The sequence below is a fragment of the Ochotona princeps genome, chromosome 3 (assembly GCF_030435755.1).
Source record: "Ochotona princeps isolate mOchPri1 chromosome 3, mOchPri1.hap1, whole genome shotgun sequence".
NCBI classification, from domain to species: domain Eukaryota; kingdom Metazoa; phylum Chordata; class Mammalia; order Lagomorpha; family Ochotonidae; genus Ochotona; species Ochotona princeps.
Window position 1 is genome coordinate 21200753 of NC_080834.1, and position 288358 is coordinate 21489110.

Consider the following 288358-nt stretch of genomic DNA (forward strand, 5'->3'; position numbering starts at 1 on the left):
GTATGAATGATCTCATCTATGCAACTCCTTCTCACAAAGATGGGTTCCCTGAATGCATAGCTTCCTTTGCTTTACTGTACATATAAATGATAGTAGTTGATGTTCCAGCTGTAAGTCATGTAACATCTGGCCTGAAGCCCTTCTTCCTCCTCATGGTGTCCTGATGGTTTGGTGGAGATCAAACTAAAAGGCTTCACACCTGGATCACTTAGTTTCAGTCTCCAAATCCAAACAGTACAGTTAAAATAAGAACCATCTGAAGTAGGGGAGATCTGTTTCACCTTTTTCATTTTTTATGTGCTGTTGGTCTCCAAATGAAATTTCTTTTGTGTTCTCATAACCTTGGTACATATGCCAGCCAATAATATCTCAGAAATACACACTTATTGTTAGGTGAAATCACAGGTTGGGGTAGGGGGAAATGAGAATTTACACAAAGGATCAGAAAATACAGAGAGATGTTTTTGAAAATTTCTGAGGCTGTTTTTTGAAAACCTCTCACTCGGGTTTCCAATAGCTTGCAGGTGGTTCTCAATGGAGAAGGATTCGTGACCCCACCTTTTTTCCTTTGTGAAATTGCAGACACTTTTTGGCTCCACATCCAATATACACTTTTTTTAAAAAAAACTTGAAACATGAAATGGATATTTACACATTGTTCTTTATTCTCAATGATGGAGCGTGAGATAAGTAGAAGATACCAGCGGATAGAAGGAAATTGTCATTATCAAAATGAATACCCTAAATTTCATAAGCGTTTTAATAACAAAGCTTAGAAAAGCTGAAGGAATAGAAGCTTCAATGTTGGTCTTTCCTATTTCCCTGCATGTAGAGGACAACTGGCTTCAGAAACAGGATAAAAGATGTTTATTTGTCAAGACTTGGCAAAACTAGTGAGTGTCCACTCGTAGTCATGCAAGCTCAGAAATATGAAACTTTGAAACAAAGGAAACATCCTGACCACATACAATATCAAACAATCACATAGCATTTTCAGCATAAAAGGCTCACAAGACAGAGTAAGTCATTTAATGTTCTTTTAGTAGAAAGTAAAATTATGATGAGAATGTGAATTTCAAAACACGAAGACAAGTGTTTGTTCACTGAAAAGTTTAGGAGTTTGTTGAAAGTGTTTTATTGGCTTTCAAGTAAATTGTATAATCACAGAAAAAGATTTTAATTTTTTTTGTAGGAAAAGAATCAGGAAATAGAAGGATTAAAATGGAATTCCTTTTTCTGTCCCCAGTGTGATCATTTAAATTACTTTCAACAACCAAAGAAATTGTTAACATTTAGCTAAGACATCATCTATTTTAGTAAGAGCTCAAAGTTATACCAACATTGACCTCAGAAAAATATATTTTTTTAAAACTCTTTCATGGGTGAACAACCGTTCTTTTATCTTCATGTAACTCCATTGGTGGATTTAAATTATTCTTGTACTGAGAAACAATCTGTGTCTTTGGAGACGGCTTTTGCTTTGCTCCAATTCACATGTTAGTTTTCCTGTTACACAGTGAGGACAATATTTATTAACAAAGAATTTTCCCAGGTTTTCACCTCCTATTACCCAGGGAGCATTATAGAGAAACACAAATATTTCACCTTAGTTTGAATTTGGAATGAACATAAATTCTACTCTTTTTTCATTTTTATACATCAATAAAAACCACTGATCCACACAGTAGCCCAGGTTTCACCTGTCCGATCCCTTTGAAAATACACCCAGGCTTTTTAGAACACAGGAGTCAGAAAACGTTCCTGACAACACTGGGCGCTTCCACACTACATTGTCTAACCAACACTTGTATGCCAGCCCTGATAGTAAACAATCACATTATCATCCAAAAATTAAGGGACTTAACGGGGAAAATGGAGAAGGAAGGAAGGGATAAAAGAAGGAGAGGAAGAAAGTTGGATCTGCATTTACGATCACATTATAATTCAAAAAAAAATTTTTTTTTAAAGATTTATTCATTTTTATTACAGCCAGATATACACAGAGGAGGAGAGACAGAGAGGAAGATCTTCCCTCCGATGATTCACTCCCCAAGTGAGCCGCAACGGGCCGATGCGCGCCAATCCGAAGCCGGGAACCTGGAACTTCTTCCGGGTCTCCCACGCGGGTGGAGGGTCCTAAAGCTTTGGGCCGTCCTCGACTGCCTTCCCAGGCCACAAGCAGGGAGCTGGATGGGAAGTGGAGCTGCCGGGATTAGAACCGGCGCCCATATGGGATCCCGGGGCTTTCAAGGCGAGGACTTTAGCCGCTAAGCCACGCCGCCGGGCCCAATTCAAAAATTTTTTAAAAAGTGAAAAATAGGAAAGAAAGGATGGAGAGAGGGAAGCAAGGGCCAAGCTTCATGATGACATTGTGGAACGGTGCTCATGTTGCATTACTATTTGAAAATATCTCTTCAGTCTTTCTCATTATTTTGTGTGTGCAGTGCATTTTCAGTAAAACGAAGCACGCTCCTCGTTTGGTTTTTCGAGAGAGGTAATGTGCATTAGAATACACTGCTACTCCCCATAGCCCTTGCCCCTTCCCTGATCCCGAAACCCCAACGTTGCTTCTCTTCTCTAGAAATTCCTTTCTTTTTAAAGCAATCTGCTGATGCATCTCTTCCATGATTTCCAATTGTAAAACATCAATGGATATGCAGTTACTATTGAAGGTAAGAATTCAATTCTTTTATATCGCATCCAGTTATTCTGAAATTCACATACAAACAAAGCTCATCAGTTTTATCCCGCCTTCCCACTCTATTCGTGCGTTTTCCCTGACATTGACATTTATATATTTTTAATCTTATCAATATATAGTCAACTATATTAGTAACACACAGCATTTTTTTATGCTATAAAATTCTAGTTACCCTAAACCGAAATTATTAACATTGCATTTCATTATAAGACTTTAATTTTATTTAGGATTTTTAGAAGATTTATTCATTTATGTTGAGAAGGCAGATCTACAGAGAGAAGGAGAGACAGAAAGATCTTCCATCTGCAGGTCCACTTCCTAAGTGGCCGCAGTGACCAGAGCAAAGCCAATCCAAAGCCAAGAGCTTTTTCTTGGTATTCCACATGGTTGCAGGGTCCCAAGGCTTCGGGCCATCCTAAATGGCTTTCTCAGGCCACAAGCAGGGAGCTGGATGGGAAATGGTGCAGCCAGGACATGATTCAGCACCCATGGTATGCCAATTCATGCAAGATGACGATTCAGCCATTAAACTATTGTGCTTGGTGTTTATTTAGAAAATTTTAACAATACCTTCATTTTCCCACTTCTCAGTTTATCTGAAATACTGATTTGTACAAAACTTCATATATACCAAAAAAGATAAAAATCTTTGGGAAAACTTTTGTTATTATTGTTTTCGTTTTTATAGGTTGAACCCGGCCACTAAGACTGGGGTACGGGGCGACGAGAATCTACACAAAGGATCAGAAAACACAGCCAGATGTTTTTGAAAATCCAGTTTCATCCTCTAAGACTAACTTTTCCTTCTGTCTCATTTTACAGGCTATAAATAAAATTTGCTGTGTCTATATTTTTGTTTTGTTAGCTTTAGATATCTTTGGTTAATTTGGGCGATTTTCATCTTGTGCTTGCCTGCCTGCCTTCCTTCCTTCCTTCCTCTCTACCTCTCTTTTTTTCTTTACTTCCTTCCCTCGTAGGAAAAGGGCAGAGATCGGGGGAAAGACTTGCAAAGGTCTCTAACATTTGCTGGTTCACTCCCAAAATGGTCAAAACAACCAGTACTAGGTCAGGCTCAAACCAGGAACAAGGGACTCTGTCATACTCTCCCACGTGAATGTGAGTACTGCAAGAACCTGAGATGTTTGCTGCTATTTTGCAGGCACATTCATGATAGCCAGATTAGAATCAGAGCAGCAAAGACTCAAATCAACATTCTGAAATGTTAGTGTAATAACTAGAAGTTGATTTTATTTAGTTTGTGTGTTTATTTATTTATTTATTTTTGATTGATTTTTATTGGAAAGACAGATGTAAAAAGACAAGGAGAGACAGAGAGAAAGATCTTCCGTTCATTCCGCAAGTGGCCGCAATGGTGGGAGCTGAGCCAATCCGAGGACAGGAGCCAGGAAACTCTTTCAGGTCTCCCATGCAGGTGCAGATGTCCACACCTTTGTGACATCCTTGATTGCTTTCCCAGGCCACAAGCAGCAGGCTGGATGGGAAGTGGAGCAGCTGGGACCCATGTGAACTCTTAGCGCACGCAAGGTGAGAATTGAGCTACTAGGTCAGCACAGCAGGCCCTAGCAGCACAATGCAGGCCTCATCGCTTCTCTTCCTTGACGTCTCCCCTAAGGATGTTAGGAATATAAGAATTTAGACCTTCTTCTCTTGCTTTCTCCAGGTCACTAGCAGGAAGCTGTATTGGAGGTTTTTTATATGGAACAAAACTTGGTTCTGGTCTAGAGTATGATTCTCAGCTGGTGGCTTTGCCAGATTTTGTCCCAACATGATCATTTTATGGCTTGTACTTAAAATTCACTTAGAATGCAGTACTTCAAAACACATTCACAGTATAATTGCACGTAATTGGCAACTGGCCTTTCTACCACCTTTACTGGTGTTTAAAATCCACCAACACCTGGCTCCTGCCTGGCATTTGGAGAGTTAATCGGCAGATTCTCTAGAAATGTGCCTCTCAAAGAAATAAATATTTTTAAAAATAATAATTTTACTCTGACATGTGTATTAGTATCATTACATACAATAAATGCCTGGGAATTAGGTGGACTCTTAGAGGAGTTACGTAACAACGACGTTAATATATCCATGGAAGTGAATAGCTGAAGAATTTGGTATTAAACTTGCTATAGATATCTGTAACATGATTTTGGAATAGAGAAAAATTACAAAGAAAATCTGTATATGTAATAGGCATTAAGGCAAGTGTAATAATTTTGATGCTTTTAATAATTTAATGAGCTCATGAAAGAGGAAATGACCATTCAGGTACTGATTAAAACCAAGATGAAGGATGAAAGATTTTAAAGTTCATAAATGGACAACAGTCAGAATTTACAGATGATCACATGACATTTTTATAATAGATGAGCTAGGCATCCTATACAAAAATTCTATAAAATTTGATAAACGAAACTAAATATAAAGGTACCTCTATGTGCATCACCATCGTATTTCTATCCTGTAGAATTTTTCCCTGAGGATAACAATTCAATTAATATTTCCTCATACAATAAAAAGTGAGGGAATTTGTAACTTGAAGCAGCGAGCAGCACGGCTCAGTTTCAGCTCCTTGAGCAGTGGAGTGGCAGAATGAAATGTGTTTCCGAAGCTTCTTTTGGCAGTGAATATGTGAGATGACACCAGAGAAAAATGACAAGGCGCTGTTGACGGAACTATTTCTGCTGAAGATTGTCTCTTGACTCAGCCATGGTTTGAAAATCTCATCATCCATGCTTTCAGATGCAAAAACTCCAACCTTACAAATACTATCAAGTGAATCAACCTGACATTTATGGTTTATGAAATCTTGCTGAGCTATCATGGCTTTTGCATTCTACACAAGCAGTAAGCCAAGTAGGAGAGGCTTTTTAGCCACTACATTTGCCAGCAAAGTTATATAAAATAATCTTGTTCTACATTTATATTAAACTTAACATCATTGTTTCTGCGAGTGCAGAAAATGGAAGCCCACAGACAAAATAAAAATAAATCTTTAAAAAAAATTAGAAATAAAGCTGTGACATACCAGGAGAAAAAAAATTTAAAAATTATAAATAACCTGACTTGTAATTATAGATATGCTTGGCAATACAGAGTCTAATTATGAAATTAAAAAAGCTTACCATTTTTTTTTTGGTCTGTTTTGTTAATGATTAGGAAATGTAAGCTACTGAATAGCTTCTTCATTTGTGTGTCATCTTGGCACTAAACATGATCAGAGTTGTTATAATCTGCACATCCTGGTTTTACTATCATTAGTATTAGCTAATACCATAAACACTAGAAATACTTGTAGTTAACAGACCTGTGTTAACATGCCTTATTTCGATTTGATTTAATATGATATTGTTACACTAGAGCTTGTGTTATGAACTTTGCTTTCTAGATGGGGCACCAGCTAATCAGAGATGCTGGACCAGTTCCTCCCAGACTATCACTGCAACCTGGGCTTTTAACTCTGGTTTGTTTTTATTCACTACCTGTTATTGCTCCCATTACTTTGATTTTCCTAGGAACTTGATTCACCCTCTATGAACACAATTCTGTACTCGTCCAAATTCATTACTTTTATGGGAATGTAAACTTTGTCAAAGTGCCGATGACACATTTTCACTGGGTGTGTAACTCTGGAGTAGAGGAACTTTGTTAGATACCTTAATTGTTATCTTTCAAAGACCGTAAACATCATTCCTTCTGCTACTAGTCCTCACTGTCGTTATGGAAGGGAATTCAGAAGTATGGAAGATGTATCAGAAAAATTTTGAAGCTTCACTGGGAGCCATATTTTGATGTACATTTATTTCTAAAGTCCAGTGTAGACAGTTCTACAGTAATTTAATCAGAAAAAATGATAAAATTGTATATATTGATGATTTTGCTTGCTCCCTCTGAGTACCTAAACTTGTAATCCTCTCAAGCAATACCTAAGTGCAAGCTAAGCTGTGTTCTACCATGGATTACATTATATATAACATATCGGTTTTTTGAGTATATCAATCGCTACTTGGCGACAAATATGTCAGTTATTTCCTAATCCCCTAGAAAATCTCCCTTTTGTTATTCCAGAAAAATAAAATAAATCTTGAGCTACACTTTTTGTCATATTTTAAATCATGTTGGAAGTAGGAAAAAACATGTTACACGTAATTGTTCTAGCAACGCATTACCAGAATATCATGAAATCAATTAGCATAATTAAAGGAAAAAGTATTATTTAAAGATGGTTTCACTATTATCAAAACCACATTTTTCCCATTTTTCATAAGCAGTCCAGGATATTTGTCTACTCTGCTTTAGTGGTAGATTCTGTTTCTTAGAGACGCATCGCTCTGGTCTCTTGATTGAATGATGCCACCACACATTCAAATCACACAGCACATTCTGCTTCGGGATTCTATGCTCACCAAGCGTATTTCTAATTATAATTTGACTTTGAATCTAGTTTATGCACAGATATCATCTTAGTCATATTTGAAGCTTTTGTGTAGCTTGCCGAAGAAGAGAAAATGTGCTGATCTACCTTTGAGTTCGGGCATGAAACATCTGCTCTCTGGGGATTGGTTAAAGTGAACCTGTTCCAATGCTGCAAATATATTCTTAGGATGTTGATACAGCCAATCTTGTGCTGGCCGAGGCTAAAGAGCTGACTGCAGACAGCTGTACCGAGCAGTCAAAAATAATGAGGATGGATGAAGCATCCTAGAGAAAGCCAATATCTTTCTTGCAATTCATGCATCCAAACAATAATTTCAAATCCAGTATTGAATATTTACTATGCAATCAGAGCCACACTCTTCATTCCTATGAATTCAAAGTTATAGTTGGGGGAAATGAGGTGTCTTCTTTCCCTTCTATTCTCATCTCCTCCCTCCCCTTTCCTTTCATTTTGTTTCTTGTTCTTTTTCTTTTCTTCTTTTTACCTTTTCATACTGTCTAGCAGATACCAAGCTCTTCAAAGATAGAACGTTTTTAAAAATGTTGTATATCAGGCCTGGTGCAATAGCCAAGTGGCTCAAGTTGTGGGATAGCATGTGCCAGGATCCCATATGAGCACCAGTTCATATCCTGTGTACTCCACTTCCCTTCCAGCTTCCTGCTTGTGGCCTGGAACAGTGGTAGAGGACAGCCCAAGGCTTTGGGACCCTGCATCAGTGTGAGAGACTCAGAAGAAGCTCCTAGCTTTGAATCAGCTCAGCTTAGGCTGTTGCAACCACTTGGGGAGTAAATCAACAGATAGAAGAAATTTCCCTGAGTCTCTCCTTGTCTCTGTAAATCTGACTTTCCAATAAAAATATGTAAGTCTTAAAAAAAATTTGTGTATCAGCAATGCTTCATGTGGGCTGGCAAAAACAAAATAGGTTTGTATAAATGTTAGCTAAATTTTAAATAAGCTCCAAAAATGCAATATATACACAATATTTTTCTGCTAAATAGCACTTAATTGGGAATTAATCAGCCACTGACCTTTTTCATTATTTAGTAAAAATGGATAGGTCTAATTGCAAACTTAGTAAGAACTGTCACTCAATGAGTCACATGTTAAGTCGATCTTAATCATCCTCATGATATGTAACAATGGTTTTGCCAAGATACAAATTTTTTTGAAAGAGCCCAAAATCAAAACTATTACCCTTATCAATTCTAGAACATCAGGCTTAGAAAATAGGTTATTGGCATTTGACTATACGCTGCATTACATTCTGGAAGAATCTTTCTTGACAAATTTTAAAATAAGTTTTAGAAAGAATATAGGTAGGGGGTGGGTTTGGGAGGCAAGGGAAAAATGAATGTAGGTCTAGACACAGTCTCTTCCATTTTTCTCAATATATAGAGAAAATGTAAACTATTTTTCATCAACAATTATGAAATGTGCTTTTAAATCATTATTCATTTATGCAATTAGATTAATTTGCCAGCCATGTGGCATCATAATAGATTATTCCAACTCCTACAGCATCTCCTGGATTCATTTAGCTGTTCATTAAATAAATACATCATTCCCTGGTTCCACCCACTAGTATTAGTCAAGCTGAAGTTTGTGTCAAGGCACTAGGCAAGACTTAAAAAACAACATCATATTTTTGTTTTAATAGTTATTTTCCAGGAGGCCAAAAGCTTTAACATTATTCCCTGAACATGGATCTTCGGGAAAAACATTTTCTTTCCTAGAAGAAATTTCTTCAATGAGAAATTAGATTTGCAAAGCATAACTGTAACGTGTATTTAGAGACAATACAAGAACCAAATTTACACTCATCATCTCTAATAAAAATGAATTTACTAATTGTAGCTAAGCATATCTGTCATTTGATCATATATACTCTTAAATGTTCTCACAACTTAAAAAAGAAAAGAGATTTATTGATTTTTATTAGAAAGGCAGAATTACAGAAAGAGAAGAAGAAATAAACATGGAGATCTTACATACGCTGTTTTACTCCTCAATGGAAACAATGGAGAGGATGGGGCTGATCAGAAACCATAAGCCAGGAATCTCCCGCAGGCCTGCTAGTGAGTGCAGGGGCCCCAGAACTTCCCATGTCATAAGCATGGGACTGGATCAGAACTGGCTGGGACACAAACTGGTGTGAGAAATCACCCCTGGATCTCCACCTGCCTAGCCCATAGTGGAGGGCCAAGGACATGGCACACTGCGCTCTTGGCTAACAGACCCTGGCATGGACTGTTCACTGGGCAACAGGAGCAATGGGCTGCACTGGTCTCTCCTCCCTACTCTGCTAGGACTTCTGTAAACATCCCTTCATCCTGCTTTAACTAGTCTGCCCTGAGAAAGCATTTCCTGTGCTTCTTGACCTTTAACTTCGTCGGAGGGTCCTGGGGATAGAAATGTCTGTTAGCCAGTGTTGTTTTACTGTCAGGACTGCCTTCTGCCTACGCTTTTCTCCCATGTAAGCTTGTGATTTCTGTCAACTAAGCAGACATTCTTCACCACCAGTTCCTCTCCAGTATTTCTGTTGCAGAAGGGCACTGTCCCCTCACCCTTTGCTTGGCTCAGGGTCTGCTGGACAGAAGACCCCAGAGAAACTGGCACCTGTGTAGGATGCTGGCACTGAAGGTAGAGGCTGTGCCAGCCTGCATGTTTTTCATAGAGTTAATGTTATATCATAGATGAAAATTGCAATTTTCTTTTAATGTGGGCAGAGTATTTTCATGAAGGTCAAAGGCAATGTGTGCAATAAAACAGCAGCATCACACATTTAAAATACAGTATCTCCACATTTTTAATAACAGACAAAATTAATATGTTGCTTATTTAAAAAATATTGAAGCAACTTAGCAGAAAGAACAATATTTTACAAAGTATAATTACTATATCACTTAAAATTTGGAGTTATTAGTGCAATACTATATTTGGACCATTTTTTAAATATTGATTACTCATAGGGATTAAATATAAGTCTCTTTTACCCACAGTTATCCATGAACAACATTTTAATTTTATTTAACAGGTGACAGACACATGCATGCAGAGATTGAGAACAAGAGAGAAAGAAATGCTGTATCAAATAGTTAATTTCTCAACTGTACACAGAGTTAGGGCCAAACGGAAGCCAGGGAGCCACAATTCAACTTGAGTCTTCTTTGAAACTAATTATTTGGATCAGTATCTGCCACCTCCTGGAATACATATTACAGGAAACAGCATTAGAAGTAGAGGCGGTTATAGGGTACTGTTCAGCTGTCTCATGTCATTTTAAGGTTTATAGCAGCCTATTGTGTATATACTAAAATTGAGATGCCAATGAAATAGTTACAGGATGTGGTTAAGAACTTGCATTTTCTAACATATTGGTCACTCAATACCATGTTAATTAACTTCACGATGTTGTAAATTACCATGCTTCTTCCTGTTGTTGAAGCTGTGTTGTGGCTTTTCACTGGAGGGGATGATATTCTGCCAGTTCTACTTTCAGACCAAGGATGGTCTCCCAATGAAACTGTTGAATTTATCTGGACAATAAGATGCTGGACTCTCTGCATAGTCCATGCCCACAATGCAGGAATAAGGACTAGATATGAACTGTACTACTGTGACAACATGGAGGAATTCAATATGGGGGGACGGCTTGGGGAGGGGTTGGGGGAATCCCAGAGCCTATGAAACTGTGTCATAAAATGAAATATTAAATTTTTTTTTTAAAGTAGAGGTGAAACTTGAGACCTCGTACTCTGATATGGGACATAGGCTTCCTGACCAGCCACTTAACTGTTGAACCAAACATTTTCCACAGGAGATGTTTTGTAGACTAAATAACAATAATCGTATTTAACTGTGCATAAATACAAAGCCTGCGAGTGAGCTCAGACGACCATCATTTGAAGCATTTCTCTCTGATTCTATTATCTTTACTCTTTTGAATACCAAACAGGAAACATTCTGCCTCGAAATAGCAGCTTTAAATTTAATTTGTTCCCATTTTCTATTGCCAGATGAAAAGCAAACAAATGAAAGCACTCCGGAGTGCAATGGCTTAGAACTGCGGACATACGTATTGCGCTCAAATACCTATAATCGGCCGGGCCTTCCTGCGGACAGCTCCTTTTTGGTCCATTTGATATTGATGCCGAGCGCGACAAGGCTCGCAGACACACGCACTCGCTGTGCTGCTGCTTGTTTCTCAGCTGAAGCTGCCACCGGAAAATCTACACGTGTCCTTTCAAAAGGGCACTGTGACGCTCCCAGTGCAGTGGATGATATTCAAAAGGTAACACAAGCCTGGATGAGATAACCACGTGCATGATGCGACATCCGCTCATACGTCATATAGTGTCTCTGCGCTGCATTTTATTTTTGAAGTCCGTTGGGAAGATTGACCCCGATTCAGAACGTTAGAATTCACACCATAAAAGCAGAAGAGAGTACGGTGGTCTTTGGAGAATATCACCCAGTGACAATCAGCAACTTATCCTACTGCGCTTCTTCTCCCATTTTTAACATTATAATTTAGCGAGTAGAAGGAAAATATATCATATCAATGACGGAGTGATTGAAGGGGTTTCCTGGGAAAATGTCAATAGATTTCTGTGTTGTTCAACACATACTAAATCTCTGTGTTATATTGCTGTTGCTAGCATTGAGAAAAATTATAACACTTTAGAAACTGCAATATTTTTTCACCATCTCTAGTATCTGTACTATATATTTATTACAAAAGAAAATTGTGACCGTTGCAAGAAAATGAACATTCCAAGAATTAAATGACATAATAATGAACTGTTTTCCAGGATTACGGATAAATTCAGTATTATTCTATGTAAATTAATCTTTAGATTGCATTTCTACAAATGGCTTACATAAAGAACATTTGGGAGTGATAATGAACTTACTTGTTTCCGAAAGTTATTCTTCCAGGAATATTTCAGACTTGTAATGTCTGTTGTTTCCCTTTTTTTTTTTTTTTTTTTTTAAGATTTATTTATTTGATTACAAAGTCAGATATACAGAGAGGAGAGACAGAGAGGAAGATCCTCTGTCCAATGTTTCACTCCCCAAGAGCCACAATGGGCCGGTGCTGCGCCGATCCAAAGCCTGGAACCAGGAACCTCCTCCGGGTCTCCCATGCGGGTGCAGTGTCCCAATGCATTGGGCCATCCTCAACTACTTTCCCAGGCCACAAGCAGGGAGCTGGATGGGAAGTGGAGCTGCCGGGACCAGAACCGGCGCCCATATGGGACCCCAGGGCATTCAAGGCGAGGACTCCAGCCACTAGGCCACACCGCCGGGCCCTGTTGTTTCCTTTTGCCTGTAGCTTCAATATAAATGAATGAGAGAAAGCATCATTAAAAAATTATTTCTGCTGTCTCGTTTTTCTTCTTTATTTCTAACACTCTGTCCATTTACCACAGGCTTCCTCACACTTCAAAAACAGCTAGTCGTCTCTTGGAAACAAATTGTGTCTTTTGTTTCTGTCCTCGGGGAAAAGGAGTGCTTTAGTGGGCGAGGAGTCCAGAGCGATGAGAGAAGGATATACAGTATATTCCCAACAGAACAGATGGATCTTCCCCAAGTAGCTCCCAGCACAGTCATGGCAGGTCTCAGAACCACAGGCTTACAGATAGTTTTGCTTTATATAATTCCAAAGCTATTCCAAAGAAAAGATCGTATTACGCTGCAGACAGACTCACCACAAAGTCATGCAATATAATGGCCAATGTGGTTTAGTCATATTTCTAAATACGTCAGTACACATGCACACAAAAACGCAGATTTTCAATCTCAAGGAGAGGAAATATTATAATTTAATGAATACAAACAAGTAGTAGCAGAAGAAATTTTCCTGAGCCAAGTAGTCAGTCAGTTAAGACATTAATCCACACATTTACAGTCAATGGATTTTTGATGAAGTTGGTAAAAATACTTATCTGGACAAAGCAACTTATTCCATAGATGCTGCAGCAAGACCAGACAGCCAAACAGAAAAGGTGAATATATGATACGTATATCGCAGCATAAATAAAAATCAACCCAAAGTGGGTTAGATTTATATGGAAGACACGAAGCTATGACACTATTGAAAGAACACTGGATGAGCTCTTTATTCCACTAGAATGGGAAAAGACTTTTGAATAAAGATCTGTATAGAAAACAAAGTGAAAATAGATTGGATTGCAAAAGCCAGAAAACAAGCAAAGAACAAACAAACAAAACATTGGCACAGAGAGTTAAACAAGGAACAAAGTGCTGAATAGCTGTGGAATGGGAGGAAAATATTTACAGGCTACATAGCTGGTAAGGCGTTAATATGCACACTATGTAAAGACACTCAAAGAGCTCACTTGGATTTTAAAATGGACTACAGCCCAGGCTTTTGCAGGAGTGGTTAGCATGCTCCCTGGGATGCACGTAGCATCTCCCAGATACTCTGCTTTCAGCGAAACTCCCCAATAGTATGTGCCCAGGAAGAGAAGAATGATGGTTAAGAGGCGGGACTTATGAATGAAGTTCTTAGCTGTTGGCTTCAGGCTGGCCCTCCCTTGGCTGTTGGAAGCATTTAGGGGAAGGAAGCACTGTTCCTATCTAACAGACTTTATCTCTCCTTGCATCTCCGCATTTTAAAGAAAATGAAAATAAGCACATAAAGATAAGAAGTTATAGAAAAATAACAACAGATTAAAATAGATATTTTTCAAGAGAAAATATACAAATTACCGATAAGTGTCCTGAATAGTATTCAACATCACTGATGTTCAAGGAAACAGAAATGACAATGAGATATTGCTTCACTGCGGCCAGAACTATTATTATCAAAAAGCAAAACATAAGAACTGCTAGCAAGGCAGAACTCTACTGTTGGTGAGAATACAAATTGATAGTCATTTTAAAAACTCATTACTATAATTCTAGAGAATTAAAATTTAACCACCACATGATGTAGCAATCTCACTATTGTGTGTACAAACATCGCTAAAGATGCTGAAATCTGCCTGTCAATAGTCAAAACCTGGATCAACCTAAGTATGAGTAACTAATTAAGGAGCTAAAAACATCTGTATACATACTGAGTGTATGTGTGAGTGTGCGTGTGAGCAAAGTCATCCCATCTCTGACAGGTACTGGAACAGGAGACAGCATAGCCACTTCCATAGCTGCTGCACACATGGAGTCCTGCTGGGAGAACAGAGCAGGATTTACCGAGTAACAGAGGACAGGAAGAACAGAGTAAAGGGCAATAGAGAGAAGAGAAGTTCTGAACTTGTTACAGATGTTGCTGATGACACAGAGAGCCAAGAGCATCCTGTGGAGGGGGTTACCGTCAGGAGTGTTCTCACAGGCAACTGCAGCTCCGAATTCCAGCCCACACACATCGCACATGGAAAGGCTGTGTTGTCCAGGCCCTAGATGGTGTCCACCGTGTCCGTGCATCGAGCAAGAGGCCCTTGCTGACTTCGTGCGGCCTTCGAGGTGGTGAAGCTGTTCATCAGAAACCCGCCCTTGCAGGCTACGGAGCTGGGGGTCTGCTGCCTGGTCAAGCAGTATCATAACGTGACATCATCAAGAACTACTCGCACATCTAGGATGCCATCCGCAGCCTGCACCGTTGCAAGCTGCTCGCTGTGCCGTTAACGTGGAAGCCAACAAGAACAAGAGCAAAACGTCTACCGAGTTGCACGTGGGCAATATCTACAGTGGAGTTTTAATAGGAGGGAATGACTGACAACCCAACGGGCTTCAGACATGAAGTTTCACATAACGAATTCTACCTTTAAAGACCATTCAGTGCAAAATAGCATTAAATTGTGTTATGTATTGTCTTTTATAAGCTGATATCTCCTTTTATAAAATCATTTTTAAATTATTTCAAGGAAATATTAAATACGATTGTAAACATGATGACTTCTGTTCCTCAGGTTTCGATTTCTGAAGGAAGGTTTTTTGTTGTTTGTTTATTTGAAGGTGCATCCAATAGTTTTAAAAACCAAGATAAATGTATTTCATGCTTATCTCCTTTCTGATTATTTAGTAACAGAAGGTGTTGTATTTATTTTTATTGGAATTATGAAGAGAACAGTTATTTGGGGCATGGAAGAGCCAGGGATATTTCTGTGCTGAATGAAGATAAAATTGCTGTTACAAATGTCAGATTTCATCAAGTTACTTGGCATCGTAGAGTTTAAAGGAATAATGGATCTTGATTTATTTTGACATGCATGTCTGCCTTGAATATAATCTACAGTGTGTGTCACGCTGCTGAGAGGAATATAACGGAACACCTTGCGTCCTTGGGCATGGTGTAATATGATTCCTATACTTCCCCAGAAATATTATGCTTGTTCCTATTGAAATAATCAACATTAAACTTACCATCATAGGTGATACTTTCACATGACAGACTTTTTGCAATTTCACTGAAAAATAGAAGATGTGTTAGACTCAATCATAAACTTTTTAGCATTTACAGTAATTGTAGCATTTAAGTCCTAATATTCTGAAGAAATCACATTTTAATATTCTGAAAATAAAGTCATCCAACTGGGATTAAAGAAGATTATAGATCAATAAACAAAGAGTGTTGTATGTAAGGAAAAAACAATAAGAACTTGTTTGATTTCAAAGCTGTGCAGTCTAAATCTATTTGCCTAACAGTGAGGTGAAGAACTTCTGTGTGACATAGAACACTTTCCCTAGAGAAACAGGTAAGAAGAACACTGTACGTCTGACCCACCTTTAAATTATGTTCTTATTAGATCAGCCAGAATGGCTGTCACTCAGCTGTGCTTGGCTTCTCATCTAGATAATTTCAAATTGTATAAATGCATCAAACTATATCAAGAATATGCATATTCCCTGCAGGAAGATTTAACAGTTTTTCATTAGTTTGTTTTATATGCTGTGGATATTTTCACTTTCTGTATACACATATTTTTTATTCCAGTGCACTGAAGGGTTAGTTACATTTATCATTCTGATTTATTACTTAACACTATCACATATTTTCTAACAATAAGGATGTTTTGATTCTAATCAGGTCATTCAGGTCTATGTACAATCAGGTTCATGAAATTTAACATTGATGATTTTTTGTCTCTATTTTTCATTACAATTTAACTTTGATGTTCACGATTTGAGTTAAGGCATTTTGAGCTCAAGCACTGCCTAAGGGAACTCTTGTGCTGCTCAGAGTCACGCATCTGGAACCACAGCTCGTGCCGATGCACCGTCTTCAAGACAGTCACGTTGATGATCTTTCTGAAACGTCTGATTTCTCCATGCATGGTTACTAGCTTTCACTTTATAAATACGACTTTTTGAGATGACATTGATTGCTATTGACTTACAAAATTATGTAGCGCCACACAACAATGCCACAGCCAGATTCATTTATGCAATTATCTTTTTAGAAAGTCCATCAATACAAAGCTTTATCCAATTTGATCATCAAGTATTTTGTGATGCAGTCATTAAAATGTGTAGAGCATTCTTGCCTGATGTTAGACAATATTTAAAATAACATTTGGTCTTTCTTATCAGTCATTAGACAATGATAAAAATATGTCTGGGAAAATATTGATTTAATGCAAAACTGTCTTGAATAGCACCCACATTTTGTTCTGTATCAGTTTTCTAAGCATCAGGATACCACTGACATAAAGCATGACATTATGACTCCCATCGATTTCAATAATCCACACATTGCATTAAACATGCAACCTTTCCACTAGTATTTGAAAATAAAATATGCCGGTAATAAACAAGTGAAAGTAATAAAAGAATGCAATAATTGTTTTAAAAATATTACCATTAGGGCCCAGTGCGGTGGCTTAGCGACTGGAGTCCTCATCTTGGACCCCATATGAGTGACGGTCCTAATCCCGGTGGCCCTGCTTCCCGTCTAGCTCCCTGCTTGTGGCCTGGGAAAGTAGTGGAGGATAGCCCAACGCCTTGGGCCCCTGCACGCATGTGGAGGACCTGGAGGAGGTTCCTGGCTCCTGGCTTCAGATCAGCACTGGTCAGTTGTTGTGGTTGCTTGGGGAGTGAATCATAAAATGGAAGATATTCCTCTCTGTCTCTCTTCCTCTCTGTGTATCTGACTTTGCAATAAAAATAAAATAATCTTTAAAAATAATTACTGTTAGCTTGTTATTATCTCCAAACAGTGATATAGACGTATACATATGAGGAGTCATCAAAAATGTGTAGGAGGGACACATCACCTTTATTTCCAGAATGTCCAAAAAATCTACCTCATATATTTATAAGTAAATAATTGTCAAAACATTTTTTGAATGTCAATTTTAAATTATAATATTATCAAATGTATGTGGAATAATTTAATTGCATCTCTATTTCTACATTCATTTACATAAAAACGGTGTAAGTGTGGTAAGAAAATATTCCTGTTGTCATACTGATCAGTCTTACTCTCACGGCTCTACCAGAGTTTGTACCAACAGGGCCCCGTGCAGGAAGGCCAATGCTGTCGCATCACTCCACCCAACCTTGTGTGTTTGATGCCTTTACCAAAGCTGCTGTGACGCCATAGCTTACATTATGGAAGTTTGAAAAACCAGCATCATGTGGATAATGCCAATGTCTGGTGCCAGCGTAAGCCATAACTCAGCCTTTCTTGATGCTGGCAGTAGCAATGTCAGAGTACGTCAGTGGCAGGCTAATCTGGCCCTGGTCATGTCATGTAAATGACTTGGGATTCTTTCTTGAACCAATGTTGCCTTGGGAGGTCTTTTAAACAGATATATGCATCTAGGCTTCTTATAGGCCTATGAAAATGGCACAATTTCTGGAAATTTCTGAGATGACATCGCAGTATCTTTCCTCTTGTCCTGGCAATTAGTATACTTGTACATATTTCTGTTTCTAAATTGTTAATTTAATTGTTTGCTTACATTTCATTTGAAAAGCAAAGACAAAAATACCTATGCAGACAGATCCTCCAGCAGTTGGTTTACTTCCCTGTATGTCAGCAATAGCCAGATCTGGTCATATCAAATCAAGCATTCGAATGCCAATATGGGTCCCCTACATCATACGCGACTCCCAGACATCAGTTGAAACTGGATTAGAAGCAAAGGAAGCAGGACTCAAACCAGGACAACAGCAGACAATGCTGGTATCCCAGGTGGAACTGTAACTGCACCAGATGCCTCTCTCCCTTGCTGGTATCTTTACCCTGGCTTTCTCTGACCTGCTCCTGCAAATCCGTCCAACCTGCAGCCACTAGCAAGCAGAAAAGAGATTTCAGCTGCACTGTGGTTGTCTATAATAACAACCCTGATTCCTCAGTGTCAACTTCCAATATTTGTTGGATTTTCACATTACAATAACATAATTGAAGTAGCTAAATTACGAGATAAGATTTTTTAACTTGCTGTTTTGGTAATTCAAAATTCAAGATGAAGTAGGTCCAGCTGTTCTGACCTCTTAGGAAGGTGACAGACAGCAGGTTACCAAGAAATTAGCATGAGTTGATAAAAGAAATTACATCACTAAACCATAAGGCAAAAAGAGATTGTGGTCAGACAATCCTCTCTAGGGCATTGGCCTGAAAACCTCTCTTCATGATCTAATTGCCAATGTTTCAACAGCCTGAGGACCAAGTCCTTAATCAGGGAACAGTAGGGGATACCCAAACCAATAACCTAACCACAACACAGGAAATTGAACTTGCATCTTGGAGCTTCCCATTTATGTTTGAAAAATCTCAGGAGATAGAACTGGCCAACAATCAACTGTAACCCAGAGTTAACAAGGCTGGGGGAGAAAAGAACTTGTGAGAAAAAGAGAGATGTTAAATCTACCCACTGGTTCACACTGCAAGTGGCTGTGGCTGCAGTAGCAGTCTGGTTAATTGCAACTTTAGTACCCAGAACTCAACTGATAGCTACCTGGGTTTCTGCTACTGGAGATGCTGTCTCAATCCATCAAGCCACAATGTTGCCACGCTAACCTTCCCAAGTATTGTTAAATGCTTTGGATACAGAAGTAATATAGCTAACTCTGAAACTGGTGAAGGAAATCACCTCTTCAGAGACAGCTGTCTTCTAGGACTGCAGGCTTTGAGGTTGTGTGCACTGATGAATCTATTTTACAGGATGTTAGTTTTTTGCTTTTGGATTATTACAAGTATCACTAGCCTGGCCGGTTTTCTGGTTAGGGAACACTCCCATTGAGGAATACTTTCAAATGTCACCCTGGTCCACTAATGCTGCTGTGGCCGAGTGCCTCATTACAGGATCATTTTGCCTTAGAGAAGCAGGCTTCTTGACATTTTCACCTGTCTCTTAACATTACATTAATACAGCACTGACCAAAAGAGAAGTGTTCTTTTCATTAGAAGAGCTGTATGTCTTCCACATGTTTCTTCAAAGGTTGACTTGAATGATGTCTGACTTATTTTATCAATTTGCTGAATCAAACTGTCACTGGTATTCCTCAAATCACAAGACTTCAAGTGCTGTTCTGTTGAATACAATTGATAGACTAAAGGTTGAACAGAAATATGATATCATGTTTCTAACCTGATGTTCGGTATTCAGGACTACAAACTTCAAGCACAGTATGTGTCACTGGAGAGAACCCAGTGTACCATATTGATATTAAGATTGATTATGATCAAACTTCATCTTATGTAGCTGAATAAATAGTTTGCAAATGGGAGTGAAAAACACCAACACTTGAATGTGTTGAAGAAAATTAATCTGCAAATTCATAATGCACATTGAAATATGCATTGATTTCTAATGAGTTACTCATTTTATTTTCCATGGCTTATTTAATTGATCTTCCGGTTTCAAAAACCTCGCCATCTGATTTATACATATGGCAGTCCCCTATTATGCTGAGGTGGGCAGAGAGTTCCTGTGACATCTGTCTGAATTTTTCCTATCCATTTCAAGATTTCATTTTTTTCTTCTAATAATAGGGATTTACCCTAACCTTTTCCAAAACCTAACCCTAACTCTGATTCTAGCCCTAATTGATTTAAAATTCATTTTGCATCTTTCAATGTTCAGCAATCACTATTAATGTATACGTGTTTCAAAAGTTTGAAAGTAGAGATGCATACTGCAATGCACCTTCACATCAAAATAGTTCCGGATTGTCTTGACACCTAACGGCCCAACTGCCAGCGCCACATTGAATGCACATTGTATACTGAGGGAAAGGCTGTGAGCTAAAGGAGTAACAGTGACCTGCACAGGTGATGGGTCAGGAGAGAATTCACTTCCAGCTCACACATCACTGCTCTCATAGGGAATACAATGTCCAATTGGCATCCTATGGGCTACACCAAAATAGGTCTGGGTGGCCTTCAGACCTAAAAGCCAGCAGGTTCTGGAAAGACCAGCACTGCTGACAACTCAGCGATTTAGGACCACTGGCATTTCCCTGATCTTGCGCCCTGTTGGACAGGGAGTGAGTAACCAGGCAGTGGTGTAACCAGAGCACAGGATCGTAGGGCGTGGAGAGTGGTGAGCCAGGAGCTGGGGATACAGAGTGCGGTGGATGCTTAGCACGAAAACCTGGTAGTGAAACTCGTGGGAGGGAGTGGCAGAAATGACTGCAAACAAAGACCTGTGCCAAATTCAATCAGTAACATTGACCTGTAAACCTGTGGTAGCACAGCTTAGAAATCATCCCCAAGGAGAAGAATCTGTTAACCAGAATAGCAAAGCCTGAGAGCAAGAGACAGAAGTGCAGTGAATAGTACCGATGATCCTCCCTCAAAATTTGTCAACCTCAGAGTCAACTGAGGAAAACATCAAGGGAATGGGGATAAACAACAAAAATAATAATAATAACAACCACAAAAATCTGCACGAAGCCTCTTAATAACAATGAGAAGCACACAAGGCGTTCAAGGATTTGAGGTAATGTACATATATATGAGTATGTGTGTGTGTGTGTGCATGCACTATCGAGCTACTAGGCTGTAAAGATGCTGGCAAAACTAGGTGCATCTATGTAGAAGACTGAAATGAGATCTCCCTATCTCGCACAATATACAAAAATGTTTTATTGATACTCACATAATTTTCGTATACATTTGTATACATTTTGTACATATTTAGTATATTTATCTAGTACACTGATCCAAACATCATGATTCATGTGTAGGATAGGCATATAGAAAGATGAGAAGATATGAAGAAGATTTCATGCCGTTCAGTGCTTGAATTTGCTAAGTGATACCAAGGAAATTCAACTTAGAAATAAATAGATTTTGAGAAATAATTCTGGGCAAATGAGAATACATAGTATAAAACTCTCTATAATTTCTTTTCAAATAAATACATCCTTGTAAAAGATATACGATTATTTGTTATCACACAACGTTTAAATATATCCGTGGTAACTGATTGTGTATTCTTTATTTTTTTTTGTTTGCTGTTGTTTTCACAAAAGCACAAGCACCATGAAACTACCCCCTTTTCAGGCATTTTATTCTATCTTAATCATAGCGTTACGTTCAATAACATTCAATCACAGTGTTACACTCAATAACATACTCAGTGATTGAAGAAAAAATTGGTAGACTGGTTTGACATTCTTTTATACACTGTTCAATAAGTATTTGGCAAATAATAGATTTTTAAATACTGGTTTAGAGTTATTACAATAAACATGTCTTTTTCGCTTTGGTAATCCCTGCAGTGCTGAGCAGAGCGCTTTGCATGTAGCATGTGCTTGGGATAATTTTTTTTAAATGCACTTAAATTGATATTTACCATCAGCTGGTGTCAGAGGATAAGAGATTTCAAACATATTTTTGAATTACTAATGGATTTTCAAAGAAGTGTGTTTTAATCTCTTACCGATTGTGAAAGGTATAACTAACTGAAGCTTTCTGGTGATAATTTGAATACTAATAAGTTCCCTGTAGACTCATTTTGGAAAGATCATGAACTCTCATTCTTATTAAATATTTAAAATTAAGATCAGATTGGATTCAATATGTCAGCAAAGATATGCTGAGCATTTTTTATATCCCGGCCACACAAAATGAGCTGTGAGAGTAATTTAGAAGTTGATTACAGATGCATGCATATCCTTATCATATCATTTATGAAAAGCCTGAGTAAGTTTGTTTTCACGCGATTCCGACAGCGTTGGCAGCATTGATTCATTCGCTCCAGAAGCACGTATTTAGTTCAAGGCCATGCGCCAGCCAGGACGGGTGTATCAAGGTGTTGTAGAGACAGCTCCTGGCTGCCAAGAACTTCAGAACTGCAACATCCTGTACAATAATTATGTGAGTAAAGAAAGATGTAAAACTCTAAGACAGCTAATTTCAGAGCACGGAAAGTAGATATTACGGTTTTCTAATGACAGGAAGGGATGGTTTGTGAGAGGATAAGTCTGGGAGATGCCTTCTGTCATGCAAGCCAGGACAATCTGGAGACCGGAAAATAGGTCATCCACTCACTGTGGCCAAATTAACCTTGCAAGCTGTCATGAGTGGACAACACAGTATCACCATTCTCTACAAAGAGAGTGACGCGGTATATTGGATGAACGCTACTTGTGTGAGATTACTATGCTGTAAGAAGTACAATAGCTAGGCTACAATAGTAGCCTAGCAGCTAAAAGTTAACTCGCCTCGCAGGTGCCGGGATCCCATATGGGCCTCAGTTCCAATCCCAGTGACCCCCCTTCCCATCCTGCTCCCAGCTTGTGGCCTGAGAAGGCAGTCAAGAAACACTCCAAAGCCTTGGGACCCTGCAACCCCTAGGGAGACCTGGAAGTGACTCCAGGCTCCTGGCTTCGGATCAACTGAGCTCCCGCCGTTTCAGCCACTTAGGGAGTAAAATATTGGACGGAAGATCTTCCTCTCTATCTCTCCTCCTTTCTATATATCTGACTTTGTAATTTAAAAAATAAATAAAATAAAATAAAATAAAATAAACATTTCTAAAGAAGACTTTTGCTATCTCAAGCCAAACCAAATTAGCTTTGTTTATTTAGTGGAAATTGAGAAGAAAAATCTAAAATGTCTGTAGCAATACAAATGATCTCCGTCCCCTGTGAGGTGTCAGGTATCAATTCTGTGAATTTTAGAAGTTCCAAAACATAAAAAATTAACAAAACATTCAGTTTTTACAACATTCGGAATTCGGACAAGCAGTTCTGCAGTGCCGTTCACCTCTGCACGGGTGAGGCTGGAGAAGCAGCTGGTGGTTTGCTGGAGTTTGCTGGTGGTTTGTTGAGTCTCTGCTCCAGTGTGCCATCTTCTGGGACATTCCACAAACTCTCTTCCTTGCGGTAGGGAGGGGGCAGGAGCACAGGAATGAAATCTTGAGGCTCACAAGAGACCAAGGTGCAGATGGCGCGTAGTCTTTGTTGTACACCGTCTTTGCCAATGCAGCCTAGCATGTCAGCTAAAGTCCTAACAGAATGTCTGACAACTTATAATCTGCTGCAGAAAGACTTGAAGATAAAACACTGGAGGAACAGATTACTGGACATAAAATTGATTACAAAATTTAAATAAACTGTGTGTTTGTGCAGAATAGAGAAGTTGAATACTGGGACGGAGCAAAAGTTACAAAATAAATGTATCTTTGCTCTATCACAAATAAGAGACTGGAGCAAAGGAAATAAGCGGGAAGCAGTCTTTGGAGTGCCTTTTATAGCTGATCTTTTGCAGAACAATTTTATTGGGTACAGCAAAGTATTCAGCTATTTATTTTTAGGTGCTTCAAATATATTCTATTTGTCCTTAATATTCAGTGTAAGTTTCTATGGGTGATTTGTTTTTCTTTTTATGGCTCAGAGCATATCTTTAATCCAGCACAGCCACAGTTTCAAACTAAAAAGGGACAGTAGTAAAACATAACCCTTGGATAAAATAAAAATTCACAAGCCACAGGGATATTGTATAGAGAGGGCTATACAAACACACAGGTGCATAAAGGAAGTAGTTGACAGCTCTCATTGGGAATTTCAGCAAAAAAAAAAAAAAAAAAAGGTCACAAACCTATAAGTGTTGAAATTTTTATGAGTGGCAGAGTGTTTGTGCAGCCTAAGATGCACAAATGGTTGATTGGTTCCTCAAGGAAGAAATCATTGCTTGTTCTGAGAAGAGGGTGGACAGCAACAGGCAGAGTGATAAAAGTTCATCAGACAGAGCGGGGGCACATGTACAACCGGATCTGTAACGGAAGAAAGGCACAGTATCACTTCTACATTAGTCTAGCTGTGGATGCTTACTGAATATAACCCAGACAATAGCCCAGCGATTCCAGTTTGAAGCATCTTATTAGATGTGACAGGTACACAGCTCCTTACCTGTGCTGGCCCTAAGTAATGCTAACACCTTATTGTCAGTCAAGAGACCCCTTCCTAGAAGTGCTTGTTCCCACTTGGGCCCTGCCGTTGTGCCTTTTAACTACACCCCCTATGGGCCTCCTAAGAGCCTGTGGAGAGGGTTTCTCTCTCTCTACCTGCAGATGCGGCAGTTTTGTCTTTCTGGCCCATTTAATTCCTGAACATAGCCAATATGTGTCTGTGAAGTCCTCAACTTTTAAGTAAACTTCATCACTTTATAAACAGCATTGGTACCCATGCTGGAAAAATTTAAGAGACAAGAGTCCAGGCAAAGTATTAGAACAAATGTAGCCCACAACACTGTTACGTAGTTTATGAATGTTTTTCAGAATATCAATGTCTTGAAAGAAAAAGGATAGCAGGATTATTCATCAAAATAAGAGGGGAAAGACATAAAGCAATTAAATGTATGTGAAAGCATTATACAAAGAATATTAGTGGGCAAAGAGAAAAAAGAAATATTGATTATTGAGTACATAAAACCTATACATCAATTTTAAAGTTGAATTTCAGTATGTTAGAGCTGGATAAAATAATGCTCTCAGATTTGAAGAATTCACACTAAAAATGTTAATCAAGTAATTGATATGCTCAACTACAATTTTAACTGAGATTTTTCATAAGACCAAGTGGAAATTCTACAGAAAGCTGCACTTCACTTCCCTCTCATACGAAGCGGCAGGCCAGAGTCTCAGACTGCAGGAGGGGCTGTGCCAGCCAGTGCTCTTTTCAAGAAGTTCTTACTCCAGTCCCTTAAAGTGATGATCAAAATTAGAATGCTTCGGCAGCTAACATGGTCTAAAAATATCTGATACCAAAGACTTAAGGACTCTTGCAGTAACTGCCAATTGAGTGGTTTCAGAGTCCCCAAAGAATAGACACCAACTGCAGGACCCAACACATACCTGCCAGGGAGCCCCTACCATGTGTTCGCATTACGTGATCACCCAGCAGGCGCCAACTAGCTCCATGTGGGGTCCCGGCACACGCGGGTGAGGGTTTAGCCAGTGAACTGTTGCACCCAGCTCTGCTTTTCTTCTTGCCCTCGTGTCTTCCTTCCATCTTCTATTCCTTCCCTCCTTTTTTCTTTTCCAGTTTCTGAGATAACATTTTTAATTATCATCACAATCAAACGGTTCACTAAATTAAAATATCAACAGGTAAAAAACAAAATGCTTTAGTAAGTGTAATTGGGGCAACATATTAACTTCAATATTAACGGACTGAGAGAATTATCTGTAATATGTTATTATAACTTTTTAAAAAGACCAATTTGTTGAAAGATAGCATTACAGGGAGAAGAAGAGACAGAGAGAGAGAATCTATCTGGGGGTTTCTCTACTCACATGGCCTCAAAGGCCAGACGTGAGCTCAAAGAACCAAGGAAACACATTTGTGGTCATTTTAAACCAGCGGGAGATAGACTCAAACTAATTTTCTTATAGCCAAGTGCATTTGTATGTTGGAAATAACACCAATTAACTAAAAGTTCAGTGTGGATATATCAAGCACTATGACAGCATGGGTAATCACAACCATGAAGCATCTCACTTTCTAAAAATAATCAATAATTATTGTCACAAATAGAATCCCTTATCATCATCTCACCAGTCTTGCATAGTCAATATTATTTTCATGTATGAAATAAAGAATTTAATAATTCTACCTACTAAATGAATATGATTTCAATATATTGATAGTTTCCAAGCCAGTATTATTTTGACCTCATCAAAAGTAAACAAAATTTTCCTCAAAAATATTGAAACACGAAGATGGTAAATACTCTCTCAGGTTGAGTCTTTAAGAATAAATATTGTTGCTGAATGCAGGTTGTCAATATTGCTCATTTTATCAGCTAAGCATATGAGGAAATATTTGTTTTACCCTTACCAAACTTTGGATAATGCATTGACAATTAATGCTCCAAATGTGGACATAAGTTTTGCATGGTCCTGTTGTCGATCAGCAATTCTGGTTACTGATTGAAACCAGTGCTCAATATTCTTGTAGGTAATGTATCATTTTTCAGTGCCTAATGGATTATCTGTAATAAGAGCATCCATTTGATCAAGTGGCCACCATAGCTTTGCTTCAATGTAACTTATCTACATTCCCTGAAGCCGGAGCCTTGATGCTGAAAATGTCCTGTGCTTAAAACCGTGTCCCTGCGAACACACTGAAGTAGAACAGCAAGAGTGATGGTAAAAATGACCAGAATCGTCTTTTGGTTATACAACCTACCCATTCTAGACAACTACAAGGAATGTGATTGTGCAACTAACATTTCATCACAAACTCAAGATTCTGCACTGCAGTATCACTACCTTCAGGGATTGCGCTTAAATTAAAGCTTCAGAAGACCTTCCATGGTACACGACATCCACTGTGTCTAGGAAGGACCAGCAGAACCTAGGACTGTGCATTCATTGTAGCAGTGCACACTCTGTGCGTTACACTGGTGTGGCCCCAAGATGGCACACAGCACTCTGGTGCCCACACAAGCAGTCCATAGCACAAAGTTATCTTGGAAGTTCAGGGTTGGGAAGCAATGAGTTCAGACTGAGAGTATCACTGGAGAACATGTGGGAAACAGTCAAAGCACACAGTGAAAGGTGGCCGCAGCATGCCTCTTGCATGTGAAATATTCCCAATTATTCCTCTGATGCAGACTTCTGACAGCAAGAGGAGAAGGTGAATCAAAAAATTGCTAAGATTTGATTTTCAGCCATGCTGGAAGAGTTGATACATTTAAATATATGACTATTTTTCTCCAAAGTGTTTGTATATTAAATGAAACATATTCTTTTAAAATATTTATTCATTTATTACAAGGCAGAATGAGAGAGACAGAGAAAGAGAGACTATCTTCCCTCTCTTGGTTTACTCTTCAAAGCTGCAACAGCCAGAGCTGGGCTGGGCTGAAGCCAGGCCAAAGGAGCGTCTTGTGCGTCTCCCACAGCGCTGCAGAAACGGTGACTCCTGGGCCATATCCCACTGCTCTCCCAGGCTCATTTGCAGGGACCTGGTTTTGAAGTGGTGCAGCCACACACAAACTGGCCCCCATATGGAATGTGGGCTCTTCAGGCTTTACCCATTAGAGACCAAAACCAGCCTTGATACTTATCTTTGATAAGTATCAGTTGGCATTGATCAATAAAACTTGTATCAAGGAACATTCAGAAAACTGCCTGACTGTATGTATTACAGGGTTGCTAGAACTATGACTACTGTTCAGGTTTTAGGTCTCTGACCCATTTGGTAATATTTGGGCAAATATTCCAGGCAAATTCATTTAAGGGCTTTCAGTTACAAGTCAACTCAAATAAAGGATTTGCTGCTGTTGCTGTTTGTTTGCTTTGTTTTGCTTTGTTTTTTCAAGTCAAGACAATGTTTCGAAATGTAGCTTTTACTAATTTTCTTTCATGGGAAGTTCCTTTCTCTTATCAGTACATTCCTTCCCACTAGCTAAATAAACTGAATAATGTTAGGTGATCTGCCCTTTCCTTGTTAAACTCCTTGGGTCACTCACAGCTTTAATCACGGATTTATCTCCTTGCTTATTATGAAATGAAAACAGTCTGACATTTCAGATGCTGACATTTGTTTTCCTATTGGGATAATCTGCCCCATGGTAAAAACCAAAGCACAAGTGTTCTTCACACTCCACTCAGATTGCTGGTTACTGAGAGATTACTGTGAAGGAGATTCCTGTCCGTGCTTGACAAGAGGAATTCTCAACTGGAGACAACACACTAAAAGTCAGAGCGTATGCATCTTCACACTCCTGGAATTTTTTTCGGTAGTCATTCAAATTCTGCATAGATTAAAACAAAGATGTTAAAATTGAAACTTTAACCACTGTTTTGGGGGCATGTCAAATTAAACTCTTCATGATTTAAAGGGTGTGGGCAAGAGATCTCTGGAATAACAATTTATATTCTTTAATACAGACACTTTCCCATTAGTACGCAGAAAAAATAAAACTGGGAGCAACCATTTAATCAGCAATTTGGGAAAACTCATGAATCTGAATGGTACATTGATGGCTTGGCTTTGCTTCCAGTTTTACCTTCCCATCAATGAGTACCCTGGGAGAACAAACAAACAACAGAAGCAGAATGACGGTCTACTACTTGGTCATCTACCACTCACCTGAGAGATGCAGCCATTTTCTGAGTTTTGACTTTGATCTGTCATAGCCACAACTTTTGTACCTTAAGAGTGATCTTTCAAAATACATATATTATCATCTGCAACGTATTGCAGTAAAATCCCAAGATGTTGTACCCACTGAGCAACACAACAGTGCATGAAACGCAGCTCTACTTGGGCAATGAAACAACAACTCTTAGGCTTCTTCGCTCTGAGTCAAGCATGACACACTTCTGATCATTTAAATGCATATCTTGATTCGCTCAAGAAGTAAGAACGGTAGAATGGACTGACAAAGGAAGGAAAGAAGGAAAAATGGAGGAGCTTGATGAGGAAAGGAGAGAAGGCGGCTGATGATGGCCAACAAAATGAGAGATTGAGGCGAATTTCCTGGCTCCTGATCTCAGACTGTTGCAGCCCTGGCTCTTGTGCGTTTCCCTGCATTGCAAATAAACCAACTTTTCAAGTCATGTTAAATTTCGTTAGCTAAAACAGTTAAATTGACAAGTTTACAGAAATAACCGATTAAGAGAAAAAAAAAAAAAAGATAAAGCACAAAGAACTGACACTCCAAAAGCATAGTTTTAGGCTGAGGAGCCATTATGAATATATTCTACTGAACACTTAATGTTCGTATTTCATACATCTGAAAACATAACGCCTTGGTGCTGTGGAATGATTTATCAATATCCAAATGATATACATGCTTTTTCATATTTTTAAAGGAAAATTAAAGGGGAAATAACAACATACTGGCAAATTGAAGCCAGTATCTGTTGTAAACATGGAGACTATGAATCAGAAAGGGAAGTCTTTGTTATATAAATGCATTCCACAATAGGCAACATTGAAATTTTTAAAAATAATAGTAATGATGGTGATTTCTGAGTTCTGGTGACCATGGAATAAATAACACACAGAGACTTGTGTAATAAACAGTGTAGTGAAATGTGGAACATCTAACTGCAAGCTGCCTGCCTGTGCCTGAACTAACTTCTGTTTAGTCATTCTTCACATAAAATTATCTAGGCTTTCCCTTTAAAAGTCTTTGCATTTATTTCACATGTTCCTATGTTTCTCTTTGCTTGCTGGTGCTTTGTTTTGATGGAAGGTAACTCTCTGAGTATTACTCCCCACCCCCTACTTCTCTCCCTCTGTTCTGAGCTTGCTTGTCTCTTTTCTGCCTTCTGTCACTCCTATCTGCCTGAATTCATTCCTAATTTGTGGGGTTTAGACAAAAAATAGGTAATTAAACTCAATCTTATAATTAGCAAAATTATTTTATTCAGGTTTTCCTTCATTTATCTTATTTATGAAGATTTTGTCTGTTTGTTTATAAGACTTACAGAAAGAGGAGAGATGCAGAGATGTCTTACATCTGCTGGCTTCTATCCCCACGGTTCAAAATGCCAGATGCCAGGAATGGCACAGGGTCCTTGCGCAGGTGCAGGGGCTGAGCACTGGATCCACCTTTCTCTGCACTGACAGGGAGCTAGACTGGCACACTCAAGAAAGAGACCAGTGCCCATATGGGATTCTTGATCTGCTTATGCCACAACTGGACCCAATGGCAGTATCTTCTTAAAATTCTCCAAAGGTTCAAAAGCTTGCCCATCTATTGCCAGCCTGGGCACTTACTCAGAATGAATTCTGACAGGTCATTTTATGGTCCATACATGAATCCATTTGCTGTCCTTTTTTTTTCATACTTACATCATATATTCATCTCCATCTTCATTCACAAAATATCAAAAATCTCACATTACTCTCTTTTGTAACAATAGGGGTTGATTTGTCATCAGAAAAAAAAAACACAAGGAAGTTACAGGGATGAAAGCTTCTTTGGCTTCTTTCGTTGAACGTGAAAAGGGAACTCTGCAGTTGCAATTAGATATGAACTTAAAAGCAAATTCCTGTCTACTGCTCTCTGAGAAAATGTATCAGGAAGCAGTGAGGTTATGTTTTTGCTTGTTTTTATTATAACAACTAATTTGCCTGTATAGTTGTGATGTTTTTTGTTAAGGCTTTCAAACACATATGTTTGACAGCTGTAATCAAAAAACTGAGAAGTGACCTTCATTAAAATATTAACACAGAAATAATACAGAAATTACAGTGCTTAGCTTCTAGGTAGGGAAATATACTGTATAATTAGGTAAGTACAAACTAGCATTCAAAACTCTGAAAACACACCATGAATATTTAACTATTTGCCACTTGATGAATGTACCAAAAGCAATGACCACAAAAGCAGCTGCATAGCTTTCAGTATATTTTAAAATAAAGTTTATTCCACTAGTATAATGAATAAAAAATGGTTAAGAAGGTACCCCTACAATCAAGTTTCAGTTAGCAAATAAAAGCACTTTTCTCTCAAATGCCTTCCTAAATACCTAGAAATTGCATTGATTTAAATCGGGTGGTTTCAGTGGTCTTGTGCCTCCATTGTAAACTAAGTAGGTGTGGTGTTAAAATTGGGAAAATATTACAGCACAAATTATTCACTCATGAATGCATTCATTAACTATTCATTAAGCACCTGTTCAAATTTGTTAATCAGATGGATATCTGCTTTTGTAGGAGCTTAACTGCCAAAATACAAGGGATTTGATTATTTTAATTATAAATCCTGTATGTATACAAATCTGAATACATTTACATATATACATGCAGATCCACATGTTCATAGGCACAAACACACGCAGCTGTTGCACTGTGAGGCTGCCAAGAAAGTCTAGAATGTGATCACCTATAAAAAGAAAGATGCATTAATTAATACTAACCTGTGAGTTGCTGATTTGTGATTCTTGGTGGCAGCAGGATTCTGTGTACATTGTACGGGAAAGTATTAGGCCATCCTAATCTCCTGGCCAGTGTAACCATGTGGTGTGAAGACCATCCTATCAAAGCCAAAGCAGCAGCTTGCTTGAAATGCCGAGGAGGGAGCACTCATTGACCTGCGCTCACAGGGCCCCGCAGATCACTGCTGGCCAACACCAAATGTCTTTCATGTGTTTTGAATAATTTAATATTTTGATATATTTGCAAAAATAAAAAATAGATTACTTGCTGGTATCACATTCACTAAGCAAAGAGGAACGCTGGTGTACAATTTTAGTATTACCTACAATCTTGTCAAATTTCTAGTAGCTCCTTTTGTAAGTCAGTTCTTTCTTCTTTCATAAAGCATATATCTGGAAGTGGAAATAATTTCTTAGAGTATTCAAAATGGGCCTTCTTCATTTGAAATCTTTGGCAGCTCTGTTAACCAAACCATTCCATGTAGATGCTGTGTCCCTCTCTCTGTGTGGGTTCTGTAATGAATTCCTTGTATTTGAGCAGGCAATGTAAAGGGCTGGCAAAGAAATATGATTTTCCTAAAGATATTTTCACTATTATTTTAAATATAAAATCCTTTGTCTTCATTTTTTTTTTCACCAGGACCAATGTCGTAGTGTAATTGGTGAACCTGTAGCATTCAGCACTCTTATATTGGCAGTAGTGGTCTGTCCACCCCTTTTCTGATCTGGCCCTTTATTGATACGCGGGAAACAGAAATAGATAATGCTCACTCTGTCGCTTAAGTAGGAGACCCAAAAGAAGCTCCTGGCTGCTGCTTTTGGACAGACAGAACCCTTGATATTGCAGCCATGAGGAGAGTGAGCCAGTGAGTTAGTGAGTTAAGATCTCCAATTTTTTTTTTCTCTCCTTCACTTTGACTTTCAAAGGAATTCATAAAACTTTTTTAAAAATTTAAGAAGTACTTTACAACTACTAGTATATAGCCCTGTTTCATTTAGAAATGAGCAATGCTTAAAGAGACTCAATTACAGATAAAACTTGAACTCTCAAGGTTTTGTAAGTTATGATATAAGTAGCCCTAATTGGACCACTTTTATTCCATATATGTAGCCCATCAATAAGCACGATAAAATATGTGATTGAAACAGTAATACCAGATACACAGTATTAGCAAAGCTGGGAAGATGGTATAGGAGGGTTCAGTTTTGTTTTTGTTTTTTGTTTTTTTAAAGCCTTCTCAGCTTCTAGAGATCCAATGAGAAGTATTAGAGAGTAATAATGAAATTGTTACATTAGAGATTGTCTCTATTAATCAAAAGGATATTCAACTACCAAGAACCCCAGGTTAGCATGCTGGCCTGCTGTACTGGTGGACCGAGGATGGGGACTTTGCATGGGGCTTGGATCTTGGGTGCGTAGAAGGGTAAAGTTCCAGGCCAGCATAGGAGCCAGGAACCTCCAGGTCTCCACACAACCCCACTGGGAGACTAGGCTTCGGAAGGCTGGGCTGGGGCATGCATGCACTCCCAGGATTAGGCTTGTAGATTGGTCAGGGAAGGAGGTAAGGGATGCGTGGGAAGGAGGACCACTGAGACAGTATGTTGCAGGGGACAGCACAAATTTCTGAGGAAATTGGAAAAGAAATGGTAATTACCAGAGTAGCTCTCAAGCATTAAATAGCTTTGAAAGAAATTTACTGACTGTCCCATCTCACAGACTCCGTCAGTCTGTTGATTTTGAGTCATTTGCCAATTATTTTTCTAGATGAGAGCTGTATTCTTGTAGATTTAGCTCACTTTCCTGACTTCTCTGTCTCATCCTTGAAACACCCTGTGTCTCCTTCCCTCCACCCTGGCCACCATTGAGTTTCTGTCTGTGATATCTCTTTTGGATTCCAGCTTCCTGTAACAATGGCATACAATCCCATTCTTCCCTGATTCCTTTTTTAGATTGGCCAACCAGGGGAATATTCACTTTAGAAAAAGAAAATATGTATGCACTGTGCAGTCTGTACAGCAGCAGGCGGCCCTGTCTTCTTTTCTTCTTTTGCTTTTGGTTGCTCCCAGACTGATTAGCTGCTGCCAAGATTTGAGTAATAACCTGCTCTTGCCATCCTACCACCATTTCCTAAATTGGATTTGTGCAGTTGGCAAGAAGAAGTAAGACAAAGGTTGTTAAGGATAGAGTGAGATTTTAATGTGCCTGCGCGTCCATGCCGGGAAAATTTGACAGTCTTAGCTAACCTGTGATGGAAATTAGCACAGACCTATACACCCGTCCTCTCAGTCCATTGCTCCCCGCCACTAGAAGTGCTTTAATTACTACCATTGGCAGCCACTGTTGATTGGTACTAAAATTGCTAAGCCCCTCTGTATGTGTGGGAGGTGACAAATAGCACTGTTTGTATCCACTCATGCAGTGAACAACTGGACACCAAGGTGTCATCCAGGAGCAACGTCTGCCAGTTGCAGAATTTCATGCAGTAGCCTGCACACAACATGGACATGGAATAGGAGAGAGATATGCTTTGATTTAATTCTGCAAAGGTTTAGGCACAAGGAAAATGTGACTTTTAAATGAGTAAGGGCAGTTATGCACATTTTGGTTTTCCCCGGCTGGACAGCTTGCTCAGTTAACTTGAGTCAAGTGCATACTGCCATTATTGTCTATTCTGTTTTCTGATTGAGGGTATGTTATCAACAGATGTCTGCTATTGACATTTTTATTTACTCCCTACTCCGGTTTTTCTAATTTTATGTTGTCTGTTAGTTATACAGTATGTGTTAATGAGAAGCTCTTGGAATTGGAATACGGAGTAGTACATCACACACACACTTGTGTTCTCAAATGGAACAGAAAGTGCATGTCACACACACACACAGAAATAATAAATTTTAAAAATCTGTGATATTGCAGCACAGGGAAATTCACTAGTCAATAGGACTAGTTGTGGAAAATATGACATGTTTCTTTCCAGTAATCGAAAGGGTAGATACACAGCAAACAGAGCTGGGGGAGCTGGGAAGGGAAGATAGGTTCTCTATGAAATGGTAAACATTAATTCTCATGTTGCCTGTTCCATTGTTCTCATTTTTTGTTTTTAATTTTTATTATTTTCATAATGTAGTGATTACCCTATAAAGATCAGTAATCCATTTTCCTGGGATGTTTACTAAGGACTTGGCAAATACTCTCAGTTGCATCAGAAGGACTGACCCTCTGATTATTGTAGACTAGAATCCCATTTATCCATTGAAAATGTGATAGAAAGATGCTAACACTTTGACATTAATTATGCATTTAAATCTAAGAGTCATTTGTTTTGCATAAACGGCAGCTGTGTGACCATGTCAGTCAAGTGATAAAACACAAAATTGATAATAGACATTTGTGCTAAAGTGAGGGTTCCTCAACCGGCTAAACAAATCTCTCTCAAGGCACACATTGCATACGTTGACAAATAACTATCCAATGTGGAATAGATTAGGGGCAAATTTCCATCACCTGATCACCATAAGCTATTGTTCCAACCGAAGAATGTAATGAAGGATGTTATTCTCCGATTATAGTGTTAGCCCGGATCTCTTGCCAAACTTTTCTTGAGAGCTCTCAGTATTTCCCCTTCAGGAGCATATATTTAACCTGAAAAGTTACTATGTGCTTTATTTTTTAAATTTGTTTGAGAGACTTAGAGAGTGAAAGAGACAATGGGAGGAAGAAGCTCCCACCTTCCAGCTCGGTCCCCAGATGTCTGTAACTGGAGAGAGGCTGGAGCCAGGGTCTAGGCATGAGGTTCAGGCTTTCAAAAGGAGTGCCTGGACTCAATTATTTGTCTTACCACCAGTCTTCCAGGAACCTGGAAAGAAGGAGCTAAGCTGAGTGTTGAACACAGGCATTCTGATGAAGGATATAAGTGCATTAACAGGCAGCTTAACAGGTGACAAAAAATACACGCCTGACCAAAGGTTTTACAATAGTATTGGAAGAATATTTACTGTGTTACATCGCTGTGCATTGTGTAATGTTACTATTGATAAGAACTCAAACTGTCCGTGATTTTGGATTCAAGGTAGCATCATCCCCAGTGTACTACAGGGTTTGGCTGGCATTTCTCCTGTTCTAGAGAGGATGGGCTTTTGTTTATTTGATATATATGTCTATATGTGTGTGTGTGTGTGTGTGTGTGTGTGTGTGTGTGTGCTTACCAAGCTTTGACGAGTTTTCTAAAGTTCATTTTCCATTTATTATGGTTTTCATTGTCAGTAGCATGCGTTGTACAAGTGGGTCTAGAATCTGCTGCTGTGTCTCTCCAAATCAGCATAGAGTAATATCTCCTCAAGATGCTCATAGCATAGATTTTCTGCATTGTCATGTCTGTTTCATTTTAAGAAAAACTCTGTATGCTTTATTGGATGGTAATCAGTACATCAGTACATAAGCTTCACCCGCAGAAGTGCCCATCAGATCCTGTGGGCATTGGATTTGCTCATAAGGAAACTAAAATTCTGTGGAACCATAATCGCATGTCTGCATCCGAACACTTCTGAAATCAACTCAAGCAGGTCATTCCGTTTTTGTAAGGGCTTCTGCATCCTGGATCATATTTAGAGTCCAGAGGTAAGCCACTGATTGCAGCATCACTGGCATTTGCGTGAACATTTGTAATCTAAGATTTCATTTATTGCCAAAATTTCCACCTTTATTTTAATTAACAGTTTCTTGCTTTCAGTTCTGATTGTAAAATATCTTTTTATATTTTGTCTTCTCGTGAGTTTTCATTAACTACAAGTATCACTTAAACTGCAATTACATTTTATTCATTTTCTTGAGAAACTCAAGTTAAAAAGAATTAAAATTTATAATTACATTTTCTCCTCTACATGATCATTATATACCCTCAGGGCTTGCTGCTTTGTCCTAGCCCACCTGGCCTTATTGGATGCCTGTTATATATTAAGCAATACTAATCAGTTCTACATATATTTCTATGATGTTACAATAGCTGATACTATGAATCAGAAGAAATTACATAGTAGTTATTTTTCACATGAGACATGAATTACATTTGACTTTTAGCAACACAATGTATTACTAAAAATAAGTTTCATGACTACAAAAGTCTAACTTGCTCAAATAGGCTGTGTAAACAATCTTCAAATATTAAACCCTCTTAGACTCATGCCATAATATGATGTGCTTAGTATTTCTGACAACTATAGATTTAAGAGAACTAATTTAAACAAATAAAAGCAATAATTAATATACTACATAAGCTGGAAAGTACTATGTTGTGCCGAAATTTTAAGTTATCTGCAAAAAAAAAAAAAAAAAAAAACACCACTTTTCAATGTTTCTAATTCCTGATCAGTGCATTTATCGGTACAGAGACCAATTCCTTCTATTGTTACTTGATAAGGCTACTTTCTATAGTTTTCTAGAGATACTTGTTCACATAGTTTTAAATCTGATATATGCATATACATATCAAGATGTTAATAAAAAGTCATGAATGCAGACACAAATTAGGAATGAAAGACAGAAATATTTATAAACGCTATTTTAACAACTGCAATAATACTGAATGTTTTTATTCAGTGAGTGTGTTTCGGTTGCCTTTCATGCAAAGCATGCTGTGTTGGAAAGCAGGCATGCAAAAATGCTTGCTATCAGGGTTTATCTTTCCAAGGATCTCAGAACTTAATGGTCTTGTAAATTAATTTTGCCAGGAGGAAACTAATGTGCATCAAATTTGAACTCAGTGAAAGTGTTGCTTTTGCTATAGCTCATATGTTTGTCAGAATTTGGAAGTTGGTATGTATCTCTCCCTTTTGCTAATTGAATTCCAGGAGGAGGTAAACTCGTTTGCTATACATTCGGCATAACAAAATTCAGAGAAGAGAAATGCAAAGTCACCTGAGTGATTGCAAATTCCTCTTAAGGTAACTACCGTGTTATTAATTTTTAATTCATCTTTAAGAAAATGGTATTATGAAAGGAGAGGATGATCTATCATAAAGCCAGAATTGAAAAGTTGGCTTAAATATCAGTTACCTCAGCATTAGAAGGGAAGAATGTATCCTAGCCAAATTGCTAGAAGAATAACAGATCTGCTGAAATGACTGTGGCTATTCCTGATGTGGGATTTGATATCTCAGGCCAATACTGATTAAATCCACAACATACCTAACCTATATACACCACTTTACTAGGATTCTGAGTTTGCTGATTTGAGTTTATTTCCAGTAGAATAAATAGAAATCCGTCAATGAGAGCTCACAAGAATGGGACTTCATCGATAACTGAATGGAGTCTCCACACAGGCTGTCACTTTGCCAAATAATACGGATAAGTCAAAACATCCCAAAACTTGCTATTACCTTCTGAAAAAATTAAAATGAATGGTGATTTCATTTTATTTTACTTATTAGTAAGTTTTGATTTTGAAGTGTTATGTGTGAATTTCAGGCTTACATAGTTGGGGTTGATAAATGAAGACATTAAAAAGACTCATAAGAACATTATAAGAAAATAATAAGGACTGGACTTAAGACAGGTGTCATATCTTTATCACTTCATAAATGTGAAGCTTGTATGTTGTTGCATTAACATACCACGTGGTATTGAAAAATAAATAAATAAATAAAAGAAACAAAGAGACCCTGGCTGGCAACTCTGTCTTTCAAGATTCTCATTCTTGAAATTTTAAATAGTTTCTAGAGTTATCTGTGAATTTGTTTGTATATAGTATCTCACTAAATAATCCTTGAGAATACCACATGTTTGCCTTAATTTAAGATGATATGATGTTATATACAACACGTTATGTTATGTATGTTATGTTATATGTTGTGTATAAACTAAAATTGAAATGTCAATGAGGTGGTCACAGAATGTGGTTAAGAACTTGCATTTATTTTTAACATATTGGTTACTCAATACTATGTCAATTAATTCCATAATGATGTAAATTTTTGCTGATGGTATATTGAAGCTTTAAATTGATTGGGATGATACTCTGCTGGCTCTGCCTTCAAACCAGAGAGGGTATACCTAAGAAGCCATTGACCTTGACTGGACAATAAGATGCTGGACTCTATGTTTGGTATATGCTTGCAATGAGGGTTTATCAACTGAACTTGAACTGTGGTTATGCAACAAGGTGGAGGAATCCACCATGGGGGGAAGGTTTGGGGAGTGGTTGGGAGAATCCCAGTACCTATGGACCTGTGTCACATAATACAATGTAATTAATGAATAAATTAAAAAAAACCAAAAAAGTTCATGATAAATATATATTATCTTATAAATCCCAATTTTCCACAGGAAAAAAAGAGAAATTATCTAAATTCTTAAATACTGATTGTATCTTGAAACAAACTTGCAATATCTGAATGCATTCTCACTGCTGCTTCTGTTTCGTATTGATCTTGTCCTCAGCATAATAACAAGTTCCTTTGTGCTATTCATATTTTGCCTATACTGTCAGTACAATTAGCCACCAGTTTTTAGTTCTGTTATTTTAGTTGTAATGGGTAACATTTGATCTAATACTTAACTCTTGGGTTACATGTGACACCTACTTGGAGTTTTTCCTGTGCTCTAGGAACCTTCCAAAAGTTGATGTCCCAGAGAGAAATAGCTTAGTCACGTTTTCAGCTCCACGGTGAGCACTGGTTACAGAATCAAAATGCCTTGTCCTGCTTCTTTGATCTGGTCAGTTAATTCTACAGACACTGACAGAACCTTAACTGCTGAGCTTTAGTCACTTAAATTTTCTACTATAACTGGATGAATTCCATATTATCCCTAGTGCAACACCCATAAATACAGTCCTGTTATTTTCAAGTATAAACAATCTTCTAAATCCACAGGAGCCAAATGACTAAACTGTAAAGTTATATCAAAACAGTTTAAAAATTTCACCATCAGGAAAATTTCTCTAATTGTTCGCCATAGTTATAAAGTGCTCTCACATAATTGATTTGATTTTAAAATCCACGATGATTTAGAGTCAGGCATTTATTTATTTATAATCCATTTATTTCCATAGAAAATGAGCGGATGCACCATGAAAATGTAATACAATGAGTTAAGATTATATTAATAAAAGATTCAAGATAATTTAACACTGCAGGACAGGAAATTTGTCAGCAAATTTTGATAGCAGAATTATGCAACAGCTTTTTTTGAACAAAATGGAGGAATCAAAGCATTAATCAAAAAAAAATGGAAAATGGAGTAGATGAATCAACCACCTCAGCTTTATGCTTGCAGCGGAAAACTGGACAAGGGGAAACCCTAAGACGGACTATGTCAATCAGTGGACTCTGCACCAGCCTCATCATACCTGGACTGTTGCTGATGATATGTTGGAGCTTCTAATTGATCGGGGTGACGCTCTGCTGGCTCTGCCTACAAACCTGAGAGGGCCTCCCTAAGAGGCGGTTGAACTTGAACTGGACAAGTGGGATGCTGGACTCTGTATGGTGTAAACTTTTAATTAGGGAATCTCAACGGAACTTGAGCTGTGGTTATGCATCAAGGTGAAGGAATTCATGATGGGGGAAGGGTTTGGGGTGAAGGGGGGGGAATCCCAGTACCTATGAAATTGTGTCATGTAATGCAATGTAATTAATGAATAAATGAATATTTAAAAAAAAATAAAAAGGAAAAAAAAAATAAAAAAAAAAAAATAAACTGAAAAAAAAAAAAAAAAAAAAAAAAAAAGAATTATGCAACAGCGTAACATAAATTATCTCTGAGTTGTAAAGACATCGTTACCGTGAAGATGTAAGCTGTTTTTAAATGCATACGAATATTTAACCAAAACAAAATCTCTATCCATTTGGATCCTTTGTATTTAGTTCAGTGGTATTTCAGGTTCACCTAGTAAGGTACTCCTGCCGGGAAGGAGGAATTTGTGATTGCTTTCAGTTTACGTAAGTAAGGCCACAAGTGAGACTAGTCCATAGGTATATAGTTGTTACCTCAACAAAGCAAATGTGTTTACAATGACTGCTCACTATTTTTCTTCTTGATCAGACACTTGATTCTCATATTGCAGCATAGAAGGTTAAGCAGCAGTCTGCAAGCCAGCATCAAACGTGAGAGCACCACTTTGTCAGTCCTGACTGTTCCGATTTTAATCTGGCTTCTTGCAAATATGCCTGGAAAAGCAGCAGGAGTGAGCCAAACCCTCCAGTCCTGTCCACCAAGATGGGGGGCCTGGATCAAGTCCTAGGGTTCTAATTCGGCCTTGGCCAGTGCTATTCATTAATTGCATTCGAAGAAGGATAGATTATTTTCAGTTTCTCCCTCTTTCTGTCAATTCACACTTAAAATAATCAAAATAACCTCAAAAAATAAGATTCTTGACCCATTTCCCAAAATTTGGATTCAATAGGTATAGGGTTTTCTGGGGTATCACATATTCTCAAAGCCAGATTGCAATTTAGTTGAGTGAGCTTCTCTGAGACTGGATAGAGTGATAGAAACAAAACTGGAAAAAAAGGATATTCTTTGTATCTCCAGTTATAGAAACTTAGGAATAAAATTTTGGAGCAAGTAAGCAAAGAAAATGGTATTTCAAATATTTGATAAAATACTACCAAAAGAATATGTCTCAAATGAGTGTCAATAAAATGATATATGACCTTATTCTGCACAGTACCTAGTTGTGCTAGCGGGAAATATCAGAAACATAAGTCTACGTAATTTTATGTGCAAGTCAACCAAGTTAATTTTGAGTTGGACACATTAGTCCCAGGGGCAGGAGGTCCAACAGGGCCCTGGTAGCCTTCCTTGGAACCTTTTGCCAACTTGCATGATGGGAGTCAAATCTGTTAACCCCAGGGTTAGGAGTCCTGCAAGGCACGTGTCACCTGGCCTGGGTCGTTGACCCACCTGCGTGATGTTAGTCAGATCCCTGAGCCTCAGGGGTGGGAAATCTGGCGGGGCCAAGGTCATCTGGACTGGGTCCTTTGACACACCTATGCAGGGTGAGCCTGGCCGTGCAGCCTTGGGTGTCAGTGATGCCAGGTGAAACCCACAGACCACCTGGCTCTGTGCTTGTTGCGGCTTGAGTATGTGGGCTCACAGGTGCCCCGGGGGTGGCACAGTTGGGGGCATGTGGGGACCTTTGGGTCCTGGGGAGGACATCTGATACTATAGCAGGGGAAGGAGGGCAAGTAGCCTGGGACATGGGGTACTGGTGGTCTGAACGCAGAGTGTGTGTGTCAGAGCTGGGCCTCCTAAGCGGAAGAAACAGAGCAGTGGATGGCATGTCCAGATGCACGTGGAGGAAGACAGTCCACAGGGGCCTGCTGAGGACATCTGGTGCCATAGCGAACAAATTGGACAACCAGCTCAGCCAATCAATGACAGAAAGTATCTGTGTGAATGGAGACTCTCAGGTAGATTATGACAGCCAATGGACCTTGGAAGGATGTCCTCATCCTTAGATAGATAAGATTGATGGCATTTTAGAACTATCAAAACCACTCAGGCATGCTCAGAACACGTTCTACATTGAGGATCCTGGGTTCATATCCAGGAGTGGATCCCCATCCCTTGATACTGGGGCAGCTAGGTGCAACTTCTCCAATTGTGGACCAAGGTTCCAAAGCAGCTCGAATGGAATTGCAGTTCTAAGCGAGTTGTAGCCACAGACTCAGGACCTCTGTGGTTTACATTCCTAGTTTTCGCTCTTCCTTTTCTAAATGTCTTCATTTGGAGTCTCAACAGAGCTATTTTCCACGTGTACTAAATTCATAAGAGCTTGTATAAAGGAGTGAGAAACCTTGAAGGCATCCCCCTCCCCGCAGACACCCCCATGGCAGTCCAACTCTGACACTCTACCCAGTACATTTCACTGCCAATTCTTTCCCCGTCACCGTTTAACCCTGTGGTCTATCTAGCCGAAGGGACCTTGAGCTTCGGGACCTCTCGGCAGTGAGGCTGGCTGCACGAGTACGCCCATTCACGATTCCTGCCTTGTAGGCGCTTCCACTAGCAAAGATCAAGCAAGAAATGAGTTGGTGCTTCATCTTGTATTACGCATTTATTTAAGTAAAAGTACTTGACTCATAATTAAAGGTTTAGTACTTTCATTTATTACTTGTAGTCTTTCCAACACTTTATACCTCAGCTCTTTCTTACAAAGGATGAAAGATAAAAACGATACCAACATATGAAACAAACCACACACAGCAGAAGCATAGTTCAGTTTTCACATTCTAAGCTAAAAGCTCTAGAAGTAACTTAAATATATAATATGGTTTATTTATGTGAAGGGCCAGAACCACAGAAAACCTGAAATTCAATCCACGTCTCCTGTGGGTGGACAGCTGCCTGCCAGGGTAGGCAGGAAGCTGGAATCGAGCAGATCTGGGTATAAGGGTGTGCCATTCAGTGTCTTGATACAAGGTAAAATGCAAACTACAAAATATTCTTTTAACAAACTGTTTGCGAAACAATAAAAAAAACCTGTCATTCCATAAGTAATTATTTTTTCTCAAAGACATAGATACCTTAATATTGGAGTCAGAGGAAAAATTTAACTATTATTACATCTTCAGTTCTGTTTGCCGTAGCCCTGTCTTCCAGAGAAAACTATTATTTTACTAACCTAAATAAGAACAACAGAATTAGATAGTATAAAAAGTTATACAATTTTCTAGTAAATCTGAACACTGTTTGAAGCAATTAAACAGACACACGAGCTCTAAAAAAGTCATTTTATTGAATCATCTTACACTTATATGACATAGTGATTAAAAACTAAACAAAAGCAATGTTTGTGACAAATATCCAGTCTGTTGTAAAATTTAGATTGTCTAATTATCTGTGCTGCTATAAAATATCCCAACAGACTGATTTTTTATCTATAAATATATGGAATATTGAAATCATCTAGGCACCTGCTTTGGTTGCAGTAGATGTACCATTGTTTTTCTCAGCAACTTCTTTCTCTTAATATATCATAATGTCGGAAAGTAGGCACTGTTCTCTTGTGCTCGCACTAACCTCTGCTGGCTACACACGTGTATTTCCTTCAGTTCAGTCATTCCTTGGGGGCAGACATTTGGCAAGGTAGTTAAAGCATGGCGTGCGAGACTTCCATCCTATGTCTAGGTCCTAGCATCTGTTCTCCTGAGAAGGCTCTAGAACTCGGATCTTGAGAATCCATGTGGGGGACCAGGCTGAGCTCCTGGCTCCTGGCTGCCTAATAGTTCACTTCCGGTATTTACATACAGTTGAGACATAAATCGGTCAATGTGATATTCTCTCTCTCTCACACACACACCACAGTTATTTCAACTCATTCTAAATAATTTTTTAAAGCTGACTGTTCAGTTAAGCTTCTGTTTGTGACACCTTGAGTACCTGGTTGTATACTTCCAGTCCAGCTTCCTGCTACTTGGCGCTGGGGAGAAATAGAACATGAGTCAGGTGCTGGAACCCATGTGCAAAACCCAGATGAACACCCAGGCTCCTGGAATGGCCTGTCATAAGCCGATCTTGGCAGCCATGTGGGGTTGAACTTGTGAAGGTCAGGCCATTCTCTGTCTCATAAAATTGGAAAAAAAATCCTTAAAGATTTATGTTATTTTTACTGTAAAGTCAGATACACAGAGAGGAGGAGAGACAGCAGGGAAGATCTTCCATCCAATGATTCATTCCCCAAGTGACTGACATGACCGGCACCACGCTGATCCGAAGCCAGGAGCCAGGAGCCAGGAATTTCCTCCAAATCTCCCATGCGGATGCAGGGCCCTAAGGCTTTGAGCTGTCCTGAACTGCTTAACCAGGCCACAAGCAGGGAGCTGCATGGGAACTGGGGCTACCAGGATTAGAACCAGTGCCCAAATGGGATCCTGGCAGGTGCAAAGCAAGCACTTTAGACACTAGACTACTGCACCAGGCCCAATTGAAAAAAACAATTAAAAATCACTCAATTCTAAGCAAATCAGCTTCTAAGAAAACAACAACAAAAACAACATGAAATAAACCCCACATGAATAATGATCTACATGGTCTGGATTTTTGCAGTCTGTCACCCTGCAGATTCTTGAACATTCTGCAATTCCTTCTTCCTTTAGCATTTTTAGCTCTTTATGTGTGTTCTTTAATAGTGAAAATATGGTAAAGCATATGAATATTTATTATTTTTTCCCATTGACCTTTAAACAAATTGTTATCCAAGATTTTAGTGCTATCAGTCTGGAAATATCCAAGTCGGCTACAAAGCACTTCTACTGTTCCCTCAGCGTCTAGGCAGGAAATAGCAGCTGCTTACAATTTCCATGGAAATGTTCTGCCAATCCAGTGGGTTCAGCTCCATTGGTGAGTCTTCTGAGATGCAACTTCAAATTTCACATTTTATTGGTTCTTGTCAGAATCATCAAGTCTCTGGTTTCGCCTGGTAGTGCCGCTGCTAACGGCAGCTAATTGTCCCGACTGCTGTCGTTTGCAGCAAACATGGAGAGGCCCAAGTTTGTGGAATCGTTTTTTTATGGTAGGAGAGTGGACACCTGCAAAGCACTTGAAAGTGTCATGTGATAACAACTATTATCAATTAAAACGTATTTATTTTTTAAAAATGGTATTTATGTATTAGAGAAGCAGGGCTGTAAAGCGCGCACGCACACACACACACGCACACACACACACATGCACACACACAGACACACACACACACGCACACACACGCGCACACACACACGCCTACACACACACGCACATACGCGCACACACACACACGCGCACACACACACACCCCCCACAAAACAGATTGGCAGAAAATGAGAGAGAGAGAAAGATGATCCATTCACTCATCCGCTCCCGAGAGGTTCACGGCAGCTGGTGATGGGACTGCGGTTCAAGTCTCTCATAGTGCGACACACATTTGGAGCCTGAACTGTTACCATGCCATCCCAAGGTGGACATTTGTGGAAAACTGGAATTGGATTTTCAGCTGGGACTTGAACCAGGTATTTTATGTGTGACATAGGAGTCTGAATTACTTACTAATCAAATGCCTACCTCCAAAACTCTGGTTTCAATGACAAAATTAAGTAAAACCACCAACAACAACAAACACCTCCAATCTTTCTTTTAAGGAAGGACAAACCACCACTACTTTCACAACAGCCTCTTCCAGACAGTTTTGATTTTTTTTCACCATTTGATAACCACAAGACAACACAGCTGACAAATTGCAGCTTTAAAAGTAGTCCGAGGGCCCGGTGGCATGGCCTAGAGGCTAAGGTTCTCACCTTGAACGCACCTAGATCCCATATGGGAGCAGGTTCTAATCCTGGTGGCCCCACGTGCCATCCAGCTCCCTGCTTGTGGCCTGGAAAAGCAGTCGAGGATGGGTAAAAGCCTTGGCACCCTGCACCTGTGTGGGAGACCTGGAAGAGGCTCCTGGCTCCTGGCTGAGAATTGGCTCAGCTCCGGCCATTGCGGCCAGTTGGGGAGTGAATCATCGGATGGAAGATCTTTCTCTCTGTCTCTCCTCCTCTCTGTATATCTGACTTTCCAATAAAAATAAAATAAATCTTTAAAAAAAAGTAGTCAGAAGGGTCATTTTGCAGGATACCAGCTGAGGTGTGTAATCTCAAAATGATTAAAAATAACTGTTGTATATCACCTTTAAGGAATATTTTATTTTGTCTAAGTAAGGGAATATAACCACAAATAGTTCAAGTTCAATTGGTGGTTGTGTATACATTAGTTCATCAAAGATTAACTGTTTTAAATAAGTTTTATCTTACAATTTATCATCTATTCAATATTTTATCACTGAATTTGGAAAAATTAACTATTTATTTTACTTTCTGTTTGTCATTTATTTTACTAGAAAACTAGTAAGTGTTCCAAAGTGATTTTATAAAGGATAATCTTGTGTACCCTAAATTTTTATTACATGAAAGTGCCACACTTTTGAAAACAAGCAGGGACTCCTGTAGGATTTTGACATTTTCTCCAGGTTTAACCAAAAAAGAATAAAAAATAATCGTCTATTCTACCAAGAGTCAAACATTTTGACACTAAGACATTCTATAAACTGAAAGTTAAAATGAAAATACATGAATGTGAAATACACTCAACTTTTTAAGAAACGCTAACCTATATACAGGGATTGTTTTTTCTCATTTAATTTTTTAGTATTTTTTTCCTGTACATAGCACAGTGTGCACCAGAGAACAGGGGTCCAATGTTTCAAGGGTATTCCTTGAGCAGTTTTGATAGCTCTGAGATGCTGTTGACTTCGCTGCTCAAAGGTTGGCAAAATCCTTCCAAGTTCCTTGTCTGACAAGAGTTTCCACTAGCTGCTAGCATATTTGATGTTTAGTGTGTGCTCCAAAGAATTATCATAGTCAAATTACTGGGCTTAAAATATTTTAAACTACGCATTAAATCAAGTTCCCCATTGGCGTCAACTCTGCTACATCTTTCACCAAATATTATGGTTTTAAAATACACAAAGTAATCTTTTCTCCACTTTGACTTCCTGCATTTATCCTTTCAGGTGGTTCATCCATACGTTTCCAAAAAATAAAATAACTGTCTTGGTTTTTAAAATGTATGACCCCTGCAAACACTCAAGCCTCAACCTAGAAGTCACTTTTTGCAGTCATATGCCTAACTGCAGACAAAAAAGTATAAGTGGATTATTCTAGCAAGACAAAAAACCAGAAACACCTCTCTCTCATTAACATAAATTTTCTTCATTATAACCTTCTGTCAAATAATTACAGCGATGCATTTATCTCTCTTAGTCCTCTGTGGTGTCTGCAAATCAATCTTTCTCTGAACCCAGCAGTTGACACAATTACACAGCTATGTGAAGATTTGTTACATGAGTGAACAACTCAATTTTTTTCAACATTTGTATTTTCATATTATTCGCTAAATATACTTTTAAAAAGCTCATTATCACAGTGATGTTTTCATTTTCATTGCTTTAGGTGATGAATTTAAGCCTCTCTAATGACATTGTCTCTGTTTAAAGGAATTGAGTTGTATAACGGTACAGTGGGCTAACTCACTGCTGTGCCTCTGACATCTTATAGCAAAGCTTGAATCCCAGTCCGAATTTTCCTGCTTCCAACCCAGCCTCCTTTTAATGCTCCAGGGAAGGGATGGATGAGGGCCAGGTGCTTACACCTGTAGGAGACCAAGATGGGATCTTGGCCTACTGATCAAGGCCTGGGGCAGCCTGGCCATTGAGGCAATTCAGATGGTGAACTTACACAAGATCTCTCTGTCTCTGTCTCTCTCTCTCTCTCTCAATATGGTATTCAAATAAACAAACAAAAAAATAAAGAAGTTAGTTATTTTTTCAGGACAAAGTTCCCAAGAAAAAATGGAAGGACAGAGTAACTTCCCATCTCTTGGTTCATTCCCCAAATGACTATAAATAGCTAGGGTTCAGCCAATCCGGAAGCTTCATCTGGATCCCCCACATACAAGGGCCCAAGCATCGTGCTATTGTCCATGGCTTTCCCAGGCACATTAACACACATCCCAGTTGAAAGTGTGTCAGACCGGACAGGAACCTGCACTCATAAGAAGATGGTGGCTTAATCTCTACAATAATGCTGGCTCCATATTTTAAAAAAGAAAACATGAAAATTTTGTTACATGAGTCTGTTTCTGTGTTAGGTAACACATTGTCTGGAAGAGTTAGTGCACCCTAATTTGTGCTCTGAAAGTTAACAGATGCATCTGTTGTGATCCTTAAGTGAGACAGGCAGTTATAGGTCCTTGATTTCATGTTATCTTACTTTTAGCTGGCTTATTCTTCTAGTAAACCTATTTAGTCAAGTAGCATATGAAATAGAAACTGAGACCATGCACTGAGATATGACAAATGAATCCTACAGTTAGTGTGTGTTTCTGAAACAGAGCATAGAATTTAAGCATATCAGCAATGAACTATGATGATCTGTTTCACTAACTGTCCAGCTTCATAATATTAACTGTAGACTGAGTTTTCCCCTATACTCTTGAGAAGTCTCACCAATCAGCAACCTACAGATATAATAAATTGTTCCCATAAAAAAGGCATGGATTTTAAAAGAGCAGTTATCAAAGAATGAAATCTGGATTTACTTGAATACAAATGCTTTTCAACAATTCGCTGTGCAACTTTGGAAGTGATAAATCATAGTCCCCATGCCCTGATATTCTTACCTGTAGAGTGAAGGCAGTATTTCCAACTGGATCCTGATGTCATTTCCGATGGGATGGGTTACCTAGGAACCTTCAGAGCATCTTGCTTGGTTGTCCATTAAACAACAAACATATTTTATACCACAGATTTCATTCTGTGCTGCGTCTTTCACATTAATTGAGGTTCTATTTCTTCTAACTACCTAGGTTATAGAAATAACGGTGTTCTTCCTTGAATCTTTGCCGTGTCGCGCATATCTGGCATGTGTCTATTAAATCAGTAAGAATGATTAGATGATTCAGTGAAGACTGAATTTTGTCATTTTCTTCTAACTGCATTATCATTTCTATTTTTATTTTTTTCTGTAATTGTAGCAATACAATATGATGGTTGTGTTTATATTCACCATTTATTCATCATTGGTTTTCATTTGAGATTTTTGGGGTAAAGTTTTTATGATTCTTGAAGTACTATTTAATTTTCTTTTCAAATTTTCCTATCTGATTAGTTGCAAAAATACCTAACTTAGTTAGATTTTTTTTTCTTTCCAGATTGAATTCGGAGACGTACCAATATATTCAAGGGGCATGTATGAAAAATCTTACCCCTTCAAGTAGGAGAGTCCTACAATAGTAAACAAAATTTCCCTGTTGAGAAATACCTGCAATTTAGTAAGTTTAATTTAATAGCAATTAATCATTGACTTGAGGAGCAGATTCTGACCTCGTTGTCGCCTGAGTAGCAGTAATTTCTCTGCTGTGAATTCTACATCACACTAATCCTCTAATTCTCTCTGTAAAATGGCAAATCCCTGTATGATCGCTGAAGCTCACCTGTGACCAATCAAGTCATAAATGTTAAAGCTACAAATACCAAAGGTCTCTAGCATCAAAACCTCTTGTACTATCAAATGTCACTTTATATTTGAGTGATTGCTCCTTCCCTCCCATCTCCCTCAGGCAGCACAGTTCAGCTGTAACTCATTTTACAAAAAGCATCTATTTTTAAAAGAATGATACATACTTACATTCCCAAATACATATGTTTATGAAGGCCAATAGTTCAACAATTCATGATTAATGATGAAGGCAATTCAGAGGAATTATAAAAACTGGGACATAAATGAAATCATCCAATAAAAATAACTTTCAAATACATCTTTATCACGTCCTCCTAAAGAACAGATTTTTAAAAATAGGTTTAAAATATGTTTTTGCCATGTGTATAATAGATTGCCATTTGTATTTTACAATATTCATTCTTCTGATAATTCTGACCTTGAAAGAAGCAGTTTTCCTTTGAAGAAAACGAGTGGAATAAATAACCTCATAAGGGATCTATCTCTGACAGTTAAACAATTCATTCTTACTTGATATCAGTGAGACACTTATCACCAAACCCTCACAATTTGTACAAATGTCTACATTTCTAAATATAGCTTCTCTAGGTTCTCTAGCATAATGTGTCAAATAGGGCTTCTGTTAAGATACATATCAAATAAAACTTCACTATCCTATAAGCTACTTTGCATTGAATGTTAATAATACCCTCCATGCATGCGTACCACATAGCAAGTACAACGGGAGCACACCTTGGTTTTGACTTACAGCAAATAGAAACAGGGAAACACAGTGTTCATTTCTGGTTATATTCAAGAAATCATGTCAAATACTCAGGGGAGAAAAAGAAATATGTGGTTTTTAATATTCTCTCTTCTTCTGGTTTTCCCTCTTACAAACACACCCCGAAATCCTGGTTTAAATAGCTCTAAATGATAAGGAAAATTGGCAACAAGCCTATGAAGATTAACTGTTGTTGGATCACTGAATAATGTTGTTGCTGGAGACGAGCAGCAATGGGAGAGATTAAGAGAAACAACACACCAAGCTGGAGGAGGGATTAGAGGTTATTTCATGGAGCTGAAAATAAATGTTAATAAAATAACTTGTGCTTAACAGCAATGACAAGTATAAAATCCAGAAAATTGGCAAAAAAAAAAAAAAATCCCAAAAAACCTTCACTGGTTCTGTGCACGTTTTAACACAGGATCTGCAGTCCATCCGGGAAAAGCAAGGACAGTGCAGAACTCACCACATGTGAGCATTTTACAAGAAAAGGGCCCTGCATTTCATAGAGTTCATCAGATATTTAAAAGTGTAGACTCTCCTAAGGAGATTAAGAACCACCTGCAACCTGCAACCATGAAGGGAAAAGATAATAATTTGAATATGCAAGAAAAGAAGGGACAAAGCTCTAAGGATATAAATAAAAGACAGGAGGATAAGAGATAAAAAAAAAAAACAAAAACAGTCTCTTATACTTAGGTATTAACTGAGTTTACAAAAATACGATATTTAGATAGTGCAGTTCAGCTAGTGGAGCTATGCTACTATTTCAAATATTTTCTTCAATGTAGGTGAATAAATACAGGTAAATTTGCAAAAAATAAGGTGACTGAAATAAATTCCATGAAACTGTTTTATAAGAAATACACATATCTGATTTATAAGAAATATATATATCTTATGCAATATATATTTCAAAAATATATGTAATGTTATATATTATAGATTATATTAATATGTATTGATATATTAAACATATGCATATAAATATATATTTTATATATCAATCATATATAGATAGATAGATGGATATAGATTTGAAAAGCAAAGCAACAGAAGAGAAGGACACACACACACAGGAACAGAAACACATAGCGGTCTTTCCTCCCGTGGCTCACTCATCAAATGGCCTCAACTGGACTTGGATCAGATTTAATCCTGGAGCCACAAATCCTGTCTTAATTGCAAACGTGGGTCCCTGGGGCCCGCATTCTTGGGCAATGTCCCAGTGCCCTGCACAGCGGGTTAGCTGGAAGGTGAATTAAAGACAAGCGGCCAGGGTGAGGCGGTGGTGCATGACTGGTCCTCGGTCCAGCCATATCCCAGCTGCTCCACTTCTCATCCAGCTCCCTGCGGACTGGGCAAGCAGCAGTCTCACCCACGTCCTAGCACTGCTGCACCCATGTGGGAGCGGGGGAAGCTCTGGGACCCCAACGTCATATCAACTCACCGCCGTCTGCAGCCATTCGGGGATTGAACCAGCAGATAGAAAAACCTTCCTCTCTCCCTGATAATCTGTCTTTCAAATAAAAATAGACAGTTTTCAAAAGAGGAGAGCAGCTGGAATTTGAGCATTTGATATGAATAACAAACACGCTACAGTATTTCGGGAGAATATACTACAATGCATAGATAAAAAGGTTGAAGGATATACGAAAGAATATTTAATGAAAACACTATGTGATACCCATTGAAATCGTTCTGCAGACGCTCATTTACACCACAGAATCTCCCTTTGTCATCCCAGGTTATAGCATGTGAGGGTAAAATATCCTTCCTCATAATAATTTCAATATTTTTCTCTGTAGCATTGTGTGTGCCTGTTTCTTTATGTATATTTTGGTGTCCTTGAAGAAGATGCTTAAGTGAATAACTATTAATTTTTACTCTTTCACTTGAGGTACTGTTCTTCACTGTACTTTTTTGCTTGTGATATACACGTTAAAAAAATGAACTTCAAGTAACAGTGACGTTGTGTTGCAATTGTTTATGTCATCCACGTAGCCCTGTGCTACATGCTCTGTAGGGCTGAAAGTGAAAAAGAAGGAAATCTGTACAGAAAGAGCAGGGTTTTTTTGAAAGAAAAGCACAGCGCGTAGACAAACGGCTCTAATAAAAGGAAGAGCAGGGTAAGAGTCAGGGCAGACAAAAATATCCTGAGCTTTCGAGTCAGAGCTTCTCAACTGTGGTTGAGACCTTGCAGAGCCTCATGGAAGATCTGGCCTTTCAAATCGTATTTCAGATGAAACAACGAGCAGGAGGAAGGGAGAAAACCAACTCTGAATACATGGAGTGAAAGAACTCTCTAGATATTACGTTTCTAAAGTAGATTTTGTATGCCAAACGATGATAGCTACTTCAAAAACCTGATACAAGAGATGACCAGTCTACAATATTAACGATGACATATTAAAACTGTCTTGTTTTAATTCTTTAGGTAAGTGAAAATGACCCTCCAGCAGAAAAAAAAATATTGTAGCTTAAAGGTATCCTAACTTCACTTCTTCAAATACTCAACCTTTCACTCCATAGCTTCACGCAATCATTTTGAAAAAAATTAAAATATAGAAGGAATTGCACCTGAGTGAGTATTTAGGAGCTCAGTTTTGCTTGAACAACATGTAACACTAATATTGAAGAGACTAGAGGGCTGAAAGGAACGCTTCCTCCAAACGACAGAGAATGGAGCCTTCCCTCGATGACGCTGGCCACACAGCTGAAGGCAGACGAACTTTCTGAAGGAGAGTAGATGCTTCATATTTCACTTCCTTCCATAAACAAGGGAACGTGAAGCGCTTGTTTACTTTCTTAAAAAAAATAAATCTGTTAAGGATTGATTTCTACTTTATAAAATGCCTACTTTCAGGAAATTCTTGATATGATTTATCCTAAAAAATATAAATGTCTATTAATGCATATGGCTAATTTTAACATGCAAGCATCACCAAGCAGGACAAAACAAGCCAAGAAGAGGAGAATATTTTTATATAATAACTCATTGTCTTTAAAAAAAAAAGATTTATTTACTTTGATTGGAAAGGCAGATTTGTGGAGAGAAGGAGAAATAGAGAGAAAGATGTTCTGTCTGCTGATTCACTTCCCAAGTGACCGCAAAGGCCAAAGCTGAGCCAACCTGCAGTCAGGAGCCAGAGGCTTTTTCTGGGTCTCCCATGTGGGTGCAGAGTTCCAAAGCTTTGGGCCGTCTTCTACTACTTACCCAGGCCAAAAGCAGGGAGCTGGATGGGAAGCGGAGCATCCCGAACATGAAACAGTGCCCATATGGGTTCCCAGAGGACGCAAGGATTTAGCCACTGGGCTATCACACCAGGCCCAACTCATAATCTTTTGTAAAAAGATTTATTATGTTTATGTGAAAGGCAGAGTGGCATAGGGAGAGAAAAGGAGAGAATTAGAGACACACATAGTGGGTGATCTTCCATCTGCTGATTTGGTCTACAAATGGCCATTAGTGTTGGGAGGGGCCAGGATGAAGCCAGAAGCCAGGGAAATGTCTCTGCTTTGAGTGGCAGGGCCCTGATGACTTCCACTGACGTCCCAGGGTCATTATAGGGCCAGACTGGAAGCTGAGCAGCCAGGACTCACTAGCTTACCCTTGCGCAAAGCCAGTGTTGCGGGAGATGGATTAACTCCCTGCACTGCGATTCTGGTCCCTAACTCAGCTTTACAACAAACGAACAAACAAAAGGTCCTTAGAAATCTAATAGCTTGTTGGGATAAAGTAACTTTTTGCTTTTTCAAACTTTGAAAATGATATATCACAGGAGTTTGAAATAAGAGATTTTTAAAAATGAGATAGGTAATTGTTCCTTTTTGATGATCATTTTATAATATTATCTAACTACTATCAGGTATTAAACAAAAATCGAATGTTAACGAGAGTTAGTGTCTTTCTACTCAAATTCACGTTGGTTATTGTTCAATTTTGCGTAAGTTTCATTTTGAATCTAATGTGAGGACATAGTGAACGTAGTTAACTTCGTTCTTGCTTCCTTTAAATAGAACGAGTGAGATCTCTACTCATTACTTTGATACTTCAAAAGCGAGTAAATGTGTTGTGGGAGCACTCTGTTTCTTAACATTTAAACTATATAAGCATCAAATACATAATGAGATGGTCATTTTTATGGAAAGATGACTTTTAATTCAAAATGATGGAAAAAAATAAAAATGTATTTCCTCAAATCCCATTTACACACCAAAGGGAAAGGTGGCCCGATGGAGAAGGTAACATCCTTGCCCTTGAGAACACCCACAGTCAGCACTGAATACAACCTGGGGCCAGGTGGCTGGCACGGTGATTAAGACGGTGCTTTGGATACCTTCAACCCATGTGAGTGCCAGTGGGTTTAAGTCCTGCAAGGCTCTCCATCCCACCTTTCTGCACGTCCCGGTAAATAGCATGTTGACAGTGTAGTAGTCTTATGAGGAAGGTGTGATTTAAAACACACACAAACACTGAAGATGTAAAAATATAACAATAGTGCCTGAATTTCCAATAAATGGAACACAAAAATGGCTGATTCAATGAGCATACATTGGAGGAAGTCATAGAACAGTTTTTGCTCGCGTGGTTGTTCGTAAGAAACCAAATGCAACATTTCTCAGGGAGTTCTCAGCGCCTTGCTTTTGACTGACTTAGTGATGGTAATGCACCCACAGTGTCACAGGGCAAGGAGAAGGTGGTTGGGCTGGAAAAGGCTAAGGCCCGCTAAGTCGTCTCATCTCCGGAGGAAGTTACACGGTCCTTACGTCTCTAGCAGTAGAGTAACACTGAGGACCAGAAAAAGGAAATGGGAAATCCACAGGGCAAACTCATTTTAACTGTATATAGTATACATCTTATTGGAATAATACAGATTTTGCTATTTAAAAACAGATGGGCCTGGTGCAGTGGCCTAGCAGCTAAAGTCCTCACCTTGAACGCGGCGGGATCCCGTATGGGTGCCTTTTCTAAACCCAGCAGCCCCACTTCCCATCCAGCTCCCTGCTTGTGTCCTGGGAAAGCAGTCAAGGATGGCCCAAAGCCTTGGGACCCTGCACCCATGTGGGAGACCCAGAAGAAGTTCCTGGCTTCTGGCTTTGGATCAGCACAACACCTGCCATCGGGGTCACTTTAGGAATGAATCATCGGACGGAAGATCTTTCTGTCTCTCTCTCCTCCTCTCTGTATATCTGGCTTTCCAATAAAAATAGACATTCAATTGATAGATAAATAAATAAATAAATAAATGCAAGCAAGCTGTGGCTAAGAGCTTGAAATAATACTAAATTTGACAATTTGTTAGTATATTTTCTCAGCTTCCTGGGCAAGAATTTCAGATATATTTTGTCTTCTGCCCTCTCCTAGAGATCTTTAACAAACATCTTTGGTGTTGAATTTTTTACTCAAAACAATTAGTTTAGCAATTTCTTCTGCTGCCTGTTTTATATGCTTCTTATCACACTTGCATATCAATCACCTTAGTGAGCAGTTTACTATATACCTTTGTAAAGTGGAGTTTTGTTTTGCTTTGTTTTGGTTTTTATCCTCCCGCCTATTACTATCTTATCTTAAGCATCATAAAGCGCCACTTTCATTTTCATTACTTTAATCTGCTCTACAGAAAACATGTGACTGCAACTTGTAGTCAGTTGAAATCACCCAACTTGTTCTTGCTTTCAGCTAAAATCTGAACTCTCTATTCATATATTTACTCTTCTGCCTTATGAGAACTGTCATACAATCTTTTGAGTTAGTATAATTTTGTAATCATCTGCTTTTAAATTTGATCTGAAAGTTTGGAAGAGTTAAATGCTAGATATGACTTACATGTGAAAATGCTCGCATTCATGTCACTGCTTTCCCCACCCAGCCGCTCTTCTCCATAGCCCGCTCTTCTCCATAGCCCGCTCTTCTCCATAGCCCGCTCTTCTCCATAGCCCGCTCTTCTCCATAGCCCGCTCTTCTCCATAGCCCGCTCATCGATTACAGCATTCTTAGAAGGGAAATTTTTGATCTAGTGGTTTGAGGGCCAATGAAGAGAATTTTAGAGGAAACAGACATTTTTTTCCTATCTTCCCCAAACTTTTGAGAGCACCCTCTCTGTATAAATGTACACATCCTGAACTCATATGAAATGTCTTTTACTTTATCCTTCTGAATGTGTTTATATTCCAGAGAACCCACAGACTGGTCAAGAGTTTAAGAAGTTTGTAAAAATTTAATATATTCCTGCAATCCAAACTATATCTTTGATACTGATATCACGGTTAGTTTTCTTTCTCATTTTTAAATCAAAGAGAAATCTGCATAAAAAATGATGATCTATAATTTGACAGAGATACTATACATAAAATAATTTTTAATCTTAACATTGTATTTAAAATTTACCAATATTTCATAATTCACACAGTTGGTAATAAAATGTGAAATCAAATGTGTAAAAAACATTCAATAAAATAATGTTCTACTCATTTTTGTTGTAAGGGAAAATTTATATTTAAAAAGGATGTTTAGGGCCCGGCGGTGTTGCCTAGCGGCTAAAGTCCTCGCCTTGAACGCCCCGGGATCCCATATGGGCGCCGGTTCTAATCCCAGCAGCTCCACTTCCCATCCAGCTCCCTGCTTGTGGCCTGGGAAAGCAGTCGAGGACAGCCCAATGCATTAGGACCCTGCACCCGCTTGGGAGACCTGGAAGAGGTTCCTGGTTCCTGGCATTGGATCGGCGTGCACCGGCCCGTTGCGGCTCACTTGGGGAGTGAATCATCGGATGGAAGATCTTGCTCTCTGTCTCTCCTCCTCTCTGTATGTCCGGCTTTCCAATAATAATAAAATCTTTAAAAAAAAAAAAAAGGATGTTTAAAAAAGGACCAGACAAAACAACAGCAGAGGGGTACCTTGAGACTGCCAGACACAGGAAAGCCATGGACATAACGGCTCTGTTGCAATGACTAGTAAGTACCCCAGTGGCATTCAGCGGGTGATGATCCCAATTGAACCTGCAGTCAGAACTCCACCAGCAACCAGGTGGGAGGGGACTTTCACCAGTAGCTTACGAAGTGAACCCAGACACAGAATTGCCTGTCCTGCTGGTCTATTTGATTTGACCAGGAGCAGAGACAGAACAGCAGATCCTAGACAGTGTGGGAACAGGGTGGATTTCACAGCCTCGTCTGCCCTCTAGAGCTGTATTGACCCCCATTTTGTTTAAGGAAGCAAGGGTTTAACATGTCCTTAAACATGGACAGTACTGCCCATGCACTTATGCACTTAGCTGTGAGTGAACTCATTTCTGGCTCAGCAAACTGCAACAACGTGGCATCCTACAGGTTCCACCCAACATAGGTTCAGGTAGCCCTCAGACCTGACGGTCAGCAGATGAAGCACTCTAGCAGTAGCATGTCTGGTGCCTTTTTTTATGGCATGGCAAAAAAACTAAGACTGCAGGAACAAGAGTGAGCTGCACATATGCTGAGCTTGGCAAGAACTCACTGAGCACAGTACATTTCACTGGTCCCACAGGAAAATAATATGTACTATTGCATCGCACGAGTCAAAACAGTTCCGTGTGGTCCTCAGATCTAATGGCCAACAAGTTATGGCAAGATCACCACCAACAACAACCTAGCTATGTAGGACACCTGGTGTCTTCCTAATCCTGGGACCTGCTCCAATCGGAAGTGGGAGAAAGGTTGCACAGACAATGGTGCAGCCTCAGCACGATATCACAGGAGTTGGAGAGTGGTGAGCCAAGAGCTGGTGCTACCGAGACCATGGTGGAAATCTAACATAAGAAACCAGACCTGGAACTCACTGGAGGGAGTGACAAAATTGACTGTAAACAAAGAGCCCTGTACCAACCACAATAAGTAAAATTGAACTGTAGACCTGCAGGTGACACAGCTTAGAAACCTACCCCAGCAGAATAATCGGATAAACAGAAGTACAATGACCATGAGCAAAAAAAGAGACAAAGGCACAAGGAATATTACTGAAGACTCCCCTGCACATGAGCAAAACTCTTTGCCAACCTCAGAGTTAACTGAGGAAAACATCGAGAAAATGGGGGATTAAAAAACAAAACCTTTTTCTGATGTTATGTTATGGCTTTTAATTGATCGGGATGATACCCTGCCAGCTCTACCTTCAGACCAGAGATGGTCTCCCGAAGAAACCGTTGAACTTATCTGGACAATAAGATGCTGGACTTTATGCTTGGTAAATGCTTGCAATGAAAGAATCTCAACTGAATTTGAACTGTAGTAATGCAACAAGGTGGAAGAATCCACCATGGGAGGAGGGTTTGGGGAAGGGTTGGGGGAATCCCAGTGCCTATAAAACTGTGTCACATAATGCAATGTAATCAATAAAAAGAAAAAAATAAAAAACAAAACCCATCTATTTGTTGCCTACAGGAGACACATTTCACCAACAAAGATCAACGGAAAATATATTTCATGAATTGTGATTTTTTTGTTAGTTTCATCTCTTCAACACAGTTTCTTTTCATTAAATTCTTCAATGACTCACAGGTTATACAATAGCATTGTTGTCTTCAAGAAGGTTCTTGGTTTTCTTTATTTCTTCAGCGACACATTAGTCATTCAGTAGCATGTTATTTAACTTCATGGCTTTGTTCACTTCTTAGATTTTTTCTTTCCTGATTTTGTTTTGTGGCTTTTCATTTAAGGGGATGTATAGTAGCTGTGTAATGGAGACTTTTATAGCAGCATGTTATTTAACTTTATGACATTATAAATTTTTCTTCCTAATGTTACTTTTGTCTTATGCCTTTTTCATGTAAGGAGATGTATAGTAACTGTGTGATGGAGACTATCGTGTCCAGATGTGAGGATACAATGCAATATGCATCTCTACTTCCACACAAACATGGATTCTCAATTAAACTGTTTAGTCTATCTTGACAATAGGATGTTGGACTCTCTGCCATTCTCCATGGCCACAATGATGGACATATGGCTGCGTATGAAAAACTATACTATAGTAATGATATAGGGAAACTCAGTAAGGGGGTACTGAATTGGGAAGGGAATAAGGGAAATCCCAGGGCTTGTACAACTGTATCATAAAATGATAAAAGGAAGTAGAATTTTAAAAATTTTAAATTATGGATAACATCTAGAAGCTACTAGCATGGAGATAGCTTCAAGAGGCAGAGCTCCTAAGTCAAACTTTAACTCACAGATACGGGAGGCAGACTGTTAGGCCAAACACCCATCCCTAAGACATTGCTTCATTCCAGCTCTGTCCATTTCTCACTTTCAAGGGAATTGATAATTGATCATTATTTTCTGATTAGTCTAGAGTGCATCTTTTTATGATGAATGCTACACCATGTTTCATAGTTTGCTGCTGTATCTTTAGCAACCACTACAATTTCTGGCATATCTTAAATAGTCAAAAATTGTTCTATTAAAACGAATGAATGAGCATAAAATGTTGTGGTCATCACCACAATAACTTCATGGTGGACTCAATCTTTTCAAGTTGCTGAAAAAAATGGTAAACTCAGTGACAAATGAACAGCAAGAATTTATTTCTCATAGTTCTGATTGTTGAAAAGTCCAAGAGAGAGGCGTTAGCTGACTCAGTTTTTCTCAAGTGCCTGTTCCCATATCGGACACTGTCTACACATGTCCTAACTATGTGAGATCCAAACCAGATTCCTTGGCTTCTGTCCTACAACATTAATCACTTTCATGAGAGTTCCACCCTAAAGATTTAGTTCATCAAATCCAGAAGGTCTAAACCTCCTAATGTCATCAGTATGGGGGTTAGAATTTAAAGAAATTAATCTGGATAGACACAAGCATTTAGCTCATAGCAATGGACAAGTGATATATTTGATTCTGCTATTCCCAGTCGTTCTTAAAAATCTTTTCAAGTCTCTTCACAAAAGCTATCTGACTTCATTTCACTTTCTCATGTTGATGTTGCATATGTTCATTAAATTCGGCGTATTTCGCATACTTGAGGTGCCAATATGCCATTGCCCTCATAAAGTTTAGTATGTTGGTGGTGAACGGCAGGACATTATTGTTTAAGTGTACCCAAAGTTGTTTACTTGTCCAGTTCATTGTCTGCCCTGGCATCATTTTCACGTCAGTTAGAGTGTTGATTGTTAGAATGTGCTGGAGAACCCTCAGGTGGTCAGCACAAGGCACCAGCCCTGTTGCTGGTGCTCCGGACGCATTTGCTTCCCTAAACTTCCTGGATTGATTTGATATTTTGTGTTCCTTTTTTAGAAAATTTTATGAAGAGACATGTGGGAGGATATTCAGAGGCCAGGGTTTTAATCCATTCCACATTCCTCTCAGATACTTCCATTATCCCGCTTACCAAATGTCTCTTTATTTGCTTCCAGAAGAAAAATAAGAGAGGACTGAGAGTGAGGGTAATCAGGATTTGTGAGTGACATATATATCAGAATCACTCCCACTGCAATTGCTTATCATGGCTTCTCACGTTGCGCTCAGTTTCATCTGAACCACAGCATCTTTTACTGCACTCCACTGATGACTGATTTGATTTCTAAAGTGAAAATTCCTGAATATTATGTAATTGGAACGCAGCTTTCCTTGAGTAGTCCCTCCATCAACCAATCTAGCAAAAGAAACACCTGCTCACATGAATATGGGAACCACTTCAACATTTTGGATTTTAAAATGAATGATTCCTTCTTCTAAAGTAATATGTTAAAATAATCCTGCAGTTTTGTGCATTTTCCTCATATGCTAGTTCCTTGCATTGTCAAAATATATCGTTTTACCCACTTGTGAGAACAATCCCTTAGATCGTAATGTGAAACGGTTTTGAACTTGATTGCGTTAGGAGAAGGCAAGAGTGAAAGTCCAAGATGTAAGCAGATATTTCTAGTTGATCAACTATGGATCATGACTGGATTTCAAATTATAGAGTAGACCTAATGTATTTAGAAGTTTGCATTACTATTATAACAGAATCTTGAAATATGTTGAAAAGCAGATTCATATTCTGTAATTTTATGTGTACTGCAGCTCAACTGGTAAGCTGGCACACCATCTTAGCAGGGTGGCAATTTTCTGATTAGTCCACTCTGTGTTATTTGCAGATTCATTACAATGGTTTACCATTCTATAATTATATTTTTCATGCCACATTCTCACTACAAATACATCCTCTTCAGCCAGCACTGTTTCATAGTAGATACAACCTGTGCAGGTGACAGCAACATCACCATGGGAAGTAGTTCAAGTCCCAGCAGCTCCGCTTCCAGTTCAGCTCAATGTCAGTCTGCCCAGCAAAGCACTAGGAGATCACTGAACTGCTTGGGCCTCTGCACACACATAGGGAACCATGAAGAAACTTCTAACTCCTGGCCCTGCGCTGGCTACTGTGGCCATAGGGGAGTTAACCAGGACATGGAAGATCTCTCTCTCTTTCTGTAATTTGACCTTTTTAATTAATTAATTAGGTATACTTTTCTCTATAATGAAACCTTACTACTTAATATATGTGCATAATTCTTCAAACCAGCTGTCATGAAAGTTATGCTTTTTGCTCCAGCTTTGGAAGATGTGGCTTGAAAGTTTTCCTTGAATCTGTTGTTTGTTAAATTGAATGAATGTCCATTTTCAATAATATAGATTCTTAACAGCTCTGCTTCTCATATAAATGTCTGGAAATTAAATGATCGCTGCATCTGTTCTCTTATCATTTCTCTTTCAAAAACAATTCATGTCACACATGAGTTGACACACTGTTTATTCAGACTATCAGTGAGGAACTATTCCAGCCATCTGTGCTCTTGCAGAAAGAGATCATCCAAGACGACGATGGTCACTGAGTTGCAATTATGTGATGGCTTGTTCATACCCAGCTACACCTGCACCATATAAAGTACCGCATTTGGGCACTGTGTGATAAAAAGTTTTGAGTATGGGAATTGTCTGTGGACACTGTGTAGCCAATGTGTCTATCTTAGTGTAAAAAGCTGAAAGATTTTTAACAAGGCAACTTCAGATCGCTCTTTTCTAAACTTTTACTTGAGGAAACATTTGGAAATTTTAGTCGAGGGTGCCTTGAAAGAGGAAGGAAAGAGAACCACAGTGAAGGAGGGAGGCTTTGCCAGAACCAGCTCATTATTGTTCTAAGCATCTATATTTAAGTATGTATTTACACTTTCTTACAAATTACTCACTGTATATGTAGAATTGTTAGGATGGTCAAATTTAATTTTCTGTGACAGATATGGGCAGCTGAATTATGAAGATAATAAAGAAAAGTACACTTCCTGATGGGAGCACTAGCTAGATTAATTCCAGGCAATTTCAACTTAGAGTGTTCTGTTAATTAACCAAACTAACAGTGATGGTACTTTCAACCTAATTTTCAGTATCTGAAAGGTGGTAACAGGGGTATCAGTTTAAACTGTTCATGGAAGACAACCAGTTGGACTGCACACAGAAGTCTTTTCTAAGCTATTCAATACATATGATCACATCCAGATTTTTAAGTGAAGCAACACATTTTAAGCAGATAAATTAGCATACTAAGGAATGAATGTACAGACAATTATACCTCAAGGTGGTGATTTTTGCAAAAAGGAAAGCAAAGCGTGGAATGAAATTGGGAAAAATAAAACTGTGAAGCAATTATTTTATCCACTTTACGGAACCAGCATGGCTTATCTCATATCCATCTTCATATTATTTTGCTCATTTCCTCACAAATATCACTCTTATTTCAGTAAAGTAATTATGGTTTGCAATCATATTCCACTTAGTTCCACCTCAGTAAATTTTGACTAGAAAATTAGAAAGGTGTCAAGAATAGGAAAAATGTGGGATGAGGTGTTAGCTTGATCCTGCAAATTAAAGAGAACTCTGTAACTTAGCTTTTTTTGTTTGTTTTCTGCATGACTTTTGAGAGAAATCAGTAGTTATAACTGTGTGATGTTGCCTGGGATATTTCAGGATTACTGTTTAGAAGAGAGAGGTACATAACTTGAAACACAAATGCTTCAAAAGAAGTAAAAATAGATTCAGTTTCTATCAGAATTTGTGCACTTTGCCAATGAGAGAGAAATTTGTTGAGACTATCATTTCTAGTTTTCCAGAAGATTCAATTAGGAAAAATCCCTACTTTATTCCTGGGAAGCTTTACAAAATCCTTCTGTAATTAAGAAAGATAATGATGTTCAATGTTCTCACCTAAGTTAAGCATTTTATTTTTCTGACCATAAACATAGCACATATAAGACTATGGCTGCGTGAATATTAAATATATAATGCCTTGGCTGGTTGTCCTTATTTACAAAATGTCTTCAGTTTTTTTTTCTTCATTTTCTGGACATCACTTTTTTAATTCTTGCCTTTGTGATAATATTTCATTTTATTGGCATGAGACACATCTCATTGTGATTTTGATATGCGTTTGCCTAATGATTGGAAATAAACATTTTCTCAATGTATCTATTGATCATTTGTATGTTTTCCTTTAAAATTTATCATCATATTTTAAGAATTTCTTTGGTTAACAAGTTTCTTGTGTATTTTAATTTTATAATTTTGCTTTTTAATGTTGTTAACATAAATGAGATGGACGTTTATCCATATAGGCCTCTGATTAAGGTAGACAGGCTTAGATAGCGAGGCAGGTGGGTGGGAAAAATGTTTCAGTTGTTTTTTCTCCTGTGTTCACAGGGGAGGGTGCTGTTCCTTGCTGTCAGACTACATCAGCACCAGGAGATGGGGTAATTATTTGATAACACTGTAGACACCGATGGGACGAAGAATATTGTGAGGGTGTTACTTGAGTTGTTTTGATAGTTCGAAGAAGTAGTTGGTTTAATTGCTCCAGAGTTGAGATAATCTTTCCAAGGTCTATTGTTTGACAAAGTCCACCTGAGTGCATCCACTGACCCAGGAAGATGCTACAAAGTTTGACCAGGACAGTGGCCCAACCTGTTCTGCTTTCCATCCTCTGTTGAGACACTCAATGTGCCCTGCTGGCCTAGATGAGTTGGATGTAATGTTCCCTATGTGCATCTGAGCATGTTTTCCAGCAACTGAGGAGGTCCAGTCCCAACATATGTACTGCAAGATCAAATCATGCATCTATCCTATGGTCATTGCCTGTTATGGAGGTCTGATTCCAGTGGTACTACTGAGGAGTTCCCCAGGAACACTCCTGTGTGATGATGTCAGAACGGACTCCTTTGTGCTCCAGCCAATGCACAGACCAATGGATTCAGGTGCTGGTCAGTTGGATAGCAATGCCATACCTCAAGCGAGCTCTGGTTCTCAGGTTCACCGGTGCCTACAGTTCCCCTGCCAGACATGATCCCAGCCCTGGATCTTGTGCATGCCAGAGGGTAATGTGGTTCAACCTGGCATGACTCACACCCAGTATTGGCACTTGTCATCTGGTGTTGTAGCCTAGCCCAGCTGGCCAGTACCCATTCTGGCTTTAGCGTGCACCAGAAAGTACAGTAGTCTAGTCCAGTCTGGCCTGCACCAGTCTTCACCCTCACACTCACCAGTGGAAGTGGAAACTTAGTATGGAATTTCCAGAGGTTGCCCTACTTAGCCTTCTCCCAGCCCTAGGTCTTGTGCATGCCAAAGGAGTTTTGCCCCAGTCTGAGACAGTCCACACCTAATCTAGGCAATCACCAGCAGATACTATAGCCTGGCTTGTCCCAGTCTGTCCCAAGTCCGGATCTAAGCAGTAGATACAGCAGCCTTGCCCATCCCTTCTCACTCCCAGTCCCAGAGCCCCAGCCCTCATGTAAACTGGTGGGTGTTGCAGTCCAATCTGGCCTTGCTCTCATTCACGCTATTGTGCTATTGACTATCCCAGTCCAGCCTGCACCCAGACCATGATCACACATATGCCCCTGGGGGCTGCAACTCAGCATGGCCTGCCCTTCCCTCAGCCCTGGCTGTTGTGCTCATCAGTAAAGCTGTGATTAGCAGGGAGTTGCTCAGGAAGAGAACAAAGGCGTTACAGCAGCTGCCATGCCCTATCTTACATCAGAGTGTCTGCGTTCCACTCCTCACTCTCTGTAATACCATTCCTTACTATCGTGTACCCTGGGAAAAAGCAGATCATGTCTCATGTATTAGAATCCCTTATGAACAAATTGGGGACCTGGAATAAGTAGCATATTCATGGCTCAAATCTGTCCACTGCTGGTTGCTAAGGGCATTTGTGGGGTGAACTAGCAGATGGCGATCTCTCTTTTATCTCTACTTTTCAAATTAAAAGACACTACCATATCCAAACAGGGGATACAATGCAATATGCATCCCTGCTTCCAAATCAAAGAAAAACTCCTGATGAAACTTTTGGAAATATGAACACAATGGGATGCTGGACCGTCTGTCATTGGCTGTACCAGCAATGTTGGGGGACACTTAAATAACAAACTGATAAAATCATGACTCCTTATGAAGGACTATAGTACTATAGCGATGTGGGGAAAATTAATCGAGGGGTGGGATTTTGAGGGGCGGAACCTCAGCCTCCCTGAAATTGTATCATAAAATACAAAAATTCAAAATGAAATTTTAATAAGTCTTATTTGCATTACCTTATCCATTTTACTTAAAATGTCAGTGGACTGACCAGTCTTCTAACACTCCATATACTAAATTTCTTTCTTTATATTTTATTTTTATTTATTTTTTTTTTTTTTAAAGATTTTATTATTACTGAAAAGCCGGATATACAGAGAGGAGGAGAGACAGAGAGGAAGATCTTCCATCCGATGTTTCACTCCCCAAGTGAGCCGCAACGGGCCGGTACGCGCCAAACCGATGCCGGGACCAGGAACCTCTTCCAGGTCTCCCACGCGGGTGCAGGGTCCCAAAGCCTTGGGCCGTCCTCTCCTGCTTTCCCAGGCCACAAGCAGGGAGCTGGATGGTAAGTGGAGCTGCCGGGATTAGAACCGGCGCCCATATGGGATCCCGGGGCTTTCAAGGCGAGGACTTTAGCCGCTAGACCACGCCGCCGGGCCCTATATTTTATTTTTAAATTATCTGTTAAGTATCCCCTTTCCATTAAAATAATCACACAAAAGAAGTAAGATTAATGCATGAAATTCATTAGATACAGATGGGTGCTATAAAATAAGGGAGTTAAGCTACTCCTTGCAGTGCTTGTAATGCTGCTTTATCACATGATAGGGCCAATTCCAGCCCTGGTTGTTCTTATTCAAATCTACCTTGCTGACAATGGGTCTGTGAAAACAGCAGAAAATGGCTCTTTTAATTGGGACCTCAACTGTGTGAGACACCCTCTAAGCTTTTGGGCTTCTGGGATTGGATTGGCCCAAATTTGATGTTGTTGGCATCTGGGAAATGAAGTGGCAGATAGGAGATGAAGCAATCGCTGTCTATGCCTATCTATGTTGTCTCATTATCTAATTTTGGATAACTAATTAAATGAGTAAGTAAATATTTTATAAATCACTAAGTATGTTTTAAAAATCTGTTAACTCCAACATTTTCTTCCAAAAGTTTGAAGGTTTCTGGATGTAGGTTTAGATCTGTTATCCATTTAGATCTGATCTTAGTGTATGGTGAGAGATGTGGATCTATTTTTTTGTTTCTGCAGGCTATCAACCAGTTGTCCCAGCAGCATTTATTGAACAGACCTTCCCATTTGCCTGGGTTGTCGTTTGTCTTTTTGTCAAAGATTATTTGGCTGTATCTGTGTGGGTTTCCTTCTGGCGTTTCTATTCTGCTCCATTGATCTTCCTCTCTATCTTTGTGCCAGTACCACGCTGTTTTGATAACCACTGCCCTATAGTATGTCCAGAGGTCCGGAACTGTGATTCCCCCTGCTAACTTCCTGTTCTTCAGGATGGTTCTAGCTATCCGTGGTTTTTTGTGCTTCCAGATGAACCTTTGGATCATTGTTTCCAGTTCCATGAAGAATATTTTGGGCAATTTGATTGGGATTGCGTTGAATGTATATATTGCTTTTGGCAGTATAGACATTTTAATGATATTGATTTTACCTATCCAGGAGCATGGGATATTACTCCATCTTTTGAGGTCTTGTTCAATTTCTTTTTTAAGCAGATTGTAGTTTTCTTCAAATAAGTCTTCTACATTTTTGGTTAGATTTATTCCCAGATATTTCATACTTTTCTCTGTTATTTTGAATGGTATCTTGCTGGTTAAGTCTTTTTCCATCTTGGGGCTGTTCGCATACACTATGGCTGGTGATTTTTGTTCATTAATTTTGTACCCTGCCACTCTACCAAACTCTCGTACAAGTTCTAGCAGTCTCTAATGGATAACAGATCTAAACCTACATCCAGAAACCTTCAAACTTTTGGAAGAAAATGTTGGAAACACACTGGAACACTTAGGGGTAGGCCCTCACTTCCTAAAAAAGACTCCAGATGCAGTAGAAATCAAGACCAAAATAAACAATTGGGACCTCATCAAACTAAGAAGCTTCTGTACAGCTAGAGAAACAATCAACAAAGTAAAAAGGCAACCCACAGAATGGGAGAAGATCTTCGCACACGACATAGGTGATAGAGGGCTAATATCCAGAATATACAAAGAGCTACAAAACAACCAAAATGTCAAAACAAACAACCCACTCAAGAAATGGGCACGGGAAATGGGCAGACACTTCACAAAGGAACAAACCCAAATGGCAAATAAACATATGAAAAAATGCTCAAGTTCCCTGGCAATAAGGGAAATCCAAATTAAAACATCAATGAGGTACCACCTAACGCCAGTAAGACTGGCCCACATGAATAAAAGCACCAACGACACTTGTTGGCGAGGTTGCGGGGAAAAGGGAACCCTACTCCACTGCTGGTGGGGCTGCAGGCTGGTACAGCCTCTATGGAAATCAGTATGGAGAATATTCAAACAACTCAAATTCAACATACCGTATGATCCAGCAATAGCACTCCTAGGAATATATCCAGAACACTTGTTCTATGAGAAACCAACATGTACTACTATGTTCATAGCAGCACAATCAGTAATTGCAAAAACATGGAAACAACCAAAATGCCCATCAAAAGAGGATTGGATAAGAAAGCTATGGTTCATCTACTCCATGGAATACTACTCAGCTATTAAAAAAAACAAAATGCAGTTCTTTGTGGCCAAATGGGCCAAACTGGAAACCATAATGCTAAGGGAAATGAGCCAATCCCAAAAGGTTAAATACCACATGTTTGCCTTAATTTAAGATGATATGATGTTATGTATAACATGTTATGTTTTGAATGTTATATGTTGTGTATAAACTAAAATTGAAGTATAGGTGAGGTGGTCACAGAAGGTGGCTGGGAACCCGCATTTACTTTTAACATATTGGTTACTCATTACTATGTCAATTAATTCCATAATGATGTAAATTTGTGCTGATGGTATGTTGGAGCTTTCAATTGACTGGGATGATACTCTGCTGGCTCTGTCATCAGACCAGAGAGGGTATACCTAAGAAACCGTTGAACTTGACGGGACAATAAGATGCTGGACTCTATGTTTGGTATACGCTTGCAATGGGGAAATCTCAACTGAACTTGAGCTGTGGTTATGCAATAAGGTGGAGGAATCCACCATGGTGGGAGGGTTTGGGGAGGGGTGGGGAGAACCCAAGTATCTATGTAACTGTGTCACATAATACAATGTAATTACTGAAGTTAAATAATAAATAATTAAAAAAAAAAAATCTGTTAACTCATTTGTGTCTCATCAGGCAACTGGATTGCAATTCTTGCCTAAAAAGTCACATATATTGGTGGACAAACTCAATTTTCCCTTATGTTATTTATTTCCTAGCCAGTTAATGTGGTGCTAAATGCACATTTTCCTTTTTTGGGCAGATTTAATTGAACCCATTTTAGGTCAGATTCTTTCAAATCATCTTAAAGCATTTTGATAAAGAGGTGACTTCTTTGAATATGATTAGTGGTGGGCCACTTGGGTTGATTTCTCTGGTTGATTAAGTAAGGTAAGATGATAATAACGAGTGCTATATATAGGTCATAAGATTTTAATGTTTAAAAATCTGTAAACATGCTTTCATCTTATGTTAGAATTGTGAAATAGAAAGTATTCTTCGCTTTATATTTATAAAAGACTGACGGAATATTCCACATAGAGCTGTGAAGCTGTAAGGAAGTAAAACATTGGCAGGACCCTGACACTGATTAAACTATTCTTCCTATTACAGTGATGAACTTAATATTTATTTATGGCTTAGGCGTAAATGATTAGCAACCTTCCCACATAAAATAACTCAACTTGGCTTGCATTTTTACAGTAAAGTAGAAATATATATTTATTTGGAAACAAAATCATTTCTTTTCAAGCAGTTATCCTAAACCCCCAAAATCCTTAAGTGGAAGCACACAACCAAATATTTGTGATTTTCTTAGTGTTTTATATGGGATTTGTGTAAATCGCTCATGAGGCTATCTAGAATTCCAAAATTCTTTCTAAATCATATCCTTCAACACAGAGTGCCATATCATCACTTTTATTTTCCATGGAGTCTTATGATCAGCTCAAGAACAGTCCATGGTTTAGAAATTAACTTCACACCCACTTTAATTCAGTTTTTATAGTTTTTACTTCTTATCTGCATGCTGTAAATAATTGTATTTTTTTGGTGTAAACTGATTTGAGGTATGACTGAAATTTGAATCTCAATTTGTTCTAAGTTTTGAAAGACCACTGTCAACACTAATCAGTCTTGAAAGCACTAAAGTGACTTCATTGTCTGCATCTATGTAGAACTTGAAAATAATCGGATATATTAAATGACATGTATTTCTTTAATTTTAAGGGCTTTAAGGCTAAGCTATCTAAATTAACATTCATTTTTAGGCTAAAACCCTTACCGTCATGCTTGCCAGTGAACAAAAGTGGTACACTGGCTTTCCTTACCTGTTTAGAGTCTTTCAATAACCACAGCTATTTTAGACAGAGAACACAAAGAGTGGAGAGCTCAACACACTTGTTTCTGCACACATGCCAGCAGATAGTGACAGAACCAATACGTGAGCACAAGCAGTCCACACGCTTGGCTTCTTGAGCTCAACTTCAGTCACTTTCCTGGCTAGCGCCTACAAGAAGCATATTGAATCTCCAGCACTCAGAGGGCGCTTGATTCTCCTGAAAATTTCTCCAACACTCCAACTTTCTTCTCAGGCAGTCTCTGAACACATCCTGTTGCCTGATGGTCAATGAACATAGCTGGTGCACCCTACCCCTCTTCAAACACAAAGCTCTTTCTCAGTTAATACAGTGCGCATTTTCTAAGCAAAAGAAATAATCTCTCACAAGAAGAACATGAAAATTCTCTTTGGTTATTAAACAAAGAGAGGATGATTTAGAAATAGAAGTAGTATCTTCGAGATAAAATACAGAGATTTCCTTTTGTAGCAGACATTTGCTGATACCTGACACTGACATTTCTGATAGAATACTAACTCTTACTGAAAGCTGTTGACATTCAGTATCTAGAGCGCCTTATCCTAGATGGCTGTACAACTGTTCAGCTGAGGTTATTCCAGTTCCCAAGATTCAATCATAATGCACACAAAACTAACTACCTGCCATTATCAATATATGAAATTTAACCAGATGAAAACCTTAAGTCTTGCAATCATATTACATAAACGGATACATCCGATACAACTTTATTATATTGCTCATCAGCTTAGCTCAATAGCGAATCAAGTTGATCAAATTAGTTGACATGTAGCATTTCATATGCAATATAAATGCACATTTTGGCAGACTGTATATGAATGTGCATATTGGCAGAGTGTACATGTCTGTCCATATGTGTGTGTGTGAATAGACAGACATATATGTATGTATATCTGCATGACGGGACTCTTCTACCGTTGATGCTGTGATGCTATTAGGTTACTTTAGAAATTTAAAGTGTCTTCGTTTCTTTGTAGGGAGCTTATGTGGGAAGATCAAAGGAAATTCTTATAAACTCTGAACCACTTGGGATATTTTAATTTGGAGCTTCAAGAGGTACTAACTTTGAGGATACTCCCAGAGTTAAACTTCCTCAAGTGCATGATATGATCTGATACTTGTGCTCTAGAAATCAGAAACTTTTATGTAATAACTTTCTTGAATAGTGCTTTTGGGATAAACTACTATAAAATATAGAGGATAGTGGTATTATTCAAAGGATAACTTTGCATTGCCATGCAATGCTAGCACAAGCCTTCACAATCCAAGGGACAGCTCTGAACCCGGGATGCCCTTAGAGAATTATCCTGTCTTTTAAATAATGAGTTAGTGTTATACAGCCAGGAAGATGAGTTATTAGGTGTAAGTTTAAAGTGGAACATAGATTTGAGCAATGTAGCTCTTTGAACAGTTCCAAGCGAGAGACTCCAGTCGAGAAATATTAGTCTCCATCAGCACTTCCGGAAGCTGTGGACATTGTGAACAATAATCCTCTCTAGGTGTTCATGATAATCCAAATATCAATTCTAATTACTTGAAATTCTACTCCACTATTTCTACAAATTTATGGAGACCCTGAAATGCTTTTCCTAATTAATCCTAGGCTCAATCGCTTGGAAAAAAATACTGGTTTCCAAATACTTGATAGAAAGGATAATTTTCAAATCACTTCTTACTATGTTTCATGCTTTCTAATCTTTTATCAACTCCTGAATTGATTTCATGGAGTTTCCTTTCAATTCAAAGAAAAAGTTATAGTGATCATTTGAAGTATGTAAAAACCATTGTCAAAGAAAAACAACATGATAAGGAAAAATATTTTATTTAAGAAATGATCATTGTGGGGTTGGCATTATGAACCAATGGACTCATTATGGAAACAATTTCAACAATGAGCCAAAAGTCATTTAGAATTAGTCTTCATTTGCTCCAGATGAAGTCAGCTGGTGTCACCCCCAAAATCTGAGACCCAACTTTCCTTGTCAAATTTTTGTAGGACAAAAGCATGGGTTTCTGTGTGTGGAAGAGCCAGTAAGCAGGGAGATACAAAGCAGCTCCTAGCCTCGCACTTTGGAAACACTACACCGCATTTCCAGCACTCTGTGTTCAGTTGACATTTTACCTTGGCGTCAGGCAGTACAGGCCTGTGCCTCTTGATTCAGACCCGGAGCATCTCCGCATGTCCACCGTGTAAGCCATCTCCACATGACCTACAAGTAAGCCTGCTTGTCTGTGAGACCTACATGCAAACCTGCTTTTCCCCTTTTGTGTCAGTTGCCTCCCGCAATGCTGGTAACTCAAATGGGTGTTGATTTAAATCCCAGGTGCTTCACCTCCAATCCAGCTCTCTGCTAGCATTCCAAGGAAACTAGCAGATGGTGGTTCAAGTACTTGGACCCCTATAAGGTCGGGGAGGCTGAAGGAGTTCATTGTTGTCGGTGGCCTGTCCTAGTCCCAACTATTGCAGTCATTGGCAACATGAAGGAGTGTAAAGGCGATCTTTCTCCCTCTGTAACCTTGCTACAGATAAATAAATACTTTGTTAAGGACTGGTATCATAAGCACATATGGGAGATAAACGATGGATAATTCGTAGAAAAATGCAAATTTCTCTAAATAACATTAAAACTATGTAAACATTTTAGTAAAATTAAAATGACTCCAGTATACCAGGAAAACACGTGTCCAAGTGAAAAAAATAATTTCTTAAAGCTGATCAAAGCTAATAGCTATTTCTTATTTTTAATCTCTGCAAAACATCAGAAAAGCTTATGAAATAACAGCAGATGCAACTGAGTGTCATTTTTTGAAAGAGCAAGCAATTCAGAAATTGAGCAGGAAAGTCAAACAAAAATAAATCCTACCTTTAGGAAGTTCTGATCCAAAAAGCAATTTTCATAATCTGATGCGTATCACATTCATTAAAGCAATTTATGTTTATCACCATTTTAAACTGTTTTCACTGACTATATTGTTTCATGTAATAAATTTTCCATTCTAATATACAATCATTCTTTTAAGATGAAGCTTGTCTTTTTTTAATCCTTCCTTTACTGGTAGTGATTTCCAACTGCTATCATGGAAGAAAGCCAATCTCCAGAGATGTAAGAATATGGTTGTTTCCATGTGAGAAAGATGGAATCATTAAGAGATCTTATTGTCTCAATCCTCATATATATTCTATGAAAAGCACATATAAAGTCTTAGCATCTAGGGTTTATTCTCCCTATCACCTATTCATCTACTTTATATCTATCTTTCTATCTATCTATTTTCTATCCATCTATATTTTCTATATCTATCCATCTATCTTACTTTTTAATTTGTCTAGCTAGTTAACTTGGCTATTTAATACTCATCTTTATTTTTTCTATGGTTATACTTAAAGCAATGCAGATAGTTCTAGCATCATTTTTTTTAAAGCAACATTTACTTGCTCTTTCTGGTGAAATTTTCATGGAAATTTAAAAGAATCTCACTCTCAAATCAAATGATAATGATGAAACAACAAATGTTATCTCTGAATCTTCATCTGTAAACGAAACAGCTAAACATAGACTACTCTGATTTCTGGGAGTGATCCTCCTTAGCCAGGTATGAGCAAGTCCAATGCAGGGAACATGAGTTCCAACTGAGTCTCCTAAGAAGGTGGCAAGGCTCACCTTCTTGGCATATTCTACTACCTCGTGTGCATTAGGAATCTGACTGGGAAGCACAACAAGTGGCTCAGAGCATGGGGACTGGATGCTGGTGTTGAGGCAAGAGGTAGCTAGCTGTGTCACAGCACCCCTCAAAGAATATTTTATTTACTTTTAATAGTATTTATCAAGCAATTGATCTAAAATTTGATTTCAATAATTCTACTAGCATCTGCAGTGCTGGTAAAATATTAGCAAACCAAAAATTTTAACTGCTTTCTCTTAATGATGTCAAATATTTTGAAACTGTACATTAGCTCACCTCTTGCAATGTGTACAAGTCTGTGGTTAATCACAGCTTGCTTGCATGAGTGACAGTTTAAGATTTTCCTTTTCCCTTAAAAATCTGCAATTTCAGGAAAATATGTGCAAAAATGATGCATAATTGAGTAATTCTATCTAGTTTTCCTTTCAAATATAAATCACTTTTTATATCAGGGGAATACTGTTTTTCTTATTTATTTCCTCCCTTGTCCTCTGTTTTTTCCTTATTGATTTTTTTCACCACACAGTGTAACTTCTAAATTTATCTTCGAATCGCTTAATGTTTCTGTTTTGTATTTGGAAATGCTCATTTAAACACATTTTAACAAATTTTGATCATGTGTTTTTAACATATCTTATTATCATGTAACTTTTTTTTCCCCAGAAATCCCTCAGTACTTCTGTCAAGAGGAAGTATGTCACTTACTGATTTTTAATTCATGTCAATCCTAGCAAAGAGATTCATCTTTGCAAGTAATAGATCAATGTTTACTGGCTTGATTCTAATTATATATGTAGAAGACATCTCATAGTAATTTTCTACAGATTCAGATAATTTCCATTAGAGCTATAGTGAGTGGAAATTTGCAGTGAGATTGTAGAATTATGAGCTACAATGCTGGGCTTTCACTTGGTTTTGGGTTCTAGGCAGGGCTGATCCATTTCTGACTCACCTCAAAATATAGCTGAAATATTTGGGCCCCTGTACCCATGTTAGAAATCTGAAAGAACTTCCTGACTCCTTTCTTACGCCCCAGATATCGCTTCCATTTGGAAATGAACCAGAGTTTGGAAGAAACTTTTCTCTCCCTCTCTCTACTCCTCTTCCAATCGCCTTCTCTGTAACTCTGATTTATAAATACATACATATACATACATACGTACTTGTTTTTTTTTTAAAGATTTTATTATTATTGGAAAGCCAGATATACAGAGAGGAGGAGAGACAGAGAGGAAGATCTTCCATCCGATGATTCACTCCCCAAGTGAGCCGCAACGGGCCGGTGCACGCCGATCCGATGCCGGGAACCTGGAACCTCTTCCGGGCCTCCCACGCGGGTGAAGGGTCCTAAAGCTTTGGGCCGTCCTCGACTGCTTTCCCAGGCCACAAGCAGGGAGCTGGATGGTAAGTGGAGCTGCCGGGATTAGAACCGGCACCCATATGGAATCCCGGGGCGTTCAAGGCGAGGACGTTAGCCGCTAGGCCACGCCGCCGGGCCCCATACGTACTTGTTTAAAGACATAGTCATAGCAAAATGCCCAGAACAGTTGTTTGAAGCCAAGAGACAAGTACCTCATCTGAGTCTTTCCTGTGGGTGGCCAAGATCCAAGAAGTTGAGCCCTCTTCTAATGCCTCACATGCATATTAGTAGGAAGCTAGATCAGAAGCACAGAATAAATTCTATACATTTTTAAAGATTTGTTAATTTTTATTTGTAAGGCAGAGTTAGAGAGAGACAGATAAATAATGAGAGACAGAGAGAGAATTCTATCCACTGCTGCATCCCCACAAATGGCAATAATGGCCAGAGCTAGGAAAATTCAAAGCCAGGATCCAGGAATCAGAACCGTTTGTCTATGTCTCCCACATGTGTGCAAGTATCTAAAAACATTGACCCTCCTCTGCTGCCTTCCCAGGACATTAGCAAGGAGCTGGTCTGGAAGTGGAGCTGCTGGAAGTTGAATAGGCACCTATGTGTGATTCTGGCATCCAGGTGAATGATGAGCTAGCTACATTGAGGTGCTGGGCTCAGAAGCAGAAAAGCAAAGCTATTCCAGATTCTGTGATGTGGTGTGTAGGTGTCCCAAATGGTGGCTTACTCCAAAACCCCAAATTCTAAGTCCTATTTATATTTTCAAAATAATATGTTTACTCCAGTGCTTCACTGTTTCCTCTTCAAATGTTAGGTGACTGTTGATTCAATACATGTCAACATTTGTCTGGTATTTTGATCGGGTAGTAGGAAATAATGATAGTAGAGGTAGCTGGAATATATCTTTTTATCAAGGTTAAAATCACTACATCTCTAGAGGTGGACAGAATTCCTCATTATAAGGGAGTAGAACTAGCAATCATGTTTGGATGGGGGAAATTGAAAGGGAGGAGGCAAGGTATATGTCAGGTGTATTTTGTGGTTGCTAAGCCTGTAATTATCTAGAATGTGAGCAGTCTTAGATCAACTTCTCCTTCCACATTTTCAATAACCACTTTAGAAATGCCCAGTGCTAAAAAAAATGTGTCAATATCGAGATAGAAATACCAGGTTAACAGTGTGACGGAGAAAAGGGGGGCTGTTCTACAAAAGACGAATTTGCTTTCAAGGTTTTATTCACACTCTTTGGGCAGTAGAGCTAGCACTTTAGTCAAAGAGAAACTACATTTGCTGTGACCTTCTGTTTAGTATAAATACAAGAAAGACAGGAGACCATCACACACAGCAATCCTATACTCAGTTTTCTAGTTACTCACATTCATTGATACCATGGGTCCCCTCTTGTTTTCTGTATTTCTGCGATTTCTCCCAAGACCACATTTTCTATTTTTAATTTTTCTGCCTGAAACAGAGGCAGCAATTTGAGGATTGCATTATCTCGGTCTGAGAAATCACTCCTCCTTGATTCCCAGCCTGTACTATCCATGGCACTCTTGACATTTTAAACTATATAGACTTTCCACTTGAAGCAATAACTCCATGTTTATGATGGCATTGATGAATGTGTTCACCTTTCTACTTTGATCCAATCTCTGTCTTTCAACTGTCAGTTGAATCTTAGCAGCCACGCAGTTTCATTACTTTGAGTTGGAATGGTGCTGTTCATTTCGCTACATAAATACAGGTTTCAGAGCTAAAAATGCTGCATGATTTATTTAAACCTAGTTTAATTGCCCTAACTATTTTAGAAATTGTAGTATTAACAAAAATGAATAATCATATTCCTACAGAAGTCTCAGATTTGGGAAGATTTTAAGAAGTATCAATGGGGAATATTTGCTGAGGAGCAATATTGACACTATTTTGTACCTGTTATTTAAAATTAGACTGAAACTGTATCAACAAGATGTTACTTACCTAATTGTATTCGCCATCCAATTGTTCACAGGCATTTCATTACTTAGTTATTGTTAACAGAAATACAGCAAGACATGTCATGAAAACCATGCCACAGTCTTTTTTTGGTCATTTTAACAAATGACACAAAGCTAACATAAGCTATGTCTACAACTTCTTTAGTTTCCCTTGCGGAATATAATTTACTTTAAAATAAAGATTCAGTCACTTAGATCAAATATCAGTTTTTAATTTTTTTGTTTTTTTGTTGGAAAGTCAGAATAACGGAGAAGAGAAACAGAGAGAAGAATTTTCCGAATGTGGCTTCACTGCCCAAGGGGCCCCAACAACCAGAACTGAGCGAATCAAAAGCCAGGTGCCAGGAGCTTGTTGCGGGTCTCCCACACAAGTGCAAGGTCCTAAGCCTTTGGGCCACGCTCCACTGCTTTTCCAGGCCGTAAGCAGAGAACTGGATGGGAAGTGGGACAGCCAAGACACAAACTGTCGCCCGTATGGAATCCCAACATGTGCAAGGTGAGGATTTAGCCACTAAGCTGTTGTGCTGGGTCCAGATTAAATACCATTGATCTGATGTCATCCTATCTTTGAGAGAAGTAACTCTCTGTTTAATGACCATTTCATTATCACTCAACAGTATCAATAACAAAGGTTTTAAAAACCTCAAATCATTCTCATTTGAGAGCCTTTACAGATAACTCTGCCTGCATAACTTATAATAGCAAATGAATGGAATATTTCTATAGAAATGATCATTGTAACACATGTAAAGCATGGCAGAGTAAGATTACATATCAAAACTCTTCTGATTCACAACAGAAAAATGGCCTCACCTTCAGTGTAGGTTAAACATCAATGGACAAGATTCCTGGCCGAGACCACATTAGGTTTAAAAAGCTGTTAGGAGCCACAAACTTATGGGCCTTAGACTTGGCCTACCTGACAGCCTACTGCATTGCAAAGCCTGCCTTGGGCAAGCAGGATATTATGGCCAGAACATCCTGTGTAGAGCAAGCAGAACAGAACCTTCACCCGTGTTCCTGTTCAAATAATTAGTTCCTCCCCTGTTTCAGTGAAGATAATTAGTTCCAGGAAACCCCTCCCGTTCTCCTCCTCCCCTAGAGAAGAAGGTATATATATGAGGAGTAAGATAGAGGGCGTGGGCACTCTCTCACCAAATACGTGTGTCCGTGTGTTTCTTGGGCTAGCAGCCCGGCATTCCCAGTCCACCCTCAGGGTTTGAGTGTAGTGTCCTGCAGGTCGGGACAAGAAGAGTGTTGCAAAATGCTGTCAAACACAGGCTGTATTATCAAAAAAATCAGAAACAGAAGGACAAGAGAAATGTGGACACTCTAAAGTCATGTATTTGTTATATTCTTAAAGCTGTATGAAAGCAGTGACTGTATGATAAAAACAAGGAACAAGCTTGAGGGTACCGTATGGAGATAAAAAGAATCAAAAAGCTTAAGCCTGTAGCTCTGTTTTTCTGTTGTATTTATATATAGCTTTGGTTTAAGGTGATATTGGCTTCTTAGAAAGGGTTTGGAAGGATTGCCTCCCTTTCTAGTGTTTGGAAAAGCTTTTGGAGAGTTTGAATAATTCTTGAAACATTCGGTAGAATTCTGCATTAATGCTATCGGGTCCAGGGTTTTCCTTGGTTGGGAGGGATTTAAATATTATTTTCATTTCAGTCCTTGTTATAGACCTATTTAAATTATCAATTGCCTCATGATTCAATTTTCATAAATTTTATGTGTCCAAAAATCTATCCATTTCTTCTGGGTCTTATAATTTGTTGACATATAATTGCTTGTAATAGTTCCTAAAAATTTTCTGTGTGTCTAAGGTATCTGTTGCTATATTTCTTTTTTAGTCTTCATTGCTATTGATATGTACCTTTTCCCTCCCCCCCACCACTTTTTTTAGTTGGGTTATGGGGAATCTATTTTGTTGATTTGCTCAAAGAACCAGCTCTTTGATTCATTGATCTTACATATTTTTCTTTTTTTGTCTCTGGTTCATGCCTCCTTTATTTGGGTTATTTCTTTTTTTCTTGCTAATCTTGAGATTGCATTGCTTTTATTTTTCTAGTTCATTCAACCATAAGGTTAGCTTAGGTTAGCTTATTTACTTGGTACTTTTCTAATTTCTTAACAAAGGCATCGACCGAGAAGAAACTTTGTTCTTAACACTTCCCTGATTGTGCCTCATAAATTTCGCCATGTTGTGTTGGTGACTTCATTGGTTTCAATAATTTGACTTCCTCCCTAACTCACTGCTCATTTCATAGCATATTATTCAGTCTCTAGGTGTCCGCATGTCTTCCTGGGTGTTTTGACTTATTGGTCTGCTGTTTTACTCTATGACAGTCTGATAGGATGCACGGTATAATTTCAATTTTTTAAAAATTTCCCGAGGTTTGCTTTGTGGTCTATAACATGTTGAATTCTGGAGAAGCTTCCATGTACAGTTGGAAAAATGTGTATTCTCTGTAGGATGAAATATTCAGTAAATTTCAATTAAGTTCTTTAGCTCTAATATCTGGTGAATTCTGTTGTTTCATTGCTGAGTTTCAGTCCCATCAATCTGTCCATTGATGTTAACAGGGTATTAAGTTTCCAATTATTATTATATTGAAATCTGTTTATCCCTTTAAATACATTAATACCTGTTTAATGTAACTAGGTGTCCTGGCATTTGGAGCTTATACATTTCTTATGGTGATCTCTTCCTGCTGAATATATCCTTTGGTCATTATGTGGTTCAGTTCTTCATGTCTTTCAATGTTTTTTCATGTCAAAGTCTATATAATTTGATATAAGAGGGGCTACCCCCACTCGTTTTTTCCCTTACCATTAGCCCGGAATATCTTTTTTCCATTCGTTCACTTTCAGTGTCTGCCGATCTTTGTTGGTGAGATATGTCTCCTGTAGGCAACAGGTATTGTTTTTTGATCCAGCCCATGAATCCATGATGTTTGATTGATACATATTCATTCAGGGTTAGTTGAGACAAGTGGCAATTCCGTCCTGTCATTTTAGCAATGTTCTTCTTTGAGTCTTTTGTTGTCCATTACTTGGGTGTTCTCCACATCTGCCTTTGGTTTTCGTAGGTGCTATTACTTTCCTCTATGAAGAGAACATATTTAACTATGTTTTGTAGGCTAGTTCTGGAAGAGGCAAATTCTTTGAGGTTTTCTTTGCGGTGGAAAAATTTTATTTTATTTTCAAAGACATGGGAAAGCTTTCCTGGGTACATTATTCTAGGCCGACTTTTTTGTTATCTTTCTTTAAGAGGCTGCACATATGGAAAAAGAGAAAAATCATTGCTAGAAATAAATCAGTGAGAGACCTCCGTAACGAAAAATTATAAAACGCTGATGAAAGGAAGAAATTAAAGAAATTGATCAATTGACCATGTCAATGGGTTAGAAGAAGGTTATCTATATTGCCTAAGGAAATATACAAATTTAATATAATCCTCCTGAAAATGTAAATAGCATTCTTCATGAAACTAAAAAAATCTGACATCACATAGTTGCAAAAACACCAATAAATGTCAAACTTCTACGGTAAAAGAATCATAATCTTAGATTTCAATATATATCAAAGTTTTATGTTAACCTAAACAATGCAATACAGGTGTAGAAATATGTTTATACCAGTGGAACAGATAGGAAACTTCATAGAAAATATGATTTTATAAAGGCATTAAAATGTTCATTTGAAAGTGTGATCTCTAAAACTGATACTGCTGGGAACACCAGATCTTGGTGCACAGATTTAAATCTTACCCTTCGTTCTCACCTGAAAAAAACATTTCAAAATTCACCATAGATACATAAAAGTTATAGCTACTAAAAGAAAATATAAGAAAAATCTGTAGACATTGGGGCAGGAAAACAATTGTTTCAATAAAAATATTAAAGCATATACAACAAATTAAAATTATAACAATTGCAGAGAGCAGTATAGAGGTTCTTTATACACAGAAATACAAAACTATTGTGTGATCCAATTTTCCTATTTCTTTAAAAAGTGAAATAAAGGGAATTAACAGATTAAACGTTTCCACACAAATTGTGGCACTATTGCCAATAAGAAAAAACTGGAATGAACCAAGTTGTCTATGGGTGGATGCATGGATAAAGAAGAATTGTTATCTATAAACAAAACATTATTTAACTATTAAAAATAACTGAATCTTGTTATTCATAGCAAATTAATGAAACTGGAAGATAATATCATAAGTGAAAGAAGAGAAACACAGATATCACATGCTGTCATCCATTTATGGATCCAAAAAACAGTTACTCTGAATGCATAATAGAGGCCATAAGTGTCTGGGACGAGAGAAGAGGAAAAGTTGAATAACTGATATCAAAGGACACTTATGGGGAAAGAATAAATTATCTTGATCCATAGAATAGTGGGGTGACTACTGTTTTAAAATAACATGTTGGATGGACCAGAGGAGAGATGGCACATTTTCCAAATTTAAAGAAATTATTGGAGAGAAAATTCTAATTATACTATGTTGATGACTATGCACTATGTGATAAATGTGCTGCATTCATTAGAATACAATCAAAAATATTAAAAAGGCTTCAGGCTAAGAAGAAACACTAACGAAGATTAAAAAATGGACAATGTCTCGTGTTGTTATAACTTCTCCATTTTTTAAAAAGAAAAAACAGACTCACCTATAGTTCTAGTAGTATAAGATTTATGTTAAATATTAAGAATCAATAAGCCACGAAAGAGTTATGAGGAATGCCACTTAACCTAAGATTCTAACAGACAAAGATGGGAGTGAAAGGCTGCAAAGCAATAAGGGCTGACAGCTTCCGTGTTCAGTGCACAAATTCATTTTAGGGATAGCCTAAAGAACTGATTTGAGTGACAGAAATCAGACAGAGCAAAATCAGCTAGATAGCAATACCCTGACAGGTGATGATAAACTGAATAAAAATGATAGCAGAGGGGAGGATAAAAAAGAAATAACACAGCTTACAAGGACACACTCTAAAAATGCAACTGTTTCCCCTTTGTAGTAAGAACAAACAGCTTGACATTTAAAGTACCACTGGAAGTCCCTTACCCAGAAAGTCAGTTAAGGTGTAAACCACAGTCGTCTTCTTCAAGGCACCTGCTTTGCGGGAAACAGCAATACTTCAGCTGCCATCTATCACATTCTTCGAGGTCTTCCTCCAAGCTAAGAAGTTTTAATCGCTCCTCATTACATTTTTCACAAACAACATTAATAATAAAAAACTCAGCTTTTTGTGCAACACAATGTTCAAAATATTTTAGGATGATCTTTATGTCGTGTCATAATTCCACTCTGGAATAAACTTCACCAATTCCTAATTCCCTTCAATTTCAGATTGACTCTTCCTGATTCAACACAAATCTCCTGTAATTGGGTTTGTAAAATTAGCTCATCATAGCACATTGATTTACAAATACTTTTGCTATTGCTTTTGTAGCATTTAAGGGTAGTTTTTAAAGAGTTCTTTAAAAATTATCTAGAAGAGTTACATAGAGGGAAAGGGTGAAAGAGAGAAAGTCAGTTAAAGCTTCCATCAGCTTCTTTGCCTCTCAGCAGGAATAGAGTTTTAAAAAATGAATGTGGGGCCCAGCCTGATGGCTCAATTGGCTAATTGCCCCTGGATTTGTACTGGCTCAGTCCTGACTATTGAGGCCAGATTTGTTCTGAGAAAACATTTTTCTAGGTTCAATAAAAATACTAAAACTATCCCTTCCAAGACCAACTTATTCAATGCTTATATGATCATGTATGTGGAAACATACGTTGTTCCTTCCAATTTTTATCCAATACTTACGACCTACCAGCCACATGCATATTATTGTATTAATTTAAGCAATTTTATTTTCCTGTTATCTTTACATATTTTAGCAATAGTGCCATGATTCACAAGAGTATGAATATTAAAGGCACTGTATAATAAAAATTAGAAATCAAAGTAAAAATAGAATAAAAAAGAGAGCAAAACAAAAAGCTAAAGGTAACACACACACAAAGTGTGCATGAGAGCCGTTTACCTCAAGGCATCACCCCACCTTGTGGAAGTGGTACTGATCCATCTCTCACAGGAAGGCAGATCATCAGACTCTCTCCTTGCAGATTATTTTCTTGGATTAAAAGCCTCTCTTTCTCAAGCTAGTCTGCGTGTCTTTGAGCTAACATCTGGTGCAAATCCAGGAGCGGGAGAACCAGTCTCTGGAACCTGATGGGGGTACTTGTCAAGCCTGTAGCAGGTGGTGGGGATGCTGACCCTGCCCACCCCAACCCCTCGTGAAAGGCCAGGAGAGCTATAGACAGTACCTCCTTCTCCATCGCATCCCAGAGACTACATGTATCTGCCCACCACAGACTCTGTACCTTCAGGGCTGGCCACCTCATGCCCAACACAGCCACACTAGGCCACCACTTTAGGAGCATCTCAAAACCCCTGTGACCCTGAGACATCTGGTCACACCAAACACAGTTCTTCTTCTACAAGGTGACTTTTCTTCAATACACATTGGACAAAGTCATGATTTGGTCGGAAAATGGAACATTTTGACCTCCAAATTCTCAAGATCTAGATTGCTTCTGTTTCTGCAAGGGCAGAGGTTAGAAGTCTGCTGTGTTCAACGTTATTTCTGCTCTTTCTCACCCTGTGCCAATGCTGCTCCCTGTCTGCATTCGGGCTGGGATGCGCTGAACCCTCGCCCTCCTCACCTCCATCTCTTTCTAAGCACTCTGACTCCCAAACTTGGACCAAGTAAAATCTACCTCTCTGTTCAGCCTCCTCCACTGCTGCACCCCAATTGCTTGTTTCCTATTCCTGCCCGGCCACTTCAGGACAGAACTCTCTCCAGCTCTTTTCCCGTTTCCCCAGAAATAGCCACAACTGCCCCTTGGTCTTCTGCATTACAGAGCTTGCAATGGTTCTTTCTGTGCTTGAAGCAGCTGCTCTCAGCAGCTGCAGTTTCCGGACAGCACAGTTTCAGCATTCTCTCTCTCTCTCTCTCTCTCTCTCTCTCTCTCTCTCTCTCTCTCTCTCTCTGGAGTGTGGCACAAGGACCTAAACCTTTAGCAGGGAGGGGTGGGCCTGTGGGATAAGAATAAATTGCTTTGTTACTAGTCACACGTTTTTGTAAGGATTTAGCAGAGCCCATCAAAAACAACTGATTTTTAGCTCCTGTTATAGACCCCTAGGGTGATTTTTGCAAGGATAAAATTTCAATTTAAAGGAGATGAATGTTTTCTAAATGTAAACTAAAGTACCCTTATCCTTTTATATTCTATAAACAACATTTGTGTGAGATTAAATATAACTCTTAAGGTATTCTTTATAGCCTTCTTTAAAATACAGAATTAACATCAAAGATAAACTGCCATAGAAATGAAATCCAATCCACTGTTAAAACATTCCAAGTTACAAAATTATCCCATTCGAAGGTCTGACATGGGTTCCTTTGCTAACTCGTATCTGTAAGTCGTTCTTTTATATTAAGATAATCTTTGTGTTCTCTGTTTCTCATTAAGTTCTAAATGTTTAAAAGCAGCAAAATGCATATACTTGTTAAATATTTGAGCGATTGCTTTATGTCAGTGGTTAAATCTGATGTATACTGTGTCACGTAACAGGACATGCTGTAGGACACGTGCAGGATATTAAGTGAATGTGTGTGCCATCTTACCATCATTGACAAAAAGTCAAAACTCATAGTTCAAAATTCGTTACTTTTTTTCCAATTAAGCTCCTGGGAATTTCAAAAGATTTGTTTCTTATTTTAAAGATTTATTTATTTTTATAGGAAAGGCGGATACAGAGAGGAGGAGAAACAGAGAGGAAGATCTTCTGTCCAATGATTCACTCCCCAAGTGACCACCGGAGCCAAGCCAATCCAAAATCAGACGCCAGAAGCCTCTTCCTGGTCTCCCAAGGTTTTGGGCCGTCCTGGACTACTTTCCCAGGCCACACGCATGGCATTTGATGGGAAGCAAGGCTGCCAGAATTAGAACTGGATCTATATGGGATTCTGGTAGATTCAAGGCAAGGACTATAGCTACTAGACTACCATTCTGGGTCCTATCATTCTATAGAAATAATCAACGGTTAGGCTATTTGGATTATAGTAAAAGTACTGTCCAGAGGCAAAGTGGTGTTTTTTTCTTTAAATCATATTAAAATGTGGCTTATACAAATGTCCCAAAGGTATACTTTTCCAATGACCTTTTGTGTGTGCTGTTATTGTTATCATAGTTATTATCTTAATTTTAAAAAGTCCAGAGGCTTAAATAACACAAGCATTTATAAAATCCTGTATGTGCTTACTAAAATGCTGTGTGCAGCAGGCAAGTGCCTCCTCTTGTTGGTAATGAATTTATGGTTCCAGACATGATGCCTTGAAATCATAGTTATACCTTTTTTTGAGTCAAAGCATTTTTTCACATGTTACATTTATTATTATTGTTGTTGTTATTATTATCATTTTATGATACAGTTTCATAGACTCTTGGTGTTTCTCTTATCCCAGCCCCAATTTCCAGCCCCCCCCCACCTAGTTCCTCTATATCATTACTAAAGTATAGTTCTTCATACACAGTCGTATGTCCATCATTGCGGACATGGACAATGGCAGAGTCCAGCTTCCTATTGTCAAGATATAGTGAACAGTTTCATTGTAAGCCCATCTTTGTCGGGAAGTAGAAATGCATACTACATTGTATCCTCACATCTGGATGTTAGTCTCCATTACACAGCTAATGTACATCCCCTTAAATGAAAAGTCATGATACAAAATCAACAATAGAAAGAAAAATAGAAATTTACAATGCCATGAAGTTAGATAACACGTTACTAGATATGACAGTCTCCATTACACATCCCCTTAAATGAAAAGCCACAAAACAAAATCAATATCAGGAAGAAAAAAGAAATTAACAACACTATGAAGTTAAATGTCATGCTACTAAATGACTAACATGTAGCTGAAGAAATAAAAATCAAGAACTTTCTTGCAGAAAATGATGCTACTGTATGATCTATGAGTCATTGAAATCATAATCTATAACTTTTTATTCTCTTGTGCTTGTGATTATAAACCATCTGAGAAAAACAAGAGAAACCCATGTTACCAAAATTTAGAAAGAATTCTGATCCATTGATTGCAATTTTAATGCATTTAAGATCTTGAGAAATTGTTGCTGAAATCGGCTTACTGCTGTGACTTGTAATTTCTGTTGCTATTGTGTGCATTCTTTAAGCCTAAATGGTACAATTTATTAAGAGCTCTGTTTTGACTGATCTATAGCTAAGAGTACTCATAAACCAAGACCACTAATTTAACACAATCCTTTTGGCTCTCATGATTAAAATCTCTGATATGATTTTTTATATATTTTTTTTACATCACTGATGCCTTCGTGCTCAGATTTACCAGTCAGACAAGTTATTCATGTTGGATGGCCATCGTTCTTGAAAATGCATACTTATTTTGTATAGTGTTTTAGCAAATGTACTAAGTGATTTGATTTCTGAGGTAATTTAGTATAATATAAGTTGATACCTGTAAACATGTATTCTCTCAAAGTTATGGCCGGCATCAGACTTTTGCGTAAATGTTTTCTGTGGTTTGAGAATTTTCACTTCATATTGCTAGTTAGAGTTATTTGCCAGCACTTTCCAACCCAGATAGGATGCTTGCACTGTGGTTAGAGGTTTAGCTTGCTATACAACAGCACTGACCTTCACACCACAATATAAAAAAAAGCTCTTCACAGTGTAAGTGCTTAATAACCGGCTCCTGCATGTTAGTATTAACAGTACTACATTTACTTTTACATATTCTGTAATATTATCTTTCTATTACATCAGCAATAATTCACATACGCAATAGTAATAAAGCAAGGTTGCATACTTGATTACAACAAACTGTAAGGATCTATAATGCAATGAAGTCAACACTTTCCAGTAAATTGTGGAAATTTTGCAATTTCCGATTGTGCAAGTGGTGCATTGTGACTGGTGAGATGTTCTTAACCACCCACTACGCTGCTCTTAGCATATCAACACTCCAATGCATTCTCACAATTAATAACAATTCCTGTGATTTTGAGAGAGATAAAATTGCAACTATTTTTTTCATCAATGAGGCAATGTCAGGTCAGCTATTTTAATAACATATATGTGATGGTGTGGCAGATTTATAATTCTTTCCCTCAGCTATCTTTATCTGCAGAATCTTATAATAAAGCACATTTTGTGGGAAAAATAGCTATCTTTATTGACATCTGTGAAATGAAACCATAAGTGACAACTTGAGGCTGACCCAGTGGAGGATAAATAATACAGGTGTTGTGGGCACTTGGACAGGCAGCTGTGAGCAGGTTAGCTGCTGTTGCAATCCACTCAAAGTCTTTGCTTCCTTGGTGCTTTTCTGAAGACAAAAAGGGGCATAAAATTGTCGAAAAGATGAGAACAAGGGCTGGTAAGGCTCCTTTTCTCAAGCATTGAAAGCTTGGCATAATACGACTCTTTGGTGCGCTTACAGAGAACCCGTTTCTTTCTCTCTGTATGAAAAGCTTAAGCGCTTACTCTCAAGCAGCAATATTAGGCAAGATAAATTCACTTACTCTATTTGGAGATGACAATGTGTCTCTACAAGTATAAAATCTGACAGTCAACTAGTTCTAGCTTGAGTTCGATTCTCACAGTGCTCCACGTGTTCTCATGTGAATAAATTATAACAGACTCATTTATGCTCATGGTTAGGAATTCCACCTAGAACTTTATTTTTTCAATGATAGGAAAATAACCATGTGAATATTCTATTTTAGATTATTTCTATTTATTTTAAGGAGGTAAGGCAAGGGAGGAATGGACCGGGGAAAGAAAGAGAGAGAGAGAACGCTAGTTTCCATCAAATGGTACAGTCAAAATATTTTGACAGTGATTAGGGCTGGGCCAGGCTGAACCCATTAGATTGCAATCCAGTTAGAGTACCCCATGCAGATAGCAGGTACCCATGGTTTGTGCGTGTTTGGTTGGTTATTGTTGTAAAGATTCACTTCATTATTTGAAAGCCAGTTGCAGAGAGTGACACACATGGGGCTGGGGGAGAGATTTCATCCTTAGATACCCCCCGTGTCAAACCTACACCAGAATGAAGTGAGGAGAGAGAGGCTCCACCTGGGTCGTTGCCATGGGTTCAGGGATTAAGCACTTGACTATCTTCTGTTGCATTTCCAGGGGCCATTAACAGGGAGTTGCATGGGAAGTGGAACAGCTGAAGTACAAACCAGCAACCATTATGTGATGCAGGCATGGTACACAGTGGCTTTACCCACTGTGCCACGAGACTACAAGAGCAGCCCGACACCTACACTAGGTGGGTGCCCCGAGAGAGGTTCCTTCAACACTGCACCAAGGGCCCGCCCTGCGGCTGTTACTTTCATTAATGTTGTTGCTGACTATCAGGATAATTTGAGGACTGAATAACGGGTATGAACTCCTCTCTAAAAAATTCAGATATAATTTAAAATTATATTTTAGGAACATTAATATTCTTTAGTTGAAAGCTGTTGATATAGTCAAATCAAGGCAACTTTATGCTAAGAAATTGAAGTTTTAGAAAATAATGCATCCATAATTCATAAAATATTTAAAATCAGTATCTAAAATTTGCTATTTTATTGCAAGTATGTATATCATTATTGTCAGTAACCACTTAGAGAATCAGATTTGCATATGCCTCCCAATTCCTTCACATTGATGAAATTATTTTACTGGTCATTTATATCCAGACACACTGGTCCCAGTAGTCCCCAGTGCTATCCTTTTTATGTTTTCCAACAAATAAGGACAAAATAAAGCAACATCACACATATTTTGCATATTTCACGTACAGTTAGTACTGAACAAAGTAATTACAATGGAAGTAATTTTAGCCTTTCAATATTAAAACCTGTGTTTTTAGTAAAAATAAATAAATCTTTAGAGATAGGAAACTGCTGGGGTTTGACACTAAGGTGAAGTGGATTAAGCCACTGTTTACAGAGCTGACATCCCATTTGGACACCAGGTCAACCTGGGTTCCTCTACAATCCAGTTAGGCTGTAACACCTGTGAGTGAGAGCTGAGACTATGGGTGGGTCACGCCAGGTTGTGTTCCAGCAACTGCCAGCACATGCAAGATCCATGACTAAGAATGGGTCTTAGCATGAGGAAAAGTAGACACCTCATTGGAACAAAACCAAGAACTCAAAAATAAACCTATGGATTAATGATCCACAGATTTTTTTTAATAGTGGTGTAAAATTGATCCAAAGGAATCAAAAATAGTCTTTTCAACAAGAAATCCTTGGACAATGCTTGGGCGGTACATGAAAAGAATACACTTGGAGTCTAGCATCATAAACAAAGGAGAAGTAAAAAGTAAGGCACAGAGGTAACAGCTGTGATTGCAAAATTCTCTAAAATGAGTTCAATCTTCAAGAATTTGGATTCAATAGATCCTTTTTTGACAAGAACATCAAAAATTCAATACTAAGAAAATTTTTTTTAAATTTACTTTTATTGGAAAGGAAGATTTACAGAAAGAAGGAATCATGGAGAAAAAGTTTTTCCATCTACTGGTTCATTTTCCAAGTGGACACAATGGCCAGAGCTGAGCTGATCCAAATCCAGAATTCAGCAGCTTCTCCCAGGTCTCCCGCAACAGTGCAGGATCCCAAGCTTTTGCGACATCCTCCACTGCTTTCTCAGCCCACAGCAGGACGATGGGTGGGAAGTGGAGCAGCTGGAACACAAACTTGTGCCTGTATGCCACTGAAAAGTTTTAAAGTAGTGATTCCAAAATACTTTCTAAAAAGTGGGAAACTATGAACAGAATACTTCTAGCTTGAAAAACCATTAATCATATTGTTTTATTAATACAAGACATCCAGAATAGGAAATATAGAGAAGTGGGAAATACATATATTGTTATAAGCTTGGAGAATGGTGAGCAGAAGCAGACACTGGGGTCCATGACTAAGCTATGATGCTTCTTGGTTGATTAACAGATTATTCAAAAATAGGTGACATTTAACTATGTCTATGGATATAATAAAAAAGTGAGTATTTTAAATTTGTAAGTTAGGAGTGAGAAATATATCTCAAAAAACTGTCAACAATAAAATTTGAAATCAAAGATGTGGACTTAATACTGTTAGTATAAATGTTTAATTTTAACAAGTTAGATGTACTTTTCAAGATGTCACTTTTACACTAAAATGGGTCTGGTGTCAAACAGATTTTGGGAAAACAGCATAAATTCATAAGCCAGCTACTACTATTTGCTAAACGTGTGCTTTTGGTAATTTCGCATCATCTCTGAACCTGTTTGCTTACATGTAACTGAATGACCATCTGATACAATGTCAGATGCAGAACGAAGATAAGAAGAAAAGGAGATGTGAGCTTGTCACGTTAGTGCCTAGGGCAAGCTGAGTTTTAAACAAATTCAGACAATTCTACTATAGATCTGACAGTGAAGACACAGGTAGCTAGTTTTCTATTATGTCTGTTATATGATCACTTCCGCTTTTTTTTTTTTCAAACTATGCACTTGTTACCAGATAGGACCCTAAGTTTATTTCCAAAATGCCAAAAGCTAGGGTCAGCAAAGTGGCTCAACAAGCCAATCCTCCACCAATAAGCACCACCTGTGTTGTTGGTCATGGGCATATGGGTGCCAGTTCGTGTCCTGGCTGCTCCACTTCTGATCCAGCTCCCTGCAAGTGGCCTGGGAAAGCAGTGAGGGATGGCTCATGTCCTCGGGGCCGAGTTCCCACATGGGAGACCTGGAGGAGATTCCTGGCTGCTTGCTTCGGGTCAGCTCAGCTACTGTCATTTGGCCATTTGGGAAGTAAAGCGCTAGCATCCAGTAAATCAGCTTTCTCTATTTCTCCTTTTTTTATATAAATCTGCCTTTCAAATAAAACAGAATAAATATTTTAAGTGCTTAAAACTAAATTTCAAACATTTACCATTTTAATCTGAATATTGTTTTTAACACTTCTTTGTTAAAATTTTACATTATTATGAGGCAATTCATGTTTTCTTTAATTTTGATTCAGACACAGTGTATCTTCCTGTCTAATTCCTGCCCAGAGGAATAACAATGTCAGGGAGCAGTACTAGCAGGACAGAGCAGTAGAGCCTGCTCTTGGCCTGAGGGCAATGGGGAAGCTATTGAAAGAATGATTTTAGAAGAAAAAAAAGGGGGCTTATGCCTCAGAATTGAATGTAATGGAAAATGGTAAAGACAATTTGTGAATGAAAATCATCCACAATGTTTAGAAGTAGAGTGTTATGCTCATGAGAACAGTATTTTCAGAAGGAGATTCTCCAGTGGCTCAGGACCATGTCAGGGCTTCCAGCAAATGGTGACACCACAAAAAAGTATGACACACACCTAAAAAATAAGGGAGTGCATATACAGTGTACAAACACTGATGTTATTTCTATGGCCTCTTTCAGCCACTTAATAAGCCTGCAGGTAATAATGAAAGTCCTCCTGAAACTTAAATCGTTCCATATTTTTAATATGTTTTGATTGAATCAATATATTTAGAAAAAAATAACAATGGGTACATATTTTAGCTAATTTTGTGCCTATCGGCATGAAATCAGTTGACTACATTTTCCATATGCTTGTAAAAGTCCCTTCCATTTCTAGGTGTCAAATTATTGTGATTAATGATACAACATTTTTGATGGATTGCAGTTCTACAGAATCAAGACACAACATGAATACATCAAAGACTCTACTTGGTGTGAGGAACGCTGGATCAAGAAAGAATTTAACTTCACATATAACACCTATCACGCCAATCATTTTCCTTCTGCAAAATGCAAATACAATGTCCACAATTGTATATTTTAACCAAGCACAATAAAAGTGGCAATTATTTAAATTATAATAGTATATGGAATAATTATAGAAAGCCGGAAGAAAGGATGAGGATAGTTTGCTACACACAAGATACTATATGCCAGACATGACTTACAAATTCAAAATGTGCTTTCTGATAATCTGTCAAAGATTTGTCTACTTAACCGTTTCCACACTAGGAAGACTATCTAGGGAGCCAGAATGGTGGCTCAAAAGGGTAGCCCTCCACCTGCTATTCCTGCATCTCCATATGGGCCCCAGTTCTAGTTCTAGCCACTCCAGGTCTGACCCAGCTTCCTTCCCATGAACAGAAGAAGCAATGAAGGATGGCACAAGTTCCTGGGACCCTGCACCCATGTGGACCACCTGAAAGGCGCTCCTGGATCCTGGGTTCAGTTTAGTTCATCTTCAGCCATTGTGGCTATTTGGGGCATGAACCAGTGGATGAAGATCTGTTTGTGTGTAGGGGGTTGTATTTTATCCTTTCTTCAAATCTACTGTTCAAGTAAAAATAATAACATCATATAATAGTAATAACAAATAATAATAACATCATGTCTATACCTAAGACTTGAGGTGTTTTCCCTTGGTAGTCTATCAAAAAGCTTGCATTGACAACGAATATCAAGCTAGAAAATAAAACAATGGGGTTGATTTTATCATGACAAAGTCTTGTGTAGAACACTCAACTCTATAAGTAGTCTAGAGTTGTTCATGAAATGTTCTATGTCAGATTTGTAGTATAAGTGAAACATCGATGCTTGTTCAGGCATCCTTTTTTATTTTTATTTTTTTTACTTTTAAATTATTTTTCCTGAAAGTTTTTTTTTTTTAGGCTCAGGAATTTCCCCTTCCACCCTCCCTTTTGCCCCCCCCCCCACTGGTTTCCCCTATATTGTAACAATAGTTGAGTCCCTCAACAATACTCCCAAGACCTTCAGTGTGCTTTAAAGTCTAGGCTGACATTGTTGATATAAAAGTGTTACTTCCATCATCTGAGGAAAGTCGCTTCCAATTGTGTATGTTATGTTTTCAAGGCTCAAATGAGCTATGTTTTGAAGTCACATCTTCCAGGAAAATTAAATATGCTTCAGGGACTTCAATTTGAGTCTCGGTGTGTTCTACATTTAGTCACCTCTTAAGAAATAGTCCACAAGACAAATATTTCTCTAAAACACAATTTTGGGTATTCTTCAACTTGGAGAATAATGAAGCTTGAATTCCTGAAGTTGTATAAAGTATAGTAACAAGAACGATAGCAGAATTAAATGTACAAAAATACCTCCCCCACCCAAATACCGCCCTCCCCTCCAACAACTAAAGAGAATTATAGAAGCGGATTTAGAACACTTTAAGCAGTTTTTATAAAACTAGCCCTCTTGATGGTAACTGCCATCTTCCTCTTAAGGTGCACCTGTTGCCACCCCACGTCCTGTGGGGCAAACGAGGCTCAGGAAGAATATCTGTCAGGCAGTTCATGTCTCCCACTGAAGCAAAGTGTCTGTTTCTCTTGTCTGGATTGCAAATATTTCTTAGACAAGTTCAGGTATATTGTGGCTAACCACAGTCCACCTTTGTCTACAAAGCACTTTTTCCTCTGCTTTGTGGTGCATGGATGAATCTGTACTATGGTTGTACAAGTCTATGTTTCTGTCTGTAGATCCTTAATAAATCACACTCTATGTGACTCTGGATTTATCCAGCCACAGCCCTTTATTTTTCTCTGTCTGAAGACATCCTATTCCCTTGGCAACTGATTTTTGGAATTTCATTTTTCCAAAGCAGTTCATTTAAATGTAAAACAGTGACTTCTGATAATTTTATTGATGTATTTGAAATAGTTGATTTGAAAACAATCTTATTGATATAATCAAATAGTATTTATTTATTTATTTGTAGCCTTATGATCAAATTAGTGAAGCACCCTTCTCATTCTCTTACCGTTTCTGGTGTTGGAGCATATCAGTTCCTCCATTCAGATTTATTATAGAGGAATAATGTTATGCTAAACTACAGTCACTGTGGAACAGCGAACTTTGTTTTACCTGACTGGGATGAAGAATCCATTTACTGACCCACTTCTATTTTTTTTTCCTCTCTGCACCCTTCAAAGCCTGGATTAATCACTCTTCTAACTTTGGGTTGGCATTCATTAAAATATCAAAATGAGGCAGAACATACGATATTTGTCTTTCTGTGTCAGGCTTATTTCACAACATAATAACCTCCAAATGCATCCAATTTACTCTAGAAGCTAGGGTTTCATTTTGTTCAATGGCTAAATAGTATTCCAGTGTGTATTTCTACATGCACATTATTTTATTTCCATTAGTCAATAAACACATGGATTTATTCTTTAACTTGAATACATCAGTCAAATGTTACATAATTTTCAACTTTTTGAGGAGCTTCTACACTATACTCCATATGTCTTCATTATCTTTTACCCTCAGTAACAGTGTAAACCTCCCCAATCTTCCAAACTCTTGCTGACATTTATTATTTTGTATTGTTTATAATAATTATTCTAACTAATGTGCATTAATCAGTTAACTCAAAAGGCATGGAATATGTCCTCACAATGTATCTTGTACTAAATCATGGTAAAAGTTTCTTATATTAAGATGTGTTTCTGGGCCCGGCGCGATAGCATAGCAGTTAAAGTCCACGCCTTGAACTGACCAAGATCCCATATGTGTGCCGGTTCTAATTCCAGCGGCCCCCACTTCCCATCCAGCTCCTTGCTTGTGGCCTGGAAAAGCAGTCAAGCATGGCCCAAAGTCTTGGGACCCTGCACCTGTGTGGGAGACCTGGAAGAGGTTCCTGGCTCCTGGCCAGGGAGTAATTTTGTCTTTCAAACATACAGTATGAAACATCACAGTTGTAATGAATCTACACCTTAAATTATTTTTAATTTTTAAATATTTTGTTTGTAACTGATCCGTCTGATTTACAGATATAAGTCTATGCACATCACAATATTTCCTTCCTCTTCCCTGTTTGGGTTTTTATCTTTAGCCTTTGCTAGGTTCAGGCATCTCTAAGGCATGATGCTGGCATAGGTTGCGGTCTGCCTCCTAAGTGACCTCTCCTTCTTGATGGAGACCAGGTCCCTTAAGTCCCATAGTTATTCATGGGAGCAAGATCATGCTGGAGCCATGGCTCCCTTTGATAAGGCCTGCACCATGCACAGGCATAAATGTTTGGAACGCCAGCTTAGTCAAGGCCTGGTGGCCATGAAGACCATGCAGAAAGGGGTCATAGGCCTATGTTCATAAGGAATTGTTCACTTTACTGCAAACTGCTCTACAACCAGGAGGTCAGAAACCAAAACAACAAAAAATGAATATGACTGCTAATAATTATTCATTGCTTGGCCTAACACAATAGCCTAGTGGTTAAATCCTTACATGCCTGGAATCCTATATGGGCACTGGTTCCTTTCCTGGCTGCTTTGCTTCCCATCCAGCTCCCTGCTTGTTATCTGGAAAAGCATTAAAAGGTGGTCCAAAACCTTGGGACCCTGCATCTGCATGGGAGATCTGGAACAAGCTCCTGGCGTCTGGCTTCGGAGCCTCTCTGCTGTGGCCACTGTGGCTACTTGAGATGTTAACCAGCAGATGGAAGATCTTTCTCTCTGTTTCTCCTTCACTCTGTGAATCTGCGTTCCAATAAATAAATAAATCTTTTCTTTAAAGATTCATTTTATTTTTATTACAAAGTCAGATATACAGAGAGGAGGAGAGACAGAGAGGAACATCTTCCATCCGATGATTCACTCCCCAAGTAAGCGCAATGGCCGGTGTTGTGCTGATCCGAAGCCGGGAACCAGGAAACTCTTCAGGTCTCCCACGCGGGTGCAGTGTCCCAATGCATTGGGTCATCCTTGACTGCTTTCCCAGGCCACAAGCAGGGAGCGGGATGGGAAGTGGAGCTGCCGGGATTAGAACCGGCGCCCATATGGGATCCTGGGGCATTCAAGGCAAGGACTTTAGCCTCTAGGCCACGCCGCCGGGCCCAAATAAATAAATCTTTAGAAATAATTATTGTAGCCTGCAATGACAATACATAGTAAATAATCACAGATCCTCAGAATTGCGCCATGTTTTATTTGTGCATCTATAACAAAAATTCGACTCAGGGCGTTGCTTTTGTTGTGCCTGACAGTTCCAAGAGTCAGCTCTCATCCCCACTGCTTCTTCATCTTTGTTGTTCATCATAAATTCTTCCATATTTATAATTGATTCAATGCTCATCTCTCAACCTTGCTTCTCATGATTACTGCATGCTGGCACATGACACCTCCTTCCATCAAACTCACTTGTTCCCACCTTCATTTTTTTTTCTTCATGTCCTTTTTGTTTTTAAATTATTTATTGAGCTAGTATACTTTAAGCTTACGTTTTTAGTAAAATGGCTTAAAGCATCACAAAATTAGCTGAGGCAAAAATGACAGAATAGAGTGAGGGCAGGTTTAAATAGATGGAGAAACTGTGAGGATGCAATTCCAGGAAATAGGAGAGGACAGGACGACAGGAGAGGGACACCTGGTCACCTGAAGACTCAGGGAAGCAGCACAGGCAACAGAGCAAAGCTGTAGTGACCAGGGAACTCATCAGACATCAGAGCTCCACCTGTAACCAGGTGGGAGAGGGAGTGAGGAACTCACCTGAGGATCTCAGGCACAGGACTGTCTGTCCTTTTGATCTGCTTAATCTGACCTTGTTCAAAGCGGAGTGGCAGAGCTTAACAGGTGGGTGTAGACACCAACCAGTGCCACATGGGGTACCATTTTGTATAATGAGGAAAAGGTTGTGGGCCTGGAGGTACAACAGCAAGCTGCACATGTGCTAGGAAAGGAGTAAAATTGCTTCCAGCTCAAGGCAGTGCACTGGTCCCACAGGGAAAGCAACAACAACTTGGTATCCGATAGGTTCCACCTAAAATAAGTCAAGGTGGCCCCCAGAGCTAATGACCAGCAGGCTCTGACCTCCTCCAGAACCACATTGGGTATCACTTTGGGTACTCAAGAAAAAGCTGTGAGACTAGAACAATAGTGAGCTGCACATGCACTAAGCCAGGAGAGAACTCACTCCAGGCTCAACACAATGCACTGGCTCCACAGGAAATACAGTACTAACTTTGCATCCTACATCCATCCACAAAGGTCTGGGTGATCAGCAGAGCCAACAGTCAGCAGGTCCCAGCAAGACCTACGCTGCTGACAAATCTGTGATTTAGCACAGCTGGTGCCTGTACACCATCACAGGGTTTGAGAGTAGTGTGCCAGGAGATGGGATGACGGAGACCACGATGGAACCCTAGCTCAAGATCCCAAGACTGAACCTCACTGAGGGAGTCGAACAAGTGGCTACAAGGAACTGAGTATTGAACACAATCAGTGAAGTTGGCCTGTAGACCTTGGGCAACACAGCTTAGAAACCAGACTTAAGAAAAATCTGTTAAGCAGAACAGCAATGAGCAAGAGCAAAGAGAGAGCCAATCCTACTTGTTTAAAGTTAATTTTATTTCTATTTTAGCCTATATATTATGCATAAGACAGTAGAAATTCTAGTCAATTTTTCTTCTTATGTACCTGTGTGTTAGAGAGTTATTTTCATTCTTTAAAAAAATGTCATTTTTCTTTTCTTGTATTATTCGATTTTGGTTTAATTTTGATTCACTATTACTAAAAGAATTCTCCTTGTCAGCAAAAAACAGAGAATAGTATTCAAATATCACATGAAAATGAATATGATAGAAAACTACAAATACATTTTCTTTTTTTTTTAGTAATGAAATACAGATCTTCCATCGCATTTTGTGCATAACTTTTGAAATCTCTTTGTAGTTCTAATTTGAATTAGAGGAAGTCACTGATCTTAACAATTCTCAGACTCCATAATTAAACTGAATGCGATATTTTCTAGTATCTTCAAACATTAGTTTTCAACTTTTCTGAGCATCTTGTAAGCCTGCTAAGTCGTGGGAATGGTCCTGCGGAAGTTTGGAAACAAAGTGGAGGGGAGTCAGCCCAGTCCCTTCACCCCAGGGATCCATCTCGCTGCTGAAGTTGATAAAATATTGTGTTTTCTCGATTGTAAATTTCAACATGGGATTGTTTACACCATTTAATCTCAGGAGCTTGATCTTTTTTTTTTTTTTTTTTTTTTTTACATCCCTCAGGCTGATCTTGATTTAATTTATTTCATTGTCTGAATTATGAAGTCTTTGCTCTTCCTCCAGTTTCATCTCCAGTACACTATTTTCCATTGTAGGAATACATGCATACGGCTTTAGCAGTTAAACTAGTTAGGAGACTGGTGTTTCAGGCTGAAAGACATGTATTCGAGCACTTAACAATTTCCAGCCTCACGCTCAGGTAAGACACTCGACTTCTTTTATATTCCCCAAAACAAAAAACAACAACAAATCACTATTTGTAGCAAATACCTGTTGAATTCAGCAACACGTCTTTCTATTTAAAATTGCCACATTTCCACAGTTTTTGCCCTCAGTGCCTCAATGAATGGGACGGCCATCTTTCTAGAGAACCAACCCTCAGAACAGATCTGCTCAGGCAGCCGAAGAGCCAGCTCTTCCAGCGGAAGACAGATGGCTGTTGCTTTCAAAGAGTTGCAAAAAATTGAAAGAAGATCGAAACTTTTCGTATTTGCACAGCTAATCTTTATAGCCTTGGGAAAATTTGTTTCTGTAAAATGAAATATAGAGGAACTATGTCAAGATGATTCCAAAAATTTAGAGGACTCAAGTAATATTAATTTCAGGTGCACTGAACTATTTTCAATCATAAGAATAAATTTGGCTGACAGCTTACAGTGCTAAAATTAAATCCATGCCTTTCACTTTGTAATAAGAAATGGTCATTTGCTGTTTCAAAGGAACCAGCATGTATATCCACAAGTTTGTGTTGCTTTATTGAACTAGTCAACTACCATGACTTGTCCAGCAAGACTATAAACTTCTAATACTACCCAGTCATCAAGAGTTGATTTATTTTTTCAAACAGTCCAAAAACTAAAAATTATGACATTCTTTAAATAATTCAAAGCAACTCCTTGAAATTCATGCCAGAAATGAAAAATATAAATATATGAATCAAAATGCCATAAAAACTTTCATTTGCATTCTTTGATTTGTACAATTCTGGAATACCTAGGAAAGTCTACGGCATGATAATTTGCAACTTTGCAGTGGCATACATTTTAATCATGCAGATACTCCAAGTTCTATGAGTGGAAGGGATGCATTTATTCAGGGAGTGAGCCTAGCTCACTGCACAGGCCACATTTCAGTACCATTTCCTCTGCTCCATTTGGTTAGGCTCCTTAAGAAAAATCTGAAAGATGTCTTTAACTTACTCAATTATATCTGTATGTATAAAATTCAGACCTTTGACTCTTATGGATGGGTATATAAAATTTAATTTTCTAGTAAATATATATAGTAAACAAACCACTCTAAAAATAAGCAAGCAGGGACTGGCTTAGTGGTATAGTAGGTTAAGCCTACTATTTCTGTTTCAGTTTTTGATATTCTATTGTGGCTTTTCAGTTAAGGGGATGTATAATAATTGTGTAATGGAAACAATCATATCCAGATGTGAGGATACAATGCAGTATGCATCTTTACTTCCAGATCAAAGATGCACTCCCAATGAAACTGTTAACTGTACCTTGACAATAGGATGCTGGACTCTCTACTATTGTCCATGCCCACAATGATGGACATATGACTGTTTATGAAGAACTGTACTATTGAAATAATATAGGGGAACTCAGTGGGGAGGAGATTTGGGGAGAAGGTAAGAGAAATCCCAGGGTCTATGGAAGTATAAAATGATGATAATTAAAAAAGAAAAAAATATTAAATTAAATATAAAAAAGAAAATTGAAAAAAAGATCTCATACCAAAAAAGTGTCAAATTATATGTTAAATACCTAATGTCTTATACTCAGTAATTTCTTATTAATGGACTATTATGTTGATTAGAGTGTTTGTTACAGATATTATTTTCTAGGATTGTTTTTAGAATTCCTTGTGGATGTTGTTTCTGATGCATCCATGTTGAAACTGCCTCAAATACTATCCATTTTAGCCATTGTGTCCAAAGCTTCAAGGTTAATATTAACAAAACACTAGAATGAATCCAAGCATAGCTGTCATTCAATTGCATTTTATGTCTTACAAATCCTTAGGTCAACATTAACTTACTTGCCAAATGTGTATGAACTGCTTACTCTTTGGTGAAATTAATTCCATGTAATTTTTAAAATAAAATCTGTTAAATGCATATTCTAGTAGAAAACATTTAGACACAGAAACAAGAAAGTAATGAAATCATGGGAAGCCAAGTATTGTTTCATCTTATTGTCAAGATAGAGTAAACAGTTTCTTTAGGAGTTCATCTTTGCTCTGAAAGTACAGGTGCGACTGGGAAAGTCTGTCCCTTTCTGTTGCTCTTTCAAGGAGATCCAAATAAACTTTAAATGCAAGAGTGCATACCTATTAAATACCAGAAGTTATCTGTCATCAAAGTCATGTTTACTGAGTGTGAGGAGGAAGAGAACCACCACAGGAAAACATGAATGACCTGGAGAGTAGAGAGCTGTGCTTGGGCCAGCTGGCTGGGCAGTGTGCAAGACAGCACGGCTCTGCTCGGCCTCACATATTCTTAGAGATCAGCACATTGTGGCTTGGTTCTTCTTGTGTGCTTTTTCTGAGGAGTTGAGAAGAATGGAATATGCTTGGTGCTTCAATTTATTTATTTGTTTGTTTTCAGACTATAAAAGCAAGACTGTGATTCACCAAAAGACAGAGTGATTAGCATCATCGTGTCTTGTTGTTAACCCTCAATCATGAATAGGGTGGGTCCAGTTGTTTTCCCTGTTGTGTGGTATTTGCAAAATGACCTTGTTTGAGAGTGATACGAAGCAGTGTTTATGTGAAACGGAAAACAACAGGATCCAGCTGTTAGAATTGAGACAACTTCCAACTTCCGATAGTGGTACAATCACTAATATTTTCAATTCTCAATAAAAAGTAAATATGTTTGTTTATACCTGTTTTTATGACTCTCTGGGAGAAACTCAAGAGTAACTTTGGATAAATGAATATAAATGCATATAAATTTAATTTCATTGAATGCAAAATTAATGCCCTCTAAAAACGTTTGCATCCCAATTATACTTCGAGATGTGATAACTGCAAATTCCTTGTCAGCATCTAATTTTCGGTAATTTATTTGTGAATTCCCTCAATGACTGCAGAATTTGTTAGAAACAACTTAAATGTATTATCATTTTTCTGCTTTCAATGTTATTCTTGTGGTTTGCCTTGGTCCTTTGACTCTGAGTTGGGAGTGTCTTTGGTGTTCCTCTGTAACTGTATGATTTTTCTCATTAGAGAGGAGTTATATCAAGACATAGATGAATTGGTTAAATATATTCTAAGCAAACAATGCTTAATGTCAATAAAAATATGCTAGAGACTTTCTCATAGAATGAATGAGCTAGGATGATTTATTTGACTAAATAGAATAACTAGACATTTTTTTTCCTCCTATGTGTAAGTCAACGCTAGAGAAGAAAATTTAGATTCTCATTTGGAAAAATCTGAAATAATATTTGTGTAATCACTAAACTTTTACGATAAAATTATAATCTCTGAAATGCTGGTTTCCAGAGACAGGGCATGGCTGCACCTGCCGCTGATGAGAGTTGATGTTGTCAATGTTGTCTCCGCCCACAGTGCACTGTGAGGACCAGAGGCAGGAGCTTTAGAAACCCTGAGCAACAAATGCTTCTTTTTAAAGATGTCAATTTTCAGCAATACACAAAAGTGGCCTAAACTGAATAGAACAATTTCAAAAATACACTTTTCATATATTTAAATACATTTATTTTTCTGTCTTATCATTATGCATACACATTAAGAAGTAATTAAATCTTGTTACAAGTATTGATCCATAACTTAAATCTACTGAAGAACCTATTATATACAATTTACACTTATACAACATTTTACTTATTTTAACAATCGACTGTTTTAATTATGTTCTAGTCACACACATACATATCCAGTAACTGGTTACAGTTTTAGCTAATTATCAGCAGGAGTAAATAGAACTATTCAAGTCCTACTAAATATGTTTAAATAAAGAATTCTGGCTCTGCATTATTATTGGTGTACACTGTTCAATAACTACAAGAAGAACATGGTAAAATTACATTTTATAAACTACAGAAAGCCAGAAAATTTGTAAATGCCATGAAATTAAATCCAGTTCTTAATTTCATCTTCAGAGTTGAATGTTGAAGGTGACCTTCAGAGCCAGTATATTTCTATTGGGTCATCGAGAGTAACACCATTTAGTGTCAGATTAATGTTTAATGTCTACAAAGAAGGAAAATTAGAATTAATCATTTGATCAACAGCATATGTTTTCTGATGTTTTTAAGCTAGTATTATTTCCATTGAAACATATTCCATGAGCAAAGTGCTAATTTTTTTCTGTGTGGTTAAATTTTTATTTTAGACTTTACAACTCTTTCATTAACAATTCACACCATCCACTTATTTTATCGATGATGAAAATGAATTCTAGAGAGGTTCAATATCTGTCAAAAGAGAAGGAATCACTTTGATTTCATTCATCTTTCTATATAACTCCTAAATATAATTATATATGTGTATAACTATACTCTTTGAATATATTTCCCTATCCTCAACTGTAAGTTATTGGAACTCAAAGTTTGAATTTAGACTTACATTCTATTATTGCTAGTTCAAAGTAGCTTCATAGGAAACTTAATTTACCAACTGGGATTTTAATTATGTGTGCTCCTTTTGCTTCCTGGAGAGAACAACTACCAGCCCTTCACTTGGTCATGCATGGAGACAATCCATGAAGAAGCCTTGGTCAGAAAGCTGTCATGATTTTATGAGACCTCCTCATTGCCATTTTATTTTCTGCTCACCTACATCACCTTCTGTGATTCAGCTCAGAAAACTCTGATTTCACCATCCAAAATACTCCACTGGGAGGAAGAAATGTAACCTTTCATTGTTACCTAGCATACACCAGTGGCTTTTCTGAGCACTTTATAAAATTACTGCTTACTAAAACACTGGAATTTGTCATCAATTTACCATATTTACAGTGAGTTTAAAAGGCAGGAGTTAGAGGTTTGTCTTAATAACTATCAGTAAAATGGATCTATTCTATATTAATACTTAAGGTGGCTCTTTTATACCAAATGTGTGAAGCAGGGCATAGTACTGTGGCACAGTGGGTTAAGTTGCCACATGCTGCACTGGCAGCCCTGAACATCCAGTTCAAGTCTCACTGCTCCATTTCCCATCCAGCTCCTGGCTAATGGCCTGGGAAAGCAGTGGGGTATGATCTAAGTGCTTGTGCCCCGGACAACCATGTGCAAGACCTCTATAAAGCTCCTGGCTCCAAGTTTTGGATACATCCAGTCCCAGCCATTGTAGTCATCCAGAGAGTGAACGAGCAGATACAAGACCTCCTTCTCTTTGTTTTTCTCTCTCTAATTTGAATTAGATGGTGTCCTGGGCTATGAGTTTTGGCCTGGCTCAGCCCAGGCTGTTTAGAAGAATTTAGGGAATACATCAAAAGATCTAAGACCTTTTTGTATGTTTCTCCTCTCTCTGTCAAATAAAATAATCTAAAATACACGGACACACATACATGTGTGTATGTATTACCATATAGAAACATCATAGTTGATTCATAATTATGTTTCCTTAGGGCTCAGAAACATCAGCCTATGTGGATGTTTTGAATAGTCTCATGAGAAGATGTTATGTCACTTACCTCTTGGGTTACATTGTGGGTAAAGAGAGCTTCCTCAGTCCTGTCGTTATATACTAAAGTAACTTGACTGATCTCATTGCGTCCTATTCCCCATACATCAACATATCCAAGCCTTATTTCAGTTTTATTAATGTAACCTGTTTTCAACGGAGTACTTGTCAAGCGGGTCTGTAGAAATAGAGAAAAAATTTAAACCTTTCATTAGCAACACAGTTTAAAACATGTATTTATGCTAGTTAAAATTATCTTCCCTAGCACAGCACATTGTTGCTCTACTTCAAATGCAGCTCTTTAATAGGAAATATAAAATAAGCTTCAAATGTTAATATAATTACACATAAATAATTTTACATACCTGATTTAAATTAAATTGTACTAATAAATACATGTCTCTTTCATAGGTGTCTGTAGAAAGGAAAAAGGTAACATTTGTTTATTTCCAAACAGCAACAGGAAATGTAGTATGCTTTGTTTTTATTCCCAAGTGCTGCCTGTGTACACACACACAAATACATGCGTACATAAATACATAATGTATATAATGTCATTCAATGTTTATTCAACATGTTCATACAGTGTCTAACCAACACCAAAAGAATCATAAGTCACCATGGAGTGCCCTAAAGGAAAAAGTTGGATACACATGCATGTGTGTACAGGAGATGATATTGAAACAGGGCAGGTCTAAAGTACCATTAACATGCACATTTGGGAAAAGGAAGAGATATTCAATTATTAGAAGTTGTTACTGGTCAAGTAAAAATCAAACAATGACTAATATGGGTTCTTACTCATCTGTAACACTTTAATACAAAATCTTGCCAATTTTAAAGTTGATTTTAACAAAAAACAGAAACAGTAACTAAGCACTTTTCATTTGGCAAATTCAAAAGATGTCACAAGTGCTTAAAATATTGTTAGTCCCATTAGACAGAGGGGTAAAATGAGTCTCAAAGCAATTGAAGTGAAAAAAAATCAATTGTTTCTTCTTTATCTGCAGTTGTATTTAAGACAAAATCACGTGTGTATGAGATGGAAAGAGACGTGCAGTAAAATGAATGATTGAAGGTGGCAACTGGGCGGACACTGCACGAAATCAATAAGGCAAATTAACACTTTTACCAGATTACACTGTAAGCTGGAGCGATCAAAATTTGGTTAATGCATATGTCTATGACAATTTCATTTTGGCTTAAATTTTCAATTTCATTAAAATAAAAAAAACTTGTCACCAAATTGTTAATGTGCACAAACGTGTGAATGCATTTGCTTAAAAGAATCCTGTTAGATATGTGCCTGAACTACAGTGCTGTGCTTTCTGCGAGAACTCTTGTGCAAATCCTGATCCAGTAAATGAAGAAACCAACCCAATGCATATGCTTGCTGCAGCTTACTCAAGATATCAGGAGATTATTTGAAAATAGAACAAGACTATGGTAAATAGGAAAAGAAATAGGAATAACTTTCCAGAGAAAAAACCTGCATGTTTGTATGAAGAGACAATCACAGCGTATCTAAATTTTCCTGTCGCTTTCAAATGATTGAAAGTAATCAGTCTGCCATGAGACTTGCATGAAGGTTGGAACGAAGTTCTTTTCCTTGGCATCTTACTGCGGTAGGAAGAGCTGAGGGAAACATTTTACAAATAGCTCCGTCTCCTTGGTTGTTGTCATTAATTAACCCAGTTTGGTGACTGCTAAGAATCAAAGCTCACGAACACAATTTCACATCCCTGGGAACTCACCTGCAACAGAGCTAAAGCAAATGCTTTCAGGCACAGGCGAGACAAAAGCTCCATTCAGACTCTGAAGCTGTGCCTAACCTGTTAACAAAGGCCTGGGCGCGAAAAGCAAGCGCTTTCAGAAACAGACACTAAACTCTTCACCTTGTGACTCACCAAAGTTGAGAAAGTATGTAGTTTTTATAAGCAAAAAAAAAAAATAGTATGTGAATTTTATGTCACATTTCTTACATGCTTTCTATGCTAGTGCAGGCTTTCACTAATTTTACAAAAGCAATGTGAAGTTATATATGATATCAATGAGGTTTGTTCATGAAAGGCACTCACCTATACTGTCCCCATCATCCCAGAAGAGTGTTCCCTGTGCTGTTTGGTCATCATCCGCAGCAACAATGAGCTTCATGTAATTTGTTCGACTTGAAAAAAAAAATAGACAAGTTACTTCATACCTAGTTATGAAAGCTCATCCCTGTGGTAACCAGATGAATATAAGTAAAATAAAATAACTAAAGAAAATCCAAAATGATTGAGATAAATGAAATAAAATTCCATTTTTAATGACACATTTATTTTTATTGGAAAGACTGATTTACACAGAGAAGGAGAAACAAAATGATATATCTTTGTCATCTGCTGGTTCACCCCACGTGGCCGCAATGGCCAGAGCAGAGCCATCTAAAACCAGAAGGAAGGAGTTTCTTCCGGGGCTCCAACATTGGTGCAGGTCCCAAGGCTTTGGGCTGTCCTGACTGCCTTCCCAGGCCGCAAGCAGGGAGCCGGATGGGAGGTGGAGCAGCCAGGACAGGAACCGAAGTCCACATGGGATCCCGGGCTTAGCCATTAGGCTATTGCGCCGAGCCCCTGAAATTCCAATTTTATGTTAGTTCACAAAAACAAGTTGTAATTTCTTCATGATTTGCTAGAACTTATCTCGTACGTGATTCACCCATTCTAACAAGTAAAAGTTGTTTTGACAATGTGTTGGAGTGTAGCAGCTTGAGGTGCTTTGTGTAAGCAGAGCATGCTGGCCTGATAATTATGTTTCAGTGGTGATAAACAGGAACTATATGCTCTACAGTTAAACGTAATATGGGATGGAGAAGACATGTAGGGCAGTGTAACTAGTCTGTATGATACTGTAATTGTGCATGTCTTCTACACTTGTCGAAATCCATAGACCATGTAACACTGAGTGAGTCCTAATGTGAACTACAGCCCTTGAGCAGCAACTGATATGCGAATGTAGGTTTGCCCTGGTAACAAATATACAACTCTCCTGTGCTATGTTACTAATGAAGAAATCTGTGAATCTGGGGGTTAGGTTAGAGGCTACATGGATTTCTTTCACTGTTGTGGTGAATCTAAACTGCTTCTAAAGAAAAAGTATTCAAGAAGTTCAGGGGTCAGCCCAATGATGCAGTCTCAGCCACTGCCTGGGGTCCCCTCTGCTCTACTTCCAATCCGGCACACATGTGTGGCACTCCTGCCACCAAGCTAGGAGTCAGGACAGAGCTCCAGGATGGAGCTCCCAGCTCCTGCTTCTGCTTGGCCTAATTTGGCCTTTGCGGGTTTTTAGGGAGTGAACCAAACTGATGGAAGATCATTCTCTGTCCATTTCTTCCTTTTCTGTTAACTGCCTTTTGAAGAAATATTTTACAAGGAGTGTTATGAAACACCATGCCTAATACATGTGGTCACATATATGTGACTGAAAAAGGATGAGTTAACCCAGACACGCACTCAAGTTACAACATCCTCATTTGTTGTCACTTCTGCATATTACATACGTGCATAAAAGGTTTAAAGGTAGGAACATCTCTAATTACTGCATTTGAGAGACAGACCTTGCGGAAAATCTTTGTAGTTTGGGCCAGCTGGTCTCTCTCTGCGGCTAGCCACATGTGCTCCATGACTATCAAATTATGAAATGCCAGACTAGTGGGGCTGCCGGAAGGAAAACAATGAATCTAAAACTCAACTGAAATAAGCTGTCTGTGCTTCTAAGTAACCTCTTACACCTGTTTTAGTTAAAAGCATGACATGCTGACTAATACACACATTCTCTGGTTTTGCCAAAACCTGTTTCCTATGTAGTATTTACCTGAGCAACTCAGTGTCACTGCCATGCAACACTGGGTCCAAGCAGAGCGGAAATTCACGTCAAGCTTCCGTTGTGTGCTATGCCATAAATAATGAAACCCATTGCCACTCACCTTGTACCCATGCCACTTTGGCAGCCTAAATTAATTGCTTGTAAACTGTGTCAATAGTCCTGACATTTCTGGCACGGTGTATCACAAACTTTAATATGATCTCAATAGCAGTTCATTTACCTGATAACTGTGTTTTGAGCAGGTTCCTGACATGGTAAGATGTGACCACCACGGACATGTAGATTTATTGCCTCATAAGGAGTGTCAAAGTCAACAAACTGTCCTCTGACTCCAATATCTGTTCCCTGAAAGTGATACAGATAAACAAGGAAACAAACAAGACGGAGGGCCAGGTTAAACGATGGTGTATTCAGTAATCAGTAACAATGGTGTTTGAGTTGGCACCTTTATTAGACCAAATGACACAATTTTCACTTAAAAATATAAATTGCACAAACATATTCAGGAAACCATGCAGCTTACTGCATATCCTTAGCTCACAATAGTTTAATATAAGTGCTTATGTTACATGAAGTGATTTATAGTTATTTGTTTCTGTGGAACTGACAGGCAGGTAGATTTCTGAAAAGTCACAAAGCCGTTCCATCATTGCAATGCTAGGTATTCTTAAAAGATCTCTCTTCACTTGTATGATCATGTTATGTAACAAATAAGGTGGAATAAATTTGCTGTGTATAATATGAATTTTCCATTTTATTTGATATATTATATAACCTCAAAACAAATTCTAACAGAATGAATTAATCCTTTATGTCAATATGATTTGGTTATAATTAGCCAGATATAGTTTACTCTTTTAAAATAGAAAGTTAATCAAATGTATATCATTGGATAGTATCAATGGATACCCAAATAGCTACCCCTTTCTGTTTAGTTAATCCCCGGAACACCATTAAGTACTTACATCATGATAGTTAAACCACCGAGCATTAGGAACGTAGCCATTCACAGTAGTCACATACTGCAAATTAAATATGTAATCATTAAAAACATATAAACCAAACACCCCCACAACTGTGTGGACAAAACAGTGCTAGGACTTACAGGATCCAGGGCAGGGGTGACCATAAACGCTGAACCCCATAAAAACTGTTTATAGATGTCCCAGGTTGTCCTGTCATCAAAGAACCTTGACAAAAGAATTAGAAATAATTGAATAAAATAATTTTATCTCATCTGGATACCATAAAAACAGTCAACTCCACAGTCTGTAATGTGGATTTTGTGAATTAAAATGGGAGCCCAAGTATAGGAGGCAGTGTTCTGTCTCAGCAGGTTAAACCATGCCTTCCGACAGTGGCATCCCTATCAGCACGTCCATACAAGTCTTAGATCCTCCACCTCATATTCAGTTTTCTGCGAATGTGCCTGAAAAGTAGCAGGTGACAGACCAAGTGCGTGGGGCCATGACACCAATGGAGGACTTCTGGAGAGAGTTCTTCTTTAGGTTTGGACCTGGCTATTGCTGCCATTCTGTATAAGCAGTGAAATCATTGGTGGAAGCTCTCCCCCCGGCCTTTTCTCTCCTTTTTGTCATTATACCTATCTAGTTAAGGACTCTTTAAGCAAATAAGAGACAGGGGCTACCATGCTCACTATAGACACCTGCCGCCTGCATCCCCCATGAGCACTGATTCAGGTCCTGACTGGTCCAGTACTGTCTCAGCTCCTCATTAATACATATGGTAAAGCAGAAGTCGTCCAGGTGTGTGAGTGTCTGCCACCATGTGGGAAATCCAGGCAGAATACCTAACTTCTGGCTCACTGTTTTTATCCAACCTGATCCCAACCCTGGCCACTGTATCCATTTGAGAAGTGACTGAGCAAATGGAAGATTCCCTCTCTCTTTCCTCTCTCTCTCTGCTCCTCTTTCCCAGTAACTGTGTATTTCATATATATAAATAAATAGGTAGATGAATAGATAAATAAACCTGTAAAAACTGAAAACCAAACAGTAAAAACAATTCCATCACTTGGATTGCAAAACTCAGCAGTTTAATACCCAATGGGTAAATCTAGGTACATTCATACTTCCTGAAAAATTGCAAATCTACTGGCAGGTGAGAGTGAGAGACATAATCTGGGAAAAGAAGAAACATGGGATCATGGGATCAGCTGCCAGTGCTTCGTAGAGTAAGGTTAATAAATCAAGAGCAAAAATTACAAACCTTCTCAGAAGGAATTATGGAACTTGTAGAATCTCATTTAATTATTTTAGAGATAACTCAGCTAGGTTATTTTAGCGATATCTCATAATGGTGTATGTGTGTCCTACAAGATACTCCTAACTGTTAACAGGTTTTAAAATCTTACATATAAATTGTAAGAAAATACAAAATCTGTATTTTATAGTTTGAGAATAGTAATCATGAAACGTACACATTTCTTTTTCAAATAAACGGTCAAAACTCTATTTTGTAAATGACCTTTTCAAGAAAATGTTGTCTTAGAAACTGAGAGTAATACTAAACTGGACTGCTCAGTTTCTGCCTTATCAACTACCCTCCAGAGCAAAGTTCCAGGGTTCTCAGCAGGGCAGCAGTCAGCACAGTTAACAACGGTATTCCCAGGTGAAGACTCAGTCCAGAAGCTATGCTGCCCCAATTCTGTGCGGTTAAAATGGATTCAGGAGAAAGAAAATAAGGAAAGCCTGTAAATTATAGAAAATCGAGCAATGATAGAAAATCTAGCATCACATTGTCAAGGTATATTTAACAAGCTAATTGAGAGTCCTCCTTTGATTCAGGAGTGGGCATGCACACAGCACCTTCACTTGCTGGCATGCTAGTATGTCATATAGTCCATCTATGGGAATGTATGTATATGCATGTTTATTTATGTTCCTATTTGCTTTGTACTTTGCATGGAAGTTGCCTTATTTCAGAAACGACATATGAGAAGAGCTTATTTTACTGAGTGTGACTGTGTCCTGTCGGGACCATTATGTTGCAAATGGCACAATTTCATTCATTCTTTTTAATGGTTGTGTAGTATTCCACAGAATAGCTGCACCACAGTTTCTTTACCATTGCCTATGCAAGCAATGCCATAACACATTAAAATAGCAGAATGTTGGGCTTGTGGCTGCTGCTGAAGGGCTACAGTATTCTAATAATATGGGTCAAAATTGTGTGTGTGTGTGTGTGTGTGTATAAGAGAATAAGGAGCAAGTCAGGAGAAGGGGAAATCCCTATACATACAAAGCAATATCATGCAAAAAAAGTAAAATAAAATAATACAAATTAAAAAATAAAAAGTCTGTAATGAGAGAGAAAGGAAATAAATCAATGATATCAGAAATGAAGATGGGATTGTACTGGGCAAATTATTTACAAGGTTGTGCTGGATAAATTAGTGACTTGAAACAAACAATTTGAATATAGGAAGATATTTTATTTTTTGAAGCAGATGCTTTCTAAATATTATTTAAAGAGGAAACAAACATTTTAATGTGTTGTTTGCAAATATTACCTTTGGCAGTATTGCTTAACCTGGCTAAATATTTGAAATGCCTTTGATTGATTTGCTCATAATGCAATGTAAGAATGACTTCACTCAATTATATCACTAATACAGGCTGCTCAAAAAAAATGATCTTGTCTTTCTTTTTTTGATGTTTTATTCTGCACTTTGTTTTTGTAGCATGTACAAATTTAACCTGTATCAGTCAATCTTTTAACCTGTTCTCTATTAAGTAAAATTATTACTAATTGTATTTATTTGAGAGATGGAGAGGCAAAAATACAGACAGAAAGAGCGGGAGAGAGAGAGAGAGAGAAAACGCCTTATCAATTAGTTCACTTCCTTAGCTACAATGCCTAGACTAGGATGGCCGGTGTCAGAGGCAGGAGCCAGAGCAGAGCCAAGTTTCTCACAGTGGTTGCTGGCACACAACTGCTTGCACTACCAGAATTTTGTCCAAGGTCTATATTAGCTGAACTCTGGAGTCAGGAATATAGCTGGGAAAACAACCCAGACACTGTAATGTTATATTTAACTGACAGTATAAACGCCTACTCACTCAGTTTAAATTTGGAAGCTCAAAATAAAATCAACTTCCCAATGTGCAAATTGCTCTAGAGAAACTATTTCAAAACACTTAAGGAATAGGTCAAAAGAATTTTAGTATAAGTATTTGGTAGATTTGTTTAACTGCAATAAATATCAATTAAGGAAATTATGAGGAGTAACATGACCTATTTCCAGGAATTTTTGCAAATATTCAATGTATTTATGTATATAAATTTGATGACTAATGAATGGCATATCTTATTTATTTAAGATTATTATTTTAAGTAATAATTTAATTTTTTAATTCAGAAATGCTAATGATAGATTGTTTTTAGGCTAATTTTTATATTTCTTTTAAAGTTTACTGTTTAACATTACTATAAATGCTTTCTAAGGTTAATTTATTTATTTGAAAGAGGTCCAGGGAGAGGAGGAAAGAGAGATTATCTGCCATTTGTTGGGTCGCTCTCCAAAGGGCTGCAGAGCCCAGGATGGCACGAGGCTGAAGCTGGGAGCCCAGAGGCTCACCCAGGACTTCAACGAGGGTGCAGAGGTCTAAACATTGGGGACCTCTTCCACTGCCTTCCAAGGCATATTAGCGGGGAGCTGGACTGGAATTGGAGCAGCTGGAACACTAAAGGACATCCAATTTGGGTATCGGTGCCACAAGTCTTCCTCAAAGTTTATTTTTGTAAACTTAGTGTATGCTAAACCAACAACAAAATATTTCTAGTCTAAAATGGTCTATGTTGAACTATAAAATACTGTAAGAGACAAACAGAGGAAGCTATCTCTTTGTGGTAGGAAAAACAGCTGTTCTGTACTTACTCGTGCATTAGGGGTCGGATCACCGTGCCACCATTGGCATGGATGTCATGCATTTGTGTGTAGAAAAAGGGCAAAAGAGTGTATCTGACATTGAGGATGTCTCTTGCCATTTCAACAAATGTTTCATTCCAGGAAACAGGGTCTTGTCTCTGAAACATGAAAATTAACTAGTCATAAACCTTGTGGTTTTTTTAGTGATAACTTGAGAGCATATGTTTATTCAGAAAATAAAATGTAGGAAATTATATTAATGCGTTGTCTTGCAGCAAGCGCCTTGCTCAGAAATCCTTAAGCAGTACTATTCCTACTGCATATTAGAAAGAAAACATAGCATTCATATTTTAATAAGCTAATACAAGCTAGGCCTATGACTTGATTCAGTACATTCAGAGTGTAGTTTATATCAGTTTTAGAGATATTCAGTGTTAGAAGCTAAAATTCTTAGAAAAAAAGAACATGAAATGCTATATAGCAGAAAGGTGAACTGAAACGCACAGCCCTGCCCAGCTCAGCACAGAGTTCTGGCACCTTCCGTGTGCAGGAGAAAGAAGGAGCATGGGGCACTGAGTTGGTAGTGTAGAGGGAGAAGCGATCTTACATTGAATGACAGAAAATAACACACCTCACTCACACTGCTCTGAAATGCACCTTTCAGGTCAAAAAGTAAAAATCATTCAGAAGCCTGTAGCCCATAAGCTATTGTACACATATTGGTTAAGAAATAACAGTCATGCTTAACATACTAATTTGTACCAGAAGTATAATCAAAGCTACTGTGTAATTTCAATGAGAAATATTTTTATTCATGTCAGCAGAGCCGGGGTCTTTTAGAACTCTTGTCCTGTTTCTGAAATTTCCTCCTTTCGTCAATTTCAGGAATAAGAAGTTCTGTTAACACTGGTATCTCATGTTAGAATAGGCAAAAATGTTTAAGAAATATATGATTTATTTACTACTGATTGCAAAGGCAAGTAACAGAACAGAGGCAATAACAGCAGCTGTGGCCTATTGGCTGCACTGGTGTTTCATTTAAACATACTGATATATGATGACTGTCTTCTAAAATGTACATCACTAAATGCAATATTAACTCATATTTAAAACAACAGGAAAATTTCATGTTATATATTTCTCTTAAAAAATATTCCTTCATTCTCTTCCTCCTCCTTTAAAAAAAAAAAACATTTATTTTAAAGAGTTACTAAAAGAGGAGAGAGATCTCCCGTCGGCCACTCCTGCCCAGAGATGACCACAAAAGCCAGGCTTGGGCCAGGCCAGAGCCAGGAGTCACGTCAACCAGGGTCCAAACAGCTGTGCGTTTCCCACTGCTCTTCCCAGGCCGTCAGCTGTACCCGAGTCAGGAACGGAGACGCCACAACGCTGCTCCTCTCATTTGTTCACATTTCTTAAATCTCCAAACACATTAACATCTTGGAGAGCTTCACATTTTTCCCACCTGGAATTCTCCTCAGGAGATTTACCTTGATTGCTCTTCTGATTCTAATATCTGCTCAAATGACACTTCATCCAGGCCTTCGTAACGATCCCTTCAATAGTGACACCCTCAGAAATCTCCATGATTTTAGGTACTCTTTGGCCTTCTTACTGCATAGTATTAGATTCTGTCATTTTAGACTACATGGGTGTGATGTATAAATGATGCATTTAGAAGTTACCAATGAAGAGGTAGATTCAAAACACTGATCTGGAAATCAGTACAACAAAACGCATTCTATTCCCAAAGTTCTAAGCATGATTGATGAAAAAGAAATTAAGTGCAGAGATGACATACTCTGGTGTTGGCGATGTTGTGATTCCTTGAAAACGGGTAAAACGCCCCGAGCTGTGTCCAGCGTGTGCAGAGGTGATACTCCGAATCGTTGAAGAAACCACAGATGTCTGCTCCAGTCTAAAAGACATTGTTATATTTAATGCATTTTGAATGGTTTATATCATATTTTATGAATGTAAAACAAAACCCAGTATTACTTACATATGATATCCCAAAAAGACTGAATTCCATCATACCTAAAAAATTTAGGGAAAGATTTTAAAATGACTATTTCCTGTATTGTAGCATGTTCTACCTTTATTAACGAGAATGCATTCTACTATTACCTTTGAGTGAAATATTTTGCATGCTACTAACATAGTTTTCTTAGTTATTATAATCACATTTATGAACATTGTGGCTTTTTAATCTATTCATTCTAATTCTTGAGACAGGAAATGAAACACATTTATCCACCTCTTTTTTAAAATCATTATGCCTTTTAGTATTTTGAAAACTTGTATAACTAAAACGAATTTAATGCATTTCATGAATACAGTTATGATAATCTAATACTTCTCACCCCACACATACTCCACCTCTGTCTCCAGCCCTCCCACCTACTTCCTCTCTGATTTTTTTTTGCAAACATATGCTTTTAAAAACTTTGTAGTCCCAAGGTTAAACCTCTGCTATCAAGCAATCAAGAAATTCCAGAAGTATTAGATACAAAATGTAATGTTCTCCAGGTGTGTAGACAGGAGTTAGAAGCAATAGTCAGATCTCAGAGTGTAAATGTCAGTTGTATATGTAGTGTAGGCAACCATTTTCAAACATCCCTCAAGCTTTTGTCTGGAACTATTTCATTCTTTAGCATCTTTTTGTGATGATGTTTATGCCTTAAAATCCTTACATTGGTCTCCTTTGCTTTGTAATCCTACATCTTCTCTTTCCCAAGAGAAAAAAAAATAATGAAACCATTAAAAAAAAAAATAAGCCAACAGCACTGGCTCCTGCCAAAGCATCATTGATATTCTTTGATTCAATGGATTTTTAAGGTGCTATGATTCCTAAAACACACTGACAGAAGCACACTTTTGAAGAGTTATCAGCTACTTGAACTAGCAACAGCATACATGGATAGTAAACAGAAAACTCTAAAGAATGGCTAGAAGAAGGCCACTCTCCCATACCAATGATTGATTTGTCCATATTGTCCCATCGTGCGTAGTTGTCCCCAAGCCAGTGACCTGCCCATCGTCCACCAGTGGGATATGTAGAGCGGGAGATAACTATGCCTCTTTTGCCAGTTGTCTTCTGCAAGGCACTGAGATGGAGGAAAAGGTATTTAGAATTTTTAAACAAGGCTATTTTCTTCAAATATTTGTAATCATGACAATTGGATGAGAAAAATATGTCTGATTTATGCAGCTTATGTTGATTCTTACGACAATTAGTGCTTTGTAACTGAGTCTTGTGGCACTATTAAAACCTCTTGGGAGTGATACAAAGTGATTTTAAGACATTTGAAAAATGAATATAAGCCATGTCAACATTAGTAGTATACATTATATAATTAACCAAATGAACATTCTTAGTCTTTTGAAACACCTTATTTTTTATAATGTTCTAAACGGTGAGTATTGATCATGCAGATTGTTTCAATTATAGTTAATAAACATGTAATATCCCTGTTAAACTGCATTATAACATTTAAAAAAGATTTTAAAGGTTTTTTTTATTTATTTATTAATTTTTTTTTACTGGAAAGGAAGATGTACAGATAGAAAAAAAGACAGAGAAAAAGATCTTCTACGTTCTGGTTCAGTCCCTAAACGGCCGCAAAGGCTGGATCCTAGCTGCTCCCAAGTCAGGTCCCAAATGTTACATGAAATGTCAACATACAAAAGCTTTATATATCGCCAAAGAGGACAGTGACCAACGTGGCTTACTCATAAGTGGGCTTTGCTTGTGACCATCCATAGAGGTTGTGCGCATCATAATGTAAAACGGAAGACCCGTCACTGAGGATGTGCTCCGTCTCCATGCACATCGTTCTGAAATGCAGCCCGTCAGTCCGCTTCGTGAGTTCTGGAGAGAATACACGAGAAACATCAGTGCAGCATAAAACTCCCCATCTCACGTTGGAGATTATTGGAATTATTGTTCTAATACAATATTAATCATTGTTTGGAAATTATTACTGAATTTTAGGATGCTTTGTTCATGATAGATGTAAGGAAAAAAACTGAACTGGAAACTGGAAACCTAACATAACCTTTTGTATCAATGAAAGCCTGAAATACTCTCAAGTGCGTCCTACTTTATCCATTGGAAGGGAAATATCAACTAAGCAGACTTCCTAAGATATATTTACTTGTATAAATCTTTGAAATTAAGAGCAAGATAAATGTAAAAAAAAAAGCTTTTGATTCATTTTTTTCTCATTTCAAGATGTCTTTTTTTCCAAGCGCATGTTAATAACTGTCACTCTATGTTAATAATAAAATGTTTTCTGTTCATTTCAGAGAAGCAGGATGCATTCTGCACAGCAGCCCCTTCTCTCTCAGTTCATGGAGAAGTGGTTACTTTTCCTTCATTTGTACCTACCAACAACAAAAATTTACAAAAATATTTTTATTGTTTTTGTGTATTAATTTTCATTTTTTATTTTATATGGAGACAGACAAAAAGATCTTCTACATGGCGGTCCATTCCTTAACCGCTAGGTCACACCATGGCCAGGAGACCAGAATTCAATTTCAGTCACCTACATGAGTGACCGGGACAAGCAAGTCCATCATCACGCGCGTCCCCCGGTGCACCTGAGAGCAAGAAGCTGGCTGGAACGGGGGTCCCTGAGCTTCACACCAGGCACTCTGTACCAACATGCTCCTACCTAAACATAATTTTGAAGATTTTCATTTTTATCTTAAAAAATATATTTACAAATTTCAAATTGTGGCAAAGTATAAGAAAATTAAACTCACAAATTAAAATAATTTTAAAATATTTTCATATAGATATAATATTGTTCCTGGAATTATTTTCCACTCTGCACAGGAATACATTGTATTGGAAATGGATCAAACTATGGCCCAATGTTTGGAAAAGTAATGAAAATTGGAAATATGATTAACAACTTCTACATCACTGGTATATACAAACTGACAGATGATACTAATATTAATGTGTCAATGTCAAAGACATTGCACAATATTGTACCTGGGAAATATGGTGGAAAATTTAGTGTATCATTTCTGCACACATTGGAAGTTGTTCCATTCACAAAACTGGATGGTTCATTCATATCCTGAAAACAGAGAAAGGTGATCAAAAACTATTATAGAGAGCTTATATTTGAAAAATAACCAATGTGAACAGTACATGAATTTTTTGAAATTTAAAAAATATTATGTATGTTATAAAAATAAAATGCAGCAAAATTGCAATAAAAACCTGAATATAGCTCATATATCTTAAATTTTATAATCAATTCCTCATTTTGAGACACATAAAATGTCACACATTCCCTGTATTATAAACTGTAAATATAAACGTACATCTTTAAGTTTCAAAGACAAAAATTAAAATTATGAATGTGCATGCTTTAATGCCACCTGCACCTCCCAAAAGTACTAGAGCCCAAAATTAATTGCTTTTATTGCTAAAACCACACAGATAGTTTACAAACACAGAAAACCAGAGTGTCGCTAATGAATATGTAACTTTGAATATCACCAGTAATATAAAAAGGGATTATACTCCATATACACAAATTAGTTACCATTTAAATGTTGTTTCCTCTCACCTAAAATAGTTTATCTTCACAGGATCACTATACTATCAGGACAAATTTGAAAAAATTATTAAAAGTATGTACGTACATCAAAAAAAGCATATGTCCCATTAATTTTTCTGAAAAATAAGTGTGGTTTATAAACTTACAAATGCAACTTCCTTTAAATGCTATCTTTATTTGATTAATGTGATTTCTAAATTATATTACTAAAATTTCACTAGAAGCATCTTGAAGAAAATTGAAAGTCATTTGTTCTGAAATTCATTAAAATTTGTTATTTTTGCTCAAAAGGCTTTTAATATGCAGTCATTTGTGTATTAAATATAAACTTAAATAGTTTTAAGTACCTATTAATTGCTAAAATAGAAAAAGCATTCTGGTTCTTTGCTCCAATTGAAAATGTCTAAGAAAGACCTCTATTTTTAAACTGGAATGTTGAATCTAGTTTAATAACCTTTGGCATAAGGAAGCTTTATTAAAAAAAAAAAAAGACTTGCTTTCATACAAAAATATTTTGCTGATTATTTTTTGGAGTTAAACGAGAATTTTGCATAATCATTACACAAAAATAATAGATCATTTTTTAAAAAATTTACTTACAATCCATAAGCCATCAAATTTCATGTAGTTGTTGTAGAAATCAATAATTTCCCTTGTCCACCACTCTGCTGTGGAATTCCTGAAGAAATCTGGAAATGCTACATGAGCTCTGGAGGCCTACGAACACAAAACTCAGGTTTACATCCAGAAAAGCCAGACTTAAGCAGCTTCACAGACTGCCTGGTCGTGGCTGTCGGCAGCTCTTTGGCGAGTGAGTCTGCAGATGGAAGATCTCTCTGAAACTCTGCCATGCGCATAAACACATAAATCTTTAAATAAAAGATGTCTGATTCTTCCACTTCCCTATTCATTATACAAAACATGCTTCATCCTGCTTTTACTTATTAACCTGGAAGATATTATGTTAAATAAAATGTAACAGTCATATAATGACCATCACAGAACTGGAGGATAACATGATGTAATAATCTAGTGTAAAATATTGTGTTGTACATCTAAACACTTAAGAAAGTGGATCTCATATTAAGTGTTATTGCTACTCATACTGGATCTCATATGAAGTGTTATTGTTAATATATATGTTAATACATAATATGTAATATTATGTATAATAAATAACATGAAATATACAATCATAATAATCATTATGCAGTTTGATATTTAGGAAATAGATGAACTTGATCAAAATATGACCTGATGTAAAGTACTTAAATAATCCTACTTTTTTAAGGAAAGTATTGAAACCGAAATGATCACTATTTAAATTACACTTTTGAATTAATTTCTTGTGGTTACATAATTAAGAAACATAAACCTACATTAACAGCTTCATCTTCAGTCAGAGTTTCATCGATTGTTATGTTGGGCAAATCTGGCCAAACCTACAAGAAATAAAAATGGGAAAATAAGAATATGTTCATCAGAACTGAGATGTAATGAAGCCTAAAGGAATATGTGACCCAAGGCACAGCTTCAAGATAGCCACATCTTTGTCCTTGCAAATATTGGTTTCAGTTGTTTCTCGTATCTGTACAGTTTACTAACTCCTGATTTTCCACACTAAGTTTAAAATGGCATGTTGGAAAAGAAATCACAACATTTTGTGGAATTAGCAATTTAAAATGTGACATCTATAAATAAAATTTTGTCTGTGAAATGATATGAAAAGCATACTCCAGATTGATTTCAGTGACGTATATCTGAACTGTTTCTGGAATTATTCCAGGATTTAGAGCTCAAAAGCAGTATCTGTTTAAAAGATACTAAGACCTTACTGAATAATGACATGCTTGGCAACGTATTCTACTGACTCGGATGGCAGCAAGTCCTCATTCCCTCAACCTTCCCACCATCTCTTCATGACTGTCAGCTTGCTCTCCAGTTCAACAGGAAACACACAGAACAGCACAATGGTGCTAGAGCTGAGGATGTGGGTCTATAGTGTAGAAGTCACAGTCTTACATACATAATTAAAATAATCTTGGGCAGGGTGCTGGTTTATTTTACTAAGAAAACAGCTTTTGGTTGCATCCATTTGTGTTGCAAAACACAGAATTTCATTATGCTTTATGACAGAGTAGTATTACATAGTATATATATACTGATTTAATTTCATTTGGATATATTACAAGTAGTGGGATAACTGGATAGTACATCTATTTTCAGATCTGAGAAATGTTCAGATTGTGCTCTTTCGTGGTTGTAAGAGTTCACTCAGAAGGCACAGATCATATGCTTTCTCTGATGTGTTGAAGCTAATAAAGAGTACAAAACAGGTAATCCATATGACCGAGATTCACATTTTATGGTTTGCTATTATTTACTCTTAAGGATCAGCAGTGTTTTTGTGGTTTTGTTTTTCTGTTTGTTTTCCTAGCAGCTATCAGTTGGATTTTCATTTAATGGGGTATTGACCTAAATTTGCTAATGGAATTCAAATCGTTCCACTTTAAAAATTAAAATAAAAAAGAAAAAGCAGCGAGGACTAACGGAGGATACAGTGTTGGGCCAACTGGGGAATTCTGGTGGGAGGGACAGCAGAGCGAGGAGTATCACCGCACACCTAGATTCGTGCCGTGAATTCTGTGATGTTTGTTCAGCTTCTATAAATAAAAAAATTAAATGTAAAATATTCAACAAATTCTACTGAACAATAGGAAATAGTATTCCAACAAAATGGAATAGAGAGCAGAATCTGAGGAAATATTCAGAAATATGGACAGAGGAAGAAGGAAAGGAATTCTCAGCTTACATGTTTGTTAATACATCTCATTGCTTTTGTCATTGTTTCTCTGAATTATTTTTAGTATATTATTTTGAAATATTTTAACATTTGACAGAAAATTTGTGAAAACTGTTATCAGAATCTGTGTGTATGCTTCACTCAGCTCCTTTCACAGCTAACAAATCTGGTAACCGTAACACAATTTGTAAAAATAACTGATAATTATTAACTAATGCACAGACATATAGATTATTGAATTCTACCACTTTCATAAGTAATGTCTAAATTTGGTTCTAAGGTTCAATAAGGATACCACATTATATTTAATTATGCGTCACAAATTGAGATTTTTAAAAATCTAACTATGACTGTATGGTTTGTTTCTTGATTACATTTCATAAAAGTCAATCAAAAGACTTGTGTACTTGTGGCCTGAATAGTACTTCTTACATCAAACATAATGGGCTACATTCTTTGCTCGTTAGGAATGTAAGTACAACTTTTGACAAAAGTTATGGTTAATTCAATGCTCCTTAGAGAATTACAATTGTTGGGACTGAAAGCCCATTTTTTTCCTGTTTTTTTCCCGTTTTCTAACGTCTATTTTTAATCCCTTGTACAGTTGTTCTTAATGAAGAACCCTGATTAGTGTATTTTAATAATTTTAATAATTAATATATCTTAAAATGGAGATATGCTAAAAAAAAAAGAGAGAATTACAATTGATTCAATGATTCTTACAATACAGAATAGTAAGTACTGATAGTACTAATAGAAGTTTCACAAAAGCAACAAAACAAACTAAAATGTAACAAGATACATTTTTTAAAAAGCAATATATCAGTATGATTTGTATGACTCTTTTGTGTGTATGACACTTGTTTCATCCCAAGAGTATGGAATACTATGTTATTAAAAAGTCCATTTTCTGTATATCCCTCCAAATATGTATTTAATGCTTTATAATGAAATATATGTCTTCAATAAAACCCATTTTACAACTTATTTTAGTTCAGAAATACCAATTCAATACCTTTGCCCAACAAATATCATTGGTATTAGGCCATTTGACGAACACGTCCTTTTCTTCCCCTCTTTCAAATGCAGGATAAGGCTCTGTTTCATTTCCTGAAATTGCTGGGTCCTGAAATTAAAAATGAAAAAGTACACAGATAGCAAAACTACAAACATTGGCTTGCTGCTGATCAACTTCATTTTCCATTCTTACATCTCCATTGCATTCTTCATGAAATTGTTAATCGGCACAAATATAGTGCTCTGGATAGATTATCATCCTAATTTCTTGAAAGAAGTAAGTCTAACAACTGAATAAACACATTAATTTTTATTTTAAATGACATTATTGCTTTGTTTTGTTTTAATTTCTTCAATGTGAGTACTGGTTGCACAGCTTACTTTCCACAACACATTGAAAGAATATTCTCCCCACTATATCACTCAATGAGGACCTTTTTTTTTAAGGATGAAAAACATCAGAGGTGAACCCACACAATTATTTGATAAATGGTTTGGAATAGAAAACTCTATTATCAGAGGCTGGTGCATCGATTAATAGAGGAAGCCTCTGCTTGTGGTTCCAGCATCCCACACATAAGTCAGTTCCAATTCCAGCTGCTCCACTTATGATCCCAGTTCCTGTCACTGTGCTGGAAATAGCAGTAGCAGATTCCCTAAATCCCTGGGCCCCTGTACCCACTTGGAAGAAGCTTCTGAGTCTTGGCTTCAATTGGACCCAATTCCTGCCACTGGGAAGTAAACCAGTGAATGGGAGATATCTCCCTCTCTGACACTCAAATAAAAATAAATCAATCTTAAGAAAAAAAGCTATCTATCATCACTTTGTGATCATGTCTTTAAAGAGTTGAGTTAGTAGCCTAAGTGAAAACCAGAAAGAACTGTGCCGTAGACATTTAGCTTTAACAAATATTTGTAAGCATATTGTCAAGCACAGAACAATTGTCCAGGTAAACAAAATGGAATTGTAATGGGAGAATGAATTTGATTTGAGAATAGAAGCCAGCTACATTGTTCTTTTAAGATTTAGTTATTTTTACTGGGAACAAAAGAGAGGCAGAGAGGCAGAGAGGAAGATTTTGCATCGGCTGATTCTTTCCCCAAACGGCTGTTGCAGCCGGAGCTGAGCTGATCCTGGCTCATGAAAGGCAAGGATATCCGCTACTAGGCTACTGTGCAGGGCCCACCAATTACAATTTTTTCCATTCAAACACTTCCCCATGCATCGTAGAAGAATTAATAAAACCAAAATAGTATTTGATAAAATACACATACTGACCAGGATAATAATATATCTCATCCCTCCTGCTCTTATTCTGTCAACCAGCTGAGGAAGCTCACGGAATTCATAACCAATTGTAAAGTCTAATTGTCTTTCCATGTAATTAATATCTGTGTATTGAACATCCTGGAATACATGAGAATTGTAGAAGCAGGTGAGAACCACGAAAACATGATGCATTACCCTCCATGATACTTTGGAAAGTGACAGCAGTGTTAAAGTATTAGTTCATACACACTTGACCCTAAAATTGAAGTAATCAAGTAATATGGTGCTCAAAAAGTTCATCATTTAAAGATGGAAAAAGACAAGAACTACTCTGTTTAAATGTTCTCTTTCCTAAGCGATATTTGTTTCAACTGAAACTTCTTCTAAATAAGAATTTTTACGTGATTTTCGAATGTTACAAGTAAGAACAGGATAAAAGGATTTAGGATAATTATGCTAATCAGAAAACAGCAATTACAGTAAGATACATTGCTCCATTTGGAAAAATTTAAAGTGAATGTGAGATAATTTTACATAAGCTCATTACTGGCAAAAAATAAATATAGGCAAATCTATCAATTATGGTGTTTATGTTTTATCAGCCAAAATCATTTGTGGCATAACAACCTTGCTCTAATAAATAAGCAAAGTATTGCTTATAAATAAGTGTTGCAAACACATTTAAATGGATGAATACTGACTTTATGACGGGGTCTCAAAAATATGGTATGTATTTTCTTTAACTGACATCAATTTTGATTTCTTATAATTGTTGTACTGGTGATGTAGTCGATCTTGTAATGGAAACCCTATCCTTTACAATATACTTTCATTTGTATATTTCTGTATCAACATGTACAAATAATTCACATAACATATTCTAAACTTTGAATTATATTAATTATATTACAAATAATAATGCTTTGTGATTTATTCTGAGTATTCTGAGCATAAGCTCTTGCATACCAAGAATTCTAGTTCCAATATTTAAGTGTTATCAAGACGATATGCACGATTTCTTAATTTTGCTTGAAAAATAATACAACTGCAAGATTTGCTCTTTGTGGACCAAGGAAGAGTTAGTTTTCAGAACATTGAGTTATCATTTTTGCAAAACCGCTTATTTTATATTTCAGGTTACTAAGCTATCAATTTTATCTCAGCACTCAGTTTTATCTCCAATGTCTTTGCTGTAATTTGTCTAATCAATCCACATAGAATGCTCTGAATTCTTCTCTAACATAAAAAGAGTGTATATAATATGTCTGGTTACTTAAGAAACCCAAAATTCATGAATAAAATGCAACCATGTGATGACTTTCTGAAGATGAATCAGGATCATAGATCTTGGGAGAAAAGAGAAGGAATGTTGTTAAAACTTCTCTTTCATAAGTATGTGAATGCATTATGTGAAAAACCTCACACCCAAGAATTAATGTGCTAATTGAAAACTAAGCACTGTTATTAGATCATAACCTAATCATTCTGATTCTCATAAATTGCAATTTCACATCGTCTTTTGAAATGATATACATACATATGGAATGCTGGCATTGAGCATCCCTTCATAGACCTCCTGGACCTGGGAAGTGTTTCTGTAGCCATAGCGACACAGTTGGAATCCCATAGCCCAGTAAGGAGGCATCACTGGACGGCCAATTACCTTTAAAAAAAAATTGTTTGTTAACCAAGATAATTATTTTTATCATGAAAAAAATATGATTTTACAAATGAAATATTCAGGCATACTTCATGGTATTGTTGTGTTGCAACTTCTGGAGTTGGGCCCAAAAACATATAAAAATCCAGGATTCCTCCAATGACACGATATGTTAGTCCTGGAGTTGGCATAAATGTAACATCTGAAAATTCAAAAATATGGTTATGTATTTATCTGTATATAATAATTTATCATATCTACAATATGATAAATTCAACAAATGGTGAGTTTACCCATCGCATTGCTGTTCAGTAACAGAACTCCATGAGCATAGCCATCATCTTCCAGGGTCATGTGGTAAGGATGAAACCCATAGGAATTCAGTTTGTACTGAAATTCAGAAAAAAAAATTCACAACATATGTTCAAATAAAGAGTAGCATACAAACCTAATTGGTAGTTTTCATACATATATATGTATATATTTATTAAGAAGCAAACTAAAAACACACAACTGTAGCTGTGACTTATGAAGGAAAACGTTGAAACCAAATCATTCCTTAAGAAGTGAAAAATCAATGGAAAACCTTGGCTGTTATTCTCCAAAAACTGGGAAGAACTATAGACATGACGAAGAATCCTGAATCGATTTGCCTTTACTAATCAGCCAAAACAGTGAAGCAACTGGATCAAAACCCGGTTTCTCCGTGTCAGGTAAATTATGTATCCTCTCCTCCAAATTTCACCTTAAGATAAGTTCTGTTTCTGTTTTCTAGAAATCTCTTGTGTTTCTGGAAATCACTGACTTAAACACTTAAACACTTAAATACAGGCCTACAGAAGCTGGTTGGGTCCTAGTGACATTGTTACTAGCCTAAGGGCCAGGCCAATGTTGGTACCTACACCAGGAGGCTGGTCTCTTGTGAACATGCCCCAGGTATGCCAGTTTAGATCGTGCTTAAATGTTGGGTGCTCTACTTCTCCAAAACCGTAGATGTATTGTGATGGCAGGCGAGTAGATATTTGGATGAACTGATCGTTAAAAGCAAAACCAGGCAGACAAGAATCCCAACTAAAAAGCAAAATGAAATAAGTAGGTTATTACAAAAATACAGAAAGTTGTATAATAAATAACAATAATTTTCTTAAGTGATCAGAAAAATCAATGATTTCCCTACATGAATAATTTTTCCAAGATGTCAAAATGAAAAAAAAATAAATAAATACTTCAGTCCATGTTATTTTAGCAACATTAAGGACTATAGCATCACATCTTGAATGTGAATAGTGAACCACAACATGATTATTATCTCACATGTTTTCTTTTGACAAGTATTTTCTGAAATAATACAACTAGGGGAAGGTGTTGTGCCAAGCGCACTAAACTGCTGTCCATTTCACTGGCACTCCGTACGTCAGTAATCTTGAAGTAACGTTGAATCTGCCTCTGGTACTCCTAATGGGGTTTCCAGCTCACGCTCTCAGAAAAGTAACGGGTAATGGGCCTGGTACTTGGAATCATACCAGATAAGTCAGGAACACACATGGAGTTCTAGAATCTTGATTTCAACCTTGCCCAGATCCAGCCATTGTAGACATTTGTGAAGTTGCAAAAAAATATTTCATTCTCTCTGTTCTCTCTCGCTTTCAAAAATGAAGCTAATACATTATTTACCCAGGAACTTAAATCTTGATTATCCTGCCCCATGAAATAATCACAATACATTTATTCTACATATCAGATAAAATCAACTCCACAATGAACTTTAAATGTAATAAATATTTTCATTTCGAAACCAAATACAACTTTCAATGGCTTTCATCTTGATTTGTATTTATGCAATTGCTGTATGTGAGGAACTTTGTTATATATAATGTATTTTTAAAATTTTTTCTGTTTCAATGATTTATTTATTTTTATTGCAAAGTCAGACAGACAGAGAGGAGAGACAGAGAAGAAGATCTTCCATCCAATAATTCACTCCCCAAGTGACCACAACGGCCAGCGCTGTGTCAATCCGAAGCCAGGAACCAGGAACCTCCCCCGGGTCTCCCACACAGGTGCAGGGTCTCAAGGCTTTGACTGTTTTCCCAGGACACAAGCAGGGAGCTGATGGGAAGCGGGGCTGCGAAGATTAGAACTGGCGCCCATGTGGGATCCCGGTGCGTTCAAGGCAAGGACTTTAACCGCTAGGGCACGCCACCTGACCCCTAATTTAGCAAATTTTAAATTTTCAGTTATTTAACACAAAGATAATACCACAAAGTTATGAGCTTTTAGTATGAAAGAGTTTAGCATATTGAAAGATTTCATAATCATTAATTTCCTTCCCAAGACTTAAAAAAAAAAGAAAACTACATGTGAAACATTTCTATCACTTACATGACTTTTCCTGTGCTTCTCCGTCGAATCTGAATGCCAAAAGGATTTTCTTTGATTTCAACATCATACAGTCTGTTTTGTTGGCTGCTGGTTGGAGTGGCTGGGATGTCTAATGGCACTGGAACTTCATATCTCTTATTTTGGGGATCAAAAATCTGTCGTACAGAAATGATCAAAATAAGTATGGTTTTGTCTGCTAAAACAGCATGAAAATACTAAAGTCATTCAAACAGTGCTTCAAATAAGCATATTTAGAATTGCTTCCCATGTAATCATTAGAATACCTCACACACTTGTGTGGAATTACAAACACACATTTATAATGACATCACATTGACATTCAGTATTATGCCTACTTAAAATTACTTGTGATTCATTTTCCATATAATGAAAAAATCACAAGCAAATACTCACTGGCTAAATATTCCATTTGATAGATATGCGATAATTGTTTATTTCATACTAGACACAGAAGTTATTCTATCATTTTTTGTCATATATATTATTCTAAAACAAGTGCTAATGTTATTTTATATTCATTCATGTCTATTTCTTCAGCAATGTTTTAGAAGCAATGGCATTTGGGTAAGAATTATTATTTTTTAATTCTTGATAGTTTTTAGAAAAGTACTGTATTTGTTGTACTAATAAATAGTTCCACTAATGCATCTTCTAACATGAACTCATTACATGTTTTAAAAGCCTGCTTTTAACTGGTTAACTTCATTTCTTCCCACCTAATGTTGTTTATGGCATTTATGATGGTGGTGCAATAGGGCATCTTGTATAGCAATGTCTTAAAGTCTAGGATTGTTGACTGTTGTTGGCGCCATGACAACATTGTCTAGCCATACAGTCTCTGGAATGGTCTTCCTACTTAAGTCATTCATGACTGTATTTTATTTCTGATAAGAAGGAGCTGCTTTCTATATGATTATTCAATATTCACACTTTGATTTCTTTAGATCTTCATATTTTCTTTGGTTTTAGGAAATTTTAATTTCCAGCCTTATTTTTCTGTGAATAAGAAATCTTACTCATTTCTTGACTGAGTTCGAGTGCATTATGTTAAATCCACACCAGAAAATTATTTTCATGAAATTATATTAAAACATACTTTGTTTTATTTTTATGTAAAAATAATTAGTTTTTAACAAGTTCACTATGGTTTGTAGTTAAAATTCTATTAATATAATGATATTTCCCTCATCCCTTCCTCTCTCCTTCCTCACCTGTTTCCTTTTTAGTGTGGCACTGTGATTAAGTCGTATGCGAGAATGCCATCAGAGCTCAGCTCCAGCCATCATGGTCACAGGGATCGAATCATTGGATGAAGATCTCCCTCTCTGTCTCTCCTCCTCTCTGTCTAACTGACTTTACGATAAGAAAATAAGTAAATCTTTTAAAAAGTGTAGAGTTTTATCAGTGAGATTTATTCAATCTTGGATCTGTGCTCTGAAAGATATTTATTAGCCAAAAACGCTGCTAAATTTTATTCTATAAATGTTTGATTTCTTTTTTCATGCAACTCAGTCTAAATTTTTTCAGCATACAATTTGAGGCAATCAACTTTTCTATATGAGTTATTCTATAATTTATCATTCTAATAACTCTAATTGCTCATTTTTCTATTTAATGCTTTTTGTATACACCTTATTATGAATAATTATACACACTTGATTATATATATATATGAGCAAGTACCAGTAACCTTTCAAAAAGTCAATATAAACTGTGCAGTTTTATAGAATCACATTCATCAAGCTGATATTAACTTTAACATTATGATAAAGACCCAAACATCTAATTTTTGTAAAATCTTTGTCTCAAAAAATGGTGAAGCCTTGGAATAATTCATAAATTTTGTATTATTATTATAGTTGTACTTCTCCATTTTTCTAATTTTGCCTTGTGTGTTTTATAGAATGTGTTTTATAGAATGCTTTATTTTTCATTTTTTCTTTTCTTTTTAATATTATTTTCATAGTTGAGCAGGATACATCCTCATATTGGTCTCTTTGTAGTTTGGGGAGGGTCAGATATGGAGTAAAGTGAATGGCACAAATAGCTCTTTTTTCTTCTTCTTCTTTTTCCTACTGTATCTATAGTGGAGCATGGAGAAAGGGCTGCTTCTTTCTGTCAAAACACATCAACACCAAGGAAGGAACGATCTATTGCAAGCATACCTTGAATTGCACCATTTCATTTTTGTGGTATTTCACCTCCACACGAAGTGTTGAAATGGGTACAGAAGGTAGAGTTACTCGGGCACTTGCAGCGTTGTACTGGAGATCAGCTGTTATACCCGTCGGTGAATACTGGATTGAGGTCACTGAATAAGGGTTGTGGTCTACAGGGAGATAGCATTCAGGCTCCTGAAAGTTTACTGTGTCCTAAAATGACAGCACACAGACATTGCCAGAAATTGTGAGATTATAGCATTCAACTCCTATATGTGTGTGTGTGTGTGCGTGTGTGTATAAACTAACATGATTTAATGTGTGCATTTTATAGGTTAGTACTAAAATGAAATACCAATCACAACAGAAAATGTATATCATACGGTGAGACACCATACACTGAAGCGTCATGCGAGACATTTATGTTTTGATTACATATATATGCATCAAGAGGATCAAAAGCAATGTTTTCAACTCAAATGAGAAAAACATGTCATGTTGATTTAAACAAAATAAGGCCACCGTTCTTAAACTTTTATCCCGTGCTTCTTTCTACTTCGTATAAACTTTTATTTTTCCTACACTAACAGCCCTGTAACAATCCTTGGAGTTCTTTTCATCTGCTTATAAGGATACCACAGCATTCGTTAATCCTCACATTGGTCAATTATACACTGACAAAGTTTTAAAATAAGAATCCTGTCTTAAGTCTCAGACTGGATAAAGTTTACACAAAATTGGAAACTAATACTCAAGAAAAAGAATGACTTCTATAAATCTCGTTTTCAATTCCAAAACCACATGTCTTGGGGAAAAATATTGTCCTCTACAAACAAAGCAAATCTGTAATTCTGCCATTAATTGTGGGTTGTGGAATACACTGAAGTATAGAACTCTCCTTGGATGATACCTAAAGATCCAATAGTTTCTAATGATGCAATCATATTTCACCCCGTTTCTTCTGTCACTATTACACTTCCCACTTAATATTTTAATTTCTTCTCTTTCCACCAACTGTCCATCGCTGTTATTAACATCAACAAATGTTTTCTCTTGTTATTCTGACATAGAAACACCAAATAACTAGAACAAAAATCAAAGGACTAAATATATTTAGGGCCTTGCCTAGTAGCCTAGCAGTTAAAGTCTTAGCTTGCATAATCCAGGATCCCATATGGCCACTGGTTCATGTCCCAACTGTTCCACTTCCCATCCAACTCCCTGCTTGCAGCCTGGGAAAGCAGTTGAAGGTGGCCCAAAGCATTGGGTCCTGCACCAACCTGGGAGACCCAGAAGAGGCTCTTGGCTCCTGGCTTTGGATTGGCTCAGCTCCAGTCATTGTGGCCACATGCGGAGTGAACCAGTGGAGGGAAGATATTTCTGTCTCTCCTTTTCTCTTTATATCTGCCTTTCCAATAAAAAAATTATAACTATTACATCTATTTACTCACCATTCTTCCCCTATTACAGTGTGTATTGCCTGACTTTTATCCTAGTTCTGTCACTTTATTGTGTGACCACCTCCACATCTCCTTGCCTTAAAGTATACTTGTCTCTCAATTCTCCCCTCTTTTCCATTACTAATATATTAAAAATATTATCCTTAATACCATTAAAATTGCATCATTCATGTCTAAAACCTCAATGACTTTACTAACTACTGTTCCATATGCTTTTTCCCAGAAAAAGAAATATTTATATTTATCTTTATTTGAAAGGAAGAGTTTTCAAGAGGAGAGGCAGGGAAAGAGGTTTTCCATCTCTTTGATTAACTTCCAAATGTCCCTAAGGGCCAGAGTTGGGAAGGTCCAGAGCCAGGAACCAGGAGCCTCTTCTGCCATGCTGTGTGAGTTCAATGGCGCAAGGACTTGGGGCATACTCTACTACTCTCCTAGGTCATAATCACAAAGCTGGATCAGAAAGACAGCAGCCAAGATATGAACTGATGCCCCGGTAGGATGACAGTGCCTTACGCAGAAGCTGAGTTTGCTATGCCATGGCTTAGGTTGGTTCACCACTCTGCTTACTTCACTAATGTTTTGTCTCCTGGTTCTCACTTGGACCCACTCTCATCAAGCTTTGTCCATTGAAATAGTGTTCAGCACTGTCACTTGTCTTCCAAAACGTTGTATTAACATTTTATCCCAGAGGAAGATTTATATTCCTATTGCTTGCTTAAGTGATTAACCTATACTCTTTGTTTCCCTTTGTCTTTGCAATCTTTTGCTGGTGTTCTTTCCCGTATGCACTGACCTCCTGTCCTCATCTGTCATTCTACACGTATTTCTTTTACTTCCTTGTACTTCAGTCCCTTTCATATGGAATAGTATTTCATTCCTATCATTCTTATTTTTAAAAACAATCATCAACAGATTGTTTCTTTCCTTCCAGATTCCCTGCTATTTTCTTCTGCCAAGCTTATCTAACATCCTATTTAATTTTCTTATTATTTTTTGTGTCCTGTACTAAAATGAAAATTGCATTAGGATTTTTTCAAAAATTTTAGTTACATGGAACACCTAGAATATTGTACCAATCATTAGACTGTCTATTGAATGAATCAATAAAAGTAGCTATGATCACAGAAACATGACAGAGTAATATTTACAACATAATTAATTCAGTAGCCTTATGCTAAGCATCTTAATACAAAAGCCTAATCATTATTTGACCCAAGAATCTGTAGCGCACTTAAATGCTAACTAACAGTGCAGGGAAAGGTAATTTTTATACGCATATATATTAGATGTTTGTGGATCAGATATTTGGCTCAGTGCTTAAGACATTATTCACATTTGGGAAATATATTGCTGATTTGAACTTTATAATAGCTAGCAAAATGGGAGTCCGCAGTGAAATCATATTCAATTTATTCCATCAAATAGCTAATCTGGACTCATGTCCCAAGGCTCAGCTATAGCTTGGCTCAGCCCTGAGAGTAACAGGCATCTGGGACTCAACCAGAAAACCTCTCTCTTTCTCTCTCTCTCTCTCTCTCTCTCTCTCTCTCTCTCTCTCTCCCTTTCCTCTTCTCTCTTTCTGAGTAAATATGCATTCTTTAAAAAAAACACTTATAAGTTTAGGATGAATTTTTTCATCATGCTGCAAATTCATTTACATGTTAGATGCATGTATACATACAGTCAACCCAATAAGAAATAGATTTGACTGAAGTTCTACAATTTGAAGGGAATATATGAGAAAAACGAAAAAAATAAACTTCTCTATTTGATCCCTTGATTTCAGAATTTTTTTTTTAATTTCTCACATTTTTCCTATAGTTCCCCAATATTTTTTGAGGCTAAAGGTACACTGATTTATCAAGGAAGAAGGAAGAATGAATGCATATGAGTTCATATAAATGTAGATAATTGTGGATGTTACTAAATTCTCAATAATTTTAACACAATTTTTTTATAACATTAAATAAATATTTTACTGGTATAATATATTATAGATATGAGCCAGCTAAACACAGCTAGCACAACAAAGTGCAATGAAATTATATTTTATCAATAAAGTCAAGAGGGTTTGGAAAGCAAACTTTTATTTATTACTTCTATTTAGCCTGTTTTTTCACCAAACTGTTTCTTATGAGAATTTATGAAGAAAATGATGAATTAACTATTGCAGATTCTTATTTTTTATTACAAGGGACTCTCTATATGCAGAATGAATAGTAAAATCCACTTTGAAATGGCTGTGTGAAAACATATCACGAAATAGAGTTAAAATTCCCATTACCTGATCCCATATGCACCCACGTGCAACGCACTTCTGTTGAGTTGCAAGGTCAGCATCTGGATAACACGTAATCTTCTCTGTTGGTAAGAAAATTTGGTTCCACTGAATGCGAAAACTGGTTCCGAGGTTAAAGCTGAGACCATTAATCAACAAAACCTTTGAAGACAAAGCAAAAGGAATGTTGATCTCTGACCACTGGACAACCTTTGAAATAGTTCAAAAATTTCCAAATGTGGTAGCCATGATGAATTTTTAAAACAAACTATTAACATTTTTGCAAATCCCTGAAGAGTGGAGTAGAATGCAGAACAATCCCTCTCCAGTTCACCTGGCTACAATCCGAAAACGGGAAGATGATGGGAGATTTTAAAACACCGTTAGGCAGCATTATTTTAAAATCTAGACACTAGCTTGAGTCTCGGTTCTGCCAATTAGCGCTGTTGACACTCTGTAGAAATTTTATATTCTAAATTATTCTGTTTCCTCCATTGTAAAAAGGGGATAATAATCCGATCTAAAAGAGACTGCTGCACACAGAAGGAGCTGTGGAAATTGAAACACCTGTGGCCTACTCTTGAAAAACACAGCTCATTCCCCACCACACCCAGAGACGGGAAAAAGACAGATTATATTTCTTTCCTTCTTTCCCTGATTTTATCACTGGAATGTTAAGGATCAATTTAGATGGACATAATATGGTATTACACAAAACAAGAGGTCATATCTATAATCATATTAATATACTCACATAATATGTAATTATTTCTATCATTGACACATTGTAAAGTTATTTTTGATTGCTGTATTTATATCTTAGGAATAAAATGACAAAGAATATCCTGACAACATATTTTTTCTGCTTAGTTTATTTTTGATATCGATGGTGAAAAAAGTGCTAATGACTAATACTTAGGAGAGAATAAAATTAGGAGAGACAAACAGCTTAGGGTCCTTTTAATACTGAACTCTAAATACAAATTCGGGTGAGCAGCAATGTAATTTTGGCAGAAAAGTGGAAGAGATATAAATAAGAGGAACTAACAGATAGGAGGGAGGGAGAGAAGAAAAGTTGAAAGAACAAGAAGGAAGAGGGGTGGAAGCAAGGCAGGGAGGGAATTAAAAATGACGGGAATTAAAAATCAAGGGCAGAAGGGAGGAAGGGAGGGAAGAAAAAAGGCACCATGTTGAAGGAGGACAAATAAGAATCTTGAATTGTTAGATAATATTAAAGATAAGACTATCTGACTGCTAAGACATTTTCAGACACCATACTCACCTGATTGGAGGGATCGTAGGTGAAATTATTATGTGTATTCATGGCCTGTTCATTTACTCCCACGGAAACTTCATTAACTGTTTGTGTCAACCCAAGAACTTTTACAGTTTCAAATGCTAAGCTTTCTCCTTCTGGGTATGATGACTGTGTGCATGTGGCAACCAGAGTGTTCTAGACAAAAAAGGAAAAAGCAGCAATAAGTAGTATCTAATAGTTCTTTAGAGGTAAACCTGATGTATCAATAGAAAGGATCAACAAGGAAGGAGCTTTTCATCTGCCTCTATGCCACCTGATGCTCCCTTACCCAAACTGGATCTGTTAATATAATCACTCCTAGTAGCATATTTTTGGCATAATTGTCATTAACTTTATTTTCTGAAATGCTTTAAGTTCCTCATAATGAAACTTCTATACACCCCCTCATATTCCAGTCCTAATATTCATGAAGAATATTAGCTTTGACAAAAATACAAATAAATGCAATATGTAATACACAGATATTAACTAAGCAACATTTAATTTTCCACATAGACTATTTATCTTCAATTTGTTGGAATTACTGCTACAGTTGTTATCTTAAAACCATTTCATAATATATAAAATTATTTTTCTAACGCATTATTTTTTTTTAAAATCAGATACAAAAATCTAAAGCCTTTCATGCAACAACTGCTGGTTATGAATTCAGCATTTACTTATAAAATTGCAATATCATAATTTGTTTTAAATGCCATAATTTAAGTTTCACTTTGTTTTCCACTGGAATTTGAATTTGGGATATCCTCTCAGAAAATCCATAATAAAACAGAAGATGAGATATTATGCAAATGTACATTTAACTGTGTGTCCAAAGAGAATACTTACATCAGAAACTGAAAATGTATAAAAGATGTAGGTGCCATCTTCTATGGTACCTGAAATTAAAGAGAAAATTAACATTAGTCAAAATGTAATCTTTTTTTTTTACCTATTTACAGTTATTCTACATTCAGAGATGTTAACATCAGCACTATTAACTCATTGTGACCACATGCATTTAGATTGAACATAAATTTGTCATTAAACAAATAGCACTGGAATTTTTTCGAAGAAAGAAAGTAATGAAAATATTGACATAACTTAATTTCCCATGCACTATTGGAATTTAACCTTCCAGACATCATCTGCAATATTCCAGAAATCTAGGGAGGGGAAATGTTTTTCAAAGGACATATGGATAAATTTGTTGTCTTGTTTAGTGTCAACATCTTATTCTTTCCATAGAAGCAAATCTTGCAACAATGAATTTTCCTTAGGAAGTCATGCCAAGGCACAATTTTATTTTATATCATTTGGTTGATCTTTTTCTTTATTTGGGCAGAAAATAATAAATCTGGACACATGTTAAATTTTAAATCAATATTAAACAGAGGTTGATAAGAAAATGCAAGAAAATTATATTCTGCATCATATAAATTGTGTTTTAGCAGCATGTTTAATAGAAATTGAGGATTATCATTAATATAATTTAAAGGACATACAGTCTGAAAAGAAAAGAATCCTAGAATTTATATACAATAATTTCAGTAACATTATTTGCAATAATTCTAATCAACCTTAATAACTCAAAATAGAATCAAAAACAAAACCAAATGTAATTTACTTATTTCTATATTTATGATCTTATTATCAGATACATGTGATTTTATTTGTCCTTAAATGCACCTAACATATAGATATTATATCACATATCTGATCAAATCATATTCTTCATGCTGTAATCACATGTTTGCATGACAGTCAGCTGAATACTGCTAAGCAGGAAACACTTTGAGTATAATAACCTAAGAGAGTTTATTCATGTGTGCTTAGGCCTCAAGGAGTTTAAGAGCTTTCAAGCTAATGTCCTCGGAGTAGAATGGGGAAATAGAGAATGACAGAGAACTGTGTGTGTGTGTGTGTGTGCAGTAAATAAACAAATTGTAATATATCCTCTCAATCTTGGTAAATACTTTTAGTTGAGTAAATGGAGAATCATGCAATTATTTTGAGTAAAATTGTATTCAATTCTTAAATATTTCTAAAGTATTATTTTGCTTGGGATTATTATGCTTTCCAAACTAATAATGTAATAAATAACAATGAATTACTATTGTTTCTAAAATATTATATTGATAAATTTTGCGCAAAATGGAGGCTTAAAAATGCTTGCACTGAGCCCAGTACAAAGGCTCAGTGGCTAAATTCTACCCTTGCAAGAGTCCAGACAACATATAGGCAGAGGTTCCTGTCCTGGCTGCTCCACTTCCCATCCAGCTGCCTGTGTGTGGCTTGGGAAGGCAGCAGAGGATGGCCCGAATCCTTGGGACCCTGCACTCAGGTGGGTGACCCGGTAGAAGCTCCTGGCTCCTAGCTTAGATCTGCTCAGCTCTGGAAGTTATGGCCATGTTGGGAGTGAAGAAGGAGACAGAAGATCTTTCTTTTTGTCTCTCCTTCTTTGTGCAAATCCGCCTTTCCAATGAAAATAAATACATCCAAAAAAGAAAAAAAAATCTTACACTGACAAAAACTGTGCACTACGACCAGAGATCTACTGTGGTAAGTAATGTTAAATATAATGATGACACTGGGGGAGGTATTGCATAGATTGAGAGCAAAACCAAAACAATAGCAAGTCTACTTGTGAGAAAGAATAAAAATCTCCACTTTAAAACGTTCACATTTAACATATATATGTATAAAATAATAATTTTACAACATACAACATAGACAAAAATAGATGCTTTAACTCTATATAACTCATTTAGAAATGTAAATTCCATAAGGTAAATTAAAAGCCAAAGCAGATATAAAAATTCAGAAATTAAAAATAAAAACTTTCAGATGAATACAAACATCATAAAAAATGGCAAATTTTCCCTTTAAAAAATTAAATATTCAGAAGAATAATGATTTGGTATTTACCGTTAGTCTCTCCATCATCCCAGAAAAAGTCCCCTGTTGCTGCATTATTGTCATCTAATGCAATGATAAGTCCCAGGGGATTCAAACGGCTGTTGAGCAAAATTAAATGCATACATAAATAAAAATACATGCATAATCGTAAAATACTCTGAAAATAAGTCAATTTAAATGGGAGAGGTTGAAGTTCTGCACCTATTTAAGAACTCATTTTAGTACATAATTATATGCATTTCCATTAATAAATTTATCATTATCAAAAATAGGTTAAAGTAAAAGAAGTTATACACTTAGATAATAGTGGAAAGAAACATGGTATATAGTTAATACTGATTTTTTTGAAAGTCAATACAGGTGCAAAATTTAAACAGCATATTTCAATTCACATCGGGAAAATTAAATGAACCTTACAAATACACAATTAAACTGGAATAATATTAAATCATAGTGCATTTATTCAAATTTCATACAAACAATAATAAAAATGAAAATCAAATATGTTGGATGTGTAATGAGATATTTTAATATCACAAATGAAACAAATTACAATAAAATAGATATATGATTAATATGCTATTACTCATTTCATATTACCATGAAACAATGTCCCTGAAGCTAAAAGATCCTGGGAACTATTTGATAATGAATGTATTCTTTCCAGAATGTAGTTGTCAATGTGAATGTTTCTGTTATTCAATGCTATCCTATGGTATACCTACACAATTTAATGATATCAAAATGATTACTAACAGTTTGATTCACTCATTGTGGGACAGGCACATTTAAAAGTGTAGGAGATAAAACTGGAAAAATCAAATAATGCTTCCATAGGTCTTATGGTATAGGTATAGGCACATGAGCAAATGTGAAAAAGTGAAACAAGAACTATACGTATAATATTGGACAGTCTTCACGTTACCAAAGACCAGAGCAGCTGGGTGAAGTCCAGCACGAGCATTTGGTAGGGCACCGTCCCCGATGGGAAAGGCGATGAGTTCAAAAGCACATCCATGACCCTGCGCTCCAAGTGAATGCTGTCACTCGGAGTATCAGAACTTCCAGCTGTCTCATTTTTTTCTAAATATCTCTGGGAATTTTCTATTAATGAGCAAATTCATTCTTTTTTTATTTTTTTCCCAAACTGAAATGCCCACCCCATTTATGAGCCTAAAATCATCTTAAGAGAAAGAAAATCATTTATTATCTTGCATTAAAAATCTGTATGTGATGTTAACTTACATAAATTATATGACAAATACTAACATTAAATATTTCATGGAGGGACCCAATGTGATGGTTCATTGGCTCCTTGCCTTGCAAATGTCGGGATCCCATATGGTTGCTAGTTCGTTCCCTGGCTGTTTCACTTCCCATCCAGCTCCCTGTTTGTGGCCTGGGAAACCCATAGAGGAGAGCCTGGGATCCTGCACCCACGTGGGAGACCCAAAGAGGCTCTGGCTCCTGACTTTGGATTGGCTCAGCTCCAGCCGTTGCACTATTTGGGGCGTGAACCAACAGATGTAAGATCTTTCTCTGTTCTTCTCTCTGTAGATCTGATCTGTCTTTCTAATAAATAAATAAATAAATACATAAATAAATTTTTAAAAATGTATTTGGAACCAGAGATTATTTTCAGTTCTGCATACTCTAGAGAGAATATGAATTGATTTGAAATGCAAGAAATATGTATCTAATTAGGTTCATTTTATTATTCAAGATATTTTTAATCCAAGTTGGAGATACTGCATAGCTTGTCCTGTACTTAGGCAAGTGTTACACTTCTGAGAGGAAACTAGCCAATTAGTGGCTGGAATTCTAGACCTGGTTGATGCCAAACCTGTGTTAACCCTATGAGTTACTAGCATAAATCCCTAATTCTATTTTTTTTAAAGCTATGTCAGAAGTCCAGGGATATCGGATCAGGATACACCACCCCGTACTCCAGGCATGTTGCCCTGCTGTGCATCCAGTGACTTCGGGGAACTTTCCAGAAGCTGCTTCAATCACAGGTACATGAGGAAACTCCCACAGGGTGCTATAGAGGGGGAGACTGGAGAACAGGTCCGAGTCTGGACAAGGCATCCACCCCCACGGGAGATGTGAGCTGAGCTAAGCAGCATTGCCTGCTACCTGCTGGCAAGTACAAAAGCTGGGGGTGGGGCATTACTGCCTGGGCTTGGCTGCAGTACCCTGCCATGAGTGTTGGTGCAGTGGTAGACCATGTCAGGTGGGGTGGCAGCAGCAGCACCCACGAGAATGTGAGATAAGCAGACCAGGGAGCAAATTCTGTAGGGGATTTAAGGCACCCTTCTGAGCAACGGCAGCACCCACTGGTTTGCATAAGAGCTGGGGGTCTTGAAGGGCTCAGCCAGGCTGGACTGAGGATCTTACCAGCACTCATGAAACCTCCCCTGCTGGGCTGCAGTTTCCAGTGGAGAACATGGGAGCTGGGGCTACTTGTGGGTCAGGCAAGGCTGCAACTTCTGCTGACATGCGCAAGAGCCCGGACAGGGTGTAGGTCACACAGGGCAGAGCTAGGCTGTAACACCTGCTCACAAGAGCTAGGCTACAACACCTGCTCACAAGAGCTCACACGGGTGTGGGACAGGTCAGGTGTACTGCAACTTCCATTGACACATAAAATAGCCAGACTCCTAGGGCTGGAACAACGTCACAACTGGCTAATCTTCCACCTCCAAGCACTGAGATCCCATACGGGCACTGGTCGTGTCCCACCTGTTCCACTTCCAATCCAGCTCCCTGTTTGTGGTTTAAGAAAGCAGTGGAGAGACCCTACACCTGTGTGGGAGACCCAGAAGAAACTCCTGGTTCCTGGCTTCAGATTGGCTCAATTCTAAGTGAACCAGCATATGGAGCATCTTTCTCTCTCTTTCCTTCTTTCCAATGAAAACAAATATTAAAATAGTAATAATAATAATACAGGCTGGGAATGGGCTTCATGGATGAATTCAGTTGTCTCTGCTGCAAGGTTTCAGCTGTCTAAGCCAAAACTGGTGGTAAACCAGCCTGGGCATGGTTGAAGAACTCATTGCTTGCATGTGGGCTGGATCTAGGGGTATACTGGACAGGGCTAGACCCCAGCAGCAGCTGCGGCTTGTGCCAGAATGGATGTGGGACAGGATGGGCTGGGTTGTGACCTCCACTGGGTCACATGACAGCCAGGTATCAGGGAGGGCCAGACTGGATTAGGCTGTAGTATCCTTCGGCACACACAAAATCCAGGACTGGGAGCAAGCCTGTTAGGGAAACTTAGACTGCAGCTCCATGTGGTAAGAATAAGAGCTGGGGCTGAGGGCAGGCCATGCCAAGAAAGGTTGTAACATCTGTCAGCTGCCATGTGGGTTTGGTCTGTGGTTGGGCCTGCCTGGGCTAAGCTGCGACACCTGTTAGAGCTTGCAAGAACCATAATGGACAGGCTAGGCAGCAGGACCAGCAGGCAAGTGCTGGGACTGAGTAAGGGTCATGTCAGGTTAGACAACAGTATCACCTGGCATACAGAAATCCTGGGATGGGAATGGGCCTGGTGGGGGAACTGTGGGCACTGCCCAGCTGGACTGTAGCTCCTGCTGGTGAACATCAGAGCCACGGTGGGGAGTGGGTCAGGTTGGGTAGGTTGGCAACACATGCCAGGAAACATGTGGCTGGGCATGGGAATCATTTGGGCTGGACTAAGCTGCAGTACCCATGGGTGTGTAAGAGCCAGACAGGATTTGGGCTGGGTTGGATGAGGCCTCAGCACAAACCAGAAACTACAAAAATTGAGGCATGGGGCAATGAAAAGGGGTTGTGGGGGGAGTTGGTAACTGTTATTGAGAGTCAGCCTGTCTAGACATGGCACCCACTGGTGTGTGAAGACCAGGACTGTGGTGGGTAGGCCTCAGCTAGGCAGCAGCACTGTCAGTTTGCATGAGAGATGGGGCTAGGAGCAGAAATAACCTGGCAGCTACATCCACTGGTAAGTTTGATGGCTGATGTGGCTGACAGAACATGACCCTTCACTGCCTGGTACAGATAAGAATCAAGTCTAAGGTCACCTTAGATGAGGCTTCTTGGGGACTACCCAATAGGATCACTGAACTCAAACCTCAGGCACAGAAAAAAATCCGACATATATGGTCCGACCTTGGTGCTTAAGCATCAGGACTAGTTCTCTTAGATGCCTGTGCAGTGGACTGTGGGCCAAAAGCACATGGAGGACATGACAGTCAGCTCCTCCAGGTCACCAGAGGATGTGGAAGGCAGAACAGGTTGGACCACTCTCCTGGTCAAGTTTTGCAGCAAGTGTTTGGGTCTCTGAACTCACTAAGGTGGACTTGGTCAGCCAGCAGCCCTTGGAAAGGTTTTTTTTTTTTTTTTTTTTCCCAGCCGCAATACAAAAAAGCCGACAATATCTCTAAACTATCAAATCCACTCAAGTAACACTGTAGCATATTTTTTTTCCCTACTTGGGGTCCCCTCATCCCTGGGTGTGGATGTAGTTTGACAGCAAAGAGCAGGGTCCTCCCTTTCACCTCTCTCTGGACACAAGAGGAAAAACAGAAAAACAACTAAAACATTTGTCCCACCCTCCTTCCTCCAGACCTTGACCTTCTGCAACCTAATCAGATGCCCAGATGGGCATGCATCTTCCTCAACTATGCAACACCACTCAAAACCAAAGAAAAAAACACAAATTTTAACAATTTATAACACATTTATATAACTTGATATTTTCATATGCTATGATATTTATACTTGAGTGCTAGCATTCTGTGTCCAATATTTCTGGTAAAAAAAAATAAAATGAATGTCTAACTTTTAGTAAAGCTATAAAAGAGGAACACGCTTAGGTTTCATATCTCTGCTCATAGTGTCTGTGTACCTTGCCGTGGTTGTCACGTCAGGTTCCTGGGTGGGGATGATGTATCCTCCGCGAAGATGCAGCCCTATTTTGTCAGCTGGGAGACTCATGTCAACACGCTGTCCTCTCCATGGTCGTCTTGCACCCTAAATGTTGAAAGACAAAGCGATTTTTAATATTAGGAATTTGAGCTGCATATTATGAGAATTAAAATTTGCAAACCGAAACAATTTTAGTCATAAGTAACTGATATCACCTGAGTGAATATCAATGTACTGCTTTTTAGCTTTCATAGAAAATTCTTCTTTTAAGCTTACTGAATAAAGCAGAGGAAAGTGATTCAACTTTATTAAAAAGCCCAAGTGTTGACATAAATCAACTGCTTTCTGCAATAATTATCAAAATCGTTCACTCATCCAGCCTGGAATGTTTTCACTTAGTCATTTCCTTAGAAAACGACTCCTTAGAAAAGTACTCCTTTTATTTCCATAATTTTAATGAGCTTATCTTTTCATAGTAAAAATGATAACTTCCCATTGAAGAGTAGATCATATGAAAGATATAGTCACATAACTCTGTGTAAATTTCTCAAATTTTGGAACTTATTTTATGGTATTACACGTTCTACAGTGACATGCACCAATGCCTGGAAGTGTAATTACTGTGAGCCCATTGGTACACAGAAGCACTTACTGTTTCGTAATCATACCAGACCGCGTCAGGGATGTAGGCGCTCACTGTCTCTGCTCCCTAAAATTAAAAAGAATGCTCTTGTTTTTATAAAATGCATCATCATCAACAACCATACACTTCTTAAGCGATATCTTGGTTCTCCATAGCTACAGAGAGAGGACTCCTCCGTGTTATTCATCTCCAATATTTACCACAGGATTGGATTCAACAGAGAGTTTTGCAAGGTTTAGATAATATTATAATAGTGAACCCAAAACTGAGCCAAAGCTACAATTAGTTTAGGTCAAAACTAAAATAATGCATGCATGCATTATTACGACTGTACACAGTATCGACAATGTCAATAATTGAAGACACATTGAAGTATGCATCTCTACTTCTGAAAAAAGATTAACTGCCAAGGAAACTGTTAAATGTATCTTGACAATAGGACGCTGGACTTTCTCCAGTTGTCTATATGTACAATGTCATGACACACTTAAATTGAATGATGGAATTGCGCCTGCCGTTGAGGGACTATCTTATTGTGATAAGACAAAGGGGGCTGGGAGTGAGGTGTGGTGGAAGGAGAAATGTCACAGCTAATGAAGGACAGCATAAAAAATAAAATAAAATAAAATAAATGCTTGTCTCCACTTGAAAAAGTTTAAACCTGAGACCCAGACATGCTAGCAATGTGGCAGATGAAGTTCTGCCTACTTTACTTGCTATGCGGCTCCCTGCTAACACACCTGCGCATGAAGAGAGTAGCTGCCATGTGGGAGACCCAGACGATGTGCTGAGCTCTGGCCTGGCCCAGCCCTGACAACTGTGGTCAGCTGGACACTGAACCAAGTGATGAAAACTCTCTCTTCCTCCATCTGTTATTCTAAATACATCATAAGCAGGTCTCACATTTTAAATGTTCAAAAATAAGGCCTACATAACCAATTCCATTGTTTTCTTAAGTTTTCTTTTTTGTTGATTTGAAAGTTTCATTTTTACTCAAAATTTAGCAAAATGTCAACGTTTGTATTTATACTCTAGAGAGAGCTCATAGGCTTTATTATAAATTTGACTTTGATTAAGTGAAGTTGTTTCCAGAGAATACTAACTTTAAACAATTTCTTGACCTGAACTGTATATTATTTCATTGCCAATCTTAGATTTACATATGATTCTGGTTTTTAAATATCTTTATCATTTTAAAAACCAAGTAGACACGTGTTACCTTGAAATAGATCATTTAGCAAGATTTGCTATGCACATATTTCATAATTGAGGTGAATTTGGTTTTATAAATTCCCCCTTAAGCAATGAGTACATTGCACATATAAAACTTACCTGTGTCAGAACAGGAGTAATGAGTAACGCAGGGCCCCACAAAAACTCCAAGTCTTCAACCCAACTGTTTGTGTCCTGGTAAAACCTAGCAACAATATCAAGCACTTCAGATACAATTGGAAAACTTGGTTACAACAATCTTTGCTCAGTTTATTATTTCAGATTTTTTTAGAATTATTATTAGCACCAGTTACTTGTTGATAGGAACTAGGCATGGACATATCTTGATTTCTTTATATGTTCATCTGACAGTTAAAAAGAAAGAGAAACAGGAAGGAGGGAGCTGGGAAGGGAGAACAGAGAGGCAGAACACACCGGAAGTACGCTCCATAGAAGCAATCGCAGAAAACAGAAATGTGATTCATCAATAAGGAGCAATTCTGAAAGTGTCACAAATTTAATTTTCCCATTTTCCTTGCACATAAACCTGTGCAATCTAATTTTCTCTTTTAGTCAGGATTTAATCGGGATTATTGGGTCTTGAAGTCATTACCCTTAAGGTAACATGCAAAGATAATCATATTTTGCTTTCTTTGTAGAGTTCATAGGATACATTTGGGTGGTTTTCACAACATAGGCGTGATATGTTTTCAATAACTCTTCCTTTATTTTTTCTATTGAAGTCATTTTCATAACTTTATCTAATATATCTTTTTAAAAAATTCTATTTAATTCTCACAAGTCTACCTTATTTCTATCCAATCAGCAACAATTTAATTATATTTGGTGCTATCATTCTATAATTCATGAAATCACTTTTAAAAGTATAAAAGCAAGCATTAAAATGAACTTGATGTTTTTCTCGCTATTAATGCTTTTTTAGATAGGAGGCTGGACTTCAGAAGTAATAAATCATAGTGCTTACTCATGCAGAACTGGCCTTGCCACTGTTTCCCCGTATCTATGAGCTTTGTAGAAGAGAGTATAGAGGAACGGCAGAAGGGTATAGCGGATGTTTAAATAGTGCCGCGATGACTGAACCAACAGGGAATCTTGTCCGAAGAATGCAGGATCCTGATGCTGTGCAGTGACAACACAATTCAAAATGAACGCATTAATACATGGAAACAAAAATGAGATATATTAATTATTTTACTAAATAAGCTGTCTAAACATTAATTCATTTAGAAAATAGTAATATTAGTCATATTTTATTATTGCAATGTCTAAATGTTTCAGTTTTGATATTTTCATTTGACTACATAAGCATTTTAAAAATAAATTTATTTTCATTTAAAAATGAATATCCATAAGTAGCTGCTTTATAATAAACATACGCTAGCTGTGTTTTATTGGAGTTTATTTTTGAGTGGAAATTTCTCATTAAGTCATTGACTTTAGCTGTTAGGCCACTGTTCCAGGCCCCCTTCTCTTTTGTCTTTAACAAATTCTGACCTGAACTGTGGTCTAAAGACTGTCTGGGCTCGATGCAATAGTGTAGCAGCAAAAGTGCTCGCCTTAAACACACCAGGATCCCATATGGGCACCGTTCTAATCCTGGCAACCCCACTTCCCATCTAGCTCCCTGTTTGCGGCCTGGGAAAGCATTCGTGGATGGCCCAAAGCCTTGGGACCTGCACGTGTGCTGGAGACCCGTAAGAGGCTCTAGGCTTCTGCTTTGGATCGCCTCAGTTCCAGCCATTGCGGCAGCTTGGGGAGTGCATCAGTGGATGGAAGATCTTCCTCTCTGTCTCTCTCCTCTTTCTTTCCAATAAAAATAAGTACATCTTTAAAAATTGAATAAATATTGCACACATTTTATCATGCTCTCTCACTTGTATCCTCCACAAGTATTTCAGCACCAAATCTCAGTATCCTTCATTCCAACCTGCCATCTGCTGAATGGAGAATTAAAACCAATAAATCATGCAATGTAATTCTTGTAATGAGCATGTGTTTAGAAGGGATCAGGAAGGGACCTATCTCCAGTTTGGTATTTTCATTTTATGTCATATCTTCTTCCAAGAGGAGCTGAGTAACTGTCTCTCTTCTCAAATACAGCCCTGCTTGCAACGAACATTGGGACATCAAAATGGTAATAATCAAAATGTTACCAAATGCATACTGACTTAATGAACTAACTCAACCACAGCATGACCTTTTCAACAATATCTGAGGAGAAGCCATGACATATACACATTTCAAGGTTAGAAAGAAGAGCTTCTACTCCCTCTACGTTTTCCTCATCTATTAAAATCCATGTTTTATACCTGTTAGCTTTTCTTTTCACCAAACGATGTACTCCAGGTTTATTTATTACCAAATTTTTCTGGATTCAAATTTGTTTGAAATTATTTTTAGCTTGTTATTTTCCTATTAAAAAACTGAAATTGAGTATTGTTGCTAGCGTGTTACATTGTTTATGAAAGAAAAAATTGCCTGGAATCTACATAGTAAGAGAATATCAAAAGGTTTGGCTCTAATTTAAAATAATGTCAGTTTATTGCAGTTACATGTGATTTCATGTTGTAAATACATTTTGTGTCATGCTCTCCTTATTTATTCAAAAATTGTAGAGGAAAGCATTGATGCACTCGATTAACAGGGTCATATTAGGTCATAATCACCATAACACACTTCTCAGCAATTCTCAAATGAATGTGATACTAATTAAAGAGAAAATATGAGATATTTATGCTATTCATAAAAGGACCTATAATTATATATTATAATGAAGATTTCAAAGCATGTCATGTATAGACATAAATCTAAACATGTTATTAAAACATGATTGTGTCCTATTTCTAAACCTGGAAAACAAAATCAAGATATTCTTACCTCAAATCCATCAGCATTATGATTTCGGGAAAATGGATAAAATGCCCCGAGTTGCATCCATCTCCTGCAAAGCTCTTCTGTGGTCTCGTCCTGGAATCCACAGATATCCGCCCCGACCTACAGAAGCACACACTCGTTACTCGGAGACTCATTAAATTCATGCAGAATGACACGTTTTATACTTCAGCTGACTAATCTGTATTAATTTTTTTTACAATCTTGTCATATTTTTCTCAAACCATTTTTTAAAATATTCACAACCTCACGTGCTGTTTCCTTCATCATCTCTGCAGGAAACTCACTCCATGAAGATCAGCTGTGAGATCAAAACGTGTTGGCACTTAATACGTATGCCATTGATTTGAATTTTCCCACTTATGATGCTGAAGGTATAGAACAGTTAAGAAACTCATTTGTGGAGCTGGTGGTATTGCAGTGTAGTTCTGCGCTTCAGATGCTGGCATCCCTTATGGGAGCCTGTTCAAGTCCCAGCTGCGTCAATTCTGATCCAGCTCTCCTCTTACTCCCTAGGGGAAGTAGTGCAGACTGAGGCTCAGATGGATTCTGTGTGCTCTGTGAGAAGTGGACGCATTTTGTTCTGCGTGTTAAGTGGCTAAACAGTTCTGCATGTTTCCTCAATAGCCACAGTGACATTGCTTTAACAAAACACTGTGTGTTCACAGACCTCTGGCATCTCCTACATTATTTTATTTGTGTGTCAACTACAATATCATTTAATGGATAAATGTAAATTTAGCAAAGGCAAATCCTCATTTTCTTGTGCATTTTACAACTCCGCTTACTTCTACCTGCTGTTAAAAATAATCTTATGTTTAAGAAGTCCCTTTGCTGACTAAAATTGGAAAACACCTGTTTTTGAGTAACAATGTGAAGACACTGCATGTTACTAATATGTTTTCCCTAATACCCGTGAACGTTATAGAGCCTGAATTCATTTAGTTGTTGTTTGGAATGTTGACAAACATCTTATATTTAGGTTTCATGTTTACTCACAAGTATTTATTGATTGGTTAAGGTAAATGATTTATTCCAGATACATTATCATGTACACTAATTTTATTTTCTGATATAACATGGTAAGTTGACAAATATAATTGAAATTTTCAAAGTATCTTTGTATTAAGCCTTTTTCAATATTTCTCCAGAGAATTACTTTTATTCTAATAATTTGTTATCTTATTTTAAAAACATGTGTCTTTCTTCAGGTTTATTCTTTTTTCTCTATTGCATTTTCATGCACTTCCCTCATTAATAACAAGTCTTTGCTCCTAATGTAAGCCAGTAAGTTGTATAAATACCAAGTCATCTCAACTCTCATTGATTTTGATAGGAAATAAAATTGCAAGCATTTACCTATGCAGCTATTTTTTATTCCCATTTTATTTAGTTTTTTTATACTCAAGAATAATTTCCTTTTTTAAGTTTTCTAATGAAACTGGTATGCATATGTGAGCTGTTACATTTAATTGGTTAGCCTTATAATATTCATCATATTCATGTATACATGAGTACTATACATGAAATACTATGATTCCCTAAATAACCATACATTTATTGTTACACGTTATGTTTCCTTTGCCTTAGGATCAGATACGTACATATAATATATATTATGCATATGCACATACATATTCATGGTTACATCTATATATACAGTTTCCAGAAATCATATATTTATGTTTGAATATACTCACAGACTTTACATAATTTATATACTGATAATTTTCTATTTTATGTTTTCTTCACTTTCAATATTTCTGTTCTCATCTTTTTGTTTTCTAGATTAAGAAAATAGTTTTACTTTCTCTTATTTTCTTTATTAAATTATTTTTTGATACAGTGCTATAGGTTCTTGGATTTCCCTCACCCCCTTCAGAGCCTACCCCACTGGTTTCATTCTATCATTACAATAATATAGTCCTGTGTTCGCTTTGGCAGCACATATACTAAAATTGGAACGATACAGAGAAAATTAGCATGGCCCCTGCGCAAGGATGACACGCAAATTCGTGAAGCGTTCCATATTTTTTTATGTTGTGCTGGGGCTTCTAATTGATCGGGACTATATTCTGCCAACTCTGCCTTCAGACCAGAGATGGTCTCCCCAAGAAACTGTTGAATTTATCTGGACAATTAGATGCTGGACTCTATGCTTGGTATATGTTTGCAACAAAAGAATCTCGACTTAATTTGAACTGTAATACTGCAACAAGGTGAAGGAATACACCATGGGAGAAGGGTATGGGGAGAGGATGAGAGAATCGCAGAACCTATGAAACTGTGTCACATAATGCAATGTAATAAATAATAAAAAAATAGTATAGTCTTTCATAAATAGTCTTAAGTCCATCATTATGCCTTTTAAATATATCCTGACATTGCAGGCATGGACAATGGCAAAGAGGCCAGCACCTTATTGTCAAGATGCATTTAACATTTTCATCAGGAGTCCATGTTTTATTTGGAAGTAAATATGCATATTGCATTGTATTTTCAGATCTGGATATGATAGTCTCTGTGACAGTTAGTCATTCCATAACCCCTTATCCTGAAGAGTAAACAATCAAGGTGGAGAAATGACAGTTCTAGACACATCATAGAGCAGTGGGCATCATAATAATCCGACATCAGCGAAAAAGATCAATGGAACAGAACAGAAACACCAGAAGGGAGCCCACACATGTACAACCAACTAATCTACAAGAAAACTGAAAACAATCCAGGGGGAAAACTTGTTCTCTTCAACAAATGCTGTTGAAACAATCTGAGAGCAGCATGCAGAGGTAAGAAGTAAGATCCTCAACTGTCACCTTATATAAAAATCAGCTCTACGTGGACCAAGAACCTAAACCCGCACCCGGAAACTATCAAGAAGCTCTACAAGGTATGGGAACTGGAAAAAACTTAGAAAAGCCACCAAAGGCACAGAGAGTCAAAGTCAAAATAAAACCAATGACAACATCAAACTAAAAAGCTTCTACACAGCAAAGAAAATGATAAAGTGAAGAGGCAACGGACAGAATGGGAGAAAATATTTGCCCATTATGTAACTGACAGGGGATTAATAGCCAGGATTTACCAAGAGCTTTAGAAGCTCAGTGAAAGTTTTACTCTCTTTATGGTTTGTATCTGCTTAGATAGTATAAAAAATAAATTTAGAGTTTGATATTTAGTTTGATTACAAACACAGAATCCTCCATACATTTTTTGTATTCTTGTCCTGTATTTTGTTTTTTATAAAAGCTATTGTATGATTTGCTTTTATTCATGTGTTCCCTGTTCAAATCCCACATGAAAATTTGAACGTTAAAGAACTAACCATATTCTAATTTTCTCAAAGGTTTTTAAACAACACTGGATTTTCTGTATTACATGTCTTTTAATCATTTTTCAAAAATTATTAATATCTCATTAAGCATTTAACTTCATTTTCTGTCTTCATAAATTACATCGTATGACTGGGCTGCTGTGATGGATCAAATGGTTAATTCTTTGCCTGCAAGTGCCCGCAAATCATATGGGTGCCAGTTTGTGTCCTGGCTACTCCAGCCCCCCTTCTAGCTCCTTGTTAGAGCTTGAAAAAGCAGCAGCAGGTGTCACAAAGCCTTGGGACCTTACACTGGGATGGGACACCCAAGAGACTTCCGGCTGCAGATTGCCTCAGATCTGGCCAGTGGGTCCACTTGGAAAAAGAACCATTATTTTAATGATCTTTGTCTCTCTTTCTCTGGGTAAATCTGTCTTTTCAGTAAAATAAAAAAGTTTTTTTTAAATAAATAAGTGCATGCATGCATGCATACACAAAAAGTACTTCGTGAAACTGCCTTACCAAAGGCATTCCAAACAAGCCAAACTCCAGTATTCCGGTGATGGACCATTCCATTTGCTCCCAAGTGGCATGGTTATCTCCTAACCAGTGTGCAGCATGTCTTCCACTTCCAGCAAAAGTGGATCGAGTGAGAATGAAACTTCTCTTACCAGGGAAAACCGTTTCTACAGCTCTAAAGACAAAATCAAGTTAGGGAAAAGCATTTGCTTTGAATACAAAATTACTCTATATAAATACTAAGTACTTCATTTCAATGTTTGTTTTATGACACAAATACCAAAAGGTATTCGAAAGTAATTTTGCAAACTTCATACTTTTTCTCATCACCAAATACAATCAATACCATCTGCTATAATTTAAGTACACAAATTAGGAAAGAATCTGAGTACAGCCCATATTCCATGATTTTTTCCAAAAACTGAGTTCCAAATTCATGTATCTTAATAAAGGAACTGATATTTGGAAAACCCTGACACTAGCATGATAATACTTATATTATCTTTCTTCTCACATTGATAAGCTAATGCAAACATTCTGAGATAATAAATGTAAATATATACAATAAACAATATAAACAATTTTTGAATAAAAGTTCACTTACCTTTCTGTGGCTATGGCCATGCTGTACCCATAGAGACTGTGGACATCATACTGTCTTCCCCAGGCCTGTACAGCATCCATGCAAAGTGTTTTGGAATACAGGAGCTTGTCAAGAATATCTTATGAAAATACATAGAAATATTTTACCATAATAGGCTTTATATTTCTTCAAATTTTGTGCTATGTAATGTCATATTTATTCAAAATACAGTGAGAGATGAAGCTCTAAATTCTAGTTAAGTTTCTACTAACAACTTTTGATGAGCTTGGAATAACCAGTTTCATCAATAACTACTGTTCTGATCTCTACTAATAATTCACTTTCTAGAAAACTGGCTATGGCTAAGTGTATCCTCATTAAACAGAAAATATTAGGCAGAAAATATTCTGGGTTAAAATAACAGAAACACTGATTTTGAGATTTCAAAATTACCCCATGCATTACAACCTTAGAAATGTAATTTCTGGCAAATCCTCCAACTCCAAGTGCTAGCATCTGTACTAGATAGTCCACCTGCTTTCCTACTGTGGCATAAGAAGGAAGCAGTGAGTGACCCTAACTCTTGGGACCCTTCATCTGTGTGGGAGACCCAGAGGAGGTCTCTGGCTTCTGACTTTGGATCAGCTCAGCACCCATCACTGAAGCCATGTGGGGAATGAACCAGTGGATGCAGGACCTGTCTGTCTGCCTCTCCTTCTCTATTTACAGTTCCCTTTACAATAAAAATAGACAAATCTTTAAAAAAAGAAATATAATGTATAGGTTAAGAAAGGTACAGTGAATTAATGATAATTTTATATCAAATGAAATGTAATTACCAGGAGTATAAGGTGGATAATTCAGTGTATTGTCATTGCATCCTTGATTTGAGCCTTGAACAAAGTTGGATACCTCATTCATGTCCTTGGTGGATTTAAATGAAGAAGAACAAATACAAAATAATTGTAAATTATATAAACAGAAATGCTCTAACAGATTGAAAATGTTTTACTTAAGGCAACCATGATATTCTTTCATTTGTAGTAGACATCTATACCATCCTCGCCAAACTAGGAACAGGAATACGCATTCCAGAAAGCAGAGATGTCATAAAATGTAGAGTTTATAGAATATATTACAATATATTCATTTACTTATTATGGTATATGTAAAACATGTTGATTGGGAGTATTAAACCGTTATTATTTTTAAAGAACAATCCATTGCTTTTAAGTCAGAGACAGAGAGAAGAGAAACAGAGAAATCTTCAATCTGCTATTTATCTCCCCAAGTAACCACGATGGCCCGTGCTGTTCCACGCTGAAGCAGGACCCATGAACTACAGATGAGTTCCCCACATAGGTAGCAGAGGCTTAAACACTGGGACCATCATCTACTTCTTTTTCCAAGCCATAGCCAAGAGCAAGGGAAGTTGAGCAGCCAGGAAGGCATGCAGTATCCATATAGGATGCTACCAGTATCCCAGGCAGAGGCTTCAACCACCACGCTGAAGCAGCAGCTCCTACATCGCTCTTTTCTGAACATTTCTGTCAGTCTTGTGGGTCTATTGAGACACCAACTCTTACAAGATTTATTCATTGGCCATACATGTTTCTGTTGGCATTCATCTACATTTTATATGTTATACATCTAACTAGCAACAACATTTCCCTAATCCACATTTCCCACATTCTGAGAGCACTGAAGTGAGGGACACTCATTTCATCTACTGGAGAAGACATCCATGCTCCCTCAGGAGAGACTGGGTTCAAATCCTGGCTCTAGCTTGTTGCTAATGGAGACCCTGGGAGTTCATAGTGATGCCTCACTTGATTAGAGACCTATATTGAGTCCCCATAATCTGCGTTTGGCCAGGCCAGGTTCAGATCATCACGGCCATATGAGCAATGATCTCTTCTGTCTCTCTGCCCCCCCTTTCTCTCTTAAAATAAATTAAAAGTTCAAGAACAAAAATGAGGAGGGCAAGCATTCACTGATATTCCAAATAAACTGATACAACCTATAAGAATGTATACCACATTATACAAACTACACCAGTGATATAAAATCCCTTTCAGACCAATGGTAGCCTGCTGCGCTCATCAATGATTTAGACACCTCAACTTGGGTCTCAGTCTTTCTCACATCTCACTGGTTGGGTGAAAGTAACCACTCCGTAAGTGTGTCCAAAACCACGCATGACCAAGAATGTTATGCAGTATTCACCCTTCCCTGCTAATTAATAGGCTTTTATAAGTTTTTGATGCTTATTCACAACATATGTGTACTGTTCTTGCTCTTATAAAACATCACACTGAAACAGATCCTTGTTTTGTGTTACATTTATTGCACTCAGAAGTACCTGCCATTCATTACCCTTCTATTCTCTGCATGTATATACTTTAAGATCCAAACTAATTTTCACCTTCATAGGCCCTCCTTTTTAAATCTTCCTATACATTTTCCCCTTAAATCTCCTATATGTATCCCTATAATATCTAGTATTCTTCCTTTCAAAGCTGTGTACAGTTGTGATATTTTCAAAAAACCATCCCTGTAATCTTCTCTGTATTCAAAATTCTTAGAAAGTTTTTCTAAAATATGTAATTGTGAAATTATCATATGGTTCCATTCCTACGTACAGAAATGCTCCCCCAAAGACACAAGGTCTTGAATATGTTTCAATCTTATTCTATATCATAAGCTTGTCAGTAGGCAGTCATTCAATAAAAATACCCAACTATATTCATAGGAAAAAAGAATATTAGAAGTTTTGTTTAACATTACAAATAACCTAGGGTTTTGATTATCACTTTTATTTTTTGAGATAGCACTAAACCTATTAGTAATTTGAAATTCTTTCATACAGAATTCACAGAAAAAAGGAATTGAAAGGGACAGCAACTTATTCACATTCATTTTGGAAATTGTACCGCTGTAGGAATAACTTGTTTATAGATAAATATTTGGTCATAAATACATAACACTTTAAATAAATGAAAGTTATTTTACAGTGTTTTACTAGAGAAGACTTTTTAAATTTACTGTTTTCTGAAAAAAGTGAGTTATGATATAAACACAATCTAGTCAAATATTAAAAGATGTTTTAAATTCAAGTTAATAGATCAGAAAAATACACCTTATAATAATTTTTGTGGATATATTGTTCTGTGTTCATTGACTGGAATAGCTAATAAAATAACTACTTACAATCCAAAGTCCATCATACTCTACTTCTCCATGGAAAATATTGCACTCATTGGCCCACCATGTCCTGCAGCTTTCACTGGTGAAGTCAGGGTAGACCGTGACCCCTGGCCAGACCTAAAGCACATCACACCATACATATGTAAATAAAAGACAACACAAAGAAACAGAACCTAAAGTTTCAACTTTTAAAAAGAATAGTACACTATTAAAGGTCCAGTATTGTACTTATGCAGGATCTTTGTGACTCATACACCATCCACATTCCTAATCATGTCAGGCCTAATTTGCATTGTATTTAAGAAAAAAGACTGGCCGGCGCGATAGGGTAATGGTTAAGGTCCTCGCCTTGAACGCACCGGGATCCCATTGGGCGCTGGTTCTAATCCCAGCGGCTCCACTTCCCACCCAGCTCCCTGCTTGTGGCCTGCGAAAGCAGTCAAGGATGGTCCAAAGCCCTGCATCCGTGTGGGAGACCCGGAAAGAAGTTCCTGGCTCCTGGCTTTGGATCGGCGCAGCACCGGCCGTTACACCACCTGGAGAACGAATCATCGGACGGCTGATCTCTCTGTCTCTCCTCTGTATACATCTGCCTTTCCAATAAAATAAATAAATCTTTAAAAAAGCAAAAGACTGTAAGTAAAGAAAATAAAAGATGAAATCATTGCAAGAAATGGAGGACTATACGAGTATAAGCCAAGTAAAGTATTGTGACATCAATTAACTTTATTTCTGAATGTCCATGTTAACAAAAAACAAATTACCAGAAATTCCAAATAGTCTCTGATTTTAAAAAAAAGTAATTTGATTGATTTACAAAGGAATTTATTTCCAAGTAAATAAATATGCCTTCTTTTCTACTGTTATTTTTCATTAACAAATCATACAAAAATATTTACAAATCATATATATATGATTTGTGAGTATATATATACATATATATACATACTTGGGCACATTCCAAGTTTTTTATTATTATATAATTTTTACAATAACTTTGGAAGGTAGGGGTTATTTCTAGTACAATGTTCGAATGAGAAAGGTATTACAGTAAGTTTCATTGTACAAATGAACAAAGCAAACCATCAAGAAAATAAGTGAGTTGCTTAACAGAAACAGTTTGAATCCCGACAATCTTATGCTTGTGTCCACGTTATTAAATACTGCAAAGGCTCTGTCACCTCTTTTTATGCTTCCTCAATTATTTCATGGTATTTTACCTATTGTTATAGGAAGTAAAAAATAATCCAATTTCAAATAAATTGGAATCAGTTACATTGTTTTATGTACAACTAATCCATGTTGTCAGTCTGCCCTGTCATGTCAACCAGTGTCTGATAATGACATGTGTTCTTGACATACAGATGACTTGTACAGAGATAGATAAGGAGACAAACAGAGCATCTACGGGTCGGAAAACCTGTGACACTGTAACTGCTCCGTGAAGTGCTTAAGGCATCCTCTAGAGAATTTTAATTTTATGAATGTATTGAGAAATGGTTAGGATGATTTAATTTTTCCGAATAAAGCTAAAGTAATCATATTTTTCATAAATTATTATGATACCCATCCCATGTTTAATTATTTTGAATAAACCACATAAGTGTAATTACCAAATAAATTTATATGAAAACTACTGTCATTAAAATATATATATGGTTTCCCCTAATAGATTGTTTATTCTGCCTTAAAATGTACACCCAGAGCTAAGCACTTTCCTCATTTGGTTCCTTAATAGAAAATCTAAGGTTCAGATATATTTTACCTGGGAAATAAAAAGATCAATCATAACAAACTCACTGCTTTGTTATAAGGATTGAGTATAAATCTCAAAATGTCTGCCTAATATATTATTGTCAAAATTGTATTTTCTGTTATTTTTGCATAAAGATCTCAGAATTGTTGCCATGATGTAAGTTATGCATGATTTGCTCACTCTAGCTCTGCTTATAACAGGGAACATTATTAGTCATTATTTATTCTCTTTGATTTTCATTTGCATTATTTTAGTTATTCCTCTCCAGAATTAAAATTCCTCTATTCACAAATTGAAAATAAAATCAACAGTTAAAGTATATGCATGATTTATGTAAACTTTGTCATTGGGGAATAGAAAAACTAAACCACACTGTTTTAATGAATGTCATCATTTACCTCTCCAACAAGTGGGGTAGTTCCATCGGATTCATTTACCCACACATGCTGCGCGCTCCCGCGGTCATAGGGCAGGTAGGCTGTTCCATCGGCACGCCTGCCTACAGAAATCGCAGGGTCCTAATAATACAAACAAGAATCTATAGAAATTTGTTAAGGTACAAATGTATCAACTCCAAATTACCTCAATTCAAAATCATCCATTACCAAGATGATGACATATTTCTGCCCATGGTCATGTAAATCTTGAACAAATTCAGGGAGCCCGTTGTATGCTGTTTGATCATAGGTGAAATCTTTATTATCTTCCATATAGTCAATATCACTGACTTGTGTATCCTGAAAATTGTCGGATATTTCAGTAAGTAGTGCTGAAAGAACACTCTGAAACCTTCAACTTTCAAGTCCAGTGAATTTACAAATACAATGATTAAAAATAAAGTAATTCATTCCCTCGGTATTTCATTAAGAAAAACTATGCCTGTTATGAAAGTCATTTATTTAGTGCTTAACACAAAAGATCATTAAATGTGTAGTCATATTTTTAAATGACAATTAGTCAATTTGTCTTTTTTATTTCAACAGGATTTAATATATAAAAAACAAATCCTCTACAGTTCAAAATGAACATTCTCAAATACATGTACTATTAAAAAGTATATTTTAAAAATTGAATATAATTCTCTTTATAATTAACAGTAATCTGTTCTGTATAAGTCTTAATTATCTATAAAATAATATATAAATTTATGGTAGGTATCGTTATTAGCAATGGAAAACAAGTAGACTTTACAGCTAAATATAAGCTTATAATCATAAATATTATGAAAATCAGAATCAAATACATCACCTATATAGTATATATGTGCATATATAATACTCCTGACAAATTCCTCTTATATATGCTTATGTGACAGTATTTGACTTGATACATATTTGCACAAATCCTCCACTCTACTTACATAGGGAATGCGAGCTGCTCTGTTTCTTTCCACCACAGCCTTTACCACATCGAGGGAATTATAGTTCCAGCGGCTGAGCTGGAATCCAAGACTCCAGTATGCTGGCATTGCTGGTCGTCCAATGAGCTAAAAGTAAATGAACATTTACTAACAAAACTGCAAGTTTAAACACATTTCACCTTAGTAACTAGTATTCATGCTTCTTACTGTATTTCATCTCTTGTACCAAGTTTAACCACATATTTACAATTTTTAATGTCGCCTTTTTCTTTTTCATTTGAAAGACAAAACACGTATTAACAGGAAAACGGAGCAGCTGGGATGCCAGCATTGTTAAGTTGCACCTGCTCTGCTACACTACATGCTTGGGCCTTTGGTGTTAACTAATTCTAATATGTTTTTGGAATATTCTGTTAGAATTTTGTTATAGATCCTGAGCAATTTTATGATCTCTTTTTTTTTCATTATTCTGTATTTACACACCATTCCTCATTGCAAATACACATACACACAAATACAAAAGTAATATGCAAAGAAAAGTTGTCCTTTAAAAACACACAAATTCTATTTCCTTAACTTTGTGGAGGCACTGCAACACCGCCCCTCACCCCCAGTGTTTCCCTGGTGTTCTTCACACAGGGTGCCGGGCTTCTTTCTCCCTGAGGCTAACGGACTTCCTTCCACTCCTGTTCCAGGAGTGGACAAAGCCAGCTCAGTGCGCAACTTGCAAGACACTACCAGGATTTCATTATAAAGAGCACACAGTTTGCATGTAAAAATATGAATGTAATAGTAATTGAAAAATTATTTACCAAAAATTAAGTATTAGGTACCGTTAAGGCAAACAATAATGAGGGTGATGACTCTCTTGTTTAATGACTTATCTATGATGGTATTATATTAAAATTGCAGAGAAATTACTCATGCCTAGCTATTATATTCTATTAAAAGCAATTGTTTAACTTTTAAAAAATAACTTTATGTCAAATACCACAAATATCAGAATATTTCCATTTGAATTAATAAACATCTCTGGGCCATAAATACTCTAAAAAATAGAATTGTGAGGTTTCTTCTTATTCATATGATTTTATTTGCATATGATACATTTTTTTACTAATAGTGATGTCTACTTTTTATCTAAAATATGATTTCATTTATGCCATATTAATATATACAAATGTCATGTTTTATTTTGTGTAGATACTTTATTTTTAAAAACGCTAAAGTACTCTGATCTTTCACGTGAATTAAGTTTCAAATTTTAATGGTTTTTAAAACAGAAGACTATGTCAAGAGGTTAATATGACTTTTATTTCAAACAAGGAGTTTCTTTTATCTTCCTCCTCCTTTCTTTTGCTTAGCTCCATAGAAGTAGATCCAGAGTAAATGATTACGTAATATGGAGAATCCATAAGCAATTGTTCTTCTGAATTTAGCTGCCTAGAAAACCCAGTTGAAATTAACGCATATAGAGGCGTCATTGCATAGAATAGCAAGTCACCTTACTATTACACCTATCTTAAACATGGATAGGAATTTGACATATTCTGAAAAAGTTTAAGTTCTTAACATTTAAATATGGATATTTTTGCAAGAAACTTTGGCAGAAAATAAGATTTACTTCTGAATCTGGAAAAATACCTCTTGATACTGTTGAACCACTTGCTCTGGCGTGTCGCCAAGGAAGATGTAGAAGTCAAGGATGCCACCAATCACTCTGTATGTGACTATCGGAGTAGGCTGGATGAAGACCTCTAATGAATGAAAATGTGAAAATTAATGTTATAGCCTGAAATAGTTCAATATTTTATATCTGTTTTAGTTAGTCATTATTTTCTGCTATTAAGCATTGAAGCTGAAAAAGAGCATGTGAACACATGAATCAGAAAGAATTTCATTACGAAATAATTTTTATGCGAGAGATCTGATAAATATACTTTTAAAGGGTCTAGCAAATGCTCTCCTGCAAACTGGAGCAAGAGGAAAAATTAGTTCTCTTTTGGCAATTTTTAGAATTCTAAAACAGCATTCATTTTAAGTGATCATTTTAATACCATAGTCTGATATACAATATATTCTCATATATTAATTCATAGGCTAAAATCAATTAAAAAAATTATCTAAATTTTCTATGTCCGAAAGGGTAATTGAACTGCTATAATGTAATATATTGCCTCAGCTATAGTATTAGACATTTTAAAGGTTCGCTTCTTTGGTTGGCAAATAGTATATTCAATAGTTTTTAAAGATTCTCAAGCTGATATTAGCTGAAAATATTTTTTCTTATTTCTTTTTGGATAAACATTTTGTCATCCAAATGTGTATCGGTGTGCTCATCTTTTCTGATAAATGAAAGTTATCAAAAGGGGCCACATCTCTGGAGGATATACTTTCACATAGCCCTGAAGGGAAAAGAAAGTTCCCGTCTGCTATTGGGTAGCTTATTCTCAAAGCCGTGAAATGTGAATTCCATTGTCTAACTAACTTCAAAAAACTACTTATAACTAATTCACATAACAGCATCGTTAAAGCCACAAGTTTCTCTGGCATAGAGAGTCATGATGGAAACCGAGTTCGATTTAAACATGTTAAGTTAAACCTTTGTTAAGTCATAGTACAATATAAAATGTCATTACCCATTGCATTGCTGTTCATTAAAAAAACACCAAAAGAATTTCCAGTCGTGTCTTCAATGCACATAAAGAATGTTTGATGACCATATAAATTATTAGTATGCTGAAAGAAAAATATTTTAAAAATCACAATTGAAGGCCATTTAACATAGAGATTATAAACCTTAAAACTGTCTTTACAAATGCACTTATTCTATGTGCTATTTTTCAAAATATAAACTAAGTTTCTTCACTGTGTATACCGCCAGAAACTACAACACTGCACCATAAAGTGTGTCTTTCTTACACTTTTGAGTTTATACACAAAAAATACAGGCATGTTAAACACTTTAATTAGATACTTATCTTTCCTTCATGTCCAATTGTGACTAAATATATTTTAACAGCAAGTCAGTTATAAGGTTGTGATATTTTATCCATTATGCCCCATGTGTGCCAAGGCTTAGCAGGCAACTGGAAGACAATTCCTACCCTCCTAAAATATTTGCAGCGTACTTGGTAAGAGCTGATGAGTTTACAAATGAAGGTGAGTAACATAGTATTTCCTGACTGATTCATGAAAGAAATTATGGGAACTCACTATGAGGTGTTTAACGTGGTTATTGTAGAAAATGATGCTGTAAGCATAGATTTATAGGATATGTTAGCGGTCTGTCCAATCTGAGCCTCTTTCCCACACTCACTCACTGAGTTCAGGACTTTAAATGCTTAGTGTTGACATGAGAAAAGAAATGACATGCGCTAACAAAAACAATTTTTAATTCTGTCGTTTTCATCATCAAGGATCTTATGTTTGAGAATTAGAGAAAACATGTGTCTGAATAACACAATGTCATGATTGTCGCTCTAAATTAAATAAGTCATTGGGAACAAAATGGAACTGCCTAAGAGTGTGAGTTCTTATGACATGGATCTTGCAACGAGCCTCCAATAACAGATGGTAGAAACCGTGAAGAATTTCCAGATGTCTAATTATAAACAAGATCCAGCCTCCTGCGCAAGGATATGAAGCTGCGAAGGATGATGCTTTACCATGGAACAGGAAGAAATGGACACGGTGGAGATGATGTTCAATATAGAAGAAGACACATTTTCATACAAAAATATGTAGAACATAAAGACTGAAATGATAACGGCTACTCAAGGAAGGTTGACATAGAGAGATGGTTGAAAAAGTAATGATGAAATATAACAGCAATATTTAAAAGAAAGCTTTCCAAACCTGGAAATGCTATTCAGAAGCTCACAAAATCTGCTAGTCACTGAGATGATTTAGGTTTGCTTATTAAACCTCACTGTACTGTAAGAATACTTCTCATTAAGGAATCACTACGTTCAAATAACTTAATGAGTATTTCAACTAAATGATGACCAGAAATAGTTAATATTATCATCTGCTCCGATATAATTTGTTTGTAACAGAAAAATAATTTCTTACATCAGCGGTGTGTTGATCCCGGGTGAAGATGGGCCATGTTTTCCAATATAAATCATGACGGAACCGCTTATGAACATGTTCGCCCAGGCCGTACATATACTCGCTGGGGAGTTTGGTTGAGATCTGCAAATACTGGTCTGAGTACACCAGAGGGCCAACACTGGTGTCAAACCTGAATCATTAAAGAAAATGAGTCAGAACAAATATTCTAAAATGCCACTAAATATGAGTATAACATCATTTCTACTATTTCACTTTAAAAAAAGTCTCTTTTCCCTGTGTTTACGCTCAGGAACGTGCAAATCACACAGTTTGTTCACTGAAATAACAATTTACTTCATTACTCGTATGTTTTTCACATTCTCTCCTTAACTTCTATCACAGTTGGCGCGTGTTTGGAAACTGATTCAAAGCCACAAGCTGCAAGGAAGCTGAGGTACTCTGCCTGCTTCAGAGCCTGTTTTCAAACACAGTGCTGTCTTGGTGGAGTGGTGGCACTGCGTGCCAACCCCACACTGAAAGCACCACAGGATGGCTCAAGGCCTTGAGCCCTGCATGCCCGAGGGAGACCAGCGGAAGCTCCCTTATCCTGGTTTGGACCACCTCAGCTCGGATCCTCGGGACCACTTGGGGAGTGAATCCAGGGATGGAGGACATTTGCCTCTCCTCTTTGTGTACAAATCTAACTTTCAAATAAAGTAAAAATAAATATATAAATAACAATATAATGTCTCAATATGTGTGCATCTAATTTCCAAGCTAACAAGGTAGAGGAATCCACCATGGGGGAAGGTTTCGGGAGCGGTGGGAGGAATCCCAGTGCCTGTAAAACTGTGCCACATAATGCAATGTAATTCATAAAAAAAATTCATGCTAATAAAGTCGAAAATCAACTTTGGTCACAGAAAAGGATTTTGCATTTTATGCAGAACAAATACATGCTACAAGAAAATTTCAAAGGCATTCCATATACTTTATTTCATTACTAAATGCTTATCATGTGTCCTTAAGAGGTAAATTCTGATGTTTGTGCTTAATTGAATGGGAGCATTTTTGTATTATAAGAACACATCTCTGAATAGTAACCGGTTGATCCCACAAATTACAGAGAATACTGCATTGTCAAGACAAGATACAAGAGTGGTTTTAGTTATCCAAAAAATTATAATTGGATTATAATTGCTCCCCAAACTCATCATTGGTTGACACCAATTCATATATTTAACATTAACCATCTTCACAAGCATGTTTACCCATTTTAAAATGTCTTGACCTTGATATTCCTGTTCCATAATACTAAAATGAAATTTGATGAGATATTCAGTTCTATATCTGTAAAACAATCCAATTGCTTACAAAACGTTGCCGTTGCTCCTCCTGATCACTCTGATGCTGAAGGGGTTTTCTGTCACCGCCACATCGTACAACGTGTTGGTGGCTGCGGGGCCCGTGAACTCTGTCACATACTGATGAGGGACTTCATATCTGGCATTGTTGGCATCCGTGAGCTGCAAAGATTTCATTGATTCCGTAATACTTCAAGATTAGTATTCAGTTTTCTGATTCTGAATTATTGATTTTTAAGATTTAAGCGGAAAATAATGCATGTGGTACATTTATAGAAGTTATGAATGTAGTCACAAATCTAATTTTAACATTATGGAATTGCTATGCCAGAACTGCATGTTGCTGAAGAAAACAGATAATTGGCATGCTACAAAAACAATTGCACAAATGACTCAACAGTTAACAGTGAGTGATGTAAGGCCAGTAACCGCACTGCCAAACATTGGTCATTCATTGGCGGGTTCTGCTTTCTTAATGTTCATCACCGTAGTCGAAAGGTATTTACTTTTAAAACAATCACAGTGCCTGCATAAATGTTACCAAAGAAAACACCCACACACTCACACAGACACACACACACAAAAGCTTAATACTGTTTTCACTTCCAAATTCAAATACAACTAACGAGTAAGCTGTTTGCTAATAAACTAAATGGATCTCTTTAACATTATTATTATAACTTAATCAGTAGGGAAGTTAGTAAATGCAAATTGTGTTTGTTCACCTTTAAATCCTGTATCCCTACCCACAGCTGAACTGATAAAGCTTCCTAACATGTATTAGACGTTCATTTATCTCAAAAATATCTTATACAGATTAAAATATTTCTATAGTACAAAATTGGATTAAGAGAAACTGATCATTATATGCCATTTGAGTAAGCAGGCTCAGGAAAGAATAAACATTATCAATACTTACTTATTTTGGAATAAACATTTCTCAAAGGAAACATGTATTGTCAGGTGGAAGATGTGACAGCAAAATGTCTGTTATTCCTAAATATTTACAATCATCAGAAAAGAAGGACAGAAAAAGGGACAACCAACCTTGATGCGTAAGCGGTTGGCCGTCTGGCTCTGAGTGGTGAGGAGAACATTTCTGATGTCGTTTCCAAACAGGCTGGGCGCTGCTATCCTTCTCAACCTGGCTTCCAGTCCTGCAGAGGAAAGCTCCTGTCAATCATCGCTGTCGCCTACATTGTTATAATGTCATCATCTATCACAAACCATGCGCGATTCTGAGCTCAGTCCTTCACATAACAGATTGGATCATCATCACGAGCGTGTGTCTACGGCCATACCACCCTGAACGCGCCCGATCTCGTCTGATCATCACGAGCGTGTTTCTCACCAGTGCCCGTCGTTGTCACACGCGCAGCAGTGTAGCCGTGATTGTTCACGAAGAAGCACCAAGGTACCACCGAGTCATTCCTCGGCCTCCAGCAGCAATTTCGCTGGGCACAGAGAGCCTGAGAAACAGATACATTGAAGCAACCATCGTGAGTACTGTTATCAGGTGTGCGACACTTATTCTCTGAAATGAATGCTTTAGAATCAAACTTTTTTTTTTTTGTAATAGATGACATACTAAAAGATGAAATTTTTAACTTCAACTAGAAAAATAAAGGCATTTACAGAGTTCAGTGTTTTACATGCAATGGAAAGCTTACACCTTCAGCTGTAATTTGGGCGAAGGAAACTACAACATACAAAGAGAGCGAAATCTTGGCCTAAACCCAGCATGATGACACTTTCAACTTTTGAGAAAATGGCTTATTGCTTAAATTATTCATGCTGTGAGATTTTACAATGGTATCTAAAGCAGATCTTTACTTTCTAGGAAAACTGTGATTGCCTTTAAAATTATCTTCTTGATTGCGTCCATATTTTCATAACATTGTGCAATAGGAATCCAGGCCTTTTCTCCCACCTAGTACTAACCAGGCCCGACCCTGCTTGGCTTCTGAGGTCAGGCATGTTCAGGCTGGTATGGACACGCACGTCTTTCCTAACTAAAAGTTTTATATACAAATTTTTGGAGGAGTGAACTAACAGATGAAAGATCTTTCTGTCTCTCCTTTCCTCCACACATCTGTCCTTCCAATAAGCAATTAAATACATTTAAATAAAAAGACCTTTATTTGAAATTAGTAACATCTACAGGGGAATGGGAGGGTAATTTAACCCCTTTTCATGGAGGAAGGTACTCTTTATAATTCATTTATCATTTTGAATACATTTTGTTTGATTAAAAATATGCTTTACAAAAACATTTATTTAGATTATTACACACCACTTTTTTCAATCTACATGAAAAGCAGAGGAATAGGGAGAGAGAGAATGTGTGTTGTGGTTTCACTCCACAGATGGTTCCCACAGCCATGGTCCAGGCCACATGGTTCCCACAGCGATGGTCCAGGCCACATGGTTCCCACAGCCATGGTCCAGGCCACATGGTTCCCACAGCCATGGTCCAGGCCGGATGGTTCCCACAGCCATGGTCCAGGCCACATGGTTCCCACAGCCATGGTCCAGGCCGGATGGTTCCCACAGCCATGGTCCAGGTCGGATGGTTCCCACAGCCATGGTCCAGGCCAGAGTGCACAGAACTTCATCCAGTCCTCCCACGTGTGCGTTATCTGGAATTCCGCCCTCACAGGCAATGGCTTAGCATGTTATGCCACAACACTGGAACCTGTTTATTGCTTGTTTGTTTCTGTTAAGATTTATTTAATTTATTTTAAAGGCTAAATTACAGAGAGGGAGGAGAAACAGAAGGAGATCTATACATGACACCTCTTTTTATAGATTTAGTTGTTTGAAAGGCAAATATCACAGAGAGAAGAGAGACAGGGAAAATCTTCCATCTTTTGGTTCACTCCTCAAACGGTTACCATGGTGAAAGCTTAGCCCACCACCCCAAGGCGCAGGCCCCACACTCCACTTTTTAATTCAACCATGCATCTTAATAAACAATGAGAGTGACATCTGCCTTTAGCTTTGAAAAGCTGATTTCCCAAACAAAACATTTAAAATTACAGTATCTCTAAAATAATCTTTCTAAAAGTTCAACTTTTAGTTCAATGTCAATAAGATAAATATATTTTACACAAAATTGTACCACACAATTCAAAATTCAAAATAAAAATATATTAGAAAGCAAAAAAAAGAAATATATTAGAAATATACTAAAGTGCACATTCAACATAAGTTAAATTTCCTCTGTTGCATGACAAATGTAAACATATCGATTGGACTTTAGTTTATTTAATCCATGACCTTATATTTTACTGAAAGTAATTATTTAGCAATTTGATGTGAGGTTGACATTGAATAATAATTATAACATTAAAATACTAAACAATTGTCAAGGTTTTCCCTATAATATTCTCACCACCCATATAATTCCTGATAGAACTCTATGCTGTTTAAAATATTTCTTAAGGAGAATATTAACTAAAGAAAATATTTGACCTTTTTTTTTTTCATCCTGACCCAGTAAATGCAAAGTGATAACTTTAAATCAGTGAGTAATTTATAAGACTTGCGATTCCTAATTTTTCACTTGGAAAAGTTATAACTGCTTATAATTCTACATGGAGATTTAATCAGAAATTGTATTGACCATGACACAGCAATACCAGGACACGGACAATACCATGTTTTTTAAAGATTTATTTATTTTTATTACAAAGTCAGATATACAGCAAGGAGGAGAGACAGAGAGGAAGATCTTCCGTCCGATGATTCACTCCCCCATGATACCATCTTTTACAGTTTATTGAATCATTCTATATGTTGCTAAAGAGAAGATGAGATTTAGGTGTGCATATTATAACGTATACAAAATGCTTATACACACTCAGGCAAACATGCTAACACACAGTTTTCAATCAGTTCATCTTACGTTTCTCTATACCTCTTACCTTTTAATTTAAATATAATAAAAATAATGATTTTTAACAAATGGAGGTAATATTATATTTCACAAATGTGGTTAGTTCCTTCATTACTAATACTCTAATGTGGAAGAGATATTTCCTTCAAACATCCCATCCATATACTGATCTATTTCTTGAGTATGTGTAAGAAGATGGGATTCTTATAAAATAACTAACCACTTCTTAACTATCAATGATTACTAACTTGTTCATTTAAATTCAATAGAGTATAACTTCTCGGCCTTTTGGTTAAGATCAAGTGTAAATTCAACAGAGTAGAGAAATGGAAATTATGGGATCTTGTATTATCAATTATCTGTTTATGCAGAACTATTATAAAAGAAAATAGCCAAAATTATTTCCGCATCTTTATTCATAACAATTTGAGCCAATATTACCATGCTTTATATATTGCTTTTAAAGATTAAAAATTGTGGCTGCTGACCTGTGTTGGAGATTGTTCTGGAATGCAATTTATTCTCTCGTTGACAGGATCATTTTGCTCAGCAGGACAAACTCCTGTGTCTGGGAGAGGAAAATTCTCAGTAAGAAGAAAGATTCAAGGACTCCTTTCAAATTGTTGAATGCTTCTGTAGGGCTCTTTATTTTTCAAAAACCAAAACACATTCAGAGAACGTGTTGGCAAATATTGAAAATGAAACAAATTGTGTATTCCCACCATATTTATAATTAATTACTGAAAGAAGAACACAGAATGCAGAGAAACATGAATAAATTAATGGAAAAGTGGTACAGGGAGGAGCAAATAAATTCACAAAAGAAAAATCAAAGGAACAAAATATTTGTCAAAGAATGAATGCAATAGAAAAGACAAAGAAAATAGATCCATATTCTGGTACTCATGTTTATATAAGATTGATTACTTCATAATACTTTAAGCTTTCAGAGATTAAAGATGATAAGAACAAAGGACCAAGAATTACATAAAAGTACTGTAATACAAAACATTAGTGTGCTTTAAAATACTGACTTGGATTGACAAGAATGATGAAAACAGAGAAAGTAGGTTAAGTGGTCAAGGTGGTAGGCACCAACTTTAACTTGAAATATAAATATTCAGAAAAAATAAACATCTCAGCGCCTTTCCACTTTTGTTTTGGCTGTCTTTCTTATAAAATGTCTATTCTCAAAAGAGAGAGAGAAAGAGAAAGAGAAAATTTCCAATTTCCCTAACCCTGTTAAATATCTGATAGAGCAAAAACCCACAGTTTCCCAACAACAAAAAGAATCTTACTGGTAACAGAACCAATGATTCCTTTTTACATTAACTTTTTTCCTGACCTCTTTGCTTTTTTAAAGCAACATTAACCAAGGAACAATAATATATCAAGACATTTATTCCTTAGTTAAAATGGATTTTCATTCAAACTGAAAAATAAGAAATAAAAAATTTGAAGTAGGCCTAGCAGTTAAAGTCCTGGCCTTGCATGCACCAGGAATCCTATATGAGCACTAGTACGTGTCCCAGCTGCTCAACTTCCCATCCAGCTCCCTCCTTGTGGCCTGGGAAAGCAGTGGAGGATGGCCCAATGCATTGGGACCCTGCAACCGCGTGGGAGACGCAGAAGAGGTTCCTGGCTTCAGATTGGCTCTGTTCTGGCCACTGTGGCTGCTTGGGGAGTGAATCATCAGATGGAAGATCTTTCTCCCTGTCTCTCCTCCTTTCTGAATCTTGAAAAGAAAAAAACTGAAGTAAATGTATGACTTTTCCCAGAGCCTACTTCATACGACTCCTCTCACATCTTCTCAAGTCCATGGCTATCATGTAATGAGTTTTTCTTCACTGTATCCCACTGTACCAAGTGCATTAACGTCACTCACCTTCAACTGCAGGTGTGTTAGTGGCCAGCACAACAATCAGGGCGATGGCTATTATAGTAACTATCGCAAAAAGAACAATCAGAGTGATTTCTAAGGCAGAAAATTTCTTCTTTGCCATCTAAGGGGGAGAAAAAGCAATATATATTACATTACCGTTATAAAAACTGCAAAAACCACACTCCATCTGAAATTATTTGTGGAAATGTAAAACGTCTACATGTTTGTTACACTCTTACTGGTAAGAAATCATGACAATATTTCAAACAGACATCATGTAAGGATAAACATATTTTTAATACACCCTTTAGATGTATGGGTCAAGACTGGCAATAAATTTTAGCTGTAACAGATATTAAGCAGTAATTATCAAAGATATAAAGTTTAACCTTTAAGCTAAACCTAATCAAAATCACAAGTGCTAAATTAAGTTACATATAAAATGGAAAATGACTTGTTTCATGTCATGTTAGAAATGACATTAACACATTTTCAATTTCATTTTAAATAATTATGTACTTCAAGCAATTTAACATTTTGGTTTTAAGAAACCAGTGACAAGATCTGCACATTTTGTTTTTTATACAAAAGTCAAAATACATGCATTTAATCTTGAAAAAATCTTTTAAATCTAGACGTATCATAAAAATGGCAATGTACCAAAATTTGATTGGTCATGTGTGCACCCATAACTAATCAATACTAAAACATTGGTTAGGCTATAGATGATTATTTCTGTCTTTGTATTCTGTAGTTGCAGTAATTGTAAGCAAATTTGTTTTGTGATTTATACAAAGTTGCCTTTTCTCTGCATATTTATTATCAAAATGTGTAATGTTTTATAAGATAACAAAGTGATGACTGATATTTATAAGGTCAGTTAGAAACTATTAAATCTTTACACACAGAGTGTTGCCTTTTGCCTGTGTAGAATTTCATAACATATTTCCTCTATTTTTCAAAATAACTTTCAATACATATTTGCTTCTTTAAAGAGTCATTAAGTGATACCAGCTATGTGTCCACCTGAGTCTGAGACAACCCAAAATGATGAGCCACATGAGGAATAATATCATATACTTAAAAATTTTCAAGTGTCTCTTCCAGTTTTGGTACAAGAAATTATCCATGTTAAACAGTAAAGCATAATATATAATTTTGTTATTTTGGAGAAACGCATTTACATGTGGAAATTGCTAACGTAAATTAAAATACAAGTACTTAGAAACATGAACAAAGGAACAGGATCCAAAGGCCTTACCTTATTTCATAGCCTGTTCTGTTGTTAGGTTGTAACGGGCTTGAGGGAGGTTGCCAAAGTAAGGATCAGAAAATACTGCTTAGGTATATATTGACCTAGTCATAAAATTTTATTATACCTTACCAACTTATCAGTACTTACTAAACTTCTGCCCAGAATGTGATTAAGTGTTTTATTATTAAGTCTTTGCCCTGAAAGAAGTTTACATAAATTCCTTGGAAATATGAATTGATTGCTAACTGTGGTGGCATGGAGTTTTTGCTTTATAAAGGCTATGGTCTCTCTCTCTCTCTCTCTGTCTCCCCCCCTCCTTCTTCTCCCTCCCCTTCTTTTTTTCCCTTTTTTATTCCCTTCCTCTGACTCAATGTGTTTTGCAAATGAATAAATAATAGAGTTTAAATCCATTTATTATACTTTTGTGTTGTATAGTAAAATTTAAAGAATCAGTTTCACTAGTTCCGCAAAAATAGCTTTTAGGGACAAAGGGTTTGATGTCAGAGGTCTGAGTATGAATGGCAAATGTATTACATCCACCTGAGAAAAAATAGCCACATTTATTGACTTTCTCAGATCTCAGATGGTCTATTATTGCACATAGACCATCAGGAAGAGAGTCCAGGTTCACTCCGAAATTGCAAATATCAGAGTACTGCACATAATCTGGGCAACACTTTGCAAAAACTGCATAGTAATGTGCCCACACATATTACAGAAAAGACATTTTAAGGCATTATTGTGAGATTCAGGGGTCACACAAAAGAGGACTGCCAGCCCAATAATAATAGTAACATGGAATTTAATTGAAATTATTTAAGAATGACCTCAATCTGTGAAAGTAAGTCCAATGCTTTAGACAGTACTACTCACTTCATGTTCACACATGAAATAATTACCTATGTCAAAAATCCTATAAAAGTAAGCAAATTGTCAGGAAGTACATGTGTGTATCACAAGATAAAAGACACAAGAGTCAACATGCAAAAGTCATTCAAGTGCCTTTGCGACAGCAGGGAACTGGAAACTGAAACAGATTTTGCACACATGATTATAGTTATAAGCGCATAAAGATAATAATTCATTACAATATCTAAATAAGGTACTTGGGCATAAATCTAACAAGACATATGCAAATATGCTCACATATTCATACGCATAATGAAAACTTCAATATGACCACAGAAGCCAAGAAAAACAACAAGCATCTAGAGAAATATACCATTTTGACATTCCATGCAACCAACGAACTACCAGCAACAACAAGGTACCAAACAGTGAAAAGCATAATTGTGTTGATTTTAAGTTTCAGGCTGAGGATCACGCACTCCACTGCATTTCCATTGTGAGTTATGCAAAAGCAGTCGGGAACTTCCCTTTAGTGTCCATCCATCTTTTTCCTCCTTTGAAGAGGAAACATTTGTTCCTGTATCTCTGAACTAAATCTGTAAGTTACTAGCTTTAATTATTTGTGTTATCTTTTATATATAGAAATACTTTAACTTGTCTCTTCCACAAAATTTAGTGTAATTTTAAAATTTTACTGATTCTCTATATATTTAATTTAATAATTTCTCGTGCGATGAACTGGGCTTTATCTTGACGAGTTTATTTTTCCTTTTGTTGTATACTTTCTTCACTCCATTTCTGCTATGGCAGGTCAGGGCAGGCACCAGCCTGTGGCATAGCACATTAAACATCCCCTACGGATTCCAGTTAAAGAGCCCCCCCCCCCGTCCCCTTTCCTGCTGATGACCCAGGCATCTAATCACCCACACCTCCATAGAACATCTAGCAGAGGCTCCTAGCTCCTGGATTTAGACCAGGCAACCTCCTGCAATCAAGGCTGTTTGGTGAGTAAAGCAGCGGATCTAAGATCTGCCTTTTTTCCTCGCCATCTCTATCTATAACTCTGACATTCAAATCAATAAATAAATCATTTAAAATAAACAAGGAAGCGATGTGGTCATAACTATTTTTACTGGAAAGTCAGATATACAGAGAGGAGGAGAAACAGAGAGGAAGATCTTCTGTCTGCTGATTCACTCTCCAAGTGACCACAATGTCCCCAGCTGTGCCAATCCAAAGCCAGGAGCAAGGAACTTCTTCTGGTTCTCCCAGGCAGGTACAGAATCCCAAGGCTTTGGGCCGTCCTTGACTGCTTTCCCAGGTCACAGGCAGGGAGCTAGATGAGAAGCAGAGCCAACAGGACACAAACTGGTGCCCATATGGGATCCTTGGCATACAAGGCGAGGACTTTAGCTGCTAGACTAATTTGCCGGGTTGGTCATAAATACTTATAAACACAATATAAGGGAACACAATTATAAACATAAGGAAATAAATATATAATACGCATAAGGAGATGATATATGGTAATGGAAACATAATGTATCATTTACATAATTTCCATTTTGAAAAATACAAATAAAATACTTTAATTACATGCATATTTCACATGCAAAAATAAGCCTATTGAAACAAGCTATTCCCCAAATTGAATGCTTAGGTAGAAAAAGCACAAATAAATAAAAATTATGAACACCATGACTTAACCTGAGTAATAACTAGTGGTTGACATCCAGTGGAATCAGAAAACATTAGCACTCAACTTCTCCTGTTATGGGTTGTGATCTACTTGGAATTTTTAATATGCAGCATGGAATTCGAAGCATATGGGGATTACATAATGCTTAATACCTATACAATTTTATATGCTTTGTATATGTTTTTGAATTAAAATGCAACAGGTGAAAGTCTCATTTTCCTAATGATGATTTAGTTTTCAGAACATGGGGCCGACGTGGTGGCCTAGTGGCTAAAGTCCTTGCCTTAAATGCACAGGGATCCAATATGGGCACCGATTCTATTCCCAGCAACTCCACTTCCCATCCAGCTTCCTGCTTGTGGCTTGGGAAAGCAGTGGAAGATGTCCCAAAGCCACTTCAGAGACCTGTGAGAAAAGTTACAAACTAGTAACCTGGAAATAAGAGAAGAAATAAAAGATGCCTACGCTGTTGAATTTGAGTTGTTACTTCTATAGGTTGGAAACATACGCAGCAAAAGAGAAGCCATGGCATGATATAGGCGCTAATCTTCAACAGCTCTGCCTCAGTGTCTCACATGGGACACTTTCAGTTCACTTTTTCCTGCACGGCTGTAACATGTCTGCACAGGACTGCACTATTGAAATTACTTACTGATTCATCTCCCAGACCTTCTTTGAAGTGTCTCTTTTCTGTAAGTGAATCTACTTAGTTCTATGTAGAAATGCAACAGAATTCATTATATTCCTCATTGAGTATCACAGTGGTACATACTGCCATAGAAGTAGAAAAACATATGTCTTAAACTTATATTTAAAGTTTACTTACATTTACAGTTTAAATGCATTTTGAACTTGCTATACAGTAGAATTTCGCTTGCCTCACATCAGGCCTGTTTGCTTCTGATTGCTCTGGGACAACACTTCACAGCGTGAATTGTTCACACTAGGATACAGCAGCAACTGGGACTCTGTCATGATTCTATTGTAAATGCCACCAACCCCAACCAAGATGAACACAACTGCACTCACACAAGGAAGTTGGACAGGTTTACTAGAGGATTCAGATTTAGCCAGTGTATCTGTAAAGACAGATTAAAGAAAGGCAGTTTAGCTCAGGAGTGGATAATGTGCAGGGACAAGTCAGCAACATCGTCCCCAGGTGTCATCATCCTTGTTCAGGAATTGGGAGGAACAAAGCCAAGCTGGAAATACTGCTGGTAACAGAGCAGAAACACACTCAACAGTCAGTTTTTACACTATCAGTGTGGTTTTGTTAAAAGCACTGCTTGTCCATGTTTAATCCACACCTGTGACCATTTTCCACTTTGTTCTCTTTGTTTAAGTGCTAGAATAACCTTCAATTAAGGAGGCTTATTCCTTTGTTTTATTCATATAAATTAATTATTGTGAAGAGGATGAACTCAGAATGCAAGCATGTAACTTTCACATTACATTTTAAAAAGAAATGTCCCATGGCCGCCTGTATAGCATACTGGGTTAAGTAAGCCTCAGTCTGTAATGCTGGCATCAGATATGGGTGCCAGATAATGGGTGCTCCATTTCCCTCTCAGTTACCTCTTAATGCTACCAGAAATGCAACAGAAGAAGTCCCAAGTCCTCGGGTCCCTGCAGCAACGTGTCAGACCCACACATGGCTGTGGGCTCCTGCCTTCGGATTGGCCATCTCGGCTATTTGGGCAGCGGACCAGCAGATGAATAAGTCAGTCTCTCTCTCTCTCTCTCTCTCTCTCTCTCTCTCTCTCTCTCTCTCTCATCTCCCCAGAGAAAAGAAGAAATTTCTTGGCACCTCTTCACAACTATTTAACTCTTTCCCTGAAGCAAGCATGCATGTGCTTGTCTAAAACACCCTGGTATTGATCAATTTTATTACTTATTACCTGAAGATAATGGAATAGTAAATTCATGGGTCTAAGATTCCTGCACAACAATAATTACTCCAAAGAATGGTAAAACAGAATATAAAATTGAAAGGGTCCTTGCAGCTTACTTTTTCATGAGAAGCATTTTCATTGTTTTTTTTTCAATTCTTTAATCTTGAAATTTAATATTGTAGCATTGAAATCATGCACTTCACTGACTATGGGAGTACAGTTCAAGGACTCACGGATGAGATTAGATCCGTCATAAGAAAGAACAAAGTAGGAGCCCTTGCCACTTCCACCTTGTGAAATAAAAGGGTACTAGACATTACCATGAAGTTAGTTTGATTGTTGGAGTACTATGAGACCCAGCTACTATCAACACAGTATTTCGTTGGCAAATACTTGAAGAATACAAAGATCAGCTCAGAAACTTTCTTTCTTCAGTTCTACCAAGATGATTTAAATGTTGATAAAAGTAGAATCAGGGAAAAATAATAATAATAATAATAATAATAATAATAATAATATGTGGTCCTGTGTACCTAAAACTTAAAAAAATAATTTTAAATACTAATTTTGCACAGATTTTGACATTAACAACTCTCACAACACAAATATTAATTTCTCAATCTGTCATTCCTCTCCTGTAAATGAGTTGACACAACGTTTATTAACTGATAACAATTACTAAATTGAATTCAAATTTAGCTATAAATTATTTGAAAATAATAAAACTGGCTTCATTAGTAAACAACTCAAAATATGACCATTCTAAATATTCATTCAAGATTTTTCTGAAATGTTTTAAAATGCATTTTTAATATCCATGCATATCAGCAATAATTTTAACAAGAATTTTAGGATGAAAATATGGTCCAGAGGCTCACTTAGCTCCTAGGTTTCCAAGCCAAGGAGCAGGTGTTGAACCACAAGGTCCTGTTCAGCTCTAATGCACATGATCACTGCTTGCTGATACTTTATGACCATTGTGACCTACCGATACGTTAACAAATGCCAACTGTGTACCAAGGAAGATAAACGGATGATTGATATCCTCTTGTCTATAATTCCTGAATCATAAACTATGTGACACTTTGCACTGTGTGCAAAAGTCTCAAGTTATCAAAGCTTTCACAAAATGAAAAATTGAAGATGTTTTATCTTATTAAACTTAGCTGCTGTTCATCTGAAATATAAAAAAAAAATAGGGTGTTGGTGCCATGACTCAAGAGGCTAATCCTCTACCTTCATAGGGGTGGCCGGTGCACATCCTGGCTGCTCCGTTTCTGATCCAGCTCCCTGATTAAGGCCTGTGAAAGCAGTAGAGAACCTTGGGACACTGCACTACGGTTAAGCTCCTGGCTTTGGATTGGCTCAGTTCTGGCTCATGAAGCCAACTAGGCAGTGAACTAGTGATGAAGGATCTTTCTCCCTCTGTCTTTCCTGCCCTTCATTCTGTAGATCTGACTTTCCAATAAGAACAATAAATATACCTTTAAAATATATAAAACACAAAATTTATAATGCAATCATTTTAAGCATTCATAAAAGTTTCTGAGACTATGTAGTTATCCTATAATTCACATTAATAATTGGGACTCATTTTAGCTTAGACCATTACTTAAACTATTTTAAAATTGTATTTTTTGTTTGTTTGAACATCAGAGTTACACACATAGAGAGAGGAAGAGCAGGAGAAGCAGAGGATGAGAGGGATTCCTCTGCTGGCTCACTTCCGTGTGGGACAGGCCAACCCAGGAGCCGGGAGCTTCGTCTGGGTTTCCCATGTGGGTTGCCTGGACTCGAGAACTCAGGGCTTCTGCTGCCCTGTTTGTCAGCACGATGAAAGAGCAGTCAATACAGAAACCGGTGCTGGTCTGAGCTATCACCACCTTGCCACTACGCCAACCTCAACACGCTCCAGAAATCCTAACAAAGTGAAATGCCTTGTTTGCATCTGATAATGAAAATAACTTGTTACTCCCTACCCTTTCCTATTGTTTGCAGAAGTCAGTGTGAAAGACAACAGCAATCTCCGTTTAAGTCTCACACGGAAGAATTTTCGTGCAGACAATTCAGCGTTCAGAGCAGGATTTATTTCAGAAACAATGAGAGAGATGCCTTCTGCCATAGAGACAGGAGGGGGACGAAAAGGGAGAGAAGATCCCAGGAAGCGCACGCGTCCCCATCACTGGATTTTGTGAACTGTTAGACTGTCTGCCTCCACTATGTGTGGAAGAAGGGAGCAGCCCTGAGCAACCGCGTTCAGGGCTCCTAAGCAATGGTCATATAATCTGAGAGAACACTGGCTCGTGATGCAAACCTTTCAATCAACCAAGCTTACAGGAGTGTACAGTATAAATGACCCAATCAACTGTGGTGGCATGGAGAACAAACACCCAGCTTAAACATCATTCACTATTTTTTTTATTAGAATATCAGATACACAGAGAGGAGAGACAGAGAGCAAAAACTTCCGTCCACTGATTCACTCCCCAAGTGACTACAACGACCAGTGCTGAGCCAATCTGAAGACAGGAGCCATGAACCTCCTCCAGGTCTCCCACTCGGGTGTAGGGTCCCAAGGCTTTGGGTTGTCCTTGACTGATTTCCCAGGCCACAAGCATGGAGCTGGATGGGAAGCAGGGCCACCAGGATCAGACCTGGTACCCATATGGGATCCTGGTGTGTGCAAGGCAAGAAATTTAGCCACTAGGCTACTGCTACAGGCCCAGCATCATCCACTTTACACCATTAGTCTTTACACCACTTTACACCACTTTACACAATTGAACCTGATCTTGAATTTTGATTCTTCAATGTAATCAACTGAATTATGTTTTCTTCTATAAATGGCTGTGTTTGGCATTTTATTATAAAATAGACACAAAAACCCAACATTTCAGATTTTATGAAAAAAGTCTGGAAAAAAGGAAGGATCGTAACACTTTGGATATCACCAAAAAAAAAAAAAAAAAATCCTAACTATCCTGCAACAAATTACATGTTAAACTCACTAGGCAGTTGAAGTCATGGTGCACCAACTAATTCAAACTTGAAATGAACCTGAAACATTCATTATATTTACTCACCTGAAGCAGTGCACACTTGCTAGGCCCTATTTGATAGAGACTCCTACTAAAATTCACAGTCAGTTGCTCAAGTTGAGTGCAGGCTATCATAACTGAAAATTCTGGAATCCAGAGACAAAAACGAACTTTCACCCCCTTACAAGTGATTGAGGACTGAGAGTGTGTGGAGGCGCCAGCTTTGCCATGTTCCCCGAAAGGATTTAAAAGGAAATAATTGCTGCCGAAGTAAGACACAAGCTCATACCCTTCATATCTTCCCTGTAGATAAAGACCTCAAGGCCCTGGGCACAGACAATAGACCCAGTGCTCTGGGAACACAGGGGGAGACTTGATGCTTGCTACTTGGAAAGTGCTCAAATTCAGGAAGAGAGAGAGATGGTGGTACTGGAGTAACTGGGCCTATGCTGCTGTTTGCTTAATGGGCGATTTGACAGCAAGCAATTAATGCAAGAAATTCAGGTTTATACATGAGCTGGCAATCTTAAGGGGAAAGGAGACACTTTGGTTTCCAAAGCCTTGTTCTCAACTTGCTTGTTAGCTGAACTTGTTACATCAAGCCAGGGCCCTTCATGGTGGTGAGGGAGGATAATGGGCTTACCTGAGAAGCAAGGGGATTTCCAGGTCGGCTGCAAGGATCATCTTGACACTGATGAGGTTACGACGCCTCTGAACTAAAACCTGACCATTTACAGTTTGTGGCCCGTACGATACGGAACAGATGCTGGCCTCGTCTGATTTGAGTTAGCTCAGGCGTTGGGATTACGACCAATCTGTAAGCACTCAGACCATATTCAGATCCATGATAAACATGGGCATTGTACTGTAAGAACACTATTTCCCAAGAAATCCAAGCTCAAAAATATAATGAGAAAAATAACTTCTTAGTAAGTGCACCTCAAAAATAAGAGCTTTACCCTCTTTCTAATATAAACTTTTCTACCTACAAAATCACTACATTTTACTGAAAATTTTGTAGCTTCTTCTTTTGCCAGGTTTGACATCAGAAAATTTAATCAGAACATACAAAGAAATAATTAAGAGGTTTTATTAAAATTTAGATAGAAAATATAAAGTTGTAAAATAAATGAGAGCTGACATTATATAAAGCATGATATATAATAATTATTGATCATCCATTATATAAATTAATGTAAGAAAATATATACCCTGTGGTATACTCAAATATTCTTATTAAAATAAATAGGTGTTTATTATATATTTGCATGGTTGATTATTCATAAGGATTATATATGACATATAATGTGAGATTGTACAGATAATCTGCCAATAATTATGCTTAATATATCTTGCTGTCTTCCTAAATTTGATTGTCTCACTTTGGTGTCTGGATTATAGTGATCTTTTAATATGAACTGAAAGACATTGCCTTTTTTTTCCCATATTTTGACTCATTTCATGTAGTATTGATACTGTTTTTTCTGATGTTGACAAAGTTAAAAACCCTGGTAACCTTTTCCTTGCAGTTCCTTAGAGAGTGTTGCTGGGTTCTGCAGGTTAACGGTGGCGTGTTCAGATGCAGAATGGGAAATCATTGCGCAGATGAGAAAATAGTCAGGTACGCTGAATTCTAAGGGAATTTATTTTCCACAAATGTGGCTTAGACTCAATACAGATGAGTATGTATTTGAGGAATTAGAATAGTAGAAATAAATGAACTGTTTTTTGCTAAATAAATTGGTAATACTTGTTACCATCAATTCTTAATTTCCCACATAATTGACAACAATTTCCACATAAATAAAAGCAATTCAAAATCAAAATTGTTGTTTTTTTATGTTGTGTGATATTATGGATTACAAATTTGCAAAGACTGGTTCTTTTCATTATTTCTTATTTCTATTAGTGTTTCCTAAGGAAACAATCCTTAAATGATGGATAAATGGTTTTGTGAAATGATCAAAGACAGCCAAAATCTAGAATTAAATAATTCAAATAAATGTTTATTAGATTATAAATAAGTAAGCAAAACAATTAAAGTAATACATATATAAACACAAGTAATAAATAATAAATAGTAAATATTTATTAATAAACACTCTACATAGCATATTTAAAAGAAATATAAACAGACAAATATACCTAAAATATAAATAATAAAATGATTAAAAGGAAAGTCAAACAAACTCTAAACAAATAATCCAGCTCAGGTAAACAGAGGGGAGAAAGCATTTCAAAACTAAGGAAGTTAAAACATTTGACAGAGCAGGTTTCTTTTTAAAAGATTAAAAACCAAATGATTGAAAAGACAGGTTTACAGAGAGAAGCAGAGACAGTGAGAAAGATCTCCCATTTGCTGGCTCACTCCCCAAGGACCACAACAGCCCAAGCAGAGCCAGTGGAAAGCCAGGAGGCAGGAGCTTTCTCCGGAAGCAGAGCTGCCGGGGGTCCTGAACCGGAGCCCATGTGCGATTGTTGTGCATGCAAGGCAAGGATTTAGCTATTGAGCCATTGTGCCAGGCCCAACACGCCTGAAGATAAAACTTGATTCACTTTGATTTCAATCTAGGAATCTAATTATGAAGAAATATAAAAGCATTTAAATAAATCATAGAAATTATTGTTTAAATCAAAATGATCTTATTAACAGTTTTCTCATTGCTTGTTGGGGTGCAGAACACCCTCTCAAAAACTCCATTTATACCTTCACTCTTTCTGTATTATTTCAAATCAGCACACATATTCATTTAAGTGAGTAAAGGATGTGATTTGAAAATCAAGAAAACTAATTGGCCAGATTTTGAATAATTTATAAGCTACGTTTCTTAATGACAAATACATCATGCTTAAATGTGTTGCCAGCATTCTCAGAAGAATTCCAAAAAGTAACCGTTAATGGAGAGACTTCGGATTTGTCGTGCAGCTATGTGTTCGTCTATTGCTTTGCATGTGACCCACACTAGAGACGGATTGAGGCACAAATGATACAATAATGAAAGCGAAAATATTTCACCTTGTATGACATGGCGAGCTAAAGACACAGCTAAGCAGTGATCAAAACAGAGTGACATTTCAATTGATTCTTAAATGCAGCAAGTGGAGGTGTTAGATGCAGGTGTTTTCATCACTCCGCTTTGCTTGCCCATGTTTTCCTCCTGGATTAGAAAGTCAATGAGCAAGGTGGTTTTTCACATGTCAATATAGCTGTCATGCCTATTTGAAATGCTACAAGTAAATCTTTGTGCCTAGTTATTTTAGAGTACACTATCCTTAAAGAGTATTTACATATTTACTTATTTGACAGGGATGGAGACAGGGACAGAGTTTATTCCCGCTGTATCCTACACTAGGCCAGACCACAAAAGCAGCCAGAACCACCTTGTGCGTCTCCCGCTGGGTGGCAGCTGCTCGCTCTGCCCCCGCCTCCTCTGGGTCTACCCTGTGGGCGCAAGGTCCCAAGACTCTGCACCAGTCTCCACTGCTTTCCCAGGCCATGAGCAGGGAGCCAGCTAGGACAGCAGCCAGCACCAAGATGGAATCCTGCACATGCAAGATGAGGATTTCGCCTCGAGGTCATCATTGTAAGAAGTGAGGCAGGTTAAAGACCTGGTAGGATATGGTCTGATTATCACTGTGAGTCACAGTATTTTAAAATTAGAGAATAAATATCATAATTTTAACAGAAGACTCCCACTTATTTTTATTTCTTTTTTTTTTTCATAAAATTATGTTATGATGCAGTTCCATGCACTCTCCGAGTTGCCCTTCCTACTCCCTAAACCCCTCCCCTCCCTTGGTCTCCCAACGGGTTAATGGCTTCTGGAAAACAATTGTTTTAAAGATTTTTTTGGGAAAAAAAATTTGTCAGTTTATCTCTGTCTTTGACATTTTTAGAAAGCATGCATCATTTAGAAAATAAAAATACTTTCATCATGTCGCCAGATAAAAGGGATAGAATCCTCGGAAGACAAAGCATTTTTTCAGCAGAAAAAAAAATTTATTTGATCTACAAAATTAAGTATTTCTCTGAACCAGTGTAACATTGAAAATTAAATTTGCATCTTTATTTTCAGATACATATTTAAGGAGGCAACATTTGTTTTCTGACAACGGACTCTTCCTCAGATTCTTCCTGTCAAGGGAATATTGAGCTAGACCTTGAAAGATGAGTCCAGCCAAACATAATATGTTCTATTGACTTTTAAAATTACTTTGGACCTCTGTTCTTTCTCAGAATTTTATTCCTCAGAAAACTCATTCTTCAACTGCTTTCTCTATGTTGAAACTCCTAATTTTGCTTTTCTGGTTTTTCTTCTCACTTAAACTTAGGTATTTCTAACTATATTGTACGTTTCCACCGAAGTCTTCTTCCCCAAACTAAAATACGCCTCCATTATGTGTCACATCTTTGCTTGAATGTAGTCCTATTACTCCAGGTGCTTGTTCTAAAATCAAATTTAGCATCCTTTCTCTCAAGTCTTTTTTGTTTTTAATGTTTTAACAATTTCATCTTGTTCAACATTTGTTTAGCAAATATTCTCAAGGTCTATCCATTTTTTCCCGCTTTCGTTCTTTTGTGATTTATTAGCTTAGCTTTTTAATGGTTGCTTATTGTTTACATTTTTATCTTTCAGGCTTTATTTAACTTTTATTAGCATGTAATTATTGCACACTGTTCTGGGGATCACTGTAATATTTCAATACATACACACACTGTGACCTGATTTAATCAAGTAATCCCTGCTCTTAATGGATTTTACCTTCTCAAAAACTTTGTAGTGTTTATTTCCTAAAGATCTGGTTACTTTACTTGGGAGGCAAAATCACAGAGAGGGAGGGAAAGACAGCAAGAGAGAGAGGTCTTCCGTTTGCTGGTTCGTTTCACAAATGCCTGCTGGGGCCAGGCTGGTTGAGACCAAGGCCAGCAACTGGGAGCTTCGTGAAGATGTCCCAGTTGGTGCAGCGGCCCGAGCACTGCAGGCGTTTTCCTCTGCTTTCCCTTCACACTATTAGAGAGGCAGATTGGTGTTTGGAAGAGCCAGTAATCGGGCTAGCATTCATTCGGGATCCCAGCATCAGCTAACCAGATATGCCGTGGCGCCAGGCTGTAGGCAATTTGTACTTAAAGAAGTGTATTTACTCATTTGAGACACAGAATAGCAGAAAAGAAAAGCAAAATGAAGAGAGGGACAAAGACAAGTCCCCATCCACTGGTTTAATTTCCAAACGGCCACCATAAAAACGTCCATATTCTAAATTATATAAACAGTCATTAAGCATGCAAAGTACAAGATAAACGGATACATAGGCAAACATGTATACATATATATTCCCCTGCAGGGGCTGTGTAATGGAGACTTACACAGGGAAAGTGAAGCTGCATTGCAGTGTGCAGCTCTACCTGTGAATGAAAAGAGGACTCCCAGGGAAACTTTTAGATGCATCTTGGCAGTGGAGTACTGACTTTCAAATCCCTGTGCCAATGGAAACATAGCACGAAAAATTATAAGCAAATTAATAAATTAATTAATGGTAAAAGGCTTTGCAGTAGATTGCCTTATTTGTTTTATGTGTTTGAGGGAGACACAGAAAGTGAGGGTGAGGGAGAGAAGGCACTCCCACGGCTGAGTCATTCCTCACATGTTAACAAGGGCTGCTGCTGTGCAGGTCCAAGCTTGGAGCAGGCAACTCAGCCAGGTCTACACCCTTGGTGCAGAGAGCAATCCCTTCAACAACCAGCGCCTGATTCCTGGCGTGTGCAAGAACTGGAATCCATAGCACATTTGACTAGGCAGAATTTACAAGAAATAGAGCACATATTTCACAAAAGCTGATTGAATTTTAGGTTAATGAAAAGGTATCATGAAAAATAAACTTTTATTTGAAAATAGGTAAAAGGTATTTTGTAAATGGGTATTCTTGGTTTATTTATAGTCAAAATAAAAATCCATTGAATTACGAATAATAGCGTAATATAGGGAAGTAGTCATTTGGAGTAAAATGACAAGATAGCAAATGTCATCATATAAAAATTTGTAAAATAAAATATTGGAGGCTGTTGAAAGCATATCCCTTTTATTTTCAATCATGTATATGATGTCATCAGCGAATGTCACCATGGGAAATATGAACTGTTACTGACCATGAAGGAAATGGAACAGACTTCATGATTTCAGCAGTTGCACTAACTGTAATAGACGCACAATTGAAGAGAAAGATGAGCAGGTACTTCAGGTAACACAGTCTCAAGGACTCAAGATGTGAAGCACGAATTTAAGAAGAATGAAGGTAAAGCCAACATCACACAAGAAGATAAATGAAGCCACATGAAGATCAATATCGAATCTCATAATGATATAATGGGAAGTTTGTGAGAATCAACAGGGTTCACAAAACACAATTGGGCTGAACAACTAATGAAAAGAACATTACTCCTTTTGACAAATGATAAAATCATATCAGAATACTGACAGCACAGCAGCTTCATCCCTCCTACGAAAGGCCAAAATCTCCATGTGAAAGAGATCTGTGAGACTACAAATTCCTAGATACATAAAAACATGAAACAGTACTTGACTTCTAGATCATGAAATTAAAGTCTGTGTTCTGAACTACTACTTGAAACTCCGGTTACTTGAAATTCATAAAAAGACTAATCAGGTGCTACTATATGTAAAAGTAACAAATAATGAAGAGATGATGCTATCAAAATGGGCTGATATTCCTTTTCCACAAAAGTGTTAAAACAGATAATATTATTTGTCAAATATTTGCACACTTATTATGACCAAAAATCTAAAGTTAGTTTACCAGTAACTGATAACTATTTGAAAAGCAATCCAATAATGTTGACCAAAGTCATTAACTGAATATAGATCAAAGGAGACAAGGGAGAAGGGTAGCAGCCAAACAGAGAAATCACACAAAGACAAAAAGAATTTTGGGAGAGTGATGAGCATACTGGATGATGATGTTTACATGGGTCAAGGCATATACCAAAATCTGCCAAAGATGGCCCCACGGTACAGTGGCATGAAAAAGAATTACGTTGTTTTTATCTGTAGCTGAAAACATAACTGCAAAATATAAGAGGATTAAGTAAATAATTATTAAAAGGAAAATAATTAAGAAGTATATCTAGATCAAACATTAGCAAAAACATCAACAATATTAGAAAACATAATGAAAATATACATTTCTTCAAATACAAATACAGCCCAGCCTACAGTCAATTCCCACTCCAGCTGGCGGGTGCTACAGACTGCCCTGCTCAGCCAACGGCAGGCCTGGCCCTAATGTGAACTGGCTGGTGCTTCAGCCGCACCCTCCCTGTCCCACATCCCATCCTGTCCCGTTCCAATGTGAGTATATGTGCTGCCAAAGCCAGCACAGGTATCACTTTCATACACAGATTTCATTTCTTCTGAATGTGTTTCCAGAGTGAAATCGCAGGGTCTTGACCACAGCCTTCCTCCATTTTATTAGATGATATTTCATAATGTTATCAGTTGCTTTTCCCACATGACCAGCAAACTGAGCACGTTTTCACATAATTTTTAACCCTTTTTGTCTTTTGTTGTCCATTTTACAATTTTTTCATTGTTGAAATGGGTAAGCTTTTTTTTCATTCTTGCTATTACTCCTTTTTCTGATGAGAAGTTCGTAAATATTTTCACCCATATTGTTGGTAGAATCAACTTCATTGATTGTTTTGTTTGATGTTTAGAAATGGATTCAATATAATCATATGTTATTACTTTGCTTTTACTGAGTGTTTTGCTTATCCAAATAATTCTTCCCTATGCAATGATTTTTAATTGTTACCATTGAATTTTCTCCCAGTAGTACCATAGTTTCAAGCCATGACATCCAGATCTTTGCTTCATTTTGAGCTGAATTTTGCGTACGGTGAGAGGAGGGTGGTTTTGTTTCCATTTTCTGCGTTGATGTTCCAGTTCCTCCAGCACCACTTACAGAAATGCTGAGCATTGTCGTGCAAGCAGCAGCCCCACCACCGTTGTTCATGTGCCAGTGGCAGCGAAGGAAGCTGGCTCATGGGGTCTGGCGGAGAAGCCTCCCGGCGGGCAGGGGGAGTCCTGGCAGGACTTTGGGTGTTGCAGGTTTATGAGACATTAAACAACTGTTGGGAGATCTCTCACTCTCATTTTTTATGCATCTTCCTTTAAAATAGATGAAATTTCAATGGAAAACTTGTATATAAAAGTCATAATGTCTGGAGCTGCACCGATATGAAACCAAGAGCCAGGAGCCTCTTCCAGGTCTCCCACAACGGTGCAGGGTCCCAAGGCTTTGGGCTGTCCTTGACTGCCTTCCCAGGCCACAAGCAGGGAGCTGCATGGGAAGTGGGACCGCCAGGATTAGAACTGGCGACCAGATGGGATTCTGGCACGTTCGAGACTGGTGCTTTAGCCATTAGGACACTGTGCCAGGTCCAAGGCGAACACCTTGACCACTGAAGTAAATACGTGCTTCTTCACCTCACGGTGAAATCTTCTCACATCAGCTTAGTACATGAGAGAACTTCAAATGTTCAAGGAAAACTGCAGTGTCCTGCATGTCTGCTGCTTCACGAACATCTTGAAGCCTCCTCATAAATTAACGTGGCTGTCATATACTGCAGAACTTACACGTTAGTTATATTTTACATATTTTGTTATCCTACTAAACTGTTTTAGAACAGCAAATGACAAATAGTTAAACGAAGAGATAATTCAGTAAGAGATACAAAAATTGAACACAATTGAGTATAAAATCGCAGGTATTAAATGCCTAGCCCCCAAGAATCACCATATAACTAGCTGACATAAATTATTTAAGAAGCATTTTATTATTCTCTTAAATATTTATTATTATTTATTTATTTTTGGTGGAAAGTTATATTTACACAAGGAAGGAGAGACAGAGAGAAAGATCTTCCATCTACTAGTTCATCCTAAGTGGCTGCAGTAGCTGGAGTGGAGTCGATCAAAAACCAGGAGTCAGGAGCTTAACCTTGGCCTCCCACGTGGGTGCCTTGTCCAAAGCCTTTGGACCATCCTGCACTGCTTTTCTGGGCCATCAACATGGAGCTAGATGCAAAGTGGAGCAGCTGAGACATGAACTGGCCCTCATATTGGATGCTGACAACTGCAGGATAGGATTAGCCAACTGAACCAACTCACTGGGTCCAAGATTTTATTTTAACATGACAGCAATCTGTTCCATGGATTACCTGAAAAATACTGAATCAATAAGAAAAATTGTGCCAGACAAATTATAATAAAAGAAACTGATTATTACGTGGTTGAAATGAGACAATACATTTAAAAATTCAAAATCATATTTTTAAAAGCTTACCACTATCCAGGTATAAATTTCAGAATACCATTTTTTTCTCAAAGCCTGTATTAACATCAGAATAAATGTAATTACAAATGCTCAAAGATCAAATAACAGTTTGAATTGGAAAATACTATTTCTGTGTCCCCAGCCTCCCTTTGATTGGTTATACTGATACCTGTGTCCTCAAAGTGAAATGGTGGATTCAGATGATGCGGCTGTAACAGGAACAAAGTACATGAACACCTGCTGCACTCTTCTCTTGGCTAATAATTCAGGATGCAATTCCAAGTCAGTTGAACTGGTGGTTAATCATTGACATAAGGTTTCCCTTAACATAGTGAAATGAAAGCAATTGTATTTGATAGCACTCTTTCCCTGTCCGTACATGCATCTCCTTAAAGAAATATTTGGTGATAATTTCTCCTTGCAATCTTAATAATGTTAACCAAGACCAACAATCAACAAGAAATATCTTCAAAGAGCCATTTAGGTGGAAATAAAAAGCAGAGTGAAGATGAAAGTTAAATCATTTCTTCGCTGTTTGAGATTCTCTTCACTGTTCAGTTATCCAGATGCCACAACAGCCGGCACTGTCAGGCTGAAAGCAGGAACTGGGAACTCCACTCAGGTGTCCCTCATGGGTGATCTGGACCATCTGCTGCTGCCTGCTCAGGTGTCTAAACAGGCCGCTGTGTTACAAGTCATCACTCATACAGTTGCCATCCACACAAGTCATCACCAAGCATGCTGACCACAACCTCGGCCCTGCTTTTACTCTCCTTTAAGATGCAGAAATATCTCAGCTGCTGTGCTTACGATGAGTAGAACAGAAATGGAGATTATTTTAAACATAAATCTTTTTTCCCGCAGGAGCCATCATTATTGACTATTTATTTATGGCTGATTTTGACAGATGTATCAGGGCTGTTAGGGTGCTCTTCCTCTTACACGTATTCATCTTTTTTTAGATAATGTATATATTATATATTAAATATATTTTTTGAATTTTTGAATTATCTGGTACAATTTCGTATATACTGGGATTTCCCCCCAAACTCCCACCCCTGACAGATTTTCCCCATTTTACTACAGTGGTAAAATCCTTCATAAGAAATTATGATTCCATCGGTCTCTTATTTAAGTGTACCCCAACACTGCTGGTACAGACAGATTCAGACAGTCCAGCGTCCCGTTGTCCACACTTGTCCAACAGTTTCATTGGGAATCCATCTTTCATCTGGAAGCAGGGATGCTTGTTGCATTATACCCCACATCTGGATATGGTAGACCCCAGTACTCCATCACTATACATTTCCATAATTGAGAAGCCATGAAACAAAAAATATCAATATTAAAACTAAAAATATTGGTAGCAATTGCTGCAGCCTGCACAGCATGAGCCAGAGTAGTAAGTAAAGAAAACACAGAAGTTTTTGCAAATGGCAGGTTAGGAGTTTCCTCTTAGAGAGGAACAACTCAATATTGGTCCCAGGGGCTTTGATCTCGTTTGGGGAACCATAGTTCTTAGCTCTGTCAGTTCTTAGTTCTTAGTTACAACACTATTTGAGGGGCCGGCACAATGGCTTGACTGGCCACTTTTCATCCTGCAAGCATCAGCATCCCGTTTGGGCTCTGGATCGTGTCACGGCGTCTCCACTTCCCTTCCAGCTTCCTGCTTGTGACCTGTGAAAGCAGTGGAGGATGGCCCAAAGCCGTCCTCATAAGAAACCCCAGAAGAAGCACCTGGCTTCTGTCTTCAGCTTGTTTCAACTCTAGCTAATGCAGCCATTTGGGGAGTTAACCAGTGGATGGAACATCTTTGTCTCTGTCTTCTCTCTGTAAATAGGACATTTTTCAATAAGAATAAGTAAGTCTTACAGCCAAAAAGCAGTAACAATAAAAATACAGTATTTGAGATCCATGTATCCCAAGTCAGACTGCATTAGTTTGAGCGCTGACTCCACTTTCAGTCCAGTTTGCTGCTAATTTCTGCTCTCAAAGTGTGCAGGGGTGACACAATTACTTGGTTCCTGGACACCCATGTGAGAGACTTGGTTTGACTTTCTAACTTCTGACTTCAGCCTGCTGTGAATCAAGTGGTGCAATCATTTGTGCAATGAACCAGCACATGGGATGTCTCTCTCTCTCTCTCTCTGTCTCTCACATCCTTTCAAGCCAAGAAACATTTGGAAAATTGGTATTTACTTTAAACATATGTAACATATATCTGGGTACATCTATTCTGCGTATTTAATCTGAATTTTTTCTATTACTATATAGGAGAATGCTTTAGACATTTTATAAACAGAATCCTAAATAATGCATAATTTTGTTCAATTATTGATAAATTGTTATTCTTTAAAGTTATCATTTTTTTCATTAGAAGATAGTTTATTGGTAGTGCTAACAGAACATTTTCACCCTTTAATTTTATATAATTACTATTTAGAGATATTAGGATGAGAGCAACTATAATAAATGTTGTACGCTGTGTTCCATTTAAATATTTCAAGTTAATACAAATTGATAAAATACAACGTTAAAAGATAACTGGACTTTTTATTATTTCCCAATAAGAAAAAAATAGAGAGAGTACAAGTAGATTAGCAACACACAGTTCTCTGTGATAAGAAGCTCAAAGTTCAAGAACAGCTTTCTCCTGTTATACATTTTATTGCTACTACTCTTAAGAAAAATATGTGAAGAAAGTCCCAATTTCCAACAATCATCATCTATCTGTTCTTTCAGTTCAAATGGAAGTATTTTAACAGCCCTATGATATAGTCAAATGTGCCTTTATTCATTTAGTAAACAAATATTCATTGAGAGCCCACTGTTGGCAATGCTCATTTAAAGTATTGGAACTAAGTTAGTAGAAAGCAAGAAAAAATTAATAACTGTTATTAGGCAACGGCACTTCAGTTTTAATGGCAAAAATAGACAATACAAAGTAAGCATTAGCAGGTCTAGTTGACCGTATGTTGGACCATAGAACTGTGTAAAAAATAGGAAGGAAGCTGATTATGTGTGCCAAGATACATCAATGATTTTGTTATTTTTACATCCTAAAATGGCAAACATTGAAATTGAACTTTATTGGTGCATGCATTATGAATTTTAACACATGTATCATTTGCATAACCATAACTGCTATTGAAATAAGCACAGTTGTATTGATCAACAAATACTTCTGATTTCCTCAGTACAAACTCTCATGCTAGCCCTAATCTTGGACAACATTTAACAGTTTTCCATTTCTATTGCTTTGTAACTTCAGGACCACCAACTAAGTTGAATAAGACATAAAACACCTCTTCAAACCTGATTTTATGCTCTCAAAATAATGCATTGGTGATTCATTCAAAAAGTAGCATACAACAATATTCTGTTCTTTCAAATTGCTGAGTAGTGACCTGTTGTAAGAAAGTTATCTCAAACTATTTATTTTATTCTTTCCAGATGTTTGCAATTCTGAATACAGTTTCTAGAAATACTTGCAGCTATTTGTGATTTTTCTTTTTTCTTTTTCTTTTTCTTTGTTTTTGCTTTTGCTTTTATAAAAATAACTTTGCATTGCCATAATGAAATTTCCAGGTTATTGAATATGTTGCAAAGTTTATATCTCAGCTAAAAAGGGATTGCAAAATTACGTTTTTAAATGACTTTGTCATTTAGCATCCCCACTAGTAGTTTTATGCTCCTGATTTAAATACCTTTTAGAAATATGTTGTTCATATTAACAAAAACATCTGCTAGCCTGTTTGTTAAAAAGGAGAAATTTGACTTATTATTTAAAGTTCATAAAAATCCAATCCATGTGCACGGTGTGTCTTTTTCCAGGTATTTAGTTTCCTTTGATTTTTGCTCTTACTTGTTTCAAGTGTATGTGTTCCAAAAGTTGTATTAAATTTATACCTTTGTATTTACTCCTGCATCTAATATAAATGCTTCTGAATGCGGAATTTTGGCCTTCAACTGTGTGAGTATGTTGACCTTTGTCCTACTGTGTCCTCGCTAAAATCATTCATTTCTAAAGGAGAGTTTTTTGTTTGTTTATTTGTTTGTTTGTATTTATCATGAATATCCAGAGAAACGAAGCAATTGACATGTTTTAAAGATTCATTTATTTTTATTGGAAAGGCGGATACACAGTGGATGAGAGACAGCGTGGAAGATTTTCTGCCCTCTGATTTACAACCCAAGTGGCCACAACAGCCAGTCGAGCTGATCCGAAGCCAGGAGCCAAGAGCCTCTTCCTGGTCTCCCACACAGGTGCAGGCTCCCAAGGCCTTGGGCCATCCTCGACTGATTTCCCAGGCCACAAGCAGAGAGCTGGATGGGAAGCGGGGCTGTGGGGATTAGAACTGGTGCCCATGGGATCCAGGGGCATGTGCAAGACAAGAACTTTAGCCACTAGGCTACCGTGTGGGGCCCAGCAAGCTACATTTAATTTAAGGAATTGATTTATGAAATTATAGGAGCATCCAAGTCAAAAATTCGTAGAGTGATCCACCAGGATGAGAATTCTTGAGCAGGAGTGAGTGGATAATGGAACCTTGACACAGAATTTCTTTTCTGGGGGATCTGACTATGGCTTTTAAGGGCTTTCAACTCATAAGTGGGTGCCAATTAAATTATCGAGAATAATTTATTGTATTTAGAGTCAGCCAATTGATTACAAGTACTAATCATGTATAACAAACACCTTCACTGAAAAATCTATATGAATATTTGATTGAGACCAAATACTAGATAGCCAGCCAGCAAAGCTTACACATAAACCAACCATCACATATTGGGAGTATTTTCAAAATAGATGACGCTATTATATGTTAATAGAAGATTTATTTTCCTTGCTTACCAATCTGAATTTCTTTTCTTATTTTATGACCTGGAAAAGCATTCAGAATATCGTAAAATAAGAATAATGAAGAGTACATATCCTGCCTTCTTTCTGATCCTAAGCATGATGTGAATTGCACAGGCTTTCCCAATGATAGTAACCAGATTGAGGAACTGTCCTTGTATTTCAAATTTAATGTGAATTTCCATCATAAGTGGATACTGAATGTGATCAGATACATTAGTAACGTAAGAATGTCATGAACTTTTGATTTTTGAATGTTTAATTGTCCCTGTGTTCCTCAGATAAACTTCATTTATGTGTAGAGGTCTAAGGTTTGACAGATTTTTATTGGATATGTATCACTAGAAACAATTTGCCAACACTTTTGAGGAGTTTTGCCCTTTGATGAAAGGTATTGTGCATGTTTCTGATTTTATGATGAAAACAATAATAGCCTTATTAAGAAACATTGAGAAGTATCTTTCTTTGTCTGCACCATACTCTGTAAAATGCATTTTAGTTTTTATCTAAATGATTTGTATACTTCACCTGTTTACATATTTGTAAACTACAGACGTTTGCAGCAGCTTAGTTCCGCCTGGGCTAGCTTCAGTCCTCTTGTGAACTGATCAGAGATGCGGTCTAATCCGGCCTGGCCTGTACTCCGTTATGAATCTCGCCCACTCCAGTGTGTACTGTGCCTGACCCTCCCTGGGGACCCCACAGACCCAGCTCACCTGTATGGCAAAGGATGCTACAGCCCAACCTGTCTAGTCTGTTCCCAGCCTCAGCTCTCCCATTCTCCAGGAGGAGCATGCCTAGGCAGAGAGTTCTCCAAGCTCCCAAAAAGGCTCACCCCCAGCAACAGATCTCATGTGTGCTGGCTGGCGCTGCTATCCAGTCTGTCTTGGCTTGCCCCCATCATGCTGCTCCCCTGTGAACACGCAGTGTAGTCCGAATGACCCGCACCTAATCCACCTCTCACAGGTATGTGCTATGGCCCAATCCAGCATGGCACACCCCCAGACCCAGCTCTCATGTGAACCAGTGTGTGCTGCAGGCTAGTCTGGCCTTTCCCACACCCAACTGGTGCTAGTGAGTGCCAGCAGGTGCTGGAGCTTAGCCTAATCTGACCCGCCTCAAGACCCAGGCTACATGCTTTCTGAGAAGCGCTTCCAGCTTTGCATTGCCTACTCTGCCCACAGCTTCAACTCTCGCATTCACCAATGGGAGCTACAGCAAAAGAGTCCCCAGAGTTCCCCCTCCCAGGCCTTTCCCATCCCTGGCTTATGAGCATGCTGGCAGGTGCTTCGGCCCAGCCTGGTATGACCTACCTGCAGTCTCAGCTCCTGATGGATGGTTGCCTAGCCAGGTGCAGCCCATACCATGTCTTGGTTCTTGTGTGTCCAGCAAGTGCTGAGGTCTGGCCCAGCCTGGCTTGTGCCAAACCCAGCCCACATAAATGCTGATGAATGCTGCAGAATTGCCTGGCCTGGCCTGGCCTGGCCCCAGTCAGCCCCCAGAAGGAGCTGCAGCCTAGTAAGGGAGTTCCCCAAGTTCTGCTCACAGCCCCACTTTTCATATGTGCCAGCCCTAGCAATGCTCTTACTTGTGCTGGTGGGTACTGCAGCCTGGCCCCAGCTGACTATCTCCCAGCCAAAGCTCCCACAAGTGTCAGACGGGTTCCTATCAGGGAGGTCAGTGGTCCAGCCTGGTTCAGTCAGCCACCAGCCCAGCTCTTGACGTAAACCAGTACAGTGCCACAGAAGTGAGCCCACAAGTCCCCTACAGCCTAAGATGCAGTTTTCTTGCACTCTGGTGCGTGCTAAGGCCCAGCCTTGACGTGGTCCACCACCTACTCAAACACTCACTGGTTACTATTGAGGCTTGTCCAAGCCACACATCCTTCTCAACCTCAGATTTTGTGCCAGTGAGCAGCAGATAACGCCATGTTGCCTAGCCTAGGGCTCCTACATGAGTGGGTGCCTTGGCCTGACCCAGACAAACCCTTCAGTCTCCTCCCATTTAAACCACACTGTCTCAGCTGCCTTGACTACCTTTGAGTGCAGTGGTCTGGTCCATGGAAGACATCAGAAATTATTCCTTCCATTTTAAACATGTCCTAAACCCTTCCCACTGCAATACATCTGCAGGTCACCTTCCCTGGGTAATTGCAACCCCCAACCTGGGGGCAGGGGTGGCATGTTCTGGCTGGCGGTTTTTTGCATTCTCCACTTATCTTATGAAAAAAATAAAAATAACAAAAAAAGCCACCAGCTGCTGGCATATTGGTACAGTTAGCACAAATTTGGCGTTAGCCAGGTCCAGGATGCGCATCAGCTGCTGGGTGCTTATCTCCCAGCACTGTGACACTTACCGAGGTACAGGGCAACCTAGGCAGCTTCCTACATCTGGGGTCACCTTCCATATTTTTCAAGAAAACCATAATTTTGCTTAATGAAAATGTTAGTGCATATACAAATGTTTTGCTTGACAAAAATATTTGGAGAGGATGATTTCCAGTTACGGAAATTAGTGTTGAAATTACAATGTATTTGGGTAATGGATGCTATAATTTAAAGTTGTTTTATCACCTATAAAGTCATGCTGGAATTCGGTCTACAGCGAAGCACAATTGAGAGATGATGGGTCTTTGAAGATGTTTTTGTGTCTTGGGGGCAGAGCTTCATGACGCTTTGCTGGGGTGTGTTAATCCTTGAGGAAGCCGGTGGGCTTCAATGTCATACAAATCTACTAGATGCACTGCTGCGTGAGTAGATTGTTGGAAAGTGAGATCATCCCCCAGGTTCCACACACACCCACTTTCTGCTCTGTTTCTTTGTTCTACGTACCAGTAAGCTCTTTGTAGAACATCATATTTTTCCGCTTTGTGTTTTGGAATCGAATCCATATTTAATTTGTTTTCTTTCATGTGTTTTAATAATGGCAAGTATTATCTTTTCATCTCTAAAATACGATTCCCTGTAGCTGGATCTGAAGCAAGCAATTGCAGTGATGGAACCTGGACCATGGCAGGTGATGCGTGAGTCCCGACCAGTGACTGAAGCTGCTGCTCCACAAATCCAGCTCTAGGGCGGTGACAAGCTTCGTCAATTCTTAATAGAAACTGGCTGTTCCCTTTTCACTTCTGAAACATAGCTTCACTGGTTAGAGTTTTCCCGACTGGCTGTTCTTCCCCACCACCCGCCCCACAGATTTTTGACTATTTCACCTTGTTCTCATCTGATTGGCAGAACTGAGCCAATCAGCCTGACATTCATCTGTTAGGGTTCCCATTATAAGAGCCTTAATGCTTTTCTGTTACTATTTTAACAATTTTCTTTGCCTTTTTTTAAAAACCAGTTTGACTTAAATAATTCATGGGCAGGTTTCCTTTTTCTTTTTTTTTTTTTTTTTTTGGTTCAGATAGTCTTTGACATTTCTGATTCGGCGTGTCTGTATCTTTCCCAAGATTTGTAAAGTTTTCAGATTTTTTTTGAGTGAATTTCCATGAATAGATTGAGAAGAATTGACAAGGCTTTTTACATCTTGTTTTCAATCATCTCTTTCCATGTTCCATAAGTTTCAGTCTTTCTTCATTAACTCTGTCTTTTTCCTTCTTTTTTTATTCCTTTGTCTCATTGGATTATTACAATGGACAAGACTTCAAGTGCAGGTGGACTCGCTTCTCCCGGTTCAATTCTGCTGCAGAGCATTTCAATTGGACTTTCACATTTATTTATTTAGCTCCTAAGCTCCATGTCAATAATCTACTAGTTTATCTGCAAACTTCTCACTAACAATGAATTATCTTTCTGAAGTTGAATTGTCTATATTCTCCCATATCTCATTAATCTCCCTTAAAGATCAATATTGTGAATTCTATATTACGCAATTGATTCATTGATGCCCCTTTCTTTGTGATCTGTTCCTAGAGAGCTAATGAGTTTGTTAAGAGACATTAAATGTTACAGGAGACCTGCTCCAGCTTACTCCAGAGCTTGCAAAGGATGTGTGGAACGGCAAGGAGAAAAGAAAGAGGTGGAGGAGGGGGGTGGACCACTAAGTCATGATGCTCATAATGGACAACTCAGAAAAGTTTCCATCTTTATTTATACAGAAATATCAAAAGCTTTTGCACAATATCCAATTGTTTCATTTTTACTTCATGGTTAAAAGAATGGTTACAAAAACAATTCTTAAAAAGCATTATTACTATTTTACTTCAAACAAAACATTTTTAGTAAACCATTACTCATTCAAACCTGCAGTCACCCGACTGAAGCCAGGAACTCCACGGTTGGCAGCAGATGCGGTTCCATAGTGACAGGTGCTTTTCTTATATCCAAAATCAATTTTCACCAAACCTAACTAATATTATTTGAAATATCAAGAATACAGAATTAAAAAGAAATCTCACAAATTAAAGGAATTTATAAAGGCATATATCATAGATTCTTTATTAAATCTTTTAATCATATAGTAACTACCACCACCTAGTACTGATTCAATTGTTTTTGGTTTATTTGTTTGTTTTGTTTTGTTAAAGGGCAGTGAAAAGGATCAGGGCAACTCAGCTTTTCTATGAATGGAGGGCCTTTACAAAAAACTTCTTTTTATCTTTAACAACTGTTTTCTTTTCCTAAACACAAGTGCCAATATAAGGTAGAAGTTTTAAGCCATTTTGGGGGGAGGGTTCACAGGTTCACATTTGTCTCCTTTCAGAAAATGCCCCATATATTTTCTGCTTTCCGTGGTGAGAAACCAAAATGCATCATTTCATGTGTTGTAACAGTCCGAGGCTTCGTGGTAAACAAACTGTAACTCTGTGATTGACATCTGTTCCAAGATACATCAATCCATTTCCCATGGAAAACATCACGCATTTTAGAGTACGTTCCGTGTCAAAAGTGGGCACACAGTAAGACATTTTGGAACAATATAGGCTCAATTGTAGCATGTACACATACAGTAGTATGTTTTTAGCTGTGTCTCATTGTCTTAAGTTGCTAAAGAGCCTTTTACCAAAATATGATTGATGAAATCACTTTGCGGCATTCAACCAGTTACAGAAATCATTTCACATTTGCAGAAAAATAACAACACCCTCTGGAGAATTCCATAAAATATCAGAGAGGTGACTGAGTGCCCGTTCAATGGGGTGAAGCAATAAGGAGGCTATTAGAGAAACATTATGCCAGGCCTTGACACTCAGCCAGAAATTCCTTGTAGCCTTGCTAACCAAGGAGCCTTGCCGTCTACCCCAAGTGCATTGCCGCCCCCCATAACATGATTCCTAATAAATGCTTATGTAAAGAAAATAGAGCTTATCTTTCTGATAGTGAGAATGAGGTATGAAGTTTACCTTGATTAAAAGGACATACTCGTTAAGGTTGATAACAATGGGAACAAGTGTCATAACACATTGAGAATGTGCTCAGTTGTCTTTTAATCACTCAAAAGACCGAGAGAATGGAAAGGCAATGCAAGTGCCCACCTGCTGGCTTACTCCTTACGCATTTGCTATGGCCAGGACTGGGCCACATCGAAGCCAGGAGTCAGAAACTTCTCCCAGATCTCCCACATGAGTAGCAATGACTGAACCACCTGAACGATCACCAGTTTAGTGCCAAGACGGCGTTGGCAGGAACAAGAGACAGCAGCCAGAGGTAGGAACTGAACTCAGGCACTGTGATATGGAACATCTTACTCTACTCCAAATGCCCAAATAGAACAGAAACATTTAAACAGTATTTGATAAAATAGAATTTGACTTCGGCCACATATTGTACTGTACCTCTAAATATGAGTTTTCAAGATAACTATTTGTATGAATTGGTTCACATTTTATCAGTTCAACTGCTGACAAGTGGCTAATCTTTATCCCAGAGCTATTTTGATAGAAAATTTTTGTTATAACTGTCAGTAAGGGGAGGTGGGAGTTTTAGCCACTAGGTTAATGTACACTTCAGTCTTGTTTGTTTTGAACAAAGATATTTATTTCCTATTTTAGGTGTTTACTTTTCCATTTGTATGCTATATGTTTTCAAAGTATATTCAAGTAATTCCTTACACAGGGATTCTTTTTTCTTTGTACGTGAATGAATAACAATTTTTTTTGTGTTTCCTTGCAGTGTTTGTAAAGTTTAATTTTGATTGAGGGTTTATTTCATCTATTATTTTGGTGAGGGAAGAAGTCATCACTACTTGTTTCTTCAAAACTATCATTTTGCTTACATTGTTTATTGGACAACATAATTTTCTTACATATTTGATACGCTAACTTTAAGTTCTACAAATTTAACAGTATTTATTTAGGCTTTTTAAAAAGTATCGATTCTCTGTTCTCTTTATCTGTAGTACGTCATAACCCTTGAGTTAACTAGGAGGAAGCACTGTACACTCTTTACACTATTTAATATTTAGATAGATGGCTGTTCCAGCACAATCTGAACAAACAAGATATAGGTAATAATCAGGGGAAAAGAGGAAGAACAAACCATTATAATCTGCAAGGTAGATGGAGATCCTGACTATGAAAAATCTTGAAAGATAACCTAGACACCTGACACCAAATTTCCTTGGAAGCATTTACTAACAAAAATTAAAATGTCAGTCCTATTGGGAAATTTATGGGTTTACCAAAATGTTGTTTATGCAAGTGCTAACATTTCTAGAAGTGGGTGGGTCTTGGATGTCTTCAGTCCATGCAATCACCCCTGAAGATACAATAGTATTTGCATTTGTAGGCATTCATTATTTGCTTTTTCAATCAAACACCACCACTGCTGCTATGTCTGCATTTCCAACAGCAATGACAGGAATGAGTTTGCCTTACTCGTCCAGGAGGCTCCCTGAAGTCATCTCTGTTGGGACACATGACCCCTGCATGTATGTGCTATCACGATCGAGATAACGTATTCTTAAAAAGGAAAATGACTTGATGAACTTCGGGACTTCACCCAGGTGATTCAGAAGAGGCCAAGATTATTAATGCTCACATTGCAAGCGAACTTATTATTTATTATTCCAATTACATGATAGGCTAAGCTCCCAAATCGTGCATGCTCTAACAGAGGGGGTATCGTGTATTAAGATGGTTACCTTGGGCATTTTACTGGATGGAATTACAAAAGTTCATTTTCCTTGCATATAAATCTAGAAAACCTCCACAATTCATGTTTCTTTCTTTTGATTGAGGTTGAAATAAAATAAACAGAAAAAATATATATGCCATAATGCTTTATTAAAAGGGCTGGAAATGTAAATTTCCTTTCCTTTTGTATCTTGTGTTGGAATTTATTTTATTGCATAGTATATTTAGCTTTACTTAAAACATTTGTTACAATAGCTCTTCCAACCTCCTGCTTACATTTTGAAGTCTTTTCAGCTTTTAAAATCTATTTTTGTAAAGTCCATTTTTATAGAGTTTTTCCCCTTAGAAACAAGGTTACTTGAAGGTGATTTGACACATCCAAAAATCTAGTAATTTGTCTTAGTTCATTGAGCGTATGCATTGTCAAAATAACTCGTCACTTACAGCAAAGTTTATATCATTTCACATTTTTGGTGAACCTTTAATATCTGCCAGTTTTTGGTTGAATACTGTTGTCTGTCTCTGTTGTGTGAGTTTGGCATCTGTCTGCATATATTTCTCTTTCTGCTTCTCTCATACTTATTTTATCAGTAGTAGTAAAAGAGAAAAGTATGTGAGATTGTGACCATGTAACAGAGACAAATATTTAAATGCTGGTGAATATTAGCTTTATTAAAAAAAACTTCTTATAGTAAAAACTGGACAAATTTTAAGTATCTCACAATACAGATTCAGAAACATAGTAACAAGTCCCCACCACCACCCTTGAGCCTGTGTACTGTATACACCCTCCTCTTTCTTGAACAATCATGTATTACCTTCAAATATGGGGGTAGGACAGTGGCTAAATTTCACAGATTGTAAGAAAAGCTTCAAAAAATCAAGTCCACTAGATCCCATTTAAGCAGAAAAGAGTGATTATAACTTAATGCTTCAATACTGGTATTTAAAGTTCAAACAAGGAGTTGTCTCCTTGATTCTCAAGCATACGTGGTTCCGATGTTATTTTTACCTGTTAATTGCAGTCATATGCAAGTGATATGCTTATATATGATGAAACAGTTCATTCAAACAGATGTAATTAGGCAAAATTAGGGAGAAAAACTTTGTCTTCATCTTGGATATCCTGGTTTACTTGCTGGGCGTGTCCTAGCAGGGCATTAATATTACATAGTACATTTTCTACTTGCTTGTAGGAAAATATTCCATATGGGGATTGTACAAGTATCCTTAGCCATTCCAAAGACATGTCACAACCAGGATAACTTCCCCTCCAATGTTATGAAGCAAAGTTATTAAATAACTTCATAAAACCTGACAACTATCAGGTTTCAAAAGCCAGTACTGTGTTGAAATGCAGGTATGCACCACAATGATAATACCTACTGTAACATGGAATTGGGGAAATTAAATAGGGCATGTGGACACAGTGTAATACACAGATGGTCAAATGATGTATTTTTATATTTTAAATGACCAAATGTGTTGAGATATAGATAAGCTTTTATTCTATCATTGCTGATTAATTTTTCCTGTAGTTTCCTGCACCTCATTGTCAGCCCACATGACGATGTTTCTAACTACTTGTTTGTGTATATAAACTATGTGATAGTTTACATTAATAATGTTTATTTTTTGAACCTAAGGTGTCTCATGTTTTATTTTGCCAAAATAGGGTCATGCTTTACTTTGCTAAATAAAATAAATGGAATAAATACATAAATCATAATATTGCTAGCAGTGTTTTCTGGTTTTGAATACAGTTGGTGGATAAAGGTATGAATTTGAAGATACTAGGCAAAACTGTAAGTACATGGTAAATTTTTGTGAGGTATTATATTTACATAGTTTTCAAAAATAGCAAGACAGCGAATCTTGTTTTCCATTGGATTGGCAGCAGTTCTCATATGTTTCTCCAACAAAAACAGCATGTAGGCATTCTGACTGTACTATAGAGGGGTCACTATAACAGGCTTTGGTATCCTCATCAAAGTTGTTTTTCAAGATTAGAGTAAACAACCAAATAATTACTGAATATTCTGTCCTTCAAATATAGAACTTTATGTCAACACGGAAAGAAAGGAACTGGAGATGCTCTTGGGAAATAATTTGCTTCTAATACAAGTAGATGGACTCAGATGTGAAGGCATACACACCATCAAATGGCAGACGCCGAGAACGTGTTGACAGCCACCCCACGGCATTCTACGAGGCGCTGTGCTGTGTGCACACTTCCGTTTCCCAAACAGAGTATTTTTTTATATTTAAAAGAAAAATAAGTGCATATTATCTTGAAAGATTAATTATTATCTATTACTACATCACTAGGACTATATATGAAAGACTCATTCAAAGATACCTTTAAAGCAGCTACATTTTATTATATGCGAATTAAATTCTAACTAAGAGTAGAGACAGTGTGAAGAACACCAAAGCCTCATCCAATTTTGCTGTCCGGGCCCATAAGGCCTGCCTTAGCTGTGAGGTGTTTGCACTAATGGAATTATTAAGTTAATATATCACTGACACTGTGTCTGTGTTTACCAAAGTCACTTGATGATAAAAAAGACACATACATTATGAAACGCAAATATTCCCGATTCGCTCCAAATCAGCTTGTTCTGTGTGCGTAAGAATGAAGCCAGACGATTCACAAGATGAACACAGTTACAGAAAACGGTGCTTTTGTTTTCCACAGTCTTAAAAATCAGTCATCAACTCTCTTCTAAGAAAATGCGTGCTATCATGCATTGATCGATTTTATAGATGACTCTTCTAAACTCGAGGTTTTGCTGTATATATTGATGATATTATAATCAGGAATTCAAAAAGAATAAGTATAAAGAAAGAATAAAGACACTTAATTTTGATTTACTATATTAGATAATGAAGTGAAAAAAATAAAAATAAAACATCTTCTAAAAGCTCATAGGATCATAGATTGCATACTATTTTTAAAAACAGTGCATATGTTTAAAAAATGTCTGCATTAAAATAAGTTTACCCTTAGCCGAAATTTCCCCATGAACTTTTTCAAATCCTTCATATGCCAGTGATATTCCAGAAGTCACCTTATTAAACTCAGTATCACTTTATTATTGGTGTTATTACCTCAAAAATTATGGATTGTATTACAGTAAAAAAATTTTCTGTGAGCATTTTCAAGGTCATTTAACTGATAAAAAAGAAAGAAAAAAACAATACAAAGACAAAACAAGGTTTTATTATTTTACTATTCATTTGAGAAAGTAAATTTAAACATTTTTTAAAATAAAATTTAGCATGCCAGACTACATATTTCTGAGTTCTAAGGAATGCGTGATACACTGGTTCTGCTTTACTGAAATTTAATGTATACATATTGCTATCTTGAAAAAAGTCAGTTCTAAAATTTTTAATTATGATACATATCATTTTCATAAATATCTAAATTACGGAATCATTTTGATTATCGCTTGGCAAATTTGTCTGGATTAAGCAGCCGACTGTTTCTGGGATTTCTGCGTTTCAGTGAGACTCACAGGGAGCTTCACGGCAGGTGCACCTTTATTCTCACAGACGTATTTAAGCAACTATGCAGAAATCCCCTGGATGCTCCCAAACAGCCTCCTTGCGCTCCCTCCACACACTTTCCTCATTCTGTGCTGCCTCTTTGTGTTAAGATATACAGTCTACCAAGGTATGAAAGTATGCACTTCGTATTTTTGGAGTATATTTGATATGAAGCTGTGGCCGTTGACCAACAAGACACATGATAACAGAATTTTCCGGAAAATGTTCTAAATTGATCTTTGTCCAGTGTGCACCCACACTGTACTAATCAGTGCCATAAAAATGGCTAAATAGCACACAATGCTATTAGATCAGCTTTTCTTCACATGGGAGCAAATGTGCTTATACAAGCACATGTGCTGATTAAAGCCCTGCCCCCAAATACAAAACGCAGATGGTAAATAATGCATGCCTGAATAAATTTTACCAAAAGAAGCACATATTTTATTTATTTAATCTATTCCACTTTTTTTCTGGTCTTAACTTTTAAAACGGGGAGAGGAGGGGAGCAGTGAAGAGCAGCGGTTAGCAGCAGTTTGCCTAGAAATCGGTGCCTGTGAAGTCATTTCCTGAAAACACCTTGATGGCCTAACACAGACAATGCATGTCAAACGCTTGGAGACATTTCCAGGAAAACCAGAGTGGGTTTAGTAGGATATTTATGTTCTGCCATTTTGAAACAAGCTAAACAGTTTATTAGCATGGCCATTTTTCTTTCACAAATTGAAAACAAAGTGATTTTAAAAATGAATGTTGGGCCCAGTGCGGTGGCCTAGCGGCTTAAGTCTTCGCCTTGAAAGCGCCCGGGATCCCACATGGGCACCGGTTCTAATCCCGGCAGCTCCACTTCCCATCCAGCTCCCTGCCTGTGGCCTGGGAAAGCAGTCCAGGACGGCCCAGAGCCTTGGGACTCTACACCTGCATGGGAGACCCATAAGAAGTTCCAGGCTCCTGGCTTCGGATTGGCTCATCTCCAGCTGTTGTGGCCTTTTGGGGTGTGAATCATCAGATGGAAGATCTTCCTCTCCATCTCTCCTCCTTTCTGTATATCTGACATTGTAATAAAAATACATAAATTTTTAAAAAATTAAAGCGCATAAATACCTAGGAGAATAAATAGTGCTTGACATGAAACTAGTAAAGGAAGTACACAAATGTGGGGTGACGTGTGAGAGTTGCACAACTAAGAACAGACCACAATTAAATAGATACCTCTCTGAGAAATTGCAATTTCTTTATTTTAGCTAGCAGGCTGGCAGGTGCAAGGCCCTGGATTCTATATGAGGGAGAAGGACTAGAATAGACCAACGAGCCACTTCTTCAATCTTCGACCCCCTTTCCCTCCAGACAATGTCCCAGGCGGTAGCTGCGGGAAAGCTGGTCCCAGCGAAACTGCTGGTTCGGGGTAGCACCCCGGGCCTGTGGTCACCCAGGCTCACGGAAATGGGACCAGCACATCAGTCCCAGCCCAGTGACCGCCAGCTCTGTGATGGGGAGAAGGAGTCGTGTTGATCTTTATCCAGGAGTCCTAGGGGCTCAGCAGCAAAAACGACTTGAAGGTGTCTTAGCCCTGTCCCCGCACTGCCCATGGTCCTCACCTCCCCCGAGCCTGGACCCGGAGTCTTGAAAGCAATGAGGAATGAACACGTGCACCTCTGGATGCATACGCACTCCTTACCCCTAGCCAGAAGGACTGGAGACCACAGAGAACCTTGCCGCAGGTTTGCAGAACCAAATCAGACCATGGAAGCCCTACAGAGCCCACACTCCGTAACTATTTCTCAATAACTTGGTTGTTGAGATCCGAGTTTCACAGCAAACTCTACAACTGTTTCCCAGGCCTGTTCGCCTTGTTTTCCTAATTCAAGACCAGATGTGTAGAGAGAAGAGGCTGGTGGTTTGCAGATGGACTCAGAGTGAACACGGTTTGCTTGTGGGGGATTCTGCCATGTTATGTAAATTCCTGGGTTACAGAGAGATTAAAGGTGCTAAGAAGTTGCACAGACAGCACAGTGATTAAGTAAGATGAAAATTAGGTGGTACAAGAGTCGTGTTTGCAGCAAGTTGTAACTCATTGTAAAACGTCAGCTTTTGTATCAGTCACGATCTTTCTTGTTTCGTGAGAATCAAGAACCATTGTGTGGAGAATAAATACTGAGGCATCCATCGCAGAAACCGACAATCAACGTCAGGATCGAGTCATTTGACAGTGGTTTTTGAAAGCGTCATCAAAGGAGGAGCACATCTTGTCTGCTTCGTTCTCCTCCCCTTCTCCATCATTGATACTACGTCCAGTTACAGCGCTCCAGCAGCGCTTCCCTTCCGGCGTGTCTACTGGTTTTGCTTTGTTTTTACTGCCGGAGTTGCCCAAGCCAAGTGCAACCAGTCCAACTTTGAAGAGATTGAAATATTCTCACTTTGTTTTACCTTCCCAACACAACAAGATTCCTCAGACACATACAAGTAGTTGGCAAGAAAAAGTCATAAACCTAGATTGCCAACCATAACAGGAACTATCTGGAAAATGTTAAGGGTATACTCTTCAAACATTGAAACCCAGCAAAAAATATCTTCGAATATGTAACAAGCTAACTTTTCACCACTGTGCTCAGCATAAATAATAGGGAAAATATGATAATGATATTGGTCACACTTCAAAATAATAAAATTGTATCCTTTGCATCATTTGAAACAACCAATGCAAAAGAGTTTAAAGACCGCATGTCCTGTGGAATAATAATGAATGTTTGAAAATTATTGAGTCAATAATAATTCATTATACCAAATTGAAACAACTTAAATAAAAATAATCTGATTAAAATTAAGTAAAATTTTTAAAATGCAAAAAACAAAGTCTTATATACAGACAAAACATGAATACAATACTTGAATGGAAATTTTTCCAAAGTCACAAAAACTGTTCAAAATTTTTTTAGAGACAACTCCAAATTCTCATTCATTGCAGCATTATATAAATGGCCATGATAGCAAGAGTAGGGGGGAACCCTACTTTCTTATTTATTAGTGAATGGTTATGGAGAAAGTGGTATGTCTACAGACAGAGGAATATTATACTTCCATGAAAATAAAAGCTATTTTTGGTCAAACCCAGGTTAAAACCAGAGGACAATAGGCCTTATGATGTGACAAAGACAAAGTACAGAAAGACAAATACATAATTTTGTCTTTTTCTTTTTTGGAAACTCAAAAATAGAAACAATAGAACAATGATTATCAGGGTTGTCATGCAGGTGAAATCAAGAGGTGTAAAGTCTATAAATTATGCTCAATCTATAATTAATGTTTACCATTGAATATTCACCAATTAAGTACTCAATTCATAAGGAATGATTTTCAGGTCTCCTGAAATAGCAAAATCAACTAATACTCAAGTACATTGGCTAAAATAATATAGTATTTACATATAACCTACAAACATTTTCATGCATATTTTAAGTGATGTCTAGAATGCTTATAATACCAACTAAAGTATGTTTTTTGATTAGCTTTCATACTGCTACTATTTTGCTATGGATCTTCTTTATTGAATTGGTTTATTGTTTTTAAGAGAGTACTGAAAGGCTTTGGTCTGAGATAACAAGGTTTCAGGATAATATTGTTTTGATAAAATGATCCGGAAATGTCCTTTCTCTTCTAGTTTATGGAAGTGATTGAGATGAAATGCTCATTTTTCTTTAATTTGTTAAAATTTCATAAAGAATCTGTGCCTGGATATTTGTTTGGGGGATTTTTTTCAAGATTTATTTTATTTTTATTGGAAAGCCAGATATATAGAGAGGACGAGAGAAAGAGAGGAAGAGCTTCTGTCCATTGATTCACTCCCAAAGCATCCACAACGTCCAGAGATGTGCTGATCCAAAGCTAGGAGCCAGGAGCTTCTTCCTGGTCTCCCACACAGGCTCAGGATCCCAAGGCTTTTGGTCATCCTTGACTGCTTTCCCAGGCCACAAGCAGGGAGCTGAATGTGAAGCAGGGCCTACGGGGCACAAACAGGCATCCGCATGGGATCCCAGCACACGCGAGGTGAGGACTTTATCTGCTAAGCTATCAACCAGGCCCTGTTCAGGGGAATTTTCATATCTGAACTCAACATCCTTCGTAGCTCGAAGCCATGCACTTTGTATATGCCGCCCATGTTATCCATGTGAAGTTGTTCATAGGATTCTTTTATGATTTGTTAGATATCTGAAGATTCTATTCTGATACTGACAATTTTTATCTTATCTGTTTTTCATTGGTTTCTGATTTTATTGCATTGTCATTGAACCCATGTTCTATATTATTCCACTTATTTTAAATGTTTTGATTTTGTTTTACTGTTACATTTTTGCAGCATTCAATCACCACTTTTCCAGCATCACTTCCCTTCTCCTCTCCTAGCTCTCTAAGGACACAAATCCTCGTTCCTTTGTTATAACGCGATAACTCCCGGAGGAACTTTTGCTCTTTTACTGTCTGTTTTATCTCTCTTGTTCGGGTCTGGAAAATTTAGTTTTTTCCATCCTCCATTTCAGTGACTCGTTCTTACCTTCTCCATTCTGCATCAAACCAACCCACTGAGACTTTTATTTAGATTATTATGCCTGTAGGTTCGAAACTTTCCATTTAATGTTTCTTTTACTGTTCTTTTTTTTAATGAAACTCTACCTTTCTGTAGGTTTTGTAGCTTTTTATTTATTATGATATTATTTGTAAATGTTTGTTGAATCATTTTTAGTATGACTATATTCAAAATTTTGGCTGATAATTCTAGCGCCTCTGTCATCTTAGTATTAGCATCGAACAATTGGGCTTCTCATTCAGGTGCAAATTTTCCTAGTGCCTGATGTTTGAATCATTTTCCATTGAAATGTGAATTGTATATTGTAACTGCATGCAATTAACATTTTCTATTTAAACATCCATGGCATTTTCTGATAGTATTTGTTCCACTATGGAAAGTGAGGGTGATTGTTTAACATGATCAAGTGGAGGGAAGAATCCCAGCTTCACACCTGGTTTCCCACCAGGCTCCACTGACACACAAGAGAGCACAGTGCTTTCATCCATCATGGTAGGTTTTGTGGCTCGTCAGTAAGTCCAGGACATGATGGTTAGATAAGTCAGTTTCTTTGACAGTGTTCCAGAAGGCAGGAGAACAGTCAGTAATTTCCCCCAGTGAGAGGATTTACAGTCAAGGCTCTTCTTGTGGGTACTGCTGACATTGTTGCAATAGAGCTATACGGGGCAATAAATTAAATAAGTGTGAAAGTTTATGTCTATATAACTCATTGGGACTTTACTAATGTGGGTTGTTTAGTATGGAAAGCAATATTTTTCCCATAGTATTTGACAGTAGTCAAGTAATTGTTATCTAAAACTTTCTAGTATTGCTAGATTTTCCCATTCTTGGCATCTGCTTGTCCAAAGAAAAATATGATGCTAATAAAAATCTGATATGAAGTTGGGGAGCGTGAAAAGCAAAGTCCAAGGGAACTAAGGAACCTCATAAAGTTACTTCTCTAGTACACTCAAGAGTATTTGGTAGAAAAAGCTGGTAGAAAAAGCTGGTAGAAAACTGAATTTAAAATGAGATTATTTGGGACCAAGCACAGTAGCCTAGTGGCTAAAGTCCTCGTCTTGGGAGCCAGTTCATGTCACCACTACTCCACTTCCATCCAGCTCCCTGCTTGTACCTTGAGAAAGCAGTCGAGGATGGCACAAGATCTTGGGACCTTGCACCTGCATGGGAAACCCTGAGAAGGCTCCTGGCTCCTGGCTTCTGGTTGGTGCAGCTCTAGTTGTTACCTGGGCAGCGATTCAGTGGACTGAAAATCTCTCTCTCTGTGTCTCTTTCCCTTTGTAAATCTGAGTTCCCAATGGAAATAAAAATAATTTTGAAATAAATAATAAGTTTATTTTGCTGAAAAATTTTAAATCGTACATAGGATTAGTCTTCAAAAAGAGAATAGAAAATGTGTGTGGTGCCCTCTTCGGCAGGACAGATACTAAAACCGGAATGATACAAGGGTCATTAGCATGGCCCCTGCACAAGGATAGCATGCAAATTCATGAAGCATTTCATATTTAAAAAGTATGCTATAAAAACAAATATGTATTTCATAGTTTTTGATATTAAAATAAACATATTTTCAGATAAAATAAACACAACTGAATGTCAATTTTTCCAATAAATTTTGAACTACTCTTATATTGGACTGTAGAAAACTCATTAAACTTCCCAAATCCTAAGCTTGTTCATCTAACGATGAAAGGGACATGACTGTTTAATCTCATTAACATAGCACTGTAATTCTATAATTCTAATATACAATTGTATAAGCAAGAATAATTAATAATAATTTTCCTTTAAATTTATGGAAATGAAATTTGTGAATATTTAATTTGGCAGTGAACATATGGCTCACAAATGATGACATATTAAAAAATAAAAAGGATAAAATTTTAAGCAATATAATAAATACAATGAAAAGTTGCTTAGGAATTATTTAATCTATTATCTGTTAGTTTAATTTAGGAAGCCCATCTAATTAAATAAATTCTAGAGGAAAAAAAAGGACATTAAAATCTGAATCTATCGAAAGGACAAACTCCATAGATACTCTTCAAATGACAGCAAATATTCTTCACTATCAGTTCTATGTGGTACACTTCAGTTACGTGGAATCAAAGCACTAAATCACTTTTACAGCCTTAACAGCTTATTTATGCACAGTGTGACCTCAGATATTTGCATTTCTCCACTTCCTCCACTGTGAAATAAATTCAAATATCACTCAACATCATTCAACTTTAAGTTTTATGCTTTTATGAGTCATACCGATGTATGACATAGCTACATCTGTGAAAACACCAAGGACCAAACACTATGATTAGAAGGTAGTTAACTACATTTATCACGGTGTTGTCATCCTTCACCTTGATGCCCTCCTGTCACCTCCTCATGTCAGCCAGAGCTCTGAGCAGTCGCAGCTCACGTGTACAGCCCACACTTTGACCGTTGCATCACCTCACACTCCACAGTATGAACCCACAAGATTCCCTGGCTTGCTCAAGCTTTCACCTTCGCTCTCTCCAAATCCTGCTGACTCAAACTCCTCTTTCTGATGTCAGATCCTTCCAATCATTGCAGGAAACTCACATAGTTATTGATTGAATCTCCTAAAATGTCAACTAAGCAATCACAGAAAAACTGAATAAAATAAAATCGATCATTTAATTGTCCATGGTCAAATATCCACCCACTACTGGTTCTATCAGCATGATCACACTTTGAACTGTTAATGAAGGAAATCCTTCTTTCTCTTCAGTTTCAACTTAAATCAAATGTCTTGAAAGCATTAGTTGAAACAGGAATGTTTCAACTCTATGGTATTTATTCATCAGTGAATAAAAGTATCCCAGATTAGGCAGTCGGAGCCTCATATAGCAAAGCACATGCCTCCTCCCTCTGTCATTGATAAATGACAGTTCCAAAAATTTTATTTTTCTACTCAGTCATTAAAATTATATTTCCAGAATCATAATTTTTTAATTTTTTATTCATTGATTACATTGTATTATGTGATACAGTTTCGTTGGAACTGGGAATCACCCCACCCCTCCCCCCGCCCTCCCCCCATGTGGAATATTCCACCTTGTTGCATATCCACTGGTCAAGTACAGTTGAGATTCCCTCTTTGCAAGCACCAACTAAACATAGAGTCCAACATCTTATAGTCCAGTCTAGTTCCTCAGCTTCCTGGGGAGACCCTCTGATGTATATCAGTAGGACAGAGTTTTGAATTACAACTTTTATAATTCACTAGCCAGATTTTTCTAGAAATAGAGATTGCAGCTGTTTCTCTGGCCTTAGAATTAGAGTGCCTTGCAGGCTCCTTTCAGTCAGTGCACACCCAAGCTGAATTTCTCAACTAAACTCAAATGCTTATTTTCAAAGAACCCTTAATATTTCAAATCAGACCTTCTCTAGAATTGGCCACACCAGAAACTGGGCAAGAAGTCAGGAACTCAATCCACTTCTCCCATGCAACTGTCAGGAATCCAGCTACCTGGGCCAGCAGTGCTGCCTCCCAGAATCTGGACATGCAGGAAACGATCATCAGCAATGAGAGCCAGGAATCCAGTCCAAGCACTCTGATGGGGAACCTGCAGGTCTTAGTCACTACGCTAAACATCTCGTTGTTGTTTCTCGTTTTTGAAAGAAAATAGATATATCAATGTGAATTGCTTTTAGAAATGTTACCTAGTAAGTGAGATGTGAGATGATACAGCTTCAATCTTAGACTTCTTAACCAAAGGAAGTTCCTCTCATCTCCCCCATTCTTTTTCCTATCAGAAGTAAAAATTTGGGGGCCCAGTGTAATGACTTACTAGTTAAACTCTCCACTTGCAAGCTCGGGGATCCAACGTAGGTGACAGTTCATGTCCCAGTGGCTCTGCTCCCCATGCAGTTTGTGGCCTGTGAAAGCAGCGGATGATAACTCAAAACCGGGACCCTGCACTTGCATGGGAGACCTAGAAGAAGCTCCTGCCTCCTGGCTTCAGACAGGCTCAGCTTCAGCTGTTACGGCCACTGGGAAGTGAGCCAGCAGCTACAAGATCTTTCTCTGCCTCGCCTTCTCTTTGTAAATCTGGTTTTCTAATGAAAATAAACAAATCTTAAAAAAATCGTTAAACAAAAGTGGTTAGGATGAACAGATTGAATCAATATTTCCAATTTTATGTTCAGTGATTTTTGTGTTTCTCAATCTACTAGTCAGATGAAACCTTCGGAATATGCCATTCTTCCCTTTTTGAAGAGCCTGCTTACGAGGGTGTCTGTTTTTAACACTGGCCACAGACACGCAGTTGACAAGGGGCTGTCCAATCCTTAACACTGACCACAGACGAGAAAGAAGGCAATTTCTTGAGGTCAGGTGAATATGCTTACTCTTTCCTTGACACATTTCCACTTTAGTTTTTAGGGAAAAACACAAATATCTATCATGCTGACAAATATGTCTTTTTAACATTAGTAGATACCGCTGGAGAGTTGAAGAACTATCCCAATCCTATTACCAATCCTAAATGACATTTCATCAGTTTCAGAGTTAATTCTTTTTTCATATGAATTGACAGTTTATTACCAGCTAACACTTAAAATGTTCAGTTTTCTTTTTTCTGAAATAAATACCTTAAATTAAAATATATGTACATTTTTCTGAAGAAATCTATATACAATATCTTATTCCATGACAAATGTATGATGAGACACAAATATACAGATTATGTACCATTTATAAGATTGTGAAATCTTACAATTTAAGATACAAAAGTCATGTTATACTTGGTCTCAATTATTCCTTTTGTTCATCTTGCTGATTATCATTGAAGTAACAATTTATGAAGTGAAAGATCACAGAGAAGCAGGAAAAAAGCAGCGTAAGGATCAGAAACCACTTTAAAATATTCCCAGTGACATTTGATAAAAACCAGGTCTACCTCAACCTTTGACCTCTCATCTCGATTAAAATAATTTCATGAATTTTTCCCATGAACCTTTCAACTGGGGGCTTTTACAACACTAACCTTCCTTCAAAGATCTTTATAGTATCTGTTATGTTTTTATTCTCAATGTATGCTTAAAATGAAACAATTTATTATGAATTTCACATATCTCTTACATGACTTTGGAAAAAGAATTTATAACTTCATGGGCTCATATTCTTTGCTGTAGTAAATGTAATCCCATTTTATTTTTACAACCCATGGAGATGAGTTATCTCATAATAACACAACTTTTTAGGAATATTATTCAAATCTATTAACTTGTACTATTATACTTTTGTAAACTGAACATTCTGAGTACACAGTGACAATAATGGAAAACAGAGACAAAGACAGACAAGTTAAATATGACTTCTACAGTGAAAGCCTCTTGCCTCTTAGGTTATGTAGGATTGAACGTGGCAATCCTAACAATGCTCTTCTATTTTTTCTTGTGAACTTTGTCCTCACAATACTGAGGCTTGTTTCAAGCAGGAATGGTTATGATAGTACAAATAGAGGGAGAAATGTGTATATCCTTTGCTAACCATGAACCATTCCAAAATATGGAGTGTGGTGAGTAGGTCAGCATATTGAATGCCTCAACACAGCAAGCCTATCAAAATGAATCCTCAATATTCATCTTTCCTGTGATGTGAATCAGTGGATTACATCACTGCTTGGGGTGTTGCTGCTCCACACTGGAGGGCCGCTTCAAGTGTCAGCTGGCCAGCAGACATGGCTTTGATCGCTCCAATACTTTGCTTCTTCCCACCCACATGGAAGTCCAGAGGGAGTTTCTGGCTGTCAGTTTCAGTGTGGCAGAGCCTTAGTTGTTGTGGCCATTTGGGGAGTAGATTATCTCATAAAAGATTCTCTCTAACTCTTTTCTCTATTTCTCTCAGGCTGTTTCTCCCTCCCTCTCCTTTCACTCTTACTCTACCCCTCAAATAAATAAGTCTTTACAAAACATGATAATTACCCAGGTATAATATTCTTTTAGAGAACATATTCGGAATGGATCACCTTTGTAAGAGTCCATACTACCTAGCCCAGCCACCTATCTATGATAAAAGCAACATACAATGAGAAGTGCTTTTCCACTAGTGTTTCCACTAGCCCCAGGATAATATGAAAAGTCTCTATGTTGGAAGCAGAGTAGCCAAGAATCAAGTTGGCATTCCCACATGAGATGAGCCCCAAGCAGTAGCCTTCCCCTCTAATAGCACAACATTTTCACATGTCCTAGTTACTTTGGGGAACCAAAGTATCTGCTAACTACACCTGGGTGTGGGATAATGATTTACAACTGAGCAGAATAGACCCATATGATAATAAAACTAATCTAAAAATCTTTCATAAAAATTGAGATAGATGATTTTGTATTGTGTGGAATTCAAAATTTATAGCTCTGATTGGGAACTCATTTTTTAATGTGTTTATTTTATTTGAAAGTCAGAAATACAGAGAGAGGGAGGGATATGCACCCACAACACACACACGCATACACAGCAGGAACAATCTGCTGTTTCATTCCCAAAGTGGCCACCTTGGCCAGAGCTGGGACTGTGCAAAGCTGGGGACAAGAAATTTCTTCTGAGTTTCCCACATGGGTGCAGGGCAGTTCCAGGACTTGGGCCATCCTGCACTGCTTTCCCAGAGAGTTGGATCAGAAGTGAAGTTATCTAGGGCACCACAACCAGAGGATTAGCATACTACACCACTGTGCCGATTCAAGGAACTCAACTTTTATAAATCAAATTTTATACTGCTGTTTTCTCAAGCACATATTCTGGTTGAAATTACTCCTGCTAATGTATAAAGTCTGTAACAGTTTTAGTGAAGTAGGACTCAGCCCCAGTTTTGCTTTCAAGAACAGGATGGATATTTGCCATGACTCCTTTTCTCGGGATGTACAGTGGAGTTTTAGGGTCTATGTTGTGACCTCCGACCCCTTTCACCAGGCATCCCTTAGTATCTGGCAAGTCTTGGCACTCTGATCCTGACCTGGCATCTCTGTCTCGATCATCAAGAGACTCAATCTGGGTCTGTTAAGCTTTAGAATCCACCGTGTCCTGGATACGATCCAGCCGTCTTGGACATTGGTGAACTGGGATCTTGTTAGTGTTTTATTGCCAGTAGTTTCAGGAAATAGGGAATTACTGTCATACTAACAAGTCATTTTCTATGATCAACTGAGGTTTTCAATATATATTATGCTTACCACCTTTGGTGAATTTTTACTAGTCAACTGGATTTTTAACTTTCTGTTTTCTACAAAAATTTTAATTTTACAACCATGCCTGCACATGCACAGTAGTGTCAGATCTCAAGGAACACTTAGCACTTCTCCAGGCTGGCTCACCCTCCTCCTGTTCCCTGTAATCATTCTACCAGTAGAGTTTCAAACACCTCCCTGCTAATGCTCACGTTCAGTGTAGATGGCCTTTTATTGTGCCTTTCCAGCAGGCTGCCCTACAATTTTCTACTTTGCATTACCCCAAACCGTTGCTATTGTATTATACTTTTAAATGCGCGACAAGGTTACTCTTGCCAAATCACTGTTTACATTTTACTAACAAAAATATTTTTAAAAATTTCATGACTTACTCTTTTTATATCTGCTATTATCATTCATTAAAAATGTCCACCCCATGACAAAAAATGTATATGCGAGCAACTGTCACAATCTTTCTTCTCATTCCTGTGGCCATTTTCATACTTTTGAAACTTTTTGGAGATTTATTTTATTTTTATTGGTAAATCAGATATACAGAGAGGAAAAGAGACAAAGAGGAAGATCTTCTGTCCGATGGTTCACTCCCCAAGTGGCCACAATGGCTGGAGCTGAGCCAGACCAAAGCCAGGAGCCAGGAGCTCTTCCGGGTCTCCCACATGGGTGCAGGGTCCCAAGGCTTTGGGCCGACCTCGACTGCTTTCCCAGGCCACAGGCAGGGAGCTGGATACAAGGCAGGGCTGCCAGGTTAGAACCGGTACACATATGGGATCCTGGCATGTTCAAGGAGAGGACTTTAGCCACTAAGCTACTGTGCCGGGCCCTGTTTTTGAAATTTTAAATATCTTCATTCCATAAATGTGTCATAATTATGCTCAGAAATGTTCAACATAAATTAATGTTTTCCAGTACTTATTATGCATGTACACCTATTAAATCCCAAAACATAAGTTGTTACGATTAATGAAAACCTTTGCATCAAAACTTTACTTACATAGGAGGTAGTATTTCTGTTTAAATACACAGTTGACCTTGTATTTCCAAACTACTCCTCTACTAGTCTTCTAATCAGTTTTTTAAACTTAAATAAAACTCAGATTTCTGATACGTTGGTCTCTATAATTCAACTTTCTTGCTTTTTGAATCACTAAGCTTATCTTTCACAGAATTTGTCCTGTGCAAACAGTGATACTACAATTCCTTGATTTATTTTTTTTATTTGGAAAATATCCCTTATTGATTTTCAAGGGCTGGACGGCAGCTGTAGTCTCGCTCACCTCACAGTGTAGCATTCCACACCTCTGCCTCACACCTGTGCCAAATGGTTATTTTGATACTTTCTGCGTAGTAGGTTATTTTGAATTTGGCTGTATTAGAACAATTGTAAATATTGTTTTGCACCATGAACTGCATCGAATACAATTTTTATAACAATTCCAATCTAATTCACCTTAATTAATGCTATTGTTCCCATTTTGAACAAATAAAAACCAGTGCTGATACTGACTATCATGAATAGCAGTGCTTACCGAAAACAACACTCTCAAACCCTTCAGTTCCCCTCAGCCACCTCTGTTCTGCATTATTTTGGCTATTGAATTACTAGCTCTCTATCCTGACACTGTGTTTCTGTGCTTTCTAGGTCATCTAAAAAAAAATCTGAGGCCTAGATTACTACTCATGCTAGATTGTGTTCATGTTTTCAATTTAAGCTCACTACAGACTTTAATAGGTTACCTTCTTCAGTGCTCAGGCATTGGGAAAGATATATTGAGATTTATAAGAATGACTCATGTTAACTAAAATAGTAAGAGCTGGAAAAGAGACTAGAACAATGACATCTGCTCAGTGAGGACTGTGTCACAATATCTGTATCATTCACACCGTTTTCTTTGTAAGAAAAACAATTAGCAAGGTCCCATTTTTATTAAAAGATTTATTTATTTTTTTATTGGAAAGTCAGATATACAGAGGGGAGGAGAGACAGAGAAAAAGATTGATTGATTGATTGATTCAGTCCATTGATTCAGTCCCCAAGTGGCTGTCACAGCTGGAGCTGAGCCAATCCAAAGCCAGGAGCCTGGAGACTCCTCTGGGTCTCCCAAGCGGGTGCAGCATCCCAGTACTTTGGTCCATCCTGGACTACTTTCCCAAGCCCCAAGCAGGGAGCTGGATGGGAAGCGGGGCTGCCAGGATTAGAACTAGTGCCCATATGGGATCCTGGAGCATGCAAGGTGAGAACTTTAGCCACTAGGCTACCGCACTGGGCCCACAAGGTCAACAGAGAATCAGAGCAAGGGTAATGACCATATCAATGTAACGGGTACTTTACCCTGCTTCCTGACAGCACAGTGGATCTCAAGGATCCCTCCTGAAGCACCCACGTCATTGAAACAGCGATGGCAAAATCAGTTGTAGGTTTTCTCCCAGTGACTTGCTTTAGGCAGACGTTGGTGTTAATCGTGCTTCCTCAGATTGATTAACATGCATTGAATTAGACTTTGGCTTTTACTTATTAATTTATTCATCTGTTAAAAGATATTAACCAAGCGATGTGCTAAAAACAGAGCAAAGGCATCATCTTAGTAAGGCAGACATAGGTTTCACTCTCAAATAACTTACAATTTAGTGATGAATTTGTGTATTAAAGATATATTGTATATATATATATTAATTACATCTGCCCACATTATTTTCAAAGAAAATCCAAATATTGTTATATATAGTACAAGAGATTTGCTTTTGTTGTGAAGTTAGGGAAAGAAAGCATCATGACAAAAGAGAATTTTGAAGGAAAATATAAAACGTAACTCAATATACCCCACAAAGAATCAAAGGATGAAACTTCTAGATCAGAGAAAAATGGAAGAAGAACCACGGGGGAGAAATCACATAAGTGTTTTAACTAAGAGAAACAAAGTTGATAAGAATAGTGACGTAATAATTATCAGGTATTTGCTTGTGATCCCAAGACCATGACGTATTAATAACTTTCCAAATTTAAATAAATAAATGTAAACTCTTAGGACCAATCTATAAATTTTAAAATTAATTAATTTAAATGTTTACCTAGCGTTTAGTGAAGTGAATGGAAGTGAGTAATGGTAGGAGAGAAACGCTTAGGACCTGAGATTATCTTCTCTTCGATAGTGAAGATTTCAGATTTTCCAAGAAGCACTGAAAAGTTGTTGATAGGTTTTAAGCAAGTAAGAAACTGACCAGAATATAATTTTTGCTGTTTCAGTAAAGTTGTTTGGAGTGAGGGATCAGGAGTGAATGTTATTTGAATGATTAGTTGTTGTTACAGTTCAGAAAGAATGTATGGCAGAAATCCCAAAAGGACACCTATGTGTTCCCTCCGACAGAAAACAACATCCATGCAAAACAGAGAACAAATGGATATTGAGGTAAACATGTATATACATATATGCTCATAGATGAACTGTACCATGGAGAGACATTGCAGCCTGCAGAGGACTCCCAATGAAGCCGTAAAATATGCCTTGACAATGGGATACTTGTTTTTCCACCATTGCCTATAGCTACAATGCCATGATATACTCAAATGGTAGAATGATGGACTTGTGACTGTTACTAAAGGACGATACCGTCATAATAATGTAGGGAAAAATTGTGGGAGAAGGAGAATGCAAAGAGAGGAAGGAGAGTTGAGGAGGGAATCCCTCTTCCCCCAAATCTACAACACTGCATTAGGGGAAGTATATGGATATAGTGTATGGCAGCTAAAACATGCTTTCTTAGTCACAGAAAGAAATGTTATCATGAATGCATCTAGAACAAAGAATCAACAACACGTCTTGTTCTTTCTGTGGAATACTGAGATGGGACCAAATCACTGTGGCCAAATGTGGCTCTATAAGGAAGTTATCAACAGAAATAAGTTCATCATTACTCTTACAGATAGCTAGGAATTTCCATTTCAAGCTAATTGTGTTGATACAGATTTCAAGGGGCCCTGGATAGGAAAAGTAATCAAAGGAAAGCAAAACAAAACAACAGCAACAACAAAGCATCGAAACTAGGGGAAAGGTGACTGGACGCAGTAGAAACACAGCTACTGGAAACATGCACAACGAACTCTTCAGGAGACACTGAGAACCTGAGGGCTCCACACACGGCTGTGCTCAACAGGTACCCAACATCAGCTTCCTGGTCACTTCCTGTATGTACCTCAGTGGCAATACTTTCAATCCTTTGATTGGCTGTTTTCCTGGCATATAATTAGTTGTTATATCTGGCTGATGATTAGTTGTTATTCTGTCCCTCCAAAATTGGTTGAATTTGTATCTGGTGTTCAAGAAAGAGCCAATTGGAGAGAACCCCTTTAAGTATAAAAGAGCCCACACTGGCAAGCTTCTTTGATAACTTCTTTCCTGGAATGTCACTCCTGTAGCAGAAGTTTTGTTGTTTCCAATAATTCTTACTTTCCTCACTGTACTTGTTGACATGGAAGTTCTTATTCTATGTGAGACAGGAACCAATGGAAATTATCTTCATTGTCTTACAGCAGCATTATGCCTGTGACATCATATGCCGCGAATAGGATTCATGTATGCAGAATGTTAAAAGCAGTGACATTAAACTGGAGGATTATGGAAAAGTTGACGCCCACACTACAGCTGCCAAAACCACGTACGTACCCAAGGAGCAATGTAGGTAGGTTCTTTCTGATCACTCACAATGTATGCCAGTGTGTGTATCATGATGCATCCAGAGATAACATGCAAGCACAGTCACGTTCAAAGAGCCAGAGGTTGTTTTCATAACATGTATAAACACATATTTTAACTCAAAACATGACATGAGGCTGCTTTTTCTTTCAACGGGAGTTTCCAATGTCTTCAAATGTAGCCATTTGAACAAGCCAGAATTTTGCTAAATCCAGATTCATTTAAAAAAAATTTAAAGTCTGAACAGTAAGTGTATCGTTAAGTGGTCCTCCAGCTAAAGAATCTGAAGAGCAGAGTTCTGGTTAATCTTCCTTCCAATAGTTTCCAGACTTCACTATTCTATACACATAATCATTGCTATGGGTCAATACAGACTGTAATTAAGGTGATCCATGGAAAGTGGCTGCAGCACGCCCAGTTCTGCGTCCTCCCTGAGTTCAGTGTGACCTTGGCAGGTGTCTCTTCACTGAGAACCTCAGAGAGCCGTGACAGGACTTTTTGCTAAATGGAAACAGTTCCTTAAATCCTGTTACACGTTTTTAAAATGCTAATTATGTTTGATATCCTATAATAATTATAATTGTGTGATTAACAACTCCTAAAATTAGTCTTTAATTTCCTTGATACGTATTTTTGTATTCCCAGTGACTTACTTTGAAGCAACATCTAATAATTCTATGCAGATATGATGCTTCACATTTTTGTTAATAGCTGATCAACTTGTTGATAAATAATTCTGCATGACTTTTAGAATACAACTAGTAGGTACCTTCAAGCGTCACCTAATATCATTTTACTCATTAAATGCTTTTCCCCTTGCCTACTTTATATTAGGTTTAAAATTTAAGGTGGCAGGATTAAATTCTTCACTAAAAATAAAAGAAAAGATACTGGGGCCACAGGAAGGAATTATGTAACAGAAGAATCAATATCATAGACAGAAATGTTAAAGTTACTCAAAATTAAGCCTTTACAAATATTTGACTTTCTCTAAGAAAGAAGCCTTAAGATATTTATCTAGAGAACTTTCTAGAATATTTTTAAATGGCGTATCCGTTACTGCATACCTTTTTTTGCCAATTGGTAATCTAACACATACTTAATATAGGCAAGCAGTAGATTCTCTGCTTACCACTGGGAAAGCAATGCAACATTATTTCAAATACCACCAGCAAAATTAAGTAATCCCATGGAAAGAGGCATAGGCGTGTTTTTAAACTTCTACATCCTTCTTATTACCTATGTGAAGTCAATGTTTGCATTTTGTCCATCCCCAGAGACTACAGCGGAGCTATAAAACTTACACAATTCATGGCCTGAGTTCTGCGATGCTAGTTTTCAACAAAAACACTCATTTCCTTAATAACACTGCCTTGCTTGTGAATGCTTTTAAACTGTATTTATTATTCTCCAGGCTTATCATGCACCTTCTTCAGAATAATAAAATTCAAGGCAGATTGAACAAAGAATATCCATAAGACCCCTAAGAAAGCAACTTTCCTGTAAGACCATAAACAGAAGTGGAAGTGAAGCCAGCTGACATACTTTCTGTACTTCTCACCAGGAACATATAGACGACTCTGACTCTCAGAATTCGTGTCTGTTCAGTGAAATAATTCTAGGTAACAGATGCCACGCCCAATAATGCCAGTGCAGGGGAGAAAGGAATGAGGAATAAAGAAATACCTAGATTTTGAAGCAATCGTTTCATTTCCATTTACTGAAAAAAATGTAGCCATCCTCGACTCTATGAATGGCTGTATGTTAAGTGTGGTGAATATATACACAACTCACTTTCTGTTTTTAAATCCAACATTACATTAAAGCCGCTTTATTGTCCCTCGTTGACATTCAAGGCACTTGATAAATGAACCTACCTAAAGAATAAATATAAGCTCTACAACCCCAGTCAGAATAGCTTATTACCAGCACAAAGGCTCCCAGGAACATGCTGACACTTGTAAAATTAGGTAATTGGCAAAGTCTGGGTCATTTCTTTTGGCTATGAACAAAATAACATTGTCTCATAGTGTTCTCAAGAGATGTTTTCATCTCATACCTAGCAGAGATGGTCTGGTTTTTTTTTTTTTTTTTTTTTTTTTTTTTCAGCTCAGCCAGAATAATTACTGTTGTTCCCCTCAAGCCCTGGCTAAAACAACCGGCAGGATGTAACATATTTTACTGCTTTTACTTTTGTAAGGATCTATCCATGTATGTGAAAGAGTTGCAGAGATGGTGGTGAGGGGAGATAGACACAGACGGGGAAAATCTCCCATCAGCTTGTTCACTCACCAGGCGGCCACATCGGCCACGGGTAGGACAGGTAGAGGCAGGAGAAGTGGTCTTCTTCCAGACGTCACCATGAGTAGTTAGGGCCCAAACACCTGCACCATCTGGCGCTGCCTTTCCAGGACACTAGCGAGGAGCTTTATCAGAAATGGAAAAGCCTGGGCACAAACTGACTTCCACAGGGGATGCTGACGTTTTAGGTGGTGAACTCACACTCTGTCTCACAAGTTCAGCCTTTACCATTTTCCATTCATCAAGCACTGCAACAAAGAATTCAAAGAATCTTATTTTCTGCAGAATGGTTTCAGGTGGAAGCAGAAGGAAGGCACACAGTTACTGAAACAATAGAGCATCTCTGAACTTTTCCTGGAGGAAGAATTTCCTGAAGTATTTCTCTCAGTTTAAGAATATTTTTGTGAATTCCAAGTTCTGAACTTCAGAAAGTTCCTCGTCACTGCTCTGCAGCACACTAAGATTAGGAGTTCACCAAGCAATGGGAATCATGTTGTTCATAAGGAGTTGTGACATTGTTGTTTCACAATCATTTTAGTGTAGCTATTATATATCAGAAACTTGATATTACAAAATTGCATTCTCTCTCCTCTATAAAAATGTATTTAAAACTTTTTCAGAAATTTAAGGTTCCCCTAATTTAATCTTGAACCACTTAAACATACTAAATTGCTTTCATTTTCTGAATACTTCAGGCCTTCGTATATTCCGAAGAATTTCCCAGAGAAGTAGAGCCTTGCAGGGATATCTTCTTGTATTGACACCTTGTGGCAAGTTGCTTTGCTACTTGAAGCAATATCGGGATTTCCCTCTGATTGTAATGATTGTCATGATTATAGCAATAGCAATTGCACAATAACTATCATTCATTCAACATGCATTAAGTGACAGTCATTGACCTGAAAGTTTAAATATTAAATTTTACATTTAAATGTTTTATCTACCTTGGCAATACTCCCTTCTTAACGATTCTAGAAAGGAAGACAAGATTTCCCTTCTATACCTCCTCTTATCCCGTCTGAAGTCTCACTATCTTAGAAACAACCACCATGCGGAATTCTCAAGGCAGAATCTCTAACTCATCCTTGATTATTTTCTTTGTTTCATGCCTCACTGCATTTAGTAATCGTTCTAGTTGCTTTAGGTTGAAAATACATTTTATATCTACTTCCTTCTATCTTTGCTGGCATTACTCTAATACAGTATTTTTTAGGCTTCAATACAAAAAGAAATTAAAGATAAATGCTATGCCAGAGCCTAGATAAGACCCTGAAACAGAAGAAAATAGAAAATGGGGAAACTGAGTGAGTTCTAGAGTTTAACTAGCAAAGTTCTGCCAAAGTTACCTTCCTAGCTCTTGCTATTGGCCCCTCATTATAAGAGTGGTTATATTAGAGGAGCCCAAAAGAAAGCAACCCTGTCTGTCCTGTCTTTGCCATTGTTACGTACTCCTGAAATTATAACAGTTTTATTAAAGCACCCAAAACCTAACTGTTTTCTTAGCAGCTCTCCTGGTTACAGTTGATACATTCTCCACAGCTTTCATAAGGATCATTGAAGAGCCCAAATCTGACAGTGTAATTCAGAAGGCTTGAGCAACCCGTCTGACATGACATAGCTTAGCTGAACCCTGAGCCGACAGGTTCAGGAGCATTTAAGCACGAGGTTACTGGATCCTTCCATCATTGTGTTCAATTTCACAACATGCTCGCTATGAATCATATTTAAAGTATTCAGTTCATGGTATTAAATATAAGCATGGACACATATCAAACTGCTATTATTTTGGCCAAATACTTATCAATCTTTGAATAAAAGTAACTTTCAAAACATGCACATTAAAAGGATTCCCACGTACATGGCTATCAATTACAATTAAACTTTCTCTGAAATGTAATGCTGATGCCAAACACAGGCAATTTTTGGTATTAGTAGTAACAGTTTTGAGTCATACTCCAAAATGTTTTAACATAACTCAATTCTCAGAGGGCTGCTCTAATGTATTAGTGAATACATAAGGAAGATCAGTAACCCTACTTATTCTAACTCAGTTCTTACTTAAGAAATTGGAAATGACATATCTATGTTCCTAATCTTAATGTCAAAATGTCATTTATAATTCTAATATTTATTATAAAATGATTTATACTATCAAAATTCTAGATGATTTATAACAAAATGATTTATAATATCAAAATGCTAGATGAATATAAAAATATCAGACACTTAATAAGCAAATATTTCTCCACTAGCTTATATATCAAATAACTAGTGATTTATGTATTTTTCATTCAAATATGAGTAATAAGGGGTTGTAAGATTCCAGGAAGTTAATGCATTAAAAATGCCATCATTTTAAAACATAGAAACAAGATTTCCAAGTGTAATTTAAGAGTAAATAATAAAGCTAAAATAGTTGAGAAAATCCATCATATACATTTTTTTAAATTAATGTGTAGTGGTGATTAAACCTTTCAGAGTGTAAGAAGGATGGTTGTAACAGTTTATACTGGACACTCAGGAGTGTTGAATCACTTTACGGATGTTGACGTTAGAAAACACTAGTGGGCCTGGAGCAGTAGCCTAGTGCTAAAGTCCTTGCCTTGTAAGCTCCAGGATCCCATATGGGCTCCGGTTCTAATTCCGGCAGCCCTGCTTCCCATCCAGCTCCCTGCTTGTGGCCTGGAAATGCAGTTGAGGACGGCCCAAAGCCTTGGGACCTGCACCTGTGCGAGAGACCTGGAAGACACTCCTGGCTCCTGACTTCGAATTGGCTCTGCTCTGGTCGTTGTGGCCACTTGGGGAGTAAATCAATGCATAGAAGATCTTTCTCTCTGTCTCTCCTCCTCTCTGTATGTCTGACTTTGCAATAAAAAATAAAATAAAATAAAATAAATCTTAAAAAAAGTAAATGACAGAATCATTGAAATGCCTTGGAACATATTTCCCACTACTATTCTCCAAGGATGAAGTACAACACACATATACCCTATTGCCAATGGCTTATACAAGGCCACAAAAAAGTTAGTTACTTGCTGCAATCACTGTTGGGTATACAGAATTCAATTTTTCTATGTAATACATTTCTTCATTATTTCCTAAAGGAACTAACACACCAGGAAAATGCTGGTTTGTCTTTACCTACATTTCAGTTTTCAAGGTTCGGCATATTATGGGGTCGGGGCCTTTCTCTAACTAGGGGAAAGATCCTCCAGTTAGATTACTGCAATAGTTACAGTTGTTTTCATTGCAACGTCTTACAGAGCTAGACATGTAAATGTGTGTGATAGCTGAGCGTACATTAGCACAGACTGAGTTCAGAATACAGAATGTCTTGCTTTTCTTTTCTGTGCTAATATCTGTTTATTCAGATATTTATTTATTTATTTAAAAGAGAGATTGAGAAGGAGATTCCTATGGATATATAATATATACAACATATATATATAAATATATCATATATACAATTTGCTGACTCACTCACAAATAACTGCAACAGGAATATTTCAGCAAAGCTGAAGAGCCAAGAATTCCATCCTCACCGCCCACATGAGTGGCCAGAACCTGAGTACCTGGGCGTATTAACTGGAAGCTGGGTAAGAAGCTGGGCAGCTTGGGGGAGAACAGGAAACAATGGTTCAACAGGCCAACCCTCCGCCTCCAACCACAGCATCCCATTTAGGCACCAGTTCAAGTTTCAGCTGTTCCACTTCCGATCCAGCTCCCCGCTTGTAGCTTGGGAAAGTAGTAGAGGATCACCCAAGTTCGAGGGACCCTATGCTTGAGTCAGAGGCCCAGCGGAAGCTCCTGGCTGCAGGCTTCTGACTGGCTTAGCTCCACCCATGGGAGTGAATAATGAAAGAAAAATATTTCTGTGTCTCCTTCTCTCAGGAAATGGGCCTTTCCAATTAAAATAAATAAATCTTGAAGAAGCAGCAGCCGCTGGGGAGTCTGGGATCTCCACTCCGATATGCAAATGTGTTTTTGTTAACATTGGCATTGACCACTGTGCCACACACTGGCCACTTCATCTTTTTCACAGGAAGCAATAGTTAGATCATGAAGACTGCCTTTTGAAGTTTAACCTCCCTGCATATTTTTGAATGCAATAGTAAATTCAAACTATGAGAGAAGCTTTGAGAATTCTTAAGCCATTCTATCGTTGCAGTATTCATCTTCACAACAGGACAAGGAGAACCCCAACCTCTACATTGCTCTATTCACAGCGTAGATGCTTTTCAAAGTGAGACACCAAGCCTGTGCTTGTCTATAGGATCCAGTTTTAACTTGGCTTTCAATAACTTCAGTGGAGAGACACGGATTTAAGATGTATCGTATACTGTTTCCATGTTTTCCTATCTAGTCCCTCATTTACTTGATAATAGCAGAAGATAGAGAAAGCTTAAGCTGCTGTAAGAAACACCAGAGACAGCTCACAGTCCCTGAGTCTGGTTCCAGATTTTTCAACTGTTTTTGTTGCTTTGGCTTTTCACAGAATAACCATAACCTACATGAAATACTTTTGACTTGGTGTAGAATTCATACACTGCCAAGCTAGGGAGTCCTCAGTTCTTAAATAATTATAAAAAAAAAATCTATTCCAGAGCTCTAAACAATCAAATAAAACAGAAAATCTCAGTATGTCATGAAATCCTTTTCATATTCCTTAGGAATCAGCATTCTTTAAAGCACAATGAAACTCCTGGTTTCACGGTGTGTTTTTTTCGGTGCCAGGAAGTTTTTCCTATGAGTTATTGATTATCACCACAACTGTTCTTAGTCTAACATTCTTTACACACATAATTATTTATAAAAATCCAAAATGAAATCTCCACTGACTTTTTTCTTACACTGGGCTAGTGTGTGAAACAACTCACATCTCATTTTTGTGACCTTTTCAAGTTGAATACTGATCATTATATCTTTAATAACATTTTATTAACAAAAATATTGGTAAAACTATAATATCAGTACGCATATGTATAGAAATTCAAATATTTTACCTAGAAATTTCAGTGGGCTAAAACATCTTATAAGATCTTATTTCCAATTTTTAATTTAAGCCTAGCTTATGTTTGAGGGTTAACTTATTCTTATCGCCCTGATTCTATTGAGTATCAAGATATATTTCTAATATTAAATTGCACTGAAGTCATATGATTATTCTGCTTTCAAAACCATTATGTTAGTGTTCACCAAACAGCCCTTAGCAAGAGTAATTAAATTGTACTCAAAAGCGTCAAAAGACATAAATGTACTGTTTAGGATGATTTTTTTTCCTAACAGGACTAGCATTCAAACAGAAGTATATTTCAAGGACAGCATAAAATGCCAACATCAAGTTACACTTTCAATGCAAAGTCACATTAAGATAGCTAATGGGCAGGGTAAATCCAAAAATACAAAAAGCTCTGAATTTTCAAATGGCTATACCTAACCTAAAAATAAGGACCTATGGGTTTTTTTAAAATAATAAGGTAGACTTTGGCTGTCTTATCAGCCTTAAGGTTTTTTTAATTGAGCTAGGTTCAGAATCCAGCAAACTCTGATTGTTAACTTCACTGAAATAGGGTGTGACATAGTAGCATTTCAAGAAAACAAATGTATATATTCTCTGATTCATAGTAACTAATATTTAGGTGAAAATGAACAAAGTATATGAGTGAAACTGACATTTGAGATCTGATCATTGCCTGTGTTCTTCAGAAGCAGTAGTAGTAATTCTACATCCTAGGTGTTGACGTTTGTAGGTACTGGAGGATTAAGTTGCTGGTTTCAAAGTAAGTTTAAAAAGTATAATCATAAAAGAAAAAAGAAAATAAGAAAGGAAGAGTTGGAAATACCATTATGTTTTTAAAATTATACATATGAAACATCCAAAATCAGTTCTCATTTATATGTTAAAACTGAATAAAATCGAAAAAAGATTCAAACTTCAATAAAAACACAGGTTTTTTTCCTCCCTTTTTAAGATTCACACTACATAACCAAAAATTTGGTTCCACATGTACTAAAATGTGGACATGGTCAGTATTTTTACTGCATGCATATGTTTGTTCACATGATCACATATACAGTCTTTTTGTTCGTCCCTCATTCTTGCTCACAAGAGTCAAAAACGGAAATAAAGGAACAGAATCCATCGCATCGTACCATTCCCAATGAACTATGGAGCATTTTTGGCTGGAATTGAAGATATTGGAAGGTGGTACATTTAGTACTTACAGGTGAGTCCTGCTTGATTTCAATACTCCTGACTGGTGTAACACTCTGGTAGAATTTCCAGTAAAGTTGTAGAATGGCTAAGCTGTTATCGTAAAGACATCAACAGACCTCCGGAGGATCTCCGGTGGACAGAGCAGTCTGGTGAACCATCCTGTGTGCATCCCGCTTGTAAAGCTCCTTTCTCTGCATTTCCTGCTGTCAGGGAAGGTGGAGCTCAGCTTCATCCATAAGCCCTTTTTCTCCTGCTTGCAATGTTGTGTCCTTCTCTTTTCCCCACTAGTTGAACGGTCATCCTCACATTACTCCATCTCTTGAACTCAGTGTATTACTTATGAAGTTAAGACAAATACGAGATGTTATCAGGTAATCATCTTGTATATCATGTTTCTTACCACCTCTCTTGCATACCCACTTTCATTTTTTACCATTTCTAACAAAGGATGGCAAAAAGCTATAATCAACTTTTTCAAGGAATTATAACCCAAAATTTGAAACTTTGCTCATTCATTCCAAATGTGTTTTCTATGGCATAGTATTGCCAATATTGTGGGATAAGTCATGGGAAGGCAATAATGCAACTATTTTAGAAACATGACAGGATTCATGAAACGTGCAATTTTGGTGAGAGTGTATTTGCCCATAGTTCTGTAAAGGAGGCTATACCTCAGGGTACAAGACAGCTTGAGGACTGCATCTGCATCCATGGCTTATGATGTAATAGAAAAGCCAGGATTATTTACACAGAGGCAAAATGTCTGAAGGACAATTTATCCTAAAATATGCCAACATACTCTAATCAACCTACTATGAGCAGTGTCCATAAAATGTGAGAAATTTGCGAACATTTGCTTTACTGTATTGAGAAAGGCTGCCTGTATGAGGGAAATTTGAGTCTGAATTTCGACATCACTGAAAGATGTACTTGAAAAAAATAAAAGAATAATTCATGATAGTTTGTGCAGAATAAGAATGAAGAAACTGCCAATTAAAAGATAAAGTTCTGAGATGAGTTTGTGCCTGGAATCCTTCTGGGAACATTAGCTGTTCTCACAGCAGCTGATAGTCTATCACATTATTTCCAAAGTTTCTGTCCATTTGGTCACACATTACTTTCTCTCCCTCTTCATTTTCTGTTTAGAAAATTTCTTTCTAATATTCTATGTTGACACTCAAAGTGAAAATAAGAGTGAAGGCATTTGGTGTTGACACTTGATTAAGCAGAGAATTGTTTGCAAGAAAGTCACCTAGAATCCAAAAGTCAACTTTCTCCTCTTTAACTTAGGTTTCAAGGATTAATACACTAATTCAAATTTTTTAAAATTGGGTTGGGGTAGTAAACAGAGTACCTTAGAACTGTTTAGGTCCAGGCACAATGGTTCAGTGGCTAAATCCTCACCTTCCATGAGCCAAGTTTTCATATTGGTGCTGGTTCCTGTACAGGCCTGTTCAAGCTCCCATCCACCTCCCTGCTTGTGACTTGGGAAAGCAGCAGAGGATGAACCACAGCTTTGAAACCCTGCACATATGTAGACGACACAGCTCCAGCTCCAGCTCCCAGCTCTAGGCTCCTGGCTTCAGATCAGCTCAGCTCTGGCCCTTGCAGTCACGTAGGCAGTGAACCGGCAGACGGACAATCCTTTTCTGTTCCTCCTTCTCTCTGTAAATCTGACTTTCCAATTAAAAACAAAATCTTCATTAAAAAAAGAACTACTTAGTCATGTTTAAATTGAAATAGAAATTGATTATCGAATTCAACTGTTGCCCATTTAACAAATTAAATATTATGAGTATGGGGTTTCACTGTACATCTTACCAGAATTTTTTAAATGTGATGATGTGAGAAGCAAAGTGTCATGTATTTGATCAAAATATTATTAAATAAAATACATTTGTGGGAATATGTTCACCTGGAACTCCTCTGAACAATGTTTAGCTATAAATTTTCCACTTGTCTAAAGAGAGAACATATGATCCAAATATCATTTATATTAGTAAAATTCAAATTACAAATACAAATAGAATAATATTATAACCAATAACATTTTCTAAATATGCATATTTGATAGTAGTCATGGTTATTAAATATATTATGTGATCAATTATTTAAATAAATATTTGTGTAGCTAAATAATTGGCCTGTGTTCCTAAAATGAATTCTCAAGTGGGAAAGCCAGAACAAGGTTAGATTAAACTAGCATCCAAGTTTACTTTGTGAATAAAGAATTCACTCAATTCATAAGATATTACTTAACCAATTTTTCAAAAAGCAAGAGAAAGATGAGTTAGTAATGACACCTGAGTGTACCATAAACCAATACGAAGGAATTTAGGGTGGATCATTATCCCGGGCTATCTTAGCAATTTTTGTTTTTAAGATTAATGATGGTTCTAACTTAGGGCTTTAGTGGATAGGACTACTGGCAAAGATTTTGTTTCATGTCCGTTTGGTGTAGTTTCACCTAATAAATGAAGTGTCTTAGAACCGTGTCGAGGGACGTGGTGGACTGCTTGTGAAACAGAAATTCTTCCATAGAAACCAAAATCACTTTAATAATCTGGCTCAGCTTTTCCCCATTAAGCTTTTATCAAGTCTTCAGAAAAGGAAAACATTGGCATTTCTTCCCATTTTGTGTCCATCATTCTTTTTGTTAAAGATTTCCTGAGAGATTCGTGGTCCTGGTAATTGTAAAGGCATGGCACTTATCAACACAGTTAACATTTCCCATCCCATTCCATCATTACAACCGACTAGAAAGGTAAAACCAAGAAAGAAAACCATCGGTCTGAAAGTGAGGAACTCACGTCAATTCTGAGTCTGAATTGACCAAGATCCTAGGCAGAAAAGGAAATCCCAGCTGTACTTATCATATGTTCAATGTCCAACTTATATACAACTACTGGGTTTCTTTCCTTCCTTCATCAAAACATTTTTGTAGAATTCGCTTAAAAATTTTCTTCACACCTATGACTAATAATTTACATATCTAACAAAGTAACATTGAAAAATAGTCACCAAAAACAAACAAAAATAGGATTGTGTTGGTAGTGGTGGTAAAGGAAAAAGATATTTTAGGTAAATCATTTAATCAGATTTCCGTTTAAAATATTCAGCATTTGAAGTGACAACACTCACAATGGTCCTCTGACTCGAGATTTTTAAAGACAAAAGACGGTAAGTGTGGATTCCAGCTGAAGGCAAATGTATTCCTGTAAATATTTTGTGTCATAATTTTAATTTTTTTAGGACTTACTTATTTTTATTTGAAAGGCAATGGAAAGATAAAGGCAATGTCACCAGGTCAGTCCCTTAGCAGAGTGGACTAATCCTCCACCGGCTTATCATTCCATGTGGCCACTGTTTTTGTCCTGTTTGCTCCAGTTCTGATTCAGCTCCCTGCTTGTGGCCCAGGAGAGCAGTGAAGGATGCCCAAAGCCTTGGGTCTCTGCAGCCACATGGGAGACCCAGAAGAAGCTCCTGACTCCTGACCTCAGATTGGTTCAGCTCTGGCCAATGTGGCTATATGTGGAGTGAACCAGCAAATAGAAGCTCTCTTTCTCCCTCTCTCTCTCTCCTCTCTCTCTCTCCAACTCCATCTTTCAAATTAAAAAATAAATAAAATAAATCTTTAAAAGAAAAAAAAGGAACATCACAAAAAGCAAACCTTGAGTTATTAAAACTGGATTTCACATTTCAAAAACATCTTCTGATTGTTGAATCACACAGCAGCACAACAGGTTTTAGTGGTCCTTTTACCAATGTTTATCATGATTTCACATTTATTATCGGGCCTCATTGGTTGTACGTCTTAGGAGTTCACCATAAATATAAGTGTGTGTATTTGTGTGTGTATACACACACATAAACACATATGTGTACACATAAATATTTTAGAATTTAAAAGTTTAAAATCTACATAAGCGTCATAGCTGCTTAATAATAGATATTATCAGGCTCGGCAGCGTGGCCTAGTGGCTAAGGTCCTTGCCTTAATCCCATAAGGCCACCGGTTCTAATCCCGGCAGCTGCACTTCCTCTCTGTCTCTCCTCCTCTCAGTATATCTGACTTTGTAATAAAAATAAAATAAATAATAATAGATATTTTCAAAAGCAAGTCTGTTAGTCTCAGGACCAAATGTTATCAGATTTCAGGAAGCTGGCCAGAGAATCACCAATTGGTAACCAAAAGCTCCTGGTGTATATCTGATTTTTTGACAAGAAAAATCTGCCCCCTCAAGTCAGATTTCCTATAACCATGCTAAAAACAGAAATCTATAGTTATTATTAAACATTTCAAATTATGGATAATATTAAAAGAAGCAAAATAAGATGGTGAATGTCTTTCATTTATTCTTCTCATTATTTGACTTTCATATTTCATGTTTTCTAAATATGTAGATAAATGACAAAGGTTTGGTCTAATTAATACACCTACTAAAATTGTTTTAGCTGCAAAATTTATTCTAGCAATATAAAAATGAAAGAAAGAAGCACTTGGTTTTCATTTTACTGAAGTTTCATAATTGTGATAAATTAGTTCCTTTACTATGAAGATTGAATTTCAGTAAATCACAATTTGATGAAAATGTGCCCCCATGACTTAAACAACAAAATAAACCAAATAGAAGACAAAAGAACATTTAAATTCAGAAGTAGTAATTACAGCATCATTTTTACAGGTGAATATCCATCCAGCCTCACTTGGAGGAGGTTTAGACAGAGCAGAAAGAAGTAAATGCAATCAACAGAAACTGTTATATACCTAATATCAATGCACACTTTACGTATGACCCAGCATCTATAAACTATATACCTGTATACAGAATGTATACACATATATAATAGTGCTGTATATGCACACATCATTGCCCAGTGACACACATTATTGCTCTGCTTGCTTTTAAAAGGCCTGTTACGTAATAAACAGAACACACGTACAATGACTTTGATGATATAATTTATGTTCTGTTCACCTGAAGCTTCAAACGCGAGGATTCGGAGCTAGATTATAAATGCATAAATTCAAATTAAACAAGCTCAAACAATAGAAGAGGAAGGGTCCTTTAATGACCATTTCCTCTCACATTATCGTGAAGTCAGGCGCACACACTCCTACGGGAAGCATTTCCTATGCTGTTTGTATAATCGTTTCACCAGAGTGCAACCTGTGTCGGCTCAGACATCATGAGTCCAAAATCATGGGACCACACGCATGAGTCCCTTTCACTAAATGAATAAAAACACGTTGCCGTGGTTAAAGAGTCCTTTTGCTCTTTGTCACAATGTGAATTTTCATAATTCTAAACACAGACATCATTCTTTTCAGATACCAAGGGTGTAGAAAAACATTCACAAATAAGTAAAATGAAAACAACTTTCAAATTGTGTCATAAGAGTTGCTTTGTGATTCTCTCTGTCTCTGAAACTTTTACTAAAAATAAAGGGCTCATCATTCTGACTTCCTAAATATTTTGCAATTAGTTGAAATAATATATCTTTCTAAATAAAAAAATATAAACTATATACATAAATAATACCATATATGATACATAACATGTTAAACTATTAGGCTTCAACTAAAGTGTTGGATCTTTTTATCTTATTTTCCACTAACCATGTCATAGATGAAGGGACATTACAATAAGTTGATTATCTCCAATGCTATTACTATAATCAATAACAAAAATAACTGAATCGCAGTGAATATATAGAAGAGCTGGTGCTGTGAAAATCCAAATGATCATCACTGGGAAGTTAGTTAATTAGTGCTTTATTTTCTTCTGACACATAAATAGTTCAATAGAGCAAAACTTCAAACAGATCCTAATCATAGTACCTGTATTAATATCCATGATGTTTCATGAAAACTTATATGGTACTATAATTGAAAATTAATTTGAGGAACTTTAATGCACAGGTGAAATAATTGGCTTGAACGCAGGATAAGAAACTCCATGGAAGGAAAAAACTCCTCTTGAATACAAAATTCCACTCTCATATAAATTTATTTCCATTAAATAAATAGATTTATTCCTTAGTCAAGGGAAAAATTACTAGCTTTATTTAAGACAAGACAGTCTTACTCTCTGTATTTAATAAATAAACTTAAGCATGATAATGACCAAGTTTTGTTGTAATGTAGTAGGTTTTCTGGAGACTTTTTTTCCAGTGTTGAAAGCACCAAGGGCAGTCTTTAAGGGATTGCACTTTAAGCCGATCGGAGTGAAATGCCATCTTACGATGTGTGTGTAACTGTTAGGAAAATGGTGATGGTAAGAGCAGTGTCTAGTTCTACATTATGAATTTGCACTGTACACATGTGTCCACACATTCACTAAAATGTCTGAATGGAAGAAATAAAGTGCCAAACTGACAGATTCCATAATTCAGGCTCCCTAATTCTAGAGATTAGTGCTGAACTTCTGTGCCCCACCAAAACAACTTGGTGAAACAGCGAGAGATGATTGGTAAGGTTAAGGAAGGTGCAACAATTGATGAAGAAAAGGTGATTTATGAGAAAACAAACACAAGAAGCAATATGAGAAAAAGAACAACACAATGGCACCTGTTTCATAGTGGAGCAAACTCCTGGCTTCAGGAAAGCATCACTCAAACACTATACAAACAAACAAAAAAGCAAAAGTGTTCGTTCTCATGGAGGCTTTTCCTTTCTTCTGAAATAATTTCAAGATACATTTAAAATAATTGAGGGCAAAATTGCAGATACAATGTATCAGCAAGGGAGTTATCTTCGCTTAGACTTTTAAATTGTTACTCTGAGTTTTTGTTATTGTTGCTGTTGCTATTAATTCAAACATTTATGTTGGCGCTTACACGCCACTCTGCACATACCACTGTCAGCATTTATATGTCTGTGTGTTCATCTACACATTTATAGGACCTTCTAGTGTAAGCGCTTTAGCGGATTAGCCACAGAACACTGCCATTCTACTTGTTTGTGGGAAAGAAATGCTGTGACGTCAGGCACCAGCAACACGCTGACTCTATTCAACACTCTGTGCTCACTCCCCTGGGGCGGATGGAGCAAGTGCCCCTGGAGAATCCGAGCGGCCTCCGTGCTCTGCATTGCCCGGTCTGCGCATCCCTGAAGTTCTGCTGCCCTCTTCTGGCGCAACGCATGCCTGACGCAAAACACAGGTTTCTTTGTAACGAATAACGGTTTTCTTTGGTTTTGCTCACATGGAAATAGATGAGAAATTGGATTATTATCAGATTGATTTTGCAGCATAAACTTTAGCGCCATACAAAAAGGAAACCTCACTGTCCTCATATCAAGCCTCATTCTGGGCCCAGTGGAAGAGAGTAGCTAGGGAAAGCATGTTGCCAAATAGCTCTGACATCTCCTACATTTATCAGGGTCAGTGTTCTGGCAGCAGAGCTGGCTCCACGAGCTTGGGTTTCGAAGGGGTGCTGTGGGTGTCTGTGGGTGAGGTGGGGGGTAAGAGTGTGCGTGTGTGATTTTAGAGCCTTGCTCCACATAACAGCAATTTAACTCTTTTCCTTCACATCCACTTACTCTTTTCAAATGTGTGACTCTTTGACTCCATTTTCCTAATTAATCCTGTACTTTTTAGCAATCTAATTAATTCCCTCCCAATTGCATCCTGTCTCCTGAACAATGCATCACTGGGATACTGTTTGAAATTCACCATCCAAGAAAAAGAAGTGAAGTGTAAGTCCGATTTCATTAGGCCCTAATTGTGTCTTAGCATGGGATGGGGATAATGGACTATGAGACTTATCAACATCACAGTGTATCAAACCTGTTAATAAATTGCTTTCTGTATAACAAATAAAAGAAATACATATTTTTAAGATGGGAGCACGAGAGGCATGGCATAGCTGGAGTTTAAGGTTCAAGCTTTGTATCCTCTATATATAATGTATTATGTTTTTCAAAAACTTTTTTATTAGGAAAGCTATACCAGACGCATAATCACTATACAATGATTAAACATTACCTTTACAATTTATAATCACTGAAATTACAGAATAAATATATGCACATTTCTTTCGAATCTTTGTGAGAGAGAAAACATTGAAAGTGCTTCCTACAAAGGTGTTAGTGATATATACCCAGTTGCTTTTTAATTTTTTTAATATTATATATACTTATATATATAAGAAAGTGCAGATGTCCTCCAAAAAGTCTTGGCGTCAGGAGGAATTGTCACAAAGAGGGCGCTCGTCCCTGTGTGTGTCTCTGTCAGAGCACCAGGCTTTCACTTCTGAAGGAGCCAGCCTCGCGTGTGACGTTTCCAGTGTGGGAGGAGAGATGTTGTTGTGAACTGTACACTAGGGATGAAGGGCAGGTGAACTATGGAAAGGAAAGCAAAGAATCAAATCCAAACTAAGGAGATTGAGTTGGGTTGCATGGGAGTGGTGTGTGTGTGTGTGTGTGTGTGTGTGTGTGTGTGTACACACACCCGTAAGAGCAAGGAGGACTTAACTATGCAGGCTGAGTGTGTGAGTACGCGTATGTGCATGAGAGACAAGAGTGAGAGTGAGAACATTCGAGCAAGACCCGCCCCCTCCCTCCCGTCTTGCAGTTTCCAGGCATGCGCAAACTGCATTGTTAATACATGTACAGAAACTGTGCCATGACTGGAAGAGGAAAGAAAGCCACAAGTATCTATTTGCCCCCCCTCCCTTTTGAACAAAACTATAACTAAAGAAAAAAAAAGTTACTGAAAATAAAAAGACACTTGAATTTTACTGAATTAGGATCAATACAACGATCCCCAGTATACCTTATACATGGCACAAAGTCTCAAGTTTCAGTATAAAAAAATAATGATAACATTTGCTGGCAAAAGTCTGCGAAGGCACTTCATTGATGAATGATCTGAGTGTGGCTCATCCTCCAGAACGCATCTGCGGGAGGAGAGCAGACATCTGTATCGCAAGTTGTCATTGCATGTCAGTCCTGGGCGGGACAGAGAAGAGAGTGAGGATGGAGTTATTGGGACCAATGGAAAGGGAGGACGGGGTAGATTTCTTTTATTTTCCTTTGCTTTTCAAAAAAAAACCAAAAAACAAAAAAACAAAACCAAAAACCAAAGCACTGATTTATTTTCAGCTTTCTGTCAGAACCTGTATGTCGTCTTCTCCAGGACTTCGAGGTAATCCGGCTTGGTTTGAAGTTTGGCCCTTAACTCGAGGTAATCACTTTTGGGGGTTTGGTGGTCTGTGAAGCCCTTTCCAGCTGAGAACAGAAGGGTTTCTTTCAGCCTGGCATCCTGCTGTAAGTCTGGGTATTGCATGCCAGGAGGGTGGACATGCAGTTCCTTTAACTTGGGCACTGTACCGTAAAGGCAGTCCACGAATCCCACCGTGCATGGGGCCGGCTGGGGCCTGTCTCGGTCTAGTAGCATGCTGCCACCAGCACAGCCTCCCCCTGGAGGAAACAGCACCACCCCGCCATTCTTCTCGCGGTGACGGAACCCAGCCAAGTCTCCCCCGGATCCCCCAACTACTCCGGAAACACCGCCCACTGCTGGGTGGTGAGGGTGGTGGTGGTTGACCGTCACAATGGTGCTGAGCTGGCAGCCGGACACTGCCAGGGCCCACTCCTTTTCCTTCTCCAGCAAAGTCCGGCAGTTGCCGCGGCTCTCCTCGGGCGTCTCGGCAAACTGCTCACTTCCTAGGACAACCTCACTCCTTCCAGGCGGTTGTGTCCCAGGACCCCCGCGCTCTGCACCCCCTGCTTCCTGGCCTGCCGAAACAGCCACCTCTTCCTCCTCCCGGGGCTTGTAGATGGGGTTGTTGCACATCTGGGTAACTGGATGTGGGATGTATTCATACACATGGCCCACGGGAGGGGCCTTCTCTGGGGAGGAGAGAGCTGGTCGGCCTCCGCCGCCATTGCCACCGCCACCACCGCTTCCACCTCCGCCTTCGTCGAAGAGCCTGTGGCATTGCATCTGGATGCCAGTGAGGTCCACGCCCTCCTGCCGCTTGCTTCTGAAGGGCAGCTTCTTCCGTCGGCGGCGGAGCACATAGGCAAACAGACCTGCAGCCACAAAGACCGCCGAGAAAAACAGAACCAGCAGGCTGAGAATCAATACGGAAAGTGGCAGAGGGCCTCCAGGGGGTGAGAATTCATAGGGCGATGCGCTTGTTGGGCCTCCAAGGTGAGAGTCTCCAGGCTGGGCCGGGGATGCGCCAGCTGGTGCGACGTGCAGCATTTCTGGGCACAGAACTTCCAGTTCAATAGTGCGCACGTCTCGGTGGGTGAGGTTGTCAGGGCTCATACACAGCACGTCGCCGACCACACTGACCGAGCTGATGGTTTCGATCCACTGTTTAAAGGGGACCAGGTCACAGGTGCAATCCCAGGGATTCTCATTGAGGTCTATCTGAACAATGGCGTTCAGGTGTTCCAGGACGCCAGCCACGGGGAGATACAGGAAGTAATTCTTCCTGAGGTTGAGCCTGGCCAGAGATGTGCCTGCAAAGGCGTCCGTGGGGAGGGTCCGCAGCAGGTTGTTGTTGAGGAAGAGCAGCTTCAAGTTGGGCATGAGGCTGAAGGCTGCAGGCTGGATTTCTCGTATCACATTGAATTCAAAGTACAAGTAGTGCAAACTCTGTAGGCCTCGGAACATGCCTGGTGTCAGCTTTTCTATGTCATTGCCATTCAGAAAGAGGCTCTTCAGGTTGGGCAGGTTTATGAAGGCCCCGTCCTGGACATAAGAAATGCGGTTGTTTCCCAGATGCAAGAGATCCAAGGAAGAAAAATTCCAAAAATCAGAACGGTATATTTTCTGAATGAGATTGCTACTCAGGTACAGTTTCTTGGCGTTCAATGGCCTTGGAAGAAGTTCTGAAATGTTGTTAAATCCTCTTTCTTTGCAGTTGACAGTCAAGCCAAGGTCATTGATGTGCAAATTACAGGTACACCCAGTGGGACATATAATAGGAATCGGTGGCCTCGTCTGGTAAGGTGCAATAGGAGGTTGGTTTGGACCTGGATACAAAGCTTGAGATGTAGATGGTGGCCTTGGGGTTCGGGGCTGTTTGGTGGGCTTAGGCTGCTTATTTGAGGACTTGTATTCAACAGAAGAAGCAGTAAAATGGACAGAGGACAACATGGAGGAGGGCTTGGTTGGCCATGCATTCTCCTTGTTTGATGTCAAGTGGGGGATGCCCAAGCTAGCCTCCACCTCAGAGTCAGACAGCAAGGGGCAGAGCTCTGTCTTCCTGATTTCACGAAGGTCCTTCCCGTGGAAATGGAAAGGGGTCTCACAAGTTATGTCTCCCACCAGGGCGGTGTAAGGAATGCGCTCCAGCCAGCTCTTGAGTTGCACAATCTCACAGGTGCAATTCCAAGGATTCTCTTCCAGCTGGAGCTCCATGAGACTCCTGCCAATGTGATCCAGCATGCCTCGGTAAAAGAGAACCTTCAGCCTGTTCCCACGCAGGTCCAAGTGAGTTAAAGATACAGCCTTAAATAAGTTCGTGGGAAGCATGGGGATAAGATTATCATTTAAAATGAGAACTCTCAATTTACTTAGGTTCCGAAATGCCCCACTTTCAATACGCTTAATGACATTGTAATCTGCTTGTAGATATTCTAGACTTTCCAAGCCAAGGAAAGTATCATTTCTGAAAACATCTAATTTGTTCTCATGTAGATATAGCCTCTTTAAAATCTTAAGACCATTGAAAGCTCCTGTTTGAATGTCCTGCAATGCATTGTTCCCCAGGTTAATGGACACAGCATTATTTAAATGAAGAAAGCTGTTGGTGTATAATTTCCTCATTGAATTCTTCTGCAGGTAGAGTTTGAAAGGTCTTGACCAGAACTCTGTAATCTGACTAATATTTGTAAATCCTTTACTGTCACAATGTATATGAAAAAGACTTTCTTTAACTTCGCAGTAGCATGGATCGAAACAGGGTTCATCTATTTCCTCTGAGTCCTCTATCAGGGGAATTGGGGTAGTCCATCCTAGAGCAATTGTGCTTAGAAGAATTATCCACAACATCCTCCCTCTGTGAAGCATCTCAGCTACGGACGGGTTCATCATTTGTGGTGGATTACAAATCTGCAACAGAAATCAAATGCAGATTTTTAGCTTGTGGTCAAGGTTTTAATTGTCTCTTACATGTGAGACTTTCTAAGAGCATTATAAAAATAGAAGCAGTTGTGGAACTGATACTTCAATTCAGCATGCTTCATGTTGACAATATGTCCTATCTTTTTAAACATGGGATATAATGAAATATTGAACACAATGATATTTTTCAGATCCATGCTCTATTTGATAAATGGCATATCACATGAACAAAATTAGGTTGCATTTTCTCTTATTAAAAATAATAGGATTAATACAGAATGGTTTGTTCCCTTTAGGCAATAGGCACATTATCTGGTCATTAAACTTAGTTGACTGATGAAAGTCATATTGGCATTGTCCATTATGAATATAATTGCAACTTCTTTGGGAAAAATGTGCCTTTCAAAGTACAGGGCTCCACTGTTAAAGAGAATATGATAAAGTTTGAGCTTCTAGCTGAACATCAGATGGTGAAGTATGTGAAGTGACTGACATCCCAGCAAACTGTCAGATTCCGTGACATGTTGAATCACAGTGTACGGTCAGCAACACTCCACGTTGTCTCCTCCTTTTGCCCAAGGACAGATTATTGACAACTGCTTCAGTTAGCTCACTTACATATATTTGTATCCTTTTTCCAATTTAAATCTTCCAGAAGTGACTAGTCCTTACCCTTGTGAAGAATAACTCTATGCAAGTGTGAGAGCTAAAGATAGTGACAGCTAAAGGATGCTAGAACTGGGAATGTCTGAATTGAAAGTTTTGGAGCTTCGTTTGCAAGGTGTATGTGCCTTCGTGATCAAGGTGGAAAGCTGAAAAGCTGGAAGGGCAGGTGCCTGGTTGGGATGCTATATCTAAGAGAAGGAAATTCAGTTCTTACCTGCTGCTAAATAACCTACCACAGGCAGTATATTTCAGAAGACATAACTCTCCCCATCTGAGAAACATACAGTGCACTCCTCTCCACACCAAACCTTTCCCCACGGCCTTCATTCCTGTCCTAATATCATCAGTATATAAAAAATGTGCACATAAATAAATTATAAGAATGCAGTTTTACTAAATGAGCCCTATGACTCACCGAGATATCAATCAAAATTGAATGGTTGATTTTAATCGATAAAAATCAACCAGACGTTTGGGCATACATTTACTACCTAAGCAGACATGCACACCTCAAAGCGGTATTTCACCAACCCTTTAACATACAATGACATAATTTATATGGAAAAGGGAAAAGAATAAACCTTCACGTTTAACTGGTCTATAATGCACACAGCTGTGAGGAAGGGAGAAACTGCCAGAAAGCAAAGGGCATCTGCCTCAGCCATGCAAGTCGCAGTTTTTAGAAACAATGAAGTTCAGATGAGGGCTGGAAGGAACCAGGGGCCAGGCTCTGTTGCCGCATCAGCTAGGCATCCCTGTCTCCTTCAGCTATTTCCTCTTCACCATTCTTTTCTTAAATGTTTTTTTTCTTTTTCAGTTTCCCTAAAGCTCAGGCAAGACAGGCTCCAGATGTTTTTGACTTACCTATTTTGCAGATTTTTTTTAGTGCTTAACATTGAAAGGGGGTGGCGCTTCAACATAAATCCTATCTCTTCTCTCCCCCCTCCTCTTGCTGAGACTGAAGCAAAGGGGAAGGGGGGCGAGCAGCACATGCAAGGGGAGGGAAAGCCAGTTGGAGACGTGCAAGGAATGCAGCAGGCTCCTCAATGGGCTTTAGGATGCAGAACTGCCGCTTGGCACCCTCAATAGAGCAGGGAGGGGAAGGGGCTGAGGCGGGCTTCCTGCTCGGCCGTGGCCGCGGTGGCAGCTCTCGGCTGCCCTGGGCACTGGAAGGGCAGGAGGAAGCGCAGGGAAGGAAGGCTCAATCACGGTGCAGAATCTCGGACTTCTCTCTCGCTGGATTCCACCCCCCCTTAAAAAAAAAGATAACAGCATGTGCTGTAACCCTGGATCTGGCTTTCCACGTCACGAATTGAGCTCCAAGCAGGGGGGCGCGCTTAGCATGTGGTCGGGAGCGAGCACTAGGAAGCCCTGACTATTCAGCAATGTGTGCCTGTGTATGTGGCCGCGTGCTTGTGTGTGCTGGTGTGTGCACGCATGTGCTTAAGGACAAGGGAAAAAAAGAAGTGGAAGGGTCTGGAAGACAAATGGACAAAATAAGAAGCAAGAAGGAAGGGAGATGAGCCCGACCTAAGGAAACGTTCCTTTGGTGGGGAAGAAGAGAGCTGGGGTAGACATTTTCTTCTTGCTGTGCTCCATCCCTCTCAGTCTGTCTCTCTCTCTCTCTCTCCTCTGAAGTAAACCATCCTTGGACTGTTTTGTTGCTCCAGCTTTCACACTCTTCTCACAAGCACAAATGGTTTAAGAAAGTGAGGCCATCCCTAACAATTCTTGTCAGAGCAGATATTGGGTCCAAAGGTGAAGATGAAGGGAATGCCAGGTGCCCAGGGCAGAAGTGCTGAATCTGACTGGTTCTCTCTGAGTGTCCTGAAGAAGAGCCCACACAGCCTGAGCACCTGGGACTGAGCTGCTCCTGCATTTTGGTTCGATCCCTTTGCACCAGGAATCTGGTCCTGGTGCTGCAGCTCAAAGCCTTTCACTTGCCCGACTTTAACAGTTACGCGTTATCTTCTACCTTTTTCAAACCAGAAACCAGCCGTTACTCAGAGAGGAGATGTAGCCCACTCAGATCAATGAGAGCAGGCTGCACTTTGTTCTACCTGGAAAAACTCGGAGGGCACAAGGCTTAGAATTTCAGAGCTTGGATTTTTTTTTTAATCCAAATATTTCTCCATGGAATTTTTGGAAAGCATAAGGTAGGCAGCAAAGGGGTGGGCGGAATTGGAAAAAGATGGTGCTGTGTAGAGGGGACACGAAATTTCAGTTGACAGCAATCCTATAATAGGACTACTTCAAGTGGAGCTCTACAGTCCTGTCGGAAAGAAATGCATCTAAGGGAAGCTTAAGTGTACAGAAGAGTGTCTCCTTAGTTAGAATGGTGTACGGCTTATTCATACCCCTCACCTCAACACACATCATACCATCATCAATTCCCCAGGAGAGGAGAGGGGAGGGACTCACTGGTCACTAAACACCTAGCTGAACCTCAGTTGCCAAAAAGGCTCAGAGTTACTAGGTAGTCATGGCTTTCACTTGAAGTACTGCTTACAAAACCAACATTTAAAGCAAAACACAGCTTTTCTATCAGTTTCTTACTAACCACCAAAACACGCATCACAGAACTGGAAAATGTGTCAAACGTCACCAAGTGATTCACACGAAATTGTACATTGAAAAGGACCCTCAATGTGTCCACTGCCTTCCAGTAGGCAAGACAGCCACAGCAACCAGAAAATAAGTAAGCAGCTGGCAGAATACTGTAACAGTCCACACTCTTGGGATTCCAGACCCACCCTATTCTCAGACAGGGCTCTGTCAAGCAGCAAGCCAACACCAACAGCCCGATCCCAGAGCCAGAGTAATTCCACGCCTACCCCCCCACCCCCACCCAACACCCAGTGCCTTCAGTACTCTGTGCAAAGGTGGGGGCTGTTTGCATGGATTTTATCGGAACCATGATTTAATAACATCAGTGGGTGACAGGGAGGCTGCCCTGCGCTTCCTTGTGGCTATGAACTGTCCTCCCTGCACATAGTCTGTTTCCCCAATAACTACGACCCCACCCCCAACACTTCTCAAGTCCGGATTAGGCCATGTCCTAAAGGCTGTTTCATCCTTTTCCTCCCATTCATTTCAGGATAGCGTGTTTCAGGTACCTAAGGGGTAAAGGGGAGCTCCAAAAGTTCCAGGACGCAGGGCCCCAGGGCCCGGCTTCTTCCGCGTCCTGCTGGGAGCGCCCGGCACCATTTGTTTGTGCAGACAGAGGACAAGCAGCCCTTTCTCCCCGCGGTGCCTCTGCCCACCTCCCCACTCCCACTGCAGGCTCTCCCAGCCCACTAATCTCTCCAAATCGAAGATTAAATATTCCAATATGGAAGCAGAACGACCTCCTCTAGAACAAATAATTAAAATGCTGCATCATTCATTCTCTGAAGCGCTTCGAGTCTCCCTCACATCCTTTTCCAATCCGCTGTCGCCAGATGAAACGCACAATAGGGCTGTTCAGAAACAGAAAATTAGGAAAAGCTCTAGCGGCTTTGCTTCTTTCTCCCACAACAGGAGCGAGTGATCTGCTGGGTGGGGGTGGGGGGGAGGGGTCGTTCTCTCTGCCACCTGGCCTATTTATCGGAGTTACTTACGATTTCTTTCCCCAGAAACGGGGGTCCGAGGGTGTGCTAGTCTCCAGGACCCCTCCTTCCACCATCATCCTTAGAGCTAACTGATCCGCTTCCGAGATGCAACCAACCCCTAGCACCTGTGAGCGAACGAAAGCCGCGGCGGCCGAACTCTGCTGTGATGTGCGCTGCAAACCCTACAAGCGAGATGCACTGGTTGCAATTAAGCAAACTAGGAAGGGATGGCGGCGAGTACCTAGCGGAGCAGAGCGCTCACGATGTCCGTGGGTTGCAGCGAGGGGGCTTCCCAGCGCCACCGGCAAACTCTGCGAGCAGTCTCAATTGTATCCATCTTAGTGGAAACTGGCAGCGTATCCTCTTCTGGTTAGCAACTTTCCGGAAGGCTACCGGATCCCGCTTGTATTCCTTTCAAGTGCTTCCACCTCTGAGGCTTGCAGGGAAATGGTCGCTGCATACCAATGGAGCTGGGCGCGCACCTAGCGCAGCGCGGCCGGTGTCTGGGGGTGGCTCCCCACCACAGCTCGCGGTGTCCCCGATGGCGGGCACGCCGCGCGAGCGTCCCGCGTCTGCCTTGCTCGCATTGAGAATCCCGGCTTGTGGATTCCCAGCGGCGAGCCTGGCTGCTCTCGGACTCTGCCTTCCCTGAAAGGTTGTCACTCCACAGCACACACTCCCTGCCCGAGGCCTCCTGCGATCCGGGGAGACGGAAGGCGCCCCTTGCCTTCGCCTAAGGGTGGCTGCGCTCTTTGCCCTTCGGGTGGGCGGTAGTGGGGGGTCGTGCTGCTGTGTAGCCCGGAGAAAACAGGAGTGAAGAAGAGGCGCAAAGGCGGCAGGAAGGGGGTGACAGTGTCTCAGAGAGCAGCCCTGGTCAGACCGCTAAGGGTGAGGGGTGGAGGGTGGAGTGCTGGGGGGCGGGAGAGAGGCAGGAGAGGAGACACAAGTACAACAGTATGGCTGTACACACCGAATGCGCCTCGGGTGTGGGAGACCTCGGGCGGCGCTGCAAGGCGCAGAGATCCCGCTGGCCGCGAGCGAGCGAGCGCCCTGCTTGCACACCATCCTGGCATCCTCACTTCTCCGGTCCAGGCCGGGTGGGGGGAGGGGGCGTCCGACCGGCCCAGGCCGAGGAGATGCTTGGCGGCGGCATCTTTCAAGACTGACCTGCTTTAAAAGTGCCACTCTGACGGCCTTAGGAGAAGAACTGAAATCGGATTACACGTTACTTACCCACGTCTGCTCCTAAAACTGGGAGCGCCCGGTCGGGTATTAAGGGAGGCAAGATAGCAAACGCAGGGCTGGAACCCGAATGAAAATCCATCAGCCGCCCCCAAATCGCACACCGAGGGAGCGGCGCTTAGGAGCCCCCAGATCAGCCCCCATTGCCGGAGCCTCCGCCAGCTGGGCCCCCTTCCCGCACCCCCGGCCCCTCCTCCGCGCCAACTGTGTAAATCAGCCGCCGCAGTCCCCTGGCCCGGCATCGCAGGCAAATCCCTGCTCAGGAAGCAAGGAAGCAAGTGGTTCTCATTCTCTCTCTCTCTCTCTCCCTCTTCTTCTCTTTTCTCCTCCTCTCTCCTCCCCTCTCCCTCGCTCCTCTCCTCAGTCTCTTTCTTCTCTCTCTCTCTCTCTCTCTCTCTCTCTCTCTCTCTCTCTCTCTCTCTCTCTCTCTCTCTCTCGTCACAGTCTGGCAGCTCTACCAGGAGAAATCCTACAAAACCGAGCACCAGGAAGTCAGCATTCTTTCCTTCTGGATTGATTTTAACTTTTGCAAATGAGGTACTGGTAGACGGCTGTTTGGAAAATTACAGCCCAAACTGGGGGATTGGGAGATCAAATTAGGAACATCTGAGCTGTGTTGGTGGGCGGTCTCACCAGCCTCCTCGGATGAGCGTTTCCAAGCATTTGCAGTGATCTCCCGCCTTCATGAGGCTTCATGACAACTTGAGAGTACACGCATTTCCTCATCTGTTTACACTTGCTGTGGGTGGGGGGACAGAACCGGAGGGCAAGAGTGAAGACATTCCCTGGAAAAAGCCCCCACGCCATTCTGTGACAAATTAGATAAGGGTACTTACATTCTTGAGAAAGTATTATGATAACATTACCCCACTGCACTCATACTAATGCGATTGTTTAATGTTCCGTTCAATCTGCGGCGTAAACCAAAGTAATTCTTGTGCTAGAACCCTTTCATCAGCGATGATGGGAAGAGGTCAGTCCAGCACTTCCTGCCCAACTGAGCCAAGGAGGCCTGCGCTGTCATCTCTGTATCTCTGGTTGTTCCTGCCCGAAGTGAAAGTGGTCAGTTGTCCAACACAAGCCAAGGTTGAATGCACTTGACCCTAGTTTTGAAAACTTTCAAAGGATCTCTAGCTCACCCTTCACAAAGAAACACATTTGAATGTAAATATGAAAATCTATGAAAGTCAGGCCTGAAGATACAACTTTAACCTTTGTCTTGTGAGCTTTACTGCACTCTGCAGGTGATACCATTGGATTCACTAAACCAGAGAAGTGCAGACTGGCCATGGCGATAACCAATGGCCTGTGTATTTGCTGTTTATTTAATGTATGTATGTATGTGTGTTTTTATATATATATATATATATAAATGCATTGGTTTTGTGTAAAAGATCATGTTATGTACTCACGAATGTGTGTTTTTATATGTGTGTATGAATATAACATTTATAGTGCTACAATCTGTTTTTCAAAATAATTAATATTGTTTAAGACTAGAAGTGAGTTATCCACAATGACATAGAAAGTGGCAAAGGTGCCATGCAATGAAGACTCTCTCTCTCTCTCTCTCTCTCTCTCTCTATATATATATATATATATACACAAATTTACAGCTGTTGCCATTGATTTTAAACATGTCCTCAGTATTTTCTAGGTAAATGATTCTTGCCCGTGAATTTACTCTTTATGAGCACATAGATCTGAAACAATATTTGTCCTGCGTGCTTCACCACTAGGTCTCCGGGTGTAGGAAACCAGAGGAGTTCATCCCTTTAACAAATCAGTGTGATTTAGGAGAAGGCAAACAGCTCCAGGAGGCTGATGAGTCACAGACATGTCTCTGGCCTTTTCAGGTGGTTGCTCAATTCGAAGCAAATCATCCCTGGGTACAGCATATTCTCCGTAGGCAAGTGTGAAATCACACACATGGCCCTTGAGCCTAAGTGCTGGAGACTTCAGAGTCACTCTGAGAGAGATCAGACAACAGCAATCCTAAAATAACTGCATTATTTCTGCCTTTTCAAATATTTTCACTACTTGATTTTCAAGCTTATTTGTTGGTGAAAGCAACTTTGAACACACGCCTTTGTGTGTACTTAGAGGTTGGCATGGCCTGACGGTGACGGAAGAGCTCACTATGTTGCCACCCCTGACAGTGGCCGCCTCCAATACAGACATTTGACGCCAGACAAAAGCGCAGTGGGTTCACAGGCACGAGTCTTTGATTCCATGTTGGGATGTTTTGGTGCTTCCCCCATGACATTTATGTCACGGCTTTGTGTTAATGAACTATTTTTCTTGTGAAAAGGAAAAAAATCTTGTAAAGAAAAAAAGTTTTTTTTTTAAATGTATGGAATAGATAAAAGAAAAACACAGTATATAGGATATAACTTTCAGCTCAACACAAAATGCTTCAATTTTGCTGGTTGGCATATGCAAGACATTGCAAAATGCAGTTTCTTTCCAACATTTCTGTGCTTTCGCGGAAGAACAGTGGTTTCAAATGACTAAAGTAGGCATGTTTTTCCTATCTCCATATATTTCCCTCATCCTTTGGAAATATGTATCATTACAATAGCAATAGAAAACTGTTCATCGGGTTGTAGAAGATGTACTGGTGAAGTTCCTAACTCTAAATGCTGTTATGTACAGTATCAGTAGGTCTTCAACAAATTAAATTCACGTCTCTAACATTTGTCCAGACTTTCATGAAGCATGTCATTTTTGTTCCCTAGTCTATTCCAAATAATGTTTAGGGGCAACAACAAATTGCATCTTTGCTAATCATGAGAAGGCTATCTGCATCCTCTTTAGAAATATTATTGTTGAAGCAACTGGAAATTTATTTCACACAGTTGTCTAACCACAAATTAAGCCTGTAGAAGTAAGCAAATAAAAATATGGTAAATCAGTAAGTATCGTTTCACTTTTCTTCTGTTTGGGGATTGTTGGTGTTTATTGAAATTTAAAGTGCTAAACAGTAGTTCCACATAAAGATAGAGTGCTACGTACTTGCAGAATTGCAATACAAATAGATTTTCCTATACATCTGTTAAAGAGATATGATAGACATATTTTATATCACATGAAAAAGTTGCAAAGCAATCTGAAACTATATTTATTTTTTAAAAAGCTGTGGAAAATGCAGTGAATCAGCATAGATTTGTGCAACTGCATTATCATTATAACTAATAAGCTATAAATATGGAGGAGTTACAAGATATCCAATTAGACATTGATCTTTTGTATCATGTTTCACTAAAACATTTCAATGTACTCTACAGATACCCACTAAATGAAACCTCAGCTTATTTTTGAAATAAACAAGTCTTCTAATCTCAAAGGTAATTGAATTATTTTCAGACCTTAAAAATAAATCTATACAAAATAAACCTTTTTTTTTTAATTTGTAGGCTGAATTAGACATAGAAAAGTATTGTCTCCTCTATTGGATACTTTAAGCTTTATTGATAATCAACAAATTCTAAAATGGAAATTATTGAGATTAAGAAAAGGTTGTGAAATACATGAAGAGGAACCACATCAAATGCATTGTTGAAGTAAGCTGATGATTGAATCTTAAGAGGTGAACCACATCAACTTTAGCAGGAAGGCGGATTGTTTAATACATACGCCCAGAGAGAAAAGAGTGAGAATAATTTTGTAGAATAACATTTGAGGCTTAGCAGAGCCTCGGAAGGTTGTGTAGACTGGGTGGTTCCGTTAATATCTGAATCTGTATGTCACAAAGCCTAGAGAACTTCCACCGGTCTGAACTTTGCTCACTTACGACGCAGAGCTTGCTTCAAGACTGCCATTTCAAGTTTGGAGAAATAGAACTGACAAAAGAAATATGTTTGCGTTCGTTTGTCTTGGTTATATCACATGCAGACTTGTTTAAAATTCTAAGACGATGAGCTTTCTTTTTATGTGGGTGATAAGCATATTCCTGCCAAGACACTTACCTGTTATGTAGAAAAGCATTAACTATTCATTGTTGAAGAGATGAATTGGGGGCTAGAGGAAGAGTAACTGCTAAGTCGGTCAGTGAAGCCAAGAATCTGTAGATTTGATGGGAAGAATTAACTAGAGAAATGTGAAGGATACTACATTGCTAGCAATAGTTTAACCTTTTCATCAAGTTTCATCAAAATTCTTTCAGCAGTGTGTTTCAAGTTCTACGTGTGTTCTTTTTTTTCTAGCTCCCTCCATTATTATGCATTTGTTTCATATTTATGAAAGAATGTTAAATTTGTATGTACTTGAAAAAAAAATGAGAGAGAAAGAGAGCAAAAAATTCAATTTCAATTTACTAATTCATTTCTTAAATGTCCGTAACAGGTGGCCTGGGCCAGTGCATTCAGGGAACAGGAAACTCAGGAAATGCATAAAGTAGCTCTTGGAGTTGGGATTGCTAGTGGGATTCAAATCCAGGAACTGTAATGGAGAGTGTGGGTAGTCAGAGTCTTAACAGCCATGAAAAGCTTCTGTGTTGGAGGGCTGGTTGCAGACCTGGCTGCTGGACTGTGAAAGCAGAGCAGGACAGCCCAAGTACTCGTGTCCCTGGGAGACCCCGAGGGAGATCCAGCCTCTTAGCTTCTGTGGGTATTTAATGAGTGATCCAGAAGGCAAAAGATTTCTTTATTGCTAGGTCTGTTCCTCTCTCTTTTTTCCTCTTTCACTCAAATAAGTAAATGCATATTTGCAAATAAGAATAAAAATAGATCTCTACAACATAATGGAGAATTAGTACTGGTAAGAGCTAAAATGTCAGAGAGCCAAAATCATGAAAGCTTATTTGTAAATTCAAAGTTCTACCTTTTTTCTTAAAATTTTCAGTTATTTAAGAACACAAAGGTAGAATGATTTTTAGGATTATTTATATGGAATGCAGAGAGAGAGATAGCGGATGCTCCTGATGGCTCATTCCCTTCCAGAAGGCTGCAGGATGTGTGGCAGAGCCACCCTGAAGCCAGGGCTAGCAGCTGCTTCCAGATTCCCCATGTGGCTGTAGAGGCCGAAGCACAGATCTCTCCCTCTGTGTCATCAAGGCACTGGATCAAAACCGCAGCAGCTGATACAGGAACATGCGCCCCCATGGAATGCCCTTGCTGAAGATGTTGGTTTAGCCCACTATGCACTAGTACCTGCCTCTGAAATGGATGCTTCCAAATGGAGCTGATTTTAGTAAAGAATTTGATGAAAAGTTTTTTTTTTTTAAAGATTTATTCATTTTATTACAGCCAGATATACACAGAGGAGGAGAGACAGAGAGGAAGATCTTCCGTCCGATGATTCACTCCCCAAGTGAGCCGCAACGGGCCGATGCGCGCCGATCCGATGCCGGGAACCTGGAACCTCTTCCGGGTCTCCCACGCGGGTGCAGTGTCCCAATGCATTGGGCCGTCCTCCACTGTTTTCCCAGGCCACAAGCAGGGAGCTGGATGGGAAGTGGAGCTGCCGGGATTAGAACAGGCGCCCATATGGGATCCCGGGGCTTTCAAGGCGAGGACTTTAGCCGCTAGACCACGCCGCCGGGGATGAAAAATTTTAATGCCCTCCCAGCGATGCGGTAAGATAAAAGATTTCAACGTGCTTACAGACCACAATTCACAGACAATAAAAGCTTCTGGACAGCCTTGCATTTAAAGTGTAGTAGAAAATGTTATGAAACACTGGATATGTTTGTCATGTCAGCAATTCCTAAAGAGATTTATTTAAATCCACCTCACTGAAGTTGCCTTGAACTTATCCGCTGTCTCTTTATCACTGTACTGAGGCTTTGGCAAGCAACTTATTTTAGACTGCATTTTCTCCAAATGTCCCTTCATGTTTTGAAGTTCTTAAACATTCTCAAATGCCGTACCGTTGTCTTTTGCATATTGAAATTGAATTTTGCTTGACATTTGGCATGTGATCATAAGCATACAATCCTATATGGTGCCAGCTTTTAATTTCCCTTAAGACAGACAGAATATTCTTCTTTTATAGAATAATATTCTGAATTTTATTTCCTCAGATAGTGGTGAATTTTTAAAAATGGTGTGTGGAAATGTTCATATTTTGCAAATATTTATTTTAATAATAAGAAATATCAATAAGCACATGTGATGATTAAGACACCACTCATGTAGTTAGAAATATTTTCAATTTAATTGAAAATCAAAGATAGAGAGAGAAAGAGCTTCACTGAGCAAATGGCCACAAGGATCAGGGCTGTGGCAGGCTGAGGGCAGCTGCCAACACCTTCATCCTGGCTCCCAGGTGGGTGTTAAGGACCCAAGCACTTACTCTGTCTTTTATAGCTTTTCCTGGGCAGGAAGCGGGCTTGGAACTAGAGCAGTGGTACCCAAAGCCAGGACCCATGCACGATGCTGGCATTTCAAGCAGTGTTTGTTTGTTTGTTTTTCTGCTAGGCTGCAGGGCAGTCCATCATTCACGATTTTTAACGACAAAATTATCAGATGTGAACCCCTGATGGAGTTCACCACTCCCCAAACTATAAGCAATCTTCTAGAAAGAGTCATAAAATATAAGCCAGGTAGAGTAACCTAGTGGCTAAAGTCCTTGCCTCGCACCCACTGGGATCCCATTATGGGCGCTGCTTCTAATCCCAATGGCCCTGCTTTCTGTCCTCACCCATGTGGGAGACCTGAAGAAAGCTCCTGGCTTCGGATAGGCGCATCTCCAGCCATTGCAGCAGCTTGGGGAGTGAATCAGCGGATTGAAGATCTTCCTCTCTGTCTCTCAATTTTCCGATAAAAATAGATAACATCTTAAGAAAAACTATGCTATGCTTAGAAACATTCATGGAAAAATCAGCAAACTGCCACAAATAGAAAAAAAGAGAGATAGCTAGAAGAAAAATAACAGTTTTATATTTGAGCACTTATGTTAATGTTGAGCACATATTTTAAAGGGAAATGACATAAAAACTATTGTTCTTTGTTGTTTTAGTTGAGTATTTTCGTCGAAAGTGTAGTAGCCAAATGCCTAATCTCACCAATATAGTGATGACAACTACTAGCTGCTCTGTTTCACTTTGAAAGACTTTATGGCTGATTACAATTTTATATTATATCATTTGAAAATGAAGTACCTGATTCCTTCATAAAACATTTGCTTGAACAGGTTGTCTCTCAGGTGGGACAGCACCTATTTTATTTTGTAATAAAATGCAAAAAAAAAAAATAGCTCTGTGCTAAGTATTATACTATGTATTCTAAATACATTTTCATTGATATTGAAGAAAATATTCAATTACTTAGCAACTTGTATTACTCTCATGACACAAGATAGAAAAATCATTTGTTGGAGGCTGACATTTTTCTAGTACTTCAGAAACATGCCCCTTATAAAACGTCTTCTCAATAATATGATGACATCCATCCTGCATAAGTATGTTTTTTGCATTTTCTATCATTAATAAAAGATAGCATATTAAAATATTATAATATATTTTGCCTAATAAAAAATACATAAACTAAGCCCAGAATATCCAAGTCACAAATGCACCTAACATTTCTTGGAGGTTTTGGTCAATACAAATTTCTGCACGGACCTGTTACATACAACTCAACCTGGCGGAGAGAAGCAACCGAAATGCAATAATCTGGTAGTCGTTACACATCAGGCCAGACTAGAGTCTTTTTGCCATGTAGAATCTTTACTTTTCCCTTTGTATGGAATTGAGACCCAAGAAATTTACTTTAATAAAGTGGAGACACCGTCAATCTTTCTCTTGCTTTCTCTCTGCCCCGATGTCCCATCAGGATGTACAGTATGATTCTGTGGAAGTCAAGGACTGATACAAATGCAGTCAGACCTCTGGGAAACTTCACAGGAAATTAGGACACTCTTTGTCTCCCTCAGGGTCCACACGGCCTCCCTGTCACCTCCCTCACTTCCCATCTGTTCCTTACAGCAGTAAGGGTAACTCTTAAAAATATAGTTCTTATATAATCTTCTGGTAACCCTTTGGTGGCATCCTGCCTCGCCCACTGTAGCCGGTGTCTTCACACAAGCTCCACAGGGTTTATTCACTCCGTATATGAGCCATAATAATCATTTATTTTAATACTCCAACTATCACAGGCAGATTTTCCATCCTGATTTTCCTTTGACTCATAAATAAGAGACGTGTCTCGGCATCTTTGTTCAACACCTGTTCCCCACAACAACCTTTCCAGCAACAGAAGGGTGTCTTCACCATCACCACAGGTGATCAAATAGACAGTCTTCACCTTCTTACTCAAGTAGCACTTTGTTCAGCATTGTGTTTGACAGGTTTCCAGCTAAAATGGGTAACACATTTAGCTTGTGTATATTTGCTATCGGCCATTTGCAAAAATAAGTTTCATGAACATATGGACTTTGTTTAATCCATTGTGATATCTGTAGCACATGGAGAAGTACATAATACCAAATTCACATGAATGTATCAAGAAAGTTCTATTTGTTTTTATGTAATTTTGTTTATTTTTAATATCTGGTGCTTTCTCATGTTAATGTGACATCAGAACAAAAAGACAAAAGATTAGGAATATAATAGTATTCCCTTTTTCCTTTCCTCCACTCTCTTCCATGGCTTCCTCCTTGCTTCCAAAACAAAGGTTAGCTTGAATTTCTCCTTCCTTTTGAATCTATTACGTGACTTTCTTTCCATCCACTAGCATATAGCTCGTAACTGCAATGTGATCTGTCAGTTGCAACCTCCCTCTTCATTGGAAATTTCCCTCCTTTACATTAGTGCAATTTCCTGAAAATGTAATTAGATAGACTTAATTTTCCAGTAAGGCCAAACAAACCAGAGTATTGGTCAACCTCTGGATATATTATTTTTGATCAAATGTTTATTCCTGGTCTAATAACACTGAGCAATCAGAGAGCTTGGCTGATGAATTGTAACGGATTTTGGGCAGGTAGCCAGGCAACATAAACATTTCAGCTCTATGTGCAGGGCAGGACTTCATCGTCCTGTGTGTTGTTCATGAGTCTGACATTAGTTCTCAGTTCTGTGCCTCTCCCTGCTGTGTCAGTGCTTGTCCTGCTTGGAGGGTTCTCCAGTGTTTGTCGTTACAATAGTCTATGCGTGATAGATACAGCTACACACGTACAGCACTGAAGTGGTAAGAAGACCATGTCCTTACCTTGACCCTAACGACCATAAAAGAGCAATTCATTCTCATTCTGTTTTACCTGACATTTAATTGGTAAGCAAGAGATTCCAAGTTTCCATAGATCTGCCCCAGACATACTCTGTGATAGTATCCTGTCCTTTCTGTTGGTACAACTGCCACTTGCATGTACTCTACAAAATATGACAACGATGGTGAGATTGTTCAGTTATAACTCAAGTCCCAGCCACAAATGGGATTATCCTGGATGGATCTGGCAAAATGAAGTGAAAGTGCTTAAAAGAATGACTTGGTCCCTTCATGACATGAATGCACATTTTCCTACTAGCCTTGGAGAAGGGGCACACAATGGGTTCTATAGCCTCAAGGACACTAATTTTGCAGAAAATTAATAGAACTTAGGAACAAGTTGTTCTTTAGTCAGACTGATCAAAATACAGCTCACTTGAGACTTACGCTTGAATGCAGCCGTGTGAAACCCTATGCTGACTATTCATTTAAGCAATGTCTGGTCTACTGCAATAAACTATAAGAAAATATATAATCTATCCTCTTAGTCGTCATTTTATTTTGTTAAGAATAATAAAATCTAATGCAGATTTTTATCCAAGTTCCTTAAAGAGTATTATTGTGTTTTTTTTTTTCATTAAAATAATTTTAAATGCTGGAGAGTACTTAAACAATTATGAGTAAAATTATCTCCCAACTTATCTGCATATTTTATCTAAATGCTCATATAAACTTCTTGGTAAATGTTGGCCATATCTGTGCTTAATCAGACATATATTTAAGAGTTTCCAAATGCTATGTATTCCACTTACAATCCTAATCAATATATACTTATTGTTTTGCCTTTGAAGAATTTCTATACATCATTCACCATAGGATAGTTTAAATGTGTAATTTAGGAGTCACTTGTTTATAAAATACATTTTCAATTTCCAAATGTTAGGAGACATGAATGAGGAAATGCATAGTTAGGCTTCATTTCCATCCTATTAAAACCCATACGAGAATCTTTCCAAACTCACAGAAAAGTGTGATTTAAATACGTGGCCCATGCTCTTTCTAACAGAAAACTTTTTCTTCAAGGGAGTTTGATAACATGTGTATGAAAAAACAAAGCTATTCACTTATCTCCTACATGGGAATAAAAATTTGCGGTAGAATTTCCGCAAACGGCCTTCACCCAGCATTTAAACTCCGGCTGACACTCCCAAGGCAAGGCACAGAGCACTAGACAAGTGGGATTTTAATTTTGGAGAAACGGTATATTCCAAATTTTGAGACACGGAGGAATTAGACTGGGGTGGCTTATGGAAGTGGGCAAGAACGCATGTGTGCTCTCTGGGGAATAAAGACTGTCCAATCACCATTCTTTAACCGCATATCCCACTAGACAGGCCTTCACGTGTCCTATTGAACCAAATAAACTCACATTTCACTCAGTTGCACTAATCATCATCTTTACAGGAAAGAAGCTAAGAGAGAGATAGAAGGGAATTAAGAATTTCGCTAGAATGTTCCGGTCTTCTATGCATACCTGAGCGCAGGAACTACAAGCGAAGGGCTTTTCCTTGTTGTCTCACTCAAGGCAGTGCAGTGCATTGATCTCAAACCCATTAAGCATTTTCAGGATAAGCCTTGTGAGTTTGGATAATCACAGAGCTTGTATTGGGTCAGTTGAGAGGTACAGATTTCTCTTTCGGAATACATTACTGGAGTTAAATACCAAAATCTAGGAAACTTGTTATAGTAGTCTGCATACATTGTTTTCTGTTAAATGAGTCACCAGAAACAAAATGAGCTAAAGCCTCATGCTTCTACACGCATGAGATCACGCTTGTATGTGAAATACGAAATTGCACAGGCGATGGGAGGTGCTTTTGCTGCGTTTCCCTTTTCTCCCCTCCATCCCCCCCCCGCCCCCCCGCCTTTTTGGACGTGCACCGGAATGGGTAAATAAACCCAGTGGCTTACTTAACAAAGAATCTGCTGACATTCTGGTTCCGCCCACACTTGTCCCCCATCCTCCGCAGCTGCTCGAGGCCCCTCCAGATGGCGCCCCCGCGCCCGTGCTGCCCACCCAGGGACCGGCCAGCTGCAGCTGCCGGGGAGCGCGAGCCTGGAGCGGCAGGGCTCAACCCGGCGCTCCGAGGCGCTGTCTGCAGGACTGAGGCAGCTGCAACAAGACCCTCTGCAGCATTGCCATTTCCCGGAGCAGAAGGAAGAACTTCAGCGGGCGGACTTGGAGTGTCAACTGCTGTGTAGTATTTAAAAGCAGCATGGATGATGGGCAAGTGAGCTGGTGCGTGCAGCAGTAACTCCTGAACGGAACCGCGCTGGGTAGGACCCTGTCTGATTCTCTTTTGTGTACCAAGTGTCTGTGTCGGGATTGTGCCTATGTGTGTACACGCATTCCATTTTCATCAAGTGGACAGTGCTCAGGGGTCGTGATCATTCATTCTTCTCAATATAAAATAATAATGATATTGTTGATGGATAGAAATGTGATCAGACTCAAGGTCCGAAGACACATGATAATGTTACCAACATACTTTCGTGTTTCTGTTTCAGAGGAAAGAAGTGATCAACTCAAATCATAATACTTTTTAGTTTTACTAGACATGATAGTTAAAAGACAATGGCAAACAAATATGTTTTACTACTGTGAACTAGGTATTGAGACACTTTTGCTTAGAGGTGCAGCTTTAAACACACCTGTGAAACCTCAACATTTTCACCTGTGTTGGAAAGAACATTGTGCCACTGTGGAAAGCAGTGGCCGTGAAAGACACGTATTGTGTGTGTCTGTGTGCTCTAATACTTCGAGTGGATGTGCTAGGTGTGTGTGGAAACACTGGAATGTGTCTGACCTAGTTGAAGATCTATTATTATTGCATAGTTAAAAAGGCATTGATGAACATCAGTGGGCTTTTATACTTTCGCATGCATTATTTTAATCTAAATAATTCAGTATGTAGAATATTACCAAATCTCGAATTTTTTAAAATGGAATTTTTCAATATGATAGTCTATAATGTCTTTAATTTTGCTCAGCTGTGTATTTATGTTTCAATGCCTTCAAATTCTCTGTTTTTTTTTAAATAAATATTGATTGTGGTGATTATGTGGGAAATATTGGTTCCATGGACATGAAGTTACACCTGGAGTCGGCAAGAATGCTGAAATCTTAAGTGCATGTTTGAGAGTTCATGTAGAAATAAACCACAAAACTGAAAGATGCAATGTTCACAAGTAACCTAGAAACACGTGAAGCTACTTTTACTCACTATTACTCAAAGTTTAATCATATTAGACTAGCTACAACCTTGCATGGATGACCTTGTAACAGCTGATCTTTATTTTCTGCCCCTGTGCAGATGCAAACATAACATGGTTAAACACCAGGAGTGTGGCTTGAGGGCTAGCTGTGTAAGAGAACATGCTGAGTTGCATCTAAGATTCCAAGAAAAGTTTGAGACATTTGAACTTCTGCCCCTCGCCTCTCCCAACACACACACACACCCCCCAGGAGTTTCCAATCAGACGACCTGCCTGGGCTTACTGGTGAACATAGGCGCACAGTGAGACACAAATGAAAGACGTGGCTCTAGGGAGAAGATACAGCAAGAGCAGCCTTTAAATGGAGGAAGAGACCTCAGAGCGTCAGTAAGGGCTTTGTGTGCAAAGTCCCTTTCCTGACTGATGGTCTTACATCAGCACTTATCAGGCAGGTAAGATGAGGGCCTGCACAAGCCACTTACTGCAGTCAGTTAGTGCTAGCACTGCCTTCATTGGTCATCGATGTCATCTGTAAGACATGATACTGTGAAACTGAGCAACATTGGACCTGGGCTGCATAGCCTGATTCGTTCAGGCACAGAGCCACAAGCAGTGCTCATTCAGTGCTCATAGAAACATTGAGTGCTATGCACAACACTGAGAGCCAGAGTAAGTTTTAGAGTAATTTTCCACATTTATTTACTACCTGTGCATCATATAAGAACATAATTTGCAAGCTTTGGGGCACTTTTTCAAAGTTAAATCTTCAGACTCCAGATATTTTTTAAAAGAAATTTCCTAACTGAATTTATGAATAAATGGCAAAATGGAAATAAATCAAAATTATATATTTCACATTTAGTTTCCAAGATTGTAATAAATAACATCTTCTTACAAGCCTTTGATGCTATCATCCCAGCTGGGTCCATTTTAGATTACCAAGCAAGGTCCCCGGAAACCCTGCTCCTGGTACATAGTCATGCTTTAATACTCTGCTATTCAGCTTTTAAATCAATAGTCTTTCCTTCACATTTTTTTAAATGGTGATATGTCAATTGTAAACTGTGGTAATCCAGACATAATGCACCAGTTTGCCTTCAGAGCCCTACAACGGGCAGCATTCATGCAGAATGTTTCACAAATAAAATCAAGAATTTAAGGAATCTTTGGCACTTGTGGTAGTGCATTTCAAGTGCTTGATTATTTGCAAATTAGGTTGAATGAAACTTCATTGATAATAATTCTGGTACTAAAAATGGATCATTTAAGAGAATCAGCTCTTTGATCCCAAACCACTGGGGAAGGCTGAGGTACATTGTTTGGGACCATAAAGTGTGTCTCTCCTCCTTTGCTATGTTCCGGTATCCACACCTTTTCTGGGCAGTGACAAATAAAATGTGAAGAAAAGAGGTTTGTCATTTGATAGGATGGGAGCAAAGGAAAGAATCTTCAAAGAAATGCATAAATGTGACTTTAAACTAAATCCTGAATGACTGTAGTGCCTTACAAGAATAACAAGGGCAAATAAGCAATATTATCCAACAACTTGACAGAAGTCACTTGGAAATTCCTCCTGTCCAAAAGGTGCTTCTTGTCTGTGATAGTAGTTTATGTATCATAGTTTATTTTACCCAACATCTAAAATACATATAGGTTTACTTATGACTTTAAAATCATGCAATTACATTTATGTATGTCATTTTCAGAAGGAAGGTACAGACTATCTACTTCACTTTGAGTTGATTTTCACAGCGTCAGAATTTTTCTTTCATCAGTGAAGTATGACAAATTCTCACACCAGCCCCATTTTCCCAACGAGCCTGCTACTAATGCTATATTTTTAGCCATCTAAGAGGGGGTGCTAAGACACAGGACCTTACCAAAGATTTGCACAGCAGTGTAAACCCTGGAGCATGAGTTGGTAGAGAATGGTGGATTCAGGGAATCCTGCATTGCTTACATGACGCTGGGTTTTCAGCCTTGGAGAAATAGACTGCCCAGTATACTGCAGAATTTCCCCCTAGTGGTTGACTGAAAGCTTTATTCTGCTTCTGAAAACAATAGGAAGGACCTTTCTTCACGTAGCTGGTCAAGATTCTTCTAACACACAAAAACTTATTTCAGAGAGCATACAACATATTTTTAATGACCACTTTGAGAAATACAAATGAATTACCCTACAAGAACAAACATGGGCTTTTCTTTATTCTGTGGAAGGCTGGGCGTCACAAACATTCAGAAATAGAAAATATACGTAAATAATAATGGAAAAGTCTCTAGTAGCTACACTCTTTTATTTTGGTATATACAGACAATTTTTCTCCTCCCTCTGGGCATTCTTCTCACTCTTTTCTGTAGTGGATTTCACTGAAAAGGTGTAACATCATTTCTTTTTAGCCTTTCCAACCTTACTGTAAACTTCTTAAAAGCAGGAAACAAGTTCCCAACTTCTCTTGAAATTACTGATTATACTAAGCATCCTAAACGTGCTGCCTGCCATAAATATCACTTCTATTTGCTCATTTTCTTTGAAAAATTGAATAACGTATACATTCTTACTCTTTTCACCCAAATTAATAAGCAAATGTAGTTTTTCGGTAGTGGTTTCTGATGGGGCAAAATGGAGGTCTTCCTAGCACCTACTGGTAGTACTGCACCTGACGCAACGTGAAAGGCAGAACATTCCTTTACATTTGCCACTTGAAATGAAAAATTTTTTTTTAAATATCTGAAAAGTGGAGATGACCACAAAGTCACAAAGCTAGCTTTCACTCTGTGGAACAGGTGTCTTCGAGCATCTCTGTGTCTTTGAGGTGTACTGTAACTGTAGGTAGAACATCGAAACTGCTGAAAATTAGGAATAAGGAGATTTTATAGGAATCAAAATAAACCTTAAGGAAGACTAGAAGCCTTGACATACTTTGGGGCTATTCTTGGGGATGGGGTGTATATTTTTGTCAAGAACATATTTATCAGCATACCACATTCTGCCTTCAGAATGTGCAAAAGTGAGGCAGTGGCAGTAAGTTACTATTTTTACTAGTGCTAAAGGACAGCAATAAGAGATCTGTGGATGTACTGTTAACAGGAGTGAAGAAACTCCTCTGGCCTCGCTGGACCAAAGGCTAGCAGAAGAGGTTCTGGTTACTAAGATGTTAGCCTTCCTGGTTTCGGGCTCATTAACACGGAAAGTAGGAGGGGGAGCCCATTCAGTGGCAGCTGCAGCTATGGGCAGTCAGATGACTTGTCACCTAGCGTGAAGTTACTGTTGCCAGCTCTGGAATGCCAGGACAGAACAAATACCAGCTGATTGTTCCGCCCCAGCTTGCTGTCTCATTTAAGATCTCTGCTTTCTACAGGTAGGCTGACCCTCACTAGAATACACCTAGCACCTTCTCTGATTCTGCAGCCTACATTTTCACCCTTGCTGTATCACATTTATTCCCTGGCACACTATCCTGTCTTCTTGCTCAGCCTGACAGTGAAAGGGAAGTCCCATTCAACTTTTCTCAGTGTGTCTTGCAAAGAGGATATTTTACACGTTTGTGAAGGTGTTGTCCATTGCATGATGGGCTCATGACTGCTGGATGTTGATGTTGCAAAAGTGGTATTTTACTCTTACTGTAAGTTGAGAAGTAAGTAACAACTCTCTTACAGCATCTTTCTCTAGGATGTGGGAAAATGGTGCACCTGCTTCTCAGGCTGGTTGCTACGTTTAATAACTATTGCCATCATGAATTAATTATTATTACAGCAATACTTGGAAGATCTTCCCATGAGAATTCTACGTGTTAATTGATTATTCCTCAAAAGAAAACCATTATCAGTATGAAGCTTGTATTATTATTTTCCTATGGTACACATGAATAGAGACATTTAAAAAAGAAAAGAAATAAAACAATGAATAATGTGTTACGTGGGCAAGGTCATGGACAGAACAATAAAAAGGAAGGGATGTGAAATAACTCAAGAGGGTAGACAGACACTCAGTGCTGGGTTGGAGGCTACGGCAGTTTTATCTGGGCAAGGCTGATTCCTGTGTCGTTGGGAAATTACCGCACAAAGCTAAGAACAGTTTGTTCCATGATTTTAGAACCTTCTGCTACAAATGTTTTATCTCTAGAATTCCCACAGAAGCAAACGTGATCAGGGACAATTTTGAAATGTGGGCAATCTTAGAGAATCTTTATATTTTATTGGGAATTTCTCAGGATATTATTTATTAGAAACTAAGAAAATGCTTGTAAAAAACTGTGTTCCTGCTAATGATTCAATCAAATCAAGGCAGATAGGAGTGCGACACTTACTGATTTGCATCTTAGGTCTTTATTTATAAATGTCTCATTTAGAAATTCCACTTTATTTCACATATTGCCTATTTTTTTCTCACTACCACATACGTTTTAGAGATAATGTTTACAATATAAATGAACTACAGATTATAAAATATAAGCATGTAAACAAGATGCAACACTTCAAGACATTGACACTTCTGTTTCTATTCTTTAACACATTATATGCACATGTATTTGTATATATGCACTTATACATTTTGTAATGCATTTTTCATGTTATATACACATGAGTTCATGTTTTATTTAGTCATGTTCTAGATTATGTTTGTACTCTTTGTATAATGTTCTGATACATGATTTTGTTTTGTTTAGCACGCCTCCAATTTTGTAAATTTTTCTCTTCTGACCAACTTTAGGCTATTTAAGTGGTTTCTTTGGTACTTTACATTTTTTATAAACCTCCCAAGTAATCAAACTTAAATGAGTAATTAACTTCTAATAATAAGATTTTTAAAGGTAGGACTGTGTTTATACTCAGAAACAAACAGGTCAATAAAGATTTTACAATTATGTTCACATTTAAGAAAATAAGAACGCTAAAAAAGAACTGCAAATGAGAATGGATTGGTCTTTCTTGAGTGTGCATGGTATGCTATGTCCTACAGAGAGCGACAGTAGAAGCATGGTGTGCTATGTCCTACAGAGAGCGACAGTAGAAGCATCCATGGAATGTGATTAGCTGGAGCTCGAAGCAGATGAGTGACAAAATCAGGCTGCTTTGGTGACACTTGCAAGGATTTCAGCACAGGTGTCGCTCCTGAACACTGCTGTCTTTTCCAGCCTTCCACGCGGTCTACACAACATGCTGGCAGGACTCATAGCTCCACATGAGGTTTCATTTCCTGCAACCTCAGTTTCCTCAACTATAAAATCAAAATAGTGATACTGCACGGGATCTTTGTGATGATTACTTTGAATAATATATGTCGGCAAAACTCCACAAAAATTCATCCTAGCGTTCGATGTTCTCACTGTAGTTGATAAATAACTTATAAAGTATTTCCGTATACTGATGCAGCTTAAAAATGCCCAGGGATTTTATAAGCTTGCAGAAGCCTTAGGAACAATCCAAACACACAAATATAAGGGCTGTCATTATGACATAAAGGCCAAACCATTACCTGTAAGTCAATTACCCCATGTGTTTCTAGTTGCTTTCCTGATCGCCCTGCTTGTCAGCTGCCTAGGGAAAGCAGCAGAAGATGGGTCAAGTGTTTGGAGCGCTGGCAAATGTGTGGTAGACCTGATGAAGTGCTGGGCTCTTGCCTTTGCCCTGACTGATCGTCTGAAGCCAAAGGCCACAGTGTCTACCAAAACTCCCATGTGGGTAACAGAGGACTAATTGTATGAACCATCAGCTGTTATTTCTTGAATGCTCACTAGAAGGAGACTAGAATTGGAGGAACAGCCCTGATTTGATCCCAGGCAATTCAAAAGGGACATAGATGTGCCAAAAATGATGTTTAAACTGCTGCCCCCAAGAAAACATTTTGAACGTTTAAGACCAATGTTCTCTGGAAATGTGCTTTATCAATCAGGAAGTAGCAAACTGCATGACAATAATATCTTGAAAACTGATATTTAAAACTGTTACATTCCTTGGCGTACCTTTAGCTACAAATAATTCCAGTTGTGCCAACCAGTTTTGTGGATTTGTTGGTATATGTTTATTGGAAGCTACATATTTGGACTGTTGGGAATGTGGCATTACTGTTTTATTAACAGTGTTTTTTTTTTTTCCTGGTTAAATCTTCAAGTTCTCTGTGATTGCATTTTTGAACTGATCCTTCACGTGTTATCTTAAAATCCTAGAGGGCTAAGGGAGAGAGCTTGAAAAGTGGGCTATCAGAATGAGATGAGAATCTCTAGTTTACCAGCATTTTCAAAAAAGCAGTGTCACAGTCGCTCTGCTAATCCGTCACTGTACAGTCGGCTGCGTTGTGGTGAGCTTCTCAGCTAAACCCTTCCCTAAATCCTTCCTACTGCCATGGAAGCCCCATGTCTGCGATTGATCTTCCTGGGTACTGAGAAAAGATGGCTGATGTCCTTTCAACACAATTCATTTAGATAGTAGGTTCTTGTTATTGAAATCTTTCTCAACAAAGGTAACAGGAGAGTTACGCATGTTGTCTGTGATCTCAGAAATATTTCCCTCTGCAGGGAAGACTCTTGCCCCTTTCCCTGTCATGGAACCACAGGGTGGGCCATTTCAAAACCACCTGCTTGCTGTCTGTCTTCTGGCTGTTGAAACCAGTTTTTCTGGTGTTGTGCCATATATAATATATACACACATACACACACATACATATATTCATATACATGTGCATATACATATATGGATATATACTTATTTTACATTTTTAAAAATTTTCCAGCTATCTTTTTGCCTATTACCCATGACCAGCAATATTCAGAAAGAAAAAGTAAAAAAAATGATGTAGCACTTTTACTATAAGATTTTGTATGCGTATGATTTCATAAAGAAATTTCAAAGGCACCGATTAGCATTGTATTTCTGGCATGGGCTAATCAAATTCAGAGTTCTTCACCAAACCTTAATTGGATTTATAAATAATGCAAGAGAGTAAACCTTGCCCTTGTGAAAGGCCCAGCTTGTAGGTGGCAGCGACAACAGCCATACCATCTGCTTGCTGTGTGTCGAGTTTTAGTGACAAACCTGAAGGTTGGGAACATGAACATCTTGGAATTAAAGACAAGACTGTCTGACTGACAGTGTCAACCCTTTCTCCTAATTTGTGAGTAATATTTTTTTTGTCTGAGTGAGAGTCTATTATGAAGAAATTTAGCCTGATATTTCTGTTCATGTAGTTTATGTCACTTGCAGTAGTTTCAGCATGTGTTTGTACCATCCACATCCAATCAGGCATGGACTGGCGAGACATGAAACACATTGCCCATCAGGAAAAGATGTTCCCCGATTGTATGGTCTAGAGAGAAAAACTTAAGTTTCTGTAAATAATTAGGCTTGATATCAGGAAAATGCTGCTTTGCTAATTAGTTTGTTGTGTTTTAACTTTTATTTGCTGCTGATAAGCAATTTGCAGAGCTTGAGAAATTGTTCAATTTAATTTTGCCTAAAACAGTACTTCAGCATATCAGTTACTGATTTAGATTTTACTATGAAAAAAATTGGTAGGAAAATATTTCCTGTATACAAGGTAGGAAAGAAGTGTTTCAAATCACTGTTGTGCCATGGCTTCTTAGGATACGACAAGGTACTAAATTATAGCAAACTTAATTTCTTGTGAAGATAAAAGGGAATTGCAGGAGATGGTTAGAAAGAAAAGTATTCAGCCAATTAATGTTCAAGAAAGCATCTTTCAGATGCCTTCTTGGCTGAGATACATCAATTCATACCTGTACTTTATTTTGATAGTCAGTTACTACCGCAGGGTCGACTATGTATGTACAAATGCTCACGTTAACAATTCAAATCTTCGCAGACAGCTTAAAATGATGTTGTTACAGGCATACCAGAAACCCTTTAGCTTCAGCAGAAGGGCGTTTAATCTCTGCTTCCACCAATCTTTATCTTTCTATGTTCATGTTCTTTTATCATTGCCCTTCTCTGGTTTCTTTCTGCAACCCATACTTGAATCTGGTTGGAGTAAAGAGGCTCATAGTGAAAATTCCAGAAGGAATAGTGCTGATGGGCAGGGTATGGGACAGCAGTGAACTGCAGCACCCAGAGATGGAGTACCAGATATTATGTCGGCTGCTCTGCTTCTGATCTGGCTTCTTGCCTGTGCACTTGGGAAGGTCGTGGAAGACAGCCTTCCATGGACTTGGACTCCTGCCCTCACACCGGAGACCTGGGTGAACTTCAGGCTCATGCTAATCGGGCTTTCGCAGTTGTTTGCAGAGTGAAGCAACAAATGCTAGACTTCTTTCTCACCTTCTCTTCCCTTTTCTCTTGTCATGTCATCTTTCAAATAAATACCTTAAAAATATTAGAGCACTATATGTAGCCACGTGGTGGTTTTGGATAGGAGAAGCAGCTGAAGCTTAGATTTGTATTCTGAAAAGCTTGTGTCTGCACCGCTAGAAAGACTTTTGCCATTACAGTCAACTCTTTATTATTTAGAGAACTCTGCTTTGTGGATATTTGGCTGTAACCCCAGACTTGCTTCTCTGGGTCACCTTACTTTGCTCTTAGATGGCTGGCAGAGTGGTCTTCTGGGGAAGAATTGTTTAGAGGTTGTGAATGTATATAAATGAGAATAAATTGGTTCAGATTTTAAAAGCAAATATAGTTTGTGTGCACTGCTTTTTCTACCATTTTAAAACTGATTGAGATTTGTGTATCTTTACTATTTCATCATAGCGCATTCTCAAATATGTTTCATGTTAACTTTATAGTGCACATGTAAACATCTGTATGCTCAATTATTTCACTATGGTCATAGATATTATAGATATTTGGTAGTCCAACATTTGTTTTCCTTCTATTTCTGCCCTTAAAGAATTAGTATCTTTTTAAGTTCTGAAGAAGTTTTTCTTTAAGATTTATTTATTTTTATTGGAAAGGCAGATATATAGAGAGGAGAAAAGACAGAGAGGAAGATCTTCCATCTGATGGTTCAGTCCCCAAGCAGCCACAATGGCTGGAGCTGAGCCACTCCAAAGCCAGGAGCCAGAGCCTCTTTCGGGTCTTCCACATGGGTGCAGGGTCCCAAGGCTTTGGGCCATCCTCGACTGCTTTCCCAGGCCACAGGCAGAGAGCTGGATGGGAAGTGGGGCTGCTGGGGTTAGAACTGGTACCCATATGGGATCCTGGTGAGTTCAAGGAGAGGACTTTGGTTGCTAGGCTATTGCTCCTGGCCCCTCTGCACAAGTTTTTATCTTCCTAATATGGACACACGTGCTGTTCCACAGACTCCTCCAGGGAGGGAATGTAGCAGATAGTGTCATTCACAAAATCTAAATATTTTTAAAATACCTTACAGTAAATATAACTGTCCCTATAATATCAAACAGCCACAGTCACTGTAGCACTGAAAAGGCATTTAAATAATTTTGTTTTGTTGATGCTTTATCCTGTTTAGTAGTGCCTAATCAAAACCAAAGCCTAATAAAAGCAATATGCTAAATGTTAACCTAAAAAATAGCAATATAGTGAAATGTACTTAATGTGAAAACTTTCCTCTTTCATAAGTATGTGAGATATGTTAGAGCTGTTGAACCTCAGTTCTTAGAGAACATTTAAATGCATTACAATCTGGCAGCAAGGGCACGAGTCGTGGTGAACACTGGTTTCGATATATGCATCAACATCACTGTGTTGTACCCACTAGATGTCAGTAGCACCTCTTCCAGTTGTACCAACCAAAATAATCTCCAGACCTTTCCAAATGTCCCTGCGGCAGGGATAAAAATAACCCCAATAGACGGCACCAATGACAGGGGCAACAAGAAAATCGCGGCAATTGTGCCTCTGGAACGTAAGAGGCAAATAAAGCTTGAGTCAATATTTTACAGTCTTCCTTGATGACAGTGTCAGTAATGTGATATGTAAGATTGTGAAGGGATTTGACATGTTATTGTTATGTATCTTTTGCTTGAATAAGTGCAGAGAGTACAATTCCTATACTCACCAGCTGAAGTGAGGCAGTGTATTCTATATATGGATAGTTCCAAATGTTGTATGTTATTGTTATCTACTGCCACATATAGATCCACTTGCTTGCATTGAGCTAAAATTAATCATCCAAAATTGTAATTCTTTGGCTCTAGTTTTGCTTTCATTGTACCTACAGTAAGACTATCAGAAAAAATCCAAGTGATTCTAAGTGTCTGCATATTTTTTTAACACAGCTGCAAAATTTATTTCTATAATTCAGTGATATTGTGCCCTGGCTAATTTTAGAAACATTTTCAGCTTCCATTTTGAGACACCTTGCATTGTGGCACTTATTCTTGAATAGTACCCAATTTGAAATCTTCGTATTAAGATACAGAACAGGAATCATGGTACAATTAAATAGCAGAAAGTTAGTCTTGTAACTTCCTAAACAACAACACCACTATAATCATTTTGGGGAAAACTAGGGTTGACAGATTCCTTTCCCTGGTCCAGTTTAGAACATGTTAACCCTTCATGTTCCAGATTTTCATCCAAGAACTGTAATCAAAATGTTGCATTAATCAAAACTTTATATCGTTGTGTATTATTTTTTAACCTGGTATAAAAGTTGCTATTACCTCACATTTCAACTAATATACTGAGTGACAACTTAAGTCTGTTTCCCAGCTAGTGATTTCTATTTACTCGTTCCAAGTATGCATGTTTCTTTAATGTAGAACATTGCTTCAATAGGCTGGAACTTTTGGATTCCGAGTTCATCATCCAACATGTTTGTCATTTTTGTCAGTTTCATGCCATCAGTACAATTGAGCAAGGTACCCCACAGACACATGTATCCAAGGTATTCATAAAATTGTGAGCAGATTAAGATCAGAAATAAAATTGTATTTTGTTTTAGATTCTTCTCTTCAGTGATTTTCCAGCTATTTTATACTTAAAAGTTTTTCCTACATTGAGAAAGTGATATAGAAATGAGATTCATATCTATACATTACATCTCATCTTTCCCAGACAATGCAGTCCAAAGTAACATGGTAAGGGAAATTATATTCCATTTATAGAATGGAATTTTGCCAGGGAAAAAATGTTCTTGTTAAGTAATAAAAGCAGTATATCAATTCGAATACAGAATATGGCATCAAAGTGTAGAGCAGAAGTGGTTATAAACAGCCCTACGTGGGAAAGAACACCAAAATCTGCAGGATGCTTGCATCCGAATGCTTGTTTTGACTGATTATTTTATATTGCATTTTGTAATGTGTAATTGTTAAATGATTATCTTGTCGTCTTTATATTCAGGAAGTATTGGCCTATATTTCAATTAATATATTTTAATGAAAAATTTAAAAAGCAGAAAATAAATATGTTCCTGATGACCAGCAGATGATAAGAATATCTTTCCTGAAGAAACCCAGAGTTCTCCACATTTCTTAGGAAAAAGTGAAGGTTGTTGTGTACCACATTTTCCCGTCAGCACACACACAGCAAGCTGAAAAATTCCCTGGGGAGATGCTAGACCTGGCTGCACAGACCACAAGTGTCTGGAGGAAATCGAGGAATTACACTTGCATATCTTCACAGTGTTTTTATTGGATCAAGTAAGATGTAAACAGGAAAAATCAGAGCAGAAAAATGTTATTTTATTCAAATGTAAATTACTGATTAAAAGGAACTTATGCTGTAGTTATTTTCCTTTGAAAATATGACGGATTTAGAAATATCTAGTTGACTCTCATCTTTCGACAGAGTAAGTTCCTCCAATCATGCTATCTTTGGGCGGATGTTGTGGTTCAGTAGTTTAAGCTACATTCTGTGATGCAATCATTCCCTGTTGGAGTGACAGTTTGAGTCTTGGTTGCTCCATTTCAATTGTAAGTTTCTGCAAATGTGCCTAAAAAAGCAGTGAAGGTGAATAGAGTACTTGGGCCAGTAAAACCAACACATGAGACAGCTACAGAACTCCTGGCCATTTGGAAGATAAATAAGTGAATGGAAGGCCCCTTTCTCTCTCTCACTGTCTTTCAATTAAATAAATTAACTAAAATGAAATTATATTAAATTTCATATATCTCCCTGAATGTAACAAATGCCTTTATCTCTGTCTTATTATATATATATACACATATATAGAATCATATTGATGCCACTATTTACAAAAAAATTAATGATTTTTAAAGTTTTTTTTTTTCATTGGGAGAGATCAAAACAGAGATCTTTGATCATCAGCTTCACTTTCCAAATTCTTACCAGAACTGCCACAGGACCAGGACACAGCAGCAAGTTGGAACTCAGTCTTAGCATCTGACTTGGGTGCCAGGGACCAAGCTTGAGCCATCAAAGAATATCTACCCAGAGTCACGTGACTGCTAGTGGGATGGGAAGTCAAGAACCAAGGAAAGCAATCAAAGACTCAAATATGGGATGCAGTCATCCCAAATAGCAACTAAACCACTATGAAAAGTAACTAAGTTGGGCCAGGCGTGGTAGCCAATGGCTGAAGTCCTTGCCGTGCAGGCTTCAGATCAGCACAGTCCTGGCTCTTGCGGCCACCACTGGATGGAAGATTTTCCTCTCTATCCTCCTTTCTGTATATCTGACTTTCTAACGAAAACAAAATAAAATAAATCTTTAAAAAAAAAGTACCTATCTCAATTTGTTGTTAGGATAAATGGCACCACGGTTAAGAAATGAAAGGCATAAATGCTGTTAAGCTGCCATGACAGATAATCTGTTGTCACTACTGCTGAGTAATAGAGTTTGATTCGACGTGAATGTTAAACCCTCTAAGAGTTCATGTGTGACCCTGTTCTTTCCTTATCCCTTTCTCATTTGAATCGTATGCATTCGCACCCTGCCTACCAGCCACATTGATGATTTAATTCTGCCTGGACTTTTTCAGCTCTGCACTGTGATGTGCTGTTGGACATCTTTCCTAGCCGTGTCCCATCTGTTCAAATTCAACCTGTATGAATTGGAATCTTCCGAATGAAGCAGGTGACACCTCATTCTGCTGGGTGAAAATTTGTTGTCAGTGCTAAAGTTTGTGAGAAGAAGGAAGAGATCTTTTATTCCCTAAATGCCTGTGAAAACTAAGGCTGGATCATGACAAAGCCAATGATCTGGAACTCAACCACAGTCTACGTTAGGTTACAGGGACTAAACTATCTTGGCCACCACCTGCTAACTCGCAGCGTTAGAAGCACTGGAACCTGGAGCTGGGATGCCAACCCTGACACCCTCCCTGAGAAACAAAGGCATTGCATGTGCAGCCTCTGTACCAAACACCGCCCCCGCCACATGTCACATTTAAAGGACAAAAAAATTTAAAAAAAGGAATTTGTGGGTATGAAATTGTTTTCCATTATTGCCCAAAAGAATTAGGGAAAAAATATATGAGTGGTTTGTTGTTGACGTGTTGTTTTGTTTTCTGGGAATGAATTCCACAAACTTTCAAATAGAATTCATCGATTATTATCTGAGTCCAAATGACTGTCTTAACAAGTTCAAAATTCTAATACCACAAGGTCATTTGTCTCTACATTTCTAAATATTAAAAAATTAACATAAAGCACACATGAAGTAAAAAGTTTCTCTAAAAATTCAGTTGATAGACATACCCCAAAGTCTTGCCTTTTACAATTTGAGATGAAAGAAAAAAGCTAATGCTAACCATTGGGTACAGTTTACGATTACAGGCTAGAGAGTATTTGTAATTATTATGCAAGCTTGATATTAGCGCACCAGATGATTTTGAGCACTGCATTTAGAGTTTGTCTTTGGTGTTTATTGCTAAAACCATTTTTGGATTAGAGATCTCAGTTCTGCTACATTCTAGTCATCGTGTCTTGCTCTCATCTCCATAGGGAGCTTAGAAAGTTCAAGTGCATGGCAAAATCCAGTAGAAGATGAGGGTTTGAAAATTATCTTTTCATTGTTCATCCTTCATTCTTTTTGTTTTTGTTCATATTTATAAAAAGTATTCGTGTATTTCAGACAAACTTTTCTTCATTCCAAGTCTTCATTCTATAAGACTTAAAAATCTAAGCTGGGAATGATTTAAATACAACCCCTGGAGGGGGGTTTTTCTTTTCAAAAAGAAAATTCAGCTTGAAAGCCACTGCAAATGACTTTCTACCTTTACCTACAAATTCAGCTCTTCCTCCCGCATATCATTGCTTCAATGTTGTTTAAAACAGCAGCCAGAATGCACGAGGAAAGAGTTTTGTCATGAGCCGATGAAGTTATTTGCCCAAGGAATTCTTTACAGGCTACAAAAGAGCAGATATGAAAAAGGCCGCAATGGTCCTTCAGCCACCTTAACTGTGCAAAATTCACTTTTATAAACCTCCAATTTAAAATTCATCAGAAAAGAGAAATTCTTTTTGAATATTTATCGATTCTGCTTGATTTTAGTAGCTCTGTATTGTTAAGGGAAAATGCTAGATGAAAATTAGACTATTTCATTTTTTTAAAGATTTATTAACTTTTTTTGAAAAGCATATGTTTTCAGAGACTAGGAGAAGTGGAGAGAAGGTCTTTCGTTCTCTGGTTCACTCCCCAGCTGGCTGCAATGGCCAGAACTGAGCTGATTCAAAGCAAGGAACCAAGAGCCTCCGCCCAGCCTCCCACATGAGTGCAGGGTTCCAAGCACTTGGACCACCCGCTGTTGGCTTCCCAGATACCTCAATGTGGAGTTGGATAGGAAGCAGAGCTTCCAGGATCAGAACCAGCATCCACATGGGATGCCAGCACTTGGAGGCTTGCTACCACCATGCACTCCCAAAATTTGACTTTTATAGTCAAGATTTTCCTTACCTTATTGGCTCATACATTTAAGAAGATAAGGGTCAAGAGTCGGAGTAACAGGATAAGTTGATGTGCTGTACAGATACCAGCTTCTCCCTGAAGAGTTACAAAAGCCTCTCTTGCTCCCTGCCTCCACCACACCACCACCTGCTCCTCCTTGTCCTCTCTGCCCTCCAACACTGGTCTCAAATAGGCATGGAATAACTAGGACTTTTATAGTTTGCATGATTATAGGAAGATATTTTAAGTAGTATAATCTGATTTTGTATAAAGAGTCATAGTCCCACATGGTTTCAGTGAGTGGCAGCTGTCTTTCATTGATGACCGATTATTTTTCGGATGTTCCCCATTCCTCTTGTAGCCCCGTAATCAATGATATTCTTTATTGCCTGAGATCTTACTTTTTAAGAAATTAAATTAAAACAAGAAAAATCCTATGGGACCATCCCACGCCCTTTTTTTTTTTTTTTTTAAGTTCAGCTTTCATTATGAGTTACAGCAAATCTTTTTGGGTAATACTGACTGAATATAAAAATTAGGTTTCAGAAAACTCCATAAGTATTTTAAATTTATGTATTTTTACACATTTGAACTTGTCTTTTGCATGATTCTTTTTTCCACAGTCACTAATTATATAACGGATTTTCCAAGTACTTTATTTTAGCTGGGCATCCAGAGTCAACAGCTTGCATGGCGCTTGTGAAAATGAGGTTTGTGGACTAGAATCTTAAGTATCACCTGGAAACTTTTGTCTAAGGCAAATTCTTAGGTGTCATTCCCAGACACACTATGCTTAAATCCCTTGGGAAAAAGTCCAGAGACTCCATGAATCCTCTTAGCAATTCTGGTACAATTTGAGAATATTTAAAGTATCAGATGTAAGCAGTAGATATAAATTAACCCAGAGGGCTTTGATTAAAAATAACATATTGCTCTCAGCTAAATTTCTATGCTCAAATTTTTCAGCCAGTTTCTTTCTCTCTGCCAATGCTTTCATTTTCTTTTCACATTACTAATAGTGCCCTGACTTGAAAGTATCTTAAAGTCTTATTTGTTTGAAAGCCAGGGATATGTAGAGAGGTCTTCAGCCTGCTGGTTTGCTCCTCAGATGACCCCAATGGTTTGGGCTGTTGCACACAGAAACTAGGAGCCAAGAGCTTCTTCTGGGTCTCCCCTCGTGGTTGGCAGGGGCCCAACTACTTAGTTCATCATCCTTTGGAATTAAAGCCAGGATTCTAACCTATATGGAATGTGGGTTAGCCAAGCATCACTGTGTAACCCCCGTTGCTCTTCTTCTGTTAACATTAGGCCATATATGAAAGCCATTCCAAGCTGTGGAGTCAGATGAGCATGTTGGTAGCTGTCAGTAGTGTGATCCATATCAGCACATGCAACACTCACGTCCAGGTGCAACGTGTTTTGATGAAACTGAAACATATCAACTTGCCTTTATTTTCTAATGATTTTGAGTTGTGGTAAATGTATTTATATCAAACAGTTTTTTGGTTAGAAGTTCTGTATCTAAGCTATAGTGACAAATGCAACCATTTCCTAAATGTTACGAATTCCTTTTAGTTTCTTCCCTTTTCTTGAGCTATATTTTTTTCTCTCAGCTGGAGTGAGAGTCATGGTGTGTACTTAGATCCTCATTTTTACATTGTCCATTTGGTTTCTTTTCCTTTGACCGATTCCCTAGCTTCTTGTGTCACTTTGTGCCTCAGTGATTACAACATCCTTAGTTCAGTTAAAATGAGAAAGTCAATCATTGTGTGTCAATTTCAGAGCAGCGAATAAAGCTGCCCGCTACAGGTGGTGCTTGGATCATAGCTCGAGTGATGTACTGTGGCTCTAGGAAGCAAAGGATGGCAAGGGAGACAGCAGAATTCCCTCCCACCATTGTAAGTTAACTTTCTTATTCTTCAAAAAATATTTACCAGAGATAATGAAAAATAAGTCAATAATTGATAAAAAGCAATAGAAAAACAAACAATCAAGCAATCATCAGAATACGTTTGGAAAATCAACATGTGTTAAGTTAATGCAATCCATCTATTTTTTCTTTTTTAGTATTCTATTTTTCTCTAAACATAGTTGTGTATTTTCTGCCTTATAATTCTCAATGGAAGGTTGGTTTATAGTCAGGTTCATCAGATTTTTTTTTTTTATTTCTTGGGTTCTCATTACTGCCTGGCTTATCTACTGACCCCTGCGTCCCTGTAAGCTTAGTACCCTAAAAAGACAGGAGCAGGCTTTGGCCTTAATCACGTTCCGTTAAGGTTGTACTGCAGATTAAACTCCTTAGTGGGAAAAGGCAGCATATATTTAGCGATTGAGTTGAAGCTTCTACTTTACAAATGAGAAACTCCAATATCAAATAGGTAATGTGAGCTAGTCAAAATCCTTTAGCAAGAGTAAAAATCAGAATTCTGTGTTCCAATTTCTAGTTCAGTACAGTCGCACATAGGACTAACTACCAACTTCCTAGTTCTGTAAATAAAACAGTGTCTTTTCCCTAAACTTGAGTAGACTTTTACTCACTATTGCATTGACAGCATCTGAATGCTCAGCCTCAGGAATGTTTCTACTTTCTCAATTCTTTACCATTGTAGGACTGAATGTCTCAGCTTGTAGTTCACTGTCAATTTAAGGCTACTCTCAGCTCCTTGCTGTGAGGGTTTTCAAACATGTAGCCAACATGAAAATAAAAGGCTTTACTGGTTTGATGAAATTGTTTTCTATGTTCGCTTTTTTTTCCTGTGAAATCTCATTTAAATCATTTTTTCCAGTCTAGAATTCTATGTTTCTCCTTATGTCTTCTCCTATTAGTTTGAAATTTTAAGCCTGCCATGTCGATATTTGATCCATGTGTAATGGAGTTTTATGTGGTATAAGGTAGGGGTCTAGTGTCTTTCTTCTGCACATGAAAGTCCAAATTCACCAGTGGCATACATGGAGAACACGATTTCAGAAGCAAATAACAGAAAAATTATGATCTGCACTGTATGTCTTCACACCACTGGTGCAGACCAAGGAGTTCCAAATGTGCTCGTTTCCCTGTAGGGCTTCTACTCAGTTCCACTCGTCTGTCATTCTATGTGATTCTGCCATGCTTTTAACAGTAACAGTAGCATTCTAATGTAGTGTAAGGTCAGGTAGTATAATTTCTCCTCTGTTCTTGTTTTTGATCAGAACTACTTTTGCTACTTGGGATCTTCATAGTTCCATATACACTTTAGTACTTATTTTTTAGCTAGTGTTTAAGTGTTATTTGTATAGCATTTATTTGAAAAGCAGAGAGAGAGAGATCACACTGAACATATGAATGAATCTGTGCAGTGAGTACATTTATTGATATTGATTCTTCTTATTTTTAAACACAAGATTTTCTTTTTTAAAGGTCTGTTTTATTTATTTGAAAGGCAATGTTACACAGGGAGAGAGACAGTGAGGACCAGACACACAGAGAGAGGACTTCCGTGTGCTAACTCACTTCCCAGATATGCACAGAGACAGGAGCTGGGCCAAGCTGCACCCAGCATACAGGATCCAGGAGTTTCCTCAGGACCTCAGGGGGATGCAGAGACTCATCCTGTGCCGTTTCCCCATGCACATTAGCAGGGAGCTGGATTGGGAGTGGAGCGGCTGGACACGGAGTGATGCCCGTATCAGGTGCAGGTGCTGTAGGCAGAGGTTTACTTGCCACAGCATTGGTCCTTTCAATGTCTTTCATTAATGTGGTGTACTTTGGACTCTAAGGATATTTTAATTTTTTAGTTAAATTTAGTCCTGTTTTTTTGTTTTAGAGTCTCAGCAATTTTTAAACATACTATATACTGTTACTAAGAACATAAGGATATTTTAGATTGTTTTTGAGGGGAAATTAGAAATAAAAATATGATCACTTTGGGGCAAATGTTTTTTAAAGATTTATTTATTTTCATTGGAAGGCAGATATACGGACAGGAGAAGAGACAGTGAGGAAGATCTTCTGTCCGATGATTTCATTCCCCAAGTGACCACAACGGCTGGAGCTGAGGCAGTCCAAAGCCAGGAGCCAGGAGCTTCCAGGTTTCCCATACAGGTGCAGGGTCCCAAGGCTTTGGGCCACCCTCCACTGCTTTTCCAGGTCACAAGCAGGGAGCTGGATGGGAAGCGGGGCTGCCAGGATTAGAATCGGTGCCCATATGGGATCCCGGTGCATTCAAAGCGAGCACTTTAGCTGCTACGCTATCGCGCCGGGCCCGGAGCAAATATTTTTTAAATCCTTTTTTATGTAAAGATACAAAAAAGTTCATGGTGGGCCAGCACAGTGACTAGCAGAGAAAATTCTCTACTTCAACGGCCCGCAATCCCATAGGGGTGCTCTGGGAAAGCAGTTGAGGATGGCCCAAAGCACTGGGACCCTGCGCCCACATGGGAGATCAGGAGGCGGCTCTGGGTTCCTGGCTTTGGATTGGCTCGGTTCCGGCTGTTGCGGTCACTTGAGGAGTGAATGATTGTATGGAAGATCTTCCGCTCTCTCTCTCCTCCTGTGTATATCTGAATTTCCAATAAAAATAAAATAAATCTTTAAAAAAAAGTTCATGAAAGCAGAGATAAAATGCATGGCTTTCAGCACGTTTTACACCAAACAACTTGTTTAATTTTCATTTTCTAATGGAATTCTTCAAATGCCATATGCTTTACCATATTATTCAGTAACCTACCAAGAAAAAAACCAAACACAAACAAACAAACAAAACCCCACCAAAAACCCGATAAGGAAACGACCCTTTGTGCACCCTGGCTGCTTGTCCATTTCTAACTCCTGCACCTCGGCCTCTGTAGTTAGTTACTGTTCTGCATTCTCTGACAATTCTGTGGTTACCAGGTAAGGAAGGAAGCAGTGATTGTGTCTGTGTCTATATCTGACTTCCTTTACCATGATGCTCGTGAATGCAAAACATGTTGCAGCCAATGACAGATTTCCCTTATTTTTCAAGGCTGAATACTATCATGTTGTATCTATCCATCCATCCATCCATCCATCCATCCATCCATCCATGTATATAAAGCCCTTTCTTTAACCAGTCATTTGCTGATGTGCAATAAGGATCCATTAAGCACAGGGGTTCAAACATCTCTTCAGCAAACTGATTTGGAATATCTTGGGCAAATATACAAAGCTGTATTTTTTATTGCTATAAACATGGATATAAAATGTTCTGTAATGGCCTGGTGAGTCTCCAGGGTACCAGAGCAGACAATGGTTTCTTTTCCTCCATATCCTTTCCAACACTTGTCTCTTCTTGCTGACATTCTGACAGGTAGGTGATGATATCCCACGGTGGATATAATTTGCATTTCCCTGTGAAACATTAAACTTGCTTTTATATATAGCTATTAGTCATTTGTGTGCCTTCTTCTGAGAAATGCCTACTTAGATTCATTGAATATTTTTCATTTTAAAATCTCTTGCTGTTTGAGTTTATTAAATATATTAAATATTTTGGAAATTAACCCTTCATGGATGTATGCCCTTCGAATGTTTTCTTGCAACCTGCTATGGCTAAATATGGTTTCCTCTGCTCCATAGAAATTTTTGGTTTAATGCGATCACCACTATATACTTTCGTTTATGTTGACTGAAACTTTGTGGTCTCAAATGCAAAAGCAATCCTGACCAGACCAAATTTGTATACATATTTGCCCATGTTTTCTTTTAGTCATTTGAGGTCCTGTTTCATATTTAAATATTCTGTCCATCTTGAGGTGATGTTTACATATGACATAGAATAGGGTTAAATCTGTAGGTGGATAACCAGTGTTCCCAACATTAATTATTGATGAGAGCATAATTTCTGTGTAAACAAATCAATACAGTTTCTGTATATTGGCAACAAAGTATCAAAAAAAAAAACGGGAGAGCAATACAATTTACAACATCTAGAAAGTGATTGGAGAATATTGTGCCTCTCAAAGATATGAGCAAAATGAAAAACTGCTATATTACAAAGAACATGTGTTTCTTCCCCGTCAAAGAGATTTCCAGATTATAAGCTAATGGCACTAACTTTACCTAGCTTTATGTTATCCACCTACTATTTTTTTAAACTTTTACATTGCATCTATTTTTTTTTAAAGATTTATTCATTTTTATTACAGCCAGATATAAACAGAGGAGGAGAGACAGAGAGGAAGATCTTCCATCCGATGTTTCACTCCCCAAGTGAGCCGCAACGGGCCGATGCGCGCCGATCCGAAGCCGGGAACCAGGAACCCCCTCCGGGTCTCCCACGCGGGTGCAGTGTCCCAATGCATTGGGCCGTCCTCAACTGCTTTCCCAGGCCACAAGCAGGGAGCTGGATGGGAAGTGGAGCTGCCGGGATTAGAACCGGCGCCCATATGGGATCCCGGGGCTTTCAAGGCGAGGACTTTAGCCGCTAGACCACGCCGCCGGGCCCTACATTGCATCTTAACAAATACTCTTTGTATGCCCAAGATTATATCATTTCAGATTTTGTGCAGTCATTAATTGGCTTGTTCATTACAGATATTCACTTAACACCTACTGTTAGTGTGACACATAGCTGAGAAAAAGGTGCAATAGTCCTTAATTCTATCTCAGGCAAATAAAACAAAACTCTGCCTTTACTTACTTGTTTTATTGTTATTATGCAATAGCATCATTGAGCAGCTATTACATTGTAGGAACAAAAAATGTATCAGTTTATCTGAGAAAGAGAGAGAAAGACACATTAAGCACTCATATACGTTGGTTTGCCCCCCAAATATTTAAAGCATCTTGGGCCTGGGCCAGTAGCAAGAGGTGCAAAATGGGAAAGCAAACTCAATTCAGGTCTCTCATGGGGGTATCAGGAACCAACTACATGAACAGTCGTTGCTGCCTCCAAAGGCCTGTGAAATAAGGCAGCTAAAATGAGACAGCACTAGAGGTGATTGACACTTCTCGACCTTTTGGCTAAGATCATGAGTAGTACAAGTGATTAAACCCAGACTACACTGTGTGGGGCATGGGTGTTCTAACCTGTATCCTAAACCTAGGTACTGCACTGTGGGGCATGGGCATTCTAACCTGTATCCTAAACCTACCTAAAGTCTCATTCTTCATAGTATTTTTTTAGTAAATAGTTAACATTTCATATATAATCATATGCTTCACCATGAAATAGACACTGTGTCTTACCTGGATTAACTCAGTAAGGCTTATCAAATAGCTACCCCTCCTTTATAAAGAGGAGACTTGGGACAGTATAGTGGCTCCATGGGCTAAATCTCTACCTACATGTACCAGCATCCTCTATTGGCACCAGTTCATGTCCCACCTGCTCACTTCCCATCCAGCTCACTACTTAAGACCTGGGAAAGCAGTGGAGGATGGCCCAAAACCTTGGGTCCCTGAACCTGTGTGGGAGACCCAAAAAGGTCCATGGCTCTTCAGATCAAATCAGCTCTAACCATTGCAGCCGTTTGGGAGTGAATCAGCAAGCAGAAGATCTTTTCCCATATCTTCTTGCTCTTGCTTTGTAAATCTGCCTTTACAATAAAAATAAAGCCTTTTTTAAGAGGAAACTAAAGCTTAAGCAAGTGTTTTGTCTAAGCTGCGTATAATGTAAGTGGTAGAAGTTGAAGGCATAAGAGTAACATAATACCAAACCCCATGTTTTTCATAAAGAAATTTTCTAGAAATTGACGTTAAGATCAGATTTAATGAATCCTTTTTAGAGAATTTTTAATTATTTTGTAATGGAGGTCACATGTAAGCAAGGTTTGAGAGAACAGTAGAAACTCTGCATGTAGTAGCAGTTGCACATCAATTCACATCAGTACGCTATGAGGCACCGTAATGTGGAGGTTGATCAGTGAGGTCATTGATATGCCTATCATATGCTATTTACCATCTAAGGAATGATTGTTCCATTTCACTGTGGTCAATGCAAATAAATCAATTGACCTGAGCTTTATAAACATAGTTTTATAAACATTCATCTCATATTATTTGAAAATGTAAAAGTTCTTCAAATATTACTTGAGATTATTGGTATACATACTCAATGAACCAGTGAGTTTATGGGAATAGGAGGTCCATAGTTTTTGTAACTTTGGTGGAACTCGGTGTGATAACACGTTATGGGGAGGCAAATGGTTTAGTGGATAGATGCTCAACTTTGGGGGTGAGTGCTGTGATTTAGTGGGTAAAGCTGCAGCCTGCAGTACCAGCATTCTATATGTACGCCTTTTCAAGTCTTGGTCACTGCAGTTCCAGAACAGCTCTCGGATAATGTACCAGGAAAATTCAGCAGAGGACGGCCCCTTTGCCTGGGCTCGTGAACCCACTAGATGGGAAAAATGGAAGGAACTACTAACTCCTGTCTGTTTGGCATGGCCCATCTCCAGCCATTATGGTAATTTGGAAAGTGAACCAATAGAAAGAAGAGCAATCTCTCTCTCTCTCTCTCTCTCTCTCTCTCTCTTCCTCTCTTTCTCTGGCTCTACTCCCAATGTTAGAATCTTATTAAAGCACCCTGAATGACAGATAACAGCTGAGGCAGATGGAACCCAGCGAGTCACGTTGCAAGTCCTGGTTGCGTTTGGGTCTCCTGACCTCCAACCTGGCTAAGCATTGTTGCAGGCAGTCAGGGACTGGATCAGTGCACAAGAGACTTCTCTGTCTTGTGTATATGTGTACATCTCTCTTTTTCTGCAAGTCAAATAAATAACATCTAAAACTACATTAAGCAATATTTGTGCGTCTCAAATGTTTAAAAATACATTAATCCGTTAGAAAAGGGAGAGGCACTTTACAAGAGAGTTGCCGTAGCTTCCTGCAAGTTGAAAAGCAGAATAAATGACTCATATTACTACTGCTACTGTAAAATGTTAGTACATTTACGAAATTCATGTCCACATCTTAGACGTATGCTAGGGGGATTTGACCCTGCCATCCTCATCTTTCACACAAACTGACATTCGTCCGGACAGCTTTTACACCTTTAAAGAAACACTCTGTGAGAGCATATGGGTCTGTTTCTGCAAATCTATTGTTAACTCTTTTGAAAGAAACCTTAAAGTTCATCCTTTACTTGTACTGTGTCAAAAATGTCATCTTTGCATTGAAACGTCAGTATTTCATAGCTCACCTCAGTAATCATCTGATTTTACTTCAACACGTGTTGTAATTTTTCTTTCTTGAAATACTTAGTACGCGAGCTTAACTTTTAAATACACTTTCTGCTAGCAGTGGAACTACTCCTCTGCCTGCTCCTTGAAATGAAAAGCCTGGCTCAGAGACCCAGTAGTTCATATGCACAGAGATTGAAATACAAATGCAAAACCCTGAGCGCTTTCAGTCGTTCAAAAATGAACGATTAATCACCAAATATAAATGATAATCTTTTCTATATAATGAAAAGACTGGAAAAATGCTAAAATATTACAAAGGCTTTATAATCATTAAAATTAAAAGGGCTGAATTTTAATTTTCACCAAGTTACTTAGTACAAATTCAATCTTTTAAAAAGTTTTTTGTATTTCAATTAAGACTCAAAATGATTTTAGTAAGTGTGTGTCATTCTTCATAATGATTTCTAATGATGATTTTATTGAGTATGCATTTGATAATGGGAGACGATTAGTTTCTAAATCTTATTTAAAAAGCTTAGTCTAAAAATCTTATTTATAGTGCTTAGTTTTAACAAATCCATTAATGTAGAAACATAATTGTTTGGAAATAGCACTAAATTTGCTCAAGTCTGACAATAAAAATAACTGGGAGATAAAAAGTCTATTTGGGAAAAAGTAAACTATATTGAGAAATTAGTAATTACTCTTAGTATAAGATCAAATGCTAAGTGGTGTGAAATTAAACTTTAGAGGGGGCAAGACTGATGCATAATGACTAACCAGGTTTAATCCTAGAAACTATACTACGAGTAGTCTTACACAGTAAATGCAGGTTTTTGTGACTCTGAGTAGCTATGATGGTCTTATAATGTTCTATTAGCTGTATGTTTCTGATGTAAGGCTGGGGTGCATGGCGTGATCTCAGACTTTCCATAAGCAGCTGAGTGTTTAACTGAACTCTGTGTCCTTCTTTCTTCCCGAGTCTCTGAGGCATGAGGAAAAAAGCGATGCTTCATTGTAAAGTGACTTTTCAGAATCTTGTGGCAAAGGGATGTGTGACTGTGCAGGAGGTTAAGAAACAGGAGGGTCAAATGAGAAGATGATTTCTGAAGAAGATTCCTTTGGGATGCGGTGTGCTGAAAAGCAGAATTTCTGCCTTAACCTTAAACCTAATGAAAAGGGTTTCAATGAGATGACTTTGACAACGTGATGCATGTCTGCAGCAATTGAGAGGCTCAGTGGGTTTGTGCTCAGTGGAGTTGACACCAAGAAAGCTGAAAGGACTAGTATCAACAGAGTGAGCACATTTTTCTAAAAGAACCTGCATTCGTTATTTTCCAAGTAAAATGGCTGTGATGTTTTCATGTATTGCATTCTCTCAGAGGCCAGCTCTGGAACACAGAATAGCTAGCTTGTAAAATAAGTAAGTAAATAAATAAATAAACAAACAATGAACAAATCTCTGAATGAAACAGCAATTGTGAATCGGAGAGAAGAGACAGTTGACCTGGGGAGGTGATTCACTTGCAATTCTACTTGTGGAAGGGTGCTAAGTCTCTTGTTAATCAGTCTTTGAACACTGGATGCCCGTGAAACAAGTAATGCCCATCAGTGGATGTCTGACTAGAGAATTAACCCATTTCTCATGCCTGCTCATCACGAGTTCCAGGGTTTTTGGTAAAAATCCCATCATATGAAGAATTTTATGTCTCAGTCTTCTGTCTTCAAAAGTGGGGAGGTCTAACAAGAGCTTGAAGGTGTGTATACTGCAAGCAATTAGGCAAAGGAAGAGCATTGCCAAAAATCAAGGGAATTCCTAAGAGAGAGTCCCTTCAGTAGGATTTTCAACAGAATACATGGTGAATGGTATATGTGACACTGAATCTTTTAGCACTCACATTTTTTTAAACAGAGAAGAAAAATGTAATATTACCTTTTTCTAATGTAAAATATAATGTAATATATTTTCTTTTCAATTTTTTAGTGAAAATTATAAAGAAATGATATGTTTTGTCTTGGTTTTTCAGACTAAACCTTAGGAATACGTGGATAGTTTACTCTTATTATAATCGCATTTCAAGTGTATTGTAACTTCTAGTAGTCACAGATGAGATACTGTAATGCTAGGTTAACAATTTACCATCCTGAAAGGTTGCCAATCCATCATACAATAGTGGCAATTAGAGGTTAACATTATGCATATTTTACTGTTCCTCAACCTTACTTAAAAATCTCAGAAACAGCGGCTTCTTTTTTCGAAAGGGTAAGATGTCGATGCGTTTTTCCCACAGGTTACTTGTTCAAGTCATTTAATGGGAGATGGAATCAGGCTTCCTAGACTGAGTATGTGTGAGACAAATGGAATGTTTGGAACACTGCAAATTGAAACCAGAAATAAGTGGGAGTTTTTTGTCTGGGAATTTTATTGACACACAATTGACATGCAATCCCTGCATATATACAAAATGTACAAGCTGTAAGTTTGAACAGATGTACGAGCCCATGAAAACTGCAGCAATTGGAGTAGCGGATATCGACAACATGCCAATGTTTCTGCATGCCACTTCATAACCTGTACCCCTGCCCCCTCTCTCCTTGTCGTAGGCATCCACTCTACTCTTGTCACCTTAGGTTAGTTTTCATTTTCCTAAACTTTACAAAAATGGAACCATGCAGTGGGAATTCTTTTTGCTCTAGTCATGTTCATTCAGGGTAATTGATGTCATAGTATGAATCACCTCATTTTGTTCAATAGAATTTCATTGTATAAATATAGCAAAATTTATTCATCCATTCAACTTGCTTTAGATAATTGGAATATTTTCATTTGGGGGCATTGCAAATAAACTTCCTCTGTGTACCAGTCACTGCAAGGACATATTCTTTTATTTCTCTTAAGCAATTTATCATGATAAATTTATCATGCTTAAGTTTGCATGTTTAAAAAAAGAATCTGCTGTGTTACCATCTGCATGCCTGGTACGTATGCCCACATTATTAGGATTAAGATTGAGTCTCTTTAACAATTGAATCTTCATGATTTTTTTAAGCTAACTAGATGTCTTTTTAGTTAACCTATGTATGATCTTGATAAAAAATTCCAAGTTACTATTTAGTTTGTTATATTTTCAAATGAACTCCTATAATATAAAACCAAGCTGCTGCCTGTTCTGTCTCCTTTATTACAAGGGCTCCTTGTAATCAGAAGGATTACACTGCCTTAAGGAGTGATGTAGTTGGTCCTTCGGGTCTAATCATACTACTGGAAGCGTCATTGCCTCTTCAGAAGATAAGACCACCGGTGGTCTACATTGTCCAGAGTCATTGGTTTGAGGGATTCCAGATCTTGGAAGAATGTGACCTTTTCACACAATGTCAAGACCCACCTGGCCATCACACACTTCCTAAAAACACTGGCATAGCTGACTCATCAAAGAACAGTCATGAGCAGCGCTGATGACCTGGGCACCTGGGAATAAGCTGATCGTGTACCTGTAAGCCCGAATTTCAATCTACAACCAAAGCGAACCTGTGGAATTCAACGATAACCGCCAGGTTTCTTGCTCAAGTTTTCACGATAAGCGCTTTCTCCCACGATCTATTATCAGTGATTGGCTTCTATGTGTCAGGAGAGTGGACTTGGCTAGGGGCTCAATAGCAGTGCCTCCAGCTGGTTTGGAATATTGTTCTATAACACATTTTATGAAAATCTTGATATTATCCTTGCAAATTAAATGAACTACTGGATATGTTACAAAGTCATGAAAAAAGAATTTTTATTTTCTAGAAACTGAAAGCAAATACTGGAAAACCAAAAATGACAAATACAATGAATTTTAGATTCTCTGAATAGCAAGTAAAGAGGTGATATGCTGTGCATAGCGTCATACATCGAGGTGGATACGAGACGAAGAGTGAAATGCAGCACATTAATACTGTGTACTAACCTTGTAACGCACGGAATGACTCAGGCAGTGCTTGTTGTCAGAATTATATGTCCCTAAGGCAACACTGTATTAGTTGCAAGATATTATGAATTGTGGTCTCTATTATAGCATGTCTGTATGTCTGTGTGCCACTGAAAATAAGAGCTTGCTATTTTTAACTGCATTATTTCCCAATGTGCTAGATAAACACAGAAACCTGCTAATCTGTGTGTCTCCAATGAACTATTTTGAAATTTTTACCCAGAGATATCCGGGAGTATGTAATGTTTAAAATATTTATCATTTTTTGTAACACAAAAGTATTTTAGGTACAAAAATAACTATCAGTGTAACCTGGGTATCAAAATGCATATTCTGAATTTCAAAACACAATAATGGAAATTGGAACTCACTTATTCAGCTATCACCTTCAACTAAAGGGAGAAAATGCTGAAACATAATGAAACTAAATGCTTTTTCTGACTATGAACACTTTAATATTAAGATATCTTGATATAAACCCAAATAACTGAGCTAAATTTTTAAGAGCAAATATTTTTAATATTTTTAATCCATTCTGAAATTCTTTTTTATTTCTCATTCTAAAAATATGCAAAGTCAGTATCAGAAGGAAAAAGTATTTTATTAAGAAGTGAGAATGTTTACCTTTTGCTCATTTTTTATCTCTACAAATGTTCTGATAGGCTCAAAATTACAACATAATTTAAAACTAAAAATGCAAACCCATGGAGGAGTATACCACGAACTGAGGAATCACACTGAACCATGTTAGAGCCAGACTTTACAACACAAAAACCTGCAACTGTACACTGCCTTCACTCTGAAGATTACATCAGTTCCATGACATCCAACAATAGAGAAATATTATAACTGAAAGGTAGTTTTCCAGGTTCTAAGATTTAATTCTGAAGACCTACTGGTTAATGTCCCTCTTTAGCTTTGTTTGATAAAATCAAAATTAAAGGAGTGTATAATTTAGGAAAAACTGGGGTGATAAGGTCATTAGGATCCGAATAACATTTAACTGCTGCATATATAAATTACCCATAGTCTCTGACCTTGTCTTCATGATTTGTTCTGTGTATTTCTTTAAAATGAATTATTTTAATTCATGTGAATTGTCTTCAACAAATCATTTTACTGGCCATGTATAAATTCGAATTATGCTTGCACCTTGCGCTTGACCCTTCAATACTGAAGTAGAGAATTCCTTAAGTGCTTCATTAAGTCTTCAAGCTTGTTGTCAATTCTTTAGCATTTTCCTTAACTAAATCCTAATCTGTTATATATTTTCTAAAACATTGCTCAATATTGTTCAACAGATCAGCAGAATTAAACTCTTCAGGGAAATGATATTTCGTCAACATTTTCATATGTGTTTTCTTAACGATTACAGTTGAATGTTTTTGCTCGTGCCTTTGTTCTAGTCTATTTGTTCTAGTCTATTTTATGTCAAATTATTTTGTTGAGTTTCTTAGTTTCATCTGTATTCTAGATGTTAATTGTCGGGTGTGGAGTTATCCAATATTCAATTCCATTCTTCCACACTGATTCTTTGTTGATTGTTTCTTCCGCTCTGCAGAAACTTCTTAGTTTGAGATAATACAATTTGTCTATATTTGACTTTGCTTTATTTGCATTGGGAGTTTAATTCAAAAGTCAATTGCCCTTACCTGATCTAGAATGTTTTGTCTATGTTCTTTTTCTAGGAGTTTCATACTTTCAGATCTTATGTTTAGTTTTTTAACCATTTTGAACTTAATTTTTTTTCTGTGGTGAGATACAAAGTTCCAGCTTCATTTTTCAGTATATAAATATTTAATTTTCCCTTCACAATCTCATCCCAGATAGAATGGCTATTATCATAGAACTCATGCATTGCTTTCATAAACATAATTTAGAATAATCACAGAGAACAGTATGAATATTCCTTAAAACATAAAAACATAACTAAGATATTAGCTAGTTATCCTAATATGAGAATGTATTAAAGAATCAAATAATGTGTGTGTTTTGGATGAACAGGCAAAGAACAGGTAGTTAGTATATGCACTGGAATACTATTAAGACAAAAAATGAAAACTGTCATGTGCTAACATATAAATGAGCCACAGGACATGATATGAAGTGAAATAACTAGGTACAGAAAGTACAGAGTGATGTAAGTGTAGATATTAAAAAGTTAATGTCAAGAAGAGAGTGCAACAGTGGTGACTGGAGACTCCCAAGGGGAGAAATGATAGTCGAAATTTGGCTAATGGATATCAGTACACGCTCTCATAGGTGGAATAAATTCTAGTTTTTACATCACAGTGAGTTGCTTATGCGCTGGACTTATTACACATTTCATAAACCAGACGAGAAGAGTTTGAAAGAACAAAGAAGTGACATGCTCTAGCAATGCTTCCTCGTTTGTTTCATCATTCTAGCTTCGGCACAGGTGTTAGCATACCACACTCCACAAGTATGTGCAGTTATTACATTTCAATTAGAACAGATTTCTAAAAATCCACAAAATGAAGTACTATTTTGGCCTTAATGTATTTGACCTGAATATTAATGAGATTCCCTGGTATTTCCTATGCATTTTACGATGTGTGTTACAGTGGTGCAAAAGACTAATTT

At 38.0% G+C, this 288358-nt stretch overlaps 2 protein-coding genes and 2 non-coding genes across 4 annotated transcripts; 2 read left to right on the forward strand and 2 right to left on the reverse strand.

Moving 5' to 3' along the window:
* Nucleotides 1-14578: 14578 nt before the first annotated feature.
* Nucleotides 14579-169443, reverse strand: SI (sucrase-isomaltase). The gene is made up of 49 exons (XM_058661171.1): nucleotides 169326-169443; nucleotides 167929-168008; nucleotides 164894-165011; nucleotides 164590-164699; nucleotides 163553-163704; nucleotides 162197-162368; nucleotides 160762-160861; nucleotides 159767-159879; nucleotides 158123-158248; nucleotides 157368-157499; nucleotides 157161-157280; nucleotides 155010-155123; nucleotides 152639-152723; nucleotides 151821-151938; nucleotides 151220-151391; nucleotides 147370-147486; nucleotides 145457-145611; nucleotides 144592-144676; nucleotides 143269-143325; nucleotides 142597-142721; nucleotides 137718-137806; nucleotides 135639-135688; nucleotides 134775-134945; nucleotides 133499-133654; nucleotides 129761-129967; nucleotides 127575-127729; nucleotides 126095-126263; nucleotides 125486-125582; nucleotides 125282-125394; nucleotides 125070-125195; nucleotides 123542-123670; nucleotides 122261-122371; nucleotides 119822-119884; nucleotides 119043-119159; nucleotides 117866-117953; nucleotides 116593-116731; nucleotides 115834-115967; nucleotides 114863-114897; nucleotides 114662-114778; nucleotides 112870-113018; nucleotides 109075-109159; nucleotides 108935-108991; nucleotides 108190-108314; nucleotides 106184-106272; nucleotides 104471-104520; nucleotides 104116-104283; nucleotides 56119-56305; nucleotides 23344-23578; nucleotides 14579-14705 (listed from the first exon to the last, which is right to left on the reverse strand). The coding sequence occupies exons 1-49, from the start codon at nucleotides 169441-169443 to the stop codon at nucleotides 14579-14581; spliced, it is 5907 nt and encodes a 1968-aa protein (XP_058517154.1).
* Nucleotides 149313-149419, forward strand: LOC118758926 (U6 spliceosomal RNA). Its single transcript, XR_004995875.1, has one exon. It is a non-coding gene; the product is annotated as a U6 spliceosomal RNA (small nuclear RNA).
* A 39437-nt stretch (nucleotides 169444-208880) lies between the features above and the next one.
* Nucleotides 208881-208985, forward strand: LOC118758965 (U6 spliceosomal RNA). The gene has a single exon (XR_004995905.2). It is a non-coding gene; the product is annotated as a U6 spliceosomal RNA (small nuclear RNA).
* A 28016-nt stretch (nucleotides 208986-237001) lies between these two features.
* SLITRK3 (SLIT and NTRK like family member 3) lies at nucleotides 237002-239944 on the reverse strand. Its single transcript, XM_004598349.2, has one exon. It carries the CDS (start codon nucleotides 239942-239944, stop codon nucleotides 237002-237004), a length of 2943 nt encoding a protein of 980 aa, XP_004598406.2.
* Between the last annotated feature and the right edge of the window lie 48414 nt (nucleotides 239945-288358).

Bases quoted from the DNA above. Each gene is read 5' to 3' on its own strand.
- SLITRK3 (XM_004598349.2), bottom strand. From the start codon at position 239,944: ATGATGAACCCGTCCGTAGCTGAGATGCTTCACAGAGGGAGGATGTTG.
- SI (XM_058661171.1), bottom strand. From the start codon at position 169,443: ATGGCAAAGAAGAAATTTTCTGCCTTAGAAATCACTCTGATTGTTCTT. The intron at 159,880-160,761 runs GTAATGACATTT...TTCATTCATTAG, and splicing joins AATGAACAGCAATGCAATGG to AGGTCTTCATCCAGCCTACT. The intron at 126,264-127,574 runs GTAAGTGATAGA...TTTGCTTTTTAG, and splicing joins AGAAGCACAGGAAAAGTCAT to TTGGGATTCTTGTCTGCCTG.